Below are 212,260 nucleotides of genomic sequence, written 5' to 3' on the forward strand. Positions count from 1 at the left end.
TGATTTAAATCACACCGTGTTACTCATCCACCGTCCAATAGAAAGGGCATAGTAACTTCAATTCGTTCCAAATAAAATTTGATAATATAACGTTAAATTATAAAACGATTCTCCAGTTGCACCCTTTCCAAATTACTAAGGCCAACGCTGTAAATAGTCGCCATATCAGTATCGTTGCAATCAAATACAGAGATGCGCGAATAGCTAACAAAAACCAAATCAATGTTAGCTGACAAAAACCAAATCAATGTTATCTGACAAAAACCAAATAAATGTTAGCTGGTAAAAACCAAATCAATGTTAGCTGACAAAAACCAAATCAATGTTAGCTGATTGCATTTTAGAAACTAAAAGAATAGTAGAATACCTTTTAAACTTTTTAAACAGATGCGAAATTGAATCGTGCAATTTTTGCTCTCATGGTCTGTATAAAAGGATCTACCTTTTTTAAGGCTAAATGACTTGAGCTACGTATAAATGCAGAATAAGTTTATGCAAGACTAGTGCAATATTTAATGTAAGGTTATGTATTTAGTTACCTACCATATCGCATATTTATGATCTTGCAAGAATCTTGCTAAAACTTTATTTTTCTTTTTATTTGAGTGTCTGAGACATTTTAATGTAGTCTTATTGCTTACGATAACCTACCTCGAGTGACAGTGTCCAACAGCAAAAACATTGCACCATTGATATTATAAGTTTTCAGTCGGCGTTAAGTATAAAAGTGGAAAGGTAGCTAGCTACAATCTCGGACTTAATTTATTGGAAAAGGGGGCCGAATTTCATAGTTGGTTGCACAAAAAGCTATAAACACTATTTCTACAAAAGGCAAAGACATTACGAACTCGTCAAAGTTCACTTGTCAATGATCGCAAACGGACTTAGGGTCTTAGGTTATTTGGTTAGTTTCAAATTCTTAACCCATACTAATTTTTGCTGACGTCAGCACACCCCGTTTCCCCGAATTTTAGCGCCTTAGCGGGCCTTCGTGTGGATTTTTCCGAAATGCGGACATGGCAGAAACTGCTAGTAGCGCATTTTCGGCGCTATTTACCTGGCCTACACATCTCCCAAAGCGAAGCTTTTGCAGCCTGCCGGCTGCAGAGTTTGGACAAGGCGATTCCATTTGGTTAGTTCGAGAAACAGTCAGAAATCGGCCTTTTCCAATAATATTATGTCCAGGATTGTAGGTTATGCTTCAACTTGTTACACTTATAATAATTTTTAAAGCTAGCTTGTCTGTTTCAGCTGACTGTATAATGACAGCTTGATTATTCTAAGTGTCCAGAGTTTACGCAGTTCGTGAACAAAGCCTAGAGAATTACAGCCAAAAATCCGGTGAAAATCCGCAACAAGTTTCTATGTTTCGTCTGAACATAAAAAGATTCATACATAGACAATTTTTTAAGTCTTTTTGAAACAAACTCTTTTTTTTGCGGGAGGTGACCTGAATGCGTTGGAAACATAGCTTTACAGTCTTTTGGAAATTTTGTGGTTCTCAATGGAAGATAATTTTCCGTATCATTTCTCCTCATCATCCCTCCGTCTCCTAATCGTCATCATCATCAATCATCAATATCGTCATGGTCAATTATTAAAAGGCTGTTACAGCACGGACGTTATTGTTTTCAGATAATAAACATTCTTTTTTAGCGGTCACCCGAAACATCTGTTTTCACTAGCTGTAATCCAAGCATTCTTGCCTGTTAGTATGAAGTCACAAATTACTTTAAGTTCTTAATGAAGCTGCAGCGCAACCGTTTTGTGAGAAACGAGTATAATTAATACAGGAAGGGATAGATGGAAAAATGAATACAACAATCAGTATTACGAAATACATAAAACAAATATATTAAAAATTTAATAAAAAACGAATAAGAAAAATAAAATTATGTCCCTTGTTCCTCGAAGTATAAGGTTGTAATGTCACAAGTGAACGTTTCATTCATATTGAAAATAAATTTTCTATACGACAAAAATCGTACAATGGCATTCTCGATGATTTAGCAAAATAAGGCGACGTTTACGCTTTCTACAGACAGATTACGAAACACACTTTATGCGAAGCATCTTAACAACAAAAAAGGGGAGCCGTGTTTTTTTCAAGTAAATAATTACTGTTTATGCGATAAATACTTTGCAAAAAAAACGATACGCGTGCGATAAGACGATAGGTTACAGTGACTGGAACATAATTAGTTGTTACTTTACCTTCTCTAATCAACTTAAGTAAACTGAACAAACAAATAAACAAACAAATAAACAAATTAACACTATTCCATACAATAATATATCTTCTTAGTGTTTGTTTTTTATTACATTTTTTATTTTTATTTAAATTGTTTGATTCCAATGTGCAATATTTAAAATGATAAATCAATCAATAAAACTTTCACGGACTGTCAATCATTTTAGATTTTATTATTTGATATCTGTCTCTCATATTCAGGATTTTTAGAAGGATCAATTGCGTCGTCATCATCATCTAAATCGTCTTTCACTGAACCTTTTTCTAACTGTCGCAAAACTAACTTCTTATAAACGCCATCAAACGCTATGAGCTCGTCATGTGTACCTTGCTCGGCGATCGTTCCTTTATTTATCACAATCACCTGAAAAGTAATTTACAAAATAGGGTAGTATACAAATAAATAATTTTGAAACAATAGTTTGCTGGAGTCACCAGTTCAATAATATCACTGAAGACATTTTTACCCTTGATGCGTCTCTGACGGTGGACAAACGGTGTGCTATAACTAGCACGGTACGACCAACCATAGCTCTATCAATGGCCTCTTGTACTAAGTGTTCACTTTCTGCGTCCAAAGCACTGGTAGCCTAAAAGACAAAAAAAGAACTAAAAAAATAATGGGGTGGGGGGACGAACAGGATCTTATATTCTTTTTCTCAACATCAGCCCACGAGCAGCATTAAGGCACACATAAAAAAAAAGAATCACAAAATCTTTCGATAGTGACCATGAATGATCATAGAAGGCATCCACCAATAAACCTAAAAGAAAATCCATAAGCATTTTGCTTACTTGTGTAAAACGAACATACCTCGTCTAAAAGTAATATATCAGGATCCATCAGGAGAGCTCGAGCAATGGCAACTCTTTGCTTTTGACCACCGGACAATTTGATACCTCTTTCCCCCACTGATGTTTCATAGCCTTCCTAAAATGTATATAAAAAATAGCTACGTCGGAATAAGTTTATTATTCGTGTAAACGGGATCTGGTCCTTAGCTTTCTGGTATATTTTTTACTGATAAAGTATTACTAACTTCAAACGTTGAAATAAAATCATGAGCATTCGCTTGTCTCGCAGCTTCTTCGATCTAAAAGAATATTCAAAAACATATATAAATCCATGTTACAAAGGAGAAATATATGGAAGCGATAATGCTTAACAAACACATACTTCAGCCTGCGTTGCATCTCTTCCATATGCTATATTTTTCGCGATGGTCGTAGCAAATAGGATGGGCTCTTGACTGACTATCCCCATTCTCTTTCGAAACCAACTGGTATCAATATCTTTCAGTGAATGGTCACCTAAAACCCAGAAAATACTTTGTTTAACTAACATTTCAAGGCAACGATATTTTACAGAAGTCCAAATGTTACGAGTAAGAGGAAATAGCGTCCAAAAAATCTTTTCTATTAAAGTATTTACTCGTCACAAAATGTTATTACTCCCAAAAGAAATCCTAGTGCGTTTTCATATAATTTATTTATACAAATTCTGGATACAAAATCCACACAACCTTTACATACCTACTGTAACAACACCATCGATAGGATCATAAAATCTTTCCAAAAGATTTATCACTGTACTTTTCCCTCCACCTGAAGGTCCAACCAACGCTATGGTTTCACCTGGTTTCATCGTAAACGAGAAAGCCTGAAATGTTTGAAAACATCAACACAATTTTCTATTATCAGAAGGCCCGAGAATTAGAATCCTTTTCCATGCAACTACTAAAGAGCTACCTGATTTTCTAGCACCTACGAAATTAAAAATTATTCATGTTTGTAAGAAGTGGTTATCAAAGATTACAAAGTCATTATTCGTAGGAAATCCGTTTCTTGCTGACTTCAATAAGGACAAAATTAATACTTTTTATTATTATTACCTTTAAAACGGAGGTATCAGGTCTTGAAGGGTAATGAAAGTAAACGTCATCAAAGGATATGTTGACTAGAGGTAAAAAAAATACTTGATCAAATAATAGGACAAAAAATTTGACGTTAAATTTGATAAATACAAAAAGATTCGCCAACACTTTGGACATCATGAGATGTCAAATTTTTTTAACATGAACACAACTTGACATAAATGAAACAATTATTACTGTCAAGGACTAACTTAATAACTTCAAATTTCCAATTAATATAATAGTGCTGAAGTGATATTCTTGCTTTGATTGTTCCGAGTGTTCACCTTTTTATAAGCATCCCGAAAATTGACTATGGGTTTAATTAAACCCACGATTTTCAAATACGCTTATACATGCTTAATTTTCTCTATTAGAACTAATACACAGTCAACGCTGGTTGTAGTTGTGGACAGAGACATTTTAATTTTCTGAGTGAGTGTCAGAGTGAGTGTCATAACAAACAGACAACACCGCTTTCTTGTCTCTCCAACTACATTCTTATCGCTTAGCTCTTACATATTTTTACTTACTGATGTTTAAGTATTAAGTCTCAAAGTATTTGTTCAGTCTTTAAATTACAAAATATGCTTAATTTTTAGAGCAATCTTAGCCTCGTATACTTATAAAACAAAACACGATCAACGATTGTAACCATTTGCAGCTAACTGATTTATGCTTCCTAAGTTGGTGCAAGAATTTCAACATGAATGCAATCTTACCTTTAGCATCTGATAATTGAACAGTTCCAGGTGTTAGTGCAGGAACTCGATCAAGCAACTCAAAGATTCGGACTGACGCACCCACAGCCTGAGATAATAACAAACAAATGTAGTTGCAAATCATCTTGTTGTCTCGCTCAATAATAAAATATGATAATAATATTAAAAATAATAATAATAATAATAAAATAGTGGTTTTTTGTAATAACTTCTTCAGCCATATTATTAGATGTCATCTTTTTGTACTATTGTTGCTAGAGATGACAGGGCAGTTAGTACATTATAATTGTAACGTCAGTATTGTTGGATCATTTTTACATTTTGTTTAGTTAGCATTTAACTTTGTGAAGAAACTGTTAGGTAGAATGATCTTGCTACAAATTACCTTCATAAAGTCACCATATAAAGAAGATAAGAATGCAAAAGCCATTGCAACATTAAGTGCATACAGAATGAAAGCTGAAACAAAAAAGAATTCACAATTCTGTAAAAAAGAACTTTAAAACTGTAAAGTACACTAGCCTAAATATCACAAATTAACACAATTTGGAATGAAAAAAGGTAAACGGTACAAAAAGGGTACAAAAAGGGTACAAAAAGGGGACAAAAAGGGTAACCAACATTGGTAAGAAGTCATCACCCAGCTTACTTAAAAAAGTTAATTGTATTACAGGAATTTCATGTACAACAAGACCAAAAACAACAAACATATCAAAATATCAACAAGCAAGATCTATCAACAAGCATATACCTGTGAGTTCACCAACGTTCATATCTCTGTCATGCACTAACTTTCCTCCATACCATAAAACAAGGACAATAGCACCCTGAAATAACATAAAAAAAAAATCACGATTATTTAATTTTATTGCCGTTTCCACTTTTTTTACCACATGATGAAAGTGCTCATAATGATGGAGCAACATATTGTTTTAATAAAATTAATTCAGAGTAATGGTACAATTCTATTCGAATGTCCTTTGTGAAAGGAGAATAAGAAAAAAAGAACTCAGTGTAAATTATCCAAAATATATTCACCCTGTTTTCCTTATTTTTGTTAAGCTATAAAATGATTGTGAAGAATCTAAATACTACATGACCTAATACAACACTGTTACTAGCTTAACGTTAGTACAATTTTTGTCAACATTCACAATCTAACTCTTTCATTTATTTTACACATACCTGCGTCATGATTCCCATGCCCATATTAAAAAAACCTAAAAAAAGGATACAAATACAAAATAGGTTTTTAATGTATAACAAAAAAGCAAATAAAATCAATGACAGAAAATAAATTAGAGTTTGCAATGATTTTTTCTGGTCTTGTGTGTTTTATAGACTTGACTTTGGATTGTTGCTGAGCAGAAGAATGTCATAAATTCACATCATATCTTATTAAAAACCAGGAAAAATTAATACAGAAATTTATCCTTTTGTCTCTGCATATATTGGTTTACTCACAATGCAAAAACATTCCAGCAAAAGTTACTATTATAATGGATAACTTACCACCTGCCAGAGACAGTTTAGCCCCAGCTTTAAAGCTCTCCTCAACAGCTTCTCCATATTCACTAGAGCTTTTAGGTTCTTGTGAAAACGAACGTACTGTTCGTAGGGAGCCAATTGTTTCTTCTGCTGATGAGGCAGATTTTGCAAGTTCATCTTGAAATATTTTTTGTTGGTCACGAACATATGCACCTATCAGATAATATCACGAATATTATTTTTTATATATTTATGTAGACTTTCAGAATAATCAGAAAAAAATTAAAAAATTAGGGTTTGCTGAGACACAAACTTTTAAGTTATTTATAGTAACTTAAAACTAAAACCAAAACATATACGTGGGCTTTAAATTGACAACTTCTAAATTGTGATAATCTAAACGGTTATATAAAAAAATCATACATGCATACCGTATTTTTGTGCACCAATGGCAACGAGAGGAACCACAGCCAATAAAACACCACCTAGTCGTGGGCTTGTAATCAACATAATAATAACGGATCCCAGGATTTGTAAAACATATCTCACCAACATGGATATATTGACCTACAGAACAAAAAAAATGACTCCATAAATATGTACAGTTGTCTCAATTTTTTTTTTACTTTTTTTTTTTTTTACAACAACGAAATTAGTTGATATCCCTAAACAAAAGCATACTTACAGATAATGCATTCTGTACAACCTGGCAGTCCGATGACAAACGATTCATTAACTCCCCAGTTCTATAAAAATCAGGCGTTTATTGGTTATAAGAAAACAAACATTTGAAAAACTTTTTTTTATTATATATTTGTATTCGCTATGCTAACTTAGGCATAAATGGTTATATTCTTTCAACTGAAACAGCTGAAAATTCTATGAAGAAGATCCATGGTGAAAGTGTTTTACTTACCTATTTAAATCAAAGAAAGCAACTTCCTGGCTTATCATGTGGTCAAATAACTGAAATAAAAAAGTATATTATAACACACTGATGTATATAAGAAAGTCATGGAGAGATACAATGTTTGTTTACAATCACTTCACTTTTCAAAATATTTAAAAAAGTGCCAGAAATGTCCAATCAAAGGTATTGAAATTTGTATACATTTCTTATTTCTTGATCTTGAAAGATAACACTCTTGTACATGGAAAGAAATCATAAATTCAAACTCAGTAATTACAAACACTCATTGAGTAAAATTTTTTTTTAAAATTAACTGTCCATAATGAAAGTCAGTTTAAACTTGGTAGTTCTGGGTCTAAAATATATCATTTAGCTTTACTCACATTCCTTCGTAGCCTAGCAACTAAACTTTGGCCAGCCAGCGTGTACAACCAAGCACGAAAAAAAGATGCAAATCCTCCAATCATGTATATTATAAACAAGGTCAAAATCTCCCTGTTTAAATCATCTAAATTAACAATTTATATAATACATTTAATCTGAATCTGAATACAAAACTATAAAAAATTTTCATCCAAATTAGCAAACTATTATCAACAGATTAGGAAACAATTATGCTTGGGAATAGTATTGTTTACCTGTTTTAGTTCAACTTTATGTATACTCACTGTAATCATTATTGAAGTTTCTTTCACTGCTGATTTTTATGTACGAATCACAAATTATAAAAGGGTGGTTATGCCTTATCTACACTCTTTAGTTATCCAGACAGCATGTCTTTAATGTTCATCTACCCAACAACGCTGCTACAAAAAATTGCAATTCAATAGAAAGTCTCACCCATAGTCCCTACAGCAGCAGCTTGAATCACCTTTCCAAAAAACAAAGGGGCAATCATTTGTGAGCCTGTTGAGCCAATCAACCCAATAGTTCCGATGAACAACTTCCAAAATTCCTGGAAAATTAAATTCAAAATTTGTAAGCAAAAAAGGTTACTTGTACAGATACACTGTAAATGCTTGATTCAGTGTGGGCAGTCAATTTTTATTTTCCCTAAAATTCCTTAACTTTTCTAGGTTTTTCAGAATTGCTGGCCAATATGTTTATGTTGATACATCCATAAGGTATGTCTACAACACACCTATGAATCAATTTGTTATATATATGCTGTTTTTGATATTGTTACTAATACACAACAGTTTACAAACCTCTCTTATTCACAAAGTTAGCACTTACTGGTTTTGCTAATGACATCAACCTTTTAACATTAACATTTTTCTTCTCTTTTGTGCCATCATTAGAGCCAGACTCTTTGTCATTTAGAACTGCATATCGATTTTGCAGTTTACGAAGGTAAATTAAATATCTGATGTACCATAAAATGTCCAATATAGAAAATACAAATGATGAAATGCACAATGCATAATATCCATTATGTTGCATTATATTTTTATTACTTTCGTATTTTTTTAAAACTACTATGTCTTTGTATGTAATGTATACAAAGCTACTAAGCAAAATAATAAATGATAGCATTTTCAAGAACATCTGCTTGCCTTTGTTGTTGACCCCATTTTGTCCAGCTTGAACAGTCATATTCTCCAGTAACGCATATGCCACAATCAAGATGACACATCGTGCAAAACTGATACACACCAACTCGAAAACAGACGTTGAAATTGAGAACTCCGTAATACTAGCTGTTGTATCACTTGATGGAATTTTTATAACCCATAATGCAATTGCAGATATGAAATCTGCCAACAGAAAAAATGCTGAAAATGTGTAGAAACGTGCCACAGGAAATCGAAATGTGGGATTTTCCATTTCAGTAACTTTAACCTACAAAAGATTGTTAGATGAAGTTCTGCACACATAGATATACATGTCGTAAACTAAAATAAATAAAATGTTTGTAAAAAACAACAACAACATCTCATTACAACATGTAAAAAAAGTTTAAAAAACTAAATAAAAACATTAAATATATAAATCAATCAGTTGCTTGATATATGTGTATGTGTGATAATGTATTAATGTAAGCTATTATTTGGTAATGGACAAAAATAAAAGGCGTGATCAAATTTAAATAATTTGACTACTTATATAATGTTACATAATGTATATAAAATATTATATATTATTTACTTACTCACTTGTACTTAGTAACACATTTACACATTTTTAAAATATGCTCATGTCTGTAATTTGGTAAAAATTAAAAACTGTATAATCATTTTTGCAAACTTAACATTGCAGTAAGGATATATAAATGGGTTTTAAAAATAAATTTCTGATCCAATAATTATCAACAGTTCACAAATTTTACTACCTAGCATTTTTTTAATATTTTGTTTTATGCTGATTTGACAAAAAAAATGCCTAACACTGCATTTTAAAAATGTAACATAATAGCCTAAAAATGCAAAAAAGCTTTTTGTTGACCAATCTGTTGTAGATCAATTCATAGTGTAAACAATATATGAGGAGGTAAATCAATATTTAGCTTATTTTAGTTGTGCTGACTTCAGTAAACCTTCCAGCTGTCCAATTTGCTTAGACTTATAATGTTTATTTTCTGTTATGTGATGCTAAACCTGATAACACTTGCAGAATACCATTGACTCCTGTAAACCACTGGTGCTTCCTTTCCGGCACTGACCAAGCACTGCAGACATATGATCAAGTATCTGGATTTATGACCCAGTTGTTGATTGGTGGTCACCCCATCACTGATAAATTTGTATGCTCTCCATGCTGCTCTTACTGCACGGTTTCCTTGTACAACCAATTGGCTCTAAGAGTTGTAAAGGTTTTTGTCCAGTGGTGGGAGAAACGGGTAATTTCAATTCCTACTTGTGCCTTTTACTGATGGGGATGTGGGGCTTCCTATGTCAGCCAAATCAATAATGGCTCAGCTTGTGCATGCTACCTTTAGTTCATTATTATTGGATAGCAGAAATAAAAAACTTTATTATTGCTTTCACAAAATTACTTCCAGAACACTTTATTGCGCATTATCACTTGTACTGTTGTTTTCGAAACTATAGTAAATTAAAGACCTGTCGTCTTTTAAGATGTTATAATACAAAAAATAACACAAAAAAAATTCATAATAAATTCGAATACAGGTAATAATTATAGTTTTCAAGTGATAAACTCATGTCCAAAACTGATATTTATGACAATGAAACATTATTTTATTCTGCGAATTATATATATTTCTTTCAAAAAATGATGAATAAAATTACTTTCAGACAATAACAGGAGACAGTTATTCTTGTTTAGTATTCCCTTACTTCGTTCAATCAGAATGCATTTGTTTACATCCTGCTGAATTATGTCACACAAGTTAATATTTTACCGAACAGAAAGGCCTCATCGACACTGTCATGGTGGCGACCGTAGTACTACTTTGATCTTAAATATCTTGAGAGCCAAAGCTCACAAATATAGTTCTTTCTCCTTTAAATCAAATAAATACCTGTTAAAATGTGACACCAATCTGTAATTCAAAATTATTAAACTACTGTCTTATATCTCAGTTTTATCAGTGTTATATTCTATAGAGAAAACCATGCATAACTTCTATTGTTTCACTACAAATTGCATACTTAGAAAACAATTTGGATTTCTGAATAAACATTCTCCAGAACATGCTATCATGCACTCAAAACTACTTTGAAGATAAGTATACTCTGGGTATCTTTGCTGACTTGTTTAAAGCATTTGATAGTTTGGTTAAAGGGAACCCAGCTCTTTATTCTTCTCTATTATTAATTTTAAAGGGAGCTCAAGGTATAAAATAATGTTGGACTTATGTTATAGAGCTTAAAAAGTTGGTTAACAAGTCTTTTTCAATTTTAAAAAAACGTTTTCTGTTCTCAAAATATTCACATTTGAAGAATTTCAGATTTAATTATGCTGCATAAATTATGATATCAAAGTAATAGGAAATTTCGACATTTTGTGTGATAGTTATTTTAGACCTGTCAAGGGGTGTGCATTCAAACTTTATGCGAAGATATTAGAAAGGTGAATAATTAATTAAAATAATTTTTTGCTGAATTTACAATAATTTGTAAGTCCCAGGCCTCTTAATCTTTTGCCGACGACCTAATAACTCAAGATCTGCAACTTGGTTTGCAATTAAATTTCCAGGTAAGCTTGTATATGCGATGGCCCCAATGGCTCACTTCTCTTTTCAATAAAAACACTTCTCTTCTTAGTCAAAACAATTTTCTTCTTTCCTTTGGAATCTTCTCTTCCGTTCCAAACACTTCTCTTCCAAAGTGAGAAACACTTCTCTTCCATGAACTCAAAAAAATCCCAGACCTAATTCTGGTACGGAATATTGATTGAGCTAGATTTTGCTTACTCACGTTTTTAATTAAATGATCCACATCCAGGTTTTTCGCGTTTTTGATAATTAAGAGAGAGTGAATATATTATGTATCTGTTTAAGGCATTCTTTTATCTTTTTTAATATGCAAGTTTTTATAAGAATACCAAAATTTTAACCAAGCTGGCCATTGTGCTAAACAAAAAAAATATTGTTTTGATCTAAAATCCTAGCCTGATATTTTTGTAAGGAAAATCCATTATAATAAAGAAAAAGCATGTGCTTTGCTTGGTTGACACCACCATAATTTTGCCATTTATTATGTCTATTGATAAATAAAATTAATTACTCTGATACTGATCTTAATTGACTTGTGATATTATTTTATTTATGCACATGCTTGGGGACCTGCTACAATATTTTAATAATAATATTTATATTTGTAAATTGAGCACGTGTTAGCCAAGTATACTTCTTGCGAAAAGTGAAAAAAATTATAAAGACCATGGGTGTAAAATTGCAGACCAGATTTTTAAAATTACCTGTGGAAAGAAAGTTTGGGGCCACATGCAGAGAAGTGTTAAGTGCAGAAGAGAACTGTTAAAATGCAGAAGAGAAGTGTGAGAATATAGAAGAGAACTGTTTGGATCGTAGAGGAGAAGTGTCTTCAAATTGGAAGAAACGTGAGCCATAGGAGCCATTGTATGTAAATTTCAATAAAAACCAGCATGCAGATCCTGTCGATATTATTCAGAATAAAATTTATAAACAACAAATATCAGTCACAAATGATATTTAAAGTACCGCCTGAATGTAATGTTACATGTGCACGATAGTTATCACCTTTACATGAGCTTTCGGTAGCGTCAGAACTTTCGTTTTTATTATATATCCATTGTTAAATACGTGATCTATTTTTGCATGTCAGAGTTCGTGTCCCACACATGAAATTTAATGATAGCAAGAAATTTTCGTGTGGCCTATTGTTTTTTATAATTACCGCAGCTGCTAAGGGATTAACACAAAAAAATATTTAAAAAGTTAATTACCCTTCGTGTCTCTATTGTTTCAGCGCAACATTTACCATTATTGTTTCAGCGCACGAACATCTTTTATTTACACATGAGAGTATGTCTGATTTCGTAAACGCGTAAGCGAATGTTATTGTTCTGCACATAAAAGAAATGTTATATGTTTGTGTATACACGCAACGAGTTATAAATATTTAAAAATTTAAGCACAAAGAACTGCGATAGAAAAGCTTGTTAGATATGATTTTTTAAATCACGTTTTCAAAATTTAAGACAAAGAATACCGATGGAAAAGCTTTGTTAGATCGCATTTTAAAATTTAAGAACGAAAAGAGGCGATAGAAATGCTTTTTAGATAACAGTTTAAAAATTTAAGAATGAAGTTTTTATTATTAACTTTTTTTTAGCGCGGTGAATATATTAATAAAACTTTTTAGCGCGTTAGGACAAAACACTTGCAAAAAACTTTTTTATTTTTTATGGGTATAAATATCTAAACTAAGAGTGTTAATATTATTCCTGAATATTGTTGATAATTTTGTGATTGTTAACACATTCAAACAATAATTTGCATGTCTTAAATTCGAACGAAAGTTTTTCGTATATATTATTGTTAACACACAGACTTCTAGATAATAATAGAAACATGCAAAATATGTGTGATAACAAGAGACACAAAAGTTTTTTATGTAAACATGACATTGTTACGCGGCATCGTGAAGTGCGTGAACATGTAACATTACATTCAAACGGTACTGTGTATACTCTTACAAAATAATACAATCAATAGCTAAAAGATTTATTCAGGTTCTTTTTTAACAATTTAAACATATATTATTGTATACCATACTTTTTAAATTATATAACTATAGCCATGCGTAATTCCAATATATAAATTTTTTCTGGAAGTAACCTTAAATATGCATGCCCATGAAGTCTTGGTTCTCAATGATAAGACTTTTTTAGCACGTTGTCTTATGAGTATCCTGTACAGAAAGGGTAGAGCTAAATTATAAATGAGTTAAGGCATGTCATAAGGTTTTAATTTTCTCAATAGAGCAATGGATATGTGCACACATATACACAAGCAAAATATATAAACAACACAGACCATACGAATTGAAGATATCAACTTAAAAAAGCAACTTAGCTAGCTATATGCTTAAATATTAAAACTTGCTCTTAAAAAAGAAACTGGAAATTAAAAAAAAAAGATTTTCATTTTTTTATATAATACTTTATCACATTTTGTGTACATATTTTTAAATATTAATATTTTATTGCATAGTTTGCAAAAATGTACTGTTTCTGATTAGCTTGCTGCAGCTAGACATATGCTAGCTGGCTATAGATAACAGGCGAAACACTGTAACGACTGAAGTCAAAGTAACAAAAGAAGTTGCTAACCAATTTTTCCCTGCATAACCTTTTTATCAACCTTCCACTTTGTGCACTTGCGAATGCGTTTTGTTTATAAAACTTTGATTCTGCAGCCTCAGCAAAAGCTTTTTGTACAGTCAATAAAAAAACACTCTCCAAACACTCTCCATCACAATATTATGGAGTTTGTAAATGGCGTGCGATGCAACCTATCAAATCAAGTGATCATAATAATATAGTCACTGACACAAGCACTTTTTGAAGTTTAAAATTGCAAAAATGTTCTAGAATGTACTCCAATTTAAAACAGAATGACCTCTTTAGTTTCCGCTTAACCTTTTGTTTTGTTTGTGTTGTTCCCAATGTGGTTGGCTCATTTTTTAGACGACCTTGTCTGTTTTATAAAGAGCTCCTCTCTCTGCTAATGGCTACCTTTTTACACTTAGGTTACCTGAATAGCTGCCTTGCACAAGGTGACCACATTTGCACCTATGATGCAACCACCTGCTTGTAGGAAAACTTAAATCTTTGTCGGATTTCTATTTTATATTGGAACTTCTTAAACCACCTTTTAAACCTTGGATTCAATTTTCTGCAAGCGGTTAGCCTGGTTAGCTAAGCTTTCTTTGTGGATATCAAATCCAGTTTATTCCTCAAACGAAATGTTAGACTCAAACAAATGTCAGAGTAAATCCATAAAATTCAAAAATCCAATCAGCACAAAGTCGGTGGTCACGTCCCGCCCTCTCAAATAGCTCAAGAATTAATTATATTTCTTTATGTGAGTAAGAACATTTGTGCTTAAAACAAAAGATTTCCTTGATCAAGTAAGCAAAAAACAAATAAATCAAAAAGTGTGGCCAGTATTCTACCTGCAGAAAAATCATTTAGACCCAGTATAATTTTCCAACCTTGACTGTTTCGATTTCCTGGTGATAAGAAAGTTTTTGCTGGGTCTCTTGGCTAGCACCGGTCTGCTTTCTTTTAAGACTTCTATCTCTAATGTACTTGGCAAATTATAATGGATATCAGTTTTTAATTCTTTTTTTTTTTCAATTTTCACAGATTAAAAAATATGTCACTATATTTGATTGAGCTTAGACAGTCTAAGGTTTATCATTTTTTGTTTCTTTTTGTTTCAGTGGACCCCAGTGAAAACAATCAACTAACTACCTTAAGTGGATAAATTTTTGCGTGGATTAATTTTCGCGGTTTTCGCGAATTTTGGCCTTTTTTGCGAAATTCAGTCCACGCGAAAATTTTGAAGGCCCTTGATTCGCGAAAATTAATCTACGCGAAATTATTTGAAATTTTACAATCGCAAAAATGAAAGTTCGAGAAATCAAAGAAAAAAATCAAATTATTGTACTTGATAATATTTTTACGTTTATCTTTCTCGGCAGAACATCGAAAATACTAAGGGGTCATCTACAAATTTGTATAGTGTTAAATAGTTATACGATTTTTAAAAAATCTAATACGAATTTTATACGATTTTCATACGAATTGTCATACGAATTATATTCTCTTTTATACGATTTTCATACGAATTGTCATACGAATTATATTCTCTTTCATACGAATTGTCATACGAATTATATTCTCTTTCATACGAATTGTCATACGAATTATATTCTCTTTTATACAAATTTTCATACGAATTATATTTCGTTTTTAAACTTTTAAAATGCGATCTAAGAAAACATTTCTATCGCCGTTTTTCGTTTTTCAACTTTTAAAATGCGATCTGAAAAACATTTCTATCGCCGTTTTTCGTTTTTAAACTTTTAAAATGCGATCTAAAAAAAAAACATTTCTATCGCCGTTTTTCGTTTTTCAACTTTTAACATGCGATCTAAAAAAAAACATTTCTATCGCGTTTTTCGTTTTAAAACTTTTGAAAATGCGATCTAAAAAAACATTTCTATCGCCGTTTTTCGTTTTTAAACTTTTAAAATGCGATCTAAAAAAACATTTCTATCGCCGCTTTTCGTTTTTAAACTTTTAAAATGCGATCTAAAAAAAAAACATTTCTATCGCCGTTTTTCGTTTTTCAACTTTTAACATGCGATCTAAAAAAACATTTCTATCGCCGGTTTTTGTTTTTCAACTTTTGAAAATGCGATCTAAAAAAAAACATTTCTATCGCCGTTTTTCGTTTTTCAACTTTTAACATGCGATCTAAAAAAAACATTTCTATCGCCGTTTTTCGTTTTAAAACTTTTGAAAATGCGATCTAAAAAAACATTTCTATCGCCTTTTTTCGTTTTTAAACTTTTAAAATGCTATCTAAAAAAACATTTCTATCGCGTTTTTCGTTTTAAAACTTTTAAAATGCGATCTAAAAAAATATTTTATTTTGAAACTCATATACGAATTTAATACAATGTCAAACGATTTTCTTTTTTTTAAACCATACGCATCTAAATAAAATCTCATACGAATTTTTTGTTAAACTCGTACGAATTTAACTCATACGAATTTAATTTAAAACTCATACGAATTTAATTTAAAACTCATACGAATTTAATTTAAAACTCATACGAATGTTATACAAATTTAGAAAAATTTCATACAAATTTAATTACTGTATGGCAAAAGAAAATTCGTATAGCATATACGATTTTTTTGATACGAATTGCTTTGAATTTTGTAGATGACCCCTAACAAGTAGTCTACATCTTTCAAGTAGATTATAAATAAATCAAACTCAATCTATAATAATTGTATTATTCTTGTTCTTATTTTTGGCTGGACCTCCGTTCCTGTTAAAGAAGGACCGAATATCCTTTGATTTTGGTACGTTTGTTTGGTCAGTCGCTTTTCTCTTCTTCTTCTTATTTCTCTGTTGATTGATATGTTGATTTGGATTGGCAATAACAACTGGTATTTGTTCAATGAATGATCCCATAATAATTTCTTCCTTCGGCTCACAATAAAGTTTGAGTACGAGTTCCTCATATCTTTTCAAAAGAAGATGTCCCAGGACACTAGCTGGCATTGTTACTTTGATGATGCATGGAATTTCCAAACCCCCCTGGAATAACGGTGATCGTTTATAGTGTGTAGCTGTCAGTTCTGCTTCCACATTGGCACCTCTGTCCAACAGAAACTTTGTTGGCCGAGATATCTCCCTTGGCAAATGGCCAACGGTTGTTTGGACACCACCATCAGCTTGTAATGTTTTGATTGCGAACATGTCAAAGACATTATTTTCTTCGAATAAACACGTTAACTTTTCTTCCTCAGATGAGCCCCAAACATCACGATACAGGTAAAAACCACGAATAGCAGCTGAAAAAACGAAACTCTTGTTTGCATGAGCCATTTTGTCTTTGTTTTTGCAAGTGAAGTTTTTGCAAGTTATTATATTATTCTTGGATAAAAAGTAAACAATCGAAACTTGAAAGCGAACGTTCTATGGCTAGATGTGAACAGCGCCTAATAGAAAGAAACACTTGTCTATTTTTATAAAAGGAGCTTAAAGATTCGAATTCGAAATAAGGTGTTCTATTTGTAGATGTGCGTGGATGTGAGCAGTGCTTTAAAGAGAAGAAGACACAGGGTAGATAAAGCTTTACAAAGTAAAAACATTCAAATTTTCTACACAATAAACATTGATTGTGTTTCGCTGTGAAAAGTGGAAATAAGGTGTCTCGTTTTGGTTCCAGCTTGAATCATGTCTATCCTTCAAAGCCTTGGTAAGATTAAAGAAATGAGAAACAGTGCTATGGCTAAAGAAAAGCAAGCTAACTCAGATTTTACTGTTGGAAAATCAAATGAATCTTCAAAGAGGTTGCCATTAACAACCCAACAACAGCCATGTCACTCAGAGACAGGTCTTGGTGTTTTGGATTTCGATGCAGTTTCAACGGCAGTAAGTAAAAACAACGTAAAGACTAAAAGAGAACGATATTACAAGTACACACACAAAGAGAGATTCAATATAGGAAAACATACAGCAGAATTCGGTGCAAAGACCGCATTAAGAAAGTTCAAGGGACGATTCCCAAATTTAAACGAGAGTACCACACGTTCAATGAGGGAGAAGTATGAGAAAGAGATAAGATTGGCAAATCTTAAAGGACGTGATCCAGAGATGAAGTTAAAATCCGAGCGGCGTGGACGACCTCTTCTACTTGGATCAATCGATATGTTAGTGCAGAATTATTTACGAGTGAGTACCTATTTGAATTTACATGGTATTTTTCTCAACAGGACGATTTTTAGGCCATTTTTTTCAAGTGGGAGGAGGTCTGTGACACTTTTTTTATAAGAATAACTTCTTTCTATATTAATATCAGGGCGAGATTTCAGAGTTAGAACAAAATCAAATTGACTAATAAACCTGATATTTTGTTCTATCTATTACTTTTCTATTGAAGCAAAGTTTAACTATTTTACAGGCTGTTCGAGCACGTGGTGGTGTGGTTTCGTTTACCATTGCAGAATCAGTTGCGATCGCTTTGATCAGAAAGCACCCGGAATATAACTTGGATCACATCAAAGTAACTGGCTCATCTTTTGCACAAAGCATCCTACGTAGAATGAAGTTCGTGAGGCAGTTTGGAACCACTGGCAAAGTACAAATCTCAGAAGATCTTCGTCAGGAGCTCTCAAAGAGTTTTTGTATGGTATCGTAAGCAAAATCGAAAAGCATAAAATACCACACTCAATGGTGCTAAACCTAGATCAAACTCCTTCAAAGTATGTTCCAACCTCGAATAAGACCATGGCTAAACAGGGATCGAAAACCGTACCAATTAAAGGGTCAACAGATAAACGATCTATAACGGCAACATCATTACAATCACACTGGAAGGACATTTCCTTCCTATTTAGCTGATTTACACTGGCAAAACAAAGAAAAGTCTGCCTAGAGTTGATTTCCCAAAAAGCTTTAGTTTGAGTGCGAACCCAAAGCATTACAGCAATGAAACAGAAGCAATTAAGATCTTGGAGGATATCATAATACCTTACGTCAAAAAAGAAAGGAAGAAATTAGGTTCAAAGGAAGATCATTTCGCCCTTCTTATCATGAATGTATTCAAAGGCCAAATGACACCCAAAGTGTTGAATGTTTTAAAAAACAATCACATCTTACTTCAAAGTGTGCCTGCGAATTTCACTTACCTCTTTCAACCCCTTGACGTCCAAGGTGGTCCTAACGGGTACGTCAAAAGAATGATGAAACAAAAATTTTCAGAATGGTACACTGCCAAGATCATGCAAGCTTTAGATGCGGGTAAGCCGCTTGCCGAAATAGAGGTGGATTTGAAGTTGTCGATCGTAAAGCCCCTACATGCCTAATGGATTATAGAGGTCTACAATCAAATGACCTCGGAAGAAGGAAAAAAGATCTGTTTGAAAGGGTGGCAGGTGTCAGGTATTAAAGATGCAGTCGACCAAGGGTTATCTGAATTACCATCCCTGGATCCATTCGCAGATATAGCTCCCATGCTCGAGACTGGAATTGACGAAAGTGAAGCTCAAATCCAGTCAAATTCTCTCTTGGAAGACTCAAAGTACATAAGTGAATCTGGAAGAGATGGAGAGGAGGAAAGCGATTGTGAGTATGTTGATGGAGATGAAGTTGATGATGACGAAGGAGACGATCCTTTCGATGACGAGTCGGAGTCGGATGATGATGATGAAAATGAGGAATGAAGATCATAAGATTTTTTTTCATTTACTGTATTTAGGTAGACTTTCTAGAAAACATGTTACAATCAAAAAATATTACGAGTTCAACTCTTCATTTCAATTATAAACTCTAGTAACCTCCTAAAAGTACTTTCTTTGAAGTTTTTTTAAAGCTTTTGAGTGACTTTGTCTGCCTTTGTTCGATTAAAAAACACACATCTCTTTTCTAGTTAAAATTTATATAGTCGCGAAATTAAATAAAGAAGGCCTAAAATTTTAAAGACCCTTGATTCGCAAAATTTAATCCACGCAAAATCTTTAAATTCTCGTCTCGCGAAAATTAGTACACGCGAAAATTTATCCACTTAAGGTATATATAGCTTTTAGTAATTTTTTGGGCTAGCCACTATAAATATGCTTTACCTAGGGTAGAATATCATATAGAAAATCAACTTTAACAGTCCTTATTTTGTGTTCCCTAAAAGCCGTTAAAAATGGTAGTTGCAGATTAAAATGATATATATATATCAATTTTTTTCGTTAAATTCCTCAAAATTAAATTTTCGCAAAAAATTAGACAGGCCTATCAATAAGGCCCATTGTTGCGTATTGTTGAATTTCCGCGCCCGAAGGCGTAGGAAATTCTTTAAAACCGTCGTTTTTTTCTTTCGGAGCATTTTTTGAGAAAAATCGACCCTGGGATTTCACGTTGGTCCGTCACAGATGTAAACTTCGTACCCAAGCTCCTTAACTACTGGGAAGTCTAGTATTGACGCTTCAGGCCAAAATTGGTATTTGTTTTCGACAAAATTTGGCACAGTTAACAAAAAAGTATGCTGAACATAATGGTGACATAATAATTTTGATTTTTGTCACCTAAATGTCATTTTAGGCCAAAATTGGTCCAAAAATTAGAACTACTTTATTTTCAACAAAATTTGGCACAGTTAACAAAAAAAGTATGCTGAACATAATGGTGACATAATAATTTTGGTTTTTGTCACCTAAATGTCATTTTAGGCCAAAATTGGTCCAAAAATTAGAACTACTTTATTTTCAACAAAATTTGGAACAGTTAACAAATAAAGTATGCTGAACATGATGGTGACATCAAAATTTTGATTTCTTCTTACCTAAATGTCATTTCAGGCCAAAATTGGTCCAAAAATTAAAACTACTTTATTTTCAACAAAATCTGGCACTGTAAACAAATAAAGTATGCTGAACATAATGGTGACATCAAAATTTTGATTTCTTGTTACCTAAATGTCATTTTAGGCCAAAATTGGTCCAAAAATTAAAACTACTTTATTTTTGACAAATTTTGGCACAATTAACAAAAAAAGTATGGTGAACATGATGGTGACATCAAAATTTTGGTTTTTTGCCACCTTAAATGTCATTTTAGGCCAAAATTGGTCCAAAAATTAAAACTACTTCATTTTCAACAAAAATTGGCAAAATTAACAAAAAAAAGTATGCTGAACATAATGGTGAAATCAAAATTTTGATTTTTGTCACCTAAATGCCATTTTAGGCCAAAATTGGTCCAAAAATTAAAACCACTTCATTTTCGACAAAAATTGACACAGTTAATAAAAAAAGTATGCTGAAAATGATGGTCACATCAAAATTTTGATTTTTTGTCAACTAATGCCGTTTAAGACCATAAACGTTTCAATCACAAGACTTTCAACCATGAATGATAGGCTGTATTTTTTGTTAGCAATTTATTTTAAAATGTGAGTTTATTATGACACGTTTCGTTTTGTTTGCGTTTGTTGTAAGATATAATGTCACTGATGGGCTTTATCTTCAGAGGTTCATGCACCAAACCCCTTCGAATGTTTGGCACAATAATACAACGAATTAGCAGGTTTTCATCAAATATTTTGGTAGCGCGCGGAAATTCTTAGAGCCCCCAGGGCTTCTTGTTGCTCTTCAAAAATGTTGCAACATCAACAAAATTCTGAAAAATGGGGAAAATGCTGTCCTATAGTTTCACAAAAGGTTTGGCTACCTGAAAGTTACTATCTCACAAATCGTCAAGTTGAAAACGGTTATTAGGCACTTTAAGAATTGAGGACGGGACAAAATGATGAAAGACTGGATCAAGTACACTAATCTAGTATGTGAATAATCACCTTAAAGGGATCTGAGGTATAAAATGATGTTGGGCTTATATTATAGAGCTTAAAAAATTGGTGAACAAGTCTTTTTAAATTTTTTAAAAAGCTCTTTTCGTTCTCAAGATATTCACATTTAAAGAATTTCAGATTTAATTATGTTGCATAAATTATGATGTAACATTTCATTAGCAAATTTTGACATTTTCCGTCATCATCAATTTCAGACCTGTTAAGGGATATGCATTTAAAGTTTATCAATGCATAGATATTATAAAGGTGAATTGATTAACATACATTTTTTTGACAAAATGACACTTATTTGCTCATCCCAGGCCTCTTATTTTTAGGGATGACTCCATAACTTGGGATCTGCATGTCGGTTTGCAATCTTTGATCCGCTTTAAATTGTTCCAAGCCAGCTGATTTTTAAGTTTTCAGCAATAACTTTCCAAACATTCCCTCTCTGTGTTGTCCGTGCTTTATATTTGTAGGGTTAAAAAAGAAGCACTTCTCTCAACAACGGTTTGTCCTTACGAACATTCCAAACCATATGTGACCTTAAAAAGTTTTTAAAAAATAGTAGAAAAAGCAGCTTTTACTTTCGTACACACAATTTGGTTTTTTCACAGATTAGCTATACACTTATATTACATTTATGTAACAAATTTGAAGAAAAGTATGTACATAATGATGATTTTACCTTTTTTGACACTTTGCAATTTCTTCATCCATTTTTATCAAGTAAAGCGAAAAAGAAAGTTGTCACCTTTATTTCATGATGCGAAACCATATGTCTTCATGTTGTGAACTTTTGCTAGATGGCTGAATAGGTGGAATCACCTGGTTCTAAGCATGCACAGTGTTGAAAAATTACAGAATTTTAGGAAATTCTCGTCCTTAAAACTTCCCGTCCTTATTTCTTAAGGTGCCTATTTGAAGTGCTGGTATGGTCATCCTTTGGAAAAAAATGAGTGGACATCCATTTCCCTGCTGTTATACAAAGAATCTTTACAAGACAGTTAGTTTTTTATTCTGACCTGAGTGACATGTAACCTGTAACTGAGTAATTTGTAGTTATTTTTATTTTTTAGAATATGCAAAGGATAGCCGAAATATGTGATGTATTAAAGTTATGATTGTAATCAGTTAGAACATGGGTAAATCACTACTGTACATGGCAGTCCTGGCATCTTCAAGTTTCCTTCTCACACAGTTGATAGCTATGTATTATTTTGATTTCTCTCCACCCCAGTCAATTTTGGCGAAGTTTAGAGGTCAGACGCATTTGTTAACAAATGTAAAACTCCTGCAAAGTTTGTGCACTAGAAGTAGTCTTCACTGTATCTTAGTTGATAAACATTTGTTGCAAAAATTTCGTAGTCATGAGATCGAACACAGGCAGACTGGTGCACATGATCATCAAAGTTGTAATTTTTTTTGTAACATTTATGGAACTACTTTTTTGATCAAAGGCATTGATTTTCACAACAATAATGAATTTTTTGTAAAGTCTTTGGTGGATGCTGGTTTCACTGTAGTTGTTGATGAGAACTTTGACAAACGTGAGGAGTCACTAGAGCATCGTCATGGAAAATACAAATTAAAATATCACTTATTCCTTGAGAAGAATGGTGCTTTTATACATGTAGTTATTGTTTATCCCCGATTAAATAGAGAATGGAGTAACGAATGTAAACTTACATTGGTTCGTAATTGGTTTCATTATTTAGACACCTCACAGTACTGCACTCATGAAAACATATTTAAAAAAATTGATTATGCAAAAGCTGTCATTGATGGAGTAAACATTTATATACCAAAATATTTATCCCTTTTTTTAGAGGAACTTCAGAGTACAAAATTTATACCATGTAACTATAACCAAGCCAGGTCTTTTTATTCAACTTATGGAATGGATACAACCCATGAAAGTGATATGTTTAAGTCTAAAGCCAATCACATATTATCACTTGTTATTGAGATTTTATCAACATTAAATGTCCGGTTTTGGTTAAGTAGTGGTACATGTTTAGGATGGTACCGACAGTGTGACTTTATATCACACAGTAAGGATGTTGATATTGGGATATGGATAAAAGACTATAACCAACATATCATTGAAGCATTCAGTGAAAAGGGATTGCATTTAAAACATCTATTTGGAAAGTTAGAAGATAGTTTTGAATTATCTTTTTCAATGGATGATCTCAAATTAGATATATTTTTTTTCTATGAAGAAGATAACATAATGTGGAATGGTGGTACTCAAGTTAGGACTGGTAAAAAGTTTAAATATATTTTTCAGAAATTCAAATTGTGTTGGACTACATTGCATAATTTACTAGTTCGAATTCCTTGCAAAACAAATAAATATATTTTGGCAAATTACGGTGAAAACTGGAATAAATTAATAAAGTCTTGGGACTGGAAAGCAAGTCCGCCCAACGTTCATGAGAATGGTGAGTGGCCAGAAGAAGAAAGAGAAAAAGTGATTCAATTATTTTAAACTGCACATATTATATACTTAAAATAGTAAAGGTCAATATATAAACTTATGTACTTTGTTCTGTTTACATGACTATTTTTTTATTTTAGTTTATCTTATGGTATTTTTTAAACAAAAATAGGTACTTGATTACGCAACTACAGAGACTACAGTCTATTTACATTTCTTCTATTTGTGGTTTTATAGCTTCAGGGTGATGGCAAATTTACATAATATACTATTTTCGGAATAACATTATTTTCTTATTATTTAGCCTGATGAGGTTTTACATAATTTGGTGCTTTTTCGGGTAAAATATTTTGATATTATTTATAGTTATAGTTTAATGAATTATTTTTGTATATTTTAATTTATTTCCAAATCATAGATTTCATATGTAAAATGAAGTTTTTTTTGTAGAATACACCAAGTTATAAGTTATGGAACAGTTTCATGTATATATGAATGTATTTTTTAGACCACAGATCATAGCTTTAAGTTATAAACAAAGAGCAAGAACTTCTGTGCACTTTTGGTACTAAATGTGTTTTCGTTTTATGTGTGAAAAAAGCCAACAACTGCACTAAGCCTTTTATTAATTTTGGGCTGATGGTGGCAGAAGCATCTCATGACTATTTGCTACTAAACTTATCATGTTGTTAAGAAACCTTGAAAAATATAAAAGAATAATCTAATATTGTATATTTTTTCAGACGCTTATCTGTTTGGGTACTAAAATATATTTTATACAAACAGGCTTTTTTTTAACATCTCTTTTTTATTAGAATAAATGTAAGCATGTCTGGTTCAAGTAAAGCAAAGTCCAAAAACAAAGAAGGTAAGACTAAATCATCGAAAAGTGATGCTGATAAGTTTACTGAGTTGGAGCATCAACTTATTCTAAGACTGCCAGAGCCATATGCTGCCACTTTAGATCATGCTTTACAAAATGGGGGACTGAAAGATCGTTTGCAAATAGAGTTTGAAGACAATGTGAGAAATGCAAGTGTGAAGTTTGATGATGTATTGTTTCGTGCTAAATTATATGATTTACCAACAATAACCGAATCCTGGAAAACATTTGACAAGAAAAGTTTGTGGAAGACTGGCGACATATGTCAAATTTTAATTTGCAAGGATCCAGAAAGTGTTGAAATAAGTTCCGACGAAGAGGAAACATCTTTCGACTACCTAAAAAAACAACTTCATCAGGCAAAAAAATATCAGTATCCTCATGGTCTAACCCCTCCTTTAAAAAATGTACGAAAACGACGTTTCCGCAAGACTGCGAAACAGAAATACGTGGATGCACCTGAAATTGAAAAAGAAGTTAAAAGGTTACTGCGTGCAGATGTAAGTGCTGTCGATGTTAAATTCGAAATTGTTAATGACGAGTTAGAAAAGCAAAAGCAGGAAGAACAGGAGGATGAAATCGATGTAGGTGGACCTTCAATTGAACAATTTGATGAGCATTCTAACATGAGTAGCGTTTTAGGTTCAGATAACGAGGGTGGACAAAATGAAGCTGACATATTACCAGACATCAGTAGTAGTGAGGATGAAGATAGCACACCAAAATCAACAAAAGATTCACACCATTCGGGTCATTCCAGGCTGAAACATGCAGAATGTGAGAAACGTATAAAGGAATTAAAAACGAAGCAATTAGAACAGGAGATGAAGATTGCAAACGCAGCAAATCCGTTTTTAAAACAGAGATTTCAAACTGTGTTAGATGAAATGAAGAAAGAAGAGGAACAGCTGTTGGGTGAACTAGATGGAATTAACCTTTCACCAAAGTGAATTGTTCAGGATATTGTGTTTTTTTACATGCATTTGTGTACTGTGTTTTTAAAACAATCAAGAGGATGTAAAATCGATTAAGCTCATCGTTTTAAATTAAACCTATATTCATAAAAAAGGTTCTGTTGTTCAATCAATGAATCTGCTTTTAAATTTCATAAGTTTATCTCATCTGGTATGACTGACTACTGCACTATCACATGTGTCATATAATTTTTTGTATAATATGATGTAAAAACCTAAGCAAATTAAAATATAGAAATTAATTTCTTTGTTATATTTTTCGCTCTGGTATATTTAAAAGTAATTGTCTGCACAAGTGACATTAGGTTGTACTTGAATAGTCATGTCTTTCCATTTAAAGTTCTCATTCAAAAACACAAGTAAGTGCTGAAAAACTTTGTCTAAGACTTTTTCTGTCCCCAGAGCCAAACATAAATTATATTACTTAAGAACTGCCGTTTTCTAGAAATTTATCGTTTACATTGACATGTAATTTATGTGTATACGGTATTGTCTATTATTAGTAGCTGTTATAAATATTTTGTTTATATCCATATACTCTACACGGAAAGTATGTGTATTGTTTTCTTATGGAAACAAGAAAGAAAAGAGTTACTTTGTAACTTTAAGTTTATACTTGCTGCTAATCGTGATGAGTATTTTAACAGACCTGCAAAGCCAGCCAATTTCTGGCCAGGAGAACCAAACATAATTGGAGGTGAGAATCCAACTTAACTTGTAAATAAATAAAGACAAAAACGTAATTGAAAGTTAGCTTGCGAATTTCACATAATATTGTGAAATTTGCTTATAGGTGCTCATATTTTTTTACATGTTTTGCCTAAAATTATTCTTTTTTTGTTCTTAAGTTTTTCAGATTTTTGCAAATCAAAATTTTCTCTAAAAGTACTTATTGCAGTTAAAAATTATGCCTTGCATAATATCTTCCCCTAGCCTAGGTATTTTTAGGAATTATATTGTTGCTTTATAAAAAGGTGATCAGGGTAAACAAAGCGTACTTTCTTATTGTAATATTTCTAGGACAAGACCAAACAAAAGGATTTGAAGGCGGCGCGTGGTTGGCTATGACGAAATTTGGTAAACTTGGATGTCTTACTAACATTAGGACAGATGATCTACATGCTGACGTAGAGAGTCAAAAGCGGTCGAGAGGAACGCTAGTTTCAAACTATGTAAAAAGCAGTATTGACGCCGCTTCGTATTTGAAGCTGTTAACAGAAGAAAAGGATTTATATAGACCATTTAATATTCTTGCTGGTAATGTCCTTGGAGATTTATTGTATTTGAATAATGTTGATGATCAGTTAGCCGTGCCCTTGAAAAAAGGTATCTGTTTATTTTTAGAATAATTACAAGGAATGTGTTATTTGTGGATAATCTTCTCCATTACCACCTAGCTTATTACGAGCATCTAAGGGCTTTTCTAATCTTAAATCGTCTACTTGATAGGATGATTGACGTTATGTTTTTATTGTTTTTATTTTTTCAGTTTTATTTCTGTTTATTAAAACATTGGTTATAATGTTTATTTAGATTTTGAGTTATTCTAACGAATTTCAAGCTCCACTCGAGTTTACTATAAAATCTTTCTGTAGGAATTTTTAAACAACCATTTTATTAGACACAATTAAAAGGTTACACACGACAAGTGCATGCTGTGCGTCGCAGCTGATTAGATTTGTACTCGTTTGTTAACAGGTGACACTACCGAAATATAAAGAAGATGAAAGTAAAAATAAGGATTTTCAACTATAATCTTTTTTTATTTTTGCAAATTATTTTAGTAATGACTTTCTGACCAACTTTTCCATAGGTTTTAGTGGTATGACAAATTCCGTTCTTAACTGCGAGTGGTTGAAGTTAAAACATGGCATGCAAAACTTTAAAGATGCTATTCAAAAATCAACTTCCAGAGAAACTTTGATAGAAAACTTGCTGACAAGTTTGTGCGATAAGAAAAGGTTTATTTTCGCTTTTTGTAATAAAATCATGCTTTCGTAAACATTGCTTCTTAAAAAATTTCATGAGCATTAACTTTCGCCAAAAAAAAGTTACTTTTATATATTATCACAAAGCAAAAATTTGAGATGACTATCAACTTCTGCAAATTTAAGGAAAAACATTTAATCCTTATGAAAAATTCGCGACATCAATTGATGTCGCGAATTTGGCTTTAAAATAGGCTTTTGCTTGTAAAGAAGGAAAAATCACACATTTAAGAATTTAGCAAAATTTTGATGGTAAAGTTTTTTCTTAGATTTTTTCCAGATCCAGCAATTACGGTAAAGAACTCGAAAAATGAAAGTTTATCATCCGTCTTTATACCTGAAGTTGAATTTCCGCAAAGCGGTATATATGGTACACGGTAAGTCTAGCTAACTATGTATGTATGGATACTAACAAGCTCCTGGTACATGTACAACAAACGATGAGCTAAGGGAGTTGTAACAATAAGAGAAAAGTTTTTCTAGAAACCACCGTATTTGTTCGCCTGCGAATTGTAAATAGAAAGAATTGATAGGTATTTTTTTTGTGCTGTTTTAATAGACGACTACTTCTTCTTACTACCCGTTTCAATTTCTTAGTTTGTGTATGTCACTGTTTTGAACGTTACAGCTTTAAAACATCGCAATTACTAAAAAAGAAAAAATTCCGCAAAAATGAAACTGCTTAATAATCGCAGTGTTGATTGGGTTAGCCTTGTAAACATTGAACAGCAGTACTGCGACCTAACACTCCACCGATAGGCTACTTTTTCGTAGGTTTAATTATCACTACTTGATTTAGTACAAACACTATCATTCTTGTTGACCACCTGAACAAAGTGACATTCTTTGAAAGAACGCTGGCTGACGCCGAGCAATCTTCAACGCAGTGGTTACGCAACTGCTACGATTTTATAATAGATGCACCGATCGTGTAGCTGTACTCTCAACGAAGGAGAGTTTCTTATGGACTCCTCCATGATATTTTAGGATTTCCAAGTGAAACCACAGGTTGTATCAGCAAGTTTTATTTTCTCCGGATACGGCAGAAGACATTGCGAATATTGGTAGAATTCTTATAGAAGTTTATAAAATTTGAGACTTTGTTGTTAACTTGACGCATCTTATTGATCATCTGAGGGTCACTGGAATTATGTTCCAAATGTTTATAGACCACTGTCGTAGAAACTTTTAGTTACAACTGTCTTGTTTTCTTGACACATTGCGAATATTTACGTCTTAGCCTGATGTAAATAGGCTCTAAAAGTAGATATATATATACAATTATGAGTAACAAAATTCTTAATTTTTAAATATAAATTTTATTACATTCTTAAAAATTAGAATTCTTTTTTTATGGTTACGAGGTGCAAACAAGAAACATTTGATCTATACGGTTATATGTTATGTTTTTTATCCCATATTTAAAGCGGATCTCCACTAAAGAAGATTTTTGCAAAATATTTCGTGACGGTATATGCGCAGAAAGAAAAAAATGTCATCGCTGCAGCGAAAATATCGTCTGAGGAAAAATAGAAATGGTTTCTACTTTTCGTCAAGTGGTTAGCGCCCGTCAAGTGCTAACCAATTAAAAAACGGAAATCAATTTTCAAAGAGCATGGTCGTGTTGTGTTGTCAGAATTAGTTTAGCAACTTCTTTGAACAAATCATATAAATATTCATATTAATTATAAACAATATCAAAAATAGTCTTCTTCAAAGTCAAAAAAACAACACATGTTAACATCAACCATCTTGAATTTAAAACATTTAAAATCGTCTAGAAATTAATTTTTCTGTACTTCTCCACTACTTTAAGGGCAGATATTTTCGCGGGCAGAGGGTAAAAAATCGCGAAGTTAATTCTCGCGAATTCTACTTCTGGTAGAAGTTTTACAGAAAAAACTTTTGCGAATCTTCCAAAACTTTTTAGAGTTAGTTTTTTTGGGCTGATTATATTTTTTGTTGTGATTAATATTTCTACTATTGTCCTCGGAGCCCTCGTTATTTAAGAGTTTTCGGCTTTGAAAACTTTGAAAAGACTTTCGCGATTTTTAGAAAAAGTTGGTTTTTTTTGCGAAAATAACTTTCGCGAATTTAAGGTTAAATCTCTTACCGGCACATATTTTTGCGACAAGCGGTCAAAATCGCGAAATTTTCTCCTCGCGAAAGTTTCTGCCCTTGTAATAACAATCATTGTAAAAATTGTCTATTTGAGATTCGCCTTTATGTTCTCTTGCTTCTTTTTTTACCATCCTCGTCCAGAGGACTTTTATTGATTTCCGCCAGCGAAAGGCGGAATCTTTAAAATCGCCTGAGGAGATATAGAGATAGATAAAGACAGCGTAGCTAGGCTGGACGCCCGAAACTTATCCAGGTTAAAGAATTTTTTTCTGAGAACGACGCTAAAATGAGTTTTAAGCCAATAAGAATCCTAACAGTGCAACAGATTGTTTTATTATCCAATGAACAATACTTTATTTTAAAGTTTATATGCTATCGAAAGTTAAAGCTCGTGCAGTGTAGCATAATGAAGATCGTCTTATAATGCGCCATCTTTGATGTTACGTCATTCCTATCTGTACAATTTTTCAAGCACGTAGACTAAAGTTATATTCAGCAAAACTAATTAATTATTCATGAATTTTATTTTTTATTTATTGAGTTGTATTTTAACATTGCAGGTAGTTAAGGCCAGGATTCACTTGTATAATATCATCAAATATATTCTATAATACAGTTATAATTTTTCTACAATATGCTTATAATTTGTTAAAATATCGTTATAATTTCATTGGATTTCATAACATCGTTGCCTACTAGATAATAAAAGCTTTACTGTTCGTTGGTTAGGTTAGGTTAGGTTATAGGTATATTTCGCCGTTATATAAATGTTACAGGTTAAAATATCTTGTAATATATACAAAAATGGCAGGAGCAAAAAGAAGGCACAAATTGCCTTATCACTAAGCCCCGTTGTTAAGCAAAAAGAAAGAGAGAGTTAAAATAATACTTAATATAATAAAGCAATATTCTAACTATATATATTCCATAAAAAGAGTAGTTGAATTTACAAAGGTCTATGTGAGAGTGTGCATCTAAAAATATTTATAAGATCAGTCGTTAATAATTTTGTTTTTACATTTTTCTCGAAAATATTGAGAGTTGAGTTTGTTTTAATATCATCAGATAAAAATTTATTCCATAGGTATGGTCCCCTATGTCTAATTGAAAACGTGCAAGATTTTAATAAAATCTTTGGCACTTGATAATTATTTTTTGAAAATCTAGTATCATATTTATGTTGTATTGAACTAAATTGGTTAGTAAACAATGTTGGTGTTATGTTTTGTTTCATCTTGTACATGAAAAGTAAAACTTGATGCATATTTAATTGATAAATGTTCAAAGCCCCAATTTGAAGAAATAAGTGTTGTGTTGGTGCATATCTGTCTAAACCAAAAATTATGCGACAAGCATGTTGTTGTTTATTATACAACTTTTTTAATTTATTTACATTGTTACTTGCCCAGGAGATATTACAATACGTTAAGTAGCTGTGTATTAAAGAAAAATATAGGTTCTTTAAGCAATGGAAATTATCTTATAAGTATCGTTTGGCGTTATATAATATCCCTAAGTTTTTAGAGATTTTAATTTCAAGGGTTTGTATATGTTTATTCCATGTTAATGATTCGTCTAAAAGTATGCCAAGAAATTTTATTGTTTCTTCTCTCTTTTTTTTTCTCTTTTTTTAGACCGACTGATAGCCTTGTGGTAGAGCGTTCGCTTTCAGTGCGGGAGGTCTTGGGTTCAAACCCTGGCCGAGTCATGCCAGAGACTATAAAAGTGTGAATCTATCCTTTCTGCTTAGCGTTCAGCATGAGAATAGGATTGATATCTTAGGCGGTTGTCTAGTTGAGCGATTGCTGTGCTTCTACGACTTTCGTAGCTCAAATGGGAGCTTTAAATGCGCTAGGACCCCCTTCGCAGGACCCTCGTTGATAGCAGTACCAATAGGAACTGAAGAGGCTATCCTGGGTAAATAATAGTAATAATAATAATAATAATAATAATATGTTTACGTTATTAATTTTAAGAGATGGTAGTTTGAGTGGAATATTATCCGTTTTGTAGCGGTTATAGAATAACACATATTTAGTTTTACTTATATTAAGTGAGAGTTTATTTGCTTTAAACCATTCGTTTATATACACAAGTTCTTGGTTAGCTGTTTTAAATAAATCGACAATGTTAGTATGGGAGTAAAAAAGATTAGTATCGTCAGCAAATAGAATAAATCTCAACATTTTAGAGGAATTGTGTAAGTCGTTTATGTACATTAAAAACAGTAAGGGTCCAAGAATGGATCCTTGTGGAACACCACACTTTGTTAGTTGAAAGAGCGTCAATTTATCGCCGTATGCTATGCATTGTTTTCGGTTAGTCAAGTAATTTGTAAACCATTTCAAATTGTTGGAAAAAATTCACAGCAATTTGCCCGTCTCTTCTTGCAGCTACCATTTTAGCTTGCAGACAGACGTAGTGTGCTTATTAGTGATCTCAGTTTACTTGACGTGTTCTTAACAAGTCCGACCTCAAGGTACTTATAAGGGTATACTTATGAAAAAATGTCGAATTGTTGAAAAATATATTACAATTTTTTTTAAGAATACTTCGATTTAAAGAACGTTTTTATGACGTGCTGATAGAGGGAATGGGATCTAATTTATATACAACGAAACGTTTTTCAATTTCTTAGATTGCGTCAGTGACTGTTCTTTTTGTTATTTCCTTACTCGGTCCAGCGGATTATTGAAAAACGCCACTTTAGATGAAATGAAATTTCTTGGGGGCGAGTGGTGTGCTTGTTCGACAGAAATTAAAAAAAAAAAAAAAACAGTTAAAAACAAGATAAAAACTTTTTTCACTTGGATTTGATATTAATAATTTCTTTAAATCAATTAAAAGAGGAAAAGAAAGATTAACATACATACGGTAAATATTGAATCTGAAATTCGAATTAGAGAGACTCCCTAACTTGAATCTCTCTCTAATTTGAAAAAAAGTTTGTCCACCTTGGAGATCGAATTAGAGAGAGTCAGCTATACTCATTAGTGGAAACAACTTATCTACGCTAATTCAGGCCCAAATAGGGAAATTTTTTAAACATATTCTAAAAGCATATTTCCCAGCCTTCATCAAGACTTCTTACACAATAAGACCCAACACCACGTCTGGGGACGTGGGTGGCGTTGTATCCGAGTCTGATTTGATTCCCACTTGCTTTGCTTTTACAAAAATAAAAACAAACATAATATCTGTTTCGCCAAGCTTTTGCTAATCTCTTTTCATTACTAAGGACGCAATACAAAATCAAACCTGAAATTGCCAGCCCAAAGGCACAACAAAAGAATCCCTTCGCATTTATATTTTATTCTATTGTCTTACACAACATCCTCGGAATGAAAAGTTCATACAAAACCGATTGTTCTCGTTCTTTTAAAAATTAGTGTGGAACCAATTTGTTTTTATTTTTTAATGATTAGAAAACTTTCAGAAAACTTTCAGCATAGAACACAGTATAAAACTGCCAACCTCGTCCCTGTTGCCTGATGTCAATACTCTTAAGCGTGATTTCCAATAAGTCGCGAACGTGCAACTGTTGCGGAGTTGTTGGAAAGATAATGTTGTGCAACACAGTAAATGTTGCGCAACTGTTTCGATGTTGCACAAAAAGTGTTGTCGAGATTGGCAAATTTCTAATTTTGTTCTGTGTTGCAGCTTGTTGCAGAACTGTTGCTAAGCAATAGTGATTCATTTTTGTTGAATATTTATTTTGAAAATTTTGGTTCTGTAAAATTACCCTTGTACTGAACAACAACAAATCAAAAATAAAATAGCCGCTGCTATCAAACTATCCCATATAGCTCGAGTAGTTTCACTTATGATATTACATACCGTCGCTCTGCCAATACGAAAGTGAAATGACTGCGTTTGTTGGGATTCGCCTGTGGCCAAATAACGAAGCGTTACTATTAATCGCTCAGCAGATGTTATCGGTTCTCTGCTTGGGCAAAATTTTTTCCGTATTTTTGGTCCAATCATCGATTAAAGATGCTCAAATCGGGTGACATCCGAAGGTAACGATAAAAATATTCTCTATCGTGCAGTCGTAGCTCCGCTATCAGACTTCTTGACTTCTTCTCTTCCTTTGATTTTGTTTTTGTCTTCTCGCGAGTATACTGATCAATAGTTTGAGCTGACAAAGAAGGATAAATCGCGTGTTCACATGTGCCATTTTTAAGATGTTTTGGTTTTTGATTTGTTTTGGAAACATAGTGTTGCACAATAGCTTGTTGCAGCAGTATTGCGTAACAACTGTTGTGCAACAACTGGGGAACATCGGTGACTTATGGGAAAGCACTCCTTACCGCTTACGTCGCGCGTCAATCCCTCGCGATATGTCAAAAAGGCAAGAATCCCGGCGACACCGAGATTGCGGAAAAGTTAAAACAAAGAAAGAGTCTGGAACGAACTTGGATCCATATTCATGTAATTAGCCTCTGGGATGGAGCACAAAGAATTCTAAGAACTATTTGCTCAATGTCCCAGTCAAACCAACCAATTTACTTTTTAATGATATGCAGGTAAGCAAGTTACTTTATGAATGTTTATAAACCACATCGATCTTGTGATTGAAAGTTAGGGTGAACGGTGATGGACATCTGAAGACAGGGAGTTTGCACGCGAAATTGAATGTGGTATCATGGAAACGAGATCCTTCTTTCTCCTACTTATTTCTATTGCAATTGTACATGCCAGACCAAATTTTCATTTCGAAATTGACGATGACGAACCTCAAGCTAAATATGCATCTGTTGTGTTGGATTCAAAGACTAAAGAAATGTTGATCAAAGACGGCAAAGTTGTACCTTACGTTTCCTGTGCTGCATTTAAAAATACAATGAATACTACTGGGTATGTTATTTTTCTTATATAAGCCAGGGAAATATGCTGTTACATTATAATTATTTGCCAGCTTCAAATATTAAAGTCCAATAGCTATACCTTAAATAAGCAAATCATAGCACAACTATGCTGTGTTATATTTTTAATGTTAATATACAGCTTTTATTTCCCAGTTGCATTGTCTTATATATTTAATAAAAGAATTTCCTTAAAATTTGGCTTTGTCAATAAAATAAGATTAGCACACTTTCAGTCGAGGTAGCTATGTAGCTTAAGTATACATTCTTTTTAGAAACAATATTCTTTTTAATTTTGATTCTCTGGCATATTTTCCTGCTATTTTTTAAAAAAGAATAAAAAATATTTATTTTTAGGAGGGATAAATGAGAAAAAATCTTTATCTTTTAGTGTTTTCAATGGTCAGTGTTTTCTTCAGGGCAGCGCCGTACTCAGATGTATTTTGATACCGTTAGAACAGTATGGGCGCCCAAACTAATCCTCCCAAACTAACCTTAGTGAACATAATTTTTTTAAAAAAAAATAAAAAAGAATTGCTTTTTTTGCACTCACGAATTCCCTTGGTTACAACATTGTGCGTCATATTTAATTTTGAACCAATGTTGATAGCTTGATTAAGTTATTTGCACACACAACCTTGTTTCCAACAAACTGAATTTTTTTCATGTTACAGAAAAATATTGGTTGTAGAATAATTTTTTAATCCAAACTTATTTTTATTTAAAATGGTGGTTGCGAATTGCATGTGTGGCTGCCGTGATATGCAATGCAAAGGAAAAGCTGTTTTAGCCAATCTGGAAATACAAAATCTGAAAATTTCCCTTCGGGGAAACTAAACTCACTCTTACTGTAAAAATGGTAGTAGCTTTTAATCCAGGAAGAATTCCTAATAGTGTGCTTAACATTTAAAATTCTTTAAATTATTTAATCTGTATGATAATTAAGGAGAGTTATCCAGAATGCATCTCTACATATAGCATAGAAAACATTTCACTTTAATAATATATACAAATTTATTATTAGTTACTATCTATATGGCTTTTTTAATTTCTTTCTTTCTTTCTTTTCCTTTTTATCTTGTTATGTTATGTTATCCCGTTGTCTGTTTAACAATCACATGACCCAAAGTTCTGCGAAAACACTTTGCTTTTAATTTTACATGAAATTATCATGAGTTATTAATTTTACATAACGTAAGTGTAACATTCCTTCATCATGTTTTTTGATGATTTTAGCCTCTGATATCTTCTCTAATGAGTTTTGCCTGAACGATTTGCTTATTTACATCAGTGAGAGATTATTAATTGCTAAACGTCCCATTTGGATCAGGATAATGAATAATACAATTGAGTGGCGTCTCATCATCTATTGCTATTCTGAAATGAATCAGTCAAATAATAATACATTGAGAAATAATTTTATTGAGTTGACTATCAAATCATTTTGTAAAAGCAAATGACAAGCTAGATGGTTCTTGACCCCCTTCGGGGCCTAGGCTATATTGCATTTTTAATATTTTAATTCTTTTTGCTAATTAAACCCATCAACAAAAAAAATGCTGTTTCCAGTTAGCAAAGAGTAAGTAAATATCAGTAATGTTTGTTCTGGTTAGTATTGATCGTCACCTTATAAAAACAGCAACAAAAACGAACTCGTTTTATTATTTTTTTTAGCATAAAGAGAACCCAAGGTATAAAATGATGTAGGGCTTATATTATAGTTGATTTATTGGTAAATTAATTACCATAAATGTTTTTGCCATAATGACACTCGTTTGCTCGTCCCAGACCTCCTAAATTTTTTCTAATGACCCAATTACTTGGGATCCGCAACTTGATTAGCAGTAAACATATAGGGCCTATACAAGATAGTACACATTTTAGTGTATTTATGGTACGTTTATGTCTAGGATGTTTGTGATATAATGATAGTTTTTTACAATGGTTTTAACTGTTTTTATCTTGTTTTTAGACCTGATAATGAAATTTAAATTTCGAAATATATTGTCTACAAAATAAATACATTATTGGTCCACTTTTTATGTTAATGTTGAAATTGCCATAATGTTTTTCCGAAAAGACTATCTTCAAACCACCCATCACATCTATACATATGCTCCTTTGGCAACTTTGAATTAGTTTTAAAGTTCATTTATTTATGTGTTTATTTATGATTATTGCTTTTTTTTATTTCTTTGTAAAGGTTAAATATTTTTTTTAATCATTTACCATTAAGGCAGCATTTCTTGTGGTAGTTCTTAAGACCTTCAACACCACCTAAGAGATTAAAAAAGGTGAATTATATCTATACATAAAAGAAATGTTGTTTATTATAGTTGGTCCCTTCTTAAAGTAAGCACGAATGGATCATACAGCGATGAGCAGCAAGCTGTTGCTGCTGGTATGGTTGAAGGCTATATCACAGCTGAACAAATCAGCATGGCATATCAAAATTCATTTGCTCATTATTGCGATGACAAAAAAGAATTTTGTGACAAGTTTAGGACATTTGTGTCACAAAATACAGCATGGATTCAAAGTCAAATAAAAGCAAATCCTAAAAGTAGTTACTGGCATCAGGTTTGTGTCATTATGTCGTTTCAGATAATGTATCCATTTTCAGTTTTTAATTAGTTGTTTGAAGTTTTGACTGGCAACAGGTGTAGTGGTTACCAGGAGGGAAATTTATTTGTTGTTTTATTCTTTATTTAGGTAAGTTTAGTTTATCAACAGTTTTCTGGCTTGGAGATGGGTTATCATGCAAGTAAAGTAAAACCTGATTTGACATGGGTTGAATTCAGGTTAGTTTTTATTCCCGATAAGTTTTAAGACGTTTCAAATTTACTACATTTTAATTACAATTTTTACCGATATACCCTATGTTTTGCAAAGACAGAAGCACATCTACTTTTTTGTCTTTCTAATTTACATCTGCAGTTAAAAATTATTGATGCAAGTGCTAAACATGTTAACAAGGCAAGCATCCAAAAAATTTAGTGGTTAGTATTTATTTTTTTCTGACACTTTCTGTGACGTTTATTTGCAGCTATTTTCAGCTAAGTGGTGATATGGAAGATCTTGAGCAAGCTCTTACTAAAAAACCGTCCAATAAGAAAGTAGTTGGCTCAGGCTCATGCTCTGCTTTGGTGAAGTTGTTTGAAAAGAATCAAGATCTTGCCATCTCTCAAGTAACATGGAACGATTTTAATGCTATGTTAAGAATCTACAAAATGTATAACTTCTCTCATCACGAATATACTGGAGGTAATATGCACCAGATATTTGTGTCAACTCAGTTAACTGCATATTACTGTATTGTATGATCATTTAACAATTTTCACCTAAGGACCATTAATAAGTGGTGCCATTGAAAGTTTCTCATCATATCCTGGTGTGTTATACAGTGGAGATGATTTCTACATCCTCAGTAGTGGTTTGGTAGGTTATAATTTGTGCGTTTTTATTAATGTTATTAATTAAAACCAGACACGCAAGAGACAACCTTATTCTGGGTCCTTTAAACCTGTTTTTCTGCCCCAACATTAAAGAGAAGAGACACAGGGTGCTGCAAAAGGAAAAATTTATCTTAAAATATTAAAAATAGCAATGAAAGAGGCATGGCAGAGTTGCAGTAAAACATCCATTAAGCTAAAGCACATTTTCAAAATTTAAAAGATGTTTAGATGTTTTTAATAGAAGTTTCCATTTTTAAAATAATTATGTTTTTATTGATAGGTTACTCAAGAAACAACAATTGGCAATAGTAATAGTGAGTTATGGAAATATATCAGTCCACAAACAGTTCTTGAAGGCGTTAGAACATGCGTTGCAAACCGACTTGCAAAAAGTGGAAACGAATGGTGTTCATTATTTGAAACACACAACAGTGGAACGTACAATAATCAGTGGATGATTTTGGACTACAAATTGTTCGAACCTGGTAAAGACTTGAAACCAGACACTTTATGGATATTAGAGCAGTTACCTGGTATCGTGCACATGGCCGATCAAACGGTGTTGCTACAACAACAAGGATATTGGGCAAGTTATAATATCCCGTAAGTTTAATGTTTGGATTGTTCTGTTTATGTTCGTTTTGACAGGCAGCACTCAAATTGCAACTTTGAGTATAGTGTTAAAGTGAAAGAAAAATCTTTTAATTGTAGGGTTAGTTCGGGTTTAAAAAAGAAGCTATTTTATTAATTTAATTCCTTTTTTATGAAATCAGTAATGTGTATCTTTTCGTACTAATTTTAGCGCTATCCCATCATACTAATTTTAGCTCTATTCCATCATACTAATTTTAGCTCTATTCCATCATACTAATTTTAGCTCTATTCCATCATACTAATTTTAGCGCTATTCCATCATACTAATTTTAGCTCTATTCCATCATACTAATTTTAGCTCTATCCCATCATACTAATTTTAGCTCTATTCCATCATACTAATTTTAGCGCTATTCCATCATACTAATTTTAGCGCTATTCCATCATACTAATTTTATTTCGCGTACACTAAATTTTAATCGTACTACTCTGTTTTCCATTTTTTTATCCTTTCTTTATTTATTTTTTAGATATTTTCCATACATCTACAATATCAGCGGTGTGTCAGCTTCGAAAGCCAAATATGGAAGCTGGTTCGATTACAATTTGAATCCACGTGCGCAAATTTTTAAACGTGACCATGGAAAAGTGAGTGACATGCAGAGTTTAGTCAAATTAATGAGGTGAGCTGTTCTTAAACGCCTTTAAAAGCGCTTAGACACCAAACAGCGCCAGAGCTAGGCCAAAATACCAACACACAATGGATTAGCCTTACTTCGTGACTGTTCAACTTTGAGATATCAGAGTAAAGGCTAATAACAAAAAGAAAGCGGCGCTCGGTCAAAAGTAATGTTTAATCCTTTCAGTAATTGTTGAGTGATTTGAGTAATTGTTAGCAAAATTGAGTACTTGTTAGCAAAATTGTTGGCAAAAAAGGGTAAATATTTTAAGTTGGAATGATTACTTTTCAAAATTTTTGGTTATTATTGTATTTTTTGTGAACACACTAGCAACTTTAGAAGCATATCATAGTGTGCGTGACTATTTTTGTATTTCGTTTAGTAAGGTATTAAATGAGTATGGTAGTATTCTACAGCAAAATATTTGCAATAAAATAATATCTCTCTATGTAGATATAACAATTTCAAGAAAGACCCCATCTCAAAATGTAACTGCACTCCACCATACAGTGCTGAAAATGCTATTTCCGCAAGAAGCGATCTAAACCCTGCGAAAGGTACATATCCATTTGGTGCGCTGGGACATCGCAGACATGGTGGTACTGATTGTAAGGTAAGAGGTCTTCTTGGCGGTTGATCTTCTCGACGGTTGATCTTCTCGACGGTTAATAAAACAGTTTCTATTGAAGTAAGAATACTAAATTATTTTAAAGGGTGAAGTTTTCGTGTAACTGTTTTTGTAGGTTACGTTTTCGCGATTTTAATTTTTCTTTTTAATATAATTGGTAAAAATACAGATTCTAAAAACTAAACCTAATCCAGAAAGAAAATGAAAACAATTCTCTTGCGTCACCATGGAAACTATACATACATCTTTATTATCTTCTGGCGCTTTTAAAAATATTTCATAACATTTTTATGTCATTAAATTTGGGGTAATTAATGGTGTTTTCTTCATAGGCTACCAGTTTTGCTATGGCAAAGAAGTTGTCACAGTTCATAGTAGCAGGACCCACGTCCGACGACCAACCACCTTTCCAATGGTCAAAAACAGAATGGAAACGACCGCTAGGCCATCCGGATACATTCAAGTTCGAGCCTCTTTTGCTAGACTGGAGCCTGGAGCAGTGGACTGACCATCCAGATGTAGTGGTCTACTGAAAACAATTTCTTACATGGAACACTCTTCCAGTTAACATAAATTCTTTTGTTACGCACTTGATTGAAGACACTTGATTCTTGTAGCAGTTTGATACGCAGAAAATTTGATTCTCGTTTCAAGAAAAAAGCCAAACCGAATTTAGGTACAAGCTAAGAAACGTATTGGCTTAAAGAGTTGGCTACTAAGTTTGAACATCCAGTTAGTACGAATTTTAACCAAAGTCTGATGTTTTCACATGTGTTGATATGCATGTTTAGCTTAGTAACTTCAATCAACCAAAGCTGAGATCCTTCTTTTTATTTTTAAGTTTTTGGAACATGTGTAAAAAAGCGCGTATTGGATCGCACTAAGTAAAAAGTTTTTAACGAATTTACGACGATTATATAAATGTTATTTTTTGTAAAAATGGCTGTAATATTTTGGATAAAAATGCATAAATCAATTATTGACTTTTCTATTTGCGAAATTAGTTACCTGATATCATGGATAATATTGATATTTATATTTTATTGGCATATTTCTCCTCGTTGTTTTTATTTTGAAACAATACTTGGGTTTGAAACACACTTGTTTTTGAAAATCATACATTTAATAAGCATCCCATTTGAATGAGTGCCACCGTTACAGGCTTAAAAACTAAATAAGCGCCTGGGCACATGCACGGATTTTTGGTATATATAGTAATTGCTGCTGCGCGAAGATGCACGCGAACAATAGTTACTGCTGCGTGAAGATTCGCGCGAACAATAATTGCTGCTGCGCGAAGATGCGCGCGAACAATAATTGCTGCTGCGCGAAAATTAGAAAGCGTAAAAACTGTTAAATAAAGTTGATTAATGAGTAAAAAAAACGGTATGTAACACATTAAGATTTATAAAAAAAACTTAAATTTCAAGCAAATTTATAAAGACATTTCAGGTAGTATAAGAAATCTAAAGTAGGTTTTTAATAAAATGAATGCAATTATTTCTATACCTCTGTGTTTGCCAAGGTTCACATATTATCAACAAATCAGCCAGTCACAAAAGATTCTCTTCAACAAACACATGGTAAAAAAAACATTATTATTCGAAGTATTGGTTTTTAATTTAAAGCTACTTCACTGCCAGGTGCCAATTCATAATATGAAAAACAAAAACGGTTTTATGCATACAAAAAACAAGCACTCATCTTTTTAACAAAATAATTTGCCATCTCTCTTAGCATTTACCGTGGAAATCAGCTCTAGGGAGAAGAGCAATAAAACATCACAAGAGAAACGCTGGTTCGTTAATGCTGTAAGTTTAATGTTTCAGAAGTTATATTTTCTCTTATAAAGACACGATAAATTTCCTACCCTATATACCTTGAGCAAGAGAATAGTAATATAATTTCTTGCATTCAAAAGGGTAACAACCTAATTCCCAGGGATCACGCTTAGGTTTCTCCTTTAGGCGCTGCCTGAGCCTGCTTGCGTAGATATAAAAATATGCTAATAAACCTTGGAGGTGCTCGAAACGAGAGATCTAGAAAGCTTTCAGAGTTTTTATGACAAAAAGAGTTCAATGAAAACCTTTTTCCTTCTTTAATTACAAGTTGTAGTTTTACCAGTTGTTTCATAACAAGAACGTCTAAATCTCAACTGGGGCGGAATGTGCTTATCTGTTTTTTAAATCTCTTCTTCAGCCTGAGATGTTATTTGTTTTTTCCAAACAGATACTGAGGCATACATGCATTGGTGAAAACAGAACAAACTGTTTTAAAATATTTGTTCTTAAATCTATAGACGCAATCAGGCTGATAACTTTCTTAATATGTTTTGTCAGCCTCAACGTTTTGTAGAAACTATCTTATAAAAACACGTACAATAAAAAGCAATTCCAAGTATTTCTTGAAGAAATTGCTATTTTAATGTTTTTTTGTATGCATTGTCCATCCACCTTGCAAATTAACTTCAACCTAACGTGTAAACATAACATGAAAATATTATACACTTTGCAATAGCAGAGTCGAAAATTTCCAATTTCCTCAAATATGTTTTTTACTGAATTCTATAACTACGAAGAGAGTGGATAATTTAAGGTTCTAAACATGTGGCAAGGTTTTTAATAAGCACCAGTTTAATAGACACTGTATTTTCTCTATGAAATATAATAAAATTTATATTACATTTGTAAAAAAGTAAAAATTATAATCATAAATGAAGAAAGATAATCTGTATTAATTCAGCGTAAAATTTCAACTCCATTATGCTATCACTCTAAACTTCGTAACTAACTTAAGCTGGATTTTGGTTAATAATTTGGTGGAGTAGCGACTTTACAATTTCTCCTTTTAAAGTAACTTTAACTTTTCAATAGTTTTGCGGCTTCACGACTTTACGGCAATGTAATGTCTTCTATAAAAAACCAAAACTGAATTGATCCAAAGACAGTTATTTCCTTAGTTAAAAGATAAAGTTATTATAACATAACCAAAAAATAAACGTAAAAATATTTATCTAACTTTATACAGTACGCTGTTGACAACTCTGATTTTTACCATAACTCGAATATCCTTTGACTTTAGCAGTTGTTTGGACAAAAAAGTTTCGTTATTTTGAATCTCCAAAAAACTTTAACAAAGCCATTCTTAGTTGGCTCACTTTAGAGACTGTATATTGTGGAAATTGAAACTTTAACAAATTCGTAGAATATCTTAAAATTTCTTTCTTGGTCTTTCGTGTGTAAAGAAAAAAATACCAATTTATCTATAATCTATCACTTTTTCAAAGGGAGGAGCTGCTAAAAACAAAAAAATTGCAAGACAACATGTCAATTCGCCGTAATAAACTCTCTCGGGAATTTTTATACAAATTTAAAACTTTTGGCCTACGCAGTGTTGTTGAGTTTTACAATCAAATCTAGAAAATACTTCTGCCATAAACGGTCCGATGTAAGTTCTGGATGAAAAGAAGTTGCTAAAATATTTCCCTGCTGAACAGCCACCACAATAGATTTGTCTGAACCATCTCTTGCGTCTACACAACCCAAGACCTGCACCTTCCCACTATCGCATGATGTAACTGCTGGCGCTCTTATAAATACTCCGTGACAGGTCTCTTGCCCCATAATGTCCTTATCCAGTGTAACTGGTCCTTCAAAACTATTAATTTGACTTCCAAAGAAATTTCGTGATACTGTTACATCAAGCCCACCAAGCTAAATAAACATTGTTACGTTTTGTTGTTAAATGTGAATGGCAAAGTCGGCGGTAAATTCACCTTTGAAATATATTTTTGATTTTCACATGAGAGAAATAGGTGGAGAATTAAAAATACTGAATGAAAGCACTCATCTATAAAACTTTTTTAAAAATGAGTTTTTCTACGAATAAACACTGAAGATTTTAAGTTCTCATTTGACAGAAATATGTTTTTATATATTACACTTCCGTTGTGCTTGTATCAAAGGTGCTCACAAGGACTTTTCTCGCATTTGTAATAATAAAGATCTATAAAAGTGAGTTTCTCGATAAATCTTTTGTTTTATCCCAACTGTTGATTTCTGAGGAAAACATATACAAGGAAGATAATCATTGCAAGTGATTTCTTGATACCTAAACCATGTTTTTTACCAAACATACATAAACAATGGATAGGAAAAAAGATATTCATTTTTTCATAGAATCTGTTTTATTCTAGTATGTAAATATGAAATTGCATCAACGAAGTGAGAAAATACAGAGCTTAGTATTTACATTACAAAAAAATAAAAAGCTATCTTACCATATATTGTCCACCTTGCTTTTGATTAACAAGGTCATTGGATAGCATGATTAAACCGCCACATGTGCCCCATATGACTGGCCGGTGATTAGTCATGCTTCCAGAGATGTATGTTTTCAATCTTTCTCCAAACTCATTTTGCTTTAATAACCTTCCCATGGCTGTGCTCTCGCCTGTCAATAGAAAAATTTTTATAATAAAATTTTTAAGAAATTCGCTGGTGGACTTGTTATAGAGCATTCACTTCCAGAGTGGAAGGTTGCAGGTTAAAGTCCTGGTTAAGCCATGCCAGAGACTATAAAAATGTTATATCCGTTTTCAGTTGATTGATTTCCGTGGCTTCTATTGATTAAACGGTAGCTTTGGTAATAATAATAGTATCCATGGGAACTACAAAAGCTATCCTGTGTAAATAATTATAAAAAATAAAAAAGTTACCCAATTCAGCATTAGATAATAATGTCAAAATTGGAATAAAATTGAGCAAGCACACAAAAAAACACCTACCACCCGGCAAAACAATACCATCAAGATCAGCTGTAATATCATCAGCAGAACGTATCTCCACCATGGTAATAGTAATGCTAAATTTTAGGGCACAATTTTGAAAAGCATTTTTGTGTTCTGCAAAAGCACCTTGAATTGCAAGGACACCAATTTTGAATGATTTCTTCATAACTGCAATAAAAGTGTAGCACTGAAAACATATAGTAGTGAAAACTGAAAATATACTGGGCATAAATTTCAAAGTTTCTTATTTTAAAGGGACGAAAATTTGGTAATCTACAGCAATAATCCAGAGATCAATGCAACAGTAAAATTAAAATAATGTAAACAAACAAGGAAACAGCCAATTTCATTTAGAAATTTGTCAAGCTTCATTGACAGGTCACACATAAAGCTATCCTTTAGTGAAATTGTTTTTTATTTGTTTTAATGAAAAAACCTTGGTTTCCACCACAGTTGAATATGCACTATGGAGTTTTTTCCCTGATACCTACGTTTGTAGATTATTTTTTGAAAAAATATGGCAGATTCTCAATATTTTTGACCAAGTAGTTTTAGTAATTATGGTAATTAATGCATTACATCAAATGAACAGGGTACTGTACTAGAGGTTTATCAAGATTTGTGGTGATGTATATGTCTAACCTATGCAGTGTGATATTTTAAACAACCAGTAATTCATAATTAACAAGACTTTAAAGTCGTATAATTCTGATGATGATGATAATGTGCATATTTTACATGGCTAGCCTCACAAATATTGAGGGATATACCCTGTCTTTTATTTCCAGGAGGGACCATGGCTTAGATGGAGAGTCCTAGAGTATTTAATGCTCATTTTGAGCTATGCAGACCCAATTAGGGCCCGTGCTCTACTAGACAACTCCTGGCAACATCCAACGGCCCACACAGTGTGCTATCTCCTCAATTTCCTTCACATGGCTTGGGTTAACCCGGGCTATGTTAACATTCACTCGCCCATGGTGAATCACCGTCAAGAGGAATCAAACCCTGGTCTCCTGCACAAAGTATGAGAGCTATAACCACTAATCTATGGCGCCATCTCTAATAAAAACTAATCAAAAATTTAAAGCTTAAGTAAAATAAGTTATAAAAAAGCCACAACAAAATACACACGATATAAAGTTTAGGATACAGTACACAATTAGACTAGCTTAACAAATAAGATGTGCATATTTTACTGGTTAGCCTCGTAAATACTGAGGGATATATATCATGCCTATTATTTCCAGGTTAGATGGAATAGTATTTAATGCTCATTTTCAGCTATGAAGACCCGCTTTACCAGACATATGGTTTGAAATACCTAGGGCTTCGGTAACATTTACTTGCATATATTGCGAATTACTGCTAAGGGATTCGAACCGTGATCTCCCTGCACAAAGTGAGTGGGACAGTTATAACCATTAAGCTACAACACCTGACTAGTAAACCCTTCCTTATTATAAAAAAAGCTTTCATGCGTATGAAACTTGTATATGGTATGGTCATGTGTTACAGCCTAAAACAGTCAGTCATTATGTTTCTTTGGATGAGTGAAACCATTTTGCACTCAAAACATCATACTGTAGCTAGAAGAAAGAATTTTCCTAATGATTTTGTGAGCAAAGAATGGAGGTAAACAATCTAATCAAAGAGCAATCAATATTCTTTTTTCTCTGGGGTAAATAAATATTCATGCTAGGTCTCCCAGTTTTACTAAGGAGAATTACACTACTTATTTTGCCTCTGTAGCTACTGCCACACTACTACTAGCTATACACGTTGCTAAGTTTTTTCCATCAAAATTGAGTTATATAATATATTCTTCTTCCAATCCCCATAACATTCATCATCATATATTTCCCTATTTTTGTCAAAACAAAACGCTTAATGTATGTGTAGCTAGCTGGTAGCTAGCTATGTCAAAGGTTGTTGCAATTGCTTTATTTTATTTCTGTGTCTTTGTGTTTTTAGGGACATCACCTTGTAATAAAATATTAGGTACCCCCAAAATAAAAGGTACCCCCTTGGGTTTCCATGTATTATTTTTATTACAAGCTATTTCTCCGTAAATTCATTTCGACGGTAACCGATCACAAAAGGATAGCTTCTGGGCCGAACGCTCACAACGCCTTGCACAAGACTGGTTAAGCTTAATTGATTTAATTTCGCTAAAGATTTGGATAATATCGACGTCAAAAAATGTTATGGCGTTTTCATGGATTTATTCACCTATAACCATAGAGGGGACCTTATATTTTAGCCATTTACACTTAAAATATGTGGTCCCCCCTATGGCGTTTCCTCATAACTAAGCGCCCATAACCAAAAGGGGTACCTTTGAATTCAAGCATCCATACACGAAATATTTGGTACAAACTGTGAATTTTTCACGGATTCATTTGCCTATAACCAAAGGGGGGACCTTATATTTTAGCCATTTACACTTAAAATATGTGGTCCCCCCTATGGCGTTTGCTTATAAAAAAGAGGCAGTAAACAAGATGGGTACCTTTGAATTCAAGCACGGATACACGAAATATTTGGTACCAACTGTGACGCTCTCATGGATTAATTCCCCTGAAACCATAGGGGGTACCTTATATTTTAGCCATTTACACCTAAAATATGTGGTCCCCCCTATGGCGTTTCCTCATCACTAAGCGCCCATAACCAAAAGGGGTACCTTTGAATTCAAGTATCCATACACGAAATATTTGGTACCAACTGTGACGTTTTCATGGATTTATTCGCCTATAACCATAGAGGGGACCTTATATTTTAGCCATTTACACTTAAAATATGTGGTCCCCCCTATGGCGTTTGCTCATTAAGAAACGCCCATAACCAAAAGGGGTACCTTTGAATTTAAGCCTGCATGCAAGAAATATTTTGTACCAACTGTGACGCTCTCATGGATTAATTCCCCTAAAACCATAGGGGGGACCTTATATTTTAGCCATTTACACTTAAAATATGTGGTCCCCCCTGTGTCGTTTGCTCATAAAAAACCGCCAGTAAACAAGATGGGTACCTTTGAATTCAAGCATGGATACACGAAATATTTGTTGCCAACTGTGACTTTTTCTCTTATTTATTCGCCTATAACCAAAGGGGGGGGGGTACCTTATATTTTAGCCATTTACACCTAAAATATGTGGTCCCCCCTATGGCGTTTACTGTTAAAAAAGCGCCAGTAAACAAGATGGGTACCTTTGAATTCAAGCATGGATACACGAAATATTTGGTACCAACTGTGCCGCTCTCATGGATTAATTCCCCTAAAACCATAGGGGGTACCTTATATTTTAGCCATTTACACTTAAAATATGAGGTCCCCCCTATGGCGTTTCCTCATCACTAAGCGCCTATAACCAAAACGGGTACCTTTGAATTCAAGTATCCATACACGAAATATTTGGTACCAACTGTGACGTTTTCATGGATTTATTCGCCTATAACCATAGGGGGGACCTTATATTTTAGCCATTTACACTTAAAATATGTGGTCCCCCCTATGGCGTTTGCTCATTAAGAAACGCCCATAACCAAAAGGGGTACCTTTGAATTCAAGCGTGTATGCAAGAAATATTTTGTACCAACTGTGACGCTCTCATGGATTAATTCCCCTAAAACCATAGGGGGGACCTTATATTTTAGCCATTTACACTTAAAATATGTGGTCCCCCCTGTGTCGTTTGCTCATAAAAAACCGCCAGTAAACAAGATGGGTACCTTCGAATTCAAGCATGGATACACGAAATATTTGTTACCAACTGTGACTTTTTCTCTTATTTATTCGCCTATAACCAAAGGGGGGGGGGGGGGGTACCTTATATTTTAGCCATTTACACCTAAAATATGTGGCCCCCCCTATGGCGTTTGCTCATTAAGAAACGCCCATAACCAAAAGGGGTACCTTTGAATTCAAGCGTACATGCAAGAAATATTTTGTACCAACTGTGACGCTCTCATGGATTAATTCCCCTAAAACAATACGGGGTACCTTATATTTTAGCCATTTACACCTAAAATATGTGGTCCCCCCTATGGCATTTCCTCATAAGTAAGCGCCAATAACCAAAAGCGGTACCTTTGAATTCAAGCATCCATACACGAAATATTTTGTACCAACTGTGACGCTCTCATGGATTAATTCCCCTAAAACCATAGGGGGGACCTTATATTTTAGCCATTTACACCTAAAATATGTGGTCCCCCCTATGGCGTTTCCTCATAAGTAAGCGCCAATAACCAAAAGCGGTACCTTTGAATTCAAGCATCCATACACGAAATATTTGGTACCAACTGTGAATTTTTCATGGATTTATTCCCCTAAAACCATAGGGGGTACCTTATATTTTAGCCATTTACACCTAAAACATGGGGTCCCCCCTATGGCGTTTCCTTATAACTAAGCGCTCATGACCAAAAGGGGTACCTTTGAATTCAAGTATCCATACACGAAATATTTGGTACCAGCTGTGACGTTTTCATGGATTTATTCCCCTAAAACCATAGGGGGGACCTTATATTTTAACCATTTACACCTAAAATATGTGGTCCCCCCTATGGCGTTTGCTCATAAAAAAGAGCCAGTAAACAAGATGGGTACCTTTGAATTCAAGCATCCATACACGAAATATTTTGTACCAACTGTGACGCTCTCATGGATTAATTCCCCTAAAACCATAGGGGGGACCTTATATTTTAGCCATTTACACCTAAAATATGTGGTCCCCCCTATGGCGTTTCCTTATAAGTAAGCGCCAATAACATAAAGCGGTACCTTTGAATTCAAGCATCCATACACGAAATATTTGGTACCAACTGTGACACTCTCATGGATTAATTCCCCTAAAACCATAGGGGGTACCTTATATTTTAGCCATTTACACCTAAAATATGTGGTCCCCCCTATGGCGTTTCCTCATAACTAAGCGCCAATAACCAAAAGGGGTACCTTTTAGTTCAAGCATCCATACATGAAATATTTGGTACCAACTGTGACTTTTTCACGGAATCATTTGCCTATAACCAAAGGTTGGACCTTTCTAGCCATTTACACTTAAATTATGTGGTCCCCCCTATGGCGTTTGCTCATAAAAAAGCGCTAGTAAACAAGATGGGTACCTTTGAATTCAAGCATGGATATACGAAATATTTGGTACCAACTGTGACGCTCTCATGGATTAATTCCCCTAAAACCATAGGGGGTACCTTATATTTTAGCCGTTTACACCTAAAATATGTGGTCCCCCCTATGGCGTTTCCTCATAAGCAAGCGCCAATAACCAAAAGCGGTACCTTTGAATTCAAGCATCCATACACGAAATATTTGGTACCAACTGTGAATTTTTCACGGATTCATTTGCCTATAACCAAAGGGGGGACCTTATATTTTAGCCATTTACACTTAAAATATGTGGTCCCCCCTATGGCGTTTGCTCATTAAGAAACGCCCAAAACCAAAAGGGGTACCTTTGAATTCAAGCATCCATACACGAAATATTTTGTACCAACTGTGACGCTCTCATGGATTAATTCCCCTAAAACCATAGGGGGGACCTTATATTTTAGCCATTTACACCTAAAATATGTGGTCCCCCCTATGGCGTTTCCTCATAAGTAAGCGCCAATAACCAAAAGCGGTACCTTTGAATTCAAGCATCCATACACGAAATATTTGGTACCAACTGTGAATTTTTCATGGATTTATTCGCCTATAACCATAGAGGGGACCTTATATTTTAGCCATTTACACTTAAAATATGTGGTCCCCCCTATGGCGTTTGCTCATTAAGAAACGCCCATAACCAAAAGGGGTACCTTTGAATTCAAGCGTGCATGCAAGAAATATTTTGTACTAACTGTGACGCTCTCATGGATTAATTCCCCTAAAATCATAAGGGATACCTTATCATTTACCCATTTACACCTAAAATATGTGGTCCCCCCTATGGCGTTTCCTCATAACTAAGCGGCCATAACCAAAAGGGGTACCTTTGAATTCAAGCGTGAATGCAAGAAATATTTTGTACCAACTGTGACGCTCTCATGGATTAATTCCCCTAAAACCATAGGGGGTACCTTATATTTTAGCCATTTACACCTAAAATATGTGGTCCCCCCTATGGCGTTTCCTCATAAGTAAGCGCCAATAACCAAAAGTGGTACCTTTGAATTCAAGCATCCATACACGAAATATTTGGTACCAACTGTGACACTCTCATGGATTAATTCCCCTAAAACCATAGGGGGTACCTTATATTTTAGCCATTTATACCTGAAATATGTGGTCCCCCCTATGGCGTTTCCTCATAAGTAAGCGCCAATAACCAAAAGTGGTACCTTTGAATTCAAGCATCCATACACGAAATATTTGGTACCAACTGTGACACTCTCATGGATTAATTCCCCTATAACCATAGAGGGAACTTATATTTTAGCCATTTACACTTAAAATATGTGGTCCCCCCTATGGCGTTTGCTCATTAAGAAACGCCCATAACCAAAAGGGGTACCTTTGAATTCAAGCGTGCATGCAAGAAATATTTTGTACCAACTGTGACGCTCTAATGGATTAATTCCCCTAAAACCATAGGGGGGACCTTTTATTTTAGCCATTTACACTTAAAATATGTGGTCCCCCCTGTGTCGTTTGCTCATAAAAAACCGCCAGTAAACAAGATGGGTACCTTTGAATTCAAGCATGGATACACGAAATATTTGGTACCAACTGTGACGCTCTCATGGATTAATTCCCCTAAAACCATAGGGGGTACCTTATATTTTTGCCATTTACACCTAAAATATGTGGTCCCCCCTATGGCGTTTCCTCATAAGTAAGCGCCAATAACCAAAAGCGGTACCTTTGAATTCAAGCATCCATACACGAAATATTTGGTACCAACTGTGACACTCTCATGGATTAATTCCCCTAAAACCATAGGGGGTACCTTATATTTTAGCCATTTACACCTAAAATATGTGGTCCCCCCTATGGCGTTTCCTCATAACTAAGCGCCAATAACCAAAAGGGGTACCTTTTAGTTCAAGCATCCATACATGAAATATTTGGTACCAACTGTGACTTTTTCACGGAATCATTTGCCTATAACCAAAGGGGGGACCTTTCTAGCCATTTACACTTAAAATATGTGGTCCCCCCTATGGCGTTTGCTCATTAAGAAACGCCCATAACCAAAAGGGGTACCTTTGAATTCAAGCATCCATACACGAAATATTTTGTACCAACTGTGACGCTCTCATGGATTAATTCCCCTAAAACCATAGGGGGACCTTATATTTTAGCCATTTACACCTAAAATATGTGGTCCCCCCTATGGCGTTTCCTCATAAGTAAGCGCCAATAACCAAAAGCGGTACCTTTGAATTCAAGCATCCATACACGAAATATTTGGTACCAACTGTGAATTTTTCATGGATTTATTCGCCTATAACCATAGAGGGGACCTTATATTTTAGCCATTTACACTTAAAATATGTGGTCCCCCCTATGGCGTTTGCTCATTAAGAAACGCCCATAACCAAAAGGGGTACCTTTGAATTCAAGCGTGCATGCAAGAAATATTTTGTACTAACTGTGACGCTCTCATGGATTAATTCCCCTAAAATCATAAGGGGTACCTTATATTTTACCCATTTACACCAAAAATATGTGGTCCCCCCTATGGCGTTTCCTCATTACTAAGCGCCCATAACCAAAAGGGGTACCTTTGAATTCAAGCGTGAATGCAAGAAATATTTTGTACCAACTGTGACGCTCTCATGGATTAATTCCCCTAAAACCATAGGGGGTACCTTTTATTTTAGCCATTTACACCTAAAATATGTGGTCCCCCCTATGGCGTTTCCTCATAAGTAAGCGCCAATAACCAAAAGTGGTACCTTTGAATTCAAGCATCCATACACGAAATATTTGGTATTAACTGTGACACTCTCATGGATTAATTCCCCTAAAACCATAGGGGGTACCTTATATTTTAGCCATTTACACCTAAAATATGTGGTCCCCCCTATGGCGTTTCCTCATAAGTAAGCGCCAATAACCAAAAGTGGTACCTTTGAATTCAAGCATCCATACACGAAATATTTGGTACCAACTGTGACACTCTCATGGATTAATTCCCTTAAAACCATAGGGGGACCTTATATTTTAGCCATTTACACTTAAAATATGTGGTCCCCCCTATGGCGTTTCCTCATAACTTCGCACCCATACCTAAAAGGGGTACCTTTTAATTCCAACATGCATACACAAAATATTTGGTACCAACTGTGACATTTTCATTGATTTATTTGCCTATAACCAAAAGAGGGAACTTATATTTTAGCCATTTACACTTAAAATATGTGGTACTCCTATAGCGATTGCTCATAAAAAAGCGCCAGTAAACAAGATGGGTACCTTTGAATTCAAGCATGGATACACGAAATATTTGGAACCAACTGTGACTTTTTCTCCTATTTATTCACCTATAACCAAAGGGGGGTGGTACCTTATATTTTAGCCATTCACACATAAAATATGTGGTCCCCCCTATGGCGTTTCCTCATAACTAAGCGCCCATAACCAAAAGGGGTACCTTTGAATTCAAGCATCCATACACGAAATATTTGGTACCAACTGTGAATTTTTCACGGATTCATTTGCCTTTAACCAAAGGGGGGACCTTATATTTTAGTCATTTACACTTAAAATAAGTGGTCCCCCCTATGGCGTTTGCTCATAAAAAAGCGCCAGTAAACAAGATGGGTATCTTTGAATTCAAGCATGGATACACGAAATATTTGTTACCAACTGTGACTTTTTCTCTTATTTATTCGCCTATAACCAAAGGGGGGGGGTACCTTATATTTTAGCCATTTACACCTAAAAAATGTGGTCCGCCCTATGGCGTTTCCTCATAACTAACCGCCCATAACCAAAAGGGGTACCTTTGAATTCAAGCATCCATACACGAAATATTTGGTACCAACTGTGAAATTTTCACGGATTTATTTGCCTATAACCAAAGGAGGGAACTTATATTTTAGCCATTTACACTTAAAATATGAGGTCCCCCCAATGGCGTTTGCTCATTAAGAAACGCCCAAAGGCAAAAGCGGTACCTTTGAATTCAAGCGTGCATGCAAGAAATATTTTGTACCAACTGTGACGCTCTCATGGATTAATTCCCCTAAAACCATTGGGGGTACCTAATATTTTAGCCATTTACACCTAAAATATGTGGTCCCTCCTATGGCGTTTTCTCATAACTAAGCGCTCATAACCAAAAGGGGTACCTTTGAATTCAAGCATGCATACACGAAATATTTGATACCAACTGTGAAATTTTCATGGATTTATTCGCCTATAACCAAAGGCAGGACCTTATATTTTAGCCATTTACACCTAAAATATGTGGTCCCCCCTATGGCGTTTCCTCATAACTAACCGCCCATAACCAAAAGGGGTACCTTTGAATTCAAGCATCCATACACGAAATATTTGGTACCAACTGTGAATTTTTCACGGATTCATTTGCCTATAACCAAAGGCGGGACCTTATATTTTAGCCATTTACACTTAAAATATGTGGTCCCCCCTATGGCGTTTGCTCATAAAAAAGCGCCAGTAAACAAGATGGGTATCTTGGAATTCAAGCATGGATACACGAAATATTTGGTACCAACTGTGACTTTTTCTCGTATCTATTTGCCTATAACCAAAGGGGGGCTACCTTATATTTTAGACATTTACACCTAAAATATGTCGTCCCCCTTATGGCGTTTGCTCATAAAAAAGCGCCAGTAAACGAGATGGGTACCTTTGAATTCAAGCATGGATATACGAAATATTTGGTACCAACTGTGACGCTCTCATGGATTAATTCCCCCGAAACCATAGGGGGTACCTTATATTTTAGCCATTTACACCTAAAATATGTGGTCCCTCCTATGGCGTTTCCTCATAACTTCGCACCCATAACTAAAAGGGGTACCTTTTAATTCCAACATGCATACACAAAATATTTGGTACCAACTGTGACGTTTTCATGGATTTATTTGCCTATAACCAAAGGAGGGAACTTATATTTTAGCCATTTACACTTAAAATATGTGGTACTCCTATAGCGATTGCTCATAAAAAAGCGCCAGTAAACAAGATGGGTACCTTTGAGTTCAAGCATGGATACACGAAATATTTGTTACCAACTGTGACTTTTTCTCTTATTTATTCGCCTATAACCAAAGGGGGGGGTACCTTATATTTTAGCCATTTACACCTAAAAAATGTGGTCCGCCCTATGGCGTTTCCTCATAACTAACCGCCCATAACCAAAAGGGGTACCTTTGAATTCAAGCATCCATACACGAAATATTTGGTACCAACTGTGAAATTTTCACGGATTTATTTGCCTATAACCAAAGGAGGGAACTTATATTTTAGCCATTTACACTTAAAATATGTGGTCCCCCCTATGGCGTTTGCTCATAAAAAAGCGCCAGTAAACAAGATGGGTACCTTTGATTTCAAGCATCCATACATGAAATATTTGGTACCATCTGTGACGTTTCCATGGATTAATTCCCCTATAACCATAGGGGTACCTTATATTTTAGCCATTTACACCTAAAATATGTGGTCCCCCCATGGCGTTTCCTCATAACTAAGCGCCCATAACCAAAAGAGGTACCTTTGAATTCAAGCATCCATACACGAAATATTTGGTACCAACTGGAAATTTTTCACGGATTCATTTCCCTATAACAAAAGGGGGGACCTTATATTTTAGCCATTTACACTTAAAATATGTGGTCCCCCCTATGGCGTTTGCTCATTAAGAAACGCCCATAACCAAAAGGGGTACCTTTGAATTCAAGCGTGCATGCAAGAAATATTTTGTACCAGCTGTGACGCTCTCATGGATTAATTCCCCTAAAACCATAGGGGGGACCTTTTATTTTAGCCATTTACACTTAAAATATGTGGTCCCCCCTGTGTCGTTTGCTCATAAAAAACCGCCAGTAAACAAGATGGGTACCTTTGAATTCAAGCATGGATACAAGAAATATTTGGTACCAACTGTGACTTTTTTCGTATTTCTTCACATATAACCAAAGGTGGGGTACCTTATATTTTAGCCATTTACACCTAAAATATGTGGTCCCCCCTATGGCGTTTCCTCATAACTAAGCGCTCATATCCAAAAGGGGTACCTTTGAATTCAATTATGCATACACGAAATATTTGGTACCAACTGTGAAATTTTCACGGATTAATTTGCCTATAACTAAGGGAGGGAACTTATATTTTAGCCATTTACACTTAAAATATGTGGTCCCCCCTATGGCGTTTGCTCATAAAAAAGCGCCAGTAAACAAGATGGGTACCTTTGAATTTAAGCATGGATACACGAAATATTTGGTACCAACTGTGACTTTTTCCCGTCTTTATTCGCCTATAACCAAAGAGGGGTACCTTATATTTTAGCCATTTACACCTAAAATATGTGGTCCCCCCTATGGCGTTTCCTCATAACTAAGCGCCCATTACCAAAAGCGGTACCTTTGAATCCAATCATCCATACACGAAATATTTGGTACCAACTGTGAATTTGTCACGGAGTCATTTGCCTATAACCAAAGGGGGACCTTATATCTTAGCCATTTACACTTAAAATATGCGGTCCCCCCTATGGCGTTTCCTCATAACTACTCACCCATAACCAAAAGGGGTATCTTTTAGTTCAAGCAACCATACATGAAATATTTGGTAGCAACTGTGACCTTTTCTCGTATTTATTCGTCTATAACCAAAGGTGGGGTACCTTATATTTTAGCCAATTACACCTAAAATATATGGTCCCCCCTATGGCGTTTCCTCATAACTAAGCGCCCATAACCAAAAGCGGTACCTTTGAATTCAAGCATGGATACACGAAATATTTGGTACCAACTGTGACGCTCTCATGTATTAATTCCCCCAAAACCATTGGGGGTACCTTATATTTTAGCCATTTACACCTAAAACATGGGGTCCCCCCTATGGCGTTTCCTTATAACTAAGCGCTCATGACCAAAAGGGGTACCTTTGAATTTAAGTATCCATACACGAAATATTTGGTACCAGCTGTGACGTTTTCATGGATTTATTCGCCTATAACCATAGAGGGGACCTTATATTTGAGACATTTACACTTAAAATATGTGGTTCCCCCTATGGCGTTTGCTTATTAAGAAACGCCCATAACCAAAAGGGGTACCTTTGAATTCAAGCATCCATACACGAAATATTTTGTAACAACTGTGACGCTCTCATGGATTAATTCCCCTAAAACCATAGGGGGGACCTTATATTTTAGCCATTTACCCTTAAAATATGTGGTCCCCCTATGGCGTTTCCTCATAACTAAGCGCTCATGACCAAAAGGGGTACCTTTGAATTCAAGTATCCATACACGAAATATTTGGTACCAGCTGTGACGTTTTCATGGATTTATTCGCATATAACCATAGACGGGACCTTATATTTTAGCCATTTACACTTAAAATATGCGGTCCCCCCTATGGCGTTTCCTCATAACTACTCACCCATAACCAAAAGGGGTATCTTTTAGTTCAAGCATCCATACATGAAATATTTGGTAGCAACTGTGACTTTTTCTCGTATTTATTCGTCTATAACCAAAGGTGGGGTACCTTATATTTTAGCCATTTACACCTAAAATATGTGGTCCCCCCTATGGCGTTTGCTCATAACTAAGCGCTCATGACCAAAAGGGGTACCTTTGAATTCAAGTATCCATACACGAAATATTTGGTACCAGCTGTGACGTTTTCATGGATTTATTCGCCTATAACCATAGAGGGGACCTTATATTTGAGACATTTACACTTAAAATATGTGGTTCCCCCTATGGCGTTTGCTTATTAAGAAACGCCCATAACCAAAAGGGGTACCTTTGAATTCAAGCATCCATACACGAAATATTTTGTAACAACTGTGACGCTCTCATGGATTAATTCCCCTAAAACCATAGGGGGGACCTTATATTTTAGCCATTTACACTTAAAATATGTGGTCCCCCTATGGCGTTTCCTCATAACTAAGCGCTCATGACCAAAAGGGGTACCTTTGAATTCAAGTATCCATACACGAAATATTTGGTACCAGCTGTGACGTGTTCATGGATTTATTCGCATATAACCATAGACGGGACCTTATATTTTAGCCATTTACACTTAAAATATGTGGTCCCCCCTATGGCGTTTGCTCATTAAGAAACGCCCATAACCAAAAGGGGTACCTTTGAATTCCAGCATCCATACACGAAATATTTTGTACCAACTGTGACGCTCTCATGGATTAATTCCCCTAAAACCATAGGGGGGACCTTATATTTTAACCATTTACACCTAAAATATGTGGTCCCCCCTATGGCGTTTGCTCATAAAAAAGAGCCAGTAAACAAGATGGGTACCTTTAAATTCAAGCATGGATACACGAAATATTTGGTACCAACTGTGACGCTCTCATGGATTAATTCCCCTAAAACCATAGGGGGTACCTTATATTTTAGCCATTTACACCTAAAATATGTGGTCCCCCCTATGGCGTTTCCTCATAAGTAAGCGCCAATAACCAAAAGCGGTACCTTTGAATTCAAGCATCCATACACGAAATATTTGGTACCAACTGTGACACTCTCATGGATTAATTCCCCTAAAGCCATAGGGGGTACCTTATATTTTAGCCATTTACACCTAAAATATGTGGTCCCCCCTATGGCGTTTCCTCATAACTAAGCGCCAATAACCAAAAGGGGTACCTTTTAGTTCAAGCATCCATACAAGAAATATTTGGTACCAACTGTGACTTTTTCACGGAATCATTTGCCTATAACCAAAGGGGGGACCTTATATTTTAGCCATTTACACTTAAAATATGTGGTCCCCCCTATGGCGTTTGCTCATAAAAAAGCGCCAGTAAACAAGATGGGTACCTTTGAATTCAAGCGTGGATATACGAAATATTTGGTACCAACTGTGACGCTCTCATGGATTAATTCCCCTAAAACCATAGGGGGTACCTTATATTTTAGCCGTTTACACCTAAAATATGTGGTCCCCCCTATGGCGTTTCCTCATAAGCAAGCGCCAATAACCAAAAGCGGTACCTTTGAATTCAAGCATCCATACACGAAATATTTGGTACCAACTGTGAATTTTTCACGGATTCATTTGCCTATAACCAAAGGGGGGACCTTATATTTTAGCCATTTACACTTAAAATATGTGGTCCCCCTTATGGCGTTTGCTCATTAAGAAACGCCCAAAACCAAAAGGGGTACCTTTGAATTCAAGCATCCATACACGAAATATTTTGTAACAACTGTGACGCTCTCATGGATTAATTCCCCTAAAACCATAGGGGGGACCTTATATTTTAGCCATTTACACCTAAAATATGTGGTCCTCCCTATGGCGTTTCCTTATAAGTAAGCGCCAATAACCAAAAGCGGTACCTTTGAATTCAAGCATCCATACACGAAATATTTGGTACCAACTGTGAATTTGTCATGGATTTATTCGCCTATAACCATAGAGGGGACCTTATATTTTAGACATTTACACTTAAAATATGTGGTCCCCCCTATGGCGTTTGCTCATTAAGAAACGCCCATAACCAAAAGGGGTACCTTTGAATTCAAGCATCCATACACGAAATATTTTGTACCAACTGTGACGCTCTCATGGATTAATTCCCCTAAAACCATAGGGGGGACCTTATATTTTAGCCATTTACACCTAAAATATGTGTCCCCCCTATGGCGTTTCCTCATAAGTAAGCGCCAATAACCAAAAGCGGTACCTTTGAATTCAAGCATCCATACACGAAATATTTGGTACCAACTGTGAATTTTTCATGGATTTATTCGCCTATAACCATAGAGGGGACCTTATATTTTAGCCATTTACACTTAAAATATGTGGTCCCCCCTATGGCGTTTGCTCATTAAGAAACGCCCATAACCAAAAGGGGTACCTTTGAATTCAAGCGTGCATGCAAGAAATATTTTGTACTAACTGTGACGCTCTCATGGATTAATTCCCCTAAAATCATAAGGGGTACCTTATATTTTACCCATTTACACCTAAAATATGTGGTCCCCCCTATGGCGTTTCCTCATAACTAAGCGCCCATAACCAAAAGGGGTACCTTTGAATTCAAGCGTGAATGCAAGAAATATTTTGTACCAACTGTGACGCTCTCATGGATTAATTCCCCTAAAACCATAGGGGGTACCTTATATTTTAGCCATTTACACCTAAAATATGTGGTCCCCCCTATGGCGTTTCCTCATAAGTAAGCGCCAATAACCAAAAGTGGTACCTTTGAATTCAAGCATCCATACACGAAATATTTGGTACCAACTGTGACACTCTCATGGATTAATTCCCCTAAAACCATAGGGGGTACCTTATATTTTAGCCATTTACACCTAAATAATGTGGTCCCCCCTATGGCGTTTCCTCATAAGTAAGTGCCAATAACCAAAAGCGGTACTTTTGAATTCAAGCATCCATACACGAAATGTTTGGTACCAACTGTGAATTTTTCCTGGATTCATTTGCCTATAACCAAAGGGGGGACCCTATATTTTAGCCATTTACACTTAAAATATGTGGTCCCCCCTGTGGCGTTTGCTCATAAAAAAGCGCCAGTAAACAAGATGGGTACCTTTGAATTCAAGCATGGATACACGAAATATTCTGTACCAACTGTGACGCTCTCATGGATTAATTCCCCTAAAACCATTGGGGGTACCTTATATTTTAGCCATTTACACCTAAAATATGTGGTCCCCCCTATGGCGTTTCCTCATAACTAAGCGCTCATGACCAAAAGGGGTACCTTTGAATTCAAGTATCCATACACGAAATATTTGGTACCAGCTGTGACGTTTTCATGGATTTATTCGCCTATAACCATAGAGGGGACCTTATATTTTAGCCATTTACACTAAAAATATGTGGTCCCCCCTATGGCGTTTGCTCATTAAGAAACGCCCATAACCAAAAGGGGTACCTTTGAATTCAAGCGTGCATGCAAGAAATATTTTGTACTAACTGTGACGCTCTCATGGATTAATTCCCCTAAAATCATAGGGGGTACCTTAGATTTTAGCCATTTACACCTAAAATATGTGGTCACCCCTATGGCGTTTCCTCATAACTAAACGCCCATAACCAAAAGGGGTACCTTTGAATTCAAGCGTGAATGCAAGAAACATTTTGTACCAACTGTGACGCTCTCATGGATTAATTCCCTTAAAACCATAGGGGGTACCTTATATTTTAGCCATTTACACCTAAAATATGTGGTCCCCCCTATGGCGTTTCCTCATAAGTAAGCGCCAATAACCAAAAGCGGTACCTTTGAATTCAAGCATCCATACACGAAATATTTGGTACCAACTGTGAATTTTTCACGGATTCATTTGCCTATAACCAAAGAGGGGACCTTATATTTTAGCCATTTACACTTAAAATATGTGGTCCTCCCTATGGCGTTTGCTCATAAAAAAGCGCCAGTAAACAAGATGGGTACCTTTGAATTCAAGCATGGATACACGAAATATTTGGTACCAACTGTGACGCTCTCATGGATTAATTCCCCTAAAACCATAGGGGGTACCTTATATTTTAGCCATTTACACCTAAAATATGTGGTCCCCCTATGGCGTTTCCTCATAAGTAAGCGCCAATAACCAAAAGTGGTACCTTTGAATTCAAGCATCCATATACGAAATATTTGGTACCAACTGTGACACTCTCATGGATTAATTCCCCTAAAACCATAGGGTGTACCTTATATTTTAGCCATTTACACCTAAATAATGTGGTCCCCCCTATGGCGTTTCCTCATAAGTAAGTGCCAATAACCAAAAGCGGTACTTTTGAATTCAAGCATCCATACACGAAATGTTTGGTACCAACTGTGAATTTTTCCTGGATTCATTTGCCTATAACCAAAGGGGGGACCCTATATTTTAGCCATTTACACTTAAAATATGTGGTCCCCCCTGTGGCGTTTGCTCATAAAAAAGCGCCAGTAAACAAGATGGGTACCTTTGAATTCAAGCATGGATACACGAAATATTCTGTACCAACTGTGACGCTCTCATGGATTAATTCCCCTAAAACCATTGGGGGTACCTTATATTTTAGCCATTTACACCTAAAATATGTGGTCCCCCCTATGGCGTTTCCTCATAACTAAGCGCTCATGACCAAAAGGGGTACCTTTGAATTCAAGTATCCATACACGAAATATTTGGTACCAGCTGTGACGTTTTCATGGATTTATTCGCCTATAACCATAGAGGGGACCTTATATTTTAGCCATTTATACTAAAAATATGTGGTCCCCCCTATGGCGTTTGCTCATTAAGAAACGCCCATAACCAAAAGGGGTACCTTTGAATTCAAGCGTGCATGCAAGAAATATTTTGTACTAACTGTGACGCTCTCATGGATTAATTCCCCTAAAATCATAGGGGGTACCTTAGATTTTAGCCATTTACACCTAAAATATGTGGTCACCCCTATGGCGTTTCCTCATAACTAAGCGCCCATAACCAAAAGGGGTACCTTTGAATTCAAGCATCCATACACGAAATATTTGGTACCAACTGTGACGCTCTCATGGATTAATTCCCCTAAAACCATAGGGGGGACCTTATATTTTAACCATTTACACCTAAAATATGTGGTCTCCCCTATGGCGTTTGGTCATAAAAAAGAGCCAGTAAACAAGATGGGTACCTTTGAATTCAAGCATGGATACACGAAATATTTGGTACCAACTGTGACGCTCTCATGGATTAATTCCCCTAAAACCATAGGGGGTACCTTATATTTTAGCCATTTACACCTAAAATATGTGGTCCCCCCTATGGCGTTTCCTCATAAGTAAGCGCCAATAACCAAAAGCGGTACCTTTGAATTCAAGCATCCATACACGAAATATTTGGTACCAACTGTGACACTCTCATGGATTAATTCCCCTAAAACCATAGGGGGTACCTTATATTTTAGCCATTTACACCTAAAATATGTGGTCCCCCCTATGGCGTTTCCTCATAACTAAGCGCCAATAACCAAAAGGGGTACCTTTTAGTTCAAGCATCCATACAAGAAATATTTGGTACCAACTATGACTTTTTCACGGAATCATTTGCCTATAACCAAAGGGGGGACCTTATATTTTAGCCATTTACACTTAAAATATGTGGTCCCCCCTATGGCGTTTGCTCATAAAAAAGCGCCAGTAAACAAGATGGGTACCTTTGAATTCAAGCATGGATATACGAAATATTTGGTACCAACTGTGACGCTCTCATGGATTAATTCCCCTAAAACCATAGGGGGTACCTTATATTTTAGCCGTTTACACCTAAAATATGTGGTCCCCCCTATGGCGTTTCCTCATAAGCAAGCGCCAATAACCAAAAGCGGTACCTTTGAATTCAAGCATCCATACACGAAATATTTGGTACCAACTGTGAATTTTTCACGGATTCATTTGCCTATAACCAAAGGGGGGACCTTATATTTTAGCCATTTACACTTAAAATATGTGGTCCCCCCTATGGCGTTTGCTCATTAAGAAACGCCCATAACCAAAAGGGGTACCTTTGAATTCAAGCGTGCATGCAAGAAATATTTTGTACTAACTGTGACGCTCTCATGGATTAATTCCCCTAAAATCATAAGGGGTACCTTATATTATACCCATTTACACCTAAAATATGTGGTCCCCCCTATGGCGTTTCCTCATAACTAAGCGCCCATAACCAAAAGGGGTACCTTTGAATTCAAGCGTGAATGCAAGAAATATTTTGTACCAACTGTGACGCTCTCATGGATTAATTCCCCTAAAACCATAGGGGGTACCTTATATTTTAGCCATTTACACCTAAAATATGTGGTCCCCCCTATGGCGTTTCCTCATAAGTAAGCGCCAATAACCAAAAGTGGTACCTTTGAATTCAAGCATCCATATACGAAATATTTGGTACCAACTGTGACACTCTCATGGATTAATTCCCCTAAAACCATAGGGTGTACCTTATATTTTAGCCATTTACACCTAAATAATGTGGTCCCCCCTATGGCGTTTCCTCATAAGTAAGTGCCAATAACCAAAAGCGGTACTTTTGAATTCAAGCATCCATACACGAAATGTTTGGTACCAACTGTGAATTTTTCCTGGATTCATTTGCCTATAACCAAAGGGGGGACCCTATATTTTAGCCATTTACACTTAAAATATGTGGTCCCCCCTGTGGCGTTTGCTCATAAAAAAGCGCCAGTAAACAAGATGGGTACCTTTGAATTCAAGCATGGATACACGAAATATTCTGTACCAACTGTGACGCTCTCATGGATTAATTCCCCTAAAACCATTGGGGGTACCTTATATTTTAGCCATTTACACCTAAAATATGTGGTCCCCCCTATGGCGTTTCCTCATAACTAAGCGCTCATGACCAAAAGGGGTACCTTTGAATTCAAGTATCCATACACGAAATATTTGGTACCAGCTGTGACGTTTTCATGGATTTATTCGCCTATAACCATAGAGGGGACCTTATATTTTAGCCATTTACACCTAAAATATGTGGTCCCCCCTATGGCGTTTCCTCATAAGTAAGCGCCAATAACCAAAAGTGGTACCTTTGAATTCAAGCATCCATATACGAAATATTTGGTACCAACTGTGACACTCTCATGGATTAATTCCCCTAAAACCATAGGGTGTACCTTATATTTTAGCCATTTACACCTAAATAATGTGGTCCCCCCTATGGCGTTTCCTCATAAGTAAGTGCCAATAACCAAAAGCGGTACTTTTGAATTCAAGCATCCATACACGAAATGTTTGGTACCAACTGTGAATTTTTCCTGGATTCATTTGCCTATAACCAAAGGGGGGACCCTATATTTTAGCCATTTACACTTAAAATATGTGGTCCCCCCTGTGGCGTTTGCTCATAAAAAAGCGCCAGTAAACAAGATGGGTACCTTTGAATTCAAGCATGGATACACGAAATATTCTGTACCAACTGTGACGCTCTCATGGATTAATTCCCCTAAAACCATTGGGGGTACCTTATATTTTAGCCATTTACACCTAAAATATGTGGTCCCCCCTATGGCGTTTCCTCATAACTAAGCGCTCATGACCAAAAGGGGTACCTTTGAATTCAAGTATCCATACACGAAATATTTGGTACCAGCTGTGACGTTTTCATGGATTTATTCGCCTATAACCATAGAGGGGACCTTATATTTTAGCCATTTACACTAAAAATATGTGGTCCCCCCTATGGCGTTTGCTCATTAAGAAACGATCATAACCAAAAGGGGTACCTTTGAATTCAAGCGTGCATGCAAGAAATATTTTGTACTAACTGTGACGCTCTCATGGATTAATTCCCCTAAAATCATAGGGGGTACCTTATATTTTAGCCATTTACACCTAAAATATGTGGTCACCCCTATGGCGTTTCCTCATAACTAAGCGCCCATAACCAAAAGGGGTACCTTTGAATTCAAGCGTGAATGCAAGAAACATTTTGTACCAACTGTGACTCTCTCATGGATTAATTCCCCTAAAACCATAGGGGGTACCTTATATTTTAGCCATTTACACCTAAAATATGTGGTCCCCCCTATGGCGTTTCCTCATAAGTAAGCGCCAATAACCAAAAGCGGTACCTTTGAATTCAAGCATCCATACACGAAATATTTGGTACCAACTGTGAATTTTTAACGGATTCATTTGCCTATAACCAAAAGGAGGACCCTATATTTTAGCCATTTACACTTAAAATATGTGGTCCCCCCTATGGCGTTTGCTCATAACTAAGAGCTCATGACCAAAAGGGGTACCTTTGAATTCAAGTATCCATACACGAAATATTTGGAACCAGCTGTGACGTTTTCATGGATTTATTCGCATATAACCATAGAGGGGACCTTATATTTTAGCCATTTACACTTAAAATATGTGGTCCCCCCTATGGCGTTTGCTCATTAAGAAACGCCCATAACCAAAAGGGGTACCTTTGAATTCAAGCGTGCATGCAAGAAATATTTTGTACCAACTGTGAAATTTTCATGGATTTATTCGCCTATAATCAAAGGCGGGACCTTATATTTTAGCCATTTTTTCCTAAAATATGTGGTCCCCCCTATGGCGTTTCCTCATAACTAAGCGCCCATAACCAAAAGGGGTACCTTTGAATTCTAGCATCCATACACGAAATATTTGGTACCAACTGTGAATTTTTCACGGATTCATTTGCCTATAACCAAAGGCGGGACCTTATATTTTAGCCATTTACACTTAAAATATGTGGTCCCCCCTATGGCGTTTGTTCATAAAAAAGCGCCAGTAAACAAGATGGGTATCTTGGAATTCAAGCATGGATACACGAAATATTTGGTACCAACTGTGACTTTTTCTCGTATCTATTTGCCTATAACCAAAGGGAGGGGGGTACCTTATATTTTAGCCATTTACACCTAAAATATGTGGTCCCCCTATGGCGTTTGCTCATAAAAAAGCGCCAGTAAACAAGATGGGTAACTTTGAATTCAAGCATGGATATACGAAATATTTGGTACCAACTGTGACGCTCTCATGGATTAATTCCCCTGAAACCATAGGGGGTACCTTATATTTTAGCCATTTACACCTAAAATATGTGGTCCCTCCTATGGCGTTTCCTCATAACTTCGCACCCATAAGTAAAAGGGGTACCTTTTAATTCCAACTTGCATACACAAAATATTTGGTACCAACTGTGACGTTTTCATGGATTTATTTGCCTATAACCAAAGGAGGGAACTTATATTTTAGCCATTTACACTTAAAATATGTGGTACTCCTATAGCGATTGCTCATAAAAAAGCGCCAGTAAACAAGATGGGTACCTTTGAATTCAAGCATGGATACACGAAATATTTGGTACCAACTGTGACTTTTCTCGTATTTATTCGCCTATAACCAAAGGGGGGGTACCTTATATTTTAGCCATTTACACCTAAAATATGTGGTCCCCCCTATGGCGTTTCCTCATAACTAAGCGCCCATAACCAAAAGGGGTACCTTTAAATTCAAGCATCCATACACGAAATATTTGGTACCAACTGTGAATTTTTCACGCATTCATTTGCCTATAACCATAGGGGGGACCTTATATTTTAGCCATTTACACTTAAAATATGTGGTCCCCCCTATGGCGTTTGCTCATAAAAAAGCGCCAGTAAACAAGATGGGTATCTTTGAATTCAAGCATGGATACACGAAATATTTGGTACCAATTGTGACTTTTTCTCGGAATTATTCGCCTATAACCATTGGTGGACCTTATATTTGAGACATTTACACCTAAAATATGTGGTACGGCCTATGGCGTTTGCTCATAAAATAGCGCCCATTACGAAAAGCGGTACCTTGTATTTCAAGCATCTCTACCTGAAGTATTTGGTACCTACTGCGACGTTTTTATGGAATTATTTGCCCATAGACCTTATATTTTAGGCATTTACACTTAATATATGTGGTCCCCCATATGGCGTTTCATGGTAACTAAGTGCCCATGGCTAAAATTCGTTTTGTTACTAGAAAAGTATTCTATAATTGAATATATATCTATAATTGAAATTTTAAGTATTTTACAAATGGTTGCTTTTATTTAAATCTATGCCTCTTTTTTTGAAAGCTTTTATCTGGTCTTTAGAAATGAAAACATTCAATGGATTTGATACTTCTTCAATGTTAAATCCCGTCTCCAAGCATTTTTTGTCCATGTGGTAATGTACATTTGTTTTTTTTCTTTTTCCATTGGGCGACCTTTCCCCTCTGATTAGGCGCAACTTCGTGGCCATTAAGCACAGGTCAGTGTTTGCGAAGTTGCCACCACACCCTGCACATTTTCGCATATAATTGTTAGTTGGTTTGATAACGAATTTTCCCTCCTCAACTTCTCTAACGTTCTTCTAAAGGTATGATTATAAAGTTACACAACAACAGTACACACAGAGGGAACATTTGAACAGGGCAAATTTTGCTTTTTCCACAAAATGGACCCTGGCCAATCTTGGAAAGTTTTTTTGGTTCATTATGTTCCATGGAACCATACCTTTACTGCCGCTGTGCTTTTTTTATTCTAAATAAAATTTGAAATGTATTATAATATTTTATATTGTTCTGTATAAATTTTTTTCTTCGAAATCACCGAAACCTGTCTTTTTAGTTCTTAATGTCGACTAACGTTTTTTTAAATTTTCGTTGTAATATAGGAAAAAATAATAATATAATCATTTTTAGGTTTTATCTTCGAGTTGATAAAGTAACTTTTTATTCTAAGCCTTCAAAAAGGACGTACATTATTTTCCTTGTCTTCTATTACAACTACTTCCTGTTGTCCATTACTTTCCAGTGTCCAATTAAATTCGAGAGGTGCCACTTCGAGCATAGAACAATTGAATTGCAAATTTCTGTATGCTTTCCTGAGAGACTGATGTAAGCACTGCTGGTGATACCATCTTGCAGGTGAGCAAGTATCACAGCAAACCTATTAAACAGAGCGACAACTTTATACAAATTTTTTGATGAAAAATGCGAAACAATATTTACCAGGTACTGACACAGTTACAAACGCCATACCCAAGAGTCAGTTGGTTTGCCTTGGACCTTTGGCCCTTCTGCCTTTCCACACACTCTGCAGATACTACTGCACCATTGTTCTTGACCTAAGCATATTAAAATCGTAAAGTGCGCTCTCTAACACAACTTGTAAGGTGAAAATAAATCCAGCCTACAGTAATGCTTCGAATAAACGCCCCCTTCTATTAAACGCCCCCTCGAATAAACGCCCCCCCTTTTCAGTCATTTTTTAAATAAACGCCCCCTCTAATAGACGCCCCACTCGAATAGAAGCCCCTCCCTCATAAGGGGCGTTTATTTGAGGCGATAATAAAAGTATACTTACTTACTTACTTTTTTCCTAAAAATTTAGTTTTTCCGTTCATTATTAAAAACATGTGAATATCTTTTATTTTCTGTTGTGAAGATATATATTATAGGTATCCTTAAAAACTGCAAAAGAGACGAAGTGTAAAAAAATAATTAATAAACGCCCCCCTCTTTTAAACGCCACCCCCTCGAATAGACGCCCTCTAAAAATGTAAAAAATTTTAATAAACGCCCCGGGCGTTTATTCGAAACATTACCGTACCTCCCTCTTCGATCAATTTTGTTACGATTTCATCTCTGTAACTTTGTACGCTTTCTCTTGTCCATGTTGTAGGTACTTCTTGTTTTTCTAATATCAGGCATTCTGCAAACTAAAAGAAACCATTGTTGTTAAAAATTATTTGGATATGTAGTAATTTGAAAAACAGAACTATACTTACTTTTAAACAAAATATGCCACACGAGACGCTATCCTGTTGTCGTGCATGTGGCACAATTTCAACACGAAAGGTTTCGGCAACTCCATAATTAGCAGAAAGATAAGAACTAAAAAGTATGGAATATAGAATAATAACACGGTTTTTCAGAATAAATATGTAATACTTTTTAATTTGTAATCCATTGTCTACTTACTTCCATTGCTGTTTTACCTGCACAAGTTCTTTAGACAATTCTCCCATTGGATTGAAATAAATTATTGTTGCAGCAGATGGAATGACAACCTGGATGTAAGTACCCGCTGTTAGAAGTATGTTGGAAGACAAATGAACACATTGAACACATACAAATAAAACGCTAATAAACAAGTGAAGGTTTTAGTACCGATAACGTCCAGTGGTATCCATTACAGCGGCAACCAACAATTAAATCATATTTTGATATATCACCACGCTAAAAGAAACACGGCATGGTATCAAAAGCTTAGCACAAATACAATCTCATGATTTGCTTAAACAAGAGATTTCAATTTGGAATCTCCTTTTCTTTATGCGCAACCTCCTTCCCAATGCCCTTTTTTGCTTTTCGACATGGTAAAGAAGTGATGGGAACGAGGCGAGTGGTACATAGTGTGAATAACAAGAAATGTTTTATGCAGTAACTTTTTGCAAAAAGGACCAAGAACTAAGAAAAACCTATATGTGAAAATAATTGGAAAACAGTCTCGAGATTGCCTGTATTTACCTGTTTCATTTTTGATGCTGACGCGTCGAACATCCAGGCCATCTCTCCTGGGGTAATAATATTTACACTCTACGAAGAAATTAATTTTATCAATTAATTTTATCAATTCGTATGGAAAACTTGCAAGTCGAAACAATGGTATTCAAATTCACTACCTTATTATTATTTTCCCGGGTAAGTATCTGCAAATATGTGTAAATGATTTCGTCATTTACACTGGTGTGCAGAGCGTCCTTTAACAAAACATCAGTCAGTGGCACGCTTCCAAATTCTGGAAAGCGGCTTAGGATAATTTTTTTGCTTTCAATTGATGACTTTAATGCAAGCATTTCTAAATAGTAAGCAGACATTATATGACATAGCTCCAATAAATGCACTGTGTAATATCAACACAGTTATTAAAAAGTGAATATAAACAACATTTTCATATAGAAATACCGTAAATCATTAAGTTTTTTTTAAGGAAATCAAGAAAACTTTTGCAGTGGTAAAACTCGTACCGAGCATAATCTGGATATCATAAAAGGCAAAGGTTTGGAAATCCAAATTGGCTTCTTTAGTTTAAGGACGACTTATAAATGCACGCTTAACGTCAATGCCCTCGGTGCTTTAAACGTCAAAAATAGAAACTCCAACACTTGTTCATAGGTAAAGGATGTAGAAGACACACTGTGCAAAAACTTTATATGTAGTATCTAAACATCAGTTTTTTTCTTAGTGTAAACTTTTCAATTTATGAGTCATTACAGGTTTTCAGGATCTGTAGGAAATGTCTTGTTATGAACAACTGAAATAAATATGATTTTATAGGAGTGTTTGATTGTACAGTACATGGAAAAATTATAAGTAATGCACGCTTACGTCCATAGGCTGTTCCTTCACTAAAACACACTCCCTTTGTGATTGAATTCATTTCCATTTCATCTATAATAATGTCAGAAGGTGATCTCATAATCCTAGTAAGATGGAGTCCGGTTACCTCGAGCTCTAAGCGGACAGAACAAGAAGTTCGAGATAATCATCTTTTTTTAAAAGAATACAAGAAAAAAATTGCAAAAACAATCTAAAATAAGCCAGCCAAGCCACTGCAGGTAAATAGGAAAAATTTATTAAAAGCATAGCACATTTGTCTAACTCTTCTCTTGAAATCAAACTTTCAAATTTACAAATTTCTCTATTTCTTTGTCCTGTTATCCTCTAAAGTGTTCCAAAATTCAAAAGTGATAACAAAAGCGGAACTGTTTCTATCACCAGCATTTTATGAAAGATAAAGATTGTAATTTGCCCCAAGGGACTAACAATTAGCGGGAAGTTCAAGATACAGTATTCTCTTTATTTAACGTCTACTCTCTATTTAACGACCCTCACCAGTTAACGCTCAACCCTAAAATCTCGAACATTCATTAAACGCCCAGAGCGTCAAATAGAAGGAATACTGTAGTGGAATTCGAAATAGATTTCAGTTAGTGAGACCGTATGGATGCTAATTTGTTTTGAAAGTTCAAACCGAAAAAGACAATTAAAATTAAACAATCATAATGACTAGGGATAAAAGACCAATACTTGATTAGGAAGGAAAACAATAAAACCTATTCAGTTATTGCAAAAAGTATGTTCTTGCTATAACTAAAAAGAGTCTTATTTGAATAGTACCGTCGTCAATGTTGTTGGTGTACTACTCATTTATCTTGATAGTTGTGTCAGGACCAAATGAAGATAACAAAACGATGCCAAACTACTCTTAAAATTCGAAACTTAGTATAGACGAAGAACTAAGTTACCGTTATCAATATCAATAGTCTCTTTCTGTTCAGTCTCCATGGTTGATTTAGGTACTGTGAGAAAAAATAAAGTGATAATTATACACACGGTGAGAATACAGTTTTTAAGGCGGAAGAAGGATAGCGCAAAATGGACTATACCATGATTAGGTGCTAAAAAAAGATTTGGTTTATGGCCTTTCATAATAGCCTTAAATAGCGTGAATTTTGGTCCTCTGTCATTTTCAATTGCAAAAATACCACATAACTACAAAGTGTGTGAGACATGCCCTCAGCCCAAAAGCTAGCTGTTTTTTAACATTACATAGTTTTTATACATACAGAACTAGCAATGGAATAGTAAAATTATCAATACCATCAGCCTCTTCCGTGTTCATTTCATTTCTTATTTCAGGAACTAAGAAAAAAAAAACAATTAAAATTATACAGTTAATATATCGTAAATCTCTTGATAAAAAGTTTGTCATACTAACCACAATATTTCAGTATGTCTGAGTCAGATATTCCTTCTACAGTATCATTGATTAAGTGGAATTCTATCAATAAAGAAGGTAGGATAGAGATTAGTTCCTTAAACATAATATTGACAAATCTTTGAATAAAAGTTGGCGTTCAGCAATTTACTTAGAAATTTATTCGATGAAATCAATAGCGTATACTCGAATATGTAAGAGAGATTCCACAGTTTTTTTACTAAATAAGTCAAAAGTACTTCACCTTTTTCCACAACATTTGGGATTGAAGAGTCGTTAACGTGGCCTTGGTCATGAGTGGTTTCTAAAAACAATTCTGTAGCTTTTTTATTTTCTCGTTTCTCTCTATAAATATATAGAAAATTATATTTGTCTGAAAAAAACTTCATTTCAGCATGATAATTCTTCATCTAGATTAATTTTCTTCTTTGAAAATTTTACTTCTTACAATCCATGTAAAACAGTTTCAATAGCAACCCCTTATAAATTGTCACTATATGATGCGCCGCGGCAAATTTTTTGCAATTTTACATATTATGAGACTCTACTCCTCAGGAACCAAACCAAACGTTGAACATTTCTTAGTGGCTTGGGATAAAGGACCAATAATTGATTAGAAAAGAAAGACTAAAACCTATTCAGTTATTGCAAAAAGTATGTTCTTGCTATAACTAAAAAGAGTCTTATTTGAATAGTACCGTCGTCAATGTTGTTGGTGTACTACTCATTTATCTTGATAGTTGTGTCAGGACCAAATGAAGATAACAAAACGATGCCAAACTACTCTTAAAATTCGAAACTTAGTATAGACGAAGAACTAAGTTACCGTTATCAATATCAATAGTCTCTTTCTGTTCAGTCTCCATGGTTGATTTAGGTACTGTGAGAAAAAATAAAGTGATAATTATACACACGGTGAGAATACAGTTTTTAAGGCGGAAGAAGGATAGCGCAAAATGGACTATACCATGATTAGGTGCTAAAAAAAGATTTGGTTTATGGCCTTTCATAATAGCCTTAAATAGCGTGAATTTTGGTCCTCTGTCATTTTCAATTGCAAAAATACCACATAACTACAAAGTGTGTGAGACATGCCCTCAGCCCAAAAGCTAGCTGTTTTTTAACATTACATAGTTTTTATACATACAGAACTAGCAATGGAATAGTAAAATTATCAATACCATCAGCCTCTTCCGTGTTCATTTCATTTCTTATTTCAGGAACTAAGAAAAAAAAACAATTAAAATTATACAGTTAATATATCGTAAATCTCTTGATAAAAAGTTTGTCATACTAACCACAATATTTCAGTATGTCTGAGTCAGATATTCCTTCTACAGTATCATTGATTAAGTGGAATTCTATCAATAAAGAAGGTAGGATAGAGATTAGTTCCTTAAACATAATATTGTTAGCGGTTCAACAATTTATTTAAAAATTGATTGAATAAAATTTGTAGCACTATATTCGGATATTGAATATAAGTTACGTATACCGTAAAAGAGAAGTCAAAAAAAATTCTTCACCTTTTTGCACATTATCGGTAACTTTATATTTACAGGCATAGTCATGATCAGGAATGTTAGCTAAAAAATGTATGCAGGTGAATAGAAAACAGCATTATTTTATAAGCCGTTCCGAACACGACCCCCTACCGTAATATTAATTGCAAAATTCATAAGTGAAGATACATAAAAATCGAAACATGTTTGTACTTGTGATAAATTTGAAGGACCCTGTTGTACATGGAATTTTTTATATATTATATATTAGATCTTACACATTTATGTTTATATATTTTTATTTTAACATGTTTTTTTTAGCTATGTACAAATCTTAAACATAACAAATTGAAGATTTTGTCTAGAACATAGATTGTGAGGGAACCTAGCCGGCTATAGCTAGTGTCTTAGATGATGCTGTTTTGCAAGGATAAAGTGTTTTTTTTTTCTGGTTATTACTAAGCTGCAACTATAGTTTTTTAGCTTCCATGGGTAGCTAAAAACCTATAGTTGAAGGGGGGTAGAAATAGGTTGCAAAAAAATTTTCAAATAGCTTTTTTTATTTCTTAGCTAAATGCAATGTATGACACACGCAGATGGAAAGCGAATATTATAAAATTACCTCTATTTTGTTGTTCATCGGTACCTTCAATTGTTAATTTAGGAGCTGAGAAAAAAAACAATAAAATAACTATAGAAGCATTTGGTTTGTCGATTATACTTTTTTGGAAAATATGCGAGGTACCTACCTTCAACAAATTTTTTCAAGTTCTTTGGGTGATGACTGTGTTTATTGTCTTTAAGTTTTACATTGCCGTGTGGCGTGATAGATTCGACAATAAAAGGGCCTTTGAATCTGGGTTTGAGACCCTTTTTTTTTGATTGATCAGCTAGTAAAACCTTTTCACCCTCTTTAAAATTTCTTTTAGATGTTGTCGTTCTCACGCGCTTGTCATAAGCGTTTTTTTGTCTTTCTTGTGCAACTTGTATGTTCTAAATACGAAATACTTAACAGTTTCACAAACTGCAGTAAGTATACACTTGTTAATTTCGTTTTTGAGTTTGTCAGTCAACTGTGCTTTAAACAAATCTGCAATGAAGAAAAAAGGGGTTTAGCGCCGCGTTGTTCTTTCGTCGTTCTCCCACTTCTACTTGGTCTGCTTTGGCTAGTTTCACAGATTTTATAGAAAATTCGTACAATAAATTTTCGGACTTTCGGAATTTCAAGCTCCAAGTTGTATACAACGTATTACGTACATTTCCCACAAAATTAAAAGGCTTTGTGTTTAAGAATTAACTCGTGCCAAAAAAAAAATTTATGGATTCAAATTTTGAAAAAGAAGACGAATGAGTCATTTTAGGAAATTTTAGATTTATTTTAAAGAAGATGTTATATCAACAAAAGCTCAAAAAGATATTTTATCTTGAATTTAAACACCTCGTGATGAATTAGAATGAACTTAAGGTTACTGTAAAGGAAACAATTTTTTTTTAGGTTTTTTGCAAAAAATTCATAACATATAGAAAAAAAATTCTCTTTCCAATGACATATTTTATACTCTATGAAAATATTTGGAACATCCCTTTTTTCTGGAAAAAGCCTTTTTAGAGCTGTTATATCCTTCACACCTTTGAAAAAATATGTGCAAAATGAGTTGAGCATATTTTTTGTAAACATTATGCATAATATGGAACTCCCGTATAAAATATGCATAATAATATTTTTTAGATAGTTTACTTTCTCTATCGAATTAAAAAAAAAATCAAAGTTAAGGAATATGCATATGAGCTGTCTCTTGTAAACCTGACTTTTGTCTATTAATGATTCTGAGGGCGTGCACGCATATTCAGCATAAAGAAAAAGTTCGCATTTCTATCATCTTTCTGCATACTCAGTTCACACATTTTTATAACACCTACGAAAATCTTTAAAAACAAACATCTCGTTAAAAAATTGGTGTGTGTTTATTTCATTATATTTTCTTTTTGGAAAATTACCATGTCACGAAAATAGGACCATCAAAAAAGTTTTCAGAAAAGCATTCAGAAACAAAAAAAACATTAAAAAAAAATTTACAAGTATTGATAAATTATAAGGGTTTTTCTGAGACTACTCATCAAGTGAGTTTTTTCCTTTACAGTAACCTTAAGGTTTTTTGCATATGAAAGCTGTTCGCCCTTCTTCTTCTTAATTTATTTAACGTCGGAGAAATAACTATGTACATATAGCTTCCTGATATAAAAAAATAAATAAATACATACTTATAAATATACAGGAAACTAATCAAATCCGACAAAAATTTGTTTATGGTTTTATGAAAAATGTATAAAAATTAAGAAAAAATATTTAAATAGACCGAGTGACTGAAATCATACTCCTTTAGTTTCGTTTTAAATTTTTTAAGGCTGTTACAACTTTTCAATTCGGAAGGTAAAGTATTCCAAATTTTAGGCCCCAATGAGCGAAGACATTTTTCCCCAAAATTTTTTGTATTAAAGTTCAATGTTTTAAGATTATTTAAATATTGACTTCGTACTGGCCTGTTTGTTTCGCTGCGTTGAAAGATGTCTAACATAAATGGCGGATTTAAATTATTAAGAGATTTAAAAATCTCTATACATAGATTTCGTATTCGCATAATTTTCATGTAGTTACTTTTGTTCTTGGTAGAAATGTACCTTTCTTTTCTCTCTGAATATCCGCTATCTACAAATTTTAGGGCTCGCTTATGGAGTTTTTCGACCCTAGAAAGTGATTTTGAAGATGAGAAATTCCAAATAAGTGGACAGTAGTTAAAGTTTGAATACACAAAACTTTCTGCTAAGACACTCTTAGCTTTAAAAGGAAGTATGTTTTTAAATCTATACAAAGCATTTAGTTGCGCAGATGCTTTCTTGCAAACCTCATTTAAGTGCTGATCAAATCTAAGGTTATTGTCAATTTTAACTCCTAACAGTTTGACTGTGTCTTGCGAATATATGTTTTTATCTCCGATTCTTATCAGTTTACTACTTGTGTTTTCTATCCTATCTTTGCTGATTATAATGCATTGAAATTTGTCAGGGTTAGCAATCATTTTATTTTCATGTAGCCATGCTAACGCCTGCTCAGACTCACCTTCTAAAATTTTAATGAGGTTTGGAATTGAATTGGAAAAGCTTGACAATGTATTATCATCAGCATAGTTGTGTAGGTCACTTCTGGTTATAAAAAGAAAAATATCGTTAAGAAAAATATTAAAAATTATCGGGCCTAAGATTGATCCTTGCGGCACGCCTGAAAGAATCATTTGGAAAAGACTGTAGTGTCCGTTTATACGAGTAGATTGTTCTCTATTTGTTAGGTATGACAGGACAAATTTCAGGGCATTAATTTCAAATCCATATGCCTCAAGTTTAGCGATTAGTAAATCATGTGGCACACAATCGAATGCTTTTGATAGATCCATTAAGACTGCACCAACCACGTAATTCTTATCAAGTTTTTTTTTCCATTCTTCTAGTAAACGAATTAAGACATGCTGTGTGTTATAGTTTTTCCGATAGGCTGACAAAAATATTGAAAGTTTCGATTCTATGAAAGACATGATTTGATCCTTCATTATGTTTTCATAGAATTTTGAAAATACATTCAACACACTGACAGGTCTAAAATTTTTAATGCTATGTTTGTCTTTGCCTCCTTTGTCAAGAGGTGCTACCGTTGCACGTTTGGCTCCATCGGGAAAAATATTCAATTTTATGCTGCTGTTTATAGCATTTTTCAATGGGCCAATCAGATATTCACTAGCTAACTTCACAAGCTTTGGGGGTATTTTGTCTCTACCTGGAGAGGAATTTATGTTTAAATTAGTAAAAAGTTTTTTGATTGTGTTGTCATCTACCTCCTCAAAGTTAAAAAAATTTATATTTTCGTTGCAGGCTTTAATTTTGACAATACTCGGATGACTCTCGTATGTTTTAATTATCTCATTAATTAGTCTCTCTTTGTCTAAGGAATTTCGATAATCAATTGATATTGGCTTGGTTCCACTACTTTTTTCTACAATGTTAATATAGTGTTCATTAAATAATTCAGCAAGCTCACTGTCATTGGTTATCTGAGCACCATCTTTGATAATCATAATGTTATCATTGTTCAAACCACTTTTATTGGTTATAAACGGCTTAATAGTTTTCCAAAAAGTTTTATTTTCTACAATCCCAGAATCTATAACATTTTTAAAATACATTTTTATGGCTTTCTTTCTGAGTCCAACACACTTATTTCGTTGTTTTTTATAGTTAATCTTGTTTTCTTCAGTAGGATCTTTATTGTATCGGTTTTTAAATCTTGACCTGGTATAAATGGCTTGCCTAAGTTCTTTATTCATAAAAGGTGCTTCATTTCCCCTGAGCAGTTTCTGTTTTAACGGGGCATGCTTTTCAATAATAGAACTAAACGTTTTTGTCAAGTGGTCGTAATTTGAAGCAGGGTCATTTTCATTAAAATCAAAACGTGTATTCCTAACATCAGAAAGAAACTTTCTCTTATCAAACTTTCTGTTACTTCTATAAACAATTAGTTTTGGTTTCAATCTTACCAGATGAGATCTTAGGAAAGTTGTAATCATCAGATGATGGTCACTGAGTCCAGTCTCAGTAACCATAGTGTTTTGAAAAGACCTTTGTTTATTTGTTAAAATAACATCAATTGATGTTCCTTGTTCACTTGCAAAACATGTTTTGTCTTTGACTAAGTTTTTTAGGTCAAAAGTATCGCAAAGAGAAGTTATGTAATGATAATTTATTATTTCATTTTTATTATGAGTATCAATGTTTATGTCCCCCATCACAATGATGTTATCACAAAATGAGAGTGTTTTGTTTAGAATTTTCTCCAAATCTTCAAAGAAACTTTGAAGATTAGAATGACGTGGTGGACGATAAAGGGTGATAATAGCCCGAATTGTGTTTCTCTCGCCTAAGGTTCACACAAATTCTAATAAAGCGCAAATATTAGTAAAAGTAAGATAGTTAAAATTACTTGGTATATCTTCACGATGTGAAAGGCCTCCAAATACTTTGTAAACTCCGTTTTATTGGGGTTTAAAATACAATATTGAAACAAAAACACCCACTTGTTTCACAAGTGTTGTAGCTTTTTCGATGTTTTCTGCTGCCAATTTTATGGTAGCTGCTACTTCTTCAGTCGTAGGTTCACCCAGAACTGTACACTAATATGTTATAATGTAACGTAGATAAACAGCACAATTTACACAATAATAAGTATTTAATTTTGATAACCTAAAATTGAAAGTTTTCCGCCTTTCCCTATATTTGCATTAGTTCTGGATTACATATTTCTCGCACTACAAAAACACTTCCTCCTGTCCTACAATTTAAGCCTAAATTGTTTTAAGACTACATATAAATGTAAAAATGCTGTTTTTTTACCTCCTCAAAATCCTCTTCGAATTTGGGTGGTCGGCCACCAAACATAAGTTTGAAAGGCGAAGTCTTTGTAGACGTTTGACGTTCTGTCCTCATTGAAAAAAGGCAGACGTCAAGATACTCGTCCCAGTCTTCACCAGTTTCACTTACCATTTTTTTTAATTTTCTAAATAAATAAAAATATAAAAGTATGTTCACTGCATTTAATCCTATCGGTATCGGAAATTCGCGCATCTAAAAAAAGTGATTCACAAGTTTCGCTGTGTCGCATCACAATAAAGCCTTCTCAAAATGATAAGCAAGACTTCCCGCCTTGTGACTTGAAATGAAAATCTTAAATGCAAGGTGTAAAAAAGAGTTTACTTTTTCAATGTTTTGTTGGTATTTTCATCCTGTCCATTTGACTGGGGATGGTATACCGCCGTCTTTCTCCTTTCAACGCCCATTTTTTTATACATCTCATCGTTTAACTAAACAAACAGTGAATCATGGTAACACCAAAGAAAATTTTGTGTACAAGACTAATGTCATTTTTAAATCAAGAAAACTTGATTTTTACCTTGTTGTTGAATTCGCTCCCATTATCTGAGAGTATGGCTTTTGGTATACCAAATGTCGTCAGAACTTTAAGCATGTTGATGGCCACTGTTTCCGCATGCTTATTAGGCAATGCGTAAGCAAGAGGCCATTTAGAGAATAAGTCTGTACATGTTAAAATGTACTTATTCCCTCTCTTGGTCTCTTGCAGAGGCCCAACAAAATCTATCCCGATCAATTCCCACACCTTGCTCGTCTAAATGATTTCATAGGTAACATTAATACACAAAGCATGACGCGCTTTTATTCATAGGACGAACACACCGCTAAAGACGGTAATATCGTTTTCCAATCATAGTCTCTGAAATTAAACAAACTTTTAAGAAATCGAACCTGAATAGGTGTCATTTCTTTTCTTAAAGATGGCAACGACCCGTGTTTCTGACATGTAGCACATTGTTTAACCTGAAGGAAAATGATATACTGTTCCGTTAAAAAGCATGTTACCTTAGGTGGATAACTTTTAAGAAAGTTATTTTTATAAGGTCAAAAAATTGAAAATATGCTTCTATAAAAATGGAAAATTTCATTCAGTAAGAAAAAAAGTGACACGTTGGAAAAATCTTACCCAAGATTTGATTTCAACACACATCCCAGGCCAGTAATACTTTTCACGAATTTTATCAACAGTTTTTGATTCGCCCGGATGGCCACCTATCGAGCTGTAGTGGTATTCTTTATAGATTCTCTGTTTTTCCTCCGCAGATAGTACAACTTCAGCGTAGCATCTTTGCCCACAAACCCCAACACACCTTACAAGTCTACCTGTTTTAGTGTAAGAAAATAGTGATTTCCACTTCGAGATTTTATCTCTTGAATTTTATCAAAAACTGGATCTGGCCAATGCGCACTACCTTGTCATGTGTTTCATGTGTGTTTCATGAACTTAAGGAAATAAATAGGATCCTATTCATTATCCACGGGAATACGTCATCATTTTGATTTGCGCAGTGAGTCACAATCTCGTTAGTCTGTAGTACAATTTCAAAACGCACACAGACTGTTCCAGTAAGTTTTTTACATCTGTTGTTACAGAAAAATTCTCAATGGAACACTTACGGGGCTACGAAACGATTCAATCAGTTCAATTCCCACTCATTCCGAAGAATGGCTTGTAATAGACGGAGCACTCAAATGGGTAATGTGGACGAAATTATACACAATTTAGAAGCACATAAACGTCTAGACAAACTGTTTATGAATAATTCATTTTTCATGATGAATTAAATTTTTCCATCAGTATTATTTTTGGCGGTAAAATAAGTTACGATCTGTAAAAGATATAAAACATCGGTAAATCGAAAGGACTATAGGTAGCCGTTAGTTGGTGAGTTCAAAAAAAGTACGGCTTCCGTTTTTCACGTGGTCAATTCTCCGGAAAAATAGCCCGTTAACCCGTTTATCGACTTGAATAGTCTCAAGTAGACCTGGACTGATGGTTAATTGGATATTAGCTGGTGGCAAAAGGCTAACGCTATTTTTTCCACCGTCGTATTAATCCCGTAAAAAGACAAACTTGAAGCAGCTTTATATTTGATGCACCTGCAAGATGCTTTTTATTTGAAAAAAAGGAGACACGTCGGGAGAGCGTTGTAAGTTTTTCTTTAACTCATTGTTTTTAGATTACTTTCCACCCTTGGCACTTCCATTCTAAATTATTTAATGCAACTTCCATCCCTACAATCCTAAAATATACATTCTTTATGACTATAAATCAAATGGATGTTTTTTCTTTGTTAAAAAATTTCTTTGTTCTGAGCTTTAAGAAGGTAATTAATCCCTCCTAACGTCTTAAGGGCTTTCTTAACATTTTTTAAAAAGCCAGAATAACACAGATGGACGCTGATACAAGAGGAACAATTACTAAACATAAAATTTTCAACATTATACAATAAGGATGACGAAAAAAAAATGATGTTCTTAACAACGAACTCACATGCAATTTCTTTATGAGATAATGATCAAAAAAGCGAATTTTTTTGACAAAAACTTTTGCGTTTGGGGGATTTCTTTCTTTTCTGCTTGAAAAACCTTTCGCGAAATGCCAAAACCAGGAAAAACATTGTGTTATCCATCTTCGTTAAAGACGTAATAATTATGCCTCTGCTAATAAGAAGTTAACACAAAATTATAAGAATAATAGTAGATCTTAAGAAGATTCTCTAGGTTGAATTTCCTTCGATTGAAATTAACGAATCTACGGTTGGGTATGGTCTTGGTTTTGTTTTTTCAACTTTGGACAGATAACAGGCTAAATTTTCAGTTTTAAGGGACTGTTCATATGGAAGCGGGATGGCTCGGCTGGGCCAGATCTCCCTACTATCAAGAAACACATACAAAAATAAAAATGTGTTCATATGACAACCGAGCCAGCCCGCCTAGCCGAGATATCGCTTATTTTTACCGAGATCTCGGCTAGGCGGGATGAAAATTTTCCATACAGGCGGGCTGACTCCTTTATTTTTGAGTATGATCAAGATTATTTTATTTGTAGAAATCATTTTCTGTACAGGAATGCCAAAAATATGAAGGTTTAACTTTTTTGTAAAATTATATAACTATTGGTGAAAATAGTATTACAAAATATCAGCCCGCCTAACCGGGCCAGCTTGCCTTATATGAACGTAACAAAATATCAGCCCGCGTAACCGGGCCATCTCGCCTTATATGAACAGCCCCTAAGAAACAAAATAAGAGTAATAATTTTTTTTCTTATAATGTCACTTTTTATGAAATACCATTATGTTTGCATGAAATTCAATGACTTAATTAATTAAAAAAAGTTATTCTACATAACACCCGATATACGCCACAGATAAAGTGCAAAAAATCATTTCCTAAATTTTAAGGAAAAAAGAAAAATTGAGTTAATAACCAGATGAGCTCCTAGAGAGCAAAATAATTAACGTTATTAACTAAACTGACATGATTTAAGGATTAAGGATTTGCTTTTTCTTTCTAAATTAGTTCAAGTATAATAGCTGCTTACCTCCAAGAATGCAGTAATGCTTTGATTTTTTGCGCAATAACCTCTTTTGTACTTTAGTAAATTTTTGTGGATACGATCCTTTCTTTAAATAATTTGTCAAATACTCAATTTCGTTTTTAAAGACATCCATGCTTTAGCTTTGAATAAACTTTCACCGTTTTCTTGTAAATTGAAAAAGACCTTCTTCTCTTTTCAACAAAAATAGTGATAGCACATGATAGTGTTACTCCTCACCTGTCCGATGACGCACAAGTGTTACAGATCAACACAGATCGCGCAAGGCGTGAAGGTTTACGTTGCAATATAAAAGGTGTGAAGGTTACTTAATTCAAAAGATTCTAAAAGATTTTCATAATCTAGAGAATCGATGGGATACGAAAGTCACAATTTTGGCTTAGGTTTTGTCATTTATCTAATTTAACGCGGTAAATTAACTAATTATTTTCGCGGTACCGCGTTAATAATAAGAGGAATTAAATTATGAAGTATTTTATAATTCGAGACTGCGGTAATAATTAGAGGAATATACCAGCCAATCCGCACAAAATTAAATGAAAAAAAAATACAAATTTTTTTTCGCTATTTTTCATTTTTATTTTCTTTTTTTCAAACTACTTTCTATCCCTTCTTTTCTTCTTTCTTCAAACTTATTTTATCTCCTCTGATGTTTTTTATTTGTTCACTGAGCTCCTTTTTCTGTGATCTATAAATAAATCCTTCCGGGATCCCCATGCCTGCTTTAAGGCAGATTGTCATAGGTCAAAGTACCTCCTTTTTTCAAAAGAAAGAATGTTAATTGTGACAAAAATTTAGGAACATGTTCGATAGTTTATTGTTTTTACAATGGCAATAGCATGTTTATCTTCAACAAGAGTACCGGGTTTATTTTCTTGTTCAGCTGTTAAAATTGAAATAATTATAGCAGTCCATTGGGTCCATCTGTAGATATAATAATCTGAAAAATGAGAATTGAAATTAGGAAGTGGATTTGATTTTCAATAAACCTGAAAATCAAAAAAAAATTGCAAATTAAAGATTTAAAACTTATAAAAGATCAAAATACAACAATTAAAAAATCAAATTCAAATTTTTGCTTTTTAATGTTTCATAAGTTTCATCACACACACGATGTCTCCTCCCAGAGTATCAACCTTCTTCCTGGAGCAAAAAGAAGACTTAAGAAGAATGAACATTAATTTTGGTTCTGATTGGTGTAGTGAGATTTCTTAATTTTCTCTTATAAAATTAAGGGCCTCTGTAATCAACTGATCTCAAACACTTTCATTTCCAGGACTTTTTGAACAGAAGAAATCCAAGAAAGAATGATTGACGCGTATTAAATGAAAATCAATTGAAACGATATTGGCAACAAAAAGAATATTATCTGCCTGGATATTCCAGGACTTCTTAAAAATTTTAGACACTTATCTCATCTTCTTATGAAACGCTCTTAATAAAAAATCTCTGTTCAGGAGTGCAGTGGGTTGGTTAGAAAGAACCTGTAGGATCATTCAGCTGCGGACGGAGTTCGCATATGAATAAAATAGTCCCATATCTTCCTTCTTTCTTTACAACTTTCACGGTTCGATACATGGGCACATTCTCGACACTGAACACAATAGTAGTTTTATGGATTATTTCTTGGGCGAAGTGGCCACGACACGCTGGCTGTGCTGATCGCATAAACTTCTTCTCACGAATCGACCAGTCAGGAAAGAAAAGAGCGAGGTGAGTATATTAAATTTCCTTGCTTTTTTCCGCTTTTTGTATTTTCTGAAGTATTAACAAGGTTGTTCTTGTCTGTCTATTTTTGCATCGCCTATATCTACAGCTAATTGTACGTAGGTAAGCCAGTCTCCTTTATTTTTCTGGCCCCTGATGTAGTGAATGTGATCACATTCATATTGGTGTGTTAGATTAATACTGACTGTTTAGCTTGGTCAGATTAATACTGACCACAAAAACTTGTCAGATTGAATCTGAGTACCAGCATTGTCAGACTGGCTTGTCATTGTTGATTCTGACCGTGAACACTCTCAAATCAGCTAGCTATATACAAGAAATATATTTTTTTATCATAAAATGTTTACAGACAAGCTAGCTACTTGCTTGAGACACTAGACAGTTAGCTAGCTAATCCTTTAAATCGAAGAACAACTTGCTGTAAATTTTCACTCCTAATTCAAAATACGCGATGCAGTCATGTAATCTTGTAAAAACAAACCTTGGCCCACAAGAATTCAAAATAATGAAATCCGTTCTTGGATCGTTTAACCAGATAAATATTAAATTTGGTGATACAGCTAGACGACAGTGTATTTGCAATGCTTTATATGCGATAGCATGGTATATGTTTAAACGCATTGGTGCATGGACTACAGCAGATTTAAATGTTCTTATTGAAGGTGATAAGATATATAAGAGTCTTGAACCTAATCAATTTTTGTCTTTGGAGGAGCATAATAAAAACTTCCAAGTTGTTAAATTGGAATATTGTAAAGATATTAGCCAAAGACAATGCCAGATCCTTTAACACATTTTATGTAAATAAAAGCACCAAAGCTAATGGGATTCTATTGATTATTGAGGTTATACACTTAGTATCATGTGGAATAAATTTCATTTCTTTTTATTTGATTCTCACAGTCGCAGTGATAAAGGGAAGGTTATCAAGAACCTCAGATTATCAAAAAAGAGACAACGGGTCCTGGGATTGAGGTTGATAACCTGAAAAACTTGAAATAATTGCAAAAGTTTGTTTTTCCCGCGAAAATAGTTTCAGCTTTAGAATATCTCGCAACCACGTATGCAGGACCTGTTAGGTTTTATAAATTTGGAAAGATAAAATGCCGAAAAAGTCCTGCGGACGGAATGGATATCTTGTACACAATACGCCGCGTTATTCAGGTGATTCTGAAAACTAAGACTGCACGGGTAGACTTCATCTTTGGGGTGCAGAGGCCGAGTTTGATCGTCAACGAAGATATAACAACAAGTAGTTTGTAATGAGGAAAACAATTATATGCGAGGTAATCAAATCAAAAACCAATACATGGATGAGCAAATCTAAACCTCCCAGATGTTTTCCACAAGCCGAATAATAAAAACGAGTGAATTAGATATGTATGGATTGGTTTTGGGTACGGAAAAAATATCCCCAAAAAGAATGCTATTACAATAGCGAGAATTAGAAACACAGTAGGGTGGTTTTATTCCTGTGGAATGCAAATAACGCAAATATGTGTAAAGTAACAACATAAGCACAATAAAAATTTAATTTGCAATTAAAAGTATGTTAAATCATTAAAAGAACAAATAAACGATTATTAATTAAAAAACGATACACTAAATGACGACATAATTTAAACATTTATTAGAAAACAATTATTCGGCGCATAACATAGTTGGATGGAAATCAATTAGAAAATGAGACTTTCCAAGTTCCCAAGTTCCCAAGCTCCCAAGCGCACTTAAAACATAGTACTACCCACATACTGCACTTTAAATGTTTTATGATACTGTGTCAAATAGATAACACTCTCGAAATTACAGTTCAATTCTTACTTTGAATTTTTAAAGAAGCAAAGATTATCCTTCTTGGTATTCACAAACACCGCGATATGTGCTACTACATTTTAGACCATTTTTTACATGTTCATACTTTATACATTCAGAGCGTTTATCAAGAAAGTTGTCATCTTTATATATTGCAATTTCGAGCTTTTTGTAATATATAACATGCCTTTTTTTGCTGCAAACATTTAATAAATACGGTGCTTTCTCTACTTTGTTTATTACCAAATAATTTAACACATCTTATAAATCGTATAGCTACAAACACACAAAAAATAAACAATAAAGAGAAAATCAGGTTAATTGTTGTGGGTTTACGTTCGACTTTTAACATCCCAAGGCTACGACAAATTTTTCACCAATATCTATCACCAATATCTCAGCATGACTTAAAGGTTTAAACTAAAAAAAAAGGATAAAAAGAACAAAACAAGTCTTCTGGAATTTACAGCCGAGTATCGCAAAAAACGACACATTCCATTATACAATTTTCATTGTTAAAATTAATACGGACGCTGATAAAAAAAGTCTTTCAGTCTTTCTCTCATATGAAATAATATAATTGTTAGAGCTAACCTTCACTTCTTCCATTAATGCTTTCGCACTCTTTTCTGTCAGCAACATCAATTACCATATTCTACATAAACAAAAAACACGATGTAGCAAAGGAAAATCAATTCCATGTAAACATGGAATATTAAGAACTGATTTCATTTTTTAAAAATAAGTTAATGAAACAACGTGGAGTTTCCTCAAATAATTAATTTTTAACATACACAATAGATATACAGCCAATGTCTAACTATCTTTAATTTGAACAACAAAAAAATGGAAAACATCACAAGAACCGCCGAAAAATCACGGTCAATAAAAACAAAAATATTCAATAATTTAAATATTCAAAATATCAAATATTGTAGGTTGTGTTTTCCAATACATGACATGGTTCTTATGCAAACACCGTTTTTATAAAACTGCACTTTACTAAAACGATTAAGATATTATCTTATAGAAAGATCCGCTCCCAGGTTCCTCCTATGTGACTGACGGGTTAAAGTTCCATATGTAATCAGGATTCAACTAGCTTGGGAAAATCACATTATAAAATGTGATGTTTCCATAATAATAACTTTATTTGATAATACTTTCAACGAAGTTACTCCCACTATCAATCTTAGATATATACATTTCCTCTTCTGCCAATAAAGGGACGAAAATCCAAGGTAACCGTATCAACTTCTACCTAAAGCTCCACCCAACATCTGAACATCACACAACATCTTTTTATTTCGCTTCTTCTTAGTTTGCTCAAGAAGGGTCCGAAACAACCAGTCCATAATATCTGGATAGTGATACTTTGTTGAACCTTTTTTGCAACCATCTTTTGCTCACCAAAACACCTTTTGAATTTCTGAATTTGGTGCACTTATAAATAACCTCTTGTGTTAAAGATTTTCAATTACGATCTAAATTCCATAACTTTTTCTTTGTTGATGGTTGGAATAACCATTAACAAAAAAAAATATGGAATTTAGATCGTAATTGAAAATCTACGTATGTGCAACGTTCTGAGGAAAGTCTTGGCATGATGATAGGATGTATATACAATTTTTTTTTTTTGAATAATTATACAGGATAAGATCGTCAGTTCATACGTACATATACACAACGAACTGCTATCAGTTAGTAAATAAAAAAAAAATAAATAAAATATACAGGATAAGATCGTCAGTTCATACGTACATATACACAACGAACTGCTATCAGTTAGTAAATAAAAAAAAAAAAAATAAAATATATTAAGTAAAAAAAGAATAACTTAAAGAGAAAACATATAAGAATAAAAACAACTGAGGTGGAACATATATGAAATAGAGTATGCATAAAAAAGTATGAAGCACGAGTGCTAAAAATCAGATCTATTAACATTGCTGATGTATCTTTTATGCACGTAGGTTTATTAACTAGTTGTTTGAAACCATAAGCATCAATTATCGACTTAAAATCTTTGTCTGTGTTTTTTGTTTTACAATTGATATTAAAATCTCCCATAAGTATAATTCAGTGCAATTTCCACTCGTAAATTTTTCTAGATGATCATTTAATAATTTGTTGAAGTTACTTTGCAAATACTTTGAACCCTCAGAAGGGCAAAAAACACAACCAACTAAAAGTGATTTTGATGAGTTTAATCCATCTTTAGTATAGACAGCAACTCCTCCGCCTATCCCAGTATTTCAGTTTCATTTTAAAAATGAATATCCTTGCAGAATATATAAACCATCATTATCTGTGTGGTAATTGTTAACTATATGTGTTTCTGATAGTCCGATGATTTTCCTTTTTATAGAGCTCGAAAGCGCTTTGAAGTTAGGCATGTTGTTTAGTAATCCACAAATGTTCTGTCTTCAGTTTTTTTGTTTACACAATTCAATATCACCACATAGTAAAAGTAACAATGATAGTACAAATTACACTTTGTCGACTCAAGCAACACTAAACACACCTTCTCTAGTTGCTGCCATTTTTATATCTAGCCAAGATTGTTTGAGATTCCTTAATATTATTTCTTAAAATTAATTTTTACTGACAATAAATTCCACATGTCTGATTTGAAATATCTTTTTGGAATTAGCTGCATGATTCTTCATTCTACATATGGCATCCGTTCAACATCAGCTTGAAATTTGATCAGGTCATCTGTAAGTACACCAGTGCTTACTTTCACTTTCCTAACCCCACATCGTTGTTGTCTACTTCCCAACTGCACTCATCATTCGACCTGAACTCAGGCCCTGTAAACAACATTCTCTCAAGTGTGTATTTGGAAGCATCTGATCCTTCTGACGCAATGTTGACAGGATTTTTGTTTCACCCTACATAATTTCAGACATCGATATTGCTGTTGCTTCTAATAATCTCAAAAACTTTAGAATATTTTTGTTCCCTACGAGTGCATAAATAGTGTTGCACACTATAGGCACTATTGACTGACAGTGTATCGCTATCATCATAAAAAGTTATTACATTCCAGCATTCCTAGTTTCCCCAGTCTTCTGTAGGGTATACATATATGCATTACAAATATACTTACAATGATGTAATAAGTGACATAGCCATTTTGAAATAACTGTTATAAACCTTGAAAATTGAAATATAATATATAACAAGGAGTATTTTATATACTATGATCAATAGTTTATAAATAATTTTCTAAAAGAGTATTTCTTTAAAGTTTTATCATTCTCTATAAATGACCACTTTGGGTAAAGCATTTGCGTAGTTGTTTGCATTTTTTACATATTCGAAATGAAAATCTTGATATATTCATGTTAGTTTTTACCCTGCTTAATGTTATCAAATTATGTCTTTCCTCTGGTCGCATGGGTTGGAGTGAGTTTTTAATTTTTATTAAGAAAGGAACTAATTGCAGGAAAAACTTTGGGACCTGTTAGATAAAAGTTTTTTTTTTATTTTTCTTTCATTTATACTAGAATGTAAGAAAACCTAAGGTTTAATTGTATTCAGCAAAGGTAACAATACTTAAAAAATAATTTTTGGAGGATACAAACCAAACTTAAAAAAATAATTTTCTGAGGAAAAATGCACAACAAATAGCCAGGAGACTACAAGTATATACCTGTGTTACCTGGTGTTTAGCAGCAGGTAGAGCGATTATAAAGAACCATAAACTGTGCAACACATTTAAGTGAAGTGCTTGTACAGGTGTGCAGAATACCTTTTTCCAAAAATGTATATCCTTACTTTGGTTTAAATAAAAGCACAGGAAACAGCCCATTGTTATATGCCCTGTCTCAGCAATTTTCATGGCAGTAATGGAAGTATTATAGCATATAGCATTTAGCATTACTGGTTAGTAAATTTTGTTGTAGCTAACTACATTTGGCTACTTTAACTTTTTAAGGAGATGTAAATAATAGATAGCTGCAAAGCCAAACATAAGAAAATTGGCTAAAAACTGAATAAAAACTTCAAAAGGTTAGCAATAAATTAGACTGGATAGTCAGCTTGCCAAAGCAGGACCTAAGCCATACTTTCCAATGTTTGTAGTCATAATGTTAAAATTTGTTTGTTCAAGACTTATACATAGCTAGCAAACGTGAAAATATTTTTAACATGAAAACATACAAAAAGAACAAATAGTTTTTAGAAAGCAAAACCTACAAACCTTCAAATGGCCACCATTACATTAGAACACCCATCAAGCACACTGTTATCAATAGAACTTTGAAGCATATGAGCGTTCATATTTAAAATAGCGTTTGTCACATTTCACAATTTTTAAACTTTGTTGTTTTTGAAACACATATTCTTGAAAAAAAATTCACCAAACTATTCTTTCTAATTAATGAATAAAACACAAACAGCATATTAACATATAACAAAATGAAATAAACCAAACCCCTGTTTTTTCAAGGACTTCTATGAAATCATTTTCGGAGGAAACAAAGCATAATAAAAGAAGTTTTATGAGGAAATAAAGTGACAAACAAAGAGTAATTTTCTGAGGAAATAAACCCAAAATTAAGTAATAATTTGCTCAGCTTACCAAGACTGAGGTCATGGATTAAGCCTAAACGTACTGATGGGGTAAGGGGTAAGGAATTTGGGCAGCCGATTTAGCACCTCTAAACACCTTGGCGTTAAGCTTTAAAATGCAGCATAAATCTTTATATTTCAAATTTTCCAGGGCCGTCATTAAACAAACGTGACATTTGTTAAAATACCTACTTAAAATTCTATTACTGTACCCTTAGAAAGAATTTTAACATTCTATTAAAAGTTTTTACACATAATTTGGATGAAAAAAGGCTAAAAATTAACCAATAAATTGGGTTAACACCATGACCAAATTTTGCAGAATGATTTTCCATGATATAAAAAGTTAAATTTAGTTTCAAACTCTAAAGACAATCCTAAGAAAAGGAAATGAAATATACGTTATATATGAAAACAACCGATAAGTTACTACAGTTTTTTACTGATTATTAACATTGAGTCTTGTTTTACCCTTACCCATATACCCTCAAATGTTTTTTTAGAAAATCACGTTTTCAATGTTCTCAATATGGTCAGTTGGCAGTTAAAATGAACCATGGTCCCATTTTTTTTGTTTATATTAGAAAACAACAGCCTCAAATCTTTGGCTTCTCAGTCTCTGACGTTAAAAAACATGGGGAAGAATTTGTCAATTATGTATCACTACGAGACCTATAAAATTATCAATAGCAACCTTGTGAATAAACATTTTTTTACAAGAAATTTATAGTCCTGTATGTTAACTTTCTACTGGGTTTATTGACAAGTTTTTAACGTAAATATTTTGTAGACTGGTTTGTAACAAAAAAATGTAGGAATATACATCTTATAAAAAGAAATAGGCAATGCCTCCTTGTTTCTTTTACAAAAATTGCCTGGATAGAAAGGAACACATAGATAAGGGATCATGTAAACATTATCTACCTGAATTAAATAAAGAAAAGTTGACTAAAATAAATCATAGAAGTTGACTTATTGATACCTTAAGGGAAGAAATTTTTGTGAAAATTAATTTTGGTGATGAGAAGACGATGAGGAAGACTAATCAAGATGTTGTAGGTGAGAAGTGTATACGTAATGATGAAGGTGTTTTAACTAGCACAGAGGAGGAGAAAAGAATTATTATCAGAGGTTGCTAACACTGAGTTTGATTGGGATGAGGATAATTTGTCTGATGATGACGTTGTAGAAGGGCCAGCTATGCAGATCAAGACAGAATGGGTAGTTGAGGCTATTAGGAAATTGAAGATTGGCAAGGCTGCAGGATTATCAGGTATTGTTGCAGAGATGGTAAAAGCATCTGGATATATTGGAGTTGAGCTTATTACAAGTCTTGCTAATCAGATTATAAAGGATGGTGCTATTCGAGTGTAATAGTGAATTGTTTTTTAAGGGCAAGGGTGATGCATTAGAAAGAGATAACTATAGAGGTTTGAAGTTGGTTGATCAAGTAATGAAAGTTACTGAAAAAGTGATTGATAAGTTACTGAGAAAGAATTGATATAGATAAGATACAATTTGGTTTTGTTCCAGGGCGTGGCACTACAGATGCAATATTTTTATTCAGACAGCTTCAGGAAAAGTACTAAGGAAAGAGAAAGAATCTCTATTTTGCCTTGGTAGATTTAGAGAAACCTTTTTTGATAGAATGCCACGTAAAGTTATTTGGTGGGCTATGAGAAAATTAGGTGTGGATGAGTGGCTAGTTACGATGGTACAGTCTATGTACAGCAATGCTAGAAGTCGTGTCAGGATTAACGATTCACTTAGTGATAAATTTAGTGTAAATATTGGTATACATCAGGGTTCTGTACTTGGTCCTTTGTTTTTTGTTCTAGTCTTAGAAGCGCTGTCGATAGAGTTCAGAACAGGTTGTCCATGGGAGTTATTGTATGCAGATGATTTGGTTCTCATAGCAGAGTCGATGGAAGAATTAATTGAAAAGTTTGAGAATTGGAAGAAAGGACTAGAAGAGAAAGGGCTAAGGGTGAACACAGCAAAGTCTAAAGTCATGATTAGTAGCATTGCAGCCAAGTGTGACCTTGTAGTTAAAAAGTGGCCTTGTGGAGTTTGCAAGAAAGGGTTGGTAGTAACTCAATTTTTTGTCAGACTTGCAAGCATTGGGTACATAAGAAGTGCAGTAGTATTGGTGGAAGGTTAAGAGCTGACATTCAGTTTGTATGCAAGCATTACAAAGGTGAGATTATAGAGAATGAATTATTTCCAGCTTTAATGATGTACAGCAGTGGCTCGTTAGAGATAGTTAAGAACTTCTGTTACTAAGGTGATATGTTGGGCAGTGAAGGGGGTGTAGGAAGAAGTGTTACTTGCAGGATAGGTTCTGCTTGGAAAAAGTTCAGAGAGTTACTTCCTTTGTTGACTAGCAGAGTCTTGTCAATTGAGGTAAAAGGTAGGTTGTATGAGGCCTGTGTAAGAAGTGTTATGTTGTACGGTAGTGAGACATGGGCAGTGAAGCAGGACGATCTTAACCATTTAGAAAGGAATGATATGAGAATTGTTAGGTGGATGTGTAACGCCAGTCTGAGAGACAGAAAGAGTTCAGATGAGCTAAAAAACAGGCTAAGTATCCATAGAATTAAAGATGTTATCCAGATAAGAAGTTTGAATTGGCTAGGGCACTTGGAAAGAATGGAGGAGGATAATTGGGTAAGAAAGTGTAGAGACTTGATAGTTCCTGGGGCAAAGCCCAGAGGCATACTGAGAAAGACTTGGTAGGAGGTTATAAGGACAGAATTGATACAGAGGAAGTTGACTTTAGATTTAACACAGTCTAGATCAGATTGGAAGATGGTCATTAATATAACCCGTCCAACCCATGCTAGCATGGAAAACGAAAGTTAAGCCGAGAATGATGAAAAAAAAATGATGATGAGAAGGTGAAAACGGACTAATTTCCCAGAATTTAACTTTGTGTTTTTTAATTTTCAGACAAAAATGTAATGGAAAATATTACAAAATATATATATATACGGGAGAACTTGTGAATTTTTCCACAGGCTAGCGACTAGTTAAATTAATTACCCACAATCTATTTCTTTGGGTTGCCATATGCATCATAAATGTCACTTATAACTAGTACAGCCATTGAAGCACTACTTGAACTAACAATCTTGGCTGCAGAGAACCTGGATGAAAGATCCTGAAACACTACAACATGTTTAGATGAAAAGACAGGACCAAAAAGATCAACAGTCACATCTTCTCAGTATTTTGAAGGAAAAGCATGTGGAAAAATTTGTTCTGCTGTCTTTTTAGTTGAACATGCTAAACAATATAGGAATTTCTGTAAAACCATACGTAATAACTAAAAGTTAACGACCAGTCTTCACAGAACCACCACAGAACCGGGAGGAAACCACCAGTCTGCGCAGAACCACCACAGAACCAGCAGCAAACCACCAGTCTCCACAGAACCACCACAAAACCAGCAGTACTATCACAGAAAACTGTATATAATTTTTAGGGAACTTTTTTAATAGAAGGTCTGTTAGAGTGACTATAATTTCTGGAAGTATTGGAGCTATTTTATTAATCCATTTCTGACCGTCTTGCATAATTTTGCTGAGTTCAGAAATTATTTTGTCCTTTTTTGTTTCTTTTGCAATAAGCTTGTAGACAAATTAAACATACAAACACAAGTCTAATTTGCCTATAACCAGTGTGTAGTTTAGTGTGTATAGATCATTTATCTTGTCTTGTTGTTCTTTAGAAATTTGTATAAATGGATTGCTCTTCAGGAAATGAAATCCGAAAACGCACATCTTCATGTCTCACATTTTGATTCGATCCATTCAAATGGATCATTTTCGTGCAGCATTAAATATAGTACAGAGTGGTTTAAAATCAATTACCACTGTGATAATCTGGATAAGATCACAGAATGGATGATTTTTTTCGGGATGTGTTAGGAATAAATGCACCCTTATGCAAAGAAAATTGACCAAGTTCTCCTTGCATGTATAGTGATGAAATCGAAATTAAGGATTTAACTTATGTTGGATCAGATTATACACCATCTGCCCCATAGATGATGCCCTAGAAAGTAATTCATTTCTTTGCAAATTGGCACTTTCTTGGATAAGTATCAATATCCTGCATTTGAAATTGTTGCCATCACTTCTTCTAGAACTTTTACATGTTAGAAACCAAAAACATTTTACCTTGTCACTCTTTAGAATTGCTAGCTAACAATGTGTGAGAAAAGGTACTAGCTATTTTGTCAATTCCGTTCAGTGGTAATTCTTTTTTACTCTGTGTGGAGCTTCCACAAATATCCAAGTTATTTGTGCACTGTCAGGCTACCATTATGGAAATAATTTAAAAACTGGAGCTCCGGACAAATAACTAAAGAGCTGAAGTTCTAAAAACCATCAGCAGAAACCTACGGGGGTACCTTTTATTTTGGGGGTACCTAATATTTTATTACAACCTCCAACTTTTCTTCAGTAGAAAGGCAAAGGAGTTATTCTAAAAGCGAGGCCTCTCTTCCATTCGACTCGTGCGCTCACCCTGCAAATCAAAACATTGCTCAAAATAAACGTTACTAAGAGCAATTGCCATAAGTTGAAGAACCCTTCCCCGTGGTGTTTTTAGGTGTAATTGTAGCTGCGGCAGGAAAGAAAGCACAGTCAGTGTCACTGACCGTTGTTTATGTTTTTTTATTACCAGTAATGAAAATAGTAATAGCAGCATTGAGCAATACTGCGTAGAGAATAATATACAAATATATATATTTTCTGTTTAATTGATACCAAGTTTATTAATTAGCATAGCTAAACACTTGAACTGGAGCTTCACTGCCACTGTTTGGACCTATGTTGTATATAAGTCGTCAACAATAAATAGCTGCTCGTTTTCTGTATTAAAAAGAAGAAATTGGTGCCATTAAAGAAGAATGACATTATTGGAAACATTAATCTTTCCCATTTTTGACATGTCTAATTAAGTAAACAATTAACATTTACTAACCTCAGCAATTTATTTTCACTTTTTTGCATAAAAATATCTCATATGGTGAGAGCCTTAACTGATAGCATTTTTTTCTCTCTTAGATGTATATATAAAGCATAGCTTGATTAAAACTCTATTTATAATTGTACCTTTATAGCTATAGTTCTTTTTGTTTTTTTAGCAAAATAAAATATGAAATTTTGTGATGGTTGACATAAGTTATGAAGGAAACGATCGGTGGAATATTCCTGATGACAGACAGCTTGCCCTACGTGGAAGGTTAGCTAAATAATTTTAAACAAAACTTTTGTTTGTTTTGTTTGTAATATGTATATCAATATGTATATAAAGTGAATCGTGAATGGTGAATAAGGCAGACAATTAGCTGTAAAATATCTTATTGATTTTCACGTTAACAAAGAACATGTGGCGAATTTAAAATACTGAATTTTGGCACTCTTTTGTGGGTATTAAAAACAAAACAGTTATACTGAATTCTTTTCAGTGTATTCAGGTCTTTCTAAGAGTACACATTGCATATTCCTTTCTGATTTTTTCAAAGCTTACAGCACAATATGTTGCTGCTGAAAAGTAGGAATTGTTTCTACTTTGTGGGAGATTTTTGCTATGTGAACTTCCTCCTTAATGATTTACATCGTGCATCAAACATGTGAAAAAAAATCTTTGCAATTCTAATGATTCACAAAAATTTAGAATATGGCTGTATTCTGCCAGATAACTCCCTGGAACATCCAACGGCCCACACAGTGCGCCATCTCCCCAATTTCCCTTACATGGATTGGGTTAACCCGGGGCTTTGGTAATATTCAATTGCCCATATTGAATCGCAGCCAAGGGAAATCGAAGCCCAGTCTCCTGCACAAAGTACAAGAGTGATAACCACTAAACTGCATCCCAACTACAGTGCCTTAAAACCGTAATATATTTTTACACACTCCAAAGGCATGTATGCCATCACAGATACTATACATATATATATACATGTCTATGGTAAATCCAAACCCTGGCTTTTAACAGAAATTAACTTATTATTTCATTGTATATTTGTGTGTGTGTTATTCTATAATCCCTTTTTTATTATGTTTTATTTTGTTTATTGTGTTATTTTGTTAATAAGTCAATCTGAATAGGAAATAAAACCTGCAACCTCTTAAGCTCTATCCTCACTTGTATATTAAGATAGCAGTATATAACTCTTTTTAGCTGTCCAAACATCTGCATTATTTACTTAGTGTTTCATGTATAAATAAATATGCAAATTTTCTTGACTATTGCTTCAAAATATGCACAGAGTCAGATGTTAAAGAGGCTCTCTTCAAACTTTTGGATTAAGATGCAATGACACTTTTATTGATATTATTTGGAGCGCCTTGTAAACTTAAAAAAGTGTATATACACGATTTTTTTGATAAACCCCTGCCTCTTTAAAACACTTCCATCTAAAGGCCCCCTGAAAAGTTGTAAAATCAATTAAACGCCTGGGATATTTATTAGAGGATTTAAAGTTATGAATATATATACTTTTTAACTAAGTATATATGTAAAGGAATAAAAAGCTTCATATTGTAAATTTTTTCAGACTTGAAACTGGTTGGTCCAGCTATCGTGGAAATGATTTCAGTCATAAACGAGAATTGTCACTAACAGAAGAAGAACAGCAGATCATTTTTAATGTTTTACAGCGGACTGAATCTATTCAAGCTTCAGAAGAACAGCGCATAGGGTAAAAATTGTTTTTAATTCTATCTGCATATCTAAAAATATTTTTTAAAGGGAAAATTTTGGCACATGTGAAGCAAAAAGCACTATTAAATAAATGCTTCTTTTTGGGGTGCTCCATTGACATATCTTATTACTAAATGAACCTAATTGGGTGTAAACTATTATTTTCTAATATGAAAGTATATTATTTCTGTTGTTATGTATTTGTATATTTAATTTTTATTAATTGTGCATGTCATGTTTTTTTCACAGCTATATGTTTCATGTCCAGATGTTTTAAATGTTTCCTGTGAATCTCAAGTTTTTTTAATCTCTGTCAGCATGTTTTAATGCATGTATAAAAAACCATTTAGATACATATCATTTATATACTTAGTTATATATAGCAATTAGACAAAAACAAAGGATATCTTTAAAAAAAATAAACAAAAAGTAATGAGTTGTGAGAGGTCCTTTTGTAATATCATTTTGCTGGAATGTCTGTTCTCAGATTACTGTAGTATGGTTTGCATGCAGTATTTTTTTAATATACAAACCTCACATGCCAATAATATTAATAAAATTCCTTTAAAGTTTTTTTAGCTACACATGCAAGTCTGTCCTGGTCTAAACGACTTTACATGAGAAAATTAAAACAAAGTGAAACAAATTTTTCTATGAAGCAAAACTTGTCACAGTAAAAGGAAAAAAAGATAAAACTTTCTAATTTTTATATTTTGCAAAGCTACCTGTGGAATGTGATAAATCATTCATTGTTGTTTCCCCCTAAAAAAAGGCTTTGGTTTTTCTCATTTTTTAAGCTCAATTGTAAAAACAGTAACCATTACTTTTAATCTTTTTCAGCTTAAAGTAAGAAAAAATTTGTAATCAAAAGTGTGCTAACTGAACCAACTTTGTGCAAATCACACTAGTGATAACTTTTTCTTTAGCATGCAGGAAAATTATCTGTTTTGTCTTCGTGTAGGTTACTTGTCAAAAATTTGGAATATATGCGAAAGAATGTATTAGGTGATGGAGTAACGACATGTTTAATATGTGGTACAAAAACTGGTTTGCTAAAGGAGAGCTTGCGATATTGTGCAAAATGTGGTCAGGTAGCTCTTTCTATAGATTTCTTCCTAGCTTTCTTATTTGTTGTTAATATTAGTTTAACCAGATTGCCAATTATGTATATTTTTCCTATGCCTACCTTCTGTGCATTTAGATGGTTTGTCCAAAGTGCAGCATTGAGAGATGTAATATTCAAGAAGTGCCTTGCAAGCGTTGTTACTGTGTGTTGTGTTATGAAGAAAGACAGGTATTTTTTTCCATGTTTGTCTTCTAATAGTTAACTTTATATGAGTCCGAACTACAAGCCCACCCATTTTATTACCATTTTGTTACTGTAAAGCGATGCTTTTATTAATAAATTGCTATATGTAGTAAAAGGGATAACAGATTAAATGAAAATGATGAGATAATAGTGTGAATTGTAGGAAATTTTAAATCAGATTTTTGTTGAGATTGTGGAATTGAAAAATACAGAAATGTTTTTGACATATGACTAATTCCAGCTATTGTCAAATAAAATTTTTTGACTTAAGTGAATGGTCAAGAAAATGGAAAGGGAGGAAAAAAATCTCTATTGCCATTTTTTGTGTGATGTTACATATTAAAGAAAATTTACAATTATTAATTTTGCATTCTTTTGTTTTTAATTTTACATTAATTTATTCCCCTAGTAAGGCAGATAAAGATATCAAAAGTCTGTAATTGTAGATTTATATTTTATCAGTGTGTGTTTTGTTATGCTCCTTGAGCAAAGTAAACAGTTGTTAAGCATAAAAATGCATTTGAAGAAGTTTTTCTTTTTTCTAACTGTAAACATGAACAAATTGACCAGAAATTCACCACACACTCAAAGCATGATTTTAGGAGATATAGGACTCGCACACCTAACCAGAGAACAAAAAATGTAACGCCTGGATACCATAAAAACAATTGAATGTGATTTGCTGCACACCTAACCTTTTCTAGTGGTAAAGACAAAACTGCAGGATGAGAAGTGAATACCTGGAAAATTTTAATTCAAAAAATTTATGTTAGTCCTTAATAAGCAGATTGAGATTTGCCCCAAAATAATCTCAAACTTTTATTAATAACGTCCAATCTACTTGTTCCAGCCAATGTATTTATAATTTTAATAACCTATTATTTATTCTTTTTTAACGGCGAAATATATCTTTTCCATCTAAATCAAAATTAAAAAATTTAAAAAATTCCTAATTTAATATTTTTTTTCAGCTTTGGAAACGCTCGGGAGCATGGTTTTATAATTCAATACCAAAATATATTATACCCAATACAGACTGTGCTGAAGCAAGTCGAAAGGTAATGCGTATTTTTCTAGCATGTCTAATTTTGGACAACCATCAAGTATTATGAAAAACAAAAATAGTTCTTTTTCAGTCAATTAGGATTTTGTGTCTATATGTCGTATAGCATTAAATTTCCAATGTAATCATTTCCAAATGAAATTTTATTATTTTTATTTAGTTTACGAAACAATACATTACTAGGTTTAGTTTGGGAAATTTTCCTAGCAAATCAAACTAGCACGAAAAAGTTAACTTAAAAAGAATAACTTTATAGAGCGTACTATACAAAATAGCACCAATTTTATGTAAAATGTTAGTTATTTTAACGAGAATTTCTGATTTACTGATTTTTTTTTGTAATAGGGCACATTAGTAAGACATTGCTCTGGTAGCTCAATCCAAGGATCAGATTCGATTGGTCGAGGTTCATCAATGATGCATTTAGGTAAACTTAACCAAAATTTTCTCTTATTTTGTGTATGCTGAATATGGCTACTGCACATATACACAAAGCCTTCTATAGAATATTGCAGGACCTGATCAGGGCAAGCCTGAAAAATTTATCTTAACTGAGTTGCTAAAGAATAGGTCTATGATTCGATAGTCTTTTTTATGCATGTATTTTGTGTTTTTGTCACTAATTAACTCCATAAATAACTATAAACCATACATCATTTTGTTTACATTTTTATGAGTGCTGTTTCTTTTATAATTGAGTATTTTTATACAATTGTCAAACGGGTGGCTAAATTAAAAAACAATGGGATATATTTCTCTTTTTTGTGATGTTCATGCGGTCAATGTACACAAAGTGATTTAATAAGAAAAATGGCAGAAATGTTGAACAACATGTAAAAAACATATTTTTATTATTTTGTACTACTTAACTTACCAATAAAATAGCGAGTAAAAATAAAGAAAGTGAAAAACCAAGGAAGAAAGATGAAGCCACCATATTGCACGTTCGATTTGTTATTGAAAGTTCCCAGTCTGTCTCATGATAACAAACTTTATCGTTCGAAGTTGGTAGTATGTTGTGGAAGAGGGACTCAAACATGAAAAAATATTGTTGTTGGTATGACAGATATTTATTTAGTTCAAAAAAGTTTAAACGAAGGTTATAAAACGCTGTTATTACTATAGTACGTAAAATATTCTTGGTTATCTCAAGTAAAAGATGTTATTTTTGATGTTTACTAAAAAGTACATTAAAACCTACTTATTTTCACCCTATACAGCCATGGAATATCTGTAAAAATGTTGTTAGAACAATATATAGATAGTTAGCCGTAAAATATAGTTTTTTATTTGATATTATAGTAGTTATCTTAGCAGATTTTAGGATTTAGAAATCTATATATATTTTTCTCTCGCTTACAATTTATTTTCTGGCTGCCATAAAATAGTTTCTTGTTCGCCCCTCCTTTAATGCTCCTTTCCCAGGAATTAATTTTGGAAGTTTTTGTCATTTTATGATAGTGTTTATATTATGGGTTTCTTTTTTTAAATTACGCTTTAAAGGAGAGTGATTTATAAAAACAGGTGCCTTATCATAGTAAGATCATTCTTGTTAGATGCTGTATAAGGAAGGCTTCACCTGTTTTGCATAATTTTTTAGTAAAACATTTGTAGCACAACTTCATATTTCATTAAATTCCAGGAGATAAAAACAAAAAAACACTACTTCTAATAAAGCAATAATTTTCATGCCAGGACATTAATTAATTGTGCTGAAACTACACCTCTTCTAGTGAAATAATTTAGAAGTACTGTTCCCATCAACCCACTTTTTTGCACTGGTTTTATCTTATTTAACTAATTGTCTTAACCTGGCAATATCAACTCTGAGTCGAAGATATGTAGAGAGATTTGTGGTTTTTAATGTGTCATGAGAGGCTTGTTGTCAATTATACAAACTATTTCTGCAACTTCTGCAACATATAAAAACCTGAATCTGTTCCTTTATTTGAAATCATTGTCTGAAATGCAATTGGTCTCTTTGTTACTCTTTGAAACTTTTTAGATTGTCAGCATATTAGAATATTGTTATGCTTTGAAAATTTTACCTATGCACCTTGAGATAAACCATCCAAGACTTGCATGTGTTGTATCAATGCAACAGATAATTTTACATCTAATAAGTTGTTTAACATTTTGAGTTTTTTGCATCTTTAAGACATTGTACTATCTAGATCTTTTTAAATGACATCATGGTATTCCGGTAAATAAGTAATGGTATATCATTCTATGCCACGTTGACTGATTTGTACAATTCAGTAATGAAGAAATTACACTCTCTTTGTAAGAATTCTGATAGTTTGATTTGTAGTGAATGTGCTGATCAGTGTGTGTTAGTTTACGACCTGAAACTGAAGTAATACCATTCTTGCATTTGACCGTGTCAAGAAAAGCGATGCTTCTATCTTGTTCAAGCTCAACAGTGAATTTGATTTGTCAGTGGAGGCCGTTGATTTTTTCATTGAACTCTTATGATGGGATTTTATTATTATAGCAAATATGTCGTCAACGAATCTTTTCCAAACCTTTGGACGTCTGTCTGATGTGACAAATGCTGTTGTCTAATGTGCTTCAATGTATATTTCGGAAACTACCGTTGATGCAGGACCTGCCATGGCAAATTTTTTTGTTTGAGTGTAAAAGTTGTTTTAAAAAAAATACTATGTTTTTGTCAATACAAGTTTAACCAAATGGAGGAAATCTGGTACTGGAATCTTTGTCTTTTTACCACATGCAGCATCGTTTTCAATAAGATCTTGATGATGTTCCTTTATGGGAACATTTGTGTAGAGTGATGTGTCATGAAATGATACCATACATTAGTCGTCTGCTATGTTTATTGCTCTGATGTATTCTGAGAATTCTTTTGAGTTCTTGCTATGGTCACTGGCTATAAATTTTTATAGGTTGTATAACGGTGTACCAGTGCACGACATTATTATTTGAATTAAATTTCCCTGTTTATAAATTGTTGGTAGTCCGTAAAATCGTGGTAGTGGTCCGTCACTAGGTTTCAGTCGATAATACTGTTTTTCATCGATGTATTATTTTTTTTTTAACTCCATTAAGATGTTCCTTCTTGTGATTTACCTAGCTTGTGTAGTAGATATCTGAATTTCGGCTTCAGTATTTCAAGTTCCCGCAAAGTCTTGCTAATTTCGCGAAAATTAATTCCCCTCAGGTTTACGTCAGTTGTTACTGTGGTTTCAAATAATTTATTTTTCAACAACGTGTTTTTTAAAGGCGCCCTTACAATACTGAAAATTTATATATATAAAAAAATAGAATCAAACAACAAGCATTACTGCGATTCTAGGCAAAAAAATAATTAATGTAAATATTTTTTAAAACAGGAAAAATCCAATTTTCGTGACTATCTCTAAAAGCGAGTTTTTTAATAATTTTTGTCAAATTATCAAAACTCCCATTTTTACAAATTATTTCCTGCAAATAATAATACCATCAAGGTAGATAGAGGCATACAAGTAAAATATACGTAGTTGTTTAGTCACGTGAATGTTAACAGTTTTTGTCTATAAACATGACGTCTCATCTTAACACTTCTATAACAATGTTTGGTGAAAACATCCTAAGGTATCATTTAAGCTTCAATTTAATAAAAAGTCAAATCCGCCTATAGCTTATAAAAAAGGACCTCATTTAAATATATATATATTTTTGTTTGCATTTCATTTTTTAAATTTACACTTCTCTTAGAATACTCTGAAAGTATCGATGATGCTAGTGATGACTCAGACATAGAGACTGCATCAGTAAAAGCGTTTGATATACCTGAAGATCAACGTTCTGTTACCTGGCATAACCAGATTGATGTCGATGAAGAAAGCATAGGGAGTGGAAAAAACAGATCGGCCAGTTATACGTCGCGATCAGGACGAGCTAGCAACATTAAAGGTAATCATAAAATTGTCGACCTGGACATGGGGTCCACTTGCTTAAATAAGCTAATAAAAACTTGCTTCAAAAAGTCTAAACAAATGGAAGAACTGGGAAAGGCCGGGATAGCAATATAAATTTAACATCAGTAACACGTTTGTGTTTGGATGGTACTGTCTGCTAATATTTTTTGCGGAGCTAAGCCAACGGGCGAAGTCTATTTGCCATTAAAGCGTGCGTAAATATTTCTTACTAGAAATTTTTTTCTTTTTTCTAAAAGTTAGTCAGTCGTCCACTTATTACTTTTAGTTAAGTTCCGCTTAAGACCTTCAGATGAAAAAGTATTTTTTCTACTGGCGTATTTCAAAGAAGATCTTTTTTTTAAAAAAATGATTGTCTGTTTGTCATTTTGCGTGCTGGTGCTGAAGTGACTTCTCGGCGCAAAATGTGCAAATCAAAATTGGAAATCGGAGACGGCGCTCCAATTTTCTTTTCTCGAAAAAGAGAAGAGGAAAAAACGCAAACAAGAAAAACTGCACATGAAAGTTATAAAGTTTTGTCATTTGAGCGGAGGGAAATAAAAGCAACGTGTATGCCGTTTTCATTGGCTGAATAAAATGATTTTAAAAACGATTTTAGGACAGAAGTGCCCTATTGTAAAAAAAAACCTTGTAGACCTGTAACCCGCCATAAAACCTTCAAGTAAACTTTTTCGCTTGCTAGCATAGAGAATCTGTTCTCGCTCTTGAAATCTTATATATATATTGATTTAGTAGGGTTCATTATCCTTAGCACGTATTGTCAGTAGAATAGTTTGATCGATGTCAATGAATGTTGCGGTAAAATGTTAGCCTAACAGAGCATATCAAATAAGCAGTGTAGTTTTTAAAGTAATTTTTGCTTCTTTAGAATGTTTCTATTCTTTCATTAGGACCTTCGTTTGAATTTTCATCACCCGATGATGAAGACGGCCCGTCAATGAGGAAACTCTCCAATGATGATCGATACACTAGTGAGTCCAGTCTACCCCAAGATCTCTCACCGATGTTGACCAGAAGTGGCCGTTCAGTTGATCGTAACTTATTGCACGGAAGTTCCTCATCTTTGGACGTCAAATCAGACAAAAAACATAAATTAGCTATCAGAAAACCATGGCGAAAAAAGAGTCGTGACCAGAGTGACGTCATGTCGGCGTCGCTTGAACAAAGTCCGACGTTGTCGCGTAAACTTCAGCAAAATGGCGTCAATAACAATACTGAGAGTGTAAGTAACAACAGTGAGGAACAAGACATAGATAGTATGTTTAAATCGTACGAGGAGAAGTCGAACGCAAACGGTGAAAAGAAAGAATATCACGGTAACAATTATTGTTTGTGTGTTCACACGTATAATGTACACCTTTAGATGTTTTTCTTTCTTGTTGTTTTTAAGCTTTTTGGGCGTTTTTTAAAGCTTAGTATGAAGTAATAACATTTTCGTGATTTAAACCTTTTCAAATGAGACCAGAGATTGTAATTCTAATACTTTAGGACTTGCAACTACGTACTGTCCGTGATCAACTATTTTTTCTATATATCTTATGCAGCGAATAAAGTAAATTTCTTTACATGTAATGCGTCATGACGTGTTTATATATTTATTTATTTGTTCTTCAGGCAAATACGGCATGATCGAGTTTACGCTGCAGTATGATCCCAATACACAAGAATTATTAGTCATTATTCAAAGGTGCAAGGTGTGTTACTAAAACCCAGTAAATTGAAAAAAACCTCACAAATCTCTTTGAAAATTGCAAAATTAAGGGAGATGTCCTATAAAATCTTTTTTTCTTGGCTTTCCAGCATGATTATTTAAACAATTACCATTAAACGTATAGCAACTTCTGCTTAAATCCTTAAGAATTTTTTAAAAGACCTTTAAATGGTGGGATGAGAATCATAAATTGATTTTGATAGAATAGACTTGTGAAATTCCACTTGACTATTATTTTTTTGTAGGGTTTAAAGGGCGAGAAAGGCAAGATACCGTCCGCGTATGTAAAAACATATTTACTACCAGAAGCAGCTAAGGTACAGTATGAAGTCCAATATTAGGTTATTAGCATTCCGCTCTCTTTTTGAAGTAGTTTCTGTAAAAACATACAGCTACTACTGCGAAACGGAAAGAGATCTCAAAAAACTACTTTTTCTAATGTTTTTTTCTGGAACAAGTTTCCAACTTGGTATTTTGGGTTTTTTCTAGGCTTCAAAAAAGCGAACAACCACGATAAAGAAGACCACTGACCCTGTGTTTGATGAAACACTTGTTTATTATGGAGTGGCTGAAACTGATGTACAAAGTAAAGGACTTCGGTATGATTCTAATTTCTAATTGAAAAAAATTTTTTAAGAGTTCTAAAGATCTCGTAAACGTAAATATAAAATTATTAAGAAAAATAAATAAAAACAACTTCTCACAGCAAGGTGATCGCTTTAATAAAAAGTATAAAATTGGTATGTTTGCTTTTTTCTCGTACAGAGAAGTTGGTTTAAAAGAACCCCCGTCTTAAACTTAAATTCATCCTCAGTTAAAAAATTATTACACTATGTACTCGCAATAAATTTATATATGAAACGATAAGATCATTTATAGGCGAAAGAATTACACGAGAGAATTGTAAATGTAGTCTTTCGCAAATAAATGTTCACTCGAGTAACAACCAAAAAAAAAATCGTTTTTATCCACGAAAATTTATCACGCTAGTGTTTTCGTCAAGGAGAATTTTATCATTTGAAATTCTTCTTAATTTTTTTCGTTATACTTGAATTTAAAGGGGGCGAGTCTTGCTTTTGTGTTCATTCAAAGGTATTTAACCTTTGTGGACAAACATCGTGCTCCTGATGAGTTCTAATTTTTAACCAGCTTCGTGTTGACATGTGTGAATAGTTTCATATTAAATTCCACTTGTAGGTTATCTGTGATGGATGAAACCAAAATAGGCGGCAGTTCTATCATTGGCGAGACATGCATCCCATTGAAAAATTTGACAACTCGACCAGTACAACAATTTCGAAGGATTTTGGATTCACGAAGTAATGTAAGTTGGCTTTTGTGTCATTGTTTTCCGGTTGGTGTATTCTCGTAACAGGCTCTCTAAGCAAGGTGTCACACTACAACGAACAAAGAAAGGGAAATGGACTCCTTCTTTTTATAATATTTTTGTTACACTTTTTTTTATAAAAAAGCACTTTCTTACCTTAGTCTGGACGTTCTTTGATAATTTTGTGTGTCAAAACACGGCCATTTTTAGGTTAAATTTTACTTAAAAGTAATACTCCAACAAATTGGTCCTAGTGGAAATCCGCCTTATCAGGAAGTGCTTTTTTAAGACTTGTTAGTAGTACCTGTGACTTGAGCCTTTAACCCTATTCTTTATTCGGGGGTTTCTTAATGTTGGGGGAAGGGGTAGCGCGCTATCCTCCCGTTGTAATTCTGAAAAGTTATTTAGTAGACACGTAATTTACCACAAGTGTTACCCAGACCTTAAGTAACAACATGGACAAAAAAATTGCTGTTGTCAGCATTTTTGCTAATTTTATCATCAAATTTGCTAAAATAGGTAAAAAATTAAAACTTGTATAGAATTTGCATAATTGCTTCGTATGTAGTCACACTTTTGTGACAAACAAAACAAAAATTTTGCCACAACTAGGTCCAAATTAATTGTCAGTAACTAAATATACATCCATCCTAATATAATTATAGGCGGAAATTTTGTTGAAAATTATGTTCTCTAACATTATTTCCTTATCGTTAAGTATGTTTTTTTAATCATTTTCTGTATAGGACGAGACATTATTTCTCGATTCAAAAAACACAAGTTCGAATCCGGGAAGAATCGAAATCGCATTGCATTATTTGTCAAAACAAGAAAAGTTAGTTGTAGAAATTATAAGATGTGCAGGCTTGAAGGCGCTTGATCAAAACGGATATTCTGATCCCTATGTTAAGTGGTGAGTCACTGTGGTTTTTACTACAGTCTTTTTAATTTCCATTATTATCTTGTTAGCCTCGATACCTTTCGTCGTACGTCGGATGTTTCGATTTTAACATTAGCGCTTCATTTCCTTAATACGCTTGGATAGACGGTTCCTAATACAAATAACGTATGAATACTAGTATGGTGACACGCATCAAACTTCCCTAATACTTTAATACCAATTTTAATAGCTTAATATTTTAATGCCACTTACTGATTGGTTAGTATTTTAATTCCAATTTCTGATTGGTTATCTTCTTCATAGTTACCTACTACCTGATCCACATAAACGAACGAAGCAAAAAACAGCTGTGAAAAAGAAAACCCTCAATCCTGAATTCAATGAGGTAGCGTGTTCTTAACATCTCTCCTTTCCATTTCTCTATCAACAATATTTTGAATGCTAAGTACTTTTTTTGCAATTCAAAGCCAACATTTAGTTTAAAGGAAATGGTAAAATAGGGCTAAAACAAAAAGAGCTGATAGTGTTAAATTGTTCTAATACTTTTGTTTAGGAGTTCTCGTATAAAATACCGCATGCTGAACTAGCAAAGAAGACATTACATGTATCTGTTTGGGATTATGATATGGGAAGAACAAACGATTTTATTGGTACAATTTTTTGTCACTTCCCTTTTTTATATTTAATTTTTATTTAATCTGTTCGAAAGAAAAGTAACCAAATTCATGTTTATTTTCAGGTGGTCTAACGCTTGGTATTGAATCCAGCGGTGAAGCACTACGTCACTGGTTCGAAACTCTGAAAACAGCTGATCGACGTGTTATTAAGTGGCACACCTTGAGTGAGACGTGTCCAGTTATTAATGAGTAACGAAATGTGGCGCACAACGTAGTTTGTGTTATTAGTGTTCTACAAAGTGTTTCATTTCATTGAAGACATAAAAAAACTTGTTAAACAACCTTTTTTGCGTCGGTCAGAAAGTCGACAAGTTCTATTAAGTTGCGTCACGCCGTCGATTTACTTTCTAACATTTTAAAAATCGTTTCTTCAAAAAAGTGATCTTGAAATTACAAGCATAACGTTGACCTTCACATCGGCAATTGTCACATTTTGACGTCAATTAAAAGGGCAGCTGTAGAAGTCACATCCATATATTTTTTGTTGTGTTTTTTTTTCTTAGCAATGCTTCTGTGTGCGTAGGTTCCTATTTGTTTTTTTGTTAAAACTATTTAATATATTTTTTGTCAAAGTATTTTATTTTATTATGATAGCGATTGATTTTTTTATAAGGTGTATAGTTTAAGAATTAAAATTGATTGTTTGATTTATTTTATCCACAACACTCTGTGTATCACGGCGTAACCATGCTTTTTATAAGAATGTGCTTTATAAGAATATTAGGCTGAGATTGCAGATTAAATGTACCCCCCTGGTTAGAATTTTTTCATTCTTATGAAATGTGTATAATACTAGACTCCCGGAATATTGCCAATCGTTTCTATCATATGTTCTTACATGTCGCTAGTTCTTATAACATGTACCTTACTTGTTGAACACAAAGTGGAGCGGAATTGTTTGACTAGAATACGTACATTTAATATACTTCGTAACTTTTAACCTGTTTTTGCGGGTTTTTTTTTTTTTTTTTGTATATCAACGTATTTTTTTAATACAAACGTATCCTTCACCTCTTTCGCGACTGAACCAGGAACCATGGTTTTTTGGCAGATGTAACTCTTGACAGACTCTAAAAAAACGTTTTCACAAAAAATAAAATTTTACCTACTTTTTACTACCAACCTCAAGATACAGCCGCTCAAAGATAGGTCAGAAGCGTTTTGCATACACTTTTTTAAGGGACTCCTCATTATTTGGACACGCACAAATGTATAATTTTTGTATAAAATATATTTCGGTGTAGATATTAATCATTGGGATGTACAATAAAACACAGTATTTGGTGTTGTCTCTTTCTTGCTATTATATTATTCTCTTCTGTCGGAAACCCCGAATTTGTATTAGTCTGAATCGGATTAGTTTTAGGTGAGACAAGGGAGTAATATTTGCGGAAGGAATGTTTCTGTCAATAAATGTTTTTTGGATATCTGTAAAATTTTAGTCTGGTAACTTGTTGAGAAGTTGTTGAGAAGATGAGATGTTCCAATTTATCGAATTTCTTTATTATCTGAAATTTTTACAGAAATCAAAAAGAAATGGAAATTCTTTTTGTCATTTCTTAAAACTAGTCGTTAGCCGTGGAAAAATCCACGGGTTCGCCAGTCCTTTTTATACCGCATTGCGTGCGTCTCGCTACCTGCGCAGCTAAGCTACCATTTTGCGTGACAGACAGACGGACGGACAGACGTATACGGGTATTATAATATAGATATATGTTCATTATTTTTAGAAAGGGAGCGGATTTGCAGTTCCCCTGTATCAACAAACTCCGCAAAACGATGAGCCAGGATTACAGGGATTTGCGAATGGATTTTTGACGTGGATGCGTTTTGTTATAAGCGTCGCCTGTAAAAATTACACAAAATTTTCGCATCTGTTTAACTTTATTATTATTAATTTATTGTTATGAAAAACAAATTTCTACTGGTGTGCTTCGTAACAATAAAATATTTCGTCAGTAAAGAAGAACACGACAAAATAATATTTTGATTTGATCAGCCATTCTGCTAACTGTTATTTTGTTTTGATATTTTTAGTTCCTGTCCCAAGAATGATAGCAATAATTTTTAACGTTAATATTCGATTGAAACGGAAACTTTTCTCAATCTGATCTCAGAAATAAGATAACTGAATCCGTGGGAAATCTACCTCTAACTTCTTCATTCTTTTGAGGAATTTTATTATCTTTGTAAGAAATTAACAGGTATGTTCAAAATCTTAGAACTGAGAACGCAGATTCTGGACTTCTGAAAATTTTCTTTTGGCGTTTACTAGCAAAATAGAAATGTTCGCAATTATTTTAGGTCAAAATTTTGATAATCGTTCATAGGGGTGCAAAAAAAACTTTATACATAGACAGCGGTCTTGAAATATTCCCATCATGCATCATTAATATATTGAGGATGTCTATCCAAAATATTTTGGTGGATGTTCGATATTTCAAATGATGGAAAATAACAAGACGACATAAAAATAGAGACAAAAGGGACTGTGAACGAGGTACGAGCAATAATGTGATCAAAGGTCCAGTTAGTCTAATAACCGATGCATCAAGAGTCCTGGTAATGCAGATTCTGATTTGGACGAAGACGAAAGACTAAATTATGATTGATTGTAAAAGATTTTTCGTGATTTTTATAATTGTTTTAAATATCCGTGGTCACTCGCACCATGATATCATCATTGTGTTTATCTTTAACCAACCTCATCCCTAGGACTTATTAGGCTTTTTATATTTGGAACTCTTCGTGTTATCTTTTCACGCGCAGAAAACTTTGACTTGAATATTAGCGAAATAAAAAAATGTTTATTTTGTAAAAGTTTATATGATCGCAAAATTAAAAAAAATTGTCAAAAATTTTTAGCTTGAAGTTAGATCCTGAAAGAAAGAATATGCGGTGCTTGTAAAATCCGTCGAAAACAGGTTTAAAAATTTTACCATTTTGAATTTTAGTCTGGTTGAAGCAACTGTTAGAAGAATTGATGACATCTTTTTGACGTGATAGCGAATGAAGAAGTATCTACATTATAAACAAGCCAAATACAACTTTTTATAAAAACAGTTAGGAAGAACAACAAAGCTTTCCTTAACTTCAAAATAAGAACAAACTAACATAACTGGCAAGGCTGAAAGTTATAATTTTCTCTCTTTGTATGAGAAAACTAAAACCGGGAGAAATATTGTGCAAAGTTGTTAGTAGTTAGATATTAAGTCGTAAAAATTTATAACGTACTGAAAAATAAATTAAAAATGCCAAATATAAGAACAGAATAAAACAATTCCAGGCCTGAACATGTTAAAAAGAATAAGAACTCCTTAGGTTGAAGTCAAATTACCTGGTTTTTATAATTACGAAACAAGTGTAGTATTGTGAAGGCTTGAATGACTTTCATTGTAGCTTATATCAATTCGACGATAGAACATTTTTATCAATAAACAACACAACAGAAGAGCTCAAAATAAAGAAAAAGCACGAGGTATTAAATATCAAGCCAGCGATGAATAAGATCTATTGAAAGATTAATATGAACAATAAACGATGTTAAAAAAATGTTAAAAAATCAAATATAAATGAGTTTGAAACTAATTAATTATAGAAATGTATTCATTGACTGATCACCCAAAATAGCCATCTCCTCATTCGTGTTTTCATGAAGAAGGAAGGAACAAAACTTTTGCAGCGCTTCACTTTAAAAATTGGGAATTCAAAGGTATGTTCAAATTAGTTATATGAGTTCTGTAACTTTGTTCCTGTTGTTGTCATAGTATTCAGAGTTTCCAAATATATTTTAAGGAACCAGATTTTTATTAATATTACCATTCTCCCTTATGCTATTCTTTTTGATGCATCTGCTTATTCGAGATTTCTTTTCGTTGGACAGAAATACAACTAAAATGAAATTTGGAAAGATAAATAATAGAAACAACCCCCCTAGCGGCACCATTACCCTTTAAATAGATGACAATATTGAATCTATATACTATGCATGTGCTTTTCGTTTGTAAACTAAAATTGTTGGTGTTGTATTCGCGTGACAAATACGCGACAAGGTATTTAAAATGATAAAATAAAAAAATAAAAAATAGAAAAGTATGGAATAATTATTTACGGATACGTCGGCTAATGTCCTCTTTTATTTGCAGGTAAACAGCATCAAAGAGAGAGAGTAAAGACACATCAAACTTGTACAAGATAGCATGTGAAAGTTTCTTGTAATGAACGTCAGCTTGAATCAAACCAGTTATGCTTTTCTTCCAACATTTCAAAAGTTAGAGCTTCCTGTTACTGAAGTTATTCCAGAATGGTTTACCATCGCATTCGCTTCAATCAACGGAGGAGGGTTCTGCTTAAACGTTCTCTCCTTATGGTTGTTAGCTACGCGTAGATTTGTGTACAGATGTAAAATTAACGCGTTTATCGTATCGCTTTGCTTATCGGATCTTCTCGTGGCTTTATCGAGTTTTTATTTTCTCGGAACCATTACCTCAAATAATATCAGTCAATTTTCAAAACGCGTTGCCACGATTATATTTAGTTTCGCGCTAGAAACATCACTGATGAGTTTATGTTGTCTGAGTTTCGACAGACTTACCGCAATACGCAAACCTTTTCGATATACCGAAATTTTATCGAAAAGACGAGTAATCGTTATTATCTTTTTGGGATGGTTGTTCTGCTTGTGTTTACTAGCGATACAATTCGTGTTTGGTTTCATATACAAACACGAACGATACGTTTATTTCAACTGGATTGTATTTACATCACTCTCGCTAATCTCGATAACATTCTTAGCGTTAGTTTACGTGTACTTGATTTACGAAATCCATAGACATTCGACGCACATCAAATCACATTCAATTTCCGCGGTAAGGGAGGAATACATTTCTGATTATTCAAGCGATATCAGTAAAGATCCAATCAATTGCGACCATATGACGGACGTAACATTCGCAACAACCAGTAGCGAACAATCTCGTTTCGTCCAACAACAACAACGACAAAATATCGACCCGTTAATAAAGCATCCCAAAGAACATAGAAAGAGTATAGAAAAAAGCAAAAGTACTGATTTGGTGCGTGCAGCCTTAGCAAACACAAGAAATTCGACTCGAAGTTCGGGCGAACGAAGACGACTGTCAGCACGTGGACAATTAATCAAGAGAGAAAGAAAATCCGTTTTTCTTTGCTTGTGTATCGTCTTTGTTTTTGCCGCAAGCTGGCTGCCGGTTACCGTATTTTTTGTCCGATGTTTGATCGCTCACTCGTGCGAGAAGGATGACGCATTGTTGTTCGTTTGTTCTTGTTTAGTTTCGATGAATGCTTTGCTCGACCCTATTCTTTATTTTATCATCAAACGCGAATTCCGAGAATTTTTGTTCGGTAAAGTTTGTAAAAGTACGTCCAGAAGAAACAGTGGTGATAGCAGACGTGGAAGCAGTGGAAATTTTATTTAATAACAAATAGAAATTTTATTTATTTTTATTTCTCTGAAATACTATTTCTTTTTATATATAATGAATTAAAATGAAAAATAAATCTTGCAGATTTTTATTTCACTGAGGTTAAAAAAGCGCAGCATCGTGAGCCAATAAAGGCTTGTTTACACAGCTGGACTAAAACATTAACTAAGCCTAGTGGGAAGGGTGCCTAATGGCTTTTACAGAAGATATTGAGTGTAAATGGTTAACAAAAATAGCGATAGCACGGGTATAATAATTACCCCAATATCACCGATAACTCTCCCTAAAACGTTAGTGTTAATATATCAAAACTTAACAACCACACCTTAACGGCAATAACACCTTAGTGTGAACAAGATTTAAGTAAAACTTTAACTCAGACAGTAGAGGCTAATGCTAAAAAATGTTAAATATCAGATATAAAACATATTACAAATATTCGTTCAAACTACAACTAAAATATTATACAAGAAGACTGGATACGAAGTTGGAGGAGACAGTTGTACGTATGGGAAGTTTTGAGGTTAAAAAATCTTTCTTGCTATTCAAGAGTGACGTCAATGAAATCACATGGGCGAAGGAGATGAAGAAAACGTAGATTCAGTGGATGGTGAATAATTTAATGATGCCGAATGAAGATTTAATTTAAGAGCACGCTGTTAAATATTTAAGAACAATTTGATTGAAAATACGTTGGCGTTCATGAATACACCACAAACATGGAAAATTAATATACGAGCTCTCAAAAACCACACACATAAAAAAATGACGTTAAATCGATTAAAGTTTTTTTTTAGAATCGATGCACTGGGAGCGAGTTCAAACAAAGTTAAGTGATTCATGTTTAAATATTCAAACATTCATGCGTTCACATCTGCGTAATTCTGTTATCCTACGTACTGCAATTAAAATATGCATAGAAAAGATAAGTTGTTTCAAGAATGTACATCTTTAAGCATTGATTTCAGTCAAAACAACCTGTCATTGACTCCGACAACCAATCATTAAAGCAGAAAAAAATCTGACAAAACTCAGATTCGTGAGTTGAACGTTTAAAAGTAAAAAAATAAACTCTTTACAGTATTTTAAGATGGTAAGTTTGACCATTTGTAACAAAACGGCGCCACAACTACGAACGCCCTATACCCAACCTCTTTTTTGTTCAGTTATATTTTTTGTTCACGTTTCCCCGAGATATGAAAAAAGAGGTTTCCCTGTCGGTCGCGGCGTACACAATTATTCTCTTTAATGGCGTTTTTAAAACAGATTTATGGCTGCTTATTGTTGATGGAAAAGAATCGGAGGTTGCGAATCGCGGTTATTGTTTCTAAGAACCTTGTCACAGACATAAATAAACATCTACATGAAACTCGTACCCAGGCTATTAGTGCTGTGCAGAATTTTTTTCTAACCAGGCTGGTCATTAATCTATTTTACTCTGATATTCTTATACAACATATTCTTATAAAAGAAAAATCGTGTATTTAAGTTATAAACGTGATTAGAACTTTGATTTCAATTTGGCGCACTAGCCTAGGAGCGTGTAAACTTAACAGAAAATGCTCAAATAGATCGACGTCGGTCAACAAAAATTAAGAAGCAGTCAGGCATCGATTGATGTCTATTAATTCGACGAATTTTGTGTAAGTAGAACCTGGCCCAAATGCAGCGATCAAACAAGTGAATTTCGACTTTCCAAGTAGGTAACCAACAAGACATGTAAACAACACTCGAGACTATAAAACGGAAAAACTTTGAAGCTCAATCACAAATTTTGTGGGGCATGTTAAAAAGCATGTATATATTATACACATACCATAACTAATGCGTGCTTAAAAAATTCGTTTAAATTGTTTAAAAAAAATGTTTACAATCAAATGGTTGCTACTTCAATGTGTTGAATCCAAACATTTCACATATTTTCAGTTCACGCGTTGTTTCTCAAAACAAGACATCTTTGGAGTAATAAAGCTATACTTGTAAAGAACATCTCTCGAAGTAAGAAGATTTGCGTAGTTGGGAAAGACGGCGTCACCATGACAATACTAAAATAAATGCATAAATGACAAAAACAATTTGAACTTTAGTTTTCAGGCGCACTTCGTCGACCACAAATTTAGTTTCCGAATTTGTTTTAAAATTAAACGCGGCTTTTCTCAAACGCCTATTTTTCAGGATGTATTTTACATTTGAAGTAGTTTAGTTTTATCTATATTTGCCGACGGGAAATCGCCGTCGCAGCAAAGTCGATAAAATTTAGCGCATTTATTATCTGTAGCCTAAAAATTTCGTGCGTAATTTAGCATAAGGTGGTTTTGGCCGACCAACAAATAAGATACTGCTGCTGTTATACAAATTGTAGTAAACTTTTGTTATTCTGGTCCTTAGAATACACACCTACAAGAAAATTGAAAATGGCTGAAAATTATTTTTTTAAACCTTCAGTGCCTTACCATATAAATTGTAAGCAAGGTTGATCCCCTCCCCTCCCCGGATAAAGGCACTTACAACCGATGAAAATAGCAGTAACAAAACATACAGCTGGTTTTGCAGATAAGGTAGTAACATAAAAACTAACCAGTTACATAGCCTCTGCATATTTTATCGCACCTCTCATGGAAGAAAGTGAAGAAGATCGATAACCACCTCCAAAATGATGCCTAAGTAAAGATTTAAAACATCATTACACTTTTCCCCAACAAGTTGAACTAGTGAAGTCATACGAAGGTACCACCCTTTTCACAAGCATAGTCTAATCTGAAACCATATTGTTTCTATCGCTTGAGATTCATTTTATACTCAAGACTTTATTTTTATTTTTTGGTGTTGCTTCAGGCACATGACTTCATTTTCATTGCTGAGATCATTAACCAAAACAAATAAAACAAACAAACAAAAAATAAATAAATAAATAATTCTACCAGTGATTCAAGTAATGAAATAATATATACAGCTGATGACGACCATCAAAACCACGTGATTTCGGAATGAGTGAATGGTAAGCCTTGAAAAAAGACTGATTGAAACCTCCAAATATATTGGTGATTGACAATTCAAATTCATGGTGACCATAAAATGAAGCCGGGTCGAACACAACTATAAGTAAAAACATATTTCACAGACTTTTAGAGTGGGTTATATATGTTACCTATTCAATAGCGAATGAGTGGAACTTGTATTTCAAAGAAACAAGACATACGCTTTATTGGTTGGGACACCTTTGGTTATTATTATTACGATAAAGCAATGAATAGGTTGGTTACACATGTTTGTTTACTTCGTGACAGATGATTTTCAAAAAAAAGTCTTTCCTTAAAACCAGTGTCTACTTTCATTTATGACAGTAGGAAGGTACTATATTTTCTCACCTGGTCCATCATCCATCTCAGCAGCATTACCTCCCCACAAATCACCATGCAGTAAGGAAGGGTACACATCTACTTCTTTGAATAACCTACTAACCACCAACTGAAGTTTCGACCATAACTCTACAAGTTCTCTATCACCAGACTTAAACGGATACGAAAATATTGTGATACAAGAATAGTTCGAAAACATTTTTTATGTGTCGAAAACTTGTACTTTAACCACAAAATCAACATACAGTGAATGTTTTCTTTTATAAGCAAAGTAAGTCAATGTTCGAAATCAAGCTGAAATTTGCTTATGAGGGAATCTCAATCAGGCTCTAAGTATTCTCGCGCTAGGCTATTGGATGAACAAGTAAATAGAACTTAAGACAAACACGTGCAAAAAATTGTACTCTAATCAAAATACCCAAGACGCACAGAAACGCATCAGAAGAATTTAAGGCCGGGAAATATGGTTATGCTTAAAAGATTCTCCTATCTGAGCCTGTATATGCTTATAAAAACACATTCATGTACACAACAAGTAAACAGAAGAAATGAGCAACAATGAATCCCAGCCAGGATCTATTATTGTATTGTTTAATGACAAATTACTTGGATGTGCTTATTTTTCAAATCATATCTTTAAAAAAAAATTAAAAAAATCTATTTAAGCTGTGGATTTGTTTGATCTGTTTTAGCATTGAAATAGATAATAACAACATACCGATTCCAGAATTGCATTGACTTTGCTATCTATCCTCTGTCTTGCATAAAACTCCTGAAATAAACGATAACAAATCTCACAATAAGTTTGTCTTTGGGTTGAGAACTTATTAAAAACAATCGAAGAAACAAACAAAAAAGTTTCAAGACGCTTTCCAGGAGGTTTTTCTATTGTTGTAACTTTCCAGGAGTACTCTTAAGGAGAATACACCCAAAAAAGCCATCTTTTTTACATTTTGTTGAAGGATTGCAAGTAAGCCACATTCAAGAATATATGGTTGCGTGTAAGTTGTGACATTTAGGTTGTGTTTGCTTTGAAAATACGACAAGAAAAAAATAACGAAAACATTCTCCTGTTTCCAGAATGTGAACATAGAGGAACATGTTTAAAAACATATTTTTGATGTTGACAAAGACTCAAGGAAGATTCAGCTTGTTTGAACAAAGTCACAGTATTCTGGCTTGTTTGAACAAAGTCACAGTATTCTGTCATTATGTATATTTTCCAGGCAGTAGAAGGATATTTTTCTAATAATAGCGTCCAGAATATTCTTGTGCAAAGTTTTACTGTTTTTTATCATATTATTGTGAACAATGGAAATACGCACTTATTCCAGTACTCTTTTCTGCTTAATTGTAGGGGGGGGGGGGGGGGGGTCAAATTGCACTTTTTCGAATTTTTCACCTTTTGAGAACAAATTAAATTTTGTCATCAAATTAAACAAATTTTGAGAACAAATCTCAAGAATAAATACTATTTACAGGTTAAAAATAAGAAATATCAACAAAATGTCAGCACAATTTATTCCTTAAACATCTCAAAAGCATTGTTATCTTTATTTTTAGTTGTTTTACTAGTGTTAGTTTATTTAAAGTTAGTCGTTTTACCCCCCCCCCCCCCATTTTACAGAAAATTTCGTAATACCCCTACTTCCCTACTTTAAGAAATTTTCCCCGGAGTACCCACCCCCTGCTTATTCGACCCCCTACAATTAAGCACAAAAGAGTAGGTATAGTTTCATGCCCTGGATCTTAATCTAACTAAAATAATTCTGCTTTATTGATTCAATGAACTCAAATAATCCTGTTTTTTGTTAAAAGTTACTACAATTATTTCATAAATAATTATATTTAACAATTCAATTTTTTAAATGTTACGACTCATGACAGTTTCTTTGTGATGTATATTACAATTTCGCAGATATGCTTGTGTACAGGGCTGAAAAACTGGTAGAACAGGGCTAGGTCCAACTGATTAATCTGCATCTTTTTAAGCAATTGCTTAAAAAATATCAGTCAAAAAATAAGAAGATAAAAAACTTGTCAAATGTCACAGTGCTACCTGAAATTGTATTAAAAATGTGATTGAAAAGAACATAAAGGGAACGCATATAATGCTTAAAACGTTCATTTTCTTTCTTTTGAATCAGAAGATTTTTGTATTTATAAAACAAATATCAATTTATCTATATAAACAAAGTGTACATGCCACGTACTAGCCAATTTTCTGACCATGAATTATCCAATGGATGAAGGCCACAACACGTACTTGTATGAAAGCCAAACTTCTGGACTGCAGTTTCATGTTTTTTCGTTGTAACGTTTTTGTCATTTTCTTTTTGTTTCTCAATCATATTTATATTGTGTAAATGCAGCCTAATGAGCAATAAACAACAATAAACTACAATAAACAATGAACTACAATGAGTTGCAACAAACAACAATAAAAAACAATAAAAAACAATACCCAACAATAAACAACACTAAACAACAACAAAAAAACAAAAAAAAACTACAACAAAAATAAAAAAATGATAAACAACAATGAACTACAATAAAAAACAATAAACAACAATGAACTACAATAAAGAACAATAAAGGACAACGAACTACAATAAAAACAATAAACAGCAATGAACTACAATAAAAAACAATAAACAACAATGAAATTCAATGGACAACAATAAACAACAACAAAACACAACAACAAACAGTAATATAAAAACAATAAACAACAATAGAAAAACAATAAACAACAATGAACTACAATAAAAAACTAAAAAACAATAAACTACAATAAAAAACAAAAACAACAATAACTACAATAAAAAACAATAAACAAAAATGAACTACAATAAAAAATATAAACAACAATGAAATTTAATGAACAACAATAAAAAACAACAAAAAACAAAAAAAACAATAAACAACAAATAAAAATAACAACAACAATGAACTACAATTAAATCAACAACAAACAAAAATAAACAACAATAAACAATAATGAACTACAATAAGTTACGATAATAAACAATAAAAAACACTAAACAATAATAATAAAAAAATGAACTGCAACAAACACAAGATTAACAAAAAATATTATAAAATATATATAAGTTTACTTGGCAATATCTGTTCCAAGTTGTTGCTGATACTTTCGTAATGAATGCATGTCCAAATGTTCCATGATGAATAGATAGTCTTTTCCATCAGCATTTTTACAAAGCTGAAATATATATGGCAATGATAATCTAAAAGATTCTAGCACAATTCCTCATGATACATGGTATGCTGATTGTATCAATGCTGATTCCAACGGACGATCAACCTCTTTTTGCTCATAGTAAGGATTAATGATTTTTTAAAAAAGAAAAACATGCAAAAAATTTACCTTAATTGGTTCTGGCACTCTGACAGTTTTTGTGTCCCTCATAGCTTTCAAACTTTCATATTCTCCCATAAACATAATGTCAGCCTGTTCAGAATATAAGCAAAAAATGAGGATTATTAATTCATTAATTTAAGAAAACTTCTGCTTCCTAAATTTATAGGAATTATACAGAGAAGTTTGGTATAAATTACATGCTAAAAATGTTTTTTTAATTATCTTATATATACTAATACAAATTCCATTTCTGGAATATTTAAAAAAACTTCAGATGTACATACACACATTTTTTATATAAAAACAACTTAATGAATGGTACCCTGGCTGGACGTAATCAGTTAGACTTAACCTACAAACCAGTATTCCAGTGTTTCAGGCATCAAATTCCCAGGAAACCTAAATCCAGGCATCCGAAACCCCAATCCACGCATCAGACTCTCCGAACAAGAGATATTAAGGTTTTCCCTTTCATGCACTTCCTAATCGGAAAAAAATCTTATCAGCTAAATATCTTTGTAGATTTAATTGTATATACCAAATTAGATGTTTTACAGTTAGATCGGCTAAAACTTGCATCCTATTGGTCAACATATTGAAATAATCAACCAAATCTTTACGCTTGAGAAATTTTATAAAACCTGGGATACGTTGTTTTGCAAGTTATACACTTGCTATTTATTGTAGATATATTTACCAATCCCTTTTCACTAATTCCAAGGGATATACCCTGCCAATTGTTTCCAGGAGGGACCACAGAGACAGTTCTAGAGTTTTTAAAGTTTTTGGATTTTTGTTAGTTTTGAATGTTCCAGAATTGTATAACTGGAATAATTCTCTCAATATATACTAATTTTTCTTTTGGCCTGACACTAAACACTTATTTCTATGTTGTTATAAAAAAGTGCAGAAGAAAATGTGTTTTTTTCTAACATTTTTGTTGAATGAAATGGATTGTGCAATTGTTTACATTTCCTTGAATTTCATTGCTCAAAAAGCTTTACATGGGTAGCGTCACAAATATTGAGGAATATACCCTGTCTATTATTTCCAGGAGGAGTCATGGCTTAGATGGGGAGTCCTAGCGTATTTAATGCTCATGTTTAGCTACACGCAGACCCAATTAGGGTCCGCACCCTACTAGACAATTCCCTTCAACATCCAACGACATACACAATGTGCCATCTCCCCAATTTCCCTCACATGGCTTGGGTTAATGCTATACCGACTGAACCAGGGGTCCAATGTTCCAGGATTTTTCGTTCTACAATTTTCGTTTACTGCAGTTTACTTTACTTTAAACCGAGCTGTCATTTTACTTTGTTAAGATAAAAATCTACAGGCCACAGACCTAAGGTGGCTAGGATGACTGCCGTAAATAAAGTAATACATACACCTTCGTCGCTATTTCTTTTCACAAACATTTTCCTTGAGCCAACTTTGTAGCTACTTCCTTCACTAATACAGCCTCCGCCACCAAATCCAAGGCTGCTCACATTATCAACCTTAAATACACTTTTTAAATAATTCTCCATGAACACATAAACAGCAAACGATTCGTTTTAAACTATAGCTATATATTCAAAATCCTCAGCCTCGAGTCAATGGTATCTTACAAGCATGTGCAGTCTTTCATGTTCCATGAACTGTGCACAGAGTCTACCATATTTGTTATTGCCTTTATCAGCTGTTACTTCACTTACCATGTCATAAAACTACGGCCAAGCAAAAGATGAGCGAGCTTAAGCAAAGGCGGCGGCGGTCTTTCTTCTTCTGATGGTGTAGTGCAACCACTGTATCTTTTTAAGATATTTTATTCTGTTTTTATGAAATAGTAGAAGTAGTGTTATTTGAAACATTACGGTATATGAGTTTAAATTGTAACCTACCAATTGTAACCAACCAGTATCTATTTTTATTTACGATAATGACAAACATTCTGGGCAATTTAAACCTAATTCCTTCAGTTTCTTTAAGTTTGAGTAAAGCTACGTTAAAGCGTTCTGCCTAATATTTTAGGCTAGGTTGTCATACGTTATGACGACAAAGCAAAATAAAAGAAAAAGAAAACGAAGTTGTTCCTTTTGCATTAGCCCAAACGTTAGTTAATCAATGTGGTACTACGTAATGACGAGACTTCTTCCATTTGTAAAAAACAAACCTTTAACTTAAAATCTTTTTCGTCATAGGGATTTCTAAATCGAAACCTATTAAACCTAAAAAAGTTTTATCTGCAGAACCTTGGTAGATTCATACCCTTTAGGTTCTATTAACGGTATTGGAAGATATAATGTATGCACTCACTACGACAAGCTCCACATCTCAGTGAACACGATAATTCTTCCCATTGTAACTTGCGAGAGGACGTCTTAAGGTTTATTCATTGTAGTGAAGGCTTTCAAGTTTGTCTTTTTCAAAGATCATTTAAAAAACCTTATGAACTTTCTCTTGATATATATATACAGAATTGATAAGGTCAATGTTATGACGATGCTGGCAATGTATCTGTTAAAATTAATAGTTGTCATGCTAACATTTTAAAGCAAAACAGATTAGCTTTATACATATCCTTGTTATTCTCATTGCTTAAATTTAGTTGTCTGTAATTCATGCTTTGTACATTAGTTCTGAAACATAAAGAATTGAATCAAACGTAACATATTTTAACAAATTTTTCAAAAGTAGATTAAAATTTTTACGGAAAAATGTTCCTTACTTAACTATTAATCCCAACTATGCCCATAATTTTAATGTTTGTAACATGATGTGTGGAACAGATTATTAACATGAGGGTTTTCAATGATTTGTATGAAAGCATTTTGTCCATGGTTCCATTTCATTATATTTTTGAATTTTTTATTATATTTATGAAGAAAGAAGATTTTGATTTGGTTATTTTTTAACAACCTCCAATCTGCAGAAAACGTTATTTTGGTGCTAAATATGAAGAAAGAAGAATGAACATTTTAATTATTGCTTTTATAACTTTCAATCTATAAAAAACATTATGATGGTGTTGTGTTGTCTTATTTCTGGTTTGATTACAACCTTGATGATAAAGATTTTAATGTATTTTATGTTGTCATTTATTCCCCTTTTTCGATCAATTGTTCAGAATACTTAACGTCTATTGCGTATGTCAGAGAGTCGGTTTTATTTATGGCGTTTCCGTGCTTAAAGGGCGTACACAACGCCCTTTAAAACTCCAGTTGGTTCTTATCGCACCTTTTGTGCGATGTTGACCCTGCGGGTCAATGGTTCGACTAAGGTTAATTTTTTTCTGGCTACGCCCCTGGTAGCAAATTTTCATAAAAATTTTTTGACGACAATTTATAATGACTCACTTAAAATTGGCTAGGTTTTTTTATTGGCTAGGTTTATTTTCATTTTTTGGCTATAAAATGGACAGTTTGGCCTGAATAAACATTAATGTTGCGGCGAATATTCTAGTATAGTCACTTATTTTTACTCTTGCCACTTTCTCTTATGCCGCCTTTGAGAAGAGCTTCACTTATGCTCATTAGTGACGTAAGAAGAACATTTTTTTTGTACACCAACCACAATTATTGGTAATATAGGCTGAAATGTATTTTTTGAGAAGAAATGAAAAAATTACCTCAAAATTTTGTGTGTTTTGGGGAGAAGTAGACGTGGATAAATATTTCGCTGTTTCAGAATTTTAACTAATCAGAACGCAAAAGCTAATCTTTCTTTTTAGAAAAATCACTGGAAATAATACAAAATATATTCTTTGTATTATTTTTCTGCTAATACCCAAAAGAGTGGTTACATTCAATTTAGAAGTCTGTATATTCTTGTTTCTCGTGGAAATAAAAAAGAAATTTCGTTCACTATTCGACTCGTGGAAATCCGCCTAATTACAGTGTTCGAGTTCGAACGCTCAATGACTTGAGCATGATTATGTTTTCAAATTTTGTTGAATGGCGTTTGATCAGTATGAATGTTGTTTTGATCTTTTACTCATACTCTGTATTACGCACCACCCCCGGTTTTTCTCTCTCTATATAAGCATTAGCAACGAGGTACACTATTGTGGCGCATTTGCAATCAGGGGGCGTTGTGAGCAGCAAATTTCCCAACCGTAATAGGAAGCGTAAAGGACATGCAGAAGGCTAAAGTAAAATATTAAGCATTTTATTATAAACTAAGGGATAACTCAACATGGGAACGTACAGTGACATCGAGGAAAAAATGGATGAACCGTCATCCCTGCAAGATATATTAGTCCAAAACTTAATCTTAGATTTCGGTGAATGTGGTTTTCGTTGTGTACGATGTTCTTTTTTTCTTTCCAGTTTATCATTTTGTCTGACAGGGTTGGCTACACTATTGACTGGAATTTGGTTAAACACAACTCATGAAGATATATCCACTGAATTGGCACAACAAACTTTAACTGGATATCTTAACGCTGCAAATTTTTTGATAATATTTGGGTTAGTGGTGTTAACAAGTTCACTTTTGGCTTGTTGCGGTTCACGTAGAAATAATATTGGTTTGCTTACAGGCTATGCTGTTTTGTTATGTTTGTTAATCACTGCTGAATTAACTGCTATCATTTTATCGTGCGTGTACAGAGACAAGATTGAGAAAACGATGGCGGATGAATTGTATTCAACATTAGATCACTACGGCGTACCAGGTTATGAAAAGTTAACTTCGCAAATTGATTCCTTACAACGCAGATTTTCCTGCTGCGGTAATACGGCTTACACTGATTGGTTAAGAATAAATTGGAATCCGAATAGAACGCAGTCAGTTGTTCCACTTAGCTGTTGTTTACAGCCAACCGCGGAGAATTGTAATATCGTGACAACAAAAAATACAGAAAACATATTTGTAAATGGTTGCCATCAACATTTGAAAAAATACATGCTCGAAAACTTGCATGTAATACGTGGATTTAGCGTATGGATTTTAGTTATCGGGATTTTGGGTATTTTATTTTCTCTTTGTTTAATCATAACACTTCGAAGAAGAAGAAAACTGTTTGCTGGAGATATTTTTTCTCCCAAAAGAAGAAGAGATGAATATTCAATGGAGGAGTATAATTACTGACAAAATTTGGGCTCACAAACACCTATGTGGTCCTTCATTTAATTCAACGGCTGTAAAAATACATATTGTAAATACAGGTATAAAATATATTTTTAAATATTTTAGCAATTTTATCGCCGGACGCGTAAGGCATCAGGTACGAAATCTCGTAATTAGTATTTGACACATATATCGACGTGTTTGTCGTATCTGTTACCATTGTGGTCGTAATTTTGACGTGTTTACGTCCGTTTTACGCTACTTAGCATAACTTTAACCTTTAGAATATTTTAACCTTGCGATACCTTTACCCCGTGATGACTTCATAGGTCAGCAAATTCTAGAATTTACCTTTGCCAGACGGATTCTATTTTAACACCTTTTTCCATTTTCGAGAAATGAAGACGCAAAATTGCTAACAGGCTACTTTTGCGAAAAGATCTTTTTAGGAAGAATTACACTGAATCTCATATGTGTACATCATCATCATGTATGTAATTTTATGAAATTCTCTGAAATTACTGAAATAGCTTATGATCTGCAAAATTATCCTTTACAAAATTTAATCCCGTCGAGGCTTTAAAAATCACCTTATCCAAACTTCGTACTCGGGGCTCTTTTATGCCTATGACATACTGACGGAATGGCTTGAGAAAACGTTAGTACAAAAAAGGTTGAATAGATTGATTTCAAACCATAAGAAGATAAGAACACGTTTGAAAAAAATTTGAAGCATAAAATTTGAAACCTTAAATAAGTTAAAATAAATAATATAACAACGTTATAATAAGTAATAAAGAAATACAGTAATAAACAACTAAAAAAAACGTGCTATCAAACCATACATCTTCTTTAAATTATCAACAAAGACAGACACCCAAATCAGATTAAAGTAGACACAAACACAGTACACACATCCACGAAGGTTGATTTCAACTTTTGGATTCGAAGGTGGAAAGGTATCGGCACATTGTCGCAGTTCTGTTTTGATTACTTTGAAAAAAATGGCACTGGAGAAATTTGAATTAATAAATCAGAACGCATTCTAGCTTTAATTTAGCAAAATAACCATATTGACATTATGTAATTAAGAATAGCAGCGAAGAATCAAAAACCTTTTATAAGGCAGATCACCACGAGAAGAATGAACAACTAATATGACGGCGAAACAACGAATATGACGGATGGCGAAATAACAAAAATTGACGGCGAAACAACGAAATTTAATGGCAAAACAACAAAATTTAATAGCGAAACAACGAAATCTGATTGCGTAATCACCTTAAAAAGTGCCAAACACAATAACAACCAGTTTCTCTAAGTTAATATTTAATATGGCCTTTCCCCTGAATTACCTAGGTTTTCTCTGTTCAGGTTTTTTCAAACTTGTTACGTATGATTTTTTGGTCCCCATCGTAGAATCGTGTTTTAAGAAAATTTCAACTGTATCCAGTAAAGTAATTGAATCAGGATAATCATCCAATCGCTACTGACAATTTTATCGCCACAGAAATACTCCTCGTCTATAACGCATCTAGTAGTTGTTGAAAACTTGTAACATACCAAGGCGCTTGTTTTCTCACATTTTCACGAATTCGATTTCCACCAAAACCGATGAAGAGATCAGCCGGTGGATATGCTTCTAAATCTGTCATACCATCACCAACCATCACTAAACTAAACACACATAACGATATAAACATTTATGGGATAATATATTGAAAAAGCCGGTCGCTACTACAACGTTTTCGATCGTGGATTCCAAACTTCAGTATTTGGAGGTGCACGTAACATTTCTCGTTCTAGTGGATGTATCTTAAAAAAGTTGCGTCGAATAACTTTCAAAGCGCCTGAAGTGTAATTTTTTGCATAAACTAACATTTTAAATACTTTAAAGGGATTAATTTTCGCGGGGATTAAATTTCGCGAATTTCGCGAATTTGGCCATTTTCGCGAAACTAAGTCCTCGCAAAAAATTTGAAAAACGGCCATTCGCAAAAATGAATCCTCGCGAAATATTTGAAAATAGCTCATTCGCGAGATTGAGATTAATTCCTCGCGAAAAATTTGAATTTTGTATCCTTTTTTAAAGTTTGCTGACCAAACAATGCCATTTTTAACACATAGCAAGACAATTCGTTACGTAAAAAGTGCAAGAAATATTTTTCTCCTTATTGTTTCACTTTCACGATAACCTCTTTCCCAGTTTTTCTAAAAAGTAGTTTCCAATAACATCTGAAACGTTGACTTATGCGTGTGGGCTGGTAGAGAGAGAAAAAAAAAACACCATTGCAGCTACATTTACTTTTTACAAACATTAGTTGATTACAATGAGTTTATCATGAGATTTGTCGTTTTTGGTTTCTTCCTGCCTTTTGTTAGAAGCAATTGAAAACTTTCTTCTACAACATGACATGCTCTTTTTGTTACTCTTGCTCCCGAATCTTTTGCTTTCTCTCTATTAAGTTGTCTTACCATCGGCTGTTTTTGTTGTTGCACTGGTGTAAGGAAAGCTTCCTAAAATCACTTCGTTCTTCGGTTCAGCATACAGGTCTTTGATAATTTCTAACCATCAGTGTCACAGAGATTGGCTTGGTATCATCGATCACTATGCAATTCAAGACGAAATTGAAAACTCGTCTGGAAAAAAGCAAGGAAACTACAAGAAATACACGCCAGAGGATCGCTACCGCCTTTGAAAATATGCAACTGAGAAATTCTCAAAACTTAATGAAAGTATTGTTCGCCAGTTTCGACAGAAATATGAAGTAGAGCTCAAAAGTGCTGCTTCTAGAGGGGTCACACCATATCTGTGTCCAAACCACGTGGAAGAACGCTGTTACTTGGAAGTATAGATGACATGGTGCAACAATATATCCAGGCTGCCAGTAAGCGTGGTGCAGTAATAACTAGAGATGTTGCTGTTAGCATTGCAAAGGCGTTAATAAAGAAAAATCCAATCTTGTAGGTAACGTAGATATATCTTCTTCCCATTGGGCACAAAGTCTATTTCGAAGGATGGGATATGTGCGTCGCAAGGCTACCACAGCAAAACTTGAGATCCCAGAAGGTGCAGCTAAGGAATCAAGGTTGATGTTTTATTATAACATCGTTTCGAAGGTCGAAAAGTACAAGATACAGGATTCGTTGATCATTAACATCGATCAGATGCCTACAAAGTATGTTCCAGTAGGTGGTACAACTTTAGCAAAAAGATGTTCATCAAACGTAGTAATCAACGGAAGCACTGACAAGAGAACCGTTACCGCTACGTTTTCCATCTCACTGTCAAACAATTATTTGCCCATGCAACTTATTAATGGCGGGGAAAACAAATAAGAGTTTACCCCAGTTTCAGTTTCCAGACGACTTCTCACTAAGCGTCAACAAAACACAGAAACGAGAAAGAAACATGCAAAATAATAGGGGAGATTTTTGTGCCATACATCGCAAAAATTCGGGATGAGGAGAATCTGGCTAACGATGAAAAAGCATTGGTAACAATGGACGTATTCACTGGACAGATGACAGCTACTGTTTTAGATCTATTTCGTGAACACAACATCGAAATATCATGACTCACATTTTTCAGCCACTCGACTTGACAGTTAATGGATTTGCTAAAAAGTTTATGGAAAAGAAATTCAATAACTGGTACAGTACACAGATAACCATGCAGTTAGATGAAGGGAAGTTGTTCCATGACATCGACATTCCCTTGAAGCCCATACACAATGGTTAATTGACCTTTTCAATCAAATGACCAAATCAGATGGCCGAAACACGATTATTAGTGTATGGAAAGCGTCTGGGATTACTGGTGCAATTGAAAGAGGGCTGGTAGGTCTTGATTGTCTTGATCCATTCAATGACATTGATCCAATGCTTGATTTTACCGTCAACAACGATGGAGTGAGAGGAATAACCACTTTGAGTGAAGAAGAATTAGGTATACGATATTCAAAAAAAACAAATGATGACGATGACGATTCAGACTCTGAATGGGAATGGGAAGAAATGGAACGAAATGCATTTGATGGCTTTATTATTGACGAGGACGGCGATTGATAGTTTTTCGTTTCTTTGTATATGGTGAGGTGAATAAAGATGTTACATCAATTAAAAAAATTCTTCTTAATTTCATTCATTCGCAAAACTAAGTCCTCGCGAATTTTTTGAAAAGGTACTCTTCGCGAAATTAAGTCCTCGCAAAATATTCAAAAATAGCTCATTCGCGAAAATTAATCCCGTACATTTCGCAAATTTTCGAGCTCGCGAAATTTAATCCCCGCAAAAATTAATCCCATCAAAGTACACTGCCATCTTAAGTATCATGGGAATTAAACAGATTAAATACCAACATTCAAAGATTGGGAGTTGAGACCAAATACAGCTTCAGTGTTTCGTGCTTGTAAAACTATACAGAAAAGAATACGTGACTATTAAGGAGAAACGTTAATAACAACAAAGATGGTGCGTGACGTAAAATTTTACAAAAATCTTGAAAGTACTGCACCAACTTGCGACGGCATTGTCGTTTTTCCTTAAAATATGGAGTTAAAAATCAGCTTGGTAAAGATAACACAAAAAAATAAAGTTGGCTAGGATGTAATACATTATAGCTACCGAACTAAACAAAACAAGAAAACCGTCCGGTTTGATCACACATTCGTATTGTACACATACTTTATACTTAATATTGTATTATGTTTATAAATCTTGTATCTATGGTAACGTTCTTGTTTATATAGACATGTTGTATAATTTTTATTTTACATGAAAATGGGTGCATGACACTTGAAAATGGGTATATGACACCCGAAACATCGTAAAATGTTGTTTTAATTTGAACACATAGACATGGATGTCCAAGTTTTAACATAAATATTGCCAATCGAATTTCTAATGTCTCATATAAAAACAACAAGAACTGAAGCGGTTTGAAAAAAAAATAATTAAAATGTATTTATTAAAATATAAAATATATAATGATAAAATTGGTATGAAATATTAAACCACAGACTTAAAGAAAGAGATGATGATAAATTGAATCATATTAAAAGTTGACTATTTTTCGATAACTGAGATATGGCTGGAGAGCACACAACTCGAGCCAATTTCGAATATTATAACATTGTTAACATACAGTAAATCAAAAATCATTTCAAGATAATGAACACCCTTATTTGATGCGAGACTTCTCGAAATTCGAATAGAATATATATCTACTGGTTTCATTATTTTGGGTATACTATGTAAAGCTACACCATAATAAGAAAACAACAAAAAAACGCTGCTATACGCAAAAAAATACATAAACAAAAACGTTTTTGGTCAATATAGCGCGCTATTTGTGGTGGCTTTGATTTTGATACTATTCGCGCCCCTTTCAACTTTTCGTTACCACCAAGACAGACCGCAGCCCATACCAAACCACACATTTCTACAAATGTTTGAAAAAACTCTAGCTAGCTACTGATCACAATGTACGTTATCCTAAGAAGAAACTTGGTATACTTTGGCGCACAGACAGACAAAAAACAATTATTATAATATAAAAGATGCTAGTCCTTGACAACCATTTACAATCACTTCGTCTAGTGAAATCAGGAAATTAAACAAGAAATTTTCCGTTTGGTAATTCTGTGTTCAATTTTTCTTCCAATATACTAAACAACGTCAATACGATTTTTTTTGTGATATAAAATATTTTTGAATGATAAGTTTACCAATTTATTTTCCCCTCCTTTTCCCTTTCAAAAAGCTGACCGAGGGGTAGCCAATATGGAGTATTTACGGTATTTGATAGGCTAACATAAACAGTAAATTTAACAATCTACTTAAAAACATGCACACATCAAAATTTTCTTCGTAAGAATGCAATATACATACTTTTTATATTTCCCATTAGATTTAAGTTTTTGTGCGACTATTTTCTTCCCACCAGAAGATGAGGTGGGCTGAGACTCATCAAATCCGCAATATGAACCTGCAAAATGAAAAAGAAAAGAGGTGTAAACTCCTAACATGTTCTTTATACACACAATTGTACTGAACCTATCCTGGGCATTGATACCGTATTTTCTCTGTGTTGCTCCAATACAGTTTCAGTTTTTCTATTTCCAGAGTGGCTACAAACTTTTTCCCCCAAGTAAAACATGATTTTAGAGGATTAAAGAAGATTTTGAGGATTCTAGAGGATAAACTTTTTTAATATTAAGTCTATCAATTTCTGGTGTCAAGAAATATTTTTCGAAAAGCATTACTTTCAGAATAAGTTATTAAAAAACATTTGAAATAAAGATTGTGATAAGGGACGTAATGCTAACATGAAGGATAGAACTAACATTTCATATCACGACAACAAATTTAAAATCTCCGTAACATAATAGTGTATCAAACTATTATCAGGGTACCTGAAAAAAATAGAAGAGTTAAAGAGGAGATTTAGTCACACTTTCAACTTTTTAAAGGACAGTAGAGGACTTTAAAGGGGGTTTTTTGAAAAAGAGGACTTTGAACGAGACGTGGCCACCCTAATTTCTTTCATTTCTTTTATGCTTTACATTTTTTTACATAAAAGCCGAATCTAAATTAGGATTAGGAGTGTTTTAAAGTAGAAGTACTGAAAATGAAAGGTCCTGCTTTAATTAGTCCCTTTCCGTACCCACGTGCCTAACTATAACACTGATAAAGTAGTCCATTTAAGTAGAAATCACACAAAAAGAAAAAAGCTAACATAGTCTTAACCCACCATCTTCTGCAAATATTAATCTATTGGTAAAAATATGATCCTCTTGTATATGAAGCTCATCTGCAATAGGTTTTATGATGGAATAAAAACCACCTGATACCAAATATACATCTTTATTTAAACTACGCAGCTTGTCGATCAACTCTCTGAAAAAAAGTACAGAGTGTTAACTCACATAGCCGTTCGAAAGTATTTCTTGATGTGCAAATAATTCACACTGGAAAAAAAGTTAGTTTCGACTTGATATTCATAGTCCACTGATACGGGCCTGCTTTGAAATATAAGAAATCAGTTCCACAGGATCTTCAGAGCTTGCAGTTCTTACAAAAGCCTACACCGAGATAAAACGATTTTTAAGAGAAACCTGTACTTGAAGTTTTTTGGTAATTATTTAAAAGAGATAATTCCAACAAAATATTTAAAAAAAGTGTGGAGTTTGAATAAAATTCGGTTTTGTTTTTTATTTGTATGTTTTAACGTATGTTTGTGTTGCAACGAGACATAAAAGGTGTTTTCTGTTAATCTGATGTAATTTATATCTTCGTTGTGTGGACCTGTAAATACATTGCATAAATAAACCACGTGTTTTTTTGGCGCTTTTTCCTTTAGAAAACACAAAAAGCTCACGAGTTATTTTGTTAACGCATGCACACTTTAAACACGTAGTTTTGCTGAAGTGCGCACGCAAAACATTTTGCGCTATACCGAAAATTACAGTCACAAAAAAATAAACCTTAAATTGCACTGGAAATATCATATTCTCAAGTCATACTGCGTTGCAGTATTTTTTAAATGGGTTTAAGCAAATTTTAAAATCTGAGTAGGAAGCATACTTAGTACCGCTCGTCAGCTTCGAAGGTTGCGTTCGTACAAATTCATCAACCTAAAAAAGAAAATTAAATTTAAATCACAATATACACGTGACCAACATTAACTTTACAAAGCATTAACATTAGCCATGACAAAATTTGAACAAACCTTTTGCTTGGATGGCTTGATTAACTCTAATCTTTTACGAAGCGTTTCACGAAATGAAATTCCATTGCTCATTGCTTTCTCAGTTCTGTAAAGCATACGATACCAATCACACACGTTAGAAATGCTATCCTCCAAATTTAGTTTTAAGCAGAAAAAGGGTTTTAAGTGGGCCTTCCTTCATTAGCTACGAGGTGAGTTCACGTCTTTGACAAGAATAAAAAATTCAAACTGTTTTAGCTTTCCCAGAAATGAAAGTAAAGCAGAAAAAAAACACAAAACTAGCAAGCAAGAAAAAATTCACCATTTTGTACATACAAATCGGAAACTTCTTTTCCCACTCCACAAAACTCTGCCAAATCGTCAATTCCCTCGCCAGTACACACTGTGCTGTCCACATCAAAACACACTGCATCTGAGGACTGCCAGATGTCTTTAGCATTCATTATTTTTATGACTATAATTTCAGTAAAATAACAGGGTATTATTAAAACAAGTCAAAAATCCATTTAAATGGCAAAATTTACCATTGGCAATTCAGAAACATCAGTATTCATATAGTTCAATGTGGCTTTTAAAATTGTGAGTCAAACTGTCAGAACATTAGAGTTATATAATTGACGAAATACCATGATCCTCTACGTTTCTGTGCACGTGTTCGCAAAAAATTAAAAAATTAACAAATATCAATAGAGTACCAAATTTTTAAAAAAATACAGCAGTGTCTGCTTTCTTTCTTAGCAGATAATACAGAATGTCAAAAAAATTACATAACTTCTGTGTTGTGGTTAAGTTGAGAAAGAAGTGTGTTTTCTTTTCACCTAAAAAATGAACTTCTTTATATATTCTTTGCTCTTATTTTCACTTCTTATTTTTTTCACAATTTTTGCATTAAAAAAAACGTAAACTGCAGAAATATTTCCAATGAAAAAAACTACATTCTTTGCAAATTTTCGGGCACATCTTTCGAGAACAATAACTGTATAAACCTCTCAATGAATCTTAAATTCAATACAGGGATGTTCACCACTTCTTCTGAAGAAAAGTTTTCAGAAACAAATTCTTCAAATAATAGAATCAATTTTTCTTCGTTTTCAGAATCTTGAGAAAAACTATCTGTCCAGGTTATATTAAGATTATTTTCTTGGAAAATATGAAGCCATGTTGGTATCGTGCAATGTAAAGTTAGCCTTAGTTTATTGTTATTAAGTGACATGTCTATACACTCTTCTCCATCTTTATAACATCTACTACATATATCTACATGTAATAACATTTTTTCGGTGAGCGGCAAGTAAGCTAACAATTCTCCATACCCGAATACAGCAAATGTCTTGAAAAATGGAGCAATCGATTCAATTAAGCACTCTAAAAAACGTTCCACCTTTTTGAAAGGTGCAACATTGCAGAATATCTTCAAGTTGGACACAAAGGTACTCATCAACTTCATTGTTTCTTCAGGAAGAAATGAAAAATCTTTACTGAAGTTGGTTTTGATATTGCAAATTTCTTCTGCGCTAGCAAACAAGTTCGGTTTATTTTTTTGAACAGAGACTTGAGCTAAATCAATATTTCCCAGCGCTATCAACAGATCGGGGGATACTTCTATATTTGGAAAGAGCTTCTGAATTTCACAGCACGCAGGTTTTAATACATCTTTAGACTTCGAAAACTTTGCATCACTAGTAAATAAATATATATATAAAAAAGGGGTGGAAATAAATAGTGCAAAAATTTAAAAGGCAAGGAAGAGCAGTACCTAACTATGCCTAATGATATGTGGAAAAAGTATAACGCCACATTAAATTACCCTGTCTAAAAGTTCACTATTTGCTGTAGGTTCCTATGGGCATTACTAACAACAGTTCCTGAGATGTGTCCTTTTATTCTCCTTTATAAGTTTTACTTTTATTAACGTAAAAAAATGAGTATAAAATACTTAGTTTGTATTTCTAGATATCTTAATTTGTTTGTTTTAGTTGAAAGGGTAAGTTAAAATTGGTTGATTAAAGAAAGAATTAAAAATTAAAAATTCAAATGCTATCTTGCTCATTCAGTACGTTTTTCTGCTACAAAGAAACACATTCAGTATCAATTACTCATTTATTTGTAAGTCCCGCGACTATGGGAATCGACAACAGCATTAAATTATGATGCCCATGTTTGCAAGTTTAAATATTCGAAAGCAAATAAAATAAATTAAAAATGCATTGTCATCTTTTATTTTTTGACGCTGCTTTGATAACATCTACTTTTTTCTTTTTAAGATGTAATGTTTTCTTTTCTAACTTATGTGCAAATATTTTGATGCTTTGCTACACAATATCATTATATAACACTATTTTACTCTGCTGTCTATAAATCTACTTTTGGTAACTTAAAAATAGTAAAAAAAATAAAAATTACCTTATTTCATAAACATACCAATCAATCTGCGTTACATTATAACAATACACTTTTGTAGAATGCTTAACTTCATTATGAACAATCCCAATTATTGCATTTTCATTCTTTCCATTCACATGTTGTTCTGGATGCTCCACATTACATATGTAAACAAGAGTATCGCATGCTGTATGATACATATACCAGTTGTTTATTTTCATACCAGTATTATAGCCAATATCACATAACGATTTCATTCCAGCTGTTTCACAGAACACTGCTTCACGCAGCAAGTCAATTAAAGCAAGGGATAGCTTACTATTACTTTCATTCATATCATTTTCACTGTTTAAATTCCCTTCTTGCCGATTCCCTTCTCTCTGTTTGTGTAACTTAACAGAAGACAGGAACTCAATACATCTAGCTGTCTGCAATAAAGATTTTAGCACTATATCTATGGTGTATTTATAAAACATGGTTGCTGATATATTGTCACGATTACTACCAGCTTGTATTGATTTAATAAACTCGTGTTGGATTTGGTGTTTCCAAAGTAAAACATTTCCATTCTTTCTTGCTATCTGGTTCAATCTTTTGCAGACCTGCAGAAAACTTTTGTACGAGGTAATATCTAAATGCTGTATAATTGCCGTGATGCTGTAATCATCCAAATTTGTAAGAAACATCCTTAAAAAAATTACAAAAAAATAAGCGTCTTATTGCAGAAATCAACCAATATTGTAAAATATATAATACATTACTTTTAGTTCCAATTTTACGCATTTTCATTAACATTGGGCCCTAGACTTCAAATAAAAGGACTTTAAGTTTACGAATTTGGCTACCAGGTTACGAATTAGAATCCTCATTCTAAGTTTAGGAGCAAATGAAAATACAAGGTTACTTAATTTCTAAAAATTTTTACTGTATATTTTATTTTGCATTGTCTGTTTAAGTTAAGTTAGCAACACTTGATGTACAACAGTAACTTGCATTCAAAAGATACATGATCTGCTAATCTGTAATTTACCAGTTTTCAGTTAATTACAATAAAAATTTACTTTAGTACTCAGTTTATTGGCTCAATGCTCTTTGATACTAATACAGAACTGTAATTTCAAAGAGTTAATTGTGCCGTAATAGTTGTAGAAACTAAAAAACTTTTTTAAATTATTATTATTGTTATAATTATTGTTAATGAAACATTGGGTAAAAATATTTTGAAATAACTTTAAATGCAGAAACTTCTGAGGAAAAAAATTTTTTATTTCACGAACACAAACAAATTAATGCTTTTAAAAACCTTCAAACCTGTTTGTTATCAAAGCATAATATTAAGACTTGATAGACAACTATTTAAATAATTGTGAGATCAAATTTTTTGATTACCATTTTTCGAAAACACAGGAAATTCGCAAAGTTTCTGTTCTGTCATTGCTATCAATATAAGTGCCCTGTTAAATTCTTAATTTTTATCAAAGCTTACAACAATAATACCTCCCGAATATCATATTTTCAAGCACACAAATCACAATGGTTGCAATAAAAAATATATTAAAATTTAAATCCAGAAATCTAAAAATACAGGCACAAAATATTTTAAAACTTTCCACAAACACAAAAATAATGCAATAATCAAGAAATTGCAATCAGATTATTTCTTCTGATGCGTTTTCCTGTCCTTTTCATTTTGTGTCAGTGAAACAAAGTGTTCGAACACCTTGTTGTAAGAAACTGTTGGTAATAAATTTTAATACAAAAATCAATTATAATGATAAACTTTATATGATAACAAATCACGAAAAATTAAGATAACATACTAATAATAAAATCGTTTAAGCGAATTATATCATACGGCATAAATTATTTGAAGATAAGGATTTCATAGAAATTAAAGGGTAGTTTTAGGTAATAGCCAATATTTGAGGCTCTGGAGGAATAGGAACTGCCATCTGATATGTTAATTTAATGTCATATTGTACTATACAGGATTATCCCATATCACAAAATTGGTGCTTTCAAAGTTTTCAATCAGAAGATCATTGTTAAAATTAAAAAACCTCATAAAACATAAAAAAACTTATAAAGAAGATTTTTTATCCACAATAGCAGGGAATCTACCCATTTTAAACTTCGATATATCATAGGATGGAATTCTTCCCAAGGCTAAATCTGCGAGGATATTTCCAGTAGCAGGAGCCATCTTAAAACCAGTACCTAAAAGGCAGATACAGAAAATGTAAAATATATCAAGGAAGAAACTGTCGACTGAAGACTGTCGTTCAGCTATGCTATGATGGAGTCCTTATTTCATGCTAAGATGGCAACATATGCTTGCGATAAGATGGCAGCGTTTGCTTGTGCTAAGATGGGCACCTTTGCTTGTGCTCAGATGGAGACATTTACTAATGATAGAGCCACTTAAATTTTTGGTCACAACCTTGAATTCTAGACCGTGAAAAATTTCATTACCTGAAAAACCTGCACCGATGACAATGTTTTGATATTTTGGATGGACATCAATAATAAAATCTCGATCTGGTGTTAGCTGCAAGAAAATATTATGTTTAAATTGGAACAACATAAATTTCCATACCTTAAGAGTGTTAAAATATTCATATACAAACCTTTTTCAAGAATATTTGCGGGGTAAGCCTGTAATTTACAAACTAGATTTCTGTAAAATCTGGATTATGCTCTTTACGAATTATAATTCTGGGCAAATGTGCAACTTTTATGGCTTTTTTTATCAAATTATCTTATATTTGTATGATTAGTGACATTCTATTATGGAATAGAAAAGGTTAAATTATTAGTACAAAGGCAAAAAATTAATCTTCTAAATATTATTGTTTTATGACACTTGGAATTCATTCATTAAAACTGCATTAAATTGCATCTGTATAGCAAATGTTTTTTACAATATGTTTTAACAATGTGAGGTATATAAAAGCCAAATCAGTTTTCAAGCCATTTCTCTCACATATATATTAACACAACAAAACCACCTACTGTATACAAACAGTTTTCAACAATGCTCGGCCTCTCTTCAACACCATCTGTGTAAAGTCTGACAAAGTTTTTCACCTCTTCAATGTCATGTGCTACGTCAGGATAATCAATGTCAACAATTGGGCCAGTATGCTGACAAATCTTAATAAAATAATGTTCAATTAATTAATACATCTGTCTGTGTAAACCCTGTAAATGAAAACAAGCCAGTAGAGGGAATCTAGAAAATCTAGCGACAGCAGCATGATAGTTGTTAATGGAGTTGTACAGTGCAGTTATAGTCAGAGATAAACTTAATAAATGATCGTCACAGATTGAAATACAAAACAAATTTAAAAAATATACTGAAAATACAGCATTAAAATGGGGCAAATATTATAATAAATAGCCCTTTTTAGCCACAATATTTATCACAACAAGGCTTCAAAAACTCAAAATTTTGTACCCACATATTTTTGTACCCCCCAAAACTTTGTAGGCATTCTTGACCCTCACCATCATGCACCGCAATATCAGTTGTGTTAATTTTCATTTGTATCGAAATGTTTACAGTTTGCTTTGAAAATGCAAAATTTACACATTTTAATCAAAGTTTATATCTGGCTTATTAATCCTGAGAATACAAGAGAAGGTAAATACAGGATCATGAATAAATAGAAATCTAAACTGGACTATCAAACTTTGTAAGTTTCTCTGCTATTTTTAAAGTAAGCATTAAATTCACAACATCGATTTTCCCGTAAATTTTCCGTACATGCTTACGAGCAAGTACCTAATTTTTAAAGCTCTTTAATAACAACAAAAAGAGAGAAGAAAATCAAATTGTAAGCTTAATATTTTACGTTCTTTGATGTGTTCTTTTTTTACGTTCTTTTTAATCTAAGGTCTTTTTATTACGCAATTTCAAGCCTCTTTTGTTGATGTTTTTCTGCTCGTTTTACTTTACAGTAAAACTTTACAGCATACACAAGTATACTTGTAATGTTATCTGCAATCTTGCTAGGTATACCACCTTCTTACCATTTTTACAGCATTAACTTTAATCACAAACCTTAATTAAGCCTGGATATTCATGACAAGCCAATCCATATATACCAAACATAATAAATGAAGGACAGTGTGAAGTAGAGCCAGATTTTTCCTCCTTTAGTCTCCAGTAACAAGCACGTGTTCTCCGGATCTGCAAAAGGAGATTATTACATGATTCAACTTGCATTTTATTCAGTTGGTAAATATTAAATAGAAATGAAATTGCTCGTTATGATTAACTTACATTTAGTGGTAAATTCAACCCAAGGGGTTTGGTCAGCTTCGATGTGAATGGACCTTTTATGTGAATAAGCAAATACTTTATTTTTCTCTCATAAAAAATAAAAAGATTCAAAAGATACATTATTTGATTAACAAGGAGTTACTAAAATGATTTTTATACAATTTTGAACCAACAACTATCATTTGGATTCAAAAGATAAGACAGCAGAAGTTATATGACCAAAGTTAAAGGAAAAATTGTGTGTGTGACTTGTGATAAATGTCATGTCTTATAAAACACAAAACTAACCTGCAGTGATGATAAGTGAACGTGAGTAATATTTGCCCTTTTTTGTATGGATAGTGATAGTACTCCCAGGCATTATCCTGGTAACAGGCTCTCCATCTTGAAATACACCACCATTTCTGACAAATACTTTCTAGGGAAGAAAAATATGGTTAGGTAAAGTATAAAAACCAGCAGCAAACAAAAATTTTAACAGATAATATTAAACTATCGATTGGCCCATGCAAAAATCAACTATATGCAAACACAAATCTAGTTTAAACAAGTTTGAATGTTACCCACTTGTCTTTATAAAATATATTCTTCATTTAAACAAACAATTGTGAATAACAACTAATGATTTTGAGAATACTTTTGCTTACAGCAACATATCTAGCATTCTTCCTTTAAAAGCCTTTTATTGTAGTTTTTCAATAGTATTCAAAGATTAGTTAAAGAAATGCGATTTTCAGGTTTGTGATCTTTGCTTTTGCTACTATAAAACATGTATTATAGTTTGCAACCTCCTTGGAACCTCTCCCCCTTTCAAAATCATTTTTCCATTCTTGATATTTCCTTCTTTCTCAGAAATGTTCAACCCATACTTATTAGCAGTACCACCACAGCTGAACTATGTGTCTGCAACTGTTAGCAAATGATCAGTGCCAAAATGAATTACAAAGGCTATTTAATTTGTTTAACAGTAAAAAACCTAACCTAACACTAACCTAAAACCTAACAAAAATCGAAAAAGAATTTCATGGTTCCTCTCTGTTCACCAATTTTTTATTGTTTAAGAGACTTACTAAATAAAGATAAGTAACAAACAGTATGCAAAGCATTTCACCTGTAAAGCAGCAACACATTTGGATGCCAATACCATGCCACCATTATGTTCTACTATACCAGAATAGCCATGAGGTACTTTTAACAATGGGTATTTAATGTTAATTTGTTCAGCAGTCAATAAATCGTATGGAGCACCCAGTCTATCCAAAACTTCCAAACAACGTTTCAACTTCTCCGCACCATTTTTGAAAACTTCTAAAATACCGTTTTGACTAAAAAGAAACAAATTTCACGAATGAGCATGTTCTTTAATAAACTAAAAAAAACGACTATATTTACAGCTGCATGATATACTCTAGCTAATTTATATATATTAAAATGTTAATAACTTTAAATTCGATGTAAAGAACTAATGATAAATTTGGTTTTCGTGTTTTCACTTGTTAATAAAATATGATTTTAAGGCAATAAATATCCACATTAGTTCAGCCTTTCTAATTCACATCAGCATTTAATAATTGCCAATGCGATAACAAAGCAGGCAAGCACACAACGTACCATATTATTAAAGGCTGAATTTACATAAAAAAATAAAACTGAGAAAAAAATTTGCGATTATCATGTGTTAATTCTGTTTCTACCTTTCAGTAACCAGTACAATCATATTCAGACTAAAGCAAAGGGTGGGTAGGGGTAAGGTTAGGGTGAGTATATTCTACTGGTGTTGGCTATTTATTGACATGTGTTCAAATGCAAACCAAAAGTGGTTTGTAAACAATGGCAACAACAACATTGAAGGCCAGCGTTTAAGGAGGATGTTGACTATAGAAGTTGGAAGAAAAATTTGGAGATCTACCAGATATTTACAGAAGTAATACTTGTCATTGACAGGTTCAGCATGAGATCCATATCACCCTTTTTGCAGACCAAAGGCAATATTGTCTTTTTTTTAAAAAAAAAAGAGCAACCTGGAGAGTACAACTAAGCATGCAGCAAGTATAAAATGAAGGTTTGATTTGTTTTTAGTGTGGGAAATTCCCTGCTATGAACTTTATTATATGATATATTTTACTTTTGAAAAAAAGTCATGTGCCTGCTTTGTGTCTGCAAATTTGTGTTTCATGTTGGCATTTTATACTTTGTTACACAACACCAGTTAAGCATGTGTTGACATGAATTAAAAAGGCTGCAAGTTAGACTTCATATTTTAAAATTTCCCAGATTCCTAGAAACACACACAATGCCTTGTATAATAATTTTCTCATCCACATAGTTAAAACAATGGAACATCTGGCCTGCTTTAATCTACTAAACAAGCTTCGAAAATCATTGGAAAACATTTGCCTTCCATTTACTTTGATACTACTTAGGTTACATCTTTGCCCGCTCAGGGTCTATTGGCCTTTGACCTGTTATTACAGCACACAAATCATTGATATTTCTGTGTCAAATTAATATTAGCAAAAAAACCTTGGGAAAACTATTTTCTAAACGAATTTTAGAGTAAAATTCAGAATATGAGCTAAAATGATCAGTCAAATATTTATAATAAACAAATAGAATTATATTGTGCACAGATCCCAATAACCATGGAGTTGACATAGAAGTTTATGACACCGTAAAAACTGTATATAAAAATAATACATACATTAGCAGCTTATCATCAACCTCTTTTTCCAATTGCTTCCACAAGGCAAAAGAGTCAAATGACGTTTTTGCATAGCACATGGAAGGATACAAGCAGCGCACAATTCTACTTTGTCCATGCGAACTGCCTCTTGTGTGGGGAACTGGAAACTGAATTTTACACATATAAAGTTTTTCTTATTAAAAGTATCATTTCAAAAGCTAAATCAATGAAAGCAAATTGTATAAGTGGTGGGGGATAATTTGTGAATCTTAAACACAAAAACTGGCTGTGTGTAATAACAGTGCTGGAAAGTTTCTCCTTTGAGTTGTTTTTAAACTGTCATTATCCATTATCTCCATCACATCACAATAAATTGCAACAATGGAGAGAATATAGTTGTGTACATCTTCAATTATTTATTCCTACTTTAAGTGACCACCTATATTAAGTTAGTGACAGTTAAAAAAAAGGATAAATGGTTTTAATGGAGTCTTCACTCAACAATTAAAGAATCCTAAGTACTAGGTTTTAAAATACTTGTCTTGCTATTCATCAATAGGCTTAAGTCATTTAAATGTACTAAATATGCTTAGAAAGTTATGAATAGATAAGCCCTGTATCAAAGCCAACGACGAAGAGAAAAGAAACATTTTTTAATTTTCTAGCATGTTGATACTAAAAGACTTTTAAAAATGTGGATCTAGTCTTTTCTATCTTTACTACTTAGCACTATACCTGTTCTAAAAGCAATACATCCTTTTTTTGTTTTGCAAGTGAATAAGCTGATGCACTTCCATTGACACCAGCACCCACAACACACACATCGTAAATATGGTTACTCATTGTGGTAGTCTATAACAATAAGCAGCATAAAGGATATATCAGGATTTGTAACTGTACTGTTTTTTATTTGTTTATATACATACTGAAGTATTTCTGGAAAAGGATGTCAATAAAAAATGAGTAGGGACATAAACTAGGTAGTTATACAGGTAGTTGTTATCACTTAAAGTTTGGTGTGTTAGATATTACTCATAGGTAATTAATTATTCTCCACCTATAATTGCCTATACGTTTTACCCCTATTTGAGTTACCCAACCAAGTTCTTTCACACATACTACAACAAAGTTACTGGCCCAAAATATCACCAAAAACCTATCAGTTAGTGGATTGTTTCCACTGGGGGTCACTGAAGCAAAAACGCAACAAAAAATGATAAACCTGACTACCTCAGCTCATTCAAACATGTAACATAGAAAGGTTTTTTTCAGCCCATTTCCTTCTAAAGAAACATTTTAGAGGCTTTAAACAATTATTGAGTGTAGATCGATAAACTTCTGATTGACATGATTCATACAAAGTCGTAATGATACCTTTGTGCGAAGAAACAGACTAAAAAGGACCTTCCTTCACCTAGTGCCTGCATCTTTTTGCCTGACACGCAATTGTTAAAGACGAAAAGGCTCACCATGGGAAATGTAAACATTCAAAAAGGTCTATCGACTTTGCAAAAGTCATATGATTGTCTCTTTTGTGACCAGATTAACAAACTTAAAGCACTGTTTTGCATTTTGAGAATGAAATTATATACAGGAAAGACCACGAAAGTGCACAAGCATTGACAAAAAGGAAAGAATATTATTGAGTTTTTTTTAATGTGCTTTTAAGGATGAGCTACTTTGTCCTATAAAAAGGGTTGCAATATTGGTAAGTCGTCCACGTATTACTTCCTGAATATAAAGGAGATATAGTATTCAACATGTGTTAGACCTATGTACGTTCCCAAGCCTTGTGGAGATAATGATGTGCTATTCTCCATAAAGCACAAGTGTAGTAGAGCGTAGTAGAATGTATTTCTCTGTAGTAAAGCGTATTTCTCTGTAGTAGAGTGTAGTAGCCTGTAGTAGCTTGTAGTAGAGTGTAGTAGCTTGTAGTAGAGTGTAGTAGAGCGTATTTCTCTGTAGTAGAGCGTATTTCTCTGTAGAAAAGCGAATTTCTCTGTAGTAGAGTGTAGTAGCGTGTAGTAGAGCGTAGTAGAGCGTATTTCTCTGTAGTAGAGTGTAGTAGCCTGTAGTAGCTTGTAGTAGATCGTAGTAGCGTGTAGTAGAGCGTAGTAGAATGTATTTCTCTGTAGTAAAGCGTATTTCTCTGTAGTAGAGTGTAGTAGCCTGTAGTAGCTTGTAGTAGAGTGTAGTAGCGTGTAGTAAAGCGTAGTAGAATGTATTTCTCTGTAGTAGAGCGTATTTCTCTGTAGTAGAGTGTAGTAGCGTGTAGTAGAGCGTAGTAGCGTGTAGTAGAGCGTAGTAGAATGTATTTCTCTGTAGTAAAGCGTATTTCTCTGTAGTAGAGTGTAGTAGCCTGTAGTAGCCTGTAGTAGAGTGTAGTAGCGCGTAGTACAGCGTAGTAGAATGTATTTCTCTGTAGTAAAGCGTATTTCTCTGTAGTAGAGTGTAGTAGCGTGTAGTAGAGCGTAGTAGCGTGTAGTAGAGCGTAGTAGAATGTATTTCTCTGTAGTAAAGCGTATTTCTCTGTAGTAGAGTGTAGTAGCCTGTAGTAGCTTGTAGTAGAGTGTAGTAGCTTGTAGTAGAGTGTAGTAGAGCGTATTTCTCTGTAGTAGAGCGTATTTCTCTGTAGAAAAGCGAATTTCTCTGTAGTAGAGTGTAGTAGCGTGTAGTAGAGCGTAGTAGAGCGTATTTCTCTGTAGTAGAGTGTAGTAGCCTGTAGTAGCTTGTAGTAGATCGTAGTAGCGTGTAGTAGAGCGTAGTAGAATGTATTTCTCTGTAGTAAAGCGTATTTCTCTGTAGTAGAGTGTAGTAGCCTGTAGTAGCTTGTAGTAGAGTGTAGTAGCGTGTAGTAAAGCGTAGTAGAATGTATTTCTCTGTAGTAGAGCGTATTTCTCTGTAGTAGAGTGTAGTAGCGTGTAGTAGAGCGTAGTAGCGTGTAGTAGAGCGTAGTAGAATGTATTTCTCTGTAGTAAAGCGTATTTCTCTGTAGTAGAGTGTAGTAGCCTGTAGTAGCCTGTAGTAGAGTGTAGTAGCGCGTAGTACAGCGTAGTAGAATGTATTTCTCTGTAGTAAAGCGTATTTCTCTGTAGTAGAGTGTAGTAGCGTGTAGTAGAGCGTAGTAGCGTGTAGTAGAGCGTAGTAGAATGTATTTCTCTGTAGTAAAGCGTATTTCTCTGTAGTAGAGTGTAGTAGCCTGTAGTAGCGTGTAGTAGAGCGTAGTAGCGTGTAGTAGAGCGTAGTAGAATGTATTTCTCTGTAGTAAAGCGTATTTCTCTGTAGTAGAGTGTAGTAGCGTGTAGTAGAGCGTAGTAGCGTGTAGTAGAGCGTAGTAGAATGTATTTCTCTGTAGTAAAGCGTATTTCTCTGTAGTAGAGTGTAGTAGCCTGTAGTAGCTTGTAGTAGAGTGTAGTAGCGTGTAGTAGAGCGTAGTAGAATGTATTTCTCTGTAGTAAAGCGTATTTCTCTGTAGTAGAGTGTAGTAGCTTGTAGTAGAGTGTAGTAGCGTGTAGTAGAGCGTAGTAGAATGTATTTCTCTGTAGTAAAGCGTATTTCTCTGTAGTAGAGTGTAGTAGCCTGTAGTAGCCTGTAGTAGAGTGTAGTAGCGCGTAGTAGAGCGTAGTAGAATGTATTTCTCTGTAGTAAAGCGTATTTCTCTGTAGTAGAGTGTAGTAGCGTGTAGTAGAGCGTAGTAGCGTGTAGTAGAGCGTAGTAAAATGTATTTCTCTGTAGTAAAGCGTATTTCTCTGTAGTAGAGTGTAGTAGCCTGTAGTAGCTTGTAGTAGAGTGTAGTAGCGTGTAGTAGAGCGTAGTAGAATGTATTTCTCTGTAGTAAAGCGTATTTCTCTGTAGTAGAGTGTAGTAGCCTGTAGTAGCTTGTAGTAGAGCGTAGTAGCGTGTAGTAGAGCGTAGTAAAATGTATTTCTCTGTAGTAAAGCGTATTTCTCTGTAGTAGAGTGTAGTAGCCTGTAGTAGCTTGTAGTAGAGTGTAGTAGCGTGTAGTAGAGCGTAGTAGAATGTATTTCTCTGTAGTAAAGCGTATTTTTCTGTAGTAGAGTGTAGTAGCGTGTAGTAGAGCGTAGTAGCGTGTAGTAGAGCGTAGTAGAATGTATTTCTCTGTAGTAAAGCGTATTTCTCTGTAGTAGAGTGTAGTAGCGTGTAGTAGAGCGTAGTAGAATGTATTTCTCTGTAGTAAAGCGTATTTCTCTGTAGTAGAGTGTAGTAGCCTGTAGTAGCTTGTAGTAGAGCGTAGTAGCGTGTAGTAGAGCGTAGTAGAATGTATTTCTCTGTAGTAAAGCGTATTTCTCTGTAGTAGAGTGTAGTAGCGTGTAGTAGAGCGTAGTAGCGTGTAGTAGAGCGTAGTAGCTTGTAGTAGAGTGTAGTAGCTTGTAGTAGAGTGTAGTAGAGCGTATTTCTCTGTAGTAGAGCGTATTTCTCTGTAGTATAGCGTATTTCTCTGTAGTAGAGTGTAGTAGCGTGTAGTAGAGCGTAGTAGAGCGTATTTCTCTGTAGTAGCCTGTAGTAGAGCGTAGTAGCTTGTAGTAGAGTGTAGTAGCCTGTAGTAGAGCGTAGTAGAATGTATTTCTCTGTAGTAAAGCGTATTTCTCTGTAGCAGAGTGTAGTAGCCTGTAGTAGAGTGTAGTAGCTTGTAGTAAAGTGTAGTAGCTTGTAGTAAAGTGTAGTAGAGCGTAATTCTCTGTAGCAGAATGTATTTCTCTGTGGTAAAGCGTATTTCTCTGTAGTAGAGTGTAGTAGCCTGTAGTAGAGCGTAGTAGCTTGTAGTAGAGTGTAGTAGGTTGTAGTAGAGTGTAGTAGCTTGTAGTAGAGTGTAGTAGCCTGTTAAGAAGCGCAGGGGTTTACAGCAGTTAAGCTTCATACAAATAGTTTCAAAAAATATTCTAACTTTTCAGTTAAATTGAACTGGGGAAAACGGCGTTCAAGTGACTACCATCGCCATGATGGTCTCGCACTATATACAAACGAAAAATTATCTGGACATCTTCCCACAAAAGATTCTTATCAGTACATCAATTGTAGTTGGTAGATAAACAAGCCATGATGGCCGATTTGCCAGTGGTCATCATAATATCAGAGACAAAGAAACAAATTTAGCAGACACGCCTAAATATTCATTTTCAATTTCACATCTTGTGTTTTACTGCGCTTACCCAACGAGACATGATCAGTTTGTTTGAGTCTAACAGAATACATCACAAGCAATGTATGTTCCAAATACCATTAGTAAAGGCGAGTGATCAGTATTACGTAAGAGATACGGTTGTTTCCGTAAATTAGACCCTTGATAAAAATTTAGAAAAAAGCTCCTGTTTTAGAAGCAATCCATACATCTCAGATTCAGTTGTTTCGGTGGATTGGGCCATTGTTAAGCATTCAGGAAAAAGCTCCTATTTCTAGAAGCAATCCATATATCACAGATGCGGTTATTTCGGTAAATTGAGCCATTGATAAACATTCAGGAAAAAGATCCTGTTTCTAGAAGCAATCCGTACATAATAGAATTACTTGTTTTGGTGAGCTAGGCCATTGATAAAAATTCAGGAAAATGGTCATGTTTCTAGAAGCAATCTATACATAACAGGTTCAGTTGTTTTGGTGAATTGGGCCTTTCATAACCTTTTAGATAATACTTTTTGACATTCAATTTTGGCCGGAATATAAAATTTCAGAACAAAAGTTACCGAATTTGGCGCTTGTCTATGATAATATCAGTTAAACGCTCCATGTTTCTCTTCTTTCGTTCAATTTTGACAATATAAAACGAAATTTTAGACCAAAAATCACCGAAGTCGGCACTTGTCTATGCCATTATCAATTAAGCGCTCCATGTTTCTCTCGTTTCGCTTAATTTTGGCCGGAAAATGAAATGTGTCTAAGGTATTGTCACATATACGAACTCTACTTGCCTTGTTTCGATGAATTAAGACCTGAATACTTTTGTATATGCCGATTATCTCTTGGTTGAAAAAAACCTTTTTTTGTTTCACAACATTAAAACTTGTTAACGTATACCGGAACAAAGTTTTCGGCAAATATGTATCACGCCGTCTTTGCTAAGGATTAATCTGTTATGCTTTCGAATATAGAAGAATCCGTTTTTTGTGAAACAATTGTTAATATATATTGAACGATTGTAGTTTATAGTTGTAGAGTCTTGATGAAATTTAGTGGTGTTTGTGTATTTCACAGACTAAAAGCTACTTTCTAAAAATATGCTCATGCACTACGAAAGTCAAAACAATTAGCATCCGTGGCATCACAGAATGTTTCACAAAAAGATTGCTACTTCTTTATGAATTGCTTTTTGTTAATATAGGAAGTTTTTTATATGATTACTTCAAAAATAATATGATCAAGCTTGTGGTCATCCTTTTTAATATATTACATAGGGAATACTATTGAGACATTCACTTTCCGTTTGATAGCCCATTGTGATTGATTTCAATTTATTTCCACAAATGAGTATGTATAATACAGTGTCACGTATGAGGTGTGCTAGTTTTACGTATATTATACGTCTTGTATTATTCTAAGAAGCAATTAACTACTTGTTAAAAAGGGAAAAATATATATTCTACAAATAGTTGAAATATAGTATAGAGCTATTAGTTTTTCTCTTCTTGATTAAAGTAGAATGAAAAGTCCTTGCAGGCTAAAAGATTTCGGAACAAATTCAATTTATTTCATTCCCTTTATAGTTCAGAAACATACTTTAATGACTTGACACAAGTTGATAATATAAATTGACTAGTCGTTGATTAGTCGCCCGTCCTTTATATTTACCTGTCGCAGCAAAGTGGATAAAAATATATCGCATTTGATATTCGTGTTTCCGCAACATCATTTTCTAACTCAGCGGGGGGTCCGCGCAGAGACAGACATACGACGGCTATTATTATAGAGACTAGTCGTTAGCCCGTGGAAAAATCCACGGGGTCGTCCGTCCTTCATATTAACCCGTTGCAACAAAGTGGACAGAAATATATCGCATTTGGTATTGATGCGCATTTTAAAAATTCGTGTTTCCGTTACGGGACACGGCTTTCGCGGACACACAGACAGACAGACAGACGACGGCTATTATTAAAGAGATTACAAACAATAGAACATACTGTGTGAAATGAGTGAGAAGGATAAGAAGGAAAACGAAGGAGGAAAAAGCCTGTTTAAACAAGACTTCGGATACGATACGAAATCTTAAAAAAATATGTAATCCCGGAAAAGAGCTATGATAGTTCAAATAATAAATACAGACGATAACAGCTACATTATTCCGGGTCACTGTCTGAGCCGGACAGGGCAACATGCCTCTCTTCAGGATTAACCTTTTACGCCATTGGTAAGCACTGAAATATAAAAAAAATATCATAGAAAAGCATTTGAGAAACCATATCTAATCCTAAGTTTTAAAACTGCAAGAGCTGTTGTTAAGATATCCCAATCAGAAGCACACAATAAAGAAAAATCCTGAACATTTGACAAAACCAAAAAAAAATAAATATAAATATAAACTAGCACAATTAGGCAAAAGAAGCATTCAGCATACCTCATTCGCATAAAAGTTGAAGCTATTGACATCTATCTCATTTTCCAATTATACTGTAAAAAAGCCAGTAGCTAGACATTTCTTTTTTGAGTATGCCGACTTCTTCTTCGCATCTTTTCAACAACTCATTTTCGTTGTCGCCACTATTTTTTAAACCCTACAGTACCTCAACCCGAATGTTTTCACAATGAGTGTAAAATCATGATATATGAAGTGTCAAGAAATGTAACAACAATTCTACTTACCATCAATCTCTGTATTTTCCATCCATGGGAAATCAAAATCACTGTCTTCGCCAGACTTCTCCTCAACACGAGATACACCAATGTCCCCGCAATGGTGTTATAACATTTCATGAAGTCTTTATCAACGTCTCCACAGATTTACATACTATGAAATTCAATCCTCCTTTTATTATCTGCCTTCTTTGTTTCTTGTTTGTCCTTATATGCATTGCTTCTGCCCATGAAATAAGGTGTCGTTGTCCTTTTCGCTTGCTGTTGTTATTTGGTAGAGCAACTTTTCCATTTTGCTAGCAGGATAATTCTTTGTTGAGATCCACTCTAGATCTTTTGCATGAAACAAGAAGATATATTCAGATGTTGAATATATCTTACCTACTTTAATCATAGAAACTTTGCAAGATTGAATTGAATTGAAGAACACTTTCGAAAAGTGAATTTAAATTTCATGAAATAGATTTTCGCCATGGAACCATTGTGTGATTGTTTTTTGAAGAGTACATACACATTTTCAATGTGTTTATTGAAATTTCAATACGTTCTTGTTTCAATTATTCCTTTTGAAATTTACTATATTGATCAGGAAGGAACCATTTTTAACTCGAAATATACTTGCTCTGCACTTCACTCACAAGTTACCTAGTGTACCTAGTGTAGATAAACAACCACCTCCAATTTACATTCGCACAGCGGTCATTTTTTTAAATAATGGAACAATATTCAGCAACCTTTCCCAACAAACTATCTCATGCTGATTACGTAAGTCTCAAATGATTTTCCATTATAGAATACTTCATAGAATGTTATTAAACAATTGATATTTTATACTCTTAGCCTTTTACTTTGTGCAAATTTAGTACTATACTGTGAGTTCTTGTGTTATGGTAGTTATCCTTTTTAAACAATTTAGTTTTTTGCGGTTGTCTATACCATGGCAAACAACTCTGTTTGTGGGTGACCACGGTAAAATACACAGTATGGATTGGTGGCCCCCTAACTTACCGCTGGAGGCAAGAAAGAAGGTAAGATAACTCTTGTACGCGCCTAACTGACTGGCCATCTCCAAAAGCCACCCCCACCTCTCCCCCTCCTAGCTAATGACGGCAGTTTATTGTTTTCCACTTTCATATTAGAATTACCTACGTCCCCTAAACGACTATCGTGCAGAGAAACGCACAGTTCTGTGAAAAAACGAGTCTGTCTAGCCACAAATTTAGCCAGGAGACCCAGCGTTTTCCCTTCAAACCGCCTTTACGATCAACTTTTTCTTTCTCTATCAAAGAAAGCTTAAATAACTAGGCTAGTCATAAAGTATGATATGAAATGTTATGGAAGGTTGAGCTGGGTATCCTGGCTACAGACTCAGCCTAGTGTAAGTGGCGGCTTCTCAAGTTTGTAGATACCTGATGATGACGTTAATAAATAAATCTTAGTGTTACATTTCCTTGTTTGAAACAGGGAAGAGGATGGGGAACAAGGATGCAGTAGTCCGTAAACCGCGGAGCGCCCTGCAGTGCAGCGGATAGACGCAGCAGCGATGCGCTCCGTCCTGACATAGTCACCAGGTCTCTATATTATATGGATTCTCGGATTTCCTGAAAAAATCATCAATATATCCATTTTTCATACATATGGTCAATATGTCAATATTTAGAAGCCCGTTCATTGCAGTGCATATGGACATAATATCAATTCTACATTATCGATATATTGTCCGTTTTTTTATAGTGAGTATGTTGTAAAAACAAAGCCCTTAGAAGTCAAAAATGTCATAAGGAGAACATTTTAAACCTTGTCAAAACCCAACAACTTTACTATTCAAATCTGGCTGTTCAAATCTTCGTTGTCGAACCATTAAAAAGCAATGTAAAGAGCCTTAACTTTTGATTAATCACGGTAGAAAAATTCGAAGAGCTTAAATTTCTGATTTGTTTCCATTTTAAAAAAGCAGCAAAAGATAAATAAGAATCTCCTCCATATCGTTACTTACCGGTACTGGCTTGGATAGAACTTGATGATGTGGTTACAAAAGACTGGGTAACAAGGCGTACGGCGGTTCTTTTGATCAACGGCAATTAAAAATAATTAAAATACCGGAGATTAATGTAGTTTATTCTATTACACCGCAATTTTGCACACAAAAAGATAGAATAAGTGTATTACTGAATGAATTACAAATTTTGAATTGATTTGGATTATTGTTTGTTGCAGTATGAAACTAATTACTGCACTCCCTGTTGTTCTTTAATTTGAACTACCACCTTTTAAAGATGGATTGGATTCGAACCAATAACTTTCATAGTCTTGCAACAATAGACTTAATTTACTTGGAATTCACGAAATTCAATGTCACTTCAAATAAAAACACATCATAAAGCTTGTTGTTACAAAATTAATTGTGAGTTAAAAACCGTAGCTAAGTATTACAGGTTTGTTGAAACTGTTGTCTCCTTGAATTAACAAACTTTAGACTTTCGCCCAATTTTTTTTTAAAGTAAAGGGTGTAGCCACCTATCTGAAAACTTTGTTGCAGCCAACTGGTTTTCGGCTATTTTCGCTTTTTAGCCAGATTTTTTTAAAAATTCACGTTAATTTAATGTCCCTTATTAAAGTGTAACGTAAATATCCAGGACGTTTAAAAAGCTACTAGTTGTATTTTTCTGACATCGCAACAGCGATTATAGCCAGGGACGAGGTTGTATTATTATAACCTCGCTACGGACGACGTTGTACTTATATAACATAACACAAGTTCAGCTGGGAAGAGGCCAGGGAAGGGCTGCAGAAAGTTAGTATGTATCACCATGCTCGGCAGCATGGCTGCATGTATTAATGTAACTGTGTCTCTTTTATTACTTGCAGAGTAATTAATTACCCAATGGGTTATGGCATATGCTCGTCATTCATAAAACAACGCATCCATCCATACCGTACCGTACGCATTTAATTTTTGCAACGTGGAATTCATCGTTAAACAAATTTTAAAATTCTGGTTAAATACTAAGAATTAAAACGCAAAGGCCTACTAAATATCTCGATTAACATTTAAGGTCTTTTTTTATCACATGAAATGTGTACAACTGTTCTAAATTTTAACGAGTTTGTTCGGAAACAAAAAAGCAAGGGGAACTTTATTCTAGTCAGTACACAAGCAAGCGAATTGAATTAAGTAATTGGGAAAGATGTCCTATTAGGGTAAATATTTAGGCAATTAGCCTGGCACATCCACACCTACACATACAATACTGAAAACAAAATTTAGGAAACCATTCCCGCAATATATACGATATTGAATGTTTTGTGAAGCTAAACAAGGCAAATCTTATTCTGATTAAAAAACAATTAGACAAGTAGCGAAACCTATCAATTCATCATTAAAAAAGTATTTTGGGGAATAATCTTACGCAATATAAAAAAAAGAACAGAATAAAAAACGGTCCAACGATCACTTTTTTCTACTCAAAAATCGAAAGGGCGAGTAGCACGCGCGTGCGTATATCATTGCATGTGCATACATCAAAGATTTTGTTAAAGCTCTCTCGCACCTTGTAGGAAGAAGCTCGCACCAAATGAAATGTTCAATGTTCTAGCAAGCGAATAAAAAAGCCTTTCTTCTACTTTGTAAACAGGCAAGGGAGCAAAAGATCCTGACATACAATCTAAAAGATATCTGATAAAAAGGCTATCGCGAAAGGTGAAGTATTAAATCTCTTGGTCGGCCAATTCGAGAAAAGACTTTATTCCACTCAGAAAACAGGCACGAGAGTGTTAGACCTATCCATACATCATTTGAAATGAGAATTTTGGAAGTTGCCTTTCACGCTGAATATAATGTTAGATATCCATCCATACACTACTAAAAAGGAGATTTAGCTAGTAAGCAAATCAAAAGCGAAACTTTATTCTACACCACAAAGAAGCAATCAAGAAGAAGACCCTACCAGATATGTCTAAAAACACTTCATTCCACTCCGATAACAATCACGCGCGATAATATCAGATGTCCTAGCATGTAAATTCACGGGAAGACTTTATTGCACTCAGTAAGAAGCAGGAACAAGGGAGACCGATCCATACCACCATACAATATTAAAAGGATATTTTGCAAAATACCTTCAGGCGGAAAAACATACAGCATGTCCTAGCAGACCTGTGTATACAAAATTAGTTCTACTCAGTAAACAACCAATCAAATAAGAGATCCATCCATACCTTATAAAAATAGAGATTTTATCAATATACATGCATCATTTAAAAAACGCATTTTTTGATCTTACCCTTCGCGCGAATTAAAATATTTAGCACGCCAACCTTAGATGTTCTAACAGCTCAATTCACGGAATACTTTATTCGACGCAGTAAAAATGAAGGAATGTGGGACACCTATCCATACATCTATCAAAAGAGAGATATTGAAACAAGCAGTAGAGTTGAATAACTATCCATACACAAATAAAAACGATATTTCAGAAAAATACTTGTGTGTATCATATGTTTTTTTTGCTGTTCATAGGAAGCAGTTTAATGTGATTTTGAACTTTCAATATTTTTAAAACTAAAACCTTATGACAAAAATGATAAAAATGTATATGGACTTTTTTTGTTCGTAGCTGTTAGAAAAACTATTGGAGGGACATAGTTATTAATATAGTCTAACTAGCTAAATAAAATTGAGTTATGACTGTTATGGTTGCTACGAAGTTAAGTTATATTGTGCTGTCCTAGGCCCGTTCTTAAGGCTCTCTAGCCATTGAACGCTACGACTTTCTCATAATAACCGGTTGAAAATAGCTATTAGGTAATAATAGTATGAATAGAATTTGATTTAGCTAATATTGGGTATATTTTGACTCCTAAAAAGAAATAGTACTCTAGCATTTTTTTTTTTTTGCAAAACAGTAAAATTTGTTGAGTTATTTCTAAAAGGTTTTAGTAATTCTAATAGACTAAGGCAGTTCACAAGATAGTTAGCGTATTGCTCTGAATAGACCCGTCATCATGCTCCATCCATACTACACGAAGGTAGCATAGAAGCACACAGTATGTTACAAAAAAATTATGGTCCTTTTTTGAACATTATATTTAATTAAAACGTATATACAGTTGACTCTCTCCGATCCGAATCTCTATTATCCGAATTTTTAACTATAATCCGAACAAATTAAAAATCAGCGTCAATTTTCCTTAAGAAACTCTCATAATCTACTTTCTACTATCCGACTCTCTGTAATCTGAAAGAGAATTATCCCCCCTTGAGATTCGGATTAGAGAGAGTCAACTGTACATACATTTCAATAAAATAATTTGTTATAATTTTTCTATACCGAAATATCGCCGCTTTATTAAAAGAAAAATGCTATTCAGTTGATGTCGACATAAGTATGATATATAAAGGTAGCAGAACTACTTTAGGATCCACTGACAGAGATGCGACAAGGTTAGATGAAAAGACTGATCGACTTCCTCGAACACATATGCATATAGACTTGATAAGCGCAAAACAAATGTTACGTCATATCCATGCTGAAAGTTTTAAAAAATGTTGTTTACGCTTTTCAGAAATCATTTCAGAAAGCCGAGTATAGAACTTTCGACACACGCGACCCATTCCGCCACACACGGATATCGCTAGTGGCGTTAAAGTTTCATGCTCTACTTGCAAAATAAGTTTATTGTAATTTTTCTTTTTTTCCATTTTATTTACATCATATGCTTTTGGTAGCACACCTTCGCATCTAAAAATGCCATTTGACCAGTGTTCCAAAAGCCTCTTGTGCATACATAACTCTCGATTCCTGAGAAACATTCGCTATCCACTGGCTCAATGGCTCACCAGGTAACTGTTGTAGACACGGTTCAATGCGTACATCATGACAAACCTCTTTTAGTTACATCCCCGTGACATTACGGATTTCATTGTCTAAGCGAAAGGAAGCCACATTGTTTGCATGACAAAGCATGATCAATTGTGAACTTGAAATTCGAATCTGAGCCCAGAAGCATAGCTTGTTAATTGTGTATCTCTCGTTCCTTGAAGGTAGTCAGTCAACTAGATACACTGCTTCCTGGTTGATATCATTCAGTCTGATTTCCTGCTTACACATTTCACAGTGACAGCAGTTGTCTCTCGTTATTGTTTACTTTAATACCTCCCGTCAGTGCTGGTATTAATTCGAATTAATAACTACGAGTACTTCTTCCAATAATTATATTATGTGTGGTATGTTTGCATACAGTATGTTAATTTATGCTTGTAGCCAGCCACTGATAAAACAACTTTATGTCCCTTGCGACTCTGTTTTAGCAATTTTACTCAGCATCTTTAATTCATTAATCCAATCTTCTACCTTATCCAAAATATATCCACCTTTCAAGCTTCTTGAACCAATTACATTATTACATTATTACCAATTACATGTTACAAACTGCGGTGTTATAAATTAGTTTCCTCAAAAAATTATTTTTTTAACTAAATTTTACTTATTGGATTTGATTTTCACATGGCAACTACAATCATGTTCATAATAGTTTTGGAAAAACCACTTTCCCCCTCCCCCCACTCTTCAGTGTTGGTTGGAGGTCTTTTCCAGAGTCGCCGGCAGTATTTTGGGGCACAAATCAACACAAAATCAACACTGACTGTTGGGGGAGAGGGGGGAAACTCTGAAAAAAGCCTCAAAAGCCGTTTTTCCAATAATTTATGAACATGATTGTAGTTATAGCTCAGCAAAACCTGAATAACTGAACGTATATCCCGAGTAAATTAAAAAATTTCCTTCTTTCATTTCTTTTCTTATAGTTACCTCTTTTTTTGAAACATTTGTTTGTAAAATTTTTTGAATTGATTTGCATTATTGTTTGTTGCAGTATGAAACTAATTACACACCATGTTGTTCTTCCATTTGAACTACCACCTTTTAAAGATGGATTGGATTCGAACCAATAACTTTCATGGTTTTACAACAACGGAAATATTTTTTAAATAACATAACACAGAAATACAAAAGGTCACACATAGTATCAGTATTTACACAAAACTAATTTTGTTACCAGAAAACGTCCTTATCCCACTCTTCCAAGAATCATTTTCATCAAAGTTTTTTTTGGTTTTACCTGCATTAGAAATACAAAAAAAAACAAAAAAAACAGTAAAGAAGCAAAAATTACCACCAAATTGATTAACATAAAAAGCAAAGTATAAATTAGAACAGAAAAATCCCGAGAAGAGTTGTGAACAAAAAACATCGCGCATCATCATTAAATTAAAACAACAGAAATTTATCTAGTTTTTAAAATCATTACACTGTAAAACTAACTCCACCACTCCACGATTGTTATAAATTAAAACAGGGTGTAAAAGAAATTGCTTATTCAATTTTTCAGCATAAGTCGCAATAAAGCCTTGAGGTAGGAAATTAGCTGACTGAAGAGAGGGATATACTTCAACTTAGGGGTATTTCAACTGGCAATATTACCTGTACATATAACATGTCCCTCCTGAAAGTCAATATACTGAATAAAAATTTGACTACTTATTTGAATAATTATGGTACCAAGTTAGCAGTATCTCTACACTGTCTCAGTTTAACAAGGATTGTACAGATTTCAGACATGTCTAGCCTAGTTAAAGGGGAACTCCAGTAAAAATCACTTTTCTTTTTTTTGTTTGTTTTATACGTACTCAGAAAAGCATAAGAAATCAAAAAAAACTTACTTTACTTGTTTTTCTTATTTAAAATTGTTGTACAAGCCTTCGCATATTCAATTTTTTTCTCATAAAAAACAGACAGGCGCGATTTCATTTCGGACTGGACCCGATTATAAATAATGACATCACATCGTGCAGAAAGTTTAAGCAAGCGCATGTTAAGACCTATAAATACAGCTTACATTAAATCGCTTTTTGTATGTAATTTACGTTTAAATCTTTAAAAAATGGTTAGTTGCTATGTGTTTCTATGTACCGATCGATCAGAGAAGTGTAAAGAAGTAAGTTTTCACAGAATCCCGTCTGTGAAAAAGAAAGAACTCAAAAACGGCTAAACAAAATACGTCGTGCAGGTGATCTACCAAGCGATCAAAGTTTTTATATTTGGTTGGTGCACTTCACAGATAGTTCTTTTAAAAGATATCTGCAGGAAATAAACTTCCATATTAAGACTCTGCCACTTTGTAAAAATGCCATTTTAGCTAGTGAACGCGATTAAAGTTTCTCATTTCTTCCCATCTCAATATTTGTACTTATATCCACAGAACTCAACCAAATAACGTTTTGTACATTTTTATATTAAATAAGAGAACATTATACGAATTTCCAATACAAACACCGACAAAAAAGCTTTCTAGTTACACATGTATCTTTTGTAGCGCTCAAGTTTCTATTCTTTGTTTTTCAAAAAAGAAGCTTTTTTGATGGAAGGACATGCCAAGTATTTTCAGGGGGTAAATGTACCCATTTTCTTCAATCTTTGTAACTTTATAACGGCTGCATGTAATGCTGATAATGCAGTTTCTAAAACAGCTTTGTCAAAACAACCACTTGTAAGTCAGTAGCTTCTGCAACACATTTATGACCTACCATAATCATAAGATTGATTTTTATTTATACAATAATAATACCCCGTTTTACCAACTTATCTAGACCCGAACATTATTTGATTTTATATCACGCATTTCAATGGTCCTCCATCACGGAGAAAATTTCAACGTTACATAAAATTTGTTTACATTTGTGCGCAAAAAAAGCGCGTGCAAAGGAAAAATATTGCTGAACTGTAAAAAAAAAAAAAAATTGGCTTGTAAAGTATGAAAGATTTTTTAATGAAGCAAATGATAAAGTTTTTTGACGAAAAGAATGTTCAAAAAAGCGATTAAGTATATTTATTTCTTAAAAAAAAAAATATTTTGCTAAGAACGTTGCTTGAGCCAGTAAAAGACACCTCATCACTTTGCATCATTATTAATTTCTCCCTTGTGAGACAGAAGAGGTTCGAAGTCGTGTGGCTGTAGCTTTGTAAAGTCTTTTTCATAAAGAGAATTATCCGATTCTATGTTTTATATAACATTTTTTTTTTAAATATTTTTTTTTCACTGGAGTGCTCCTTTAACTAAGTTTTTTTTGAGATATTAAAATTGAGTTTTTTATATAATAATTTTTTAGTGCAACCCGAATTAAAATCAACCAATATGCATAAAGCCAGCATGGCCACATCTAACATTAGAGAAGAAAAGATTTCCCAATAATGATCACGTGAGCAAAGAACAATAGAAGTTCTTGCCTTAAAGTATTGTCCAAATTTCTTTCATACAAGACAAAAAATATCTTCGGATCAATTGTATTTCAAGTGGCAAAAAGTATTCCTACTACTAAAGTGAACACACAGCACTATTTGTCTTTCTTTAAAAAATAAGCTTACTCAAAATAATTAACAAAATTCAATCTAGCTCAGGCTACAGAAATATAATTATATGCTTAACTCAGATATCTTTGAATAGATGACGTACACTGTCTCTTTTTTTCAAAAATAAATATAAATGTGCCAGCTCTTTCAGAACATGTATTCAGTATGGAATTAGCTGCATTTCATGTTGGTGGAAATTATATTTAAAAAAATATTCTCTTTATATAAAAAATCAACCCTGGCCTACTTTTCCACCACATCAGATTTTAAAAACTAACGTTTTCCTCAAAAAATTATTTTTTAATCTTTTTATAAAATTATTATTCAGCAGATAATTGAAAAAAACAACAACACCAATTTAAACTTTTTAATAGGAAATTTCCACAGTTAATGTGTACCATTAATAGCATGGCTTTCCAATGAATGGCTGTAATAAGTATTATGACAATCAACAGCGTAAGTTATTGTTGCCAGAAATTGTATACTGGAAAGAATCAATTTTTATATGTAAATTATACCTATTATGATCATTTTCCTCAAAAAGTTATTTTTTGGTCTTATAACAGCAGATCACTGAGAATTTACGGAACTAAAAATCTTGTGGTAACATTTTTAAAATTAAAAATCTTGATTTTGTAAACATTAAAATGCACAAATCCTAACAAATTATAAATTTTTTCAAAATAAATTGGAATGATTATCTGTTTGAAAACATCAATGCACATGCATCTTGCCCACGAAAAAAAGAATTGTATGGAGCAAAAGATTGAAATGGAATTAGAGTTTAAAAAAGAATGTCTTTTAGTAAGGAACACAATCGTTACGAGAAAATATAACCTGCTGTGAAAAGATAATCTGCGGCCATGTTGAGGGGCGGATTCACACGGCAAACGAAATAGTAGATGATTGCAGTGAATACAACATCGTACGACATAGCCCTCCCTTTGTCATGTATTCCTGCAGTATATATTTGCTATAGGTTACTTCTACCGACAAAACAATGTGTTAATATATTTAACACTTTTAAACCATTCAATAAGTGAATACTAAAAATTAAAAAATTGGATGCGCAAATTCTCCAATATAGATTCATGCGTGTTGTTTTTTTCATGGAATTCCTGGTAAAATGTGCATATGTTATACAGTGATAGTCTTGATCTCTAGTTCTGATTCACTGGTGGGACTGTCAAGATTGAGGCCCTGAACGCCTCTTCAATTTTAATCTTTAATAGATCCCAGTATTGTCATACTATCAGTGAGTCAAACCTTTTGAGCCATCGAATTATTTTTATAGATATTTTCTGATACCTCAATATTTCAGCTTTCCTTTCAGGCTGCATCCTTTTCCATTTCTGAAAAGACAACCGATAGCCAATGATATATTGTAGTAATGTTGTGTATCGTAATAATTGAGATTTACTTTTAAAATTTCAGAATATAGGTCTATACTTCAAGTTTAAGTATTTTCCAGGTTATTTGAAACCCTGGTTTGTGTAAAGGAGGAAATCTCGAGGTTACTTGTGGGGCCGTAGATTAGTGGTTATAGCTCTCGTACTCTGACCGGGGCTCGATTCCTCTTGACGGAGATTCAACATGGGTGAGTGAATCTGAATGTTACCATAGCCCCGGTTTAATTGGTTACAAGAAGTTCAGAATAAAAGAAGTGAAGTTTATTCAAAAGAAATACCACAGCCCATTTATCTTTTATCATTCAGCACAGTGGGTGTTCTTTTTAACTTACTAATTACAGGCTTTTTATTAGTAGCTAGCTAAACATTGGCTTTATAGTAAAAATAAATATACAGCTACTTTACCACCGAAAGCCTTAATACAAGCTGGAATTCAGAATTGACAGTTCTTTATGCATTTTAAGCCTTCAAAGAGTGGAAACACTTTGAACGATAGCTGGCATCCAAATTACATAAGGCGGACGTCACAAATATCTGGTGTTAGAGTCACTTGAGCACCAAAAATAAAGTCGGTTGGTAGATCGGCGAATGATAACTCAAAATTTCGAAAAATTTTATCCAACCATCCAGCCATTAACGCGCGCCATTAAATCGCCGATGTTTAATGATAACTTTGGCACCTCCGGCAGTTTCCGCGTGAACACTTTTCACATTTTAAAGCGAAGCACAACAATCGCTGCAATTGCTGTGGAGAGACAACAAGCGTATAATATTTTTTGTCATTTTAGTTTTTCCGACTCAGTATATAAAAAATTTCGATCAAAAATTAGGGTCAGTCGGGTGACTCTAACACCAAATATTTGTGACGTCCGCCTAATCATTAATAAATAAATACTGACCGGTTTTGATAACGTACTGTGAAATACAAAGCCTGGCTCAAAAGTACAGACCGAGCTTGTGAGTTCTGTGCCCCTGACAAATGGCTTTGTATTTTACAGGGCAGAATCAAAACCGGTCAGTAGCCATTTTATAGCTGAAATCTATTCTCATCTTTAAAACAACAATCAAATTTTGCACATGATTAGATGGAATACCAATACATGGAATCACAGTCCTGATATTTACTTGCGCACGCATCTAAGTGATTATGTAATGCCCGATGCGCACGCAGAAATGGAGGTAAAAATGTAAACAAACTAATCAGAAACAGTCAGGGATAACCGCAAATTAGGCTATCACGCCAAATTAGGCTAGTAGCTTAGTTAGGAGATTTTTCATAGACTATTTAGGCGAGTATCTCCTATTTAGGCGATTTGCTATCTTCTTTGTTAAATATAACGGAAACGACGTATAGTTGCACCATGTTTTTTGGCTATCCAGTGGCCTGTCAAGTCGTCTTTGGTCAAGTAAAATTTCATGTAATTTGCTTCGCGGAACTAAAAATTATACGTCAAAAGTCTTTGGATCGGCTAATTAGACGAGAAATAGTCTATTTAGGCTATGCGTCACCATGTTGAAAATATGCGCGCGGGAAATTTAGCCTTTGTTCAGAAGCAACCGTGGCCGTAAAAAAAAGAAGCCGTATCACAGCGCATGCGTTCTAAATCAAAACAAACTAAACGCTATATCTTCTGACAGCGCAAATAATAAAGAAAAATATATTTGGACCATCAAAAAGGGGTTCTATAGAATGTTTTTAGCTAATAAAATCATTGCGACTATGTAACAGAACAGCGATAGGCAGCAAAAACCATGTTGATAGCCTAATTAGGAGAGATAAATCGCCTAAATAGGCTATCGTAGACTAATTAGACTATCATAGCCTAATTTGCGGTTATCCCTGACTGAGAAAAGTTACCTCAATTTCTGCGCGCGCGCACTATAGTTGAGTGTATGGCAAATTTTAATCCACAACTACTTAAATTAGAATGTACAGTTCAAATTTTAAAGGGAGAAGAAAACGTTCAAAATTACGTTAAAAACGAACCAACCAAAAAGGGTATTTGTTTCAGTTATTTTAAACCGACTTCCAAACATTCCAAGTCAGCTCTTCGTCTGAATCAAATGTCTTTTCGCATGTTACGCAGAAGCAAATTGTATGTTCAGCAGTGGCTTTTACTTCTACTTTTTGCTCATGAGCAATCAGAGCTCTTACAGCCAACGTTCCATGTGATCCAGATGTTGGAAGCCCACGCTGGGAAAGGAAAAATTGAAGTTCAGCCATAGAAAGTTCTAAAAAATTCTGCAAACATTTAATATCTTTAACCGAAGCCATCAAGCTCACTTGATTTAACTTTTTAGCTTTTTTAATTAATTTTTTTGTGTAAAATATACAAGAATTGATTAAAAATTAACTTGTATAAACAGAAAAACCACGCCACCACATAAACTTCGCATCCCAGCTAGCAGCGGTGTTGTATTTTGTCATAGTGATTACCCAGAATGCTTTGCGCAACCGTGAAAGATCTATTACGTCTACCGTTAATGATCGATTAGGCCCCTGGGGGCTTATTTGTCAAAATGGGTTTTGGGGGACGGGGCTTATTTGGGAGGGGCGTGGCGGGGGGTTAAATGGGAGAGGGGACTTATAAAATTATGCAAAAGTCTTAGTGTGCTAAAAAATAAAAATAACAATTTTAATAAACACAACATATATTTCTAAAAGTATAATAAAAACAAACACTAATCGATCTCAATATCACTATTGCCTTCTTCGTCCTCGTCTACGATCGTCTCTTAAGGGAGCCGCATCAATCATTTCCTCCGGCATCTGGGATAAATGGGTTGTCTTCCGTCTCGTTTACCAGTTGTATTTGTTCATTGAGCATTGAGGGTATTTCGAACTCGTTGGGTGAGCGCAGAAGAACACAAGATGTGAAATTGAAAAGGAATATTTAGACGGGTCTCCTAAATTTGCTTCTTTGTATGTGATATTATGATGAACACTGGCAAATCAACGTTTATGCCTTGTTTATCTGCCAACTACACTTGATTTACTGAGAAAAAGCTCTTTGTAGGATGTAAACATATCCAAATTTAGTTTTGCTTCACCCAGTGAACGGCTATCATGAATTGCGTTTGAACATATAAACTACATTGAAAAGGCTTCGTTTATTTTTTCCTGAAGACTTTTGTAGTGTTTTCGCAAATACTAAACACGGTAGAGCAATTTTAAAGTAACAATTTCTGCACTTGAAAATTATAAAGTATGGATGACATTACACACTGGTTGTTCACGTTCCAGCTCAAAGATAGAAATTTCGACTATTCTTTCATAAAACCGCAACTAGACATTCAACAATCAAGAGCAAAATTAATATCCCCAAAGTAACTTGTGAGGAATTGACGATTGATGTATGAATACAAAGCATAATAGTGAACACTCATGGTATTTAGGACATACATTGCTTGTAATGTATTCTCTAAGGCTCAAACAAACGGATCATGTCTCGTTGGGTAAGCGCAGTAAAACACAGGATGTGAAATTGAAAATGAATATTTAGGCGTGTCTGCTAAATTTGTTTCTTTGTCTCTGATATTATGATGACCACTGGCGAATCGGCCATCATCCCTTGCTTATCTACCAACTACAAGTGATGTACTGATAAGAATCTCTTTGTGCGAAGATGTCACGATAATTTTTCGTTTGTATATAGTGCGAGACCATTATGAACGCCTCTTTACTACAGAGAAATACACTCTACTACAGGCTACTACACTCTACTACAGAAAAATACGCTTTACTACAGAGAAATACATTCTACTACGCTCTACTACACGCTACTACACTCTACTACAGGCTACTACACTCTACTACAGAGAAATACGCTTTACTACAGAGAAATACATTCTACTACGCTCTACTACACGCTACTACGCTCTACTACACGCTACTACACTCTACTACAGAGAAATACGCTTTACTACAGAGAAATACATTCTACTACGCTCTACTACACGCTACTACACGCTACTACACTCTACTACAAGCTACTACAGGCTACTACACTCTACTACAGAGAAATACGCTTTACTACAGAGAAATACATTCTACTACGCTCTACTACACGCTACTACGCTCTACTACACGCTACTACACTCTACTACAAGCTACTACATGCTACTACACTCTACTACAGAGAAATACGCTTTACTACAGAGAAATACATTCTACTACGCTCTACTACACGCTACTACGCTCTACTACACGCTACTACACTCTACTACAAGCTACTACATGCTACTACACTCTACTACAGAGAAATACGCTTTACTACAGAGAAATACATTCTACTACGCTCTACTACACGCTACTACGCTCTACTACACGCTACTACACTCTACTACAAGCTACTACATGCTACTACACTCTACTACAGAGAAATACGCTTTACTACAGAGAAATACATTCTACTACGCTCTACTACACGCTACTACGCTCTACTACACGCTACTACACTCTACTACAAGCTACTACATGCTACTACACTCTACTACAAAGAAATACGCTTTACTACAGAGAAATACATTCTACTACGCTCTACTACACGCTACTACGCTCTACTACACGCTACTACACTCTACTACAGAGAAATACGCTTTACTACAGAGAAATACATTCTACTACGCTCTACTACACGCTACTACACTCTACTACAAGCTACTACAGGCTACTACACTCTACTACAGAGAAATACGCTTTACTACAGAGAAATACATTCTACAACGCTCTACTACAGGCTACTACACTTGTGCTTTATGGAGAATAGCACATCATTATCTCCACAAGGCTTGGGAAGGTACATAGGTCTAACACATGTTGAATACTATATCTCCTTTATATTCAGGAAGTAATACGTGGACGACTTACCGCAATATTCTAGTTCAAAACTACATAGCTAGAGCTAGCTAATCCCAATTAGCTAGCTACCAATTTTCCTAAATTCCACTTTGTGTTCTTTACTGCAAGGAATAGCACGTGGAGTGCATTGATTATTCTACTACTTCTCCACAATTTACAACAAATAGTAGCAAATACTGGCGCATAAGCAACGAAATAAATCAGTACAAGAAAAAAGCCTAGCTAGCAAGCTCCTTGCATACCCTTGCATCCTTCCACAAGTACTAAGAATATTTCTCATCATATCGGACAGTATACAAAGTCTATCGGAACTGTATATTCGTACGCACTTTAATATGACATAAAGTGCGTATTAATAGTGCGTAGCGCTATTCATACGTAGAAAAAAGGAAAAAGAATCCTAACCCTAACCCTAAAGCACTTTATGTACGAATAGCGGATGAACATATACGTACTCAAAAATGGGCAAAAGTGCGTACGAATATACACTACGAAGTCTATCTGGAGCATACCACATAGAACTCAAAACCCACTTTACACGGAACATGTTTACAACCTTTTCGATTTGTTTTTGTCCGGGCATAGCCGCAAAGATGCACTTTTGGGATCGGGTGAAAAAAAAACAATTTTGGAAAAATACAGCATCGTTATTTGTTTTCTTACAATGATTTTCCATTTTTTTCCGTTTTTGTTTCCATATACACCTTTTCCGAATTAGTTTTCTTTGATGTGCCGCTGCTATTTCTCGACTTTATTTAAATAAAAAGAATGTGATTTTTACCTAAAACTCAATACGAATGTGAAATCTTCAGATTGATACAGCAAAAAAACAACCTGTAAACCAATTTTTTTAATGTTGTGATGATTAATCTCTGCACCGAGGCTATTAGTACAGGGCGAAAATTAAAAAGACTTTAACCGTAAAGGGGGATTTTCACGAAGCGAATTCGTGAAAATCCCCCTTAACAACAAAACTACCAAAACAGCATATATATGTCGGATTAAGTTAAAAAGTTATATACACACCAATTTAATGATGCTGAATATGATCTTAAAGTCAAAATATCAAAATTATAAAATTTGTCCATAATTTCGGAATTTCCAAGAAAAATGAAAGCGACTTCAATTGAAGACCTCACAAAAAATCGGCATCATTGTTTGTTTTCGCAAAACTAAAATTAATATGTTGGGAAAATAATCTAACTGAACAGCGCTTTTGTTATGGCGTGTGTGAAACATTTGGATGATCCAAACCTTTCCCCGCGCCTGTTGTCTCTTTTTATATCGGAACGACAAGCCTCGCTGTTTCAATATAAAGAAGAATCGACATAACCGGAAACGAATTTTCGGGTACTTCAGGCTCATTTGTTCAAAGAGAAAACAGACCACAATCACATAAACACTTCAATAAAAATGCCCGTTGTCTGTCTCTGCCCGATTTTATAACAGTGCTACGTACACACAAAATAGCAAATGAGATCAATAAAGGATAGACGAGTCCACAGATTTATCCACTGTTTATCGACGAAAATTTAATAAACGCTTAAGTATGTGAATTTGGAAAAGTTCAGCTTTTTGCAAACATAAATCTGTACAACACTAATTAAACTTGATAAAGAAAACATGCTAAATAAAATAAAAAATTAAACTTGTAAACTAAAAATTGCTACCCTCAAAAAATAATAACAGCATAACACAAGTAGAGCTCACTGTCCCTGATTATTTGTGTTAAAAAGGCTTTAAGGCAAAAAATCTCCAGATTTCATCTCTAAAAAAGGTTTTGTAAGCCCTTAAAATTTGGCGGGTAAAATTTACTAATCCGTCAGAAAATCAACTTCTAGTTGCAATGGCATTTTAAACACTAAAAGAAGAAATGTGTATTCATTAATGGTTCTTAATGCTGATGAAAGTTGCACGTAAGAGATTCGGTGTAAAATTTTAATTTAAGTTCTTATTCACTAAATTATACTAAAATCTGACTTTAGCTGTCATTTGTCATTCTCGTTTCCTGGTTGGACAGATCAAATTAAATACCGACTTTCTTAAATGTCGTACGCTGAGTATAAAACTTGTCGGTCGAAATATGGAGCTCGACAAAATCGACATAATCGATAAATCTCGCATGATATGAACAACGATACAGTCACACGATACACACAAGTTCATATATATCATCATAACGCAAGTTGGCAAGTAAGCAGCAACAAAAACTAATAACATGTACATGAAAGTTCGAGTAGCTTTTCGCTGGATATTCATGCGAGGACTCAGATTATCTGTAACACTTCCTTTACGTGTCTCGTTACGTAGCGATAGATACGATAATACTGATTGGATCGTACTACTCCTTCGTTTCCTTTCATCAGTATCGTCTGCAGTACAAGGAAAATGAACATGTTCCAGTGACAAATAGCTTTCTTTCACTTTGGGAGACTCATCAAGGGTCAGTTTCCGGCGATTATTCTGAAGCGCAAACTGTACAAGTGTGCTTGTGGAGTCTCGCTTTGAATTCGGAGGTGACGCCGTTAAATTGATTTTAAATTCGACTTTTTTGCACGTGGAATCAACTGATGGCGGCGGTTTTACTGTTCGTCCTGTTTTTTGAAACCTTGTTTTATAGACGACTGTCGTAATAATCATGGAGGAAACAGCCACTGTGATGTTGACTGCAGAAAACACGGCTAACTCTTTAATAAAATGCAACTCAAAATACGGAATGACGAACAAAATACCCAAAGGCCATGTCAATATAACAATAATGTTCTCTGTACGTACTTTTATCCCTTTGTGATATTTGATAGGAAACATAAGTGCCGTCATTCTATCAATACATAATAACGTCATCGTAATTAATGCTACGCCGTCTGTAAGAAAGACAGAAATATGCGTCGCTATCGTCTCAGCAAAGGTGATATTTACCCTCTTCGCTTCTTTAATAAAAAAATTAACTGAAGTCGGAGTAGCTAAGATTCCCGTCAGCAAATCAGCCAAAGCGATGTTGAGTAACATTTTGTAAAATAAGTTTTTAAATGTTGTTCGCCTTTTACGCACAATACATATGATAATTAAGACGTTTAACGGAACTGATATGGTCATCATGGAAAAGGACGTCACTGCTGAAAATATTGACAGCGTTGTCATGTTGTGAGTGGTCCCGCATTTTTCGTCAATTCGTTCCACGGTCATCATTAATACAATACGAATCTATACGGAAATAAAATTATAAGCGTGATATTATTGATACTTAAAAAAAGTTGTTTTGTTTTGTGGTTAGATTTTAACTTTTTCAAAAGTAATTTTCAATAAATAACAAGTGGAGATTATGCATTTCAAGAACTGCAGGGTTTGTCAATGTTGTCATATTTAGATTGTAACTTGTGCAAAAATAATTTCCTATAAGTTGTGAATTAAGTAAGAAGGAAGAGCTTAAAAATTTCAGGAACTGCAGGCTTTGTTAATGCGAAAAATATCTAGGAATTGTTAATGTTGACAAAGTGTAAGATTTGACAATAGTGGGAATATGCAACACTAATCAATGCTTAGCAAAATTCTGGGCTTGTGATTTTTATCTTTCAGGGGAGGAACTTGCAACAACACGTTTGTATATCCTATAAAGATAGAAAGAGAGATGCTAAACGTTTCCGTCCCGATGTCAAAAAGATACAAGATGTCCTGGAAACGAAGTTGGATGTATAAGATAAAAAAAAATAGTGTGTATCGTTTTTTAAAAAAGAAAAAAATCATCTTTCACAGGTATTTATTTTCGCGAATTTTGCGAATAGCAAGTTTCTGAATAATCCACATGGAAACTTATTTTTGCGAAATAGCTAAGAAAAACCCGCGCAACTTGCGAAAATTAATTCCCTGGAAAACTTTTGTCATCGTTATTTCGTTTATAACATGCAAAATTTCAAGTTGTAGAAAATAAAAGCCTGGACGTAGCTTTGAGTTTTAAATTTTAAACTTGTAAGTTCAATTTTGAAGTTACTGAAATGGCCATCCAACTTTATTAATATAACGCGGTTATTGTTCCGTACCTAAAAGTTGAATTTTGTCTCACTTTAGCTTTCGTATCTTCCCAATGAAAACCATCGCTTCTCTTCAAGGCTGAATAAATGTTTCGCGCTCAAACTTTCACGAGTTGGTGAATTTTATGTTTGTTTATTTATGCAGATTTTACCAAGAACTTTAAAAATGTGAAGGTTTCTGTCTTAATGAAGTCAAGTTGATTCTTTCTTATTTGATCTATTTAAAACTAATAATTCGTATCACATGCTTTTCAACACGACTCTTTCGACACGCAAGGTCGAATTTAGCTTTGTACTAATACAAGCAAAATCAACTTAACCACACAGCCATAGAATACAAATTTATTAGTTTATCTATATTTATTCTTTATATATATTAATCACAAAGAACATTAAGGAATAATAAGGATAATGTGATTTTCTTTAGATATGTTTTCTAAATTTGCTCTGTTATATTTGCTTATATTTATTTCTTGTACCTTGCCTTCCGTGTCAACAGCTATATATTTCATCGTTTTTCAACTTTCTGAACATGCTAAAACATGGTGCTGTCTATGGAACTATCAATTTTCCAACTACCTTTTTTCTCAAACATTTTCTAATTCTTATTTTCTTGAACATATGAACTCGTAAACTGATGCTCTTAAATGTTTTAAGCTTAAAATAAAACTCGTTGGTCGAAACACAGAGCTCGATAGTATCGATATGATCGATAAATCTCGCATAGCGTGAATGACTCCACAATCGCACGTCACACATAAGTTCATGTAGGCCATCATAATACATGTCGGCAAGTACGTGATCACAAAAACGAGCAACATATAGAAAAATGTTCTTGTAGCTTTACGTTGTATTGTCATGCGAGGACTTAAGTTGTCAGTAATACTACTTTTTCTAGCGTCGGGTCGTATACGTAAGTAACATAAAACAGATTGAACCGTGCTACTTCTTGGCTTACGTTCATTTGATGTTATTTCTTCTGTCATCTCGGTAGAAAAGTCCGCGTTTGAAGAACTATTATTAACAAGTCCTTCATTTTTGTTTGCGACAATCGTGCTCGCAAATCCGACTTTTGAATGTCGTTTTTCTGTCGGAGTCGATTTGACGTCAGAATCAACAGAAAGTTCAACTTGATTTGTTGATACAACAGACGATGAATGATTTGGTTTGTTTTTTGGTTTCAATTGAAACCTTGTTTTATAGACGACTGTCGTAATAATCATGGAGGAAACTGCTACTGTGACGTTGACTGCAGAAAACACGGCTAACTCTTTAATAAAATGCAGCTTAAAATACGGAATAACGAATATTACGCCCAACGGCCACGTCATAATAACAATAATGTTCTCTGTACGCCCTTTTATCCCTTTATGATATTTAATAGGAAATATAAGCGCTGTCATTCTATCAACACATAATAACGTCATCGTAATTAATGCTACGGCGTCCGTGATAAAAACTGATAAGTGTAAAACAAGTGCGTCGGCATAATTGACGTCTTCATTAAAAAATGCTTCTTTGATGTGAAAATTGACGGATGCTGGTGACGCTATAAAGCCAGTAAATAAATCAGCGAAAGCAATATTTAGGAGTAACTTATAAAACAAATTTTTAAACTTTGTTTTCCTTGCTTTCATTATGCAAATTATGATAATCAGATTCAACGGTACGGCCATTATTGAGATTGTCATGGACGTGACGGCTGAAAAGGTTGACAAGGCTGTCATATTGTTTTTTGTGCCACATTTTTCATCGATCTGTTTTATTGTACGTGTCATCTTGTATGTTGGATGTATAAATCAGCTTCTTTTACATTATAAATTCTTATATATATTCCTGTCTGTCTAAAACAACAAATGGATGTCGACTTCACTTTCTTTTGTTATTTTAATAAAGTTAAAGTGGAAAAGGTTTTATATATCAACAGTACCTCTCTGATTTCAGCTGCAATTAGCAATCGAAACTTGCTGAAAGCCAGTTTGTTAAAAAAATTAAAAGTTTAATATTTTCTAATCCTTTACCGACACGCATATGAAAGTTCTACCGAAATTTCCGAAGTTAATCCGATTTTAATAGGTTAAGTAAAGATTATCATCACCCTTGCGATAATACATATTTTTAAAATTAATAGATTATATGGCAATGCTCTATGTTATGTGAAAGCAACAAAGTAGTGTGTCAGATCAGGTAGAAGTAAGCTACAGAAAAACAGTCTGGGAACGAAGTTTGGATAAACTCACAAAGTTGCAGTAAAAGACGTGAAAGTGTGGGATGTTATTTATATAATTATGTATTTTTGTTTTACTATGTATTTCTCTGATTATTATTAGTAAGTTTTATATTTTTTAAAATCTCCTCCTCCGCAGAGACCATAAATCGGTGAAGTAAACTTAGCCCCAGGGGCACATACAATTTGTCACGTGATAGCCAATATGATTGAGACTAACAGCAGTTGATTTGTCAAAAAAGTTTCTTAACATTCTTTTAGAAAAAATCGCCAGTCACCGCTAGCATTTTAGCTCACACACAAACAAACGGACGACGGGTAATATTTTAAGAAATGTAATCTTACTGTGATTTAGTACGAGCTAGTGTGATTTGTGCATCAAATGTATCTTTTAAATAGCTCATGCTTCATTACCATCTTACTCTGGAGGTAATAATTTTGACTATAAACGAAAATATTAACTCCCAAAATAGAATTTAAAATCAAATTTAAATTGAAAAAATAAAAAATTGAAGCAGCAGTTGACGAGTTCGAAGAAAGAAAACGAGTGAAATCGGAAAAAGAATCTACATAGCTAATAGTACATAGCTATTTGCCATTTTTTAGAAAAGCAGTCACCTTTCCTAGATGTCTAAAAATTTTCGAAGTTGATTTTACAAGAAGAATTTTAAAAGGTTAAGGCGTGAGTATACAAAATAGGTGTGATTTTTTAAAACCAAAACCAAAACTTTATTTTGATATATTAATAGACACGAAAAGAAAATGACCCCTCTCCTACAAAACTACTCCTTTTACAATACTACTAATTTTTCAAGTTTCCTGTATGCTTTTTTGTGGTCACAAGACATTGATCTAAAAACGCTTTTTTAATTTTTTCTTATTGTTTTTTACTTTTGGAGTTATTTAGTATTAAAAATTTTTCCACAGTTTTTAACCTCTAATTGTCAGAAAACTCATCATAACTCGCGTTCTGCTCATTCTCAAGAAATAAAAAAAAGAATTTTAGATCAAAGATTCCTCTCCACGCTAAGCGTGCTCTCCACCCCTACATCCTTCGCAAAGCGTGCTCTATACCCCCACATCCTTTATAGTTTTGTAAACGAGATTCACGACGTAAGTGATGCGCTTTTAAAAATATAAAACTGTGAAAAAAAGCTTTTAAGTTTCTTACAGAAATCTTATACATCTGTATAATAATTGTTCACTATGGTAACGACTATTTGTTAACAAGTTTTGTTCACATCTTCTGTTTCTCTTTTGAGTGGTGAAACAATCTTCCACCATGTTGCATGCTTCATTGTTACATTGCAAAATAAACTTCGTTCCCAATCCAGCTCGAAAGTTTTTGTGCTCCGTTAACGAAGTCACGAAGCGAATTCCCCGTTCCCTCTATACGGCTAATTCGCAATGCATTATGGTAGTTGTATTCCGCGAAAACGTAAACAAACCATTCGTAGTAACAAAAATGGCCGAACAAGTACACTTCATCCTTAATTCTACTCAAAACCAAAGCGATATACAAAATTCTAATCAAGACAACAGTTTTTTTCAAAACTTGGGCTCTCCTGCAAGCATTGGCTCAAACTTTTCATCAAGTTCAAGCTTTTTATTGCAAGCTAAAAGTAAAGGAGGAGGGATAACTTGCTGTGTACCTCTCTGTCAAAACAACTCAAAGAAGAATCCAGACTTATCTTTTTATGTCATTCCTAAAGACTCAGAGCTTCGAAAGAAATGGCTTTTTATGATCAGTAGAAAGGATTTTGTACCTTCTACATCGCATAGAGTTTGCTCTGTTCATTTCACTGGTGGAAAGAAGACATATATGAACAATGTTCCCACAATAGTCCCAAAAACTATCAAACCAACAGCTAGCAAACCAAGAAAAACTCTCAACAGTACAAACTGTAAATTGCAACTATTTTCTCCTGTGAGGGCTACGACAAATGACATTGCTGCAGAATTATCTGTGGAGGAAGAGTTAAAACAAGAGTTGGAAAAATTGAGAGCCGAAATTAGTTGTATGAGAATTCATGAAAAGGAACTTGATCAAACTATTGAAAAACAACAAGCCACTATAAGTGACATAGCATTTTCAATTGACCGGTTTAAACACAATGAAGCACACTTTAAGTTTTATACCGGATTCGAATCTTATAAATTATTCAAAGCAGTTTTAGAATATTTACAACCAGCTGCAAATAAACTAATATATTGGGGTTCAAATACTAACACTGAAAATACAAAAAATATAAACTCTACAAAACGAGGCCGATCACGATCATTGAGCGCAGAAGAAGAATTCTTTATGATACTGGTTCGAATTCGATGTGGACTTTTGTTAGAAGATATGGCTGTTCGATTTAATATGTCGACAAGTCACATAAGCAGAATATTGATTACATGGACAGATTTTTTACATTCACAATTCCGTATGCTTCCAATATGGGCTTCAAAAGAAACAGTACAAAATAGAATGCCGAAATGTTTTCAAAAAAGTTACCCAAATACCCGTGTCATATTAGATTGTACAGAAGTATTTGTGGAAATGCCTACGTCATATCGCACACAGTCCAGTACCTTTTCAAATTACAAACACCATAATACAGCAAAAGGATTAGTCGGAATAGCTCCTGATGGATCAGTGACATTTGTCTCTGATTTGTATGGTGGACGCTTTTCGGATAAACGAATAACAAAAGATAGTGGTATATACGATTTGCTAGAGCCTGGGGATTCTGTGATGGCTGATAGAGGATTTGAGCTCGAGGAAGATTTACCTGATGGAGTAACATTAAATATTCCACCATTTTTAGATGGAAAACCTCAGCTAAGTTTATTAGAGGAAAACGAAACTAGAAGAATAGCATCTGTACGTGTACATGTCGAACGAGCAATCGAACGTATAAAAAATTACCGAATTTTACAAACAGTTTTCAAACTATCAATGGCTGCTGAACTCAATAAGATATGGGTTATTTGTTGTTATTTAGTTAATTTTTTACCACAGTTGGTACCAGATGTAAATACGAATGACTAAAAATTATAAACTTTCGTACACTATATATATATATATACTAGATCATGAAATATAAAGACAAAACAATATTGTGAGGAAACAATTTTATTTACTCACACTGTTGTTCTGTAATGTTGCTGTGCATGAAAGTGAAATAAAAGTGTGTTAGCTCAGGCAAAGTAATTCTGTTCCATTTTTCCTTTTGAAAAACTATTGTTTCCACATGTCGGTCAACTTTTGTATAAACAATAAAATCAATTTCATTGACTTGTGTTACTGCCATCACACCTTGACATTGGTGAAAATAATTATGTCTTTCTTTGAGTTTTGGCTTGCCATTCGATATTTGTAAAAAAAAATTTTTATCTTTGCATGCGTCAGAAATAGAGCAATCCTTTTTTGAATATGGGCACTTCACCTCAATCAATCGAGCATTCCCATTCAAAGTTGTTGCGCCATCAGGACTTGCACCTAACCACGGCCATTTTGGATTAATAACGAAACCACATTTTTCGACTTCAATATTTTTCTCGGTTTGATACCAGTTTAGAGCATTAACTTCATTTTCTAAGCCCCATTTGCAGGCCTCTGATGTAAAGTTTTTATTTTTATTTAGACATTTTTGTAATATGCTTTTTGGATGTATATTTTTTCTTCTATTTATAATAGATCCAAAATTGGATGATGTTATGCGTTTCTTTCTTTCTGTGTACCACATATCACATTTATACTGAGTACATGTGGATTTTTCTATGTCTCGAACTTGTTCGGCATTGACATGAATGAAATTGTTTACAAATGACTTTTGCTCATCTGATAACTCTGCTATTTCTGGTTCAAAGTCAAGAGCCTGCAAAAATAAATTAACTGTCGGACGTAATTCAACTGTTTCACTGTTTGTCTGTTCAAAATTAAATTCTTTTATAGATGTGTCATAAAATGATGATGGTTTATAGTCATTTCCTTGTAATAAATATGCCATTGAAGTTCCTTGCCCTATTTCAAATAAGTCTGTCGCTAATTTTTTGACTTTTTCGGTTGAGGGCTCATGTGCAAACAGTGGTGTAGAACAAAATTTTCTATTTCCTGTGACCAACGGTCTTTTGCGACTTTCATTTGTGTCTTTCGTAAGGTCTGCTTTCTCGAATGCCATTGCAGAAAATTTTATTGGTGCAGAATTTGCACTTTCTCCAGGTACATGCCATTTTTGTAACAAATCTGTGCATGTCTTGTCATCAGGGACAATTTTTAAGTCCAACTGTTTGTATTCAACCAATTGAAATAGAACTGCTGCGACATGCTTACAGCATCCTCCTGCTCCAGCTTTACATAAACATTTCGCATACAAAATATCACCACTTCTTTGACACAGGTGGACATAAACAGAATATTTTTCTCTTTTCATGGAAGCAGCTACAAAACATTTCACAAGAAAAGTTAATTTTTCAGCCATAACATTACTTTTAACTCTCACTTTCTTCACGTAGCTCTCCTTGAATAGTTGGTATCCAAGAATTTTATGCTTTGTAGCACCCTTCGGCTTGCTATCACAGCTATTTCCAAGAACTAAATATTGGTGAATTTTCTCCTGGGTGATCGAAGGCATAGCTGCAAGATCAGTTGACCATTGACTTATATCTTCGTGTGTTCTTTCCTCCACTTCTTCGTCCCTCTCGGCATTTGTTAATTCTTTAAAAACAGGTCTTGGTACCACACAAGAGCTTTGAGAAAAGCTAGGCCCAAGATCTGTAGAGCTTAAAATTATATCTAAATCTGTATCCTTATTTATTACTTCCATTTCGACTTCTTTCACTCCTAAAACCTCACTAACTAACAATATTTAAATGTTTACATCAATAACACGGGTTTTGGATAAGGGAGATAATGATTTTCTTGAGGAGATTTGAAAATTATCACAAACAATAACGGCTTTTTGTTATTATCGCCACAATAAAAAGAATGCTGTTATTTATTTACAAACTCTCGCTTCTGGGAGGGAAAACTGTAGAATACAACTACCATAATGCATTGCGAATTAGCCGTATAGAGGGAACGGGGAATTGAACGGCAAATTCGACAGCAAATTGTATCTGAGCATGCGCAGTTTTGTTTGTTATGCTTTTGCATCGAAATATTCGCTTAAGTAGAAACGGTTCCTACTTTTTCGCGGCTAAAGGTTTCACTGCTATTTTTAGCCCAATCAGAACGCGGTTAACCAATCTAAACAATGAATTTGGCGCCTAATTTTTTTTGTCGTGAAAATCAAAAAGCGAATTCGCCATGGAATTCGAGATTGGCTGTGACAGATTTTGCAAACAGAGGATCTTTTTGAACAATCTGTAAATAGATTTAATTCAACGATCCAGTTGCATGGCGGAAAGTTTGTGTATTCGTCTTTGCTCTCATTGCTATCGCTGGATGACACAGCGTCTACAATTTTTTTTCGGCTAGTGCTAGCTTGACGACTGGCAGTACAAACCATTTGCCTTCATCTTCTTTTAGCTGGCGAGTCTAATATTTTTGTTTTGGATTCTCTTCTTTTTTTTGATGATATAAAAGCTTTATGACGATAGGACATTTTTATTCGCTGTTAACTTATAAACTGGTTTTGCCATGTTTTTCACAGTAGGTTATATTCAACTTCGGAAGACAAAAAAGAAAATATTCTTATGAGAAATAGGAGAACAACTTCAAAAGAATCTTTTAACTACATACGAAATCATTTTCCTCTTTGAGTCGGCTATTATTATAACATTGAACATTATTCAGTAGTAAAAATTAATACCCAAGATGATTACGTGTGAACAAATATCGCATAACAAAATTTTTTTGGGACAATAATCTTAAATGTATTTTTTTAAAAATAATTTTGCACCATTTAAGAGCCCAGATCTTTCGCTATCTAATCACTGAAAAATGAAAAAAAAAATCATTTTTTCGCATACTCACGCATTAATACAATGGTTGAACTCTCTACGAACACATAAAATAATTCTCAAATTTAAAATGGTGAAAAGGACGTAAATTAGCTCTCCTATTACGAACGAACCTTATCTAATGTGAACCAGTAATAATATTACTGGTTCACATCAGATACAAAGGTTGATTTTAAATAAGCAACAGAACAATCTCGTACTGAAGAAACAAAAATATCCCCATTATTTTTTCCATCAACACCAAAAAGAGGCTATCATAAAATTTCTATGGTATAGTTTGAAACTAGTCTATAAAGCCCGTGGAGAAATCTACTTAGTCGAAGGGTCAATAAAAAGAAAGTTGTTTTAGATGTTTTGCTGACATCAGCAGTGTAGCGCGGATAAAAAATTCGCGAAATTTGTTTATTCTTTGTCTGTTATGTGTAGAGGTTGAAATGCTGGTTAAAATAATGTACAGGCTCGTATGTTCTCAACGAACGCCTAAGGAGATGTTAGGGATTAAAAACTTTGCGAACGTCAGCAAAAACCTGTCAAAACCTTAAAAATTTTTTTTAGAAATTTGTATACCTAAAGTAAATAAACACATCCACTTTGCCTGTTACGCACAGACACATTCTCTGTATTATTATAAGAGATGAAACAGAATTAAGAAATTCTCTATTCCTTATGACATGCATTCAGCTAGGAATCCTTCTAACATCCAACTACAAGAATATTATTAATTCTTTCCAAACTACAATAAGCTAAAATTCTATCTTGATTATTAATTCCATTACGTACGAACTTTGCTTTTACTTCAACTGATAATTTTGTGTTTCACTTGTTTTACATTTTTTTAATAAAAACTTCTGCAAATATTGAAAATGTTAACTAAACTTTTGTTAGTTTGAAATGATAGTGTTTTTGTGAACACAAAACAACTGTGTAAACAGAGCCTAACATGCTGTGTACACGGTGATAGTGTAGCTTTTCTATTTTTGTTTTTTTATGCTTCTTCTTTGGCCCCAAAATTATTCTTTTTCATTGAAACAAAAACAAATATTTTTGAAGCATATGCAACTTTACAAAAGTGTTAAATTTTGTTTATTAAATAAATATTTTTACGACGCGAATTTTGAGCTGCCATACAAAGTCTGTCAAACATCTCCTGATATCAGACTTGGGCATGAGACATGAGGACGAGCTCGGCTTCAATCACGCTCGCATTTCTCAGTGGAAACGATTGAAACTAAGTTTCATACAACGTTTTCGCCATTGCATATTGTGACGTATACGTAAACATCTCGCATAAGTTTATGGATATCAGTAAAAATGTTAGAAATATATACTAAATGTTTTTGTACATCTGTAAAGTTAAGAATAAATTTTTTGTTTTGCTGAACTAAGTTAGTTGTCACGGAGGACTAACGACACAGAACGTACAAAACCATATATAGCCGACGCCTCTCTACAACGAACACTTTCCTTAGTAACACATGAATAGCCGTCAAACTCTCAAAACAAAAAGTCTATGTTGCAGACGATTTAAAGCTGACACGTCGTCATAGTGGACTTTCCAAATTAATATAGAACTGGGCCACATTCAGGGTACATCCGCAAAATGGGTCAGGGAACAATCCTCATGATAATGTGTTGTATATTTCACATACTGCAAGTTCAAAATTTAAGTTTTCTGCGCTAGGAAAAAGAAAATATGAAAAGCTGTTGTGAGATGTGTAGTCTGTTTTAATTTTTAGCATGAAAGATCGCATATTTACAGCATGTTTAATATCATCAGGCTTCTTCTTTTTTCAAAAGCATTCTCTTGACACGCCTAACGCGACATTAATATACTTATTTCTATTTTTCTATTTTTATTTTTGCAATTTAATTGTACAAATGTCTTCAAATGTCTTCACCTTCCTTTAAGGAGGCTTTCACATCACCAAATCTCATAATATTAAGAAATTAAGAAGCAACATGCTTACCAGAAAGTTTGAATGTTGATTACAACAACCAATGTTTGTTAATCTCAAAATGTAAACAAGCACTTCACTACTCCAACTCTACGAGCAAAAGAGAAACATCTGCTGACCAATGAATCCACATGCAGAGAGTAGAAACCTAATTTTAAAGACAGTAAATTCGTTAAACCTTTACAATTAGCAGCCATACGTAACACTTTGAATTTTTATTTCGTTTTTATTAATATTCATTTTTTTTAATCATGCTTTCAATTTGTCATACTAACGCTAATCAAATAACAAAGTTCGTATCACCACTTGTTCATGTGTGAATTCATTCTTAACGTTCAGTACGACAATAAGATTGATATCTAAGTCGATTGTCTAGTTGATCGGTTGATGTTCTCGTACGACTTCAGTAGTTCAAATGGGAGCTTTAAATACACTCGCAGGGCACTTCGCAGGGCACCTCACAGGGCTCTTCGAAGGACACTTTGCAGGACACTTCGCAGGGCACTAAAAGTATTTATAGATTCCAAACAGTTTACCTGGGTAAATAATTGTAATGGATAAATAAAAAGCGCTATTTTTTATTGTGAATAAATGAGACAGAACATATTATAGAAATGCGCCCATTGACATGTTTATGACGCCACATTTAACGCTGTGTCGCCATCAACCTCTCTTTATTTAAATAGCCACGTCGTGGCAAGCATACAAGCCATAAGAAACAGGTGGTTTTTAATTTTGATTAAGAGGATTTTTACTTTACCGTAACATTAACCCGTCAATGTTTGTTAAATAAAAAAAATAATTTAGTATAAATTTTTATAGAAATTTGAAATTTTCTATCGGAACAGAAAACAAACAAAATTCTGGTAATTTTTACCTTTTTTATCTAGTGCTAAAAGTCAATTGTCATTCGTCCTTTGTCCCGCCTTTATTGTCATTTCTTCGTATTCTAGGTCACATAAATTCTCACTCTCGCACAAGATAATAAAAATAACTAATGTTTTTGTTGTTTTCTGATATTATATTAACATGGATGAAGAAATATGTACAAACCTTTTTCAATACACCTAATCTGATCAAAATATATTTGATTTCTCCAGCTGTATTTGTTCAACTTAAATTCTAATGTAACACTTAATTCACAAAGGTCTGGGTCTACAATATATTCATTGTTCCCAGAGCTCTTTGAAATAAACTTTGAAACCCGCTTAGAAAGTAAAGGAAATTTCAAAAACTACATATTATTGAATTTCAACGGTATCACTTCGTTTATATGACAGCGGTGGCACACAAGTGTCAACATAAATTTAGCGATACTCTTCCAATATTATTGAATTCAGTCATTTTTGTGATAAATGAGGTCTTGGCACGCATGCTTAAATTCCGCAGCGAGCGTACGCGCTGTACTAACATTTGATGTACAAATTAAACTAAGTTACGCAGTTTGGATAGATGTACCAATCTGCGCCTTTAACGCGCGCTGAGACAGTGGAAATAGTTTCGAAATTTACACTTCATTTACTTTTAACCGTATGAGTCCGTTTGTGCTTTCGCAGTTGCGTCACACATTCGTAACTAAATGAATTTAACGATAATTTTCTGATATGTCTGGGTCCAGCCGCCTTTCCTGGTGGAACAATTGGCAAAGAGATTCGAATAAAACATTTGGCCTAATAATTGTGATAAATGTTGCATTTTTTGCATTTTAAGTTAAATTGTTCAATTTTGCCCACCATTCTATGGTCCAATTACGTACTATTTGATGTTCAACTAGTCTTTTGTTTCCTATTACTTTTCTACTTAGTTTTTCAGTTGTAGTTCATATTTTATTTACAGGACCCTATTAGATAACAGTACTTTTTTGTAACTGGTTAGGCCATCCTATGTAAATATTATTAAATAAATAAATAAATAAATAAATAAATAAACAAATAAATAAATAAACAAATAAATAAATAAATAAATAAATAAATAAATAAATAAATAAATAAATAAATAAATAAATAAATAAATAAATAAATAAATAAATAAATAAATAAATAAATAAATAAATAAACAAATAAATAAATAAACAAAAAAACAAATAAACAAAAAAACAAATAAACAAACAAACAAACAAACAAACAAACAAACAAACAAACAAACAAACAAACAAACAAACAAACAAACAAACAAACAAACAAACAAACAAACAAACAAACAAGCAAACAAACAAACAAACAAACAAACAAACAAACAAACAAACAAACAAACAAACAAACAAACAAACAAATAAATAAATAAGAAGCTAAGAAAATGTAGATTTCGAAAACATTTTAACTTATATGGCGTATGCCAACAACGCTGATTAATGCCATATTAAAAACAACCTAATTTCTTCTGAATGTTGAATAAAACGATGGTGTAGAGAGCACAAAATCGCGGTATGTGTCAATCTTAACTGGTTCCAAAAATTGTCTTTTGCGTTTTTAAAATGCTACATTTTTGCAAAGATTTTGCCACAATCTCTACTCATTTCAATCAAGTCCCTTCATCTATTGTTCTCTTGGCTCCCACGCAGAGTCGAACGAGTTCGTCAAGAGAAATATAGGTTGTAGTGAAGTGCCTTACAATCAAAAATTCAGAAATGATATTAATCCAGGAACTTGTTGAAAGCAATTTAGCCGATCTAGCAAAATTGTTTCTGTCTTTTGTACGTTTATAATAGAAGAGATTTTACATGTTTATGTATACATGTTCTTTTATAAACATAACGCTGATAAGCATGTTCAAGCTCACATATTGACATGTAAGCATATGTTACGTATATTGCTCAACCTTGGCGAATCCTTGTGATGTCATAAATATCTTAATTTGGCACAATCTTTCAACGCTTATCACAACTACATTGACCTTGTGTAATTATACCTTTAAGGATGTTCTAATAAAGCCAAAAAACAGAACTACTTCATCTTTCCTTTATAGCTCACATATGAAGATGTAAGTTTTTTAATTTATTTCCTCAGAGAGCGTAAGCATGTCTCAGCATTATTACGAATTTTGACTTCTTTTTAAACAGGAAAGCATGCAACATCCTTTTTGCAGTTTCTCATATGCGAAATTCTAGATGTCTATTTACAATGACCGTAAAAGCTCGCGTTGTGTTCTTTTTAATACACTCTTATTCTTTAGTGCAGCAGAAAAACTGTTTTTAAACGAAAAAAATTATACTGTAATTATACTATACGAATTAGTCGCTTTTTAGATTAAAAAATAGCTTCCATGTTTTGTTAGAACTACTTGGGCTAAAAATCTTTTTAACTAACATGTGGCAATCATGTCAAGAATTACATCGAAAGCAAACTTGTCTTAATCTCGTGGATTTGTTTAAGAGCATTCATGCGTCCCTCGTCAGAGTCACTATTTTTGGATCATAGAGGGACAATGAGTATTAAAATAAAAACTAACCGAACAACCTGATATAGAAAGGGATTCAAACATGTATATATTGAGACATTTTGCTTCACATATTTGGTGACAAAGGGTTTAGAGGGTTACCGAGTGAATTGTTAAAAAACATTTAACGAAGGGTCTATTTTGATAATTAATACGATGCGTTCTATAGAAACGAATATAATGCTATACTAGAAGATGAATTCGAAGAAATACTTTAATGAAATCTTCTTTTCGTTCTAATAACAGCACATAGGACAAATAGGTTATATTACGTCCCTTTTATGCAATCATTAATGCATACACCTGAAAAATAAAAAAAACATATAATAAGATTGTGAAATTTTTTTCATCCTTTTTATGTACAATTCCATTGCGATACAAAAAGAGGAAAAACCTCCAAGGTCTATATTAGTGAAACTCACGATTACTACATGACTCTGATACAAGAACTAGTTAGCATAAAAGAATCAAATGATTTGGTTAGTATAAAGTTTTGCTTTAACATATCTTTTTGTTGTTGTTGTTAATAGACATTCTAAGTAAATTGCGTATCTATAATCAAATAAAATGATGCAATAAATACGTAAGCTAATAAAAACAGTTTTACAGCACAAATTAACTAAAATCATTTTTTCAATTCAAGCCTACCACAATAATAATTCGACGAACCTAAAGCAGTTGAAATAAAAAAACTCTGTTTTCCATTCTTGCGGAACTGGGAAAACCTCATGGAAAAAGGCCTCAATTTTTTTTAATTTACAGAAAACAATGCATCTCTTAGATCAAATTCAGTTTGGTAATATTACCATATGAGCTGTAGTTAATGATGCAATGTGAAATACGATAGAGTCAGATAGCTGGGAAGTATGGCTGCAAAACGCATATTAGACGATTTCCACAGTATCTAACTCCTTAGTGCAGAAGAAGTAACCAAGTAAAATAGACAAAGCCAAAATGGTGGCTAAGATTCAATCCTTATACAGAAAAAAAGAAGGTATATTGCATTTTTTTCAAAAGGAAATGCAAATATATACAAAACAACTTTGTGAATTATTGTGAAATTTCAACATTCAATTTCTTCAAAAATGCTTAAGTGGATGTTGATATGTTGATATTCAGAGTTTGAACCTCTGCTTTTATGTAATCTTTGTACGTGGGTAAACTTGTTGCCCTGAAATTGGAAACTTAGCAAGTCACTACAAAATGGATCATTAGGGGTGGCTTGATTTCCGGTGTCTTAGTTAATATTAATTACAAAAATTATAAGTTTTAGTGGAATAATCGAAACTATTTATTACCTACGGAATCGCAACTGTGTATTATGAAATCAACTATAGAGTCCATAACTTTAACAAGTCGCTCCACGTTTTTCATTAACCAACACAAAATGTTAGTTAAGGTTCAACGTTTTTCATTGTTGACAATATATGCTGGAAAGACAAAAGTAACGTATTTTCCTGCTCAATTAGGCAGGCGCGCCAATAAATATAAAACTTCAATTTTGCATGTTCAAACTAGCATGTTTTTTATTAAAAGATAATCGCTGCCATCTATCCTTTTAGGTTTATCGCCTAAAAGCTGTCTGGCGTTTTGAAAGGTCATAATGTAATTTTTATAAAATCATGCTTTTTTAAGTAGAGAATGTAACATATATTAACCCTTGTGGCACTGCACGTTATTCAAAAGTCGTTTCTTTTATAGTCAGCAAAATAATCAGCTTCCTGATACGTAAGGCGCAGTTTATAGAAGATCAATTCTTCGACGGTTCACTTTTTTATACCGTTGGGTAGCCTAATTCATCATTTTACTATAACATGACGGCCTAGTCTTCAGCAGTTACATCAGCGCATGGTGGGAGCAATTTTGCCCAATGTTTTCCATATTCCAGCAACTGTCATTGAAAAATTACATTCAAAAGGATCATTCGCTCTAAGCAAGAAATGCGTTGCGTAGGTTTTTATTTTAATTTTTTAAGCAAATCAGATAAAGTGTCTTAATCCTACACAAAAAAAACTTCGTCTACAATTTATATGTAATTATTGATGGTGTAGTGATTTACTCATCAAAACAAACGATAATTTTGATGAATAATAAACAGAAAGTTATTTGGTGTCTAAAGCAATTTGGTATCCTTAAATGTGTTAGGAGAATTTATTGAGTCATCAAATCCGCTTTTTTTTCTTCTAAACAACTATAACTAAATTTTTCTTCTCTCTAAACTTCTAAAGTACTTTATTTTTGTAATGTATATGTCTATAGTGATATTGTGACACGGATGTAGCGACCTTGAGTTAATAATTGAAAAACTGGATTCAAAATACACAAAGTATTTTTTTGTATATGAGGCGCTGCAGTTAAAGACGTGAATACTGGAAACAAATTTTTAATTAAGTCGTCATAACGGCAACTGGTAATCATTTAATGATAAGAGCCAAAATTTTCCACATTCGCATAATTGCTACAATATAATTTGTTGAGTACAAGAGACGTAGGCGACAATTGAATATCAAAAAAGACAATGACCAATTAAGGAAATAGTAATTAGTATGTGTTTGCACAAGAAGAGACATCTTTGATCTAGCGAAAAACAAGGTGTAGAAAAATACGAATTAAAAAGTTTACAACTCCTGTTGTATTATCCGACTTCACGCCATGGGCAGTCACATTTTTATTTTTAAATGGTTCTGGTTTAAAAATGATTAGTGTAAGATTCAAATTGAAGAATGTTGTTTAAGGTTGGGTTTAAGTGAATGCAATTGGGAGGATGTCCTAAACCTGTAACTTCTGATCTACTGTTTTATTGTCAAAGTGACTTGATGCGTAAATTGCCTACTACAAATCAATAAACTGCTTTATTTAATGTTTGTCAACGTGGTTAATTGATAGTGGGTGGGAAAATACAAAGTACATTTATAGGCAATATAACCATATCTTAGGATTTTAAACTCAAACTTCTGCATCTTGCTAGAACTCAAAGAATTCTTTGTATGGGAATTGTGTAACAAACGGAAAATAGGTTAAATGAATTTCATTTGGCTGTCGGAAATTCAGAGCAGAATGTTAATTTTTTTTCTAAAACTAAAGTTATGGAATTTTTTAGGAGATAGTAATATTTTGGAAAAATTTAACCTTCGGATGATGTCACAGCAATATTGCTGACATAAGCCATAAGCAAACATTTATTACCTTTATCATTTTAGAATGTCATTTGCACTGTGTGTTTTTGAGATTCGGTGAAATGAGTCTGAACGTTGGAGCTTAAAGACCCTTGGGTTCTTTAATTTTAACTAGTGCCCAGTATTCTTAGTTATAAACATTATTAATTTTTTTACTGAGATTAGCTTATTCCTATTTATTTTACCAGAATTTCAAAATTAAGAGAACCGCAGTGTATGTGGCATTTTCATAGCTTACTTCGAAAACATATGTTTCATCACTACTTGTTATACTATAATTTTAAATAATTTGACCTCGGCTCTATGCTTCACAAATATTTACCCGATTTCGTATGGTGAATTTTAAAAAGTTGAAGGTACTTTTAAATTTCTCTGCGAAAAAATATTTTTTTTCACGTGTTTCTTGATTCAGAGGTGGCGTTATATTCATAACATCGCAGATGTTGAATCAGGAATCGATGCAATTAAAAGTCTCTACTAATGGAAATACTTCGAATCATATATTAAAACATCGCGTGTTGTATAAAACAATTCTTTTGACACATCAGCGTTTGTTAGCGTGTAATTCAGACCTTTTTGCAAATGTAAAATAAACTTTGGAATTTCTCCAATAGCAATAAAGCGACGCCTTTTTTCCAGTGCTGATGTCGGCATGTCATAGTCATAACAGTTGCACAATTATAACACCAACTTTTTTTAACAATGGCATAATGTAATTACTTTCAAAGTTTTGCGAGGAAGATTTATCAAATTAGATCTCTGATTATAAAAGGGTATCTTGGCGTTCTCATTTTTGATTATTAAATCTAATAGCGTCTTTACCATAAAATAGAATCAATGAGTAATATTATGAGTAATGTGCCTTAATTAAGAAGCATAGCTGTATGTTATTAACTGGAATAACATTCAAGTGCCATGATCAATTTAAAAAAGTGCTGTTTATGTAGATTGGAGCCGATGGAGACAAAAGACATACCTTTTATCAGAACCAACATTAAGAACGTATAGCTATTTTTTTTAATCAAGATAAAATAAAGGAGTAAAACAAAATTAGCCACAGCTACTAAATTCTTCAGGTTTCCTGTCTTTAAAAATGTTTATTGATTTTCTAACCAGAAAATATGAGAATTCCTTAAAAATCATGCAAGTGATTAGGACAGGTAATAAGCTTACTTTGATTACAGAGATGCAGCCTTTATAAAATTTCTTAACAAGTTCAATACAATTGTAAGCGCAAGCTGTCATTACTATGTTAGACCCTAATCAATATGTTAGACCCTATTTAACTTTGTATCACACACCGACTTGAGTGCCTTGTGCAGAGGCTAGACGCTTAAGCGGTCAAGTGTAAACCGTGCACATATAGTGTTCCATATGGAGTATGCATTTTTTTTAAAAGAAATACAACGTTACAGAGTTAACCCATTAAAATTAAATGCATGTGGCTATATTTAACAGCTTGAGTGATATATTATGTTTTAATATCATTACAAGGAGGTAACCAAAATTTTAAACAAAACTCAAAAATAATTAGTTCCAAAGACCATTCCCTTGTCAGCAATATTAAACATTTTCCGTTTTGTTTAAGTAAAATGTCCTATAACTTCGGCAGAAATTGAAATAAATACTTGAAACTTAGTATGATATGTTTTTCCCGGTTTGATGAAATGATGCTGAAAAATGTGGCATATTGCTCAACCTTCGTGAATTCTTATGATGTCATAAGTATTTTAATTAGACGCAGTCTTTTAAAGCTTATCACATTGGTTTTGTCTAATTAACCTTTAGAGATTGTTCTATTAAAGCCAAAAAACTGAATTTTCATTTTCATCTTACCTATATAGTTGACAAAGCAACTTTTGAGTTTATAATTTATTTCGTCAGCATGGTTTCGAATTTTACCTTGTTTATAAAACGGAAAGCATGCGTAACATCCTTTTTGTGGCTTCTTACATGCAAAATGTTAGACATCCATTTACAATGACGGTAAAAACCCGCGTTGTGTTTATTCTAGTACACTCTTACTTGTTAATACAGCACAACAACTGCTTTTCAGTAAACCGGATTAGTCGCTCTCTAAATAAAGAAATAACTAGCATGTGTTTTTAGAACTACTTCGACTAAAAATTTGGTCATGCAAAGTTATGCAAAAAAAACTGATAGGGGTACAGTTGGAATAGGGTTAAGACAATTTGCTTCATATTCTTGGCGACAGAGGGTTACTGAGGCTTACCGAGTGAACTTCTAAAAAACATTGATTAACTAAGGATCTATTGTGGAAAATCTCACCTAGTCATAATACGATGCGTTCTGTACGAACAAATATAATGCTATACTAGAAGATGAATTAGAAAAATTACTTTAGTAATGTCTTCTTTTCGTTCTAATAACATCACATAGGACAAATAGGTTACTTTACGTCCCTTTTATGCAATAATTAATGCATAACGTCAAAAATAAAAATACATATAATAAGATTATAAAGGTAAAAAGCAAAGCTAGCATTGCATTGTGATACAAAAAGAGGAATTTCCAAGATATCCTTATTTAGTTAAAACCACGATTATTTTTATTACATGACTCTTATACCAGAATTAGTTAGCATAAAGCTATCCACCAAATGATTTGATTAATATAAAGTTTCTTTTTTAACACATCTTTTTTTTGTAAATAGACATTCTAACTTATTTGCGTATAAAAACGTAAACTAATAAAAACAGCTTTATAGTATTTTTTTTCTTGAAAATGACAAACCTTTTTAGTTTTAAAACATGTTTCGTCTTGAGCGTCAAGAAAACCTCACTTGATTTAAAATATGTACAAGCCTGGTTCTTTGTCTGGGAAAACATCGTGGAAAGAGGCTTCATATTTTTTGTTTCCATAAAAAATGCATCTTTTAGGTCAAATATGGCTGCCGTTAATGTTGCAATGTGAAATACGATAGAGATAGCTAGAAAGTATGGCTGTAAAACGCATATTAGTCGATTTCCATAGTATATAACTCCTTAATGCAGAAGAGGTAACCATTGAAATAAAAGAGACAAAGTAAAAATGGAAGCTACGATCAAATCGTTATACGAAAAAAATGCCACATCGCAAAAAAAATACAAAACAAGTTCGTGAGTTATTCTGAATTTCAACATTCGATGTCTTCAATAACGCTTATGTGAATCCTCTCTCAATACTTTTTGCAGCTTTTGGCGAATCTTTTGTCTTTCCATGCATTCTTTATTGCATATAACATCCAAAATTTCTTTCTCTAAAGTGTCACGGCCTTTATTTTTTTCTACATCTTTTTCTTTTCTTGGATAATCATTAATTTTAGAAAGGAAGTTGGAAAATGTCTCAGGCGTGTTTTTGTACGTACCCATGTACCGTCCAAAACAGTTAGATATCAGAGTCACAGAAAGTAACGAAAACACCACAAATGTTGTACATTTCATGTTTTCTGTGTAACCGTAGCACTTTCGTCACTTTAGTCCAGTTGATGTGTGGTTATTCAAAGTTTGAACCTCTGCTTTTATGTAATCTTTGTGCGTGGGTGGTGAAGTTGTTGCCCTAAAATTGGAAACTTAGCAAGTCATTATAAAATCAATTATTAAGAACTGCTTGATTTCCTGTGTCTTAGTCAATATTAATTAAAACAATTATAAGTAAATTTTTTAAGATATTTGTGTAAAGCGCGGTACTAGATTATGTTATGTTATGATGTTTTAACTTTATGTGTAATAATCGAAACTAATTACTGCCTACGGACCCCTAACTTTAACATCAACTCCGCGAAATATGTAAGAAAGAATATTTACTTTTCTTAATAAGCAACACAAAATGTTAGTTAAGGTTCAGTGTTGATAATTGTTGACGATATATGTTGGAAAGACGAAAATAACGCATTTTCTTGCTCAATTAGGCTGGCGCGCCAAAAATATAAAACTTCTATTTTAGGTACCGCCTTCATATAAAAAATTACACTTGTTTTCAGTTCAGTCACTGTATGTTTCTTCCTCTTTCGTTTTTTTAAAGATTATAGATAGTATCTTGTTTATAAAATCATGCTTATTAATCCTATTGGGAGGCTAAAAAAGCCCCTCTCTCACTTTTTTGGTGATAACTTTTGAATTGCGCCATATTATGGGCTAAAATTTTTTGACTTTTTATTAAATTTAATCTCTTATAATAATACGGAGACTGTGTCTGTCCGTAACAAGCAAAGTGGACTCGGGCTACTTAAGGTCAGTCCTTTTTTATTTCAGGGTCATTTTCAATAAATCAAGTTATCAAGATTGTGGCATAATTTATTAGCCATCATATCGTTATATGAATAGTAAAACGCAGAATTCAACTTTTGTGAAAAATGTTGATGACGTCATATGCCATAAACGCGCTTCACCCGCATTTTTTTCAAGCGGTTTTCCGCAACATTAAGGGGTCTTTAATTTCGCGGGAAGTAGCATAAAGGCAAGTCTTGGCATGAAGTGTCTTTCGAATACTCTGTATCAAATTGAAATACTTACCTCCCGCGAAGATATGACGTTGTCAATTTCGAAAAATAGCTTTAGATTTACTAGAATGCGCGTTTTCGACATTTTGGCGATGTATATAAACTTACGACAGGGTTATCCTGTAAATTTACCACGTAAGACACGTTTTTAACCCTTTGTCGCAAAAATTGTAGTTGTTCAATGACGCGGAAAACCGCTTCAAGGAAAGCGCAGGAAAAGCGCGTTTTTTGCATATGACGTCATTAAAATGTCTCGGAAAAATTGAATTCTGTGTTTTACTATTCATATAATGATATGGTGACCAATAATTTGTGCCAGATTCTTTATAACTTGACATATTGAATATGACCTTCGAATAAAAATGGACTGGCCTTAAGTAGCCCGAGGATGAGTTTATTTTCCTTTGATGTTGCCGAAAAAAGCATGTCTAATATGTTAAGTTTTTTGACGATAACACTACTTTAACGTCAATACCCTATATTAAATTAATGAAGCCGTTACAGTGCACTTAAAACTTAAAAGTTAACCTTTGTGGTGTAGTGCGTTTTTAAAAGCGCCCTTCTTTTTTAGTTAAGAAAAAATCTGCGCCCCGAGACGTGAGGTCAGTTGGTGGAAGGACAACTCATTTTTGATACCGTTAGATAGACCAAAACTTCCATTTTATAAATATGACAACCTAACCTTTAGCAGCCACAACAATGCAATGGTAGGGCCCATTTTTTCCAATGTTTTCCCAACTTAATGCTGCACCTGTCATTAAAGGATCAATAGGAACATATGCTTCTAACAAGAAATGCATTGCATAGGCTTTTATTGCAATTTTCGAAAGTAAATCAGATAAAATTTTCTAAACTTACAAGCAGAAAAATGTCGTCTACAATTAATATGTAATTATTGACGGTGTACTGGTTTACCGATCAAAACAAAACGATAATTTTGATGAGTAGTAAACAGGAAAATATTTGCTGTGTAGGGCAATATTGTATCCTTAAATAGTTTTGGAGAATTCACTGAGTCACAAACCATCCGTTTTTATTTCTTTTACGAAAACAAAGAGAAGTAAATTTTTCTTTTCAAGGGAGGGAGGGGAAACCGACCTGAACTTTGGTGAGTTACTAAGAACCGTTCTCAGGAGTCAAAACTGACTTCGGAAGCAGTTTAATCTTGTGTAAATGACCTCTAATCTTTCAAAGTCATTCATTTTTGTAAGTTATATGTGTATATGTTATATGTGTGTTGCAACATTGCTTTAGCGACCTTAAGTAAATAATTAACAAACTGGAGTTAAAATATACAAAGTATTTTTTTTATATTGGTGTTGCAGTTAAAAACGTGGAGAACTGGGAACAAGGTTCCATTTAAGTCGTCACAACCGCAACTGATGATCGTTAAATGATAACAGCCAACTTCTCGCTATTGGTACTGATTTTAAAGCGATTGGCGTAAGATGAAAATTTAAGAATGCCACATTAGATTCAAAGAAGACATGCACCTTTAACATCTGCGCTGCGAGAGAAATTAAATAGTCATACGTACGCAAACCGCTTTGCATTTAAGATGCACATTAATTTATGAACGTACGTAAATGGATCAAATAAATCTTCTTGGCTAAGCCACGTCTAAATCTAAGTCAGGCGCAAAAGGCTTGACAGGCTCAATACTCCGGAACTTTGCTAACTTCAAAATGGTATATTTAAACTTAACTTTCAAAGGATAGGACGATTATTTCGAACACGTGGGTGCAAACACGCAGATAAATAAGATCCGTGAGGCCATCAGAAATTACAGATCGACCGTCCTTGGTAGGGCATTCTTGATTTTGCCTCTAGAAAGAATATTACATATAAAAGTAAATATTATTTGGACTTTCCGATTTTGGTATAATGAACGAAAGTAATATGTGTTCATAAAAAGAAATAAATTAGGCAGAATTTGTGTCTATTAAGCCAAAAAGATGGTTTCGAAACGAGAAAACTTTACGTTATGCTATGTATGCTATGCTGCATACCTTTGGTGTGTTATCGCCAATTTGAGTAAAACATTTTCCACAAAATGTTGTTTTGGTTATGTATCTGAGGTGTCAGGTAAACATAGCCTATCGCATACTTTAACTGCGCAATTGTAATTAACTGCATGTTAATGCAGTGATATAATTTGCGTGTTTAACCTCGCCAAAATCCGGTTTACAGTGTCAGTTTACATGAAGTGTAAACATTATATCCACGTTTTTTATCAAAATTTGTCATTGTTTGTCATCACTCCTTTAATACTCGCAATATTCTGTCTGTCAACAAGAAAATCGCCATGTCACGGGCACACAAAACATTTTTTATTTGCATGAAATACCAAGTGCAATTTATTTTTCCCGACTCTGTTTTGATCGCCCGCATGTAGTAACCATTGATGAAGCGCGATCTGACATGCCGACAAAAGAACATACAGCCACTTGTTCAGTGTTGGGTTTGTAGGTTTCTGTTTGACTTTTTCGTGTACAAAAATCTTTTTATTTATGTAATTTTTCTGTATTTATATTGTCACGTTTTCTCAGCCACGTACATAATTTTGGTGTAATGACAGATGTATCTAAGTTGCAATTAAGTTTTTTTTGAAAAGGGTATTTCTGCGGCTATACGCAATTGCGACATATTTTACCTATACTAGGATACACTGAGATAGCTACACTCAGTCCGATGTTAACGACAGGCTGTTTCCTGTGTTTTTATTAAAACCGAAATGGCAATAAAGTTTTTTCGGATAAGGTTATTACTCCTAAACGGGTGTGCAACATTGTTTACCCTTACTTTTTGAACATTCATGTGAACATATTTCGCAAATTAAAAGAATGTTCACTGAGTAATAACTGGCAGAACTAAAAAAAAGAAGCATGCTACCAAATCCATGTAGGTTCGGAAGTGGTGTGAAGAATAAGGAATCCTTTTGGTATTTTTCTCTTCTAAATACTTTGTGTATATTGGAATACATATTTTCGGTACGTACATGTTTATGATAAAATCTGATGATATCATCACGTTTTCTAGCAATGTGTAAATCTTATGCAAACCAATTTTAAGATTTTGGTTTGGCCAACGTCATTTGCCATTTTTGTAATTACTTTTTGTTCATTTATATGTTACTTTTTAACAAAATATAGTGGCTTCTGCTTAAATCTCCTGTGATGATTTCAGTTGGTTCTTTTGTGTGTAAAATAATCTAATCTCACAAGCCGCCCACGAGTAGAGTAGTATATTCTTTGCGTGGCCAAATTTCTTTTCGCAAATTTTGGGAGTGGTGTGTTTTCCATCTTTTTTGCGGAAAATACTATTCACAAACATGGCAAATAATGAACTTATTATTTATCCCGAAATTAATCCCTTTAACATAGTACTGGTCAAAAAAAAGCCCAGACATTGTGAAACCATTATGTACATATGCAACGCAGAATTTCAATTTTTGTTCTAAAATTTAACGTAGACCTAAAAAACCAACAAATGTGGCAGGATTCAGCACATTGAGCCAGGGGTCTTCTGTGGCCAGTTACCCTAAGGAAAGTAAATTTAAATGTTGCAATTTGCTTCGCTAAATTGTTGCACCATTCTCCAACGATGCTCGTAAAATGGGCCATCTTTATCTAATGTCAAAGCTTTGAAGCAAGGGTGATTATTCATTTAAAAGATAGAAGATAGAGTTGTATTTTTTGAAGTATTATTTTTTGAAGTTTATTGAGTCTAGGGGATACTTCAGTTGTTTCTAACAGAGTAATAACTTTTTTCAGCATTAGGGTATCTTATTATATAAAACTCTTAGACCTGCTAATATGCCATTACCTTTTATAGATTTGCGGAGACAAAAACTTTCAATAACAGCCTACACTTACATATTATTTAAATGACAGTGAAATTTCGAAAAGCGTAACCACAAGCAATTCCTACAACCTTTCTTTATTAGATGCACGCACTTTTTTGAACATGTTAGGGTTGCTTTCTGAAAGCTGTTTTCCACTTCCACAAAACAACAGAAAAGTTTGTGAACATGCATACTTAAAATGTTTACATCAAGCGGTTGAAAAATGTTCCTTTCCGTTACGTTCCGGGGAAAGTAGAATCGAGTTCAACTTTTTCTTTACATTCTGTACAGAAACAACTGGTAGGAAATTAATTAGCGAATTAAATTACTCTTCATCATGAGAATTGCGCAAAGTGTGTTTACTTACTGTATTGAAACGTGTGCAATGGTATAAAGTAGAATTTATCAACAGAATATTTCCTGCTCCTGTCCATCCGTTTCCACGAAAAATTTTCTTGATGGAGAAAATAGCTTTGATGTCGAAGCTTTCGGTGATTATGGTTTTGTTTTGGTTTCTACAGTGATGTCAGTGCAAAATTACGTGTATACGCTACTAGAATCACGACAGGTATAAATTTGACTGAAATAGACGAGTGTAAAATAAATTAGCAATACTCTAAGGGTTGCTGTGTGTGCCAATTTTTTATGCACCTGAACACGAACGGTTGAAATGAGGGTTAAAGATATTCTAATTGGCTTATCCCTCTTTATAATTGCCATCATATGCAGTTATTTTTTAAGGACGTAAAAGGAAAAACACACGATTAGCTAAAAAATATTTTATATAATAACTGCTATAACACAACATGTGTTTTCGTTAGTAACATGTCAACTAAAATAAATTATTTTAATGCAAAAAAATAAAAAAATAAATAACCAATTTTTCGCATCTTAAAAAAATTATATAAAAAAAATAAAAATGAGGAAATATGTTCCATTTTGTTTTACTCTCCTGTCAATATTTACTGCTATCGCATATGTTTTTATGATAGTAAGGAATAGGCTAACAATATATCATTTAGATAATAAAAAATGTTATTGGCGCCAGGTTGTTTCATAATAGTACTAGCTTTCCCTGTATAATTAACTTATCACTTAATGACGTTGTTAATGTGCTTTGTTTTTTGTTATTTTTCTGTAATTCTACCTAATTTTTTCTTTAATTTGTTATTATTACTAGACTCGATACTACTACTATACAAACATAAAAGACGCGTAAGGTAGCTCGCTGGTCAATTCACTTCAGGAAGATGTCCTTAGCTGCAGCCATATTACGGCGGAATCATTTTAGAAGACGAATATCTGTAAGTTTGTAGGAATGCTATAACATAACTCTTAACACTTGTAGATAAAGAACCTGAAATGATCATGTCTGAATATTATTTTGTAAGATTCTACCTCTTCCAAATGATTTAATAGTATTACTGTTCATACCTTCTAACCTTTAAAGGACGATTCCCGCATATATGAGGGTTATATCAGTCCGCAGTTGGACCTCCGTAACTTCTGACGAAATGATTGTAATAAAAATTGTTCCGCATGTTTTAGAAAGAGGATAAATTAGGCTACCCAAAGGTACCTAGCATGAAAAATCTAGGTTTTGTTTTCGGTCACCAATCGCTTCTCAAACTTACTAATAATAGCTGACTGTTTGATGAAGTCGATTCTTTTCAAATAACAGGCCGTCTGTGAATCATAATCAAACATTCTTATAATAGCTTGCTCACTTGTAATAAAATACCCCATTCCAGGTCAAAGTTTTCAGCAAGAAATATTAATACACTCAATATCGCTGCGGAGCATTAAAGAGTAAATTAACTTTAGAAAGATGTATTAAATTGATTATTAACATTATGTTCTGTGTAAACATATTTTCTAATGCTAAAAAGGATTTTACTACATGGTTCAAGTTAGTCCGCTGGATTTACTTCAACCCAATATTGCAAATTTGCCCTATGATCTTTTCTCTTCTGTTACCCAAGAGAGTTATTGAGTACAACAGGTATCATTCAAGGTTATAATTTAGTTGTAAAGAATAAAGCTAGCTTGTTCGATTATCGTCTATCTATGACCAGTTACAACAACTTAAAAAGTGAAAATAAAAACAACTTCTATTATGGAATTAGAAAAAAAAAATTGTAATATATCAGAAAAAAGATCTCATAAAAAATATAAATTAAAAACTCTTTAATCCTGTTTTTGGCTCTTTCTTTTCTCTTTTTCTTCCTTGTTTTTCTTTTTTTATAACGACTAGATTTCCAGCTGCAAAGGAATGATAAGGAATAACAGTGAAAATATGTATTATTTTCATTACATTTGCTGTTAAAACAATCATTATCTATTTATTACTGTTCTCTTTGGTTTGAGTTGCTTTTATCCATAATCATTAGTCGACCATTAAAGAGATAGTATTTACACGAAGAATTAAAAAGCCAAAAGGAAATCAAGTCAAAATTCCAAAACACAGCAAAAGTGAATCGGTTGCAACTTAGCTATGTTTTAACCAGCATTTTTCGGGGTTAGAATGATATCCTAGAGTAGAGAAATTACGTTTTCCTTTTGCAAATTGAATATTATGCAGCGACGTTCCACTAGACGGAGACAAAGATGTAGCGAAGAAGGTAATAAAGAAGAAGATCCTCTCACCAAATCATTTTTAGCTATTGTAAGTAAAAAGATCATTAAAGACATTTTTGTTTCTAAAACGTATGCACCTTTCCTGAATTTTTTTAATATACCGCAGTATAAGTTTAGGACGAAATTTTTGAAAAAAGTTTTAAAAACTTTATTATTGAAAAATATAACTTCAAATCGAAAAGATTGTTTTGCTTTTTTTTTTAATTTGAAATAAATGTTATAATAATCTTTTGCAATATTTCAAACTTTAGGAAAAGCTAACAGATGAACAAGTTAAAGGTAGGTTTACATTACTCTGTTTCGCAAAAGAAAGATAGGAATTCCTAGAACAATAATAATTATAAAGTATAATGGTCAGAATACACAGCCAAATCAAAACCTCTGGTCAACACCTAAAGAATGATCTGTAGTGTAAAAATATTGAAAGATCACTTGTCCTAAACTATTCAGTTCGAAAAATACTTCGTAGAAAATTCAGAAAAACAATGGGAAAGAAAATATTTATTCCAGTAAAGCCATAGCTAACGAAGAAAAGAAAATATTTAAGTAACTATAAAAGAACAACTCTAGTATAAGGGCTTTCAACTGCTGAATTTCAGTGCCTGTGTATGAATAAAAAAGGACACGGCTTTAATAGCATTTTTGCTCCAAACAGAGGAGGTGGTTAAGTTACGGGAGTTTTAATGTCCCTGCGAATTCCAACCGGACGGTTGCATCTTCCTTCCCTTTAAATGTAAGTATGTTGTATTACTTTCAGAGATATGTATAGCACTGCTCTAACTTGCTCGCCTGCCACACAAGCTTTCCGTAGATGGCACGAAATAGGCTGACAACACTACATTTAAAGAGCGCCAGAGAGGGGACTTAACCTGAAACCTTTTATTTGCAAGCCAAACGTGTTACCACCACTACACCATCTCCACAGTTTATAATACCTCCATTGGAAACCATCAGTTTAAACCGATCGTGTATTCCAGCATTAAAATACCCTATTATATTCTTCGACTCGCCATTAACAGATAACTGTCGCTGTGTTAAAAATACACTAGTAAAATTTAAAAATAAGAAATTATAGCACTTAGAACACTTATATTTTAATCATTCTAAAATTTAGAAAATGTTCTAGAAAATATATATCGTAAAATAATTATATATCGTATAAGGGTAACAAACAGGAAACATATTTCTAGAGTACCAGGACGCGTTTCAAATGTTTGATAAAGACTGCAATGGATACATAACCACAAGAGAATTAAAGTCTCTAATGAGATGTCTTGGCTGCAATCCTACAGATTCTGAGCTGCAACAAATTGTAAACGAAGTGGATGCAGATGGTTAGTGTGACAATTTACACCTTTTTACAATGTGTGTTTTCATGTGTTTATCACAGTGTAAAAAGTAGAGTCGCGGTCGTATTCACAAAGAGCATATTTAAAATGATAAACTGATGATGAATTTATGGTTTTGCAATGTTTATTTTTGGGTGTATAACACTACATACTTTCAGTGTATCGGTGAATAATATAATCTCTGTCATAATAACCTTTTTCTTTCCCGCAGCCAATATTTTAATAATACCAAACTAAACAACGCATAACTTGAAATCGTCTTTCAAAAATCTAGAAAATTAAAGCTCTACCAAAGAAATTTTTTGTCAAATCAGTTTTGCTAATTTTAAATTATAATTTTCAAATTAATGTGATGTATCATTCCTAATTATAAGGTAATGGAAAAATCGATCTTCCCGAATTTATAAGCCTAATGGAGAAGATGGCAAAACCGACAGAAGAACATGCAAGTACTATTGAAGCGTACCGTGCATTTGATGGAGCAGGAGTTGGTTTTATTCATAGTAAAATTATTAGGGAGATTATTATAAAGTCGTTGGACCAAGTGCCAATGAATGAAATCATCGACATGCTTGATTATTCAGACCTCTTACAAGATCGGAACGTATATTACGAAGGTAAGCGTATATCTAGTTTTTAAACCTCTACATTTCAATTCAGGGTCGTCTTTCTGGCTTTATTCCTAATGTTTTTTTTAAAGAAATTAGATCACTATTATCATGTGATTGGACTTCGATGAATTGTCTTCCGCCCATTTGATGTGTGTTTTATATATTGTTACCATCAATGGTCTTACAAATTGACAAGGAAACATTTCCTATTCTTGTGCTATATTTTTGCGGTTTTAAATGATTATCAAAACACGAGATTTCTAACAGCAAAAAAATAAACACTTTAAAATTGCAACAAGGGGTAAAAGTTCATTATGTGACATTCTAGAAAATGGATTTTCAAAAGTTTCCATAAGTGTCAATAAGATATGACCCCTCCACTTTTTTTATTGTGACGACGGTCCTGCAAGTGGTAACGAATTTTTACCCGTGATCTATCTGCCTGTCACGCAAAATGGTAACTGCAATAAGGAGACACACTAAATGCGGTTAATAAATGACTGGCAAACCCGTGGATTTATATACGGGCCACCGACTAGTTTTGTAAAAATACAGAAAAAAAAGTTCTTTTGTTGTTAAGTATCCATAAAATCAAATCTTCCTTCTTAAAATTTAAAACGTAGGCTTTATTTTTAGAATTTGCCAAACTGGTTACACCCCGTGGTTTATTCAACGTTTCAGCTCAGAAACTGCATGATTTCACACATGGCCATCGAACACAGCAAATTTCGTTTGAATCTGATGACAACTAATAAATACTTGAATTTCATTACAACTTGTGACCTAATGAATTTAACTTGGCAACATTTAAAAAAAAATGTGGAGTATTACGGAGAATTTTGAATACCAGTTTGACAATACGCGGAGTGATTATTCTGTCAACTATTCAAAGATTTTATATACAAAATTTCATTTATTTATTTTATCAACTCTTAATATCAAATATTTAGAAAAAGTTAGCACAAATTCGAAACTTTCTACGAAAGAAAAGTATCCTTTTCATCTGTTCTTTGTCTTGAATTAGATCTTAAAGTCAATATTATGCTAGGAAAGCTTACATTCTAAGCTTTTGACGGATAGACATAATTTGTGACTGTAAAATAGAATTCCAATGTAACAAAATATCTTTTTTACGAAAAGACTGACTTTTTTAAAAATGTGTTACTTTTTGCAAATAGACCGTAAGATAAGCTAACACCATAGGTCATAGGTTTTGCGTTCAATGTAGTTCTGTTGGTACAAAGCAGGCGTAGAAACTTTGTGAATAGCTGTTCGCCAGTAAAATAGACAAACAAAAATGAAAGCTGCAAAGAAAAATTAAAAAGTAAGTAAATCTTTTTCTACTTGATTTCTGACCTGAAACCTGAGACCTTAGTACTGGTACTGAGCTACACCAATACTCGCAAATTTATGTCTGCTAGTGTTCCCTCATAGTTTCTTTTGTTTACAACATACACCGAGCGATATAACTCCTGAGTGAATGTGCTGTAATTTTGTCTTCGTGTTTGAAAAGTCCACATCTCTCCAGTAAGACATGAAGTTTTACTTTAAATCGAATTAAACCGGTTTTGTTATTATTAATGCAATGTTTCTATTTTGAAGGTATAGAAATTTAGACAAATTTCACGTTACTGATTTCTGAGACGACCTCATAATATTCCCTTCAATAATACAGAAGACCAGTGAAGCTGTTTGTAGTATTTTATACGTAAAAATACCGGCATTTATTATAAAAATCGATACCTTGAAGCCACGCAAAGACCGCTGAATCTCACTTCGAAAAACTCCCGGGGAACAATCGAAACAAAACAAAGATAAGTATAAAACTCAATAAGTATCATAACCATGCAGCACAGCAAAAAAAGAGTTCTTAAAAGAACAGCAGTGGGGGGATTATTTTAAACGTATTTTTTAGGATTTTATTGACGCAAGGCCAAGGAAATTTACATCACAGTTTTTGGTCTTAGAGAGATTCTAAAATACACGGAAAAAATTTCATTATCTGTTATTTTGCCAACCAACAATCGGGTATATAATGTTTATTGCCTGTGCATCATTCAGCTAGCTTAAATCCACCCAAAGCATACAGTTTCAGGAGTGCTCCACTTCATCTCGGGGCCTAATTCACTTCTTCTCTACAACTAACTTAGCCAAACGTATCTTGCAATCAAATCATTTTAAAAGGTGTATACATTGAATGGGAAAGCACCTTGGATAGGAACAGGATTCTCCTTTGTGTAAGGAAATTGATGAAAATGCATGACAGATGGTTTATCGTAAATAAAGTAGACGTTTTCACAATAAGTTCGAATAATTTGGAAAAAAAACGAACTTTCTATTTCCCTTGGCCTAATATGCTTAAGAAACGCGCCAACACCCTTCATAGCACATGTACAGCCTATATACCTTTGTAACTCTGCTTAAAGGATGGTGTCGCGCATTGCTTTATACATTATTCTCTGGAAGGCCGAAGGCTGAAGAGATTAATACTTCAGTTTACCGTCGTCCGCATCGCAGAAGTACCATGAGCAAAATTTTCATTATTCTTATTTATTATTTTGCCTCCAATACTTGTGTTACAAAGAAAAACTCTACTTGGAGTTTCATTTAAATAACATGTTCTTTGCATAGCGTCTTTCACAGCACAGAAGTCGATGAAATTATTTTTCCTCACGATCGATTACAATAATGTGATAATTCAAGCTGTCACAACATTCTCATCGCGTTTGCTACAAAAATGCCGTTTTGTCTGTGTACATTGTCTTGCTAAGCCGTGTGAAAAGAAAAAACAAAGCCACCTGGAACTAATGCCTATAAATTATGTGCAGCGGGAGCAGGGTTTCTATTGGTCAGTAACTTATCAAATTAAAGAAACGTAAAATGTTGGTCAGGTGAGGTGCGCGCAGAACATTTCAAAAGGCTTTTTTAGATAATAATTGGGTAATTTATTTCAGATTTTTTTTTTTACATGAGAAGTCATTGCAAAACTGATAAACATTTCATGTGATAAAATATGCAATGTAAAAAGGGACATAACCACAACACTCTTTTAACGTTTATGACTGACAAATTTTCCAAAAATTAAACCTCATTTGTTTATGACGTCCAAGTTAATAGACATTGATTAAAACCCCGTAGTAAGCTCTCTAAATCTGAAAATGCTTTAAATTCTGATTATGATAAATTCTAAGTGTTTAAAACTATTTATGTTAACTTTTTACCACCTATGCAATTTGTTTTACCCAATCTTCATGATTCCAATACGATATATGTTTTTGTTGTGTCAAATTTTAACGAAAACACAGCATGTTAAGTTTTTTAACCAATTTTGGTCTGACATGACATTTTAAAAAATCATGTTTTGATTTCTCCGTTAACAAAATATTTTAACTGTTTTGGACTTATTTTGACCAAAAATTATATCAATAAAAAATCATTATCAGCATACTTTCTTTGTTCACTATGTTAGGTTTATGGAAAACGAAGCCTTTTTAATTTGCGGACTAATTTTAACCTAAAAAAGTATTCAGGCGGCAAACAAATTTTATTTCCACCATCAAATTCAGTATGCTTTTCTAATTTAGTGTGGCAAATTTTGTAGAAAATAAAGAATAATAAAATTCTTAAAAAACTTCATCCTTAAATAGTACTAAGGTGAAGATTAAGATTTTGCCGAGCCTATCATTTTAGCATGCCGTCTTGTTTACTAAGTCAATTTTTGTCGCTAACCTAAATTAGGTTCAGTCAGAATGTAAAATTCAAGAAACCACCTCCAACAGCAGAAGAACGGCGATGCGTGCAGGCGAGGCATATTTTAAAGGGGCTACGGAACGGCTGTTTGGTTTTTTACTTTAGTGACTTACACGAAAGTCGAGCTGATGGCGGCGAAAAACAAAAATGGATATTTTTTTGCATGTATGTAATATAAAGACTCGTCTAGAATTTTTATCTTTTCCAGCCTTGGTCATGTTTTCATACAGAATGAGTCTTGCTAAAATATTTCTTTGCAATATACTTTTCAAATAAAAATATTGAACCAGCGAGCAAAGTGCGCTGGTCTGTTCATTGCGCAAAATGCGTTTGCCGTATTTTTAATATGTGCGCGGGATGTACGGAACGTGAGCATTTTAACCTGTTCGTACCCCCTTTAAAAAACGTTCATAGAAACAGTAATAATACCATGCACGGAGGAGCTTGCATTTTTATTTATCTATTTATTTATCTTGCCCTTAATTTTAATATTAAGGTAAAAATGTATAAGATAATACGAGGAACATATAAATATTCGTTTATCATAGTTTTCTGACAGAAGCAAGAAGAAGACAATGAGTCTTATACTTAAATATTTTAAATACATTATTTTTAAAAAATACTATTTAATAATTACAACTGAAAATTCTAAAAATACGTGACTTTATTACCTTTGTTAAGGTTTTTTTTTTTTTTTGGTTTCTTTTAAAATAGGAAAGAGTCTCGATTTTTTGGGTTTGTTGTGAAGTTATTCCATAAATATGGGCATCGACCTAATAATGCTTAATACAAGTACCAGCTTTCAAAAGGTTGCACTGTCTATTTTCTTGTACAGTTGTTTGTTTTAAATGACGTAAAGTGTTATGTCGATGTATCTTAATGTTTAACCATGTTTTCCTCCAACTCCTGCATGATTTGATAGCGTGCAAGAAATTATTGTCTGCAAGAAAAAGTTATTATAACTCTTTGGATTTAGATTTGTATTGACACGAAGTTCTTAAGCATAATTGTTATTGCTTTAACTAATCTAGCAACAACTACTCTTTGATACAATTATAATATTGATGAAACTCAACTAGCATATGCACTATAAAAAGAATATTTTATGAAACAACAACGTACAGCAAACTATATCTGCTCCATCGTCCTGTTTTTCATTTTTTATTATATGGATGTAAATTCATCATATATTTCAACATCCTAAGGTTAAAAATGTTTTACACGGGGGTATTCGGACGTTAAAAAAATTAAAATTGTGCCACATGCGTGTGGAAGTTGAATCTTTAGGGGCAGTAAATCCGAGAAAAATTTTAAACAACGATTACCAGTCTGGATATGTTATCAACAAATGGTCATTTTGTGTCAACCCCTTTAAACTATATATATTTTTGTGAGAGAGTGTGTAAGTATACACATTTTTGAAACAGGTGTTGTCTTTTTATCCCCAAAAAACTGGAAAAAAAACTGTAATAAACTTAAAAGAAAGATTGTTTGTCCTAACGCTGTATTGTTAAAAATCTGAAAACAAGTTTAACGTCTAAGCATAGGAATAATCATCGTCTATATAAGTATGTCAAACCAATACAGTCATGCAGTTTGTTTCAATTTACAGCAATCAACACATCGCAATTTTATGAAATTTTGCGTAATGGTAGTAAGAAGTACGGGGTGTTGGAGCTGGTAGTAACTTACTAACTTCAAACAAAATTTAGGGAAAGACAAATGCTAAGACTATGAAACTCGCCATAGTAAGTGACCAAACTAAAGGGAGTGATTTCTTGCTTAGCTCCTTTTTTTCCTTACCGCGCCCTGCATTAAAGCAAAAAATCTTTCATATTAATTGACCGCTGGCAAAACATTGTGTTACTTATGTGTGCGTCGCTTGCGTGAAAACAGTTTTACAATTAGATAGTTATATTTTATGGTAATGGGTCATGTTTTCAGAACAACAAACCATTTATCTATTTTATTTACCTAAATTAAACTGGCAATAGTTGCTAGCTACTAAAAACACGTAGTGCGTTCCTGAAACAGCAGAGAGATTAATAGATATAAAATATACATTTTCCAGGGTCCTGCGTCCCGAGTCCCGACTCCCGGGTCCCGACTCAACAGGGTCCTGTGTTCCGCGTCCCACTTTTCCGATATGTCCCAAAAAACTACAAATAGGTATTGAAACTTTCAGTTTGAGTTTTGATGGATTTTTATTATTTTTAGCTAGCATTAAGCCAGAGTTACGCTTGTGCCATATTACAAAATATTGAAGCAAATCTAAGTGTTTAAGTATTTTAAATTAAATCGAGTAAAAAAAAAATTAATTAAAAAAAACAACAACAAAAAAAACAAAAAAAAAACGAATGGGCGATTGTTTTCTTCATCCTGTATAATATTTTCAAAAAATTGGATATTTTTATCAATAACGCAAAATGTCATGGTGACTCAACAGTTAGCAGTTGGCGGAAAAAAGTCAAATTAAACAATCGTCCTCTTCAAGCATACTTAGTACAGGTCCAATATCACAATTTACCCTTTTTTTGCTTCTATCTACTAACTTTGTCATAGTTTTTTATAATCCAAAAAGGTATATGTTACATCGTATTAGCATTTAAAGTTGGGAAACGTAAGATAGAACGTCATTTTGAAATTAACGACACAATCTAATTTTTTTTATCTGAATTTTTCTGCAATGTTCTAACAAGCATTGGTGTCGAGTTTTCGGTTAAATTTGCCATTTATACACGATGGGGGAAGGATTTTTCTTGCGAACTCTTAGCCACACCTACCCCCCCCCCTACAATTCCTTGCTTGCACAAGGTTTTTATCTGAAAAACAAACATGACAAAAGTGATCCCTTTCGGCAGTTTTCAAAATAAAGTAAATCAGTGGAGTAAATAAATCGTGGGAAAAAAAGGTTCCTGACCTCCCTCGAAATTTTTATCTGCACGAATTTTACCCCGATGAGGCATTGTAATTTTAAAATGTCAACTAAGATATTACTTTGTACTAGCCGGGAAACCCAGCGTTGAAACGCCGGGTTGGGCCACAAGTAATTGTGTGACCCGGCGTTGAACCTCTGTGGAGCGGCTTATAAGAACTGTTAACAGGGTCACACATTCTGGTAGGGCGATTTAGTACAGATATGTCGATACTAAAGTGAAGGGCACACAACGTTATGTATATACTGCTTCGGGAATTTATTTTTTATTTTTCAAAACTTTAGCTGAAATAAAAACAAAGTTTACAATCCGTTGTTACCATGTCATAGCAAAATGATTCGGTCAACATTTTTTATTTTGCAGAATACGTTCCCGATAAAGTTGACCCGTTACTACAGGTAAACCGTGGCGCATAGGCGCAACAGCCTTTTTTCGAAAAACAGCCCGTTGTTAAGACGGGACTAAGAGATGGGCACAGTTAAACGAAGTCAAACAGGCGTATGGGCATATTACCCCTTTTAAATATACCTTTATCGCAACTTTGGTTTAAATAAAAACACCGGAAGCAGCTTGTCGTTACTCCGTCCATCTAAATATATTACTCGCCACTTTGCTTTGCATAACAAGTTTTTATAACATTGATAAAAAATGTAACTACAGTGGCACCTCTATTAACGGTCAACTCCATACATTGGTCACCTCCTGATAAGCGGCCAGAAAAGAAAATCCCTGCCGAATTCATGGTCAAACTCTTTTAAAAAATCCCCCATACATCGGTCATCTCCAATAAACGGCCAACTGGCCACTTTCTATTGTCCCAATGTCTAATTTCACCTCTATTAACGGTCATAAAAAATCTTTATGCAAGCAAATAAAAGGAAAAATAAAAACAATTGTTTTTTTTATTTACAATAGGTATATTTCTTCATAATATATCATGTTTGAAACTTTCTACCGAGGTTAATAGCATGTGAAAGGATCTTTTTCGTAACTTGCTCTAGCCACTTTAACGCTTTCACATCTCCCCTTGCTTAATATTTTGCGGGTATTTCAAGTCCTAAACCAGCCCTATGATATACTTTCTTTCCAATAACAGTATATATGTGATAGACAGTGTCGACCTTTAAAAGTCTATTGGGTGGGTAATGAACGCATGGGGAATAGTTAACAAAGAAACGATCGTCAATTGTTTTTCTAAGTGTGCTTTCACTGAAGCTACCCTTGAGTTATTTGCAGATGATGACGTTTTTGCTGAATTCGCAGAATTGCAAAGTTTAATCTCGGAAATATCTCCTGAATCAACAGTCAACTCCTACTTAAATCAAGACGAAGATGCAGTGACATCAGTAGACACAGTCGATATACATTCCACTAAATGGAAGGAGAACCTGAGAGAAGCAACAAATTGTTGCGCGATCGAAGGTGATGACGAGATAGAAACACCAGGAGAAGTCGAGGTTGATTTTGATATTGAACAACCAGAGTTAAAAATAAGGTCAAGTCAAGCAGCCTTATATATTGTAGATGGTTTGAGCAACTTTTGTGAAACATTAGGTGATGCTGTCTTAGTAAGTCCCTTGAATCTTGTTACACTACGACTTAAACATTTAGGCTGAAAATGTTTTACAAAAAAAAGCAACAGATTATTTGAGTAAAGAGTTGTAACATGATTATAGATTGTACTGATAAGATACATGTATTTACTTGTGTTTATTTTAATCATGAATCATTCTTTGAGCCCCTCCCACCTCTTCCGACCAGACGTTTTGATAAAAAAAGGATATTCATATAAAACCTCAATACATTGGTCGCCTCTAATGCAACGGCCACTAAGCTGGTTCCCCCAAAATGGCCGCTATTAGAGGTTCTACTGTACCTAACTACAATTAGCAAAAAATTATTGATTAAGAATTTTGTTTGGCTACTTTTACTTTATTGACAGAGTTAAAGGTTAAGCTTCTTTAAAGAGTTAGCTTGATGGCCACAATTCAGAAAAAATAATTTTTTTTTGGCTTAGATAAAAAGCTCTACTGCCAAAGTGAATAGAAAGTTTATAATAATAGGCATAAGTGAATCTAGCCATTGACCTTTTTGAATGTTTACATTTTTCGCAGTTAGCCTTTTTGGTTTTAACAATTGTGTGACAGGCAAAAAAAATGCGGGCGCTAGGTAAAGTGAGGTGCATTTTAGTCTGTTTTTATGCAAATAATCATCAAAACGAAAATCCACTCAAAACAGTTTATATGAAGAAAAAATGTCGCGCAAAATTATTCGCACACCCTCTTCTCATACCATGTGACAATATGAAAACAAGCTATTACAACACAGCGTATCATGTGATAAAAAATGTTACCGTAGTTTAGGATCAACTCAAAATCGAGTGTTAAATTTGTCGACAATACAGGGTTGTTAAAGTTGAAAAAATGAACGATAGAATTCTTTAGCACGCTTATATGAAATCATAATGTGTCGCTTTTTATGCTATCTAATATTTAAGCACATTGAAAAGTTTGTTTGATTTTATAATCCATAAATGTTTATATTTACTACTGTTTTGGGTTTAGAAATAAAGATAACTTTATCTTAAAATTAATGACGTCATCCTCTTTTTTATTTGAATTATTCTTCATTGTTTGGCAAAGGTTCGTGTCAAGTTTTGGGGCACTACTATGTCAAAGGATTTTTATTGCTCCTTCTAGCCACACAGAGGCCCCTAAAGTTCCGAGTCTGGATACGGTCAAGATCCTATTATTTGTTTCTAAGAAAATGTTATATCTTTGACAAATGGATTAATATTTTTATCAGAAAAACAACATAAAAACATGATCCCTCTTCGAAATGTTTAAAACAGGTAAATCAGTTCTGCATGAATTTAACCCGGATAAGGCATGGTTATTTTAAAATGCTCACTAAAATAATATTAAAATTAGTTATTTTCCTTTTCTTCTGAATTGTTTTTATAAAACATAGGAAATTTAAGAACCTGAAAGAATTTCACAAAGGCGAAGTAGCTAGTAAGTATGTTTTCATGAATAAGAATATACGAAAAAAACGTAATTTTGTAACTGTGATTTCATGCTTCTTAAAATACTTCATTTAATTACAATAGGTCACGATTTGGAAATATTTCCAGAATCTAACAACGACAGACAAATTTACGACAAAATGTAAAGAGAAGCCTGAAAGAATTGTTTAATGAAACGATAATTGCTCTTTGTTTTTGTTATCCATTCACGCCCAAGATAAAATTAATAGAAATAATAGATAAATTGATTCGCCCTTTATTACGGATGACTCCAATTATTATGTTTTGTTTAATAAAGGAGTGAATGATAAGCTTGCTGCATTACACATGTGTCGAGGAGTTGCCTAATTTTCTGTGGAAAGGAGGTTTTGTTGTCACAGTTGCTGAAAATGAGCGCTACTGGATAGGATTTTCTTTCTCTTGCAGAAAAGCCCTCAATTCAAGTGATCACCATTTATTTCTCATTTCCTCCAAATACAATATAAACTGCTTTATCTACAGCGTAAAATATTACGTGAGGTCATAAGTATAGAGCAAGATCGATTCTCCGGCAATGTTAATTATTTGCATTAATAGCTACCATTATGATTTCCATGAAGTTAAATGTTATGCCGTGCTGTACGAATCCCTTCGTTAAGGCCTTATTAGCGCTGAGGATTTCCCGTATAAACCTGGTTAAATAGATATTAGTTAATAAAAAAGCTGTATAAACCTCTACTAATGAAGTTACATTTAGAAATAGTCATATTGCCATGCTAGCTAGGCAACCACAAAGTTTTTATTCTTTAATTCTAAAGTTTAAATGCTATTTCAACTTTTTCTTCATGAATTTCGTGAATTTGGAGCGCTGTAGGAAAAATTATTAAAGTTATAATTTTAATACAAGAAAGCTTGCCCTGATTGCATGATAACAATGGGTTTGAAGGTAGCCGGGTAGACTATATGGTTATTTGAACAGATGTGGCAGTATGTTTAAAAACGTCAGAGAAGATGGACCTCTGTAAACGCGATACCTGCAGTGGGACCATGTCTTACCCGTCTCACAGGAAATTAAGAGTGGGGAATTAGAACACGAAAGTCGAGGTTAGGACCCTAAACAGACCAAAATCAATTCAACCAAATGTTGTCTTGTTGTCGTTACCTCCACACTCTTAAATGCTAAATTCTACATACGTTTTAAATTTTGATTTTTGTATCAATAATGCTTAAATGCACAGAAAACAAATAAAACAATACTCATTTCTTTTTTGAGATTGACGCAATTAAATTACTTTTGACTGAGGGACTTGCTACTAGTTACTTCAAACTAAACTGATAAACTTACATTTACATCTGTACTATATATTATTATACAAGAATCTGCCCTTAACACATTAAGACATTATACAAAGCTTTCAACACTTAAGCATGAAAAGTTTAGGATTTGTGGCCCCTAGGGTTGCAAGGACCAAAAAACGGAGGTATGGTAAGTTCAATCAGCACAGAAAAGCGGGATTCTTGTTTTTTATTCTCGGCAAAAAAGTCAAAATTTGAATGAATGGACAGCATGTAAAATTTATTTTAATCCAATATGAAAACAGCGTTGACGTCAGAAAAGTGCTGGTGATGATCTAAAACAGACTGCAGAACAAAAATATTAGATTGTATCAGATATTTGCTGTATAAAAGTCTATAATATGCGTCCGGCTTTTAATTTTAAGTGTCTTAATCTCTTCACCCTTAGAAAACCTTGCTTTTATGCAATAGCATCATACATCGTCTGTGATCTCCCAACAATGCAGGCTTCCATTACACTATTTAAAAAAAACAGAAAATGATTAAACTATTTTTGAAAAAATATAGCTGCAGAGGTTCAAAACTTCTAGTTTTCAAACCGAAAAGGTTAGGAATATTTTCAGACTTCTTTTGAGTTCAGAATTCATAAAATTATTGCATAAGAAGACGTGCATATTACAGATACTTTTGGGTGCTTT

The 212,260-nt window shown here is 33.7% G+C and overlaps 17 protein-coding genes and 1 long non-coding RNA gene across 28 annotated transcripts; 9 read left to right on the forward strand and 9 right to left on the reverse strand.

The window, feature by feature from the left end:
• Window positions 1-1,830: 1,830 nt before the first annotated feature.
• LOC130624179 (uncharacterized) lies at window positions 1,831-14,208 on the reverse strand. 2 transcript variants are annotated; one of them, XM_057439746.1, is made up of 19 exons: window positions 14,065-14,208; window positions 8,521-9,126; window positions 8,125-8,239; window positions 7,668-7,792; window positions 7,291-7,340; window positions 7,060-7,120; window positions 6,806-6,941; window positions 6,399-6,587; window positions 6,072-6,106; window positions 5,638-5,713; window positions 5,272-5,345; window positions 4,887-4,974; window positions 4,144-4,208; window positions 3,785-3,911; window positions 3,429-3,562; window positions 3,292-3,345; window positions 3,066-3,182; window positions 2,719-2,841; window positions 1,831-2,615 (listed from the first exon to the last, which is right to left on the reverse strand). In XM_057439746.1, exons 2-19 carry the CDS (start codon window positions 9,109-9,111, stop codon window positions 2,415-2,417), a joined length of 2,361 nt encoding a protein of 786 aa, XP_057295729.1. In that variant the 5' UTR covers window positions 9,112-9,126; window positions 14,065-14,208; the 3' UTR covers window positions 1,831-2,414. The 2 variants fall into 2 exon arrangements, with proteins under 2 accessions (XP_057295729.1, XP_057295728.1); XM_057439745.1 differs by lacking the exon at window positions 14,065-14,208 and adding an exon at window positions 9,437-9,861.
• A 1,839-nt stretch (window positions 14,209-16,047) lies between these two features.
• LOC130624181 (ribitol-5-phosphate transferase FKTN-like) lies at window positions 16,048-24,752 on the forward strand. Of its 2 annotated transcripts, XM_057439748.1 has the most exons (4): window positions 16,048-17,311; window positions 17,558-18,214; window positions 18,444-22,827; window positions 22,901-22,937. In XM_057439748.1, exons 2-3 carry the CDS (start codon window positions 17,717-17,719, stop codon window positions 18,678-18,680), a joined length of 735 nt encoding a protein of 244 aa, XP_057295731.1. In that variant the 5' UTR covers window positions 16,048-17,311; window positions 17,558-17,716; the 3' UTR covers window positions 18,681-22,827; window positions 22,901-22,937. The 2 variants fall into 2 exon arrangements, with proteins under 2 accessions (XP_057295731.1, XP_057295730.1); XM_057439747.1 differs by lacking the exons at window positions 16,048-17,311; window positions 17,558-18,214 and having other exon boundaries at window positions 19,973-22,827; window positions 22,901-24,752.
• A 125-nt stretch (window positions 24,753-24,877) lies between these two features.
• Window positions 24,878-26,734, forward strand: LOC130624182 (transcription initiation factor TFIID subunit 7-like). Its single transcript, XM_057439749.1, has one exon. It carries the CDS (start codon window positions 25,093-25,095, stop codon window positions 26,095-26,097), a length of 1,005 nt encoding a protein of 334 aa, XP_057295732.1. The 5' UTR covers window positions 24,878-25,092; the 3' UTR covers window positions 26,098-26,734.
• LOC130624183 (transport and Golgi organization 2 homolog) lies at window positions 26,663-29,506 on the forward strand. 2 transcript variants are annotated; one of them, XM_057439750.1, is made up of 5 exons: window positions 26,663-26,818; window positions 27,142-27,447; window positions 27,935-28,082; window positions 28,379-28,486; window positions 28,909-29,506. In XM_057439750.1, exons 1-5 carry the CDS (start codon window positions 26,674-26,676, stop codon window positions 29,042-29,044), a joined length of 843 nt encoding a protein of 280 aa, XP_057295733.1. In that variant the 5' UTR covers window positions 26,663-26,673; the 3' UTR covers window positions 29,045-29,506. The 2 variants fall into 2 exon arrangements, with proteins under 2 accessions (XP_057295733.1, XP_057295734.1); XM_057439751.1 differs by having other exon boundaries at window positions 27,142-27,378.
• A 5,135-nt stretch (window positions 29,507-34,641) lies between these two features.
• LOC130624041 (putative phospholipase B-like 2) lies at window positions 34,642-41,428 on the forward strand. Its single transcript, XM_057439609.1, has 9 exons — window positions 34,642-35,087; window positions 37,432-37,675; window positions 37,808-37,896; window positions 38,142-38,359; window positions 38,442-38,533; window positions 38,831-39,153; window positions 39,675-39,827; window positions 40,278-40,437; window positions 40,785-41,428. The coding sequence occupies exons 1-9, from the start codon at window positions 34,876-34,878 to the stop codon at window positions 40,983-40,985; spliced, it is 1,692 nt and encodes a 563-aa protein (XP_057295592.1). The 5' UTR covers window positions 34,642-34,875; the 3' UTR covers window positions 40,986-41,428.
• Window positions 41,429-42,203: 775 nt separating this feature from the next.
• LOC130624040 (synaptotagmin-17-like) lies at window positions 42,204-110,317 on the forward strand. 2 transcript variants are annotated; one of them, XM_057439608.1, is made up of 17 exons: window positions 42,204-42,263; window positions 96,548-96,645; window positions 97,967-98,110; window positions 99,074-99,203; window positions 99,314-99,406; window positions 100,393-100,479; window positions 100,830-100,911; window positions 104,202-104,399; window positions 105,313-105,738; window positions 106,037-106,116; window positions 106,379-106,450; window positions 106,623-106,732; window positions 107,331-107,457; window positions 108,207-108,373; window positions 108,665-108,746; window positions 108,915-109,011; window positions 109,101-110,317. In XM_057439608.1, exons 2-17 carry the CDS (start codon window positions 96,572-96,574, stop codon window positions 109,229-109,231), a joined length of 2,100 nt encoding a protein of 699 aa, XP_057295591.1. In that variant the 5' UTR covers window positions 42,204-42,263; window positions 96,548-96,571; the 3' UTR covers window positions 109,232-110,317. The 2 variants fall into 2 exon arrangements, with proteins under 2 accessions (XP_057295591.1, XP_057295590.1); XM_057439607.1 differs by lacking the exon at window positions 42,204-42,263 and having other exon boundaries at window positions 95,950-96,645.
• LOC130624045 (pyridoxal 5'-phosphate synthase subunit PdxT-like) lies at window positions 43,370-95,909 on the reverse strand. Its single transcript, XM_057439612.1, has 4 exons — window positions 95,846-95,909; window positions 45,239-47,224; window positions 44,732-44,904; window positions 43,370-44,165 (listed from the first exon to the last, which is right to left on the reverse strand). Exons 2-4 carry the CDS (start codon window positions 45,468-45,470, stop codon window positions 43,836-43,838), a joined length of 735 nt encoding a protein of 244 aa, XP_057295595.1. The 5' UTR covers window positions 45,471-47,224; window positions 95,846-95,909; the 3' UTR covers window positions 43,370-43,835.
• Window positions 110,318-112,674: 2,357 nt separating the features above from the next.
• Window positions 112,675-114,576, forward strand: LOC130624042 (tyramine receptor Ser-2-like). The gene is made up of 2 exons (XM_057439610.1): window positions 112,675-112,750; window positions 113,184-114,576. The coding sequence occupies exon 2, from the start codon at window positions 113,256-113,258 to the stop codon at window positions 114,492-114,494; it is 1,239 nt and encodes a 412-aa protein (XP_057295593.1). The 5' UTR covers window positions 112,675-112,750; window positions 113,184-113,255; the 3' UTR covers window positions 114,495-114,576.
• Window positions 114,577-115,864: 1,288 nt separating this feature from the next.
• Window positions 115,865-122,918, reverse strand: LOC130624043 (ketosamine-3-kinase-like). The gene is made up of 9 exons (XM_057439611.1): window positions 122,636-122,918; window positions 121,248-121,331; window positions 120,979-121,082; window positions 120,073-120,232; window positions 118,578-118,631; window positions 117,869-118,010; window positions 117,422-117,596; window positions 117,079-117,160; window positions 115,865-116,545 (listed from the first exon to the last, which is right to left on the reverse strand). The coding sequence occupies exons 1-8, from the start codon at window positions 122,774-122,776 to the stop codon at window positions 117,082-117,084; spliced, it is 939 nt and encodes a 312-aa protein (XP_057295594.1). The 5' UTR covers window positions 122,777-122,918; the 3' UTR covers window positions 115,865-116,545; window positions 117,079-117,081.
• A 1,965-nt stretch (window positions 122,919-124,883) lies between these two features.
• LOC130624034 (tetraspanin-9-like) lies at window positions 124,884-126,390 on the forward strand. Its single transcript, XM_057439602.1, has one exon. The coding sequence runs from the start codon at window positions 125,424-125,426 to the stop codon at window positions 126,318-126,320; it is 897 nt and encodes a 298-aa protein (XP_057295585.1). The 5' UTR covers window positions 124,884-125,423; the 3' UTR covers window positions 126,321-126,390.
• Window positions 126,391-127,020: 630 nt separating this feature from the next.
• On the reverse strand, window positions 127,021-134,609 carry LOC130624035 (phosphoserine phosphatase-like). Of its 2 annotated transcripts, none has more exons than XM_057439603.1 (6): window positions 134,347-134,609; window positions 134,032-134,116; window positions 133,887-133,936; window positions 133,054-133,199; window positions 132,192-132,288; window positions 127,021-127,976 (listed from the first exon to the last, which is right to left on the reverse strand). In XM_057439603.1, the coding sequence occupies exons 1-6, from the start codon at window positions 134,472-134,474 to the stop codon at window positions 127,823-127,825; spliced, it is 660 nt and encodes a 219-aa protein (XP_057295586.1). In that variant the 5' UTR covers window positions 134,475-134,609; the 3' UTR covers window positions 127,021-127,822. The 2 variants fall into 2 exon arrangements, with proteins under 2 accessions (XP_057295586.1, XP_057295587.1); XM_057439604.1 differs by lacking the exon at window positions 127,021-127,976 and adding an exon at window positions 130,213-131,742.
• A 36-nt stretch (window positions 134,610-134,645) lies between these two features.
• LOC130624029 (uncharacterized) lies at window positions 134,646-137,346 on the reverse strand. Its single transcript, XM_057439594.1, has 2 exons — window positions 136,435-137,346; window positions 134,646-135,710 (listed from the first exon to the last, which is right to left on the reverse strand). Exons 1-2 carry the CDS (start codon window positions 137,097-137,099, stop codon window positions 134,963-134,965), a joined length of 1,413 nt encoding a protein of 470 aa, XP_057295577.1. The 5' UTR covers window positions 137,100-137,346; the 3' UTR covers window positions 134,646-134,962.
• A 604-nt stretch (window positions 137,347-137,950) lies between these two features.
• On the reverse strand, window positions 137,951-144,883 carry LOC130624033 (peroxisomal sarcosine oxidase-like). 4 transcript variants are annotated; one of them, XM_057439600.1, is made up of 11 exons: window positions 144,756-144,843; window positions 144,612-144,664; window positions 144,117-144,233; window positions 143,400-143,548; window positions 141,810-142,023; window positions 140,987-141,116; window positions 140,699-140,751; window positions 140,477-140,605; window positions 139,426-139,566; window positions 138,886-138,961; window positions 137,951-138,630 (listed from the first exon to the last, which is right to left on the reverse strand). In XM_057439600.1, the coding sequence occupies exons 3-11, from the start codon at window positions 144,222-144,224 to the stop codon at window positions 138,494-138,496; spliced, it is 1,137 nt and encodes a 378-aa protein (XP_057295583.1). In that variant the 5' UTR covers window positions 144,225-144,233; window positions 144,612-144,664; window positions 144,756-144,843; the 3' UTR covers window positions 137,951-138,493. The 4 variants fall into 4 exon arrangements, with proteins under 4 accessions (XP_057295583.1, XP_057295581.1, XP_057295582.1 ...); XM_057439598.1 differs by lacking the exons at window positions 144,612-144,664; window positions 144,756-144,843 and adding an exon at window positions 144,851-144,883; XM_057439599.1 differs by lacking the exon at window positions 144,612-144,664 and having other exon boundaries at window positions 144,756-144,844.
• A 5,801-nt stretch (window positions 144,884-150,684) lies between these two features.
• Window positions 150,685-152,859, reverse strand: LOC130624037 (uncharacterized). The gene is made up of 2 exons (XR_008981170.1): window positions 152,719-152,859; window positions 150,685-152,187 (listed from the first exon to the last, which is right to left on the reverse strand). It is a non-coding gene; the product is annotated as an uncharacterized LOC130624037 (long non-coding RNA).
• Window positions 152,860-168,411: 15,552 nt separating this feature from the next.
• Window positions 168,412-182,155, reverse strand: LOC130624030 (uncharacterized). Of its 2 annotated transcripts, none has more exons than XM_057439596.1 (3): window positions 181,901-182,155; window positions 181,036-181,171; window positions 168,412-170,065 (listed from the first exon to the last, which is right to left on the reverse strand). In XM_057439596.1, exon 3 carries the CDS (start codon window positions 170,048-170,050, stop codon window positions 168,857-168,859), a length of 1,194 nt encoding a protein of 397 aa, XP_057295579.1. In that variant the 5' UTR covers window positions 170,051-170,065; window positions 181,036-181,171; window positions 181,901-182,155; the 3' UTR covers window positions 168,412-168,856. The 2 variants fall into 2 exon arrangements, with proteins under 2 accessions (XP_057295579.1, XP_057295578.1); XM_057439595.1 differs by having other exon boundaries at window positions 181,036-181,527.
• Window positions 171,231-174,428, reverse strand: LOC130624032 (uncharacterized). The gene has a single exon (XM_057439597.1). The coding sequence runs from the start codon at window positions 172,665-172,667 to the stop codon at window positions 171,495-171,497; it is 1,173 nt and encodes a 390-aa protein (XP_057295580.1). The 5' UTR covers window positions 172,668-174,428; the 3' UTR covers window positions 171,231-171,494.
• Window positions 175,422-176,153, forward strand: LOC130623075 (uncharacterized). Its single transcript, XM_057438576.1, has one exon. The coding sequence runs from the start codon at window positions 175,422-175,424 to the stop codon at window positions 176,151-176,153; it is 732 nt and encodes a 243-aa protein (XP_057294559.1).
• A 14,606-nt stretch (window positions 182,156-196,761) lies between the features above and the next one.
• Window positions 196,762-201,831, forward strand: LOC130624056 (uncharacterized). Of its 2 annotated transcripts, none has more exons than XM_057439623.1 (5): window positions 196,762-197,283; window positions 198,868-198,895; window positions 199,807-199,950; window positions 200,340-200,582; window positions 201,213-201,830. In XM_057439623.1, exons 1-5 carry the CDS (start codon window positions 197,230-197,232, stop codon window positions 201,326-201,328), a joined length of 585 nt encoding a protein of 194 aa, XP_057295606.1. In that variant the 5' UTR covers window positions 196,762-197,229; the 3' UTR covers window positions 201,329-201,830. The 2 variants fall into 2 exon arrangements, with proteins under 2 accessions (XP_057295606.1, XP_057295605.1); XM_057439622.1 differs by lacking the exon at window positions 196,762-197,283 and adding an exon at window positions 197,304-198,644 and having other exon boundaries at window positions 201,213-201,831.
• Window positions 201,832-212,260: the final 10,429 nt, after the last annotated feature.

The sequence above is a fragment of the Hydractinia symbiolongicarpus genome, chromosome 13 (genome assembly GCF_029227915.1).
Source record: "Hydractinia symbiolongicarpus strain clone_291-10 chromosome 13, HSymV2.1, whole genome shotgun sequence".
Taxonomy (NCBI): Eukaryota; Metazoa; Cnidaria; class Hydrozoa; order Anthoathecata; family Hydractiniidae; genus Hydractinia; species Hydractinia symbiolongicarpus.

Coding starts and splice junctions, on each gene's coding strand:
- LOC130624042 (XM_057439610.1), top strand. CDS start 113,256: ATGAACGTCAGCTTGAATCAAACCAGTTATGCTTTTCTTCCAACATTT.
- LOC130624183 (XM_057439750.1), top strand. CDS start 26,674: ATGTGTATTGTTTTCTTATGGAAACAAGAAAGAAAAGAGTTACTTTGT. Junction 26,819..27,141: donor AGAACCAAACATAATTGGAG/GTGAGAATCCAA, acceptor TAATATTTCTAG/GACAAGACCAAACAAAAGGA. Junction 28,083..28,378: donor AGTTTGTGCGATAAGAAAAG/GTTTATTTTCGC, acceptor GTTTTTTCTTAG/ATTTTTTCCAGATCCAGCAA.
- LOC130624182 (XM_057439749.1), top strand. CDS start 25,093: ATGTCTGGTTCAAGTAAAGCAAAGTCCAAAAACAAAGAAGGTAAGACT.
- LOC130624181 (XM_057439747.1), top strand. CDS start 22,963: ATGGGTAAATCACTACTGTACATGGCAGTCCTGGCATCTTCAAGTTTC.
- LOC130624029 (XM_057439594.1), bottom strand. CDS start 137,099: ATGTTTCTTACAAATTTGGATGATTACAGCATCACGGCAATTATACAG. Junction 135,711..136,434: donor TGGTATGTTTATGAAATAAG/GTAATTTTTATT, acceptor TTTATTTACTAG/TGATGCAAAGTTTTCGAAGT.
- LOC130624043 (XM_057439611.1), bottom strand. CDS start 122,776: ATGGAGAATTATTTAAAAAGTGTATTTAAGGTTGATAATGTGAGCAGC. Junction 120,233..120,978: donor CTTGGAACAGATATTGCCAA/GTAAACTTATAT, acceptor ATTGCTCATTAG/GCTGCATTTACACAATATAA. Junction 117,161..117,421: donor TTTCATTACTTGAATCACTG/GTAGAATTATTT, acceptor ATCTTTACTTAG/GCATCATTTTGGAGGTGGTT.
- LOC130624041 (XM_057439609.1), top strand. CDS start 34,876: ATGGAAACGAGATCCTTCTTTCTCCTACTTATTTCTATTGCAATTGTA. Junction 35,088..37,431: donor AATACAATGAATACTACTGG/GTATGTTATTTT, acceptor TGTTTATTATAG/TTGGTCCCTTCTTAAAGTAA. Junction 37,897..38,141: donor TTGACATGGGTTGAATTCAG/GTTAGTTTTTAT, acceptor GTTTATTTGCAG/CTATTTTCAGCTAAGTGGTG.
- LOC130624032 (XM_057439597.1), bottom strand. CDS start 172,667: ATGACACGTACAATAAAACAGATCGATGAAAAATGTGGCACAAAAAAC.
- LOC130624179 (XM_057439746.1), bottom strand. CDS start 9,111: ATGGAAAATCCCACATTTCGATTTCCTGTGGCACGTTTCTACACATTT. Junction 7,793..8,124: donor TGCTGCTGTAGGGACTATGG/GTGAGACTTTCT, acceptor TTGTTAATTTAG/ATGATTTAAACAGGGAGATT. Junction 4,209..4,886: donor TCAATTATCAGATGCTAAAG/GTAAGATTGCAT, acceptor TTTTACCTCTAG/TCAACATATCCTTTGATGAC.
- LOC130624040 (XM_057439608.1), top strand. CDS start 96,572: ATGGTTGACATAAGTTATGAAGGAAACGATCGGTGGAATATTCCTGAT. Junction 98,111..99,073: donor TCAGAAGAACAGCGCATAGG/GTAAAAATTGTT, acceptor GTCTTCGTGTAG/GTTACTTGTCAAAAATTTGG. Junction 100,480..100,829: donor GTGCTGAAGCAAGTCGAAAG/GTAATGCGTATT, acceptor TTTTTGTAATAG/GGCACATTAGTAAGACATTG.
- LOC130624030 (XM_057439596.1), bottom strand. CDS start 170,050: ATGATGACCGTGGAACGAATTGACGAAAAATGCGGGACCACTCACAAC.
- LOC130624033 (XM_057439598.1), bottom strand. Junction 142,024..143,399: donor GTTGATGATAAGCTGCTAAT/GTATGTATTATT, acceptor GTTTCTTTTTAG/TCAAAACGGTATTTTAGAAG. Junction 138,962..139,425: donor TTGAAAACTGTTTGTATACA/GTAGGTGGTTTT, acceptor ATTTTCTTGCAG/CTAACACCAGATCGAGATTT.
- LOC130623075 (XM_057438576.1), top strand. CDS start 175,422: ATGATACTGGTTCGAATTCGATGTGGACTTTTGTTAGAAGATATGGCT.
- LOC130624035 (XM_057439603.1), bottom strand. CDS start 134,474: ATGAATGCTAAAGACATCTGGCAGTCCTCAGATGCAGTGTGTTTTGAT. Junction 133,200..133,886: donor AAGCTGACGAGCGGTACTAA/GTATGCTTCCTA, acceptor ACTTTTTTTCAG/AGAGTTGATCGACAAGCTGC. Junction 127,977..132,191: donor TCTAATGGGAAATATAAAAA/GTATGTATATTG, acceptor ATGTGTGTTTAG/TTTAGTGATGGTTGGTGATG.
- LOC130624045 (XM_057439612.1), bottom strand. CDS start 45,470: ATGCCCAGTATATTTTCAGTTTTCACTACTATATGTTTTCAGTGCTAC. Junction 44,905..45,238: donor TGGTATTGTTTTGCCGGGTG/GTAGGTGTTTTT, acceptor TTCTATTGACAG/GCGAGAGCACAGCCATGGGA. Junction 44,166..44,731: donor AGCAAGGTGGACAATATATG/GTAAGATAGCTT, acceptor ATGTTTATTTAG/CTTGGTGGGCTTGATGTAAC.
- LOC130624034 (XM_057439602.1), top strand. CDS start 125,424: ATGGGAACGTACAGTGACATCGAGGAAAAAATGGATGAACCGTCATCC.
- LOC130624056 (XM_057439622.1), top strand. CDS start 198,555: ATGCAGCGACGTTCCACTAGACGGAGACAAAGATGTAGCGAAGAAGGT. Junction 198,896..199,806: donor AACAGATGAACAAGTTAAAG/GTAGGTTTACAT, acceptor ACATATTTCTAG/AGTACCAGGACGCGTTTCAA. Junction 200,583..201,212: donor TCGGAACGTATATTACGAAG/GTAAGCGTATAT, acceptor CTTTATTTTTAG/AATTTGCCAAACTGGTTACA.